This window comes from Dermacentor albipictus, chromosome 1 (genome assembly GCF_038994185.2).
Source record: "Dermacentor albipictus isolate Rhodes 1998 colony chromosome 1, USDA_Dalb.pri_finalv2, whole genome shotgun sequence".
Lineage (NCBI taxonomy): Eukaryota > Metazoa > Arthropoda > Arachnida > Ixodida > Ixodidae > Dermacentor > Dermacentor albipictus.
Genome location: NC_091821.1, coordinates 312,749,344 through 313,035,391, shown reverse-complemented (window position 1 = coordinate 313,035,391; position 286,048 = coordinate 312,749,344). Strand labels below are relative to the sequence as shown.

General features: G+C 45.0%; 4 protein-coding genes, 1 long non-coding RNA gene and 1 other non-coding gene across 13 annotated transcripts in view; 4 read left to right on the top strand and 2 right to left on the bottom strand.

Moving 5' to 3' along the window:
- Window positions 1-5,995, bottom strand: part of LOC135903685 (NPC intracellular cholesterol transporter 2-like) — a 23,745-nt gene extending 17,750 nt beyond the window's left edge. The window contains exon 1 of the mRNA XM_070531576.1: window positions 5,877-5,995. Coding sequence (XP_070387677.1) covers window positions 5,877-5,979 — 103 coding nt within the window. The 5' untranslated portion in view covers window positions 5,980-5,995. The remainder of the gene's footprint in view (window positions 1-5,876) is intronic.
- A 2,707-nt stretch (window positions 5,996-8,702) lies between these two features.
- On the top strand, window positions 8,703-46,290 carry Gyg (glycogenin 1). Of its 3 annotated transcripts, none has more exons than XM_065435928.2 (7): window positions 8,703-8,721; window positions 23,311-23,452; window positions 28,696-28,870; window positions 29,515-29,677; window positions 41,015-41,141; window positions 43,358-43,538; window positions 45,451-46,290. In XM_065435928.2, exons 2-7 carry the CDS (start codon window positions 23,448-23,450, stop codon window positions 45,754-45,756), a joined length of 957 nt encoding a protein of 318 aa, XP_065292000.1. In that variant the 5' UTR covers window positions 8,703-8,721; window positions 23,311-23,447; the 3' UTR covers window positions 45,757-46,290. The 3 variants fall into 3 exon arrangements, with proteins under 3 accessions (XP_065292000.1, XP_065291996.1, XP_065291975.1); XM_065435924.2 differs by lacking the exon at window positions 8,703-8,721 and adding an exon at window positions 19,503-19,662; XM_065435903.2 differs by lacking the exon at window positions 8,703-8,721 and adding an exon at window positions 21,157-21,670.
- Window positions 46,291-56,284: 9,994 nt separating this feature from the next.
- On the bottom strand, window positions 56,285-56,358 carry TRNAN-GUU (transfer RNA asparagine (anticodon GUU)). The gene has a single exon. It is a non-coding gene; the product is annotated as a tRNA-Asn (tRNA).
- A 166-nt stretch (window positions 56,359-56,524) lies between these two features.
- LOC135904930 (mediator of RNA polymerase II transcription subunit 12-like protein) lies at window positions 56,525-266,540 on the top strand. 5 transcript variants are annotated; one of them, XR_010565259.2, is made up of 43 exons: window positions 56,525-56,682; window positions 57,027-57,089; window positions 57,274-57,312; window positions 57,449-57,556; window positions 57,864-57,947; window positions 58,482-58,641; window positions 63,107-63,354; window positions 67,152-67,262; window positions 78,253-78,407; window positions 87,509-87,629; window positions 87,747-87,893; window positions 89,605-89,704; window positions 90,599-90,957; window positions 92,020-92,143; window positions 94,532-94,944; window positions 95,731-95,839; window positions 97,032-97,405; window positions 97,871-98,110; window positions 103,754-103,917; window positions 109,525-109,633; window positions 109,728-109,858; window positions 117,494-117,604; window positions 118,787-118,928; window positions 126,765-126,891; window positions 135,408-135,638; window positions 136,261-136,384; window positions 148,281-148,479; window positions 150,801-151,008; window positions 156,134-156,416; window positions 172,895-173,068; window positions 174,435-174,567; window positions 179,643-179,824; window positions 180,168-180,288; window positions 184,510-184,671; window positions 186,234-186,629; window positions 196,122-196,247; window positions 206,569-206,722; window positions 220,348-220,634; window positions 223,951-224,041; window positions 245,988-246,005; window positions 252,817-253,096; window positions 256,932-257,605; window positions 264,254-266,540. XR_010565259.2 is itself a non-coding variant. In XM_065435944.2 (42 exons), exons 1-42 carry the CDS (start codon window positions 56,584-56,586, stop codon window positions 257,386-257,388), a joined length of 7,461 nt encoding a protein of 2,486 aa, XP_065292016.2. In that variant the 5' UTR covers window positions 56,525-56,583; the 3' UTR covers window positions 257,389-266,540. The 5 variants fall into 5 exon arrangements, 3 of the variants coding, with proteins under 3 accessions (XP_065292016.2, XP_065292008.2, XP_065292021.2); XR_011511295.1 differs by lacking the exon at window positions 264,254-266,540 and adding an exon at window positions 256,124-256,237 and having other exon boundaries at window positions 256,932-257,024; XM_065435944.2 differs by having other exon boundaries at window positions 220,351-220,634; window positions 256,932-266,540.
- Window positions 208,646-210,523, top strand: LOC139054976 (piggyBac transposable element-derived protein 4-like). Its single transcript, XM_070532684.1, has 2 exons — window positions 208,646-208,833; window positions 208,930-210,523. The coding sequence occupies exons 1-2, from the start codon at window positions 208,646-208,648 to the stop codon at window positions 210,506-210,508; spliced, it is 1,767 nt and encodes a 588-aa protein (XP_070388785.1). The 3' UTR covers window positions 210,509-210,523.
- Window positions 266,541-269,737: 3,197 nt separating the features above from the next.
- On the top strand, window positions 269,738-274,266 carry LOC139054505 (uncharacterized). 2 transcript variants are annotated; one of them, XR_011511293.1, is made up of 4 exons: window positions 269,738-270,134; window positions 271,292-271,326; window positions 272,276-272,350; window positions 272,415-274,266. It is a non-coding gene; the product is annotated as an uncharacterized lncRNA (long non-coding RNA). The 2 variants fall into 2 exon arrangements; XR_011511294.1 differs by having other exon boundaries at window positions 270,266-271,326.
- Window positions 274,267-286,048: the final 11,782 nt, after the last annotated feature.

Here is a 286,048-nt window from a genome sequence, read left to right as displayed (position 1 = left end):
GGCAGGATTCCGTAAAGGCTACTCAACAATAGACCATATTCACACTATCAATCAGGTAATAGAGAAATGCGCAGAATATAACCAACCCTTATATATAGCTTTCATTGATTACGAGAAAGCGTTTGATTCAGTCGAAACCTCAGCAGTCATGGAGGCATTACGGAATCAGGGTGTAGACGAGCCGTATGTAAAAATACTGAAAGATATCTATAGCGGCTCCACAGCCACCGTAGTCCTCCATAAAGAAAGCAACAAAATCCCAATAACGAAAGGCGTCAGGCAGGGAGATACGATCTCTGCAATGCTATTCACAGCGTGTTTACAGGAGGTATTCAGAGACCTGGTTTGGGAAGAATTGGGGATAAGAGTTAATGGAGAATACCTTAGTAACTTGGCGATTCGTTGATGATATTGCCTTGCTTAGTAACTCAGGGGCCCAACTGCAATGCATGCTCACTGACCTGGAGAGGCAAAGTAGAAGGGTGGGTCTAAAAATTAATCTGCGGAAAACTAAAGTAATGTTTAACAGTCTCGGAAGAGAACAGCAGTTTGCGATAGGTAGCGAAGCACTGGAAGTGGTAAGGCAATACATTTACTTAGGACAGGTAGTGACTGCGGATCCGGATCATGAGACTGAAATAACCAGAAGAATAAGAATGGGCTCGGGTGGCAGGCATTCTCTGATCATGAACAGCAGGTTGGCACTATCCCTCAAAAGAAAAGTGTATAACAGCTGTGTCTTACCAGTACTCACCTACGGGGCAGAAACCTGGAGGCTTACTAAAAGGGCTCTACTTAAATTGAGGACGACGCAACGAGCTATGGAAAGAAGAATGATGGGTGTAACGTTAAGAGATAAGAAAAGAGCAGATTGGGTGAGGGAACAAACGCGAGTTAATGACATCTTAGATGAAATCAAGAAAAAGAAATGGGCATGGGTAGGACATGCAAGGAGGGAAGATAACCGATGGTCATTAAGTGTTACGGACTGGATTCCAAGAGAAGGGAAGCGTAGCAGGGGGCGGCAGAAAGTTAGGTGGGCGGATGAGATTAAGAAGTTTGCAGGGACAACATGGCCACAATTAGTACATGAGCGGGGTTGTTGGAGAAGTATGGGAGAGGCCTTTGCCCTGCAGTGGGCGTAACCAGGCAGATGATGATGATGTCTGTTCAACGCACTTTCAGACTACCGGAGACCACTCGGAAAACATCACTTTATCAGCGTAGAAATAAACATATTTTTATAAAAAGAAAAAGAAAACACAGAACACCTGTGAACATTTCATTGCGCCTTTGTACTTCTAATCTTCTCCCTCTCCCCCCCTTAATTTCCCTAGTGTATTTAGGCTCCAGTTACTTATTCGCTCAAGTACCAGCCGGCCTGAACTTCGCAACTTGCTTATATTAGTCTTGAAATAGGTGTGACGAGCTTGGAAAACAAAGCGTATTGAAAACGGTGATGTAAGCAAAGGTTTTCGCCTGTTTTCATAGTCTTAATTCTCATCGCTGGACGTACCTGCGCTCGCTTCCCATAGTCGGAGCAAAGAAAGGGTTACGCTGAGCTGACTAATTTGCACGGGCGAGCTGTGTCATGATGGCAGTAATTCCTTTAATTAAAATTGTCTTGCGAAGATCAGCACAGCAGCATATCAGACTACGTAACTTTGTTTTGCTCACTAATTTTGACCGCTCTTCTATCAGACGTTCCGGACCGCATTTTGGTAGCAGCACTGACCACCTCGTTTCCTGAGAAAGGCATCAAACATCGTTCGTGATATGCTTAACGCGCTGGGCGGCAACAAAATTGGAATGTCTGTGGCCAACGGAGCGGGCGACACACGATATATCACGATTAGCGTTCGGGGAAAAAATAAAAGCTTTAAAAGTCGCAAACTTTTCTTACACTGCGCTTCAAGGTTACGGACGGCACGCGCGTTATCAGCATGATGTAGCTCTTTTGACAGGAAAGCAGCGAGTACAGACTCTTCAAGAAAGGAAACGCAAGCAAGAGAGGTGACGTCAATTGTTCTGGGACAAACATACATACGAAGGGGTGTAAACTGTTTTCAAATCGAGTGTATATATTTATAGCTACATGAGCCCTCAGGTAGTCTTGATTCGCTCAAAGACTTTGCTTGAAATTCAAGCCAAATGCTCGAACACGCCCATTTTCCAAAAGGAGAAAAAAAAAAGAAGAAAAGATATGCTCTCTTTATTTAGGCGCGAGAGAAAATCTGTTGTGGGAGTGTCGGGTTACATCAGCTACAATGGCAGTAGCTCCGGAAGCTCTTGCGTCGAAGTGGGCCGCCGCTCTGCGCAGCTCCAACCTCAAGACACAAGAGTGGGCTGTCCAGCAAGCCCGAGAGGCGGCGACGACGCAAGGCCTCGAAGTCCCCTCATGGGAGACCTGAGCCCGGGTCGTCAAATTTGCCGGATTCAGAATAAAGTTGTTTCCATCCATCCATTCTGAAGGGCCCGCGGGCATCGAGTGATATGTGTTCATGTTTGCCTATGCGCGCATGTCACCGTGCTTGTTAATTTAGTTATAAAGCGAATGTTTACAGCAGTTTCTACAGATGATAAAACGATTAACCTTACTTTGTGTAGCTGTGTAATAATTTGCTATCACACTCAATGCTTTGCCTTTCAGTCTAAACTGTGATTTTTGTTTTCTTGTTTTTCTATCGATCAACCAGCAGAGATCTAGACAGAAGGAAAAACAGAGAGGTCTGCCTGAGCTATATCGTGCTATGTACTACTATTTGCAAAGGGGAAAATTGCATTTATTCCGTCTGCCTGATTCTCAGTCTAACAAATGGTTTAATTGTCATCATCAACAACTCCTTCTAGTACCTGCGTTGCACGTGCTTCGTGCTTTGTTGGCACGCGCTGCAGCTCTGTCGTAGTCAAAGAAGAAGGATTCCTGGCAGCGGCTGCAGCGCCGAAATGTCGTTCCTCTGGCTCTACGGACGAAAGTCCGCGTTCGGCAGAAGTAAGTGCTGCAACATTCGTTCTAAAAACAGCAGTCGTTGCGCTTTCGACGCTGGTAGACATAGAGAAGTGTCTCGCATGAGCACCGATTACGCACGGTTAACCGTTTCGTATAGGACATGAAGTGACGCAATACAGCAATGAGCATTAGCTGTAGTTAAATGCTTGCGGCGTTCAAACGCGATCGAGCATCTTTCCCTACGTGAGAAAGTTTGTATCCACAGACGGTGAAACGCGATAAGAATTTGCCCCTCTCGAGGGTGAAAATTGTGTCTCTACAGAAATGGCTGTGTATACACGTTATCTGGACCAATGTTCTTAGACGTTGATCTGTTCGTCCTCTTCGTTTCCATTGGAGCCAGCGCTAAATATACATGAATTGTGAGCAAATGGCACCTCAAAGATCAAGGCGCGTATTTGTGCCGGACGCGTTATGCAGAACTTGAGTGCTTGAGGTCATTATGGCATGTGAACGAACGGGAACCGTATTGCAGTCCTTGATGCGAAAGCATCGAATGGCTCATTAAGCGAAAAAGCCGGAGGCGTCTGTACCGGATAAACGGCACCTAAATTTCCATTGGCTGCGACGCCACGTCACGAGCGCGCCCTGACGGAGCAGAGCGGGCGAATCGGAACGCCCCGACAGCGCGCCAGGTGTTGTTGCGTGAGGGGAGAGGGCATCGCCGCGAAGCACGTCATCAGCGCGCCTCGACGGAGCAGATACGGCGACGTAACTCGTGAGAGTCGTGCCTAGGTGTCCTCGGATTTTTGCAACACTTTCGGCTGGCCCAGGCATCCCAAGCTCGCCGTCCGCACAGGAGCCGTCACGGATTTAATAGTTTCTAGGTCGTACACACAACAGACGAAATTTACGAAATTTGTCGGAAAACTCAACTTTTTCTCTTCAAAACGGTGTGTTTCGTGCAGTGACCTTTATATAAGAATTTTCCTTTCGCAGACAGTCTACAAATGAAGGCGCGCTAAAGTGTGTGTTTGCCTTTTAACATATAAGAAAGAGGTAGGTGAGGAACTTGCTGTGAACCAAAAATAGACCCTAATCTGCGTCTTGGTCTTCTGCGCCTTGCCTTTACTACTTCAAGCCTGAACCAACTAGCTCAAGCAAGAGTTTTACGCGACCTAGCTACGCTCGTCAATCAACCTCATCTCACTGTTGTGTATATAAACTGAGGTGTCACTGACACAGTCTTGTTCCTTCTTTCTAATATGGTACGCCTCGAGTAGCTCTCTGGCTCGGCTACCTCGGCAGCGGCACAAAAAAAAAAAAGTTGTGGAATAAGCTTTAGTTGCGAGTCTGCGCCCGTCCTTGTCCCATGCTGCCTCTGCGGTCCGTTTGTTCGCGCAGTTAAACTATGTTCGCTGATATGTACCAAATCGCCCAACAATAAGTTCTTCGAAGTAACTTACGCTGAGCTTCACGCATGTTGCTGGTGCGTTATTTTTCGCTTGCAGAATACACATAGCAGTCACTTCCGATCAGTGCGAGTTCAACACTTCCCTCATGTCGTAGACGGGCCCCACTTCAGATAGACGACTTCCTTTCTCTAAATTCTTTTCACGAAAAAAGCTGTGAAGATGTTGTAATTCCCGAAACCCGGTGAAAATTAATATCGGCACGCTGTTTCGCACCATCGCTACCGTTTGACAGGGCGCCAAACACGCAGTGCGATCTGCTGACGCCGTGAGTAATCCTACCGCATTCGCGCAACTGTTCGTCAGATGGCGCTAGAAGTCGGAAAGACAGGGCGCCGCCTAGCACTTGCAACGTGCCCATTGTAGATAGAGAAGATTAAAGAGGTGTACTCAAAAATGCCAGAAGGAAAAGCGTTGATAGCATACCTGAGTAACTCAACCAGGCTAGGGGACGATTTGTCCCCACCCCTTTTCAATAAAATGCCAATAAATCATCATCATCATCATAATAATCGCAGTAACAGCAGCGGCGGCGCCGGCCGTGCGAGGAATGAAAAAAGAAAGAACCAGAAAGCTTGCATTCGCGCATCCGCGGCGGCATTACATTGCTCTCTACAATGTACGGATAAGGCCTTCCGTGTCACTTTGTGCGCGCATTCGATAAGCACAAACTCGTGTTTCGACGCTTTATGTACTCACACAAAGTTTCGCTGTATATAGATTCAAACTCCTTGGATCTGCTGCATTTTTAATGCGCTAGCGTTAAGGGCCCCGTGTCGCAGAAAATCCAGCGTCCAGCGCTCGGCGTCCAGCGTCGGACGTCGATCCGGCAAAAGGAATTTCGAACCAAATTCCAAGCCATGCATACCCAACCAATCTTCTACCACCAAAGTTGCTCATACCTTGTGTTTCATTCTTTGCAAAGTTATTCCTCGGAATTTTGAGAACGGCAGCCCACAAACAAATGCAATAATAATAATAATAATAATAATAATAATAATAATAATAATAATAATAATAATAATAAACACCGACAGCGTACATCTTTTATGTTAGCTCTTCTCAGACTGAAATATTAAATGTGCGAAACAATAACAGGGGATCGACCCAGGCAAGAGGCCGCGTTTCTACCAGAAAGCTTGCCTTCGTGCATAGCGTTCGCCGCCTGCGTTTCCCTGTGTTACATATGCTGCAGTTTCCGGGAAGCATGAAACGCAGTCAGGGGCCTTTGAGTGCTACGGCAATCCACGTTTAAAGGCGATGCTTAACCGCCCTCCAATTTTTTAATTAAGCTTTGCAGTACCCGCTAAAGCACGAAGAAGAAAATGATATTGACTATACTGCTCGCTCGACGTTACCTACCTGTCGCACTATACATGCAGCTGCCTAGGTCTGTATACATCTAGATACACTCCCACGTCTACACGCGACGCTTGCATCTGGAGCTTGCTTACCGCAATCCTTGAAGGCCACCGAATCCGCCGCGGACCCGGTGCTGGCCATCGCTGCCGCAACGACCACTAGCAGGGGCAACACCTTCGCAGAGAGCCCGACCATCGTGCGTATAGCTGTACACTGGTCTCTCGGCTCGTTGCAGTCCGATGTCTGCGGTAGCCGTTTCTATAGTTTGACGGCGAGTACAGCAGACTGACCAACAGCATCCACCCCGACTCACCCCGCAGTGTGGAAACTCCCTTTTTTTTTTCCATGAATGCCGGGCCTCCTTTCTTACACGCGCCGAGGGGCATTGAACTCGGGGTCCCTACGGCCTTTTGCGACGTGGCTCGCGTTTCCGGGACCATTTGTGTCCCCGTGGATGACCCTTGCCCCTCTTTGTCGTCCGTGGAGGCAAGCGGGAAAGGAGACTGAAAGGGCTTTCAAAGGGAAACCGCACGGGCCGTCGAAGAAAATGTTCAGGTGGCCGTAAAGCTCGCGGGGGAATGGGACAGCTCATTATAGACACTGTACGTGGGATCAGGAACAGGAAACTCCGGAAGCGGTAAACACAATGGCGCAAGATGAGCAAGTGGGAAGCTGAAAATACCGTTTGGTAATCGAACGTTGCTCAGACTGCAAATATTGGCACGCGCTTACACATGTTACGAGATCACCAATCGGGTAAGAAGTTGGCGCTTACATAGCTGACACTAGTCAACAACCAAAACTGTCAAGCTATCACTTCTACTGACGACGCCCCGTGAAGAACCGACCGTAAATGTCCGTGACATATGAACCTTAGACAGAAGAAGATGAAGAAAAAAAAAAAGTTGTGGTTGTGGAAAGGTATACGGGCTAGCAAGACCGATCGACTGGAATCACTAAATGTTTGTGTTGTCCCACAATGTATCTGTTTCTCTAATTTGCTAGTATGACAGCTCAACTACAACTCGAACTGCCGCTTACGACTGGTTCTGTTTTACGCCATGATTTAGGCCGCCTAAAGCCTTTTCAGTGAATTAATGAACATATTTATTGAAAGGGCTGACACTTGGGCTTCGTTTGGGAAAAGGTAGTAGGGACGGTATATCTCGGTGGATGCTTGTTTTCCCATAGGCAGGAAGTTTTCATATTCCCAGGGGGGGAGGGCTGGAAACCGACTAGCTTTCCGAACCCCATATATATGTATATATACAGGGCGTCCCAGATAACTTGGACCAAGATGTTTAGAATACCCAAGAGCTCTAGAGAAATCGTACCGACTGCATAGTAGCCGTAGTCGTATGTATTTACGGCCAGTATATTTTTCATCACGAAGTATTACTTAATTACTTTTAATTAGTGAACTTCTTAATTATTGCTTGAATCGCAAACATATCAATTACAAAGTTGTAGCGAACCTCAAATACCCTCCGTATCAAGCATTTGTTTAGTGCTCAGCTTTGCCTCGTTGGTTTTTCCGAGAAAAAAACTAAAGCGCGCGAAACATCCAAAATACGAAATAGGCGCTCGCGGGCTGCTACTCAAGCGCTCCCAAGCGAATAGCCACGGATACACGGCTTTACTAGCGGCGGCAGCTCGAAACAGGGCTTCATGATATGTGATGATCGCGGCATCAAGAGAACATGCCGTTTACTAATTGACAAGCGTTGCGGAGCCTTGTACGATGCGGCGATAAGAGAATGCTGCCGTATATCTTTCAATGATTGCTTGTACGCGCTTTAGTAGCGGCGTGCGAGTGCGCATCTATTTCGTATTTCGCGTATTTCGCGGGCTTTTGTTTTTTCTTGGAAAGAACAACCAGGACCACTTCAGCGTGAAATAAATGCTTGATTAGGAGGTTATGTAAGGTGCCCTACAACTTTGTAATTGATATGTTTGCGATTCAAGCAATAATCAAAGCGTTCACTAATTAAAAGTAATTAATTAAGCAATACTTCGTGATGAAAAAAATGCTGGCCGTGAGTGCATACGGCTACGGCTACTATGCAGTCGGTACGATTTCTCTAGAGCTCTTGGGTATTTTTAATATCTTGGTCCAAGTTAGCTGGGACACCCTGTATATATTTCTTGCACTTGAAGAAACTTCTTGTGACTTCGAAAACTCGTTCACTGAAGTGACGGCCTAATGTGACAATTTACAAGTCCTCATAGTAGGAGACAGTTCAACTTCACAGCCTGAGTTCTCTCCCACCACCAAGAACCTGGCATTTCTCGGTGGTGTAATCTTCCTTCATGTAATTGTCGTATACTTCACTATGACTGATACTACTCCACCTTTCCGGAAAGAAAATGCAGCATCTAATTTTTTTCTGTGAGTCCGAGTATAGGCGCTCCTGCGCATGACTGCTGTCGATTCTGATTTCGAGTGAATCCGGCTTGGGCTCATTTCGGTTACTGAGTGAATTATGCAATGTTCCCCAACTATCATGCACCAATACTTAAGAAGAGAGCAATTGCGTTACTCGAAGAAAATCTAGTGCATAGTGTTTCCAGTACAGTGTAGTAGCCGCCAGTAAATTTTTCGTTACTGAGATTTAATCACGTAATTATAATTATTATCTAACTCGAGAAGTACAGTCGTTACAATCAAAATGTCAATGAGGCATTTGTAGGGCACCCCCAAATGACATCATACTGCGGCGTTTTCAGCGACGTAATAATTGTGTAAATTTTTTTTCCCGACTGGTACAGAAACCCTACAAAAAAATGAAAAACACCACGTGACTGCGCTCCCACCCGCATCAATTCATGTTTCTTTATTTACCAGAAAATAACCTGGCTGGACTCCTGGGCTAAAAGCTGCAAGAAAACAGCTTGACGGGGTCCAGGAGACCATACATACATGGCGACATGCGACAGGTAAACTGATAACAGATGTTTAAAAGCATCACATACAAAAGTTGTTTACACAGCTAGTAGAACATCATTATACATTAATTAAGAACGTGCACTCTTATTGAAAAGAAAAAAAAACAATGGATTTGTGTTGCGATGCACAACAAACATATATTGAAGAAGCTAAAAAGCACTATTCTACCATAATACGTAACACTAATTTTACTAACAGAAAGAAATGGTAACACAACTAATGGAAAAACTAACCGCATTAGTATAAAATAACATCAGTTATATTGATACCAATTAGCAAGAATGAAACAATAATGCATTAGGTCTCAGACACCAGAGTAATCTGTTTTGTAGAATAAAGTCCATTACTAATGAAGACCCTATATTAATAAAAAAAGTTAATGAATAAATGAATTAGTTGTTCAGAAATATTTCTTGTAATATACTATGGTTTTGTCTGAGTCATTATTTTTGTTTAGAATAAATGGAAGGTTATGTTTCCAAGACTGGTGTTTATAGCTGTAACAGCCACAGCTTCGACGTCACTTGTAAGTGCTAAAAATTCAAAGCCATCAGTAATTAAAGAAAAATCAGAAACAAGTTCATATGTCCGACAACCTTTCATTTTTATTATTCTGACGATTAATAAAAAAAGGTGTGTAACCGTCAAGACAATGCACATCACAGCCATCGTAGTACCAAGTCTCAGTTATCATGATTATGTTGAACTTAAACAATAACTGGTTAATTAAGCATATTATTTCATATTTGTTTCCAACTGCGGAGCGTGCATTCAAGTTCACAACAGACTTTTGTAATTGAGTCTGTGGGAACATCACGTTGTAGAGCGAGGCTCATCTTGACTTTCTTGCTTTTGTAGCTGTGCAAAGCCGAAAGTCTCTATTAGTAAAATTTTTCAAGGTCAACTTCACGAGCGATTTGTATAGCATCGAAATCATCAGACTTGCGCGCAAATATTTTCCCGTTGAAAAACCAAACAGACTTCCAGTGCATCTCATGCTTGCGCTTCAGCGCAAGGCAGAGATGCTCATTTATGTAGATCTGCGCATCGTGTCCGATATCATTGTTGCGGACGCCCATCGTTTTTTGCTTTTTTTTTTAGCATCAGATCTCGCTTTGCCCTAGTCTTAAACTGGACGATGATGTTGCTTCGACCAGGATTTCGGATCGGAACGCGATGACATGCTTCTATGTCAGATTCTTGAATAGGCTCGTTAATAGCCTCTACAATCTTTGAGACGACGTTCAGAACGTTCTGATTGTCTTCCTTTCGGACGCTTTGAATTTCAATATTAGAGTTTATAAAATATTGTTCAAGGTGAACCAGCCGTTTCTCTAGATATTTTGTATGAGTCTCAAGTGTCGGGCATTTTGCCCGAAGTTCTGTTACTTTCGGTCAATTCAGTATTTTCTACTTCTGCTGGTGCGAGTTGGCTTTTCGGGTCTTCTATAGTTTTGTGAGCAAACTCAAGGCTCTGGGCAACATTGCGTTGCTCAGTTCGCAATTCACGCATTTCATTTCTGAGTTCCCTCTCAAACGAGTCGCGCAACATTTTCATTTCTTGTTTAAGGTCATCCTTGAGTTTCATGAGATCATTCCTGACGTCCTCCTTAATCCTCGCTATATCTTTCGACATGAGTGAAAGAAGCAGGTCACAAAGATAGTACACAAAATCAAGTAGCCAAAGCAACGAAAAGCACAAAGCTTGGCAGCAGTGACGATTGTGGAAAAGCTAAGTATTAGGGCAAAAAGTGTTAGCACCAATCATAAAGCAGTGACCTCAAACAAGCTGATTGAAAGCAACTGCTTTGCCTGTCGTAAACCTGAAGAGACAGCGCGTGCAGTGGCGTAGCTAGGTCGTCTGGCACCTGGGGCCCATAGGTATACTGTCAAGCCTATAGCCCCCCCCACCCCCCCCCCCACCCCCAACTGTAGTGAGGAAGGCGATTTTCAGGGTGGGGGAGTACAGCACCAGCACAGCCGCCTTGGATACCTCGCATGTCCCCTCTTTGCCTTCGCTTTCGTTCCCAGAGATCGCGAATGTAGCAGATATAGACGCTGTTTTATTTCCTGCACCAAATAAACACCGGGTGCTGTACTGATCCCTTTTGATAAGTACATTTGCACATCAGCTGTCAGACTGCTGGCAGCCATTACAGATGTGGCATTGTGGAAAATATGGTTCACAAGTAACAAAAATATTTTAATAAAGTACGTTTTAATTAGTAATTTTAGAGGCGATATTGCATTTGGAAAATTGAAGCCCGACAGCCATACAGGGCTACCATAAATGATTCATCCGTTTTGAAAAGACTATATATTTAAAAGTATTGCACGTAGACATGTGTACGTGTAATAGTTTTGAAAATATAGCCTGTACGTGTAATACTTCTGAAAATATATCCTTTAACCGCAGCACTGATGCATTCTTTGAGCCCGACTAAGGATTGCGATAGTGGGGGCACGTAAGGACCTCAACGTACCCCCACTACGGCAATCCCTAGTCGAGCTCAAAGAAGGTATCAGTGCTGCGGCGCGGACAATTGACAGGACTATGCTACAAAATGTGTAGAATGAGCTCGATTATCGTCTGGACGTGTGTCGTCTCACCAGAGAGACACATATTGAGCATTTGTAGAGGGTGTATAAACTTGATGAGTTTGTGGTTCTTTTCATGTATCTTTCAAGTGTCTACGTGTAATACTCTTGAAAATATAGCCTTTTCAAAACGAATGAATCATTTATGCTAGCCCTCTTTGTTGCCCAAAAACAATGTCACGATGTCGTGCAGTATTTTGGCTGTGGGCATGCCCTGAACCCAAACGAAAATTAATTAGTTTTATAAATGCGCGAACAAACAAACGACCACAGACAGCACACAAGGACAGGCGCAGTCCTTGTGTGATCTCTCTGTGGCCGTTTGTCCGCGCTGTTATAAAACTGTTTGCTAATATGCGCAAACTCACCGAACAGCAAGTTCTTCTAAGAAAATTAAATAGCGTGTCAGTGACGATGACCTCCTTATCCTATTAGGAAACGCCACCTGCTTCCCTGCTGCTATGACATTACGAGTTCTCTCCATTCTGATCCATAGAACGTTTCTTTATTTGCTGCTACTGGCAAACGCCATTACCCGAGCTGCCGTACCGCCACAAGGTCGGGAACGGAATTGAGCACGCTTCGCGTCGGTTCCTGGCATCACCACACACAGAAAAAGAGAAGACCGCAATGATGCCCGTGCCAGCGGAAGCTTGCGCTATCGTTGGTATGCACTCGCGATAGATATATCCACGTCGCTGGTGCACTATTTCGTATTTATTCTGGTACTGCCATACCGGGCTGCCCGCAGCGCCCAAGTACTGCAGGCTCTAGCACACAAGACGATTTTGTTTATAGAAAACAAAATTGTTGAGTTGCAATGTTTTCTGTATGACTGCTATTTAACCAGTTATTTAAGATATCCTATTTTAACATAGCGCCAACTAAAGAGAAGAAGGAGCCACATCGCCAGACTATGTTTAGCGACGCCCGCTCCGATCACGAGCGCACCGCACGAGCGCACGACGGTGAGTGGTTGAACGACCACTAAGCGAATTAATTTTGTTGAGCCCGCACATTCGTGCACTTATTACATAGGATGTTGATGAAGCTGCAGCCGACAATTCCGCGGCACATCTGGTGCACCTGGTACATGTGCTCAGGCTGCTGGTTACCGGAGCACTCTTTACTACCATTTACGCCCAGTTAAGCCGGCGGAAAGACGTGGGTCTTCAGATATATATGACACCCCCTCTCCTCATACTGGCAGCCCCCTCCTCCCGTTACTACGCCACTGGGCGCGCCACTCTGGTAACGGTAACGGTAACGCCACTTTGGTAAGAGGCACCAAGAGCAGGTTTCGCGACTTCGCAGCTATTCCTTCCTCTAATTTCTACGTCACCCTTATCCGTCTCTCAAGGCCGACTGATCACATTGATGACAGAACACCCCGATAACGCGGCTGAAGCGCCGCGCTGACCACGCACGAAGCGCTGAAAGCAATGGAATAAATTAGAACGTTTTCAAAATCCCGGCTCTGCTGTGATCACAGCATTGAAAGAGTGCGCGCCAATAACTTGCTTCGGACCAAAGCCAAATTAAAGTGACGGTTTTATATTTCATTAGAGCTGTAGGAACAGGTTAGAAAAGGAAATAAAAGATATACAGGCAATGACAGGAAATAAACAGACCGGGAAGCGACTTAGGTGTAGAGAAAAGGCAAAACCCGATGCGTTCAAGAAAGTAAATGTACCACTTCTAAATGAGCCGGACTGGCAACCTGCAGAATAAATAAATAAATAAATAAATAAATAAATAAATAAATAAATAAATAAATAAATAAATAAATAAATAAATAAATAAAATGTCCACGCAGAATCTTCTCTGGGATTTGTCTGAATGACGCATAAGCATATTGTAGTACTGTCGTGCTGTTTCGTGGTAGTGTGCTGGTGTGCAGTGGCGTAGCTAGGTCGTCTGACACCCGGGGCCCATAGGTCTTCCGCAGGGAGAGGACTTCGTGCTGCAGTGAACATAAGATAGGGTGATGATGATGAAGAAGAAGAAGAAATTCCGCACCCCACATTGAACGACCACTGGTACTGGTGCCGATTGCGCTTTACCCAGTGTGCATTGTAGTTAATCCAATAGTGTGCATTATGCAAATTTACCTGGGTGTTTCTGTGAAAATTGGCTTCATCTGTGCACATTATGTTGCTCAAAAAGTCCGGTGACTCATCGGCATTTGTGAGGACCCTGTTCGAGAAATCTAGACGATTGTACAGTTCCCTATCTTCCAAGCATTGGTTCTGGTTAAGGGAGCAGAGGTGAAATACCGTCTTTTAGAATCCTCCAAACTGATGACTTGGAAATTGGTACCCGGGCGCCCACGTCCCGCACGCTAGCATGAGGGTTTGAGGCCGTGAATGCTAGAACATCCGTGCATAGGCTAGGACTCAAAGATGGAGTCCTACACCGCTGTTTCTGGAAACTGCCAGTTTGTCTAAGGTTTTCATAATTTCTGATGTTAATCGAAGCGTTTGGTCCACCGCCACACTTCCATGACTGAAATATATTTGCGGCCTTCCTCTTGTTGCGATTTGCAGCTCCCAAGGCAAGGATCATGCTTTCCTTCTGCTCATTAGGGAAAGACATGGCTACTGGGACGAAACAAAACGCACTTTTAAACCTTTGCACTGACGTTGGCAATTCGCTTTAGAGGTGATAGGTTTTGTAGCAAAAGAAAAAAAAAATCCTGCATTTAATCTACGTCAAGACAACATCTATTACCGCTTGTTTCCAGCACCAAACTCAACGTACGTGTTACTTCAGCCGGGGCGCGCGCAGCAGATAAGGAACTAGCTCGATCACGATGTTTTTCTTTGTTTCCTTCATTTCTTTCTGGCTAACTCAGAGGGAGCTTGTACGAGGGCGCTGCTTTATGATGCGGGTTAGGGTGCCTCGATGCGCGCGCCCTCTCGCACGGCGGCGGAAGGGAGCGCGCGCATCGAGGCACCCTAATGAGAGTGGGAGCGCAGTCACGTGGTGTATTTTCATATATCGCGGGGCGTATTTATCAGTCGGAAAACTTAGTGCGCAATTAGTACGTCGGTGAAGATACCGCAATTAGATGTCGCTTGGCTGTGCCTACGAATGCCTCACTGACACTTTGATAATTAGCACAGCATGTCTCGAGTTAAATAATTAATTACAATTACCTAATTAAATATCAGTAATGAAAAATTTGTGGCGGCTACTACACTTCACCGGGAACAACATGCACTATAGTTTCTCTTCTAGTAACGCAAATGCTCTTTTTTAAAAATCTAGGTGCATGATAGTTAATTGGGACACCTATATATTTGTGACCTCTGCGTACAAGTAGCAATGTTTCCATCCTTAATAAATATTGCAAAATATTAGAAGAGCTTTCTTTTTCATGAGTCATTAGCATTGCTTACTGGAAAGAGAGGCAATACTGAGACACATATCATTCATGTGCATTTCACACGCCGTTGATAGAAGACTCTGCCAAAGAAGTCACTGAAGTCTGCAAGCTTTTTTCAGGGTCAAAAAAGCACGCAAAGCATATTGAAGCAAGGCGAACATACAGCATCGTATTCATTCTCTATGCATAAGCTATCTATACCTTTAGAAATAATTAATTGGCTACCTCCTTCGCTTAAAAAATATAACAAACTTTGTCCTGCGTATACATTTAAATATATTGTGTATGTGCATGGTGTTTACAGTGGAAATTTAAAGCTATGTTGAAGGGAGAAAATAGAGATGAGGCAGCCGCCGCTAGTGCTTCTAATGCGCTTTTCCTCCTATTGTGAAGATCTGCAGAAATAAAGCGAAAGTATGAATTAAAAGCTGTGCACATCCGCGCGAACAATGATGCAGTAAGCTATTCGCAATAATAAAATTTTATGTGAAGATGTCGAGGCAAGTCAAAAGAAACCTCAAATGATGTGGGTGACACAATTCAGGTAATAACATTTTAGGTGCTTGTATAGGGGGCGGGGCATCGGCATCACCGAGGGGTGATGCCGATGCCTTGCCCCCTCCGGAAAACTCCGGAGCGAGCTCGCACCCCCCCCCCCCCCGAATCGGCTCCTATGCAGTCTGCCGCTACATATCACCAACAGCGTTACAACGTTCTTGCCAAAACTTACGAGAATTAAGGGGCCTATATAAATGGGAACATCGAGAAAAGCAGGCTGGACATAGCCTTAAAAAACGAACAAAAATACAAAACACTTAAAAACGCCCGCTTTTAAATTAAAGCCCCTCAATTTTTCAAAAGTAGCGCCATTCTTAGAGCTTTCCGCCACCCCGCTCACCCTGGCGCCTCCTCCTCCACGCTTCCTGTCGCCCCAGCCTCCTCCGCTCCCCCATTGGCCAATCTGTGTCACGTGGAAGCAGGCGCCGCGCTTTTGTATATTTTTTTCTGTCCAGCGTGCGCCGACCTCCATTGTTGGGCCTGCGCGACGAAAGTACGGCAGGCGGACTGACGGAGTGCGTTAGCGTAATAGAATGCTGCTACGCCTTCGGTTGCCGCAACAGACACAGCGAGGGCAAAAAGCTTTTTGCTTTGCCGTCCGGCGGGCGCAACGCAAAAAGAAGTGTGGATTCGCAGGATCGGGCGGGCTGACTTCGAGGAAGTGGCAAAGAACGCACGGCTTAGTGAAGTAAGGGCCACGGCTACTCACAACCTCTTATTTCGAGCCTAGTTCACGCCTTCCGCTTCGAAAACGTGTGTGTTCATGCTCTGCGTGGTTTTCAGCGCGTTGTCTGACTTTTTTTTTTCGAATGTGCTCTCTTTGTTTCATGTAGTTTCGTCTTGCGGTGAAATGCACGCATCTGCAGCTGGCCTGTGACATAAAAGCGACTTTATTCAGGGTGTGTTTTGAGCTCCACCAGAAGTTGGCACATTCTCGACGCTTTTGCTAGGCTCAATATGACTTACGATGCAGTCTTTTAGCTTCGAATGTACGCCCGCATGTATTGATTTGGTTTGTGGTGATTAACGTTTTTAACGTTCCGAAGCGACTAAAGCTAGGATTTAGATCATAGTGAATGGCTCCGGATAACATTATCTAGCTCGCCTGGGGATGTTTAATGTGCACGTTGATCGTAGAGTCGTACGTGGGCCGGTAAATTCCTCGTTGGTGTTTCATAATACTCGCGCGGGCGCGCTAGCGCTGCTTTAGAAGTTGGCGCCTCGGCGCGATTGGATTTCTCCAATAAATTTTATTTACTAGTTGTAACAGCTTGTCATTATTTCGTATTATTGACGGCGCCTCCAGGGCACCAAAGCGGCAACGGGAACACCAAAGCTAGAACCAGGGCTGGATTGGGCTCGCCGAAGCCTGTGCATGCCAAGGGGGTATAAGATCGCGGACAGCCAATTTTGTATGCGAACACTCCCTGCGACGCCTGCATTATTGTAATGTCACGTGCGCTTCAGAGGCCTCCGTTAGCCATTACATGTGCCCTCCTGGAGCAGTACTTGTAAAAAAAAAACAATGTATCCTCACGATTACCAAAGCACCCCGCAATGAAAAAAACGGCCCTGTTGCCAGGCATTGCTGACCGCACACAGCCATTCCGGCTGTGAGCGGTCAGCAATCTCTCACGCGCCGGCCGAACAAAAGTATCCTGCAGGTACATAAATGAACCTACGAAACCACGTACACATACTTTCACGCTGTCAACACCTGAAACTTTAGTAATTACGCGCGTGTTTGAGTACACCGCATGCTTGCGTCGTGACACGAACTCTCAACGTCGCGCGCTTTTCGCCTTAAATACGCCTTGAATAATGGTCCTTTTCTCTATCTCTTCCGCAATTCCAACACGAAATTCTAAAGGCCAGTTACCGACTGACGAAGAAAGATCTCGATTGAAAGAACTGCTCCGCAGGGCTCGAGCGAACTTTTCTGCGGATTTCCTCCCGTAGCGTGTTAGGCGTCGTCTGCTACGGCAGGCCCACCACCGGCGGCGCCACCATCGAGGCCGCGCCGAGCGGAGGAGGAGAGAAGTGAATGGCACTACTTTGGGAGATTGAGGAGTTTTATTTTAGGTAGTGACTACAGTGACGGGGCCCGGCACTTTAAGATCTGTACTACAGTGACGGGGCCCGGTACTTTAACATAATCGTGCACTACAGTGACGGGGCCCGGCACTTTAACATCTGTACTACAGTGACGGGGCCCGGCACTTTACGTCGACACTGTAGCGACGTCAATGGCCGCACTTCTTTCAAACATTCTATGCAAACAACTTCGAGCACTTCACGGCAGGCAGTGAACTTTATTAAGGTCCTGAGGAGCGACTCCGAAACCCCCTTATGAGGGAGGGGGCCGCCGCGAGCCGTTCCGAAGTTGGGACGGGCAGGCCGTGCCTGACCGCCTCCTCCCACTCTTCATCCGTGGTGAGATGACCGTGGTCCCCGTCACCGCCAGAGCATGTGTTCTAAAGTGCAGAATGGATCTCCGCAATCCGGACACCTGCCCCGCACGGACGCGGCATTAGGTTGCCCCTGTGATCCACCACGGCCGCCGCGAACCGGTCGGACGAACCGTATTGGGCGACGTCGACGAACGCGACCGATCGTGGTTCGTCGGCGACGGATCCGAGAAGTGCGGCCCGGGCCCGGCGTGTGCCTACATTGCGTTGCGGGTGCACGTTGCGCGGGAACGGCGAGACCGTGACGGCCTCCCGCGACCACGCGTCGAGCACGCACTGCCTTTCCCTGACGGGTTAAAGTCCAGCGGACTAACTTCTGTGACCCAACCTCATCGAAAGTGTTGTGGACCCCCAGCTGCATGAGCTTCTCGGTGCTGGCGCCTATGGGGATGCCAAGCACTTTACGGACCGCGGTATTTTATTCCAGTACTGTCCACAACACCACGTGAATTTCACGATGTCAGCAACTTCCGTGCAGTAATCGAATACATGATTGCACACATACGGATCGAACGACCGCAATGGGTACTTGTCCACGAATGTACAATCTTTTGCGTATGCACTGTAACACGTATGATGATTATAATAAAGAAAGTTCACTCTAATGGAAGGGGAACGGTAAAAACACATTTAAAAAGTCACGGCCCATGTTCCTGCTTGTGAGCACCTGACAATCATTATTCTACTGAATTAAGAAAAAGAAGCAGCGGGTAATTGCTCGCTTAGAAGACCGATAAACATGCAGTTCGATGAAATTTGAGAAATAATGATATTGAAGCTTCCAAGACTTTAGAAGAAAAGAAAAAGAAAATTAAGACTGAATCATCGCGACGGAACATCACAAGTCGCTGTAGGCGTCGAAGACCCCTGGCTATAACGAAATTATTTTTGAACAGCTCCGATAGTGTCCATGCAACAATGGTAGCTTGCGTACTGTCAAATGCTCATATGCTGCGGCATAAAGCTCACGGCACGGTGCGAAAACGTGCTCGGAGCGAAAGCGAAACATTGCGCGAGGACATGCATGCAGACGCGAAGTCTGTCACCGCGAACCCGTGCGATCGCTGCATTGCAGCTTCATTCTGTTATGCTACATTTATTTACACAGACAGCCATCCCACTATAAGAACATATTTCACATAGTTTTCTCAGCGATTGCTTACGTTTCACGCAAACCGGTTCGGTGGAATCGATTGCGGCGACCGCTCGCAGTCCCAGCTTACTGTACGTAGTAGGCAAAGAGATAGCGTTTGTAAACCATTATGTGCTTTCTGTTTGTCCAACATGATTATTTTAAAGGTAAAATACTGCCATTTCGAGAGTACTTGCAAAATTGTTCAGGAGGGCTGCCGCGTAGTATGTTTATTTAACCTTTATTTAACGCCGACGCATATGAGGCGCTTCCGACAGATGGCGACTCCGTAAGTCGACCTCGCCCCCAATACCGACATAGTGACGGCCCCGTCGGTGTAGTGTTGTTGTTAAAGCGACGGGCCCCGTCACCGTAGTGAGGATGTTAAAGTACCGGGCCCCGTCACTGTAGTGCAGATGTTAAAGTGACGGGCCCCGTCACTGTAGTCACTACCTTTATTTTAAGAGCGTGGCCAAGGAGGTTAAAGTTTTTTATAGCCTCCTTGAGCGTGGCGCCCTCTTCTTGGTGCTGTTGTGTTATTTTTTTAGTCGAAGTTGTCCGTACTCTGCCTAGCTCTTGGGGTTAGTTTCGAAACAACCGGAGCGCCTTGTCGGCCGGCGACCGCACGGACGCTTCTCTCTCGGCAGCGCATGCGCCAGACATTCATTGACTCGATTCATCTCATCTTTTAACCCATTCCCGCGGTCCCTTCGGTGTGCAACAGCTCGCCACCATCCTCGCTCGCTGCTTTTATCGGCACGGAACGAAGTAGCAGCGATGGAGCGCGGTGAGTTCGGCGGGGCGTGTCACAATTGGGGTGCTTCAATTGTCGCCCATTTCCGACATCGAGGACGTGTGCCTCCCATCTTCTTTCCTTCCTTTTTCTCATTAGAACGCGCTACGAAAGCTGTCGTCTGCTGTGTGCACAAAAATAGGTTTTTCGGCGCGCGTAACACGATAGCGCGACGTTTTGGCAGGCATGTGTGACTGCACCTACCTCCACGCCAGCCGTTACGTCATTTTAACTTCTAACCACGTCCTAATTTTTGCTTCGCATCGTGTCCTTGCGTAAGTTACCGCGAGGTATTACCTGATTATGCAAAAGTGGGAATGCGTGCGTAAAGGAGTGTGCTTCGTTGTCTGTTATTGGTTTCACTTCTGAGCGGCGCCGAGGTCGTTAACCGAACTGTACCAGAAGATTAAAGCGCTAGCTGCCATGGTAAATATGTCCAGCACTTCCTTTCTAAAGCTTTTTACCTTTCCCCGACAGAAGTCTTGCAGTTCAATAAGATTCTTTCAATAAGGCGCTTCTCACTGTCAAAGGTGACGTGTTACTAATTTATTTTGTACCGGTAAGAGAACACCGCAGCGCTGCACCTTTGGGTGCTACTAGCAGAGGTAAAAGGTATGTGGACATCAGCCAGGTGCTGCCAGTATTTCTGGTCTAGAGTATTTTTGTTTCGAGCTGCCCTGAGAGCACGCGCACCGCTCTCCGCTTGTTGTGCTATATTGCCGTTTATTAGTTTTGCGTCTCTAGTTCATTTTATTTTAACGTTTTCCCAGCAACAATCGGGGGCGCATGTTTGCTAAATGAGCTTTGGTGCCTATTAACATGTATTTTGTCGTCGGTTCAAACCCAAACTGAAGCATAGGCCTAGAGCCCGCATTTGAACCTTCCATGGGTTTCATGCATGCGCGTCGCATCCGTTAACAAACTCGAGACTCGAGGCCCTTGAACGCATCCGGGCGAACAAAGAGCCATCAGATATGTCGCAGAGCCCGCCTCCACTTGCGGCGATACCTGTCTCCCTCCACCACGCCGTGGCTATATTTACACCCAGACGGTTCACTCTCCGAATTCTTTAGCCAGCGCCACTTAAGTCTTCTGAATCCAGATTATCGCCATGAAATAGTCGTCATAGTGGCGGGAGAGCCCTTCATTGTTCATTCTATTTTGTTAGATTAGACTAATGAACTATTTAGCGAGGCCGCAAGATCAACTGTCACACAGGGACACTCATTTCAAGTGCGCGCGCCCGTCGCCATTGGTTAGTTTTGATTTCGTTTGCGACCTACAATATTTAATTTTCAAAAATAGAGTAAGTTACTCCTATAAATTATTTTTATTCATTTATGCACACTAATATACGTTAAGAAACTAGTATCTGCAAAAGTGGGAGGTACAGCGAGTGAAGGAACCCGCATGTGGATCATTGCAGACAAGCTAGGCCAGGTAGCCGATGTAGCCATAACTAGGCCGCAACGGTAGCCGCCCGGCGTTACCGCATGTTTGAGTATTTGTTTCAAAATAGTGCCTGCATTCTCTTGAAGGTGAAGTAGTTGCAGTCCTAAAGCGCAACGAATCGTAACAGTGGCGGCTGAACGTGTAATAATTACACGAGTAATGTGAGTGTGACGGAAGACAAGCATAAATTCGACCTTGTGGCGTACAGGCAACGACCTTGGCGGCCTGTCACATCCTGTGCGGTCGCTTCACGGCATTGTCTGATTGAAAATAGGACTGCCGCCGTGACACGCCTACCCGTTGGCGATCAGCGGTCTCGAGCAGTGCATACACCTCCGGCTCGGGGAGCATTGTCGTCTTTACCGGACGGCCGTGCAGAGCCGATAACGTTGCTACACTTAGCGTGGGCACACACTCCTTTCTTGCTCGCGAACCGCCGATGCCATGAGCACGCTTAACATTTCCACTGGCCTGACAGCCGCTGCCGGTTGTTCGCCTATGAGATTCGACTCTGCCGCCTACGAGCAAGAGAGCGGCGACACCGGAAAGGGTGAGGTTCTCAGGGGCTGCTTGTAACCGCGAGATTTTGTCCTGAATTAGCGCATATGCAGCAAGCTCTGTTTTGCATGGCGCGCATGCCCGGCTTGCTGTTTGTCCCGAGAAGAGGGAACGCGTGCTTGGCCTGTTAATATGTAACGTCCTATGTAAGTCAGCGTGATTTCTCAATAACGTAAGGTAAAGCAACGCGAAGTATTTTGTTAGCTGCGCTATTGAACGTATACCCTGCGGAACTCGGATCTCGGTTCAAAGCCGAGAACGGTTAACGCCGGCCCTTGAGTTACCTCTGTGGCATATGATTTGCTTCATTTGCGTAAGGTTGCTGATCAGTTGGTCGTGACTAAAAGGTACTGCATTAAATGTCAGCCATTCGCACTTTCAGATTCTACTTTGAGCGTCTAATTCGTGGCATGCAGCTCAACGTCTTGAATTGCAGTTGCATCGTACTGCGTATCGTTCTATATAGACGCTTGTGCGAATTATTTCAGTAAATTTTGAGATTGCATACAGCATTGTGAAAAGTAAGAACTACATTGTGTGTTCTTGTGCCCATGAGGGAAAGGACTGAGAATCAATTCTGCTGAAATGTTTGCCTCAGTAGTGTCACATGCAATCATTGTGCCTGACCATTTGTTATATTTATCTTTGCATGCTCAATCACAGGCATAGTGAGCGAGGAGCTAGCCTGAATCTGGACCTAACTACACATAATTGCCCATACGTCCAGCAAAATTCGCAGCTGTAAATGTTAACAGCAATGCTGTCAATTCAACTCTCCCTTTGCCTCAAGAGCCATGCCGTGTTGAAGTTTGAATGCTGTCTACGAAATCTGGAGGGTAGCACCACGATTGAAGTAGCCAAGGTGCAGTTAACACTGCTCAATAATTTCTAGGCTGTAATTTCAGCATTTGGTGCTTTTTTGAGGTGGCCATGAAAGAGCTTTTCTAAATTGACCCTTCCTCATAGCAATTGCCAAGAAGTACAATTCAATATACTTCATTTCAAGTGGATCTTGGAGCAAAAAGATATTCAGCAATACAGGGGTTAGCACCACCACTACCTTGCAGGTGCAGCTTGACATTTCTGGTGCACAGTACTGTGTGGTCTATTGGTTTTGTGAATGAAAACGTATTTATATGGCTAGAATCTGCATTACTGGAGTACTTGCATATTTTTGCTGTGTCCTGACATATTGCACAAAGTTGTCATGCAGGAATAGGACATTGACATTTTGACTCTTGCTCCAGCTCTTTCATCTGCTACGCTGCTACATCGATCCTCACAATGAGTAGCACCATAGGCAGGGACTGAGCAAGCCAGAGCAAGGGCCAAAACTTTGCGATGACCTGCTCCTACATAACCACCTTCTGCGTCACGACATTATAACAGTAGCCTCCTGGGAAACGAAATTAGCACAAGCTGTAGAAAACTGATTATATAAAAATGATGGTGGCCTGAAGCTTGCCAGCACTTAGTCTAGAGGTCTGGGTTCTTCATCGAACACAAGAAAATGAAATCAAGATATTTTATTTTTAGTGTACTCCTTCAAGACTAAGAATAAGTGCGACATTCAAAAAAGCAGAGGGTTCCGCTGATTCCTTGATGTCTATCATTTCGGGTGCTTGTGTGCAGTGACCGATGAGGCATACGTCACCCTGGCCACGGATGACACCTACTCGCTGGGTGCCCTTGTGTTGGCTCACTCCCTCAAGAGGGTGCACACCTCCCGTCAGCTGGTCATCCTCATCACCAGCACAGTCACACCACAGATGAGGTGAGCGCTCATTGCCACTGGGCAGATTCTGGTTGCTGTGGGTCAGAGGCCTTCCACCAATGTAATTCCTTTTCCATTCTCTTGTGCCTGCTACGTCTGGCTTACACATGGGAATTTCTGGAAGTCATACATCTGTCAACCTACCTGCCACCATTGGTCATATTTTGCTTCCCTTAGTGTTTTTTCTTTAATAGGCATCTGCTGATATTAGAGGGCCTGGCTTGCCCATATTAACTTATCTTGATCTCTGCCTGCTGGAGTATGGCCTGTGTTAAAAGGTTACAAGGCAGATAATCACTATATGCAATTCTGTCTGCTCTTGGTCAACTTCCCAACTGCGGTGGCTTCTGCAGGAACTGCTGTGGGGATTAACAGTGCATGGATTGTTTATTTGAAAACAAAAATACCTGTTTAGGAAATTTCTAGCCAGTGTTTGAACAGTAAAATTTTCAAATCAAATTCAAGATGAATATTTGAAAGACAAAAAACCTCAATGTCAAATCGACTAAAATATTTCTAGTTCCTAAACAAAGAAGTTTGTACAGAGTCCGTATGAAAACAAACAAGAGGATTACATACATTATTTGACACATGTATATATCATGTTAAAGGATTGAAGAATGATAGGCCCATTGGCTCACTCCTAAAAGTATTGTATAAAACACACAGAAAGATAATTTCCAATAGAATAATGGCAACATTTAACTTCAATCAAACAAACAGGCTGGTTTCAGGAAGGGATATTCTACAATGAATCACGTCCATGTCACCATGTAATTGAAAAATCTGCGGAGTGCAATCAGCCTCTCTATATGGCTTTCATAGATTATGAAAAGGCATTTGATTCAGTAGACATACCAGCAGTCACAGAGGTATTGCATAGTCGAGGAGTACAGGATGCATACGTGAATATCGTGAGAAACATCTACAAAGGTTCCAATGCTACCCTGCTTCTCCATAAGAATAGTATAAAATTACCAACAAGAAAAGGGTCAGGCAAGAAGACACAATCTCTCCAATGCTATAATACTCTGCATGCTTAGAAGTGTTCAAGCTATTCGACTGAGAAGGCCCAGGAGTGAAGATCAAAGGTGAATATCTCAGCAATCTTCTGTTTGCAGGTGACATTGGCCTGATCAGCAACACTGAGGATGAATTGGAACAAATGGTTGAGGACATGAACTGAGAAAGTATAAGAGTAGGATTGGCGATTAATATTCAGAAGACAAATCTAATGTTCAATAAACTGTCAAGGGAGCAAGAATTCGTGATCGCCAGTCAGCATCTAGAGTTTATGCAGGAGTAGGTTTATCTAGGTCAGTTACTTACAGGGAACCCTGACAATGAGAAAAAATTTACTGAATAAAAATAGGTTAGAATGCATACAGTAGGCATTACCAAATCCTGACTGGGAGCTTACCACTGTCATTGAAGTGTACTGTCATTGTTTTCTACCGATGCTAACATATTGGGTAGAAACTTGGAGGTTGAGCTTGAGAACACGTTAAGGACTGTGCAAAGATTAATGGAATGATAAATGTTAGGCGTAACGTTAAGAGACAGGAAGAGAGTGGCGTGAATCAGAGCAAATGGGGATAGCTGATATTCTAGTTCACATTAAGAGAAAGTGGAGCTGGGCAGGCCACGTTATGCATAGGGAAGATAACCATTGGACCATTAGTTAGAAAATAGATGCCAAGGAAGGGAAGTGCAGTCGAGGATGGCAGAAAGTTAGGTGGGGTGATGAAATTGGGAAATTTACAAACGCAAATTGGAATCAGCTAGCACATGACAAGGATAATTGGAGATCGCTTGGAGTTGTCCTCATCCTGCAGTGGACATAAAAAATAGGCTGATATACCATTTGTAATTGGGTGTCTCGACAACTGAGGAGCTTGTAAAGAGCAACAGGTACTTTCAGTTATGGCAAATTCCCTGACAATAAGGTATTGGTAAACAAGGGGAACGTGGTATTTATCTCGGGCACAATGACAAAGGCAGTAATGACACAAGTGAACAGCATTGTACCACATGTACGTGTATGCTTATTGAGCAAGAGAAGTGTTATAATGCAGCAGCACACATTGCTTTAATGTGATGTAAATGGGGTGAAACTAGCCAGATAGACAAAAATTCGTATATATGCTGCCCAAAAGTGAGCCATTCATATTGGATGACTGGAAATTATTGAGCACAAGTTGTCTACCTCACGCCAGCATTAACTCACTATATCGTGTATGGCGCTCTTTGGCCAGAACTGGCCCTTTCACCATTAAAACCCTATCAGTCATCACTCAAATTTGCCTCATGCATTCACATGTGAATTGGTGCTTCTGTAAAGCTGCAACTCCTGCACCGAAATTAGTTGGAACAGTCCTAGCTTCCATTGTTCTCTCTCATTCAAGAATCCAGCTGTTCTTATCCCTTATAGAGTTAAACCTAGATATGACTTAGTTAAAATTGGCAATTTCCTTCGTTATATCGAAAGTTCTTTGTATTGAAATTCAACCTTTTATGCAAATAGTCGCAGACACTCAAAGGGGCCACAGAATTTTCCGAATTATCGGGCAGTCAAAAAAAGCAAATTTGAATGAGAAAACAATTCATTCTGAGAAATTTGGGAGTCGGCGACGAATGAAGTGCACTCCGCGCCCGCAGCTGATAGCGTCACCCGCACTGAGACGATGCTGTCATGAAAGGCACTGGCACTGGGGTGCGAATGCTTCATCTGCCTCGCGCTCCAATGGGTCGCTGAAACTAGAGATGATGCAACTTCCAATGTTAAACGCGCAGTAGGACAGCTTACATGATGCCATGCCATCTCGACACACCCACTGCTTGCACACGAGGCAGATTACCTCTAAAGCAGGGTGTGTGGAAGCATATGCGCTGAGCCATGTGAAGCCATGGCCCGGGCGCATGCCAGAAATCGCAATGCGCGCCAACTTGCCACCCCCCTCTCCCTGCCCCTCTCGCACACTTGATTGCGTTACCGTAAGCTCAAACCCCCTCTTTCCCTTTGTTGGCGTGAAGGTGGCACTCGAGAAGCCATCTTTCTTGCCTCACCCTCTCACACTTTCACTCGCACCTAAAGCACAAAGTGCATGGTGCACGATAGGATCTTATTGCACTTGTACTTTATACAGAACGTGATGCAACTCCACTTCGGTGGTGGCTCTTGTTGTGCCGCATGCTATTAAGAAGTGTGGTTGCAAGCAGCCGCTTGTTATTCAACCATTTGACCATCTACATCCATGGAAGTTTGCATTTATTGTCCCGGCATTCCCTTGCGGTGGAAGCGAAATTTCGTTATATTAAAATCTCCTACAAACACATTTCGTTCAATTGAGGTTTTAAATACATTGCGTTCTATGGACAAGAGCTTATGAAAAGTTAAATACTTCGCTATATCGAGAATTTTGTTATATTGACGTTTATGTTGAGGTTTAACTGTATAAGAAGTTGAATATCCATAAATTTAGAATAGCAAATTGTCTAATCAAATTGAATTGCTAAGACTACTTAAGACTTCATATTTGAAATTTGAATACTCTCACACCTGCTGCTGTAGATCTTGGTGTTGAGCATGGCTCATGTGAAGTCTATGCCTGCTTACATGGGCCTACATGTCGGTTTGAGCAGTGTAGTTTTTTTTGACAACTCAAAGGGACACCAAAGATTAGAATTGTTATGCTGTATTGGTAAATTACACTTCTGGAGTAGTATTACTTGAGTAGTCTTCGTAGGCCAGACAAGAAGCAAGAATGAGACTGGCTTGAAGTTCCTGTGCTGGCACCTCGTGACATCAGGAAATTTGAACATGCTTGCTGAGAATTGTTAGCTTACTGGTGCACACAACGATTACATTGTGCTAGGAACCAAAGACTCAACCTAGTGAGTTTGAAATCTATACCATAATGACAGACCGAATTGCACATGAAATTCAAAAAGGGAAACCTTCCATTATATTGCTAATAACCAACCTTTATCCTCTGAACTTTCACAAATCGAGTCCTAAAAAAACTTGGCTTACTAAACTGTTGCCAACTCTTAATGCAGCTTTGCCAAGAGTGCTCCATTGGTAGTCTTTTGCTCTATGGAGTGGCACCATGGCTTGTGCAAAATGTATGTTTTTGTTACACTTCTAGCTGCAAAACATCCACACCAAGTACACTTTTAGTGCACTGTAGAAACATGGTTTTTGGATAGATAACAAATTCCTAGACCACTGGCGCAAGAAAATCCATGAGCAAGGATCGTAATAGCTTGCTTGTTCAAACACTGAGATGTCATTCTTCTAAATCCCCGTTTAGATCTTAATCATCTCTTGTGATTAGGGTAAGCACACGTGGCTAAGTCTGACAGAGGCCCAGGCTCCTGTGAATTTTCCTTAATGCTCAGTCAGGTGACATTTGGAGTTGAGTACAACAGTTAATAATGGTGCTCATCTTGCCTGTGCTGATTTCTGTATGCGTGCATGCTTATGCCATCTGTACATGTAGCACTTCAGAATAAATATGTAGAACAAACTCCTAAATGCATTCATTTCCATGTTTGTCAGTGTATGCATGAGGCCTGAATCATTCCAATGTGCAATTCAGGCTTGTATCCCAAGAGTACTAGGTCCACACCATGATTACCCTAACTGGCTGATCTGTGAGGCCACATATTTGCTTTCATGTAATTGTATGTAAAAGGTCTTTCCATTCTCTTTTAGAGGAATAGCAAAGTGAGCATGTTTGTACAGATTTATAATTATCATTGTAAAAAAAACTGACAGTGAGACAGGTGCAACAAGAACAAAATGAGGTTATTGTCATACCTGTGTCACAAATGTAGTTTTTTTTGTACTGTTAAATTTTTCTCTCTACTCCCATTTCAATCATTGCAGTATTTGGTTCATTAGGTTAATAGCCTTCTATTTTTCCTTAACTTGCTGCGGTTGCTCAGTGGCTATGATGTTCTGCTGTTGAGCACCAAATCGTGGCTTTGGTTGCTGGTCACAGCAAATAATTTTGATGGGGGCAAAATGCACATATTTGTGTACTGCTATTTAGGTGGATGTTAAAGAACCTCAGGTGGTGGTCAAAATTAATCTAGAGCCCTTCACTATGGTGTCCCCATTCAAAAACACTTCTTCATTGTAAGAAGTTGCATTGTATAAATAAATCCTATGTTGTACACTCTGCATTTTCAGGACATAAACTTAATTTTTTATTTTCTTATTTGACATGTCAACCCAGGTCACTGCTGGCTCAGTCTTTCGACGTTGTAGAGGAGGTGAACCTGTTGGACAGCAGAGATCCTGCCAATCTTGCCCTGCTCAATCGGCCAGAACTGGGTGTCACATTCACCAAGCTGCACTGTTGGCGGCTGGTGCAGTTCAAGAAATGTGTCTTTATGGATTCGGACACTTTGGTGAGCTGATAGGGTTCTCCTGCACAAATAATTACCCACTGTGGAGGCTGAGTGGCTAAGGCATTTGTTGCTAAGCACAGGGTTGGTGGTCTTTGTCTGCAGTGGCCACATTCCAAGGTAGAAGGTAAAAGTGCTAATGTACGAAGCATGGAAGCATATTAAAGAACTCCAGGTGGTTGAAATGGCTCCAGAGCCTTTTACTAATGCATCTGTCAGCCGCTGTGTTGCTTTGATATGTTAAATACCATCAACTAATGCGTGTTTGGTTGTGACAAAGCAGTTAGTTTTTGTGCTGCTTTGATAGCTACTTTGCTGCAGAAGTAGCATTTCCCTTGTGGCACGTTTAATGTAAAAGTTGAATGCCAGATGTAAAGCACACTGCATTTGATCAGGGCTGCACCTGTATTTTGCAAAAGTATGTGTATGCAAAATATTAACAGCAGCAAATATGCCTTTTGGGATGTGCATTCTCATTAGCACATTTTGCTGCTTTGAGTTTCAATAGCTCTGAAGGCAATTTTTTGTTGCAGCTTAATGTTTGTCCTAAATAGCATGAGCATTATTTCAGTGATTGTTTTGTGTGGAACCTACCTTGAATTTGTGGGCAGCCTTTTCTGAATACAATGTGCTGTTTTTCTGTCCAGGTTCTCCAAAACTGCGATGAGCTGTTTTCCAAAGAGGAGATCTCTGCTGTCCCAGATGTTGGCTGGCCCGACTGCTTCAACTCTGGTGTTTTTGTTTTTGTCCCCTCGGAGACCACGTACAATGCCCTCATCCAGTTTGCTGGGGAACATGGCAGCTTTGATGGCAAGTCTGCTTTTTCCGGAATTATGTTACGTTTTGTCTTGGGGGTTGGGGGGTCTCAAGTGCTCTTGGCGACAATGTAACAGCACACAGTAGAGCAAACAAAAAAGGCATTTGCAGCAGCTTCTCTACAATAAGCCGGCAAGCTGAAGTACAACAAATGTCCCATATCAATGGGACATGTTGAGGAATCTAAATTCTGCTCGCCATGCAACAATAGAGAGCAAATAATTTTTGCCCATGACGGGACGCCAATGCCCAAGTCATTTGAGAGACCAAGGTGCATTCAGTCATTTGGTAAGACCATTCGTTTGAGGATGAAAGCCGGTGGTGACTTTGTGTTTGGTGGAACATGAGTGGAGGTCATCGATGACACGGGACAAGTAAGGACCGCAATCTGTGAGCAGCTTAGGAGCTCCATGATGCAGAATCTCTTCGTGGAGAAGGAAGTCGGCAATATCGGTAACACCGCTGGTTGGGAAGTGTGCATGCAATAGCATAACGCTTGGAATAGTCTGTCAGGACAGCGGCCGATTTGTTTCCTGATGCTGATGTAGGGAAAGATCCAAGCAGGTCGAGGCTGACGTGGAAGAGTGGCTCTACTGGGACATCGATAGGCTGAAGGCTGGCAGGAAGCCCTGAGCACTATGTAAGGTAAACATCCAGAGCCACTCATCAGAGGCCTCTGGGCTGATACAGTTGATGGAATGTAACGCTGGATCACGCTGCTGTTCATTGCCGAAATGAAAAAAACTGTGGGGTTCTCCTCCCGTGCTCTTGGAACAAAGGAACACAGTAGTGCAAACAATCACAAGGGCGTTTATTGCACCTTTCATAGATCAATGCCTGCTAGCCGAGTTGCTATCCACAAAACATGCCGATGGGCGCGCGACAAATCTAGGAAGTCCGACTGACCGCGACCGGATAGCGAGCGAATCGCCCCATGCTGGGTCCCAACGCCTGGTCGTTCGCGCGTTCAATGGTGTGTTCGAAGACGGCCACGCGAGACAGTCTCGCAGAAGCATGGATCGGCGCCCACGCAGGACGTTCGCAGCGCTCCCCGGCCCGCTGCCCAAGAGAGACTAGAGACCCTTATCTTTCCCGCACCCCCAAGTAACCCTGCCGTGAGGCGGCGCTAGCAGCGCAACACTCGCGCCATCTCTTGCACTGTGCCTCAACCACTCCGACCGCCGCTGGCGCCAGGCCACGCGGCGACGCCGCACTGCAGAAGACAGGAGCCATGCGGGAAAACAAGATATCAGGGGACGCGTGAGAGTCGCGCATCCCCACATCCCCCCAACCTCAGATCACTACATATTCCGGCGAAACATGTCACTCGGTCTAACATCAACGCGTGCTTCGCGAAAAAGGTAGCACACGCAACAGTGGGCGTGCCGAAGAAATGTCCACACGCCGTCCATAGCATGCGAGCCGACATTGTCCCTGGGTACACCGCTGGTGTCCGCCGGTCACAGCAGCAGCTTTGCAGACTCGGCGGCACGATTCCAGGCCAGGACTCGGGAAACGACGACGCAGTAGTTGGTACGAGCAAGCGTCACTCGCGCCGACGTGCCCTGCTGGCAAGAGCGGCCGTAGCTGTCGTTGACCGCCGGCTCTTTTGTCCGCCGTCGAGGGTTGTGAGCTGGATACAGGAGGCCGCCGAAGTCGCTGCACTGCACCGGCCACAGCATCACCATTGCCTGGGGTGGCTCGATCCTAGTCCGGGGCAGCAGTGCAGACGATGTGCAGGTGACAGCAAACCAGGCGTGACTCCACTCGCGCTGCGTACACTCAACACACTCGGCAAACACTAACGTAGTGCAAGGGAGACGAAGTCTGCATGTGCATCGCCCACATGGTACGCTGTTCAACTCGGCTAGCAAAAGATTGGGCAGCTACTCAGATGCTAAGTTCACGTTAACGAAGCTCGCTTTCTTGAGTCGAACGAGTAATTTCAATTTGTGCGAGGCTAACTAGAATGAGGGAAACAAAGTGCAACACCTCAATGCCACGGTCCACCAGGTTGTCCCTCCACGTGCAACAGGCAGCTTCGTAAAGCCTTAGGCCTAAAACGTCGCTACCCTGACAACAACCGACATCCAAAAAACAACACCCAGAATGGGCGCAAAACAGGCAGCCGCGAGGAGATGTCAGCTCTGTTAGGTGGTCCTGCCCCGCTCGGTGCACACAGCATCCGAGTTGACGGCGCCCACCGTCCCAGGCGGTGTCGGAACGCCCGGTGCCAGGCCACAATACCAGTCGGCCCGTAGTGGCACCCGTGGCCCGTGGCCACCCGGCTCCCAGAGCCGCGACTTCATCAGGGTCAGAGATAGAAGCTATTTACATAAGAAATTTGGACCATCCACGAGGCTTCCATACTCACTCGCTTCAGGCTTGTTAATGCTCCGCGGGCCCTAAGCCTCGCTCTCCCAGGATGCAGACCACGTGGCTCTCGTACTGACAAATGTCATTAAAAAAAAATACTTACGAAAAGGCTTAGCACGTTGACATGTTCAAACACACTACAGCCACCATCACCTCGCTCAAGAAAGCATGCCACCAACACTAGCGATCAAAATCCATGCTATCCTACGCTTTGGTTCAAACGAAGGTCTCGAACGAAGCAAAGCTGTTAAATCTATCGTCCGATGCCCCAAGAGCCCCCTGTTGGGCGCCAGATGTGGGGTTCTCCTCCCGTGCTCTTGGGACAAAGGAACGACAACACAGTAGGGTAAACAATCACAAGGGCATTTATTGCACCTTTCATAGATCAATGCCTGCTAGCCGAGTTGCTATCCACGAAACATGCCGATGGGTGCGTGACAAATCTAGGAAGTCCGACTTACTGCGACCAGATAGCGAGCGAATATGTTCGCCCCATGCTGGATCCCAGCGCCTGGTCGTTCGCGTGTACGGTGGCGGGTTCGAAGGCGGCCACGCAAGACGGTCTCGCAGAAGCATGGATCGGCGCCCACGCGGGATGTCCACAGCGCTCCCCGGCCCGCTGCCCAAGAGAGACCGAGACCCTTATCTTTCCTGCACACCCAAGTAACCTTGCCATGAGGCGGCGCTGGCAGCGCAACACTCGCGCCATCTCTCGCACTGCGCCTCAACCGCTCCGACCGCCGCGGGCGCCAGGCCACGCCAGGCCATGCCAGGCATGGCTCCTGTAAGGAGCCATGCGGGAAAACAAAATATCAGGGGACGCGTGAGTCACGCATCTCCACAACTCAGATAGAAAAAACACAGGCATCGGTGTCAGGGTATGTGTTGTCAGGTGGATCAACAGGATATTGGGACAGGCAGTCCGCGTCCTGATGTAATTGGCCAGACTTCTGCATGAGAAAGGACGATTACTCTTTAAGGGCGAAGCCCAGCTTCCAATACGGCATGTAGGATCTTTCAGCAAGGAAGCCAAGCAGAGTGCATGGTTGTCAGTCACTAGCTTGAATGGACAGCCAAAGAGGTACAGCCGAAATTTAGAGATCAGCCAAACAAAGGCAAGGCATTCATGCTCTGTAATTGAGTAATTGTGCTCTGGGGCAGAGAGCAGGTGGCTACCATACACCATAACGTAGTTACGACCATGCTGGAGCTGGGCAAGGACTGCTCCGATTCTGTATTGTGATGGGCGCACACCCATTTCCTCCCCCGTACTTGCATTGTCCCATTTGCACATTGCGGACACGTTGAGAGCCGCACGGGAAACAGGTACTATGTGCCCTCTCATTGTCCTTCGCTCTCATGACGCACATAACCTCCCCCTCTCCCCCAGCTGCTTGTGGGAAAAGGAACGGTATCCAACGGGCGAGAGGGACATTCCCCTCGCAAAAGGTACCTAAAAAGGTATGAGCGCACATCGTGGGAGACCCTCTCTCTGGCGCCCAACTCTAACTTGCCAGGTTACCTGCTGTAACCTGCGAGTGACCTCGTTTGCTTGGCTATCCCACGCAGCGAGGCAAGCCTATTTATTACTTATTATAGAGTGGGCTTCCCTCTGTCAGTGTCCCTTATCGTTTCTAGCAATAAACTTTGTTAATGTTGGCACCACTTTTTGTCTCATTTGTTAGAACACGATGTAGCTGTGATCACACATTCTACGGGTTGGGAGTACCATGGAACGACTGTGTGGCTAGATCTGGAGCTTGCCTTCAGCCCTAGCTGCACACAGAGCGCAGCACCACAGTATCCGCTGTCTGTCCGAACTTCCGTTGGAGCAGATGGGTTGAAGTGCGCCAACAAAGAAGTCGTCAGAAGGTGCGTAAGCGCAGAAAATGCATGAACTTCTCCATGGCCCCACAAGAAAGGCGTTTCTTTCTTGAAAAGTTTGTTGAGTGGATGGGCAATGTCAGCGAAATTTTTGACAGAGCGACGGAGATAAGAACACAAGCCAATGAAGGAGTGAATGTCTTTGGTAGAGGAAATTACAGGGAAATTCTTCACGGTGCAAGTTTTTTCTAGCTCAGGTTGCATTCCTTCACCGTTAACAAGGTGACCGAGCACTGTTATTTCGCGGCGACAAAAATCGCACTTGGATGAGTTCAGCTGAAAACATGAGCTGAAGATCAGTTGGCACTGCGCAACACTTGGAGAATGGCCGACAGGCACTGAATATGAATGGCAAATATAGTTGAAGAATGTCATCCAGGTAACACAAGCAGGTCGACCATTTGAAGCCTCAAAGGAGTGAATCCACCATACACTCAAATGTGGTTGGAACATTGCATAGACTGAAGGGCATAACCTTAAGTTGTTTTAGCCTGTCAGGTGTTACAAATGCAGTCTTCTCACATTCCATAGGATCTGCAGCAACCTGCCAATAGCCACACCTCAGGTCGATTGACGAAAACTAACTTGCTCCTTGGAGGCAGTCGAGGGCATCATCTATGCGAGGCAGTGGATATATGTCCTTAGTGATCTTGTTCAGTTGTCTGTAATCGACACAGAAATGCCAGGTGCCATCTTTTTTCTTGACGAGCACAACTGGAAATTCCCTTGGGCTACTCGAAGGTTCTGTCTTTTTTCGCCATCCTGTCGACTTTTTGTGCAATCGCTTGTTCAGTAGCAGAAATGCAATACGGATGACGGTGGAGAGAATGTGCAGAAGGAGAGGGTGTCAAAAGAATATAAGTAGTAGGTTGGGGCAGCAATCGCATGAACTTTAAACAGTTGCACAGGCCTAGCAGCAAGTCTCTTTGAAGGACACTGGCACCACAGTTGACGAGGGCCGAATGTTTGGACAAAAGGTCATTGCCCAAGACCACGTTGTATGGGCATTGCTCGAGCACAAGAAATGGTGCAGTACATGTTCATGATGTGGGCAGTACATGTTCCAGCAACGGTAGGTGTGCTTCCATCGGCTACACTTACTATACGTTGCATGGCAGCTGTCAGGACTTTTATCTTCTCACGAAGACTAGCGCTCATCAGAGATTTGTGCACCGGTGTCAATAAGGGCCGTAACAGTAACGCCGTCGACTTGGACTTCGAGCAAATTCGAGCAGGTAGGGACAGTCAGACATGGATTTCAAAGCTGGGTCAAGAATGCAGCGTCACCTCCGGGCGCTGCACTTGTTAGTTTCCAGATATGTAGCGTCCAGGGTTGGCAGGCAACGGAGAAATGGCGGGCTTGCAGCGAAGAGAATCAGCGGTCTCACGGTGTTCCTGACCTGCTATACACATTTGTGCGAGTGTCGACATAAGGCATGCAATCACCAGAGAGCACAACAATGTTGTATAGGAATAGCCCTCAGGACGAGGGTTTTGGGTGCTCCACCCACTCGGTGACATCTGATGGTTCCAGCAGTGCTTGCGCATTATGCCCAACTTGAGAGCATGCAAAACATATTGGGTGATCATTCGGCATTCTCCGCTCAGCGGGATTGCAGTATTGCGAGTAAAAAGGCTGATTCCTCGGTGCGACTGGTGGAATGTTCACGGTGCAGATGCGAGAGTCCCAAATTAGTGACCTCCTGTTGAACCACGACTCGAATCAAGAAAACCATGGGCTGTCTTGCAGTTGACATCGGGTACAAGAGGGGCTGGTGACATTTCTTTTATTTCACGATGAACGATATATGTCAGTGTCCAAAGCAGGCAATTGTAAAGTTGGCAGTTCTTTGCATGATGACGATGCAGCAGTATTGGGGAGCCTGGTGAATTACTGGGTGATACGGTGGTATTTTGCTTGTTAAAATCGCTGACACTTTCACAATAGCATCAACGGTAGCACAGTTCGTGAATACCAAGAGGTTGAGTGCGTCATCGGCAATACCTTTGAGTATGTGCCTGATCTTGTCCACTTTGGTCATGTTACCGTCAACTTTATGGCAAAGCACTAAAATATCCTGAACACACACAATGTATGCTTCAATAGGTGACATTGGCCATATCTGGCCCTTGCGCCACTAAACCACACACATCAATAGGTGACCGTGCGAGAGCAAAGTTCTTTTTTAGCGGCTGGCTGACGACCCAAGGGCTTGCTAAATAAGTCATTCAGTTTATCTTTGCATAGGTCCCAGCTGGTGACATCGTGCTCTTGCATCCCCTACCAGACGCGTGCGGTTATCTTAAGATGAAATAGCACATTTGCAAGCATAAGTGTATTGTCCCACCTGTTCTCTTTGCTGACACGCTCATACCATGATATCCAATCCTCAACGTCCACATCACCTGTGCCACAGAGATGCCTGGATCTTTTTTCAACGATAAAATGAGGGATGGCAGGGATGGTCGCTGCGAGGTAGGTTCCGGCACGGTGGGTGCTTCAGTGGCCATCACCAAGGGAACAATGCGGTCGTGCTTGGGTGATGGTGATGAACAGGCAACGTACCCAGCACATCCACCAGAAATGTTGCACAAAAAATGTAGATTTACAAATATTTACAAGTAAGGCAAGCAGCACAGGCATAACAGCAGTCAAGATGGTAAGAAACAACTTCTACCTCTTCATTAGTGCTGGCCTAATACTGCAGACTATCTCGTGGCAATATCATGATAGGATGGATTTTTAATAAATTCGACACCAGGCAATGTGCTGCTCCAGTCGGTGATCAAGGAAACAAATGTAGCGATACCACCTCAACATTGTTGTGCTCCTTGGCGAGTCAATCTGAAGCTTTTAAGTGGCAGTGAGCTTGTTTCAGTGAATACAGACAAATGTAGCCAACAACATGACAGGGCCTAGCACATGCACACAAGTGAACACTTTGACTTGCTCTTTCAATAACCTGAGGCATGTTCAACATGTATTGCTCTGCCAAGCACTTGCCCATCCCAGCTGCGAAAGTGACACCGGCTTGGTATATTAGAATCTGTATGAACTATATGGGAAGAAATGCATAAAGATACTGCAGTCTACATGTTATACTCTTTGGTACTAAGTCAACTTCTTTGTTACCTAGTCATATGCCCTCGCTATACCAGAACAGTGAAAGCAAAATAGCAAAATAGGGGGATGGCAGAGCTGTTGAGAGAAAACTAATGATGGGAAAGCCAGTGCCCCTCCTCACCACCTTCTTCCATTGGGTTGCTGATTGTGTTCACTTGTTTAACTGTAACTCTACTTCCTGCACACTCCGATTGAGTGTAACAAGCTGTGGCTGTTGGCATTCAAGAATGGCACTGCAATAACTGCTGCAAAGAGGGGTCACGGGCAGCAAGTGACATGCAAGCTCCACTGAGGCATTGCTTTGGTGGCCCCAAAAGAGCCCGTTCAAAGAATGTTGTAGCAACCTCTCAGCTTGAGAAATCCAGAAGAAATGCTGGGGTGCGATTGCCACAAGAATCTCGCCATGTACTTCTCACTGGCTTGCATAAGAAACCCCATGTCTAGCAGCATTGCTTGCTTTACACGAAGCTTGCCGAGATCCTTCTCCAGGGCATCCTCCACGTAGTGCAGCGGCAGGCCCCTCGCAAGAACGAAGCCCCAGAGGGACAAAATCATCTGCAAGGCCAATGTTGAGGCAGGCCAACGTTGAGGCAGCCTGCCCTACCATGTCATTGCTGCTGTCATCACCATCACTGTTGCAATTGCTATCCAATGCAAGCACGTTCACAATGATCACCTCATCTGTTAGAAGTTTCTATGTTTCTAATGCGTCGTTCGTATCTAGGAACACCTAGAGTCCTGAAGCATCCTTGTTGACTGCAAACCAAAGTTCAGGCATCACTTCGTCGGTAGGAGCTTCACAGGCTTAATTTAAATCGCTGCTGCCTTGAACAAAGCTCGCTTTCTTCCTGAAATAGTTCCGCACCGCAGAAGTGCTTACTTCGGACCACGCACAAAATATAAACTGCACTGCCATCAATAGATTGATCAAGTCTAGTTGCTCCCTGCTTGTCCGCGTGGCCATGTCCATAAAGACTTCTTCAGAATGCGGCATTGGTACATGACCTTAAATTGGCGATCATGCTGGCGTCCATTGGCTGCAAGCCTGCTGTCATGTCCGACGGCAGGAAGAAAAAATTTCAACACTTGAGTGCTTAGGCATGGAGTGGTGGGCACTACCATTAGTGCCTAAAATGAGCGCCACTTTCCTCTTAGCGCATTGAGTATGTTGACTTGATATGCGTGAGAAGAATCACTTGCGAAAAAGTGCTCACGTCATCCATGCCTTGCAGTTGTGATGTATCCTGTTAGCACCACGGAAGCTGCAGGGATTTTATTTCCCAACGGCAAATGCAGGACACTTGTCACTCCCATCCATGATGGCACCCAAAAAGCTGTGAGGCACAGCTTGCTTTTTTGACACCTTACATGTGTCTCCATTGGGTGCATGAATCTTGGACAGTAACATCTGTAAGAGCATTTGTTTCGTCACCATTACATATATGCATTGGTGTCAATGTAGTTCTCGAGGATCCGGGGCAGCGTTTTTTCCACCCACTTCTGCTTTGCCTCTACGTCAAGTGAAGCTCCCTAGCTGGCGACTGCTTTGTAAACAATGCCATGCCTCTTTGAGTGCTGTACCCAGCCGCTACCTGGCTGGAAGTCCACATTGTTGATAAGGAGGGCAAACTGCTTTGCCTTTGTGGCCAGAATTGGTCTGATGGGCAAGTCCATGGCATGGGAACTGTGAAACCACTCGTAGAGGGCCTCTTCCACCTCCTTATAGGACCTTGTTGAACGTCTTTGCGACCGTTGTCTACCAAGCAGTTTTCTTTGTCGAACTTCTCTGCCGAGCTTCGGCAGAGACCCGCTAAAACCTTAAAAGAGTCAATAAAGTTTTCCATTCCATTCTCTGCGGAGCGGATGAATGTCAAGGCTGTTGTTGGCTGCGATAGTCCATACTTCACCAAGTTGTCACTTTTTTGTCTTTGTAGTTTTTCATGATACTGCACTTGGTTTCCAAGTCTATAGCAGTGCGCTTTCTTTTTCACCGGTGACGTTGTGCATTGTTGATCAGTGGGTGGACCAACCAGCTTGTTTCGGCGACGAGTAAAATGAGGCAGAGAAACAATGTGGCCGGGAATGATTCCGATGCAGTGAACAAATACGAGCATGAGTGACATAATCTACTGGTTAGAACTGTGCAGTATAGTGGCCAGCGAGCAATCTAGCAGCACTGTCAGCGCAGTTAGCATGGTCCATTCGTGTTTTGGAGGCTAGCATAGCTTAGAGCCGTGGGCGCAGGCCGCTTATGTTTGGAAGGATGGAGGGGTGACTGGAGAGAGGCGCGTGAGGCTGGCAATGCAAAGAAGACTTAAAAACAGGTTCTATTGTAAGTGTGTGTGGCAGCTGTTGGCGCTGCAGGTGAGGGTGAAGCCGCTCGAATTTCTTTTTCTTTTCAAGGATTTCACATTCCATTACCTTTCGGCATGGACACCCACCAGCCAGACTTCATTGTTATAACCATTGTGGCATAGGGGCATTGTAGTAAGTGGGTCATTTCACCATATAAAACATACAAAAGTTGATGGTGCAGCAGCTTCTCATTGTTGTAACCAATATTCTTAATACCGATATCATTATAAGTGGGTTCAACTGTATGATGAGATCTTCTTACCAATCATGTGATCAACTTGTCTATACAAATCCTCGTTGGCATGCATGCTCTTAACAGAAACCACTGAAAGAAGGTACAAATACTAGTAGCACACACAGGTATGCTTTGCAAGAAGTGATGCTTTTTTTTCATAAGCCCTTGTTCACATCCATCACCATATGCATTTTGAGTATTTCTGTGTGCTTGTTAGACCTCTTGGGCCTTTCATCCTTTTCTTGTTCTGTTTTTCTGGGTCCCAACAACTGCTCTTGCAGCAAATAAATGCATTAGGAACTAGTCTAATCAGGCACTCTTCCCTGAACATAGCATAGTTGGGTAAACGTCTTGTCAACGTCACAGCTACTGTTAGCAATGCAGGGTAACATCACCGCTGCATTTGCTTTCTTCTGCATTACTGCCATTTAAATATATGCCATGTGTGGCAAATGTGATGTGATGCATCATTGCCTTATTAATGTAAATGTGGCTACTAAAAAAGCAACAAGCTTTCTTTCACTCAAGGCTGACAGGCACTGAATAACTTATACCTGTGCCGGTTTTAGCCTGGGTGTTCAGCTAAAAGTATGCATATACAATGTTTATAGTATATGCACAATGTATCTTCACCACTTGCTCTCACAAGGTGGGCAGCATTCATTAGTTTCATAACATATGCATTTATTGTCCTTTACGAAAGGGCAAACTTCAAGGAGAAATCATGTTAAACTGTTTCTATAAAACTTGTTCATGGTGCAAAAATTGGGAATTATTGGGCTTTATGGTGAAAACAAAAGGATCCTAGATATATATTGGGCAGTGCTACTGTATATTCTCAGTACAGTAAATTGCACTCATCATAATTCAACGATACTGTTGCAATATAGAATAAGACGACCTGTGTTCATTTAGGTAAAGCTCGTGAGCAACGGAACTTGGAAATTATGGTTAAATTTATCTCGTGATTGCGTCATCATGCGTGCTTCTAAATGTGACTGTGAATTCGTACATGTTTGCATATTACGAGATGGTAAAAATGGGAATGCTAATGCAAGCTTTTCTTGTATGAAGATTCATTTCTTGAGTGCTTTATATAACAAAGCACTAAGTGAGTTTCAATGATTTACTGATCAGCGGCTTACCCTTTGCCTTTGTTACTCTAAATTGGTACTCTTGCTGCTGTTTAAAAGCATAATTTTCTGTGTAATAGTTCATTACAGCTCAATTAAACATATCTTTAAGCTTACCAGTTACAACCCTTGTGCTCCTGACCCAAAGTTCTGGATTTGTATGTGAAGTCCAGTAAATGAAGTCATCATTGTTAGTTACAATCTTGTGCTTCTTTGCATTTTAGGTGGGGATCAAGGCCTGCTGAATCTGTACTTTCATGACTGGGCAACAAAGGACATCACCAAACATCTTTCCTTTATTTATAACATGAACTCAAATGTGTCCTACACCTACTTGCCTGCATACAAACAGTGAGTACATCTTTTGCACATTTTATTGCAGCAACACTACTAGAATGCATGGTAAAACATACAGGGTCTTCCATATTTGGCTGCTAGACTTAAATTCCTGTCCACAAACTATTTGTCTAATCGAGGGCAAACATTGCTCACAGGGTAGGATATTGTAGTCTAAGTTGTTTGAGATGTATTTAAACATCGGTACTTGCCTGCATTTTGTAGAATGAAGCAGAAACTGCTTTTGGCTACGAGCACAGATTTTGCAGATGGGAGCCAAGCTGCCGATCCGACAGGTTGCACTGTCTGCGTTCATTTCCACGGGCAGACGAACTGAGTCTCTGAAGCAAGCACGCTTCTCTCCTATCTCTGAGCCGAGAAGTTGTTTCCCTCGCCGTCCGCGAGATGGTGACTGATTTCAGCGCACTGAGTCGGAACGAAACAGACATTTGCCGCAACTGTCGTGGACGAAACCGTGGTCACTATCGACGCGATCATGTATGGCAACTACAGTCATGAAGGCATGCAGCCAACGTGGTGCTGTGTGCAGTGGTAAATGCAAGAATAAAGGCATTAGAGGCACAACTAGGCACGATGCGTTCTGGCGTGGCTGTCATTCACATATAATTTCTTCTGATGACTATGGTGATGCGGACTCCGCCGCTTCGTCTCAGTGGGTGCTCGCACCATTTTTGCTGTTTTACATCGCACGTTTGCGGTGCTAGGGCACCTGCCGAGCTTAGTGTTGTTCGAATCAACCGATCTGCGGCCAAATACATCCGAATTAACGAGTTTCACTTCATTAAATAATGCATATGCCTGCTCGGACTAATGGACAAGTCCGAATTATCAGATTTTCCGAATTAACGAGAGTCGTATTAGCTAGGTTTTACTGTATGCATTGAACAGTTTACAGCATAGCCCCCATATGGAGGGATTTCTCTTTTTCTGGTTGCTAAGTAATGTTTTGACCAGGTGCGACACCAGGGTATTTTAATCAGACTTCATGTGTAGTCATGTCATAAAGTTCATGCATCTTATTTCGCATTTTAGATGAGATGAGAAATTTAGCTGTGCGCAGAACTAAGACAGTACAGTGAAAAAAATGCTGCATTCTGTAAACAAACTTTATTTTGTAGGCCTGCCGCATTTATGAAATACCAACCAATACAGACATTTATGGCCTTATAAATGGCCGTCTCCATAATAGTCTATGTGAATACAGTTCATATACATAATGCAAGTATTTGCTAAGGTTTAGGATGCAGTTAAACAACTATGCATTTATTTGGCTTCTCCAGAATTTATGCATTGACATTGTGACCTCACTGTCGTTCGCAATTTTAACAACACATCACTTGTTCATTACTGTTAATGCCCATTGAGTTCTTTCAGATAGTTAAACACAAATCCCGCTTACATTTTGAACGAGAAGAAAAGGAGTTAACTGAGAAGCCCAATTTATTTTATTAATCTCATCATGAGAAGCCAACAAACAGACACCAAGGAAAACATAGGGGGAATTACTTGTACTTATTAATTGACTTAAAGAAGTGATAAATTAATGGAAATGAAAGTGGATGGAAGAACTTTCCACAGGTGGGGAACGATCCCATGTGTTCGCAGTACGCGTGCGATGCTGTAACCACTTGAACTACCGCGGTGCGGTTTCCCCACCTACTTTATCAGGTATTTGTGTTACTACTAGAACTAACCTTGGGAGTGTTAGCCAGCGCTACCACTCAAACCTTGGGCAGCAGATGTGGAACATTGTTCCCCACCTGTTGCAAGTTGTTTATTCATTCACTTTCATTGCCATTAATTAATTTCTTTAATTCAATTAATAAGTACAAGTAATTTCTCCTCTGTTATCCTTGGTGTCTTTGTTTGTTGGCTTCTCATGATAAGACTTACATTTCGACACATCCATATTCATGTCCTGCTCATATGGTTGTATCTGAATTTATGTGGATGCAGCCATGCTTGCACTGTCTTGAATTCTTACTTTGGTGATCAAACATGTAGATCATAAATGTCGTTGCTCATCTTGCATAAACATCTAGATAGCTCACGAGATGCAGGCTGAAGTGAATGACACGCAATATTTCCTGCATTTTTTCACATATAATTTGTGTGCTACACTCAAAGCATGCAGTATCATTGCTTTTCATGCTCACTTTGTTTGCAATGTGGAATTGTACAATTAGGTAGTGCATGTCTTTTTCACACAGGTTTGGCAAGGATGTGAAGATTGTCCACTTCCTGGGCCCTGTGAAGCCATGGCACCACACGTTCAACCTTCTGACGGGCCAGGTGCAGCCACAAGGCAGCAGCCAGCACATGTTTGACCATCTGCAGTTCTGGTGGGAGCTCTTCATGACGAACGTCCAACCCAAGCTGTTCCCAGAATGCGTGAGGGCAACTTCCTTGATGAGCATTTCTGTTTGATATTTTTGGTGTTCTCTGAGCTGCAGCTAGTCTGTTTAGTGCTCGGTAGTTCACTGAAAAATGACAAGGTGCCAGTTGTGTATGGAGTGCAGTTCCCATTGTTACCTGAACTATGACCAATGCCACTGTAGGGGGCCTAGTTTTGAGAAGTGCAATTATAAGCAAATTGGGCTCTTTGTTTAAGCAAATCTTTGAATTTTTTTTCACCCTGATGGTTTTCTTAGAAGACCGATGAACATTTAGGCATCATGTATGTGAATGTGCGTGTTTATATACCAGGTGTTCCTGCGAACACCCAAATTTTTAAATTGCCTGGGGCAGATAGCACAATTCTAGTCCATGAGCTGGTCTACTCAAAGAGGTGCACGAAAAATTGCAATGCATAATTGGGTAGTTAACAGAAATGCACTCATTCTATTTTAACTAATTACGTTATGGCACATATTGCAATTTACAAATTCTAGCCATGTAGATCACAAGGTGGATACACTTGGAACGAATTCTCAGGATGGCACCAGTTTCGAGATTAATTGCCGAACTTTCCGGAGAAATGCATTGGCATTCCATTTGCTTTCTGCTTCAATGCATAAAACTACTGCAAATTTGACGGTGCATATCTTGTGGATTGTGTGGATGACACCATCTACAAGTGGCTATGCCTTGCAGTCTCACCCGCTATAATTTGACAATTGCAATATGTGCCATAAGGTAGATAAAACTTAATTAGTGAGTTTTTGTTAATCAGTTAATTATGAATTATTTTTTCAAATAATGCCCGCCTTTTCGACTAGACCAGCTCATGGACTAACTTGTGCTATCTGCCACAGGCAGTAAAAAAAAAAAGTTTTCGCTGCAACACTTTGTGTACTTGTCATTGTTACTTAAGTCTACCAATGGACAAAGCCCGCTCCCAGAGATGAAATTTGAGCTGAATCCATGCTGTGGCTGGAAACCTGGAGCGAAAATGTTCTCAAAATTCAAATGAGATTGTGCACACTTCACTGATATGCCAGTGTCCCTTTTGTTGACCACTAGAACTGTTTATACAGTGAAAGCTCCAGCAGTGCAGTTATATAACCCAGACATTGTCCCAACAATGCTGCATGATTGAGTACTTGTAATTCTGGCAGTGATTGATCCTGACCATAACAGTCCATGCCTGTGCTCTTCAGCAGTGCATGAAGCTGTTTGCTCTGCTTCTTCGTGTTGCAAGTCCGTATTGCTGCCAAAATCCTTGAAGAAATTAGTGCTTAGTCTCAAGAATTCTTGGGCCATAAAGATGAAATTAGTGCATTGAAAAGCAAGAGATAGTGTACCAATTAAAACTAGAATGAGTAGGTTCAAGAAAGATGAGTAACTGCTGTTGTCACTTGCAACAAACAAATCTTCAGCTTTTGTTACTTTATTTCACTTTCTCCTTTACCACTACCATGAAAATGTTCGTTTACATGATACCTCCATAATAATGCCATAGTAGTGTCAGTCCCTGTAGAAGCTTCCCGTTCTACTTAGCAACTGCAATAAATGCTAGTAAAGCTAACATACTTGAAATCTGAACCCTCTGTTGCTGTGTAGATTTAAAAGTGCTTCTTTGCCCTCTATTATGTGCCTGCACATTTGTTCTAGCTGCTGTCTCAAAGTAAAGTGCTGTGGCATTGTATCTTTACCAGTAGAATACTCTGGTCATGGCCTGCTAGGTACATGTGAACCTGGCTTGTACTGGCTTTAATATTTCACGAGTGCCATTTGTCAACTAGTCGTTGTCGGGCCTGTGACTATGCACTTGTATGAAATTATTTAGCAAGACAATGTACTATGTAGCCTAATGAGCCCTAATCTAGTATGAAACGCTATGTGTTCTTAAAAAAATTTTCAGGCTGGCCTTGCTGGCGAGATGTCCAAGCTGACAATCAAGACTGCAGAAGAGTTGCGGCACATTCACGCTGACCAGGCTGTCTACGGAGGCTCGGAGGCACGCCAGTATGCCTGGGAGCGGGGCCAGATTGACTACATGGGCGAGGATGCATTTGCAAACATCCAGAAAAAGCTGGACTCTGCCATGACAGCAGCAGAACCCACCATTGCCGAGGGGGCTCACCAGGAAAAGAAGGCTGGTGACAAGCAGGCATCAGGCACCAAAACACCGCCATCTTCTAAATCTAAGAAGCAGTCGAAGAAGTGAACACGCTGCATCTGTCTAAATTATAAAGCGGGGGCAAACTTAAACTGAAAAGAGGCACGAGGCGTCAGTATTTTTCCTGGTGTGCAATATTGCTGCATGCGCTGTTAAGCTCATTGATGGCCTTTAAACATCGTCTTTTTTTACATAGTGTAGTTATGTTTACGTTTGTCTGGACTCTGCTTTCTTTTTTTTTTATGCCAAACCACTTGTGACTAATCTTCTCATTTTTTTGAGCTCCAAAGGAGCACTTTTTTGTTTTTGTGTATTTAATGCAAAGGCCCTTATTTTTTCCTTAGTACACCACCAGAATCTGTTGCCATAGAGGTTGTTGCTGTGTACAGGCGATTTTTGCTACTCACACATGTATAGTTTTTTACAAATTTGAGGTTTTTTTCTCACGGAGCTGGCCTTTTGAGCCCAGGTCAACGTGCACTTTTTGCAGCTGGCACCTTTATGGCTGACTTTACTATTGCTTCCTTTTAGGCTGTTGAAATGTGGCAAAATGGAAATATATATTATACTCATGTTCTACAAGTGTTGCCTGTCTTCCTTTTTTCTTTCATAGTTAATAGCTTCAACCACTTCATCAAGATGGCTTCATGTAGCCCACAATTGGGCATCTTCAGGGCAACTCGTGGCTTTTAACAGTCGTTTTCCTCCTGAATGCATTGAAATTCTACAGCAATGAATTACGCTACCCCGCCCCCTCAGAATTTTACTCAAATTTTGCAGGTTGGTTGGCTTTCTAGTGTTTGGGGCTCTGTAAATAGTTGCCAGAAAGACTGTGTTAAGCAATTGTATGCATGACGTGAGCATGTTCGATGACAGCAGTGATACTTACAGTATGGCAGAAATGGCATAATGACTGATTTTGTGTACTTTGGTGAAGGAATATTAGCTTTTTAATTACTATACCTTGGGCTGATCGCAAAGGCAATGCACTCAGAGTTCAGTGCTAGCTGCCATGAGGAAAGGACGGGAATATGGGCTGGTCACGAAGGTGGTGCTGTCTAACACATTTTGTAGCGCTGGATGCCATTGGCATGAGATAAGTATGCAATTCCAAATTATGCAATTGTAGCCTAAAAAAATTGTTTCCTCATGGTTTAAGCTGTTGTGCTGGGAGACCAAGGCTTGATTCCATCATTAGACATAGGATTGTTTTCATTATTAATGAGGCCTGAAATGGAGTCTGGAATCTTTCTACATTTCAGTGCCTGGTACGAGCCAAAGAATACTTCACATGAAAAATTCCTCTGTATGCAGTTATCACTGCGCAAGTACTCTGTGTGCGCACATTGCACTGTGAAATTACTGCTTCATTCACTTCTGAAGCTTATATTGTTCCAGAAAAGATGTGTAGTAAATTGACTGAATCTCCTTATTGCTGGGTGAATGGAGTCATTCAAAAAGAGGGGAGGAAAGAGCTGCAGTGATCGTAGGTGCTAATACAAGTGAACACCAATAGCAATACTAATGTGCTTAAAATTTTTCTGATGTTTGAAAGAAGTGTAATTTTTGTTAAGACATCACTAGAAAAAGTGTGTGGAAGTGGGTTATCTACAGCATAAAGGGGGCTCTGTGCATTACTTGAAGATAATTTCCTGTACACATTTCGAAATTTTTTAGTGCAGTGGCAACTCTTCGAAATCCAAAAACAGTTATATTTGTTACAATATTTCATGTACAAGGCGTTTATGTCCAATTATTTCTTTTTGTTGAAAGTTTTCTCTACATCTATGGTTAATTGTTTTTGATCAGACAAACAAAAACAACAAAACAAAGATAAACAAAAGAAACAAAGATCGGGAGGTACTGAAGAGTGCCTGGATCAGAGGCACTCTTCAGTACCTCCTGATCGAGTATGGTACTGAAGAGTGCCATTTTTAGCATACTGAAACCTAAACCTTATGGTGACATGCCAATATGTGCATGTTGCATTGTCTTTTGCACATGTACTGCAAAAACAGGTGCTTAACCCCAACTTTGACTGAAGGAGGGATTAGGCTCGCGTTGTTACAGACCTCTCAACCCCCCTCCACGGTGATGCCGAAGCCTCCTCCCCACACCTAACGCACCTAACGTGTCGTTGCGAGGGACGTGCATGCATTTTAATTCATACTTTGCTTTATTTCTGCACATTCTGACAATAGAACAAGTGCATTAGAACTACCAGTGGCGGCTGCCGCATCGGTATTTTCTCACTTCAACACAGCTTTCAATTTCCACTGTAAACACCATGCACATATACAATATATTTAGATATATACACAGGACAAAGATTATTATATTTTTAATACAATATAGATATATACACAGGACAAAGATATTTTTAAAGTGAAGGAGGTAGCCAATTATTTCTAAAGGTATGGATAGCTTATGCATAGAGAATGAATGTGTTGCTGTATGTTCGCCTTGCTTCAAAATGCTTTGCATGCTTCCTGACCCTAAAATAATCTTGCAGACTTTAGTGACTCCTCCGGCAGAGTCTTCTATCAACGGCATGAGAAATGCACATGAATGATGTGTACCACTATTGCTTCTCTTTCCAGTAAGCAAAGCTAACAACGCATTAAAAACACTTCTAATAATTTACAACATTCATTAGGGATGGAAACATCGTCACTTGCATGCAGAGGTCATAAATATATTATAGGGTGTCCCAATTATCATTTACCAAGATTTTTTTTAAAATGCGTTGCTCAAAGAAAACCTAGTGCATGCTTCCAGTACAGTGGAGTAGCTGCAAGTAATTTATTACTGAAATTTAGTTAGGTAATTGTAATTATCTAACTCGAGAGATACTATCGTAATTATCAAAGTATCAATGAGGCATTTTGGGGCACAGCCAAGGGACATCTAACTGCAGTATATTCAGCGACATACTAACTGCATACTAATTTTTTCCGACTGATAAATAAACCATGCGAAAAAATTGGAGGACGCTTAAGCTTCGCCTTCAAGAGTGGAACGCGACAGCATTCCCGTCGACCCGCCAAGGGGTGTAAGACAATGGGCTACGGCGCAGCGACTACGCGCCCTGCATCGGACGCGGTGAGCGTCGAGCAACGCAGCGTTCGGCGCGGCAACGAAATGTGCGCCTGAGCAAGCGACGCACGCCTGAGCCTTAGAAACAGCTCGTTTCTAAGGCAACACCGCATTCACTAGAGGCGCTTTTGTACCGCTTTGAAGCATCGAACTCGTGGCTCAGTGGTAGCGTCTCCGTCTCGCACTCCGGAGACCCTAGTTCGATTCCCACCCAGCCCATCTTGCAAGTTGTTTTTTATTCATGAAGTGCCTGCTGGGATTTATCGCTCACGGCCAACGCCGCCGACACCGACGACACGGCTTTTCTGCGACACGAGCTCCTTAACGCTGTCGCGTTAATATGACGAATACCACGTGACTGTGCTCCCACCTGCATCGTAAAGCAGCACCCTCAAACAGGCTCCTTTTGAGCTAGCCAGAACGAAATGAAGGAAATAAAAAAAATCACCCACGCACTCTGTACAGATGGTTAACCAGTGAAGTCAAAACCGGTGGCCCCGGTGTTTATCACTGGGTTAATCCTGACGGTTCATTAAATGATGGCTTGATAGGCTGCCGTATCCGCGGTATGCAGTTGCTGCTTGCGCTAGGCTGCAAGAGCCTGTTCTTGTGCCCGGGCTACAGTGTCGGGATGGCATGGACGACCTCGTTCCTGGTTCTGCTCGTGGTGTAGCTGGTATTAAGCTACCTGCTCTTCAGGAGTCCATGTGACGCGTGGCCTACTATTTCGTAGCCGGAGAGAAACTGCTGCGTGCCCGCTCCGCTGCAACGGAGTGCAACGATGACACTACTGGTGCAGCCAATTGCGTGCCTCTCTTTCACTTTTTTTGTGCATTCGCATTTGGTTGCGCCGGAGGAGTTCTCGGCATACAGGCGACAAACTTACGGGCAGACGAATCAGCTAGCCGTATGCAACTTTGCTGTAAAACATTATGATCGAGCTAGTGCCTTATCTGCCATGCCTCGACTGAAGTAACGTTACGTTTGGCATTAGTTGGAAACAAGCTGTGATAGCTGTTGTCTTAGTGTAGAGTGCAAGGAATGGTCCTTTTTTTTTTTCCATAATACCTATCACCACAAAAGCAAATTGACAACGTCAGTGCAAATGTTTAAAAATGTGTTTTGTTTTGTCCCAGTCACCATGTCTTTCTCTAATGAGCAGAAGGTAAAAATGATCCTTGCCATGGGAGCAGCAACAGACAACAAGAGGAAGCCGGCAAATATATATCAGTCATGGAAGTGTGGCGGTAGACCAAACGCGGCAACTATCGTCAGAAATGATGAGAACCTGAGAAAAACTGGCAGCTTCAAGAAACAGCAGCATAGGATTCTATCTTTGTGTCCTAGCTTATGCACAGATGTTCTAGCATTTATGGCCTCAAACCGTCGTGCTAGCATGCGGGACGTGGCCGGCCAGGTACCAGTTTCGAAGTAATCAGTTTGGAGGATTCTAAACGACGGCTTTTCACACATACCACCTTAACCAGCAGCAATGCTTGCAAGATAGGGAACTGTACAATCGTATAGATTTCTCGTATTGGGTCCTCACAAAAGCCGATGAGTCACCATACTTTTTGAGCAACATAAAGTGCACAGATGAAGCCAATTTTCACAGAAACGCCCAGGTAACTTTGCATAATGCACACTATTGGAGTGACTACTACAATACATGCTGGATAAAGCGCAATCGGCACCAGTACCAGTGGTCGTTCAATGTGTGGTGCAGAATTTCTTCATTATCATCGTCATTAGCCTAAATTATGTTCACTGCAGGACGAAGGCCTCTACCTGCGAGATTTGTGCAGGTGCAATGATCTGTCCAATCTTCTTCGTTCACACACTGACTGGATAGTGTTACATGGGCGAAATCCTTGAAGGAGTGGTGGACGAGTTTTTCAGCAAAGTCCCGCAGTCACGTCATTTCACTTCTATGGTATCAGCAAGATGGAGCACCAGCACACAGCAGCAGCCGAGCACAAAACTGGCTGGGTGCGACTTTTCATGTGCAATACAGATGGGAAGGCACGGGCCTGTAAATTGGCCGGCTAGGTCACCTCACCTCTCTCTGTTCGATTTCTTTCTTTAGGGTTATGTGAAAGATCATGCTTACATGATCGAGATGGACGTCAGATTAGTTCAAGGCAAGGATAATGGATGTTTGCCGTGGAATTCCGGCGTCGGTCATCAAGAAAGTCACTGAAGATGTGAAAAAGCGGACTCAGTACCGCAAAGCTGCAGAAGGAGACCTATTCGAACACGTCCTCTAGGCAGCAGCTGGTGTCCAAGGGCACTTAGGAATTCATAGATATAATAAGGGCACACTGAGATCTGATGTACCTTTGTGTTTTGCGCAGGATTGCTAATTTGGCTCATTCATAAGTGGTTATTTACTTTCTTGAATGTAGCGGTTTTGCCTTTCCTCAACACGTGGGTTGCTTCCCGTTCTTTTCATTTTGCTTTTATTTTATGTCATGAACCTGTTTCTGCAGCACACATACACTCTCATGAAAACTAAAATGGTCACTTTAATTTGGCTTTGGTCCAAAGCAAGTTTCTGGCACGAAATATAGCTTCGTGCGTGCACAGTTGATGTGGTGGGAGCAAAGCCGGGAATTTGGAACATGCTGTGCCTATTACATTTCTTTTCACGTTTCGTGCGTGGTCAGAGCGGTGCATTGGCCGCGTTTCAAAGGGGCTTTTTTTATTAATGTGATCAGTCGGCCTTGAGAGATGGCAATGCAGTTGCTTTCAATCAGCTGATTTGAGGGTGCTGCGTTATAATGCGGGTGGGAGCGCCAGTCACGGGGTATTGTTTATATTTCGTGAGGTTTGTTTGCCAGTCTGAAAAAAATTGCACACAATTAGTACGTCGCTGAAAACACAGCAGTTAGATGTCATTTGGGGGTGCCTGCAAATGCCTCATTGACACTTTGATAATTAGGACACTACTTCTCAAATTACATAATTAATTGTAATTGTCGAATTAAATTTCAGGAACGAAAGAATTACTGGCAGCTACTCCACTGTACTGGAAACACTACGCACTGGGTTTTCTTTGAGTAACGCAACTGCTCTCTTTTTAGGTGTTGATGCATGATAGTAGGGGCACCCTGTATAATTCACTCAGTAACCGAAGTGAGGCCAAGCTGGTTTTACTTGAAATCAGAATCAACAGCAGTCATGCACAGGAGTGCTTATACTTGAACTCAAAGAAATAAGAAAGATGGAGAGAGGCTGCAGTTTCACCGGAAAAGCGAAACAGTATTAGTGATAGCAAAGTGTATGACAATTGCACGAAGACTGCACCACCGAGTGACGCCAGATATATATATATATATATATATATATATATATATATATATATATATATATATATATATATATATATATATATATATATCTGGGGTTTGGAAAGCTGGCAGCCCCCCCTCGGCAAAATGAAAGCTTTCCGCCTATGCAACGAACTATGAACTACATCTTTTCTCAGCAATATTGGCATGAAAAAAATACCTGTTTATACCAATGATAGGACGTATTGAAAGTATATTTTTGTGTCGGATGAGAATTCATTATGAGTTGGTTCACAATAATTCAGTATGTATCAGCACAACTTGGGATAAGGATCGGAATAGACCAAATAGAAGATAGACAAGTGTGGTTCTTGTGTGCTCTTTAAGTTTGCCCCAAGCTGTGCTTTTACATTTTGAATTGCGTGAAATGCAGTGCGTGAAAAAAAAAGATGTTATAGTCTTCGTGTGATGTAGTGTATCAGGGGTGCAGATCCAGGAAAGCATCAATAGAGACACCTGCCGTGGTGGCATAGTCACAACGACAGTGACCTGTCCAAGCCTGTGTCCATTCATTCCTCTGTGAAGCAAGGTTGTCCCTTGTCGGCATTACTTTCTGCCCTTTACTTAGAACCACTGTGTTTAACCTAATTCACTGTAGTAATAATCATGGTTTCAGCGTTTATGGAACAAAGTAAAAGTTCTGCCGTGTGCAGATGACCTCACTTTCTTTTGTACTGACAAGTCCAGTACTGGGGTGTCCAAGATAGAGGAATTCGGCACATCTCTGGCACCCAAATGAACTGTGATAAAAGTTTGGGGCTGTGGTTTGGCTCATGGATCTCTAAGCCGACACAGTTTGCTGGTTTTGAAAGGTCTTGTGAGCCACTAAAATACCTGAGTGTTCCATTGGATGCGTATATTTATCCGCATAATTTGTTCACCCCTAATATTTAGCCAGATTTACAAAAAAAAATTTTTTTTTACTCGCATATTTTGCGTTCCCCATCCCGCCCGAGTCAGCTCGCATGCGTGGGCACACACGCAGAGACTTTAAACGGTCGCGCCCCTTGCCGCGCAGACAAGCGCAGTCGTACATAAGACAGGCTGCGAGTGTGAAGTCCCTTCTGAGGACTTAGTTATTGTCTCCGGAATCTCCCCGAGCTACGGTCCCTAGAATATTATAAGTTGGTTCTTTATTCTATGATATTATATTCTAGGGACCGTATCCGAACACGCGAACCTGATTACAGGTTGTCGGAACTTCTCGACCGTTTTCCTCCCTCTATCTGCCTTTCTCTCTCGCCATGTGAATAACCTACCTAATGCAAGAGTGAGCGAGAAAGGCGTCTTGTCCGTTCCTGTAATGACAACCGGCTGTGCAAAAAAATGACAACCGGCTGTGAAAAGAAATACTGCACGGTTATGCTTGCCGTGACAGCTGATGGCCGAAAAGTACCGTCGTTCGTAATCTTCAAGCGGGAGACAATACCCAAATTGAAGGTTGAAGGCCGTATTCACATGCGTGCTCAAGAAAAAGGCTTGATGAATGAAGAACTGATGGACGACTTGCTCGACACTGACTGGGGTAAGCGACCATGGCAGCTGACTGACTGGGTAAGCAATGGCAGTCGCCTTACCGCGACTGCCATCACTGCTGGTGTGCTCGATAGTTTCAAAGGCCATTTCGTGGACAGCGTAAAGGAGAAGTTGCGGAGCATGAGGACCAACCTGGCTATTATCCCGAGTGGACTAACATCTGTTCTGCAGCCCTTGGATGTCTCCGTAAGTAAACCCTTCAAGGACTACGTGCGCAAGATATGTACGTGGAATGGATGGCCAGCGGAGAGCATGGGCTCACTCCCACTGGCAGAGTAAAGAGACCTAGTGGCGGTCTGCGAGTGAATACTCACAGCGTGGGACCTGGTTTCTTCCACTATTGTCGAGAAGAGATTCAAGAAGACGGGGCGGCTGTCGAACGCACTCGACAGAACCGAGGACGATGCGCTTTGGGAGGGCGGTGACAGCGGCTGCGACGATGATTCCTAGTAGGACCTCCCGACCAGTGGTTCCGACTAGAGTCTGCATGACCGGATCTGGCTGGTTAAAGTACGTGCTAATTCTGTTAAATAAACAAGTACCCTTCACCTAATTGTGCTATAATTTATTTTCTCTTTATATATCGCGCGCGTTACTACATATTGCACCTTATTTCGAATGTGTTTGCAAAATCTCCGCATAATTTGCACCCCCATCTGTTTGGAGCTCTAAAATTGCCAAAAAAAGTGCGCAAATTATGCGAGGAAATACGGTAACTTAAGTGCACATTACTACAGAAAATGTGTACCAACCCTAAGGTGTTATGACCAAACATTCATACCGCATAACCTCTGAATATTTGGCAGAGCTACAGTGTGCAACAAAGCTCTTCCATGTGCTACAAATAATATGTTGTTTCAGGGTTTACATTCAGTGCCTTCACTGAATCTTTGCAACCTTTATTTTCTCATCAGTCTGTGAACCAATGAGGCAGCGTGCCAATGTTTTCAGACCAGTTAATTCAGGTTTACTTGGCCTGGTTCACCTTTATGTAACGTGTCTCATTTCTTACTCTTTTGAGACCGTTCTCGCCCATTACTTCAGGCATTCTTGCAAGTTAACCTCGTGAACATTTTACCAAATTTAGTAATTTCAGCAAATTTTGGTTTACGTCCATATTTACAGGGATTCATGCATGATGAAGTGCACCTCTCAGTGGGCTTTCTGGTAGTGAGCTTCTCAAATGTATACTTATTCTCAAAGATCTAATTGATATTGTTGAACATTCGTTATACTGATCTCTGTACATGAGTTTACCTGGACATGACGTGCTTGCACAAGTCTGTAAAATGCCTATTTCTCCACACTCCAACACATTCGTCGACAGAGTGCATACTGAAATGCTACCTATTAAAACTTGGTTAAGTATAAGTAAGGCATTTTTGTATCTTTGATTAACTGTCGTCTCTGTATGTAATGTACCAGAAACTATAGAACACTGCTTTGTTGACTGCATGTTGACTACAAGGACGACATCTTGTTTGGGGGGACATTCCCTAAAGGACTTTTAAAAAGGATCTTGATTTAAATCCTCATATGATAAGATATTGTATGCACCCTAAATGTGAAGTTGTCCTTTTTGACTACTTATGGCATTGCGCAGTTTATGGAAAACTCGCCTGTTAGCTAGATTGGAATGTAGAGCCAATTGTATCTTTGCAGTCACATTTCATTCAGGTGGTTTCACAACTGAAAGAATTTTACGATCAAAGAGGCTTCCAACCAGATATCCATGCAATATCCTTTTGCCTCCCTTTTAGAGAACTGTTTACTATGATAATTGTGCTGTGAAGTGTTTGTTTTGGCCTTGTAGGTGTGCACATGGCTATTCTGGCAGCTATGTAAATATCTTCTGCAAGTACTTATATTCATAATAAATACCATTAAAGAAAAGAGAGAGAGAGAGAGAGAGAGAGAGAAAGAATATGCCAGGGTGGTGTAGTGGCTAACGCGTTGCACTAAGTCCAAGGGCACGGGATCGTATCCCGGGCGTGGTGTCTGCACTTCAATGGGGGTGAAATGCCGAAATGCCGGATTAGTGTGCATTGGGTGCACGTTAAAAAAGCCCAGGCGGTCAAAATTATTCTGGAGTCTCTGTGTACCATAATAAAATTGTAGTTTTGGCACATAAAACCCTAGAATATCTTTTAGCATCAAGGAAGGCCCCTTCCCCCTTGATGCTATGATTAGGGAAAAAAAGTGAAACTGCATCAGTGTAATGCAGTGCACCCCTCAGTTCCAAGATGCTCACACAGGCTGAAAAAAAAAAAAGTTGTACGAGACATTCTTAATTTTCCTTGTTCTGAACAAGGTTACGCTGCCATAGTGTGTTCACAATAGATGCATTACATTAATCCCTTACAGAGAGATAAAACTTTATTGTGTCCTTGATGGGGTTAAGGGGTGGCGAGGGTCGGGAGTCTAACCCCCAATCCCCCCCTTCCTCCGACGGCGGCCAGTTCTTGCTTACATTTAGCAGCACTTTGCAGACAGATCAGCGAACCAAATACTGTCCCAACATGCTGTTACAACATGGTTTTGTTAACAGGGTAAAACGTGCGTGCTAATGCGCACAAAACAAAAATTACTTCACCCGCCTTTGGGAGGGCTCGAACCTCCAACCTTTCGGTTAACAGCCGAACGCGCTAGCCGATTGCGCCACAAAGGCAGACGGGCATCGGTCACTTATAGTAGTTAAATATACCAATAAGACTCTTAAAAATTCTTTTTAATAAGATAGTTATTTAGATTATTTTAAATCATGCAAGCAGAAAGTAATTAAAGGCGCCGCAGACGTATATTTGCTGAGCAAACTTTAGAAGCATTTCGAGCCCGTTTATGACAGCAACAGACACCTGTCGGCGCGTTTTCGATACCGGCGGTGCAGCGCACAATGATGGCCGCCCCTTCGTGGCTGTTTGAGAAGAGGCACCTTAAAAAGCCACGATTGGGGCCTCCTGACGTTTACCCGCAGGATCCGAAACAAAAAGAGGTGACACTAAGCTCTTTGCTGCATCAGTCAAGTTGCCGAATCGGACGCCGTTATTTCTGGGCGCCTAGTCTCTTTCCTCCGGTTTTCACTTGGTGCGCTTGTTCACTATGTTGCGATGCGTGTTCCCGAGCAGTACTCCTCGCAATATTGCGCGTTGTTTTGCGAATGAACGCCTGTGCAAACATGAAAGTAGAATCACTTTCCGTTTAGTGTTTCTGGGCACTCTGTTCGAGCTTCCTTGTGTTCGAGCAGGCTCTGTTGCAAAGCTTGAAAACATCTTGTGTCTGTTCAGTTTCCTTCTATGCGTGGACGTTTCGCTTAATTCTGTTGTTCACTTTTTTCAGGATGAGCTCACGGCTATAAACGTGAAACAGGGGTTCATAACAAATCCCCAGATCAACGACGAGGTAAGCAGTTGAACGAATGACGACCTTTAACAGTCGTGGGTATTGCGGTTATTTTTTCTTCGTTATCTTATGTGATCGTCTAAGGATATTGCGCCAATTTTTCTTCGTTCACTATGTGGGTGATCGAAAATACGGCGTACATTACATTTAACAATCCGCTCAACGCATTTTTTTTCTTTTTCAGTATGGTTCCGCCAGAAATGCCAACATCACGTCCGCAAAAGTAAGTCGTCTAGCTGTTTCTTGAATGTGAACAGCTGAGATCAAAACGCCTTTATTTTTTCGCGTGTCTAGTTTACTTTGCCGAGAGGGCTAATCTTGGGTAATTAGGTGCATTTTACCATCTCATCCCATTTCAGTTCGGAGCCTTCTTCAGTGCCATTCTTTCTAAGAAACAAGAACTTAATACAATTCAAGATTCGTCCCGAAAGAAACAGCAGATCAACACCAAAGAGCATTTTTGGCCAGTAAGTATCCTCAGCACAGCATCGATAGCTGTCTTTTATTATCAGTAAAAACGTGTGCTTGATGTTGTTCTCTGAGGTCATGTCGATGAGAATGTTAAAGAGTGCCTGTGTGTTTCCGAAACCCCTCTGTCACATGAAGACTTCAAAGTAAGGTGGAGCGCTACTGCATGGTTTCTAGCATGCTTGACTTGTCATGTTTTGTAATGTGGTAGATTATACCGCTGATTTTAACTTTGCTGTGAACTTGTTGCTAATTGAAACGTATGTGAAAAACATGGTAAAGCTGCACATATAAATGAACTTGCAGGTTACAGCAAGGTCCAAGAATGCAATTGAGGCTTGGTTTCGTGACCTTGCTGGATCTAAACCACTTACCAACCTGGCGAAGAAGGTGAGTAAATGTCTTGGGGCACTCTGTCCCTGTGCAATAGTTTGGTGAACAAGCATTCCCAATTTTTCTGCAAGAAAGCAGATTTTCTTGTGAACATATTACATAGTGTTCTCATGGTATTGGGATACAGTTGATGATAATTATATGCTATTGATCTATCAATCTGGCATGTCAATGTATGAAGCGATTGTTTTAGTGTGAGTGCTGAAGGCATGGTAAGATTGTGTTTGATTATGAGAAAGTAAATTTACCTTTGATCTCTTATATCTGTGATCATGCCAAAGCTATTTAGAATCCTCTATGCTTCTTATCATGCTCACTTTTGAATGCGTTTTTGCTGCAAGTAAGCAAGTGGGCTAGTTGAGTTCGTGGGCTAATTGACTTCTACTTGAGCGACAGACATCTGATACTTTTGCATGTGACATTGTCTGTCTACTTGTTATTTCTTAGTACATTCAACTCGGACAAATGAAATAAGTACTTGGTTCTTTTAGTTCTTTATTGTACTTCACTGTGCATTTTGTTCTTACCCAGGTTCCCATATTCAACAAAAAGGAAGAAATCTTCTTGACGCTGTTTGAGTTTTCAGTGCCTATGCTTCGGGCCGCTTGGTTTATCAAAATGACCTCAGTTTATCATGTTGCCATTTCTGAAGCAAAAATGAAGAAACGGCAACTACCAGACCCCTGTCAAGGTACTTCTGCTCTTATGTTTCTCGATATGCCTAATTTGGACGTATTGTGAAGGTATCCTTTTTAAGGTCTTTTGCGTGAAAGTATTTTGTGCAACTGAAGTGTTCTACCATGTTGACTGCAACTTCTTGGCTGTGCGTGAGCTTGCTTCAGAGTGTAGTCTGAAGGACACGTCACAGCTGTTCAGCCTTGCAGCAGCACCTGTTTTAATCTCAATGTTTTTTGTGAAGTCCACATAATATCCGCAACGCAGCTGCATGTGAATTAATATTGCAGAGGCAACAGTTTTCCCATCACCCTCTATGAGCTTGCTTGAAGGAAAAAAGAAAGTGCACCGGCTTCCACTTAAGTAGTTCGAGTTCGTGAATTATGGCTCAAAGCATCATAGAGACAACACTTGAGTTCTGTAAATTATCCTGTTGTCCATCTAAGATGAACAGTGGAACTAGGCGATGTGGAGATGTACACCCTACAAAATTTTAGCAGAAGCAAGCGAGTGTCAGCCTCGGAGTATCATAGAGCACGGTGGCAAAATCTGGGAGAATACATGCATGTGCTCAATGAACAGTTTAGTGCAGGTGCCCTCTGCTGGGACCTTCCGAGCAACTTTTTTTTGCATCCATATGACCATTATGGGAAAGATTTAAAAAGAAAGAGAGAGAAAGTGGCATAACCAGTGGGCATATATTGAATTACATTCCATTCAAGCAGTGCCAGTTGGTGTTTTCTCATCTCTTCTTAGTGGTGCATGAACAAAAAAACTGATAGCAATAATAAATACAAAGCAACAAACACAAAGTCTGTTACTGGAACAGCCTAGCAGAGGACACTTCACCAGATTGTTCATTGCATGTACACAATATTCCCGCACATTACACCGGCTTGCTCTCTGAAATGGCACTGATTAACTTGGTAGGCAAGCTCACACGTTCCTGTTAAAAATTTTGAAAGATGCACATCTAGGACTCTGTTCAGAGAAGGCACATGTTGTTCAAGGAGAGTCATGCATATCATGATTAGCATGTTGCCTTTCCAGCACGAACCTGTTGTCTGTCCTATGGCAACACTGAACCTGGCTTAAAAGGACATTAGAGGCAAATATAAAGTCAAGCTAAAGTGATAGATTAGTGTGATTAGATTCGTCGGACGATCTCGCCGCTGCCACCATTTCCAGGAGTTGAAGGTCGTAGAGAGGAACTCGGTGAACAGGATTTATTTACATTATTTACATCTTAGACAAGACATACATCGACAGTCTAGCGTGACTCCCATATGGAGCCCGCAAGACTAACATACAGCAAACAGCTTACGAGCACACAGCTCACTAGTACATCTCGAGCACGACAACGAGCACTCAACGAGCACCCTCTAGCAGCCGGCAATCGCTGCTTATAAGCCCTTGGTCTCCCACGGAAACGTTCGTCCAGTCATCGTTCGACGTCACCGAAGATGACCTGCCTTTTGGAGGTGGAGGAGGGCTCACATACACGTGCCGCACACACACACACTGGTGTAAAGGTCCGGAGCCGACGTCAGAGGGGCTTCGTAGAACTCTGCTACATCCGGGTGGCACGCCGGGTAGCACATTGTCTGTTGTCTCGAAAAGCTCATGGGGAGGTTCCGCCAATTACCTCCCCTCGAGAACTCTCCTGAGCTGACCCCGCGCCACGTGGCTGCCGGTTATTCGCAGTTCTCTGAAGTGTGCCCCGTCCCGGTTGGATTGGAACACGTGCAGCAGCCTGAAATAGCTGCAGGCCGATCCTAACAGTATGCAAGAATCTCTAAAGTGTCAATATTGTTCAGTGGGAAGACGCCGACGAAAAGCTATATAAAACTATATTTACAAGGCAATACACCACACTTGGCCAATTAGAGGCTAGCCTGCGCTAGCCTCTAATCGTCTTCGTTGTCTTCACCCCGCTCGCCTCTTTGTCATCGCAAATACTGTTACGTAGCACTATCCCAGGCGGCAAAAGCGCCGTCCCGGAGCGACTAAACGCCGGACTCGGAAGCAGTGTAGTAGGCCTTGAGCCTACTGATGTGCACAACATTACTAGATTCCAGAGTAGAGGACGAGGTTGAAACACAGGAGCAATTTCGTACGTCACAGGCGTCACCTGGTGGAGCACGCGTTAGGGCCCTGTATATCGTGAAACTAGCTTCTCTGAAAGTCCGACGTGACGACAGGGCGACCACAGGAGCACGAATGCACCAGGCAAAAACTCTACGTCACGGTGGCGGTCATTGTACTGACGCTGCTGAGTGGTTTGCGAGGCCGTCAATTGAGTATGGGAAAGCTGGCGTGCATGGTCTGCGAGGGCGATGGCGTCGCGCGCATACTCGCTTGTTGAAATCGCAGCAGGAGGAAGGTCGGTTCGCGACCGTCCAATAGATAAAATGGAGAAAATCTGGCGGTGTCGTGCTGGGAAGAATTGTACGCAAATGTGACATAAGGAAGGGCAATGCCCCTGTCGTGGTGGTCCTTGGAAACGTACTTGGACGGCAAATCGGTGAGAGTACGGTTTAAGCGCTCTGTCAGGCCATTGGTTTGAAAATGGTATGTAGTCAGTTTGTGTTGTATGGAGCAGGAGCGCACAATGTCGGTGATAACTTTCGAGAGAAAGTTACGACCACGGTCAGTAAGCAGCTGTCGCGGGGGCGCCATGAAGTAACATAATGTCACGCAAGAGAAAGCCTGCGAAGTCAGTGGCGCAACTGGTAGGGAGAGCCCATGTGATAGCGTATCAGGTGGCGTAATCAGTTGCGGCGGCTACCCATTTGTTCCAGAGGATGACGTGGGAAAGGGACCAAGGAGGTCTAATCCAACACCTAAGAACGGTTCCACAGGGACGGTGATTGGCTGGAAATGACCGGGAGGTAGTACCTGAGGTGTTTTCCGACGCTGGCAGGGATCACAGGCAGCAACATAGCGTCGGACGTATTATTGTGAACAGAGCCGAATCGCGAAATTGAGGTAAATGCAAGACACGATTAGAGGCTCCTCTGGTACATTCAAGTACTTGACCGATGACAAAGGCTTTCCTCATTTAAATTCTGTCACTAGTACTCAACCACTCGTTATAGAAACATCATTGTATTGCTCTATAAGATGAAATAAAATGCTACTTATCCAGTTGTATTTCTTTTTTAGAAAAAAGAACTCATTGACGTTACCCTTGACAACGATGCAGGCAGGCGAAAGATTTTGTGTTCGCTCGACTTGAACTGCCAGTGCATTCGCGTTTCAGTAATTTCATTATTAGTGCTGCACTGGCTTTGCTAGCTCGCGAAACTCGTACAAACTGCAAGTAGCAGAGAATTCCACTTTCATGTGATGTCGTGGGATGCCCGAACGGTCCATGTCACTTGACCAAAAGCAGTTACAGCAGTGAATCCGGCCCTGTCTTGGCTCAGTTTCTCTATGGCCGCGCATTTGTGTGTTGTGTAAAATACTGTATTGCCGTCTGTAGGGCGCCATTTTGCTCACCGATGGCAGCAAAAGGCGGTGATGGCGTATGCAACGTCGCCACTCCCCTGCTGGGTGGTGGGAGATTTGAGTTGGGATAAAGGTATACAGACTCTTCAGATGCAATTTTCTTGTCAACTAAGTCTATTCTTGGCAGAAAACAAGTGCTGTGAGAATTCTGGAATGGTATTTAAACAGTCCACGTCGACTTAGTATTTACCTTTAGTGTCCATTTACGTGTGCGTGCTCATGCCGGCATATAAACTCAAGCACAAGCAACTGCGTGCTTTCAGTTATCAGTATTGTTTGATTCATTCATGCCTTTTAGACATTTCCCAAAACTCAGTTTATCTTCTCTGATAACCATGTCCCTTGACATTTGCATTGGATGACACGCCACACAATACACTGATTTTTGGAAGTGATATACTATAGACATAACCTTGTGGCAAACCATTCTGGTGCCTTCCAGACCTTTTAGGTGTTACAGATAAAATGCTGAAATGAGGCTTATAGACCATCACACTGTGGTGTCACATACATGTGACAGCCTTGATAATTTTGGTGCCTACTGCTATCAAAAAGGCCTTTCAATTGAATGATAAGTGCCACTTTACTATGCTTGTTGCACTGCTGTACATCAAAAGCACAAGAAACCAAGATTGATGGGTCTTCCAATCACAGTAAGAGAGCTCTCTTTGACAGATTGTGTCAAGAATTTCAAGAAATATCAATGAAATAGAAGTCTGAAATGAGAAGCTCAGCCCGTTCTGCCCATGCATCAATTTGTTGTGTGGTCACTGTATTTGTTCACGAAATTTAAAGATGTTAATCTTACTTACACCGTGTCACCCCAAAAATAATGCATTCTTTCTGACTGCTTACAAGACTTAAATGAAACCTTCCCATATAATATATGATGCTGCATATCATATGATGAGGATTTAATTTTAAGCTCACATTCATCCATTCCATGCTGCTTTTTTTTTTGCTTGCTGCAGAGTGGACTGCATCACTGTGCAAATTTCTGCGGGAGCTACTGCACAAGCTGGTGGAACATAGCCATCCGACAGGCCCACCCCCGCCTCCACCAGGAGGGGGTGGGAGCACACCAGGTGGTCCTGGTAGTGGAGGTGGGGCAAGTCCTGGTCCTCCTGCAGCTACACCTGCTGCTCCCAGCATTCCGCCCGACACCACCATTGCCAAACAGTGGCATTACTGCACCAACCTGGCCTCGCACCTTTATGAGGTGAGTACTCTACGTGCTTCATCTGTCCAGTGTCACGTGGAATAGGAACGAGGGGGTGACTGAGAAAGTAAATGAATGAAAAGTAACTTTATTGGGCAAACTTGTGCCCACAGAGAAAAGAACCAACTTGGTGGCAACGATTGTGACAAACACAGTAGCTATTGCTGAATCAGAACTGAAGCAGCTCTTGCTCCCAATGAACTCCCCAATGAACTCGAAGCTTTGAGTTGAAGACACACTAAGGGACCTCTTCCTTTGTATTGTACTACATCAGTATATCCTACGAGCCTCTGATCAATAAACTTTACTCAGATAAGGTGATAGCAGCAAAACTTCAAGAACACACTGGTAGCATTGATGTGTGCAGGTAATGAAAGAACATGCATTTAAAAAAATAAATAAAGGCAAGGCTTCATGTCAGTGTCAAAAACAAAACAGACACATCCCACAGCATCTAAAATATGCTGATTTGGTTAATGACTGTCGTTAAAGGTGATGTACTCTTCACTGAAGGTACAGTACATACCGTATTTACTCGCATAATGATTGAACTCGCGTAATGACTGCACCCCTTAATTTTGTCGTCAAAATTATATTTTTTTCCTTTCCCATGTAATGATCGCACCCCAAACTTGCCTCAGCAATATGTCGTGTGCCAAGCCTAGCTAATGATGATCGCGCTTACCATCTGTCGAATGCTGTCGAATGCTACGCGAACGACTCTTCCAAGACATACCAAACGGTCTGCACGTGCCGAACATTCTTAATTAAGCAGATGCCCCATTTCATTCCTTCCATCACTTTCCGCACTTCCATAAAAAAAAAAAGCTACAACCAAACTTGCCTTGGCTTTATTACTTGTAGGCTTTATAACAATTTTGGTCAACAGCAACAAAAAAGGCGCTTTTCGATTCTTCTCGTCTGCACTCTTTGGCACGCAACAAACTGCGAGCGGCAACGATAGTAGCCAGGTTTACACTGATATGTTAGAAGTGTACCCTATTCATATGACGACGCTTGTAACATGGCTAAGATATTCGCCCATCCATAGCGGAACCGTGCCGTATTAATATAATAGGGAAGACAAATGCCGCAGTTTCTGCAGCGTGCCCGCCATTGGTTTCTGTCACTGGCAGCTAAGCATGCCCATCTCTGTTTCTGTCCCCTCAAAGTGGTTATGGCTACGTTATTGCCACAAACTTGCCAATAGTATTGATATTATTTATTATTGATGCGGAAGAAACTATTTCAATGCGCGTAATGTACTCATGAGAAGAAAAAAAATCGTGTTCGGCGCGTTCGGCGTGCTGCGTCGGCTGCCATTGTTGTTTTGATGTCCCGCACTGTTACAGCAACAGACGCCCATTTGTTGACCCGTTGTCATCCCACAGCAAACATGGGATGAAAAAAAAAATTGTTTTTTCGGGAAATTTAACCCGTGTAATGATCGCACCCCTGAATTTGTGTCAACTTTTTTTTACAAGAAAGTGCGATCATTATGCAAGTAAGTACGGTATCTCATGTGGCACCATTAGTCAGCTACCACATCTTGTAACCCCCGTATTCAGAAATGCATTGTAACTTGAAGTCCATGCTTGACTTGATATAAGCGACGCCTGGTGAGAACGCACCCAAGACGCTTATTGCGTTTCCTTTGGTGCGTTCACAACAGGCGTCATTTAAATGAAGTCAAGCGTGGGCTTCAAGTTAAGATGCATTTCTGAATACGGGGGTAAGGGTGAATGTGGGCTAGTTGCCACTTCAAATCAGCTGGGGCTGGTCTGGGTGCATGTATGGCTTCATGTTGCGACGAGTATAGCTTAATGCTGTACTGCAGTAAAAGTGTTAAACCTCACGGAATTGGAAGGTAGACAAAGGAAAAAAATCAACAAATGCATATTAGGCACCAGTGTGGGGGCCTGGTATCTCACAGGAGTACTGACCACTGTGGGTTCCGGCTTAGGGAGCCTTGCGTAATGTAGCGAGTTGCCGCGCATACTCACTTGGCCTGCAAAAGGGCGCCAAGCATTGCACACACTACGAAACACAATGTTGCCCTAATTTAACGGAAACAGGTTTATTTGCCTTTGGTGACACCCAACACTGCACAACACACGGTCCCAATGCGGCGCTGGAAGCAAGGAGGCTTCCTTGGTAAAGGCAAAAATGCACAAGGGGTGGCGCTAGCACGTCGCTGCGGGAGTATGGCTCCCCACAACACGCCGCAAAGGAAAAAGTGTACCCACAGCTATGCTGCGTCCTCTTGCAATTACAGTCGAACCCACTTATAATGATATTGGTTTTAACAATATATCAGTTATAACAATGAGAAGCTGCTGCACCGTCAAATTTTGTATGTTTTGCATGGTGAAATAACCCGCTTACTACAATGCCCCGACGCTGCATTATCGGTTATAATGATGAAGTTTGGCTGCTCGGAGTCCGAGCCGAAAGGTACTGAAATGCGAAATCCTTGAAAAGAAAAAAAAGAAAAGAACAAGAAATTTGAGTCGCTGTACGATGGCCCGCTGCTCGAATGGCCACCGTGCGCTCATTTTCCACCCTTCTCCACGCGCCTCTCTCCCATCGCCTTTCCACCCCTCCGAACTCGAACGGGCTGCGCCAATATTGCTACGCCGCAACCATCCTCCGAAACACGAATGGACTGCGCCAGCTGCGCTGCTCACATCTTGCTAGCTGGCTCCTCATTCAGTGCAGTTCTGCAAACAGAGTAATTGCCCATATTCGTCTTTGTTGGTCGCCTCGAAATCGTTCCTGGCCATATGGTTTCTCAGCCTCTTTTGACTCGCCGCTGAAACGGAAGATGACTGACCCGCCTGCTAATAATTGGCAATGCACGACGTTGCCGGTGAAAAGTCAGTGCATGGCTATAGATCTGGAAACTAAGTGCTTCTAACCGATGAGGCGATCGTCGCGAACGTGCTTGAATCGGATAGCAACGGTGACAACGACAGCGATAACGCGGTAGGGCAGGCTGCCTCAACGTGGTCCTCACAGGAGGCCTGGCAGATGATTCAGTCCTTTCGGGGTTTCATTTTCACGAGGAATCTTCCGCTGCACTACGTGGAGCACCTGGATACCTTGGAGAAGAATGTCGGCAAGGCTGACGGACATAGGGTTTTCTCGTGCAATGCAGTGCGACGTGCGCGGTAGATGCTTGTGGCAGTCTCACCTCAGCGTTTCTTCTGGATTTCTCAAGCTGACAGGCTGCCGCGGCAATCTTCTCGCATTTCTTAAAAGGCCCCTTTTGGGCCCACCAAAGCGCTGCCTCGGCGGTGCTTGCATTTCGCTTGCCACCCGAGACCCCTCTTTGCAGTTATAGCAGTGCCACTCTTTAACGCCAACAGCCGTGGCTTGTTACATGAGATCGGAGGGCCCAGGAAGCTGTTAAATGAGTGAGCACAATCGGCAGCCAGATGGAGGAAGGTGGTCGGGAGGGGCACTGGCCTCTCCGCCATTAGAGTTTGCTAAGATCAGCTCTGCCATCCCCCTATTTTGATTTTTTCATGCAATCCGATTTTAACAATTATTGGTTATAACAATAGAATTTTCATGGCAACTAAGCCACAGCCAATTTTTTACTTTGACCAGGTTCGAAGCATTCATTGTAGCAGTATGGTGATTTAAAAAAAATGTTTGTTATATCTGGAAGCAGTTTCCATAGGAAACATTGGAACACTGTAACTGCACTAAAATGTTGTTATACCCAATAGATCATTATATCTGGGATCGTTATAAGTGGGCTCGACTGCATACTTTTCGTATTTTGTTGGCAGGAAGGGCTTCTGGATCATCAGGACTTCCTCAACTGGATTCTGGAGCTGGTTGAGAAGACCAAGAGTCCAGATGACCCCATCTTGAAGCTTGTCATGCCGCTCACACTACAGGTCAGTTGCAACTCTGCAGCTTCTCCACAATGCTCAACGTATCATTTTTGATACACTGACTTTGTTACCTCAAAACACCTATTTAAGAACTGGAAACTTCAGGCAAAACACATAGTAGAGTCTTTTAACTGCCAAAGTGAAGTTTCAGTTTGGATAGATTAGCTAAATAAAAACAGTTAAGCATCTGTACAACAAACTTCAGTATAAGAAATTCTCGATATAACCAAGTATTTAACTTTTTATAACCTTTTGTATAACTATAGAACATGTATAGTTGCTGGCTGATTTTCCAGACGTTAGAGGTACCGAAATATAGTAAGAAAAATTGAACAATCTGAAAAATTCATTCAGCCAAGAAAATGACATTTGTTATTCTTAGAGCAGCTTAAAAAATTATCTAATAGAGTTGAATCTCGCAATAACCAAATCGGCAGGGAACGCGGAAAAATTTGCTTACGCAAGAATTTAGTTGTTGCTAAATGAAACAGCACTGATAGGTAATGCGTCACAGAACGAAACTTTACTGTCCAAATTCCGTTAGCCTACTTTGGCAAGCTTTGCTCGAGGATATAGAACTGCATTGCCTATAGTACAGAGTGCACCACATGTGTTGATCAGCAGTGGCAGCAGTGCCGTGGAGCAGTACTGTTGGTCATATTCATTTCTAGATAAGATCACTTTTGTGAGATTTCGCCTAACTCGGCGCCTGACGCAGAGCATCAACGGCACTCTACACAGGCAGTAGCATTTCTCCAGCGCACGCTGTCGCCCATAGGTGCCGACACATCTGGTGCTGAGCGCGAAAGTGATTGCATCTCGTATACCCAAAGGCAATCGATCGAGATTATGGCCCCTTCAGCCTACATCCGGCGCCGAAACCGCATGCGATGCCTGTCGTTTGGCGCCGAAACCATCGTTCTTGAAGCAAGGGATGTGTATTCCCAGATGATCGCTTAATCACAGCCTGATGCGTGGCACTCTATGCTGCGACCACCATCTCAAGTGCCATAAACAATTCTATGTCCGTGGGACAGGGATTTCCTTGTTTTTGCTGCACTTTTCTCACCAAGGCGCACGATATGCACTTCACCAGGTGAGCCAAAACCATCGTTACATGTCGCTAGCAACATGCATGCTGCTTCAAACGAGCAATCAGCAAACAAGTTGGCAGCCATGACTTGTTTCCAGCACACGTGATCACTTGCGGTGCTTGGTTGTTTCTGTAAACAAAAATTACGGTGCACATGCAAGTGTAGTGTGGTGTTATTTTACTCAATTTTAGTGCAACGCAATTGCATTTGAACACATTTTGGAGCCTGCTAGCTTTGCGTCAGTAGGTAATGTGTGGGGTTATGTTCCAGCAAATTTCGTTGATGTGGGTTTGTAGTGTAGTTAAACCTGGATGCAACGAAATTGAAGAAAGTCCACAATATTTCATTATATACAGGTTTTCATTACGTGCACTTTCATGTGAAAACTGGGGAGTATCGTACAAAAACAAAACCAAAATGACACTGATTTCACTTCAGGTGATCTCACCTCTTAATATGCAGGAGAAAAAGCTGTGTGATTTTAGCTTGTTTCTTCTGTATGATTGAGGACATCAAGTAGTGCTCTAAACAAGCTAATTCAAGCAATGCGGCTTCATGATCTGCAGTGCTGCGCCGATGGAACGATGCAAGATGTCCAATGCGTCCATCACCTTTCTCGGGGCAGGCATAGCTAACAACGGATCTGCCTCTGATGCACTTTCCTTGTCACCGCGAGCTTGCATGATTTCAACAAGCTTTATTCGATAGATAGAGGCACCGTTGTCAGCGTACAAAAATATGCCATGTTCGATGTCATCGGGAACTCCACCATTCGCACGTAGCGCATCCCACGCTTCGGTGACATCAGCTAGGTTTTCAGGCTTCTCTTCGTCATCGCAGATTCCAGCTTGAATAACCTTTATTTGGGCTTTGGCAAAACTATTTGAAACGGTCTGGGTTCCAACGTCCTGCCATGACGTAGCAAGCATCTCGATCGATTGATATACCGTATTCTATTGACTCGAGTCTAGGCTGGCCCCGATTCTAAGCCGAACCCCGAATGTTCGAAGCCGGGGGGGGGGGGGGGGGGAACAAAAAACAAACTTACCTCGAACGTAAGCTGAGCAAAAAAAGTGAGGACAGTGTTCACAAAATGAAAACAGTACTTATTTAATATGAACGTGTTGAGCTCGCTCTACATCATCATCGCTGCTAGCTTCGTACGCTTGCGGACGTGTGCAAGCCCGCATCCGCGCCCCCACGCATGCATGGACAGTGCGGCACGGCTCGTATGTGTCGAAACGTGGCGCGATCTCGGTGAACAGCTCCTCTCTGTTATTGCGCACTTATCTTCTTTATCACTATCATCTCCTCGTTGTGGCACACGCAAAAGGCATCTCTCGCTGCCCCCTCCAACGATGGACATTTTTCTCAACTATGCTGAAGTCCAGCCGGGTCTGAAAATTTGATGATGCCCCTGCGGCTAGCACAACTTTTCATTTGTGGCATTGCCTGTTTTGTGCTAATAATGCCATGCCGCATGCCGATACGTAGCCACTATACCTATACGACACAGGTCAAAATGACGATGTCGCTCATGTACTTCGGTTAGCTACTGGCGTGGCTAGTAGTGGCTGCGATGCTGAATTTTCTAAATGGCGCTAGCTACGCACCATATTTATCATTTTCAATTACAAACAGGCGTGTTTTTTAAAATCCTCGAATCTAAGCCCACCCTAGAGTTTGGTGTATGATTTAAAAAAATAAAACTATCGACCCAGATTTGAATAAATACGGTATGTTTTTCTTTGTCTGCCATTCAAAATGGATGTCCTGATGGATCTTATCTATCACCCGACGGTGGTAGCAGCATTTGAATCTGTTGAGTCCGTTGTCTAGTGGCTGTATCAGGGATGTGCAAATGGGAGGAAAATACCGTATTTACTCGCGTAATGAGCCCACCTTTTTTCCAGATAAGTTGACATAAATTTGGGGGGAGGGTTCATTACGCGGGGAAAAAAATTTAGATATTTTTTAGGTCGAAATTTCATGTCACAATGAAGATAGGAAAATCGCAATCCCAACCTTACCTTTATAGTAAAAACACGTACGCGATGAATGTGAATTAAAAATTCATTTTTATTTTCATGCTGCTGGCTGCTTATGGTCTGTCTCACTCGGGCTCGCTATCTGAATCCACGCTTCCACTCATATCGCTTGCGACTTCGTCGGCGTCGTCGTCTTCCCACAGCGCGTCGTCTTCACTGCCGTCGAGGCTGTTGGAGATGCCAGTCTTTTTGAAGCTGCGGACGACCATCTCGCTGGGAATCACACTCCATGCTTCTAGAATCCATCGACAGAGCATGTCGATGGTGGGCCTTCTAATCTTACCTGCGGGAGACAGGTCGTGGTTTCCCGCGGCCATCCACTCTGTATAGAGCCGGCGCACGTTGTCCTTAAAGGGCTTATTAATGGAAACATCAAGGGGCTGCAGCACTGATGTCAAGCCACCTGGGATGATAGCGAGGTCCGTGCGTAACTCGCTCATTCGGCAGCGGACATTTTTTTCCAGATGGCCGCGGAAGCTGTCCATAACAAGCAGCGATGGCAGGAGAAGAGCCCCGGGCCGCCGTCCCCAGACTGTTTTCAGCCAGTCGGACACCAGCTCGGCCGACATCCACCCTTTCTCCTGGGTGCGAATGTGGATACCGGCAGGAAGAGTTCCCTTTGGCAGAGTCTTTCTTTTGAAGACGACGAACGGCGGCAGCTTCCTGCCGTCCGCTGTTACAGCTAACATCACGGTGCACCGCTGCTTCTCGGCGCCCGTCGTCTTAACCTGCACACTTTTCGCACCTTTCATATCGACAGTGCTGTTTCTTGGCATGTCAAAGTTTATAGGCGTCTGGTCCGCGTTCCCGATTTGCGACAGCAGGAACTTTTTGTCCTCACGGATCCGAATGACAAAGCGGTGGAAATCACGCACTTTGTCCCCACAGTCTGCCGGCAGCCGCTGGCATAACGTAGTACGCCTTCTGAGGCACAACACGTTCCGGCGCATGAAACGAGTCGTCCAACCACTGCTCGCCTTAAATTCACTCGCGGCAATGCCGTGACTTCTTGCAGTGGCCCGCGCGTGATTCTGTATCAGCTCGTGGGATACGGCACATTCTTCGTTGCGGAGCCTCTTCACATAGCTCAGAACTTCTTCCTCGACGCGAGGAAACTTGCCCTGCTTCGGCCCGCGAAAGGCCCGGCGATCTTTCTTCGTCGCTCTGAGTTCCTCTTGTTGATTCCTCCAGTAGCGCACACGCACGGGGTCTACACTAAAATGCCGTCCAGCCGCGCGATTGCCATGCTCCAAAGCATGCTCCACGACTTTGAGCTTAAAACCGACCGTGTAGCTAGCGTAACGCCCCATCGCACAACGCGCAGAAAATGCACAGCACGCACGAAATAATGCAAAGGTCGTAGTGAAGCACTTAAAACAGCAACAAAATAGGACTGGCGAAATGGCGACCGACGCTGTCCAAGTGCGTTGTCTTTACTTCGTTCTGCCGCCGCCGCGCATGCATGGCGCTATAAGCAGAGGTTTGCTTTGCATTTAATAGATGGCACTCGGCAACCTGCATCATCATCATCATCATTGTAAAAAAAAAGAATCTAGAGAAGTTTGACAAATTGGTTCGAGAAATACAAAGAAAATAGCCGAGCGTGGTGGAAACTGCCGTCACCCCATTTCAAAGAGGACGCCCCAGTAAAGCCCTTTGCGCATCCACCAACGAATCATGCAAGGTCAATGAACGATCAACGAAAGCGTGCAGTCGACGCCCGCGTCACCCGCGTTCGCGTCGCCGGTGTTCAGCATCGTTGGCTTCAAATGATGTTTATTTTATCACTGCGCGATCAGACAATTTTATGATCGTCGACAGTCGACAGCGCCGGCCAATTGAGCCGAGATAACGCGAACATGCTGAACACCGACCCTGCGGGCGGGTGCGCGTTATTTACGCGACGTAAAAAAAAAAAATTCAATTTTCGACGACAAAAGTGGGGGGTGGGTTCATTACGCGAGTGGGTTCATTACGCGAGTAAATACGGTATATCAACGCGATGTTTGACTGCTGAAGGCCGTTGACGTGGCGCCTGGAGCAGTTGTTGAGCTGCAAGCAGATCTGGCGTCCTCGTCGCTTGATGTCTTCGTTGAACTCTTTCACCCTGTCGCAAAAGATCGCCCACGACATCCACGCTTTAGAATTGGCCACATACAGTTTAATCTCGATAAATGGAAATAGTTTAAGCGAAACTGCTGCTCAAACGAAACGCCGTCCTCATGGTTGGTTGATTTTGTATTCATGCAGTGCTCTCTGCAATGTCTCTCAGTAAATGAAACTCCCTATAAATGGAACCAATTTCCCTGGTCCCTTGAAGTTCCACTTAAAGAGAGTCCACTGTATTTAACTGGCATTCACTTTGTTCTGTAGAAGCATCTGGGCTGTACACTTTTCCCGATAACTAACAGGATTTGTTTGTCATTGCTATCACTGTTGGCACAAAGCAAAACCATCACGCGAAGTTTGCTTTGCTTGCCATCGCAATCTTCTCCTTTAAGCACCAGTGTGCGATTTGGCAACATCTGATAAAACAGAGCCGTCTCATCAGTGTTGTAGACGTCAGCTGCCTTGTAGTGGCTCAGAACACCAGGCAGCTTCTCAGCCACCCATGATGCCGATGCGTCGCTGTCAGCAGAAGCAGACTCACCGCTAATGATTTTCGTGACGGCTCCGTTTCGTCTTTTAAATCCTTGCAGCCAGCTGTTGCTAGCTTTGAAATCCCCGTGGCCCAGGATGCATGCGAAATCCTTCGCTTTCTGCTGCAAGATCGCACCACTTATGGGCACGTTTCGTGCCCATGTGTCCAGAAACCATGTAAGCATGGCTTTACCCACATTGGTTAAGTCGGCAACTTCGTCCTTTCTTTCTTCGATCTTGTGCCCGACTCCACTGCACTGCAGATGCTTTCCTCTGCATTCAAGATAGTCGACGGGATGTTGGCTTGGATGGTGAACTGAGCAGTGACATCCATCTTCTTGTCCGCTGCAACCGCATTCACAACTGAAAGTTAGTCCTTGAAAGACAAAACTTTGCACTTCCTCCCCAAACTCATTTTCAAAGCAAACAAACATAGTGAGAATCGTGCGATTCACTGCTGAAGTTAACACTTCCGTCACGTGCGCTCTCACGTTCACGCACCTGCTACAGTGCCAGGCTAACACACACAAGCCTTAAAGAAAGGGGGGGGGGGCAACAAAAAAATATCAACACTAAAACGCAGGACAGGCAGGCTTGGTAGTGACACCTGGTGTGACGATGCATAAGTGAAAAATGCGAAGGCTGATTCACTTGGCACAGAGTGGCACTAGGGGAGCTAGTGGCTTTCGATTGCTCTGGCTTGCTACGATTGCATGTGTTCCTCTCACGATCAGCCGCTTTACTTACCGTAAAAACCCGCGTATAATACGTGTTTTTTTTCTTATTAATAATGTCCTAAATTTTCGTTTTGTGCTATATGCGGATCCGAACAAAAACTTCAGTCAGAAATTTGGGCTAGAAGTTTTAGTTTCGTTATTGCTGTGTGACTATGCCTTGACTTCGTTATTGCTATGTGGCTACGGCTTGGCTTCCTTATTGCTGCGTGGTTACGGCTTGGTTTCGTTATTGCTGTGTGACTACAGCATCGTTTCTTTATTGTTGAGTGTGCACCTTGTCAGCACACGTGCAAGCCACGCTTCGCGAAGTGCATCTTTTTTATTCCGCATTGAAGGATCAAGATGTCCGGACCACGAAAACAGTACTCGGCTGCTTTCAAGAAAAAGGTTATTTTAGCCACACAGGACTTCGGCAACCCTGCGGCCGAGAAGCAGTTTGGCATCAACGAGGCAAGCATTTGCAGATGGCGTCGACAGACGGAATCCCTTTTCACGTGCAGTGGAATGTGAAGAAGCTTTCGCGGCCCGAAGAGTGGGACGTTCCCAGAAATCGAACTCGCCCTGATAGACTTGGTATGCCAACAGCGAGCCGTGCATCTAGCTTTGAGTGTGGAGCTTATGCAGGCAAAAGCTAAGAAGCTTGCAAAAGAAAAAGGGCCACCGAGCTCCGCCTTCAAAGTGGGCAAGCACTGGATTTATCGCTACATGTGCCGTGCTGGATTTTCCTTACGCCGCCGAACTCCGATTTCGCAAAAGCTGCCCGAATCGTTCGAAGAGCTGCTTGTGGCTTTCCAGCGCCATGCTATTTCGCTGTGCAAGTCCAAGAACTTACAGCTAGGGCAAATTGGCAATGCTGACCAAACGCCGGTTTATCTGGACATGCCATCACCCCTCACCGTGCACGAAAACGGCTGTCCTGTCCACTGGCACCAAGAAAACGCGAGTTACCATCATGTTGTCGTGCACGGCAGACGGGCGCAAGCTCCCACCCTATGTCGTCTTCAAGCGCAAGACAGTGCCTAAAGGTGAGGAGCTGCCAAAAAATGGGGTCGTGAGATGCCATGAGAAAGGCTGGATGAATGAGAATCTTGTGCTTGACTACATAAAGTCTGTCTGGTGTAGGTGGCCTGGTGCACTGTTGTCGTTCCCCTGCATCCTCGTGCTGGACGCATTTCGTTGCCATTTGGCTGACTCACTGAAGAGGCTGTTGCACGAATCCGGCACTGAACTCGTTGTTATCCCGGGTGGGATGATGTCTCAGCTGTAGCCTTTAGATGTTTGCTTGAACAAGCCGTTCAAGGACGCGGTAAAGCGATGTTAAGCAGATTGAATGCGCTCAGGTGAGCCTGCAGTGATGCCGACCGGGCGGCTGAAGCGGGCTTCACCAGCCACGCTATGCAAGTGGATTGTGGACACATGGGCCAGCATACCAGAGGACCTTGTGCGTCGCACATTCAAGAAGTGTGTCATATCGAACACACTCGGTGGCACAGAAGATGAGTATTTCTGGAAAGATATGTCTGACAAGGAACTATCCGAAGAGAGCGCAGCTGAGGAAGACAGCGATTGAAGTGCAGAGTGCGATTTAAATAAATCAGGGTGTCTACCAACCGGGAAAACCGGGCATTCTCAGGGATTTTGAGTAGTCTGGAAAAAGTCAGGGAAAACTCAGGGAATTTAGGCCTCTATCAGGGAAAATTAGCGGCAATTTTATTGAAAAGGTCGAAAGTCGCGGTAATGCTGGCTCGAGCAACAGACCGGAATCGTAATGAATCGTCTTTGACGCCCTGTCGTCGGCTGGAGGAGTTGCCAGTGTGCACTCAACGACCGACTTTCCGGATTCCCGATAATTTGGACGGCTTCATGGCACCGCCACGTACCCCATAGATTCAACGTATCAGAATGTGTGAAATTTCGGATGCAAGAACTCTTCGCCGTCCGATTTTCCGGACGTATTGCCCTGACCGCAGGTTCGAAACGGCAATAATCAAAGGCACCACCACCGCCATTTTGATTACTTCGCCACCTCGTACCGGCACTCTCGCACACGGATCCGCTGGCAGCCGTTGCCACCACTGTGGCAACGCTAGGCCTAGCGGCTTCGACGTTCGCTATGAAGCTTCTTGCCGTTGGGTGCCGAGTTATTTATTGAAAGAATTAGCTCATCTTCAATAGAGATGTGCCAAATCGGCGAATGTGCTGCTCCACGCATCTTGTCTGATTTAATGAAAATGGTGAATCTCCTAATAAGATGCCAATGTGTGAGGTGATGCCACCATAGTTACACTATCCAATTTTTCAAAATGTGTTTTTCAGCTTCAAAAGTGCTGAATCCAATTTTTCAAAATGTGTTTTTCAGCTTCAAAAGTGCTACAAGTATGACCTTGGAAGTTAGATGCCAGGGAAAGGCTGTTTATAGGATTTCGCATATTGTCCATTCTTCGAGTATTGCTATGCCAAATCTCGACTGTGATTTTTCTTTGCCTGCCTGTGAGATCGATTTAACTGTACTCTGAATATTGCACAACATTATGACGTTAAGAACACTAAAGCTCTAGGGTAGAAATAAATTGAACTGTGACAGTGTTGAGAGCGTGCAATGGCATCATCATTGACTCTATCGCATTTCTACTGCCATGTTCATATGATGAGATTGAGGCCAGTCTGGTGGTCTGGCTGAAGGCATAGGCGGTCACATTTTCCAAGAAAGAGAAGCAATATCTTTTATGGTATGAAAAAATGCCTAAACCTTTGTGATCATCATGCAGGAATGCGACCACTTTGTATATCTAGAGCTTTCGCAATCACTTGTGTACATTGATATATTTCTTGTTACCCCGGTATTTTTTATCCTTTATCCACTTCATTTTAGCTTGAAAAAAAAAAAAAAGCTCTTGTATTACCACCACAGAAGCCTAGTGTAATATATCTGTGTATGAAAGGCGTTAATAATTCCTATGGGATTTTTCAGGGAAGAAATGTTTTGACTTGCTCAACCAGATCAATCAGTTCATTTTAAACATGAAGCACTCAGTATATATCTTGTGAGGTATGGAATGCTCTAGTTAACAAATGGCACAGTAGTACGAACATACATATAACAAGGGCATTTAGTATTACTCCTTGTACACTGCAGCTCCAGCTAGTCAATATAAGTACAAAGAATAGCTCCTCACTGGAACGCATTGTATAGAATCCCAGCTAACCAGGCAAGGTTACTGAGTAAATGTTTGTCCTTGCTCAACCTCGATGTTTAAGTCAGTTGTGGGAGTGGCCTCACAGAAAGAAGTGTGTCTGCGCGATCGTGTTCTGTTAGATGTGCACTCCAACGCTGCTAAAAGATGTGACAGCCTCGTGAAGTGCACTGATGAGTGAATAGTTGATATCATTTTATGTAGGTAACGCCATCCCGCAGCTGAAGAGGAGGCAGTTCCTCTCGAGCCCGGCTTGTTTACGCTGTCAGGTGGTGCTACCATCAGAACACTAGCGCCATCTCTTGGCGTAGCTGCATAGCTATGACACTGGCTTTTGCTGTCATGCGTTTGCCTTGCAAGGAGACCGAATTTCAGAAGACAGGAGAATCGTGTGGGAAGACAAATGTCAGGGGACCCCACAGTCTACTGGTCAATGCAATTTTGTTTGTGCCGCTTTGTCAGCTTGTAATCAGCACAAAGAAATCGTTCTAGCCCATATTACTTTGTGTTAAAGAATTGTAGATAAAAAGGATACACTGACCAAGTAAAGGTTTTTTAATGCTTCACACCCTGTGGCCTCTTCACTATTCATTGGAAAAAAACTAAGAAAAAGAAAGAGCATTTGGCATTTGGACAGAAACGACTGAGGTACACCAACGAAGGTTCGTGATGACATCAGCCACTGGCAGCTATGTTGCGTTCTGTGGAAGTGGACAAAAACCATTGTGGGCGTTGGATTTAAATGTATTGCTTTATTTATGCTCAATCTTTACAAAAATATGCACAAGAACTGTTGAGCCAATAGCTGAAACTAGTGGAGGTGAATTCTTTGGCTATGCTGAATGTGTTCGGCAGGGCACCAGTATTATAGGGAGGCTGAAGTTGCAAGTCTGCTCCAACAGGGCACATGCTTTCATACCTCATTGAGCATTGAGAGAATACCGTAATTGATTTCAAAATACACTTTTTGACAGAAAAGCTACTTGCTACCTAAGATGGAAGGTCCAAATTCACATATCTTGAGTAATTGGTGCTTAAAACTGGTTTTGGTGTTCTTGCTAATATTGCTCACAACTGTGCTGGGGACCTGCATGCTGTTTGTTTTTTTAACATGCATTCTGTGAATATTTAACGCTATTTTAGCTACGAGTGTACTGTGTGCTTCGATATTTATGCTTACTGAAGTGCCAGTGCAAAGAAAGTGTCGTGAATTTGAGCTGAATTTCTCCCTACGTTCTCAGACAATATTCTTGTTGCTTTTCTCTTTCTTCTATTAACAGTATGTGGGTGAGTTTTCTCGCTCTGAGCTGCTGTCACGGCGGCTGGCTCATCACTGTTCCAAGAAGCTAAGTCAGCTGGTTGCTGACTACACTGTCAGTTCTCCAAGGAGCCAGAGTCCAGTCACGTTAACTGCCAATTCAACAACGAATGGCGGGTGAGTAAATTAAAGTTAGTTTGGTTGTGTCATGTCATAGACTGCAATCAGTGTTTGTGCAGGTGAATGTTTTCTCTCACTTTAGCCTCTTACTGTACGGTGGATAATATATGGTACACATTACAACTTCTAGTATAAGAGAATCAAAAAGGAGGGCGATCCTACATATTGTTATGAGCCAGTTGTCCTGCTGATGTACAAGAAAATGCTGAAGTGTAGAGCAGACAAAAGGAGGATGAAGTGAGATCTGTCATCCGCAGTCTTTATTGTTGCGGCCCCATTTTTAGACTCCTTGTACATGGTGTAAATAGACCCCCTTTTCAGTAGATCTGCCCGTAACATCTTGGTGCATCTTGGTGGTAACATCTTGGTGGTAACATCTTGGTGGTAACATCTTGGTACGATCTCATCACGGAACTTCGCAGTGGACATCTTGTGGGCCATTTGACCACGTCGACTGAGAGGCCCGCCGTTTCGGCTTTGGCTACCACAACACCGTTTGTCTTGACCCAACTCCGAGATCCTGGCTCCTTCTCTGGCACTGATGCTGTGTACGTCGAGGACTGGTTAATTGAATACGAATGAGCCAGCAAGAACAACTGGTGGGACCCGACTATAATGCTGGCTAACATCATCTATTACCTCGAGGGAACGGCCCGTGTTTGGTTCTAAACACATGTGGAGGAACTGACCAGTTGGGACACTTGCAAGCAAAAGCTACAGGAGCTTTCTGGGAAGCCAGTTCGGTGCCAGCGAGCTGCCAAAAAGGAACTTTCATGCCGGGCCCAAACATCTACTGAACTGTACGTTGTGTCCATACAAGATGTATTGGTGGGTTGACGACAAGGTGCCCAAAGCTGACAAAGTCAGCCACATTCTTAAAGGCATCGTCGACAACGCTTTTAATTTACTGGTGTGCAAGGACTGGTCGACCATCGACGACATTATATGAGAGTGCCGACGCTTTGAAGAGACAAAGAGCCATTGTGCCTCACAACAATTTGTACGGCTCCTTAATACCGCTGCTACCTCATCGTGTGAAGACGTCCAACCACCTGGTTCTGAAAACTTGCTGCGTCTTGTCTGGTGCGAGATTGAGGCTGCGTCTCCGTCGGTTCCTCAGGCTTGTTCTTATGATGAGTCCCGCTCGGCAGTATCTTTGATTTAAGCTGTCGTACACAAAGAGCTGGCAAATGCAGGCATCTGTCCCACCTGTGCTGTAAGTAGCCCTGCAGTGAGAAATTACTTTCAACCTCCCTGCCCACAATCGACCTATCTCGGATATTGCGACACATAACGACAAGCCAGTATGCTTTGACTGCAATGGGATAGGTCATGTTTCCTGCCATTGTCGCTACGGTTGGCTTCCGTCTCCTCGTCCCACGTACACAAACCACCTGGAAAAGAGTCGGTCCTTGCCCTTTCATGGCTGCAATGACCTGCCTGACTACATGTATAATGTTGCTGCTTCAACTCCATGCAACGACCATCGCTCGCCGTCCCCACAGAACCTCCATTCTTGCTCACCAATTGCCTGTGGCTTGCCGTTGCCATACCCTTGCCGTCCCGCTTCGGAAAACTGACCAGTGCACCTCCCAGAGGTGATGCTGCATTGGCCCACCGACTCTGAAATCCTCTGTTAACCCTGGCCACCTGACAAAATCTTTTGGACATACAAGTGGACGGCGCACCTGTTTCGACACTCATAGACACGAGGGTGCAGTTATTGGCTATGAGAACTCGCCTTTCTCATCATCTCTCTAAGGTTCTGATGCCCGCGTCGTCGCCTGTTGTTCATGTTGCTGACAGCAGTACATCTTGCGTCGTGGGCATGTGTACTGCGCATGTGAGCTTCGCTAGCCACTAGACTTCAGTTATATTTGCCATTCTGCACCAGTGTCCACACGAAGTCATCCTCGGCCATGATTTCCTGAGCACCCATTCTGCCCTCATCGACTGCTGTTCTGGCTTTCTACAGTTGGAACTCCGTTCTGTTCCCAATCTGACCACCGAGTCACCACCACGTTTATGTGTCGCTGAGTTTATTCGCCTTTGACCACCTATCGCGACATATGTCACACTGACCTGAGATTCCACGGTTTGTGACAGCGTCTATATAATCTCTCCTTCCCTCGACGCTCTTTTGACGAGGCTTGTAGCCCTCCCTCACTCTTTTGTGACTGTTTCTGCAAACCGGGCATGTATCCTTGTTCTTAACTTTGGACGCACACCACAATTGCTTCCCGAAGGTATCACACTGGGCAGCATGGCGCTTTAAGGTGCGCACCACCCTCTGGCCTTTACTATAGATGCCCCATAGTCTTCTAGAAGCCCCGACACCAGCACTTTATTTGACGCCCGTTTTGGCGCATTGATTTCCCCAGGCCTTTCGGCTACTCAGTCTGACGACCTTTGTCGCTTGCTAGTTGCTTACAGCAGCGCTTTCGATTTTGCTTTGCCCCATTAGAGCTAGGCAAAAGTTGTGACTCATTGCATTGACACTGGGAATGCCACTCCCATCCTTCGGTGTACTTATCAAGATTCTGCGACTGAACGCCGTGTAATTGAAACGGAGGTCGAGAAAATACTTGCCGAGGACAAGGACAATCTATGCCAAGGACAAGGACATCTATGAGTACTTGGGCATCCCCTGTGGTGCTTGTCAGAAAAAAAGACAGCACCTGGCAGTTCTGCATCGACTATCGGCATCTAAACAAAATTACTAAAAAGGACATGTGCCCTTTGCTGCGAATCGACGACGCCCTCGACTCTGCATGGCGTATAGTACTTTCCTTCTATAGACCCTCAGTCCGGCTACTGCCAAGTCGCCGTTGACGAAAAAGACTGGGAGAAGACCGCAGCCTTTATAACACCAAATGGGCTCTACCAGTTCAGAGTTATGCCATTTCGCTTGTGCAGTGCCCCAGCAACATTCGAAGGAATGATGGACTCCCTTCTTTGGGGTTTCAAGTGGTCTACTTGCCTGTGCTATCTCGATAACGATGTCATTTTCTCGCCTACGTTCTCCAGTCATCTACATAGACTCTCTGCTATTCTACGCGTCCTTTGCAATGCAGGTTTCCAACTTAACTCTGCCAAATACCGCTTTGGCCACCGAGAGATCACTATACTTGGCCAGCTTGTTGATATGACAGACCCTGCCAAAGTTAGCTCTGCTACCAATTTTCCGACACCTCGTTCTACTCGGGACGCCCATTCCTTTTTTGGCCTTTGGTCTATTTTTGGTAACGATCTATGCCACTTGACCAAAAAGCAGCTGCAGCAGCGAATCCACCACTATGTCTTGGCTTGGCAGCGCCTTCTGTGGGGCAGGTTTTTACCTTCCCTACGGCAGCAAAGGGTGGTGATGGCATATGCAACGTCACCACTCCCCCAGATGGATGGTGGGACATTTGAATTTTGAATAAGGCATTCAGACCCTGCAGATGCAATTTTTTTGTAAACAAAGTCTTTTCTTGGGGTGAAACAAGCATTGTGAGCTTTCTGGAATGGTAGTTAAACAGTCCATGTCGACTTAGTATTTGCCTTTAGTGTTCCTTTAAAGGGCACCTCACCAGGTCTGGCCATTTTGAGCTGACAAGCGCAGAGAATACATTGCGCGATAACGATCGTGTCTGCAAAGTATTACATCGCTACGCGCTGCGGAAAGATATGAAATTTCAAACCAAATGCCGCTTTTCCTTCTCCTCGTGGCCACCGCGCTCCAAGCTGGACGGTGATGTTCTTGTGTTCCTGCGCCTACGTATTCACGTCCGCAGTGTTACGTTGCTCGTGGTGACACGTGACTTCGAGAATTATTCAAGACAGCATCTGTTGTCTGTGTGATCTGTTGCTTGAATTGACGAATTGAAGTTTAGAGAAATAATAAAACACACAAATGGAATGTCTGCATGTTTTTCTTTTACTTCACATCGAAGCAAGAGATGTACTTCTGCTTCATTTGTTTGTTCCCCCGGTCTTGTGGTCACGTGTGCAGGTACCGAAACTGTGCCATTTTCTACCATGTTCTAGTGCGTGATCATGCTCTGCGATCCGCTTGTTCTGCCTCAGTATTCATGTAGCACTGAATTATACTGCTAGTCATGTTTCCTTGTGCACAGCGTGCAAAATCGTGTGCTGCGCGAACGAGACAACAGCTCGTGCGCGATGCGCTCAGCAGAAATGTGTAGTGCCGAAAACAAAAATTAAAAAAAAAGAAGCAAGAAAAAAAAAATTAAGGTGGGGCCTGTGACGGATGCGTCACATGATCCTCGAGGTCATGTATGGGAGAACGCAGAGAAGGAATTTCGCTTGCGGAGGCTAGACAGGGAGAGTGGAGAAAGCGTCTTGCTTGGCATTGGAGCCCGCCGGCTGAAATCATGGTTTCACGGCACTGAAATGTTTCTATTTTGGCCATTAATGAGCCGATTTGAAAATTTTTTGCGGCAGAACGCTTCCTAGAGGAGACGTAACAACTTCCAGCATATAACCAAAATTTGCTTTGGGGCCTGGTGAGGGGCCCTGTAAAGAAGAAGTGACTTTTTCCTGGGGTCCTGAACAAGCGACTGCCTTGTTACAGCTGATTGGACTTCTAACATCACCACCTGTGTTGGCCCACTTTGACGAATCTGCGACTGCGAAAATCCGTACCAACACCAGTAGCCACTGCTTCGGCGCAGTTCTTGCCCAATGCCAGCATGGTCAGGACTGCATTATTGCTTATGCCAGTCGCCTTCTTTCCCCTGCTGAGTGAAACTATTCAATCACAGACAGAGAAAGTCTCGCTCTTGTTTGGGCCATTGCCGAATTTCGCCCTTACCTCTACGGCCGACCCTTCACTGTCATTACTGACCACCATGCTATCTGCTGGCTATCCTCTCTCAAAGATCCCACTGGTCACCTTGGTTGTTGGGCACTGCGACTTCAAGAATATTCACATACCGTCGTTTACAAATCTGGCCACTTGCACCAGGATGTTGACTGCCTCTCCAGATACCCAGTAGATCCACCAGACACTGCCATGAGTGACTCCAGCCCTTGTGTTCTTTCCATCTCTCGACTTTTCAACATTGCTGCCAAACAATGCCTTGGTGCACCTCTACGCAAGATAATTGAAAATTTTTACTTCCACGCTCCCAATCCTTCTTTCTGCCTTTTTGTACTCCAGAATGATACGTTATATTGTCAAAATTTACTCCCTGACGGTCCCGACCTGTTGCTTCTCATCCCAGCTCACCTCCGTTACACTGTCCTGGCACAGCTGCACGATGCACCCATGGTAGGTCATCTCGGCGTGTCACATGCATACGTCCGCACATGCTGCTGTTTCTATTAGCCTGGGATGTATCGCTCAATGCACCATTACGTGAACTCATACAACCTTTGCCAGCACTGGAAAAGGTCGACACTGCTGGCCTGCAGGCCATCTTCAGCCTCTGTACATTCCGTACGAGCCGCTTCACCATGTCAGTCTCGATTTACTTAGTCCGTTCCGCTTATCCGCTTCTGGAAACAAGTGAGTCGCCGTTGAAACAGATTATGCAACATTGTTTGCCATTACGCGTGCACTTCCCACCAGCTGTGCCACCGACCTTGCAAACTTCTTGATGCATAACGTACTCCAGCACGGGGTTCCTCGGCAAACTGCTAACTGACCGGGGCCGACAGTTCCTGTTGAGGGTGATTGATGACATCTTCAAATCGTGCGCAACGCAACATAAATTGACTACGGTTTAGTACCATCCACAGACGAATGGTTTGACAGAATGCCTAAACCGAACACTTACCGACATGTTGGTCATGTATGTGTCGGATGACCACCATGATTTGGACGCTGCATTACCTTTTGTGACATTCGCATGTGTGTTATTTTTTCCCTTTATTTGTGTAATCTCCCTTTCTTTCCATGTATGGGCATTTTTCTTTCTGTCTCCCCTTACCCCTTCCCCAGTGCAGGGTAGCAAACTGGATATCTATCTTCTGGTTAACCCCCCTGCCTTTCGTATCACATTTATCTTTCTTTCTCTCGGGTACAACACTTCCAATCATGAGACCGTTGGTTATTTGCAGTTTTTTCTCGTATATGGTCATAACTCTACATTACCCATGGACACCCTGGTCTCTTCTGGGTGCCCACCCACTGAATATGCTTGAGGGAGTATAGCCCGTGCCGACAATGCACGTCAAGTTTCTCGCACTCCATTTTCTGAGTCCCAAATCCACCAGCAGTCTCACTACAACTGCCACCACAGGACCATCCATTCTGTCTCTGGATCGCTCATCCTCCTGTGGTCCCTAGCACGACGTGTCGGACTATCAGAAACACTTCTTGTCCAGTACGCCAGTCAATATTGTGTGTGCTGCCAAGTAACTGGTGTCACTTGTGAAATCGCTTCACTGCTGCCTTCGTCATCATTTGCTCATCCCCAATCGGACATTGTCCACGTTGTCTCAAGCCCTATTGTGCCCAGGACACCCCTTAATACATTCTGTGCTAGTTCTTTCACGTAGCTTTGCTCACCTGCACAGAGTCTGTGCTTTCACCACCAGAGGGTAGTGTTATGAGCCAATTGTCCTGCGGATGAAGAAAAAGATGCTGAAGTATAGAGTGGACAAGCGGAGGACGATGTGAGATGTATCGTCTACCATGTTTGTTGTTGCTGCCCCGTGTTTAGTCTCCTTGTACATAGTGTAAATAAACCCCCTTTTCTGTAGATATCCCTGTAACGATATTTTCCCAAAATCTATGTCCTCCCTGGCATTGAAATACACAGCGACTGTAGCACGTGAAATAATTTTCGAGTGAAATTTTTTTAAATAATGTATGGTGGCAGCTCGTCAATTATCTGGCAAAATGTTTGTAAATCAACAGGTTATTTTTTCTATTTATACAAATGAAATTGGCACAGAGGTATTACCAGAGTGTTTGTTTATTGTTTATTAGCCTACTGTGATGTTTTGATTGAGAGAGATGTTCGGGTGGTTGTGCGAGGCAAGCATTAATTATCTGTATCATATATGATGCAGCATGTAGTTATGGGTTGTTTTTAGGAGGAATGCAGAGACCTGTTTTCTCGTGAAAGAACATATTTGGTAGCAATACATAACATGTCTACTGGCTGAACTGTTTCTTAGTACCATTATTTGGGATAAATAGGTCAGAAAATGACAATGCCAGCACTGTATACAATAAAGATAGCATGGGGCTGCAGTGTTCCAAGAGCTAATGACAACAGCAGTGACAAGTAACTGTTGGATGTAGAAAAAGGTTTTCTTTCAGCTTGCATTAAGATCCTAAAGACTATGCAAAGCGAAAATTGACGTAAAACCAAGATTATAAGTGATCTGGCCTAGATATGGAAGCTATCAATTGGTTATTCAAGTATGGTGTCATCAAACCTAAAAAAAAACTTATACAGTCGAATCTCGTTAATTGGAACACGCTTAATTCGAACTTTCGTTTTATTCGAACTGACGGTGTTGTCCCGTCAAAGCTATGCGTTCTCCAATGGGCAAAAGCGCCTGGTAATTCGAACACGCAAGCATTTGCGACGGTTAATTCGAACATACTGCGCTCCGACAATGCTCTCAGCAGCGCGTCAAATCACGTGGTGGCGCCTCCGACTAGCATTCCCTTGACCCCACCATAGAGGAAAAGCTTTGGAGAGACTTCTCAACGCCGCGCGCGAAGAAAAAAAGAAAGGCGCCGCGGCGGAAATTTTTGCGCAGGCGTGTGCAAGCTCGCATCACCGATTACTTCTGTTCGTGCCGGGTTACTGACTTCTGTTAGTTTCACGGCACTGCCATGTACCCCATAGAGTCAAAGTATAAGAATGTCTGAAATTTTGGACGCAAAAAACCTTCGCCGTCCGACTTTCTGGACATTTTGCCATGACCGCAAGTCTGAAACGGCATTAATCGAAGCCATCACCACCGCCATTTTTATCATCGCGCCGCCTCGAGCCGGCACTCCGGCACGCAGATCCGCTGGCAGCCGTAGCCACACCACGGCAACGTTAGGACTAGCTACTTCGACGTTAGCTACCAAGCTTCTTGCTATTCGGTGCCGTGTTTTGCGCTGAAACAATTCGGCCCTGTTAGCAATGGCGCCGTCCCCGCCTTTGTAATCCTCGCCAATGTCTTATGGAGCGCGAAAGGCACGGCGCGTTGCGTAATGCCGGTTCCAGAAAGTCAACTTCGCCTCAATACAGCAGTCGTGCGCGGTGAAGCATACCAAACGTCCGAAGGGGCAATTGTCATGGGACATATGTTTCCATTTATTATACACGTGTGCACTCGTCGCCTCCTATCACAGCACGAGCACCGATGCGCCTAATAAGTGACTGTAATTTGTAAATACATGGGAATAAATCTTGTGGAACTTCCCACTAATGTGTTAGCTCAGTGCACATGCGCCACTGAGTCCTCCACTCAATTTGCTTCCTTTAATTCGAACAAATTTTTGGGCCCCTTCAAGTTATAGAGATTCGACTGTGCTAGCTGGAGCTGCTAAAAAATCCACTCAATTTTTCAGAGCATTGTTTCAACTTGCTCAATAGTTCTGATAGCTTTTGCAGATTTTCTGCAATTCAGTCGTCTTTCTGCGTGGTATACCCGTAACTGGATAAGTGACAACTCATAAAATTTAACCATGCATTTCTTTATAAAATTGTGGTTTGTTTGTTATATTTGACCCAAAGGAAAGCTTGTCTAATTTTTTCTCTTGATTATAAAAAACAAAAGCTTACACAGTAGCATTTTTTTACTTGAGTGTGGCAGCATCACTACAAAGGTCATGCTGGTGCAATATGGCAGTGAGATTTCTGAAATTATTAATGAAGTGCAAATTTTAGTACTGTAACCCTTGCGGGTAGTTCTTTACAAATAAGGTGCTGGAATACGGTGTGTTCTTAATTGCCTGACATGGCTGGGGCACGCATACGATATATGCCATTCTCATTTTGGTTGTTTCATGGTAAATGTTTGCTGTGAAAGGTTGTGGGCAAGAAGCGCAGAGAAATCTGCATTCCATTGATAAGCCATTGGGGATGCACATAACAATTATGATCCACTTAATACAGTGTTGAATGTTTCCTACCCAGGAACACTGTGTCTCCAGTGCCAAATCCTCCCTCCATCAGTCCTCTGGCAGCAAGTTTCGCCGAATGCCTCAGCTGTTCTCATCATCGTTCCATTGTTCTCCAATTATCAGTAGTGCTACAGGTTAGCACTGACTTTTTCCATTTTCACTGATAGGACATGTTGGATTTCATGCTGGAAATGTTTGAGCAGCTGATTACAAATTTTTAATCCTGCTTTTTTTTTGCAATTTCTGTTCAGTATATCACACTGAAGTGTCCCACTGCTCTTGTGTGGAACAGCATTGGTGAAGGCAAAGCGAATCCGATTCTGAATGGCAGTCCCTTAGACTTGCTTCCATGCCCACCATCGTGTCTGCCCATGCCACCAAGGCCTTTCAATGCTCAGGTACGTACAGTCTTATACAACCATGGAATCTGATAGTTGGGCCTTGTGCATTTTAGAATTTTGCAGCCAAATGTCTCTAGACAGAGGGCAAGTAAAATTAGGCTACCAGCAGGCCTGTGACACATGTGCAGTGTGCTGGTGCTGTTACATTTGACTCCTCAATGATAAGTTGGAGTAGCGCATTGAGGGTGTGCGTTTAGTATAGTCGGTTGTTATTGCACTCTGCTGAATCTGTGCAGTATGCTATGCCCTTTCTTTGGTACTAATTCTGTATCTCTAACAAACCAACAGGTAGCATTTGGTCTGTTAAAACTGCAGAGTGGGTACCAAAGGAAATGAAACTCGGCAGAGGATGGCACATAACTAATTGACGCGACTCAAGTAACACTGAAGAGAAAATAAGTTGAGCTGTATTAATAATTAGGCTTGTACAATAAAAAAAAATATCCACTCTCAGCACCAGATGAGGCTTTGTAAGACAGATAAGACGCAAGAATGAAAGACTAGTGGCGGCATCGCCTTGATGGTTCCTGTATCAACTTGCCATGATGTCGGGGATTTTGACGCTGTCTGCTCGTACCTAGTTAATTGTTTGTTGGTAAAAATCGACTACAGTCGAGCGCCTCTACAATGAAATAACCAGTATAACGGAGAAATAACTCTGCCCCTGTTCTATTGTGAGCTGCATGGTGCACGACCTTTTTAACGAAGGGACGTGTATAACGAATGCTTTTGGAGGCCCCAAGCACTTTCATACAAAGGCGTTTGACTGTTCATTATATTCTAAAGGAGCCAGACTGAACTTGGGAGAGTTTCAAGGACGTTTACAGAATCATAATTGCCTAAATACTAAAAGAACATAGAAATCTATGACCTAGCAGTGTTGAAGTTTTGGGCAAAGTTCAGAAAAACATGTTTGGCCTTTATTTTATCTTCTAGTAATTAACCATTTACTGCAAAATTAACAAAAGAGTTTTAAAACTATTTTATCAGACCAAGCTAATCTTTTGTTTCTTCCTAGTGACGCCTTAGATTAGGAAATTTTCAGGCACTGTATAGAGTTGACTTGCACAAGACAGTGACTGGACATGCACTGGCTAGTGTACGTGCGGTCTGACCTTAAGTTTAGCATGGTGCGAGGCTATGTGAGGGTTCAAAACTAACTGAAATTGGCGAGGCCCGATGGCTATGACACCGATAAGCACTGTGGCCAAATTTTAATTTCTGTGTGGGTGGCCGCGGCCGAGCGTGAGCATGCGATAGTCAACTTCTTCTGGAAGTGCTTAATTACCAAAATTTGAAATGCAGATTTTCACTTGATTCAACCCATTTAGTAATCCTTGGCAATAGATATATACACAGTAACAGTAGGAAGAAACGCACTGATCCAAGCACCCTTTTTAATTGATGTCAGATATCAGCCAATAGCAGCCATCTATGGGAATCTTGCATATGATGACATATCCAAAATCTCAGCAGCGTTGAAATAGGTGAGGAAAAGGCATAGTTTTAAAGGAGAGTGTTTGAGAAAAAGGTGGCTTCACGCTCTGCATGAAGGCCAATTCCAGGCTCAAAATAACGAATGTTTGGGCTCACAGATGTGTATGTGTACTGGCTAGGACATTGTGTCAGAATCGAATCAACTGAAAACTTGAATTAACTGGAGTGTTGCTCTTTAGTGTCCCTTTAACGCCGCAAATCAACTGTGCAGGTGCGGCAAGAACTGCGACGGGTGGAGCAGCAGGTGATTCAGCGAGGGCGAGCCGCCGAGATGCACTGGTCATGTGACAAGTGGCAGCAAATGGCCGCTGGCGAGTGTTTTCTGCGTTGTCTACTGCATGCTCTGCACAAGCTGTGATTCAGTGCTGAATTCTTTGGCTAGGGGTATTCCAAGAACAGAACATGCATGCGGCTTCCTTGGTGAACTTATCCGTGTTTCCACTCTCGCATCCCAAAAACTCAGCAACTGCCTAAAATTAGCAAAGCGAATTGTAGAGGGGTATGAAAGGCACATTTGATTTCCATTTTTGTGCTTCTCCATTCGATTGACCTGCTGTTCTGCTGAGCATTTAAATATTGATCAATGTGACCTGATAGTATGGGCCATGCATTTGAGCTCTATGGACAAATGCCTCTGAAAGAGCTGACGTAAAACCGTAAAGTGACGTAAAGTTAACTGTCAAACTCCATTGTGCTATCAGTTACAGCAGATTGTTGTTATCTTCTTCCTTTTTGTGCATAGAGGCGTGCAGGATAATTACTTGATGTGGGACGTTCATAACCTATATTCCCTACGTTCCTATGTTCCAGAACCTATGTTCTGAACATAGGAGGCAGAAGTGAACTTAAATGGGGTCACGTAATGTAAAGGTAGCCTAGACAATCAGTAACTTAGCAAGGTATCAGAATCAATATCAACTAAGGCAGCTGCAGTCTTGGGGCAATCGCATAGGGCAGGGAGGATGAGAAATTCGCCAGTGCTAGAAGTGGTCAGAATATTGATGTGCATTGTATTCTCTAATGTTGTAAAAAACCTATAGGAACTTTTTTTAGGCACCGAAACCAAAAGCTTCATCGATCGGTTGATTGATGGTAAGGTACCACTTTTTATTTCAGCATGATGTGCTCCCCTAAGTATAGATATACTGGCTACATCTTTGGCTCTCAATGTTCTCAGACCTATATCACACATTCCCGTCATGCAGGCACTACCATCACACGTGTGCTGGGAGTGCTGGATGCCTTGGACAGGCATAGCTTTGACCGAGTGGATGCCACCAACTCGCTGGACACACTCTACTCCAAGGTTTTTGCTAAAAGTGGCGACCCGCCCCAGTCCGTGGCCACTGCACCTGGAGCCAGTCCTGGCCATGGAGGGGGTGCTGGAGGGGGCGGGAGCAACACAGAAGGGGCGGGGCCACAGTTGTCTACGCCTCCTCCGCAAGATGAGCCCATTGTGCGACTTCTGTGCGAGTGGGCCGTTACGACTAAGCGCAGTGGCGAGCACCGGGCACTTGTTGTAGCTCGCCTACTTGAGAAGCGCCAGAATGAGCTCAACATAGAGGTGGGTACTCTCTCTTTGCATTTGCTCATGGTGAGAAATGTTTGCTTAAGGTTAGGTACTGCTTAGTTGCCGTGGCTGATATCTGGGCCATAGGTTGGAAAAGCAGCATACTATGGATGGGGGGGAGGGGGGGGCCTGATTTGAGCTGTTTTGTTTGTCCTGCCTGTGCTTTTTCCTCTCATTGGAAAAGAGGGGCTTTACTGTGCCTTTTATTTACCAGTGCCTGTGTGGCATCATTGGCATGATGTTATACGAAATCTGTTTCAAAAAGTTCATACAGCGAGTCAGCAAAAAAGTGGAAGAGGGTGCAGCAATGCCACTTTCTCGTTCTTTCCACTTGAAAGGACCTGTTTGACCTCTAATACAAGCTGGATTGTTGTATGACTGGCAGAATTTTATGCGTGCACTTTTGGTGCAAACCATTTTTAGTCTGTTAAAATAGAGAACAATGAACAGACAGAACAAAAGATAAATATAAGATCTCTTGTGAAATTGTACAAGAATGGTGCAGGAATTAGTCAAATATTGCAAATAGCTGATGGTTAGATGCATTGTGGCTAGTATAGCTTGAGCTGTGGAGTACTTCTGAAGTCATTTCTTTTTTTGTTATGAATGATACTGTAAAATTAAAAGAAACCTTCGTATCCACAATTCTACATACTGTGGAGCTTATGAGGCCTTACTTTGCCCAGGGTCAAATGCCATGCTCATAATCTCCTTATCCTCATTCACCCATTGTTCCTTTGTTTTAAGCCAGTTGGTGATGGCAAGAAAGCATCAGACTAGGAGTACAGAACTCTGCTTTCAACCATGGTACCTATTCAGTTATGCTTAGGATTACTACTGTTGACATCCTTCATATTGATGGCATCTGTAATGAGGCCTGTGATGGAGATGAATCTGTTGTTTACTGGTAATTTTTGTGGCAGTACTACCCTGCTGTGTTGATTCCTGAAAGACAGAAGGCATGCATGCTTCAGAAAACAACTACAGATTTAGCCTGTGGCTTGGAGCGTTCAGTGTCGGTGTGTCTTCTTAAATAAATGAAACTTGACCTTTCAGAAATACAATGACGCTGACCTGGTGGACGAGAAAGATTCTCAGGACTCGGGAATGGCGCCAACGGGTTTGCCTATATTCCAAAACCTGCTCGTCAATTTCCTTGACATGGAAGCCCCTGTCCTTGGTATGCAGCTCGCATTTTACAATGTCTTGTTGCTTTGGCTACCTTTTCACCTTATTTGTAATAAACTATTACTGATCTTTTTTTATGTATGACGAAATATCAGAGCAGTGGCATTGTCTGTTCTCATTACCAACAGTTTAAAGTTTCATTTACTCAGAAGATGTGGTACTAGATGGCATATAGGGTGCTTTTTAAACTGCACAATCTTTTTCCTAATATAGGGACATTGATAGAGATGAATCTGTTATGATAGAGATAATAAATGTAAGAACAGCAGAAGTGTTAGAAAACAAACCAATCACAAGTTTTATGCTTTTAAAAACATTCTAGCTGTAATACACACTGCAACATGCACAGTTAGGCAATAAAGAAAAAAAAAAGTTAGAGCTTTTGTAGCTTTGTTATCCAGTAGCTTTCCATCACAAGCTCATTGTGTAGCCATTGCCTACCATCAAGGGTATGATAGGGGTGTGTGAATATTTGAAACTTTCGAATAATGAATCCAATAGTGTACTATTTGTGAATGCCAATATTTCTCAAATACTTTTTGAATATTTCAAAATGTCAACTGCGCCCACTTAAACATAAAATTGGGCCAAAGGTATGGTAAGTTCTCACCCCTGTGGGGATAGTACTATAGACATAAAACATGAGAATTTGTGTGGTGGGGCAGGCTATGGCTCTTAGGTAGCCATACATTAAAGGCTATGCAGCAATCATTTGCACTCTCTGAAGAGTCATGTGCATGCGAAGAAACTACTTTTTTTGCTCCTAATTCTACATTTGTGTTTTAATGCATAAGCGTCCTTTGGCGAGTACCCAAGCAAAATATGTCTGTCACGTAAAAAGTGCAATGCCTTGGATCTGCACAAAAGCGTGTAATTTGCGAAGTTAGGACATTAAATTGTTATAATAGCATAAATGTAGATGGTTAGTTGCTTTATAAGCGATAAGGAACGATGAAAAAAAAAAACAGATCAGAGAGAATTTTGTTGGCAAAATCGTATCCGTAACATGAGACACGTGACACCTTGCCCACAGGGATACATAAGGCCCTATAGAAAACGTGTGGTAGGGGTGGGTCAACTGAAAATTGTGGGTTGGCTAACTTAAACTTGGGGCTGGGCTAACTGAAATTTGGGGGTGGAGTAGCCCCAAATTTGTGGGTGGGCCAATCTAAATTTGGGCATGGGCCAACTTTTTTGAGGGGTGGCCCAACTTCGAACTTGGAAGTGGGCAAACTTAAATTTGGGGGTAGACCAACTTTTTCTGGGAGGTGGCCCAACTTGAAATTTGGGGCTGGACTACCTTCAAATTTGGGAGTGGGCCAAATGAAATTTGAAGGTTGGCCAAATGAAATTTGAAGGTTGGCCAAATGAAATGCAGTGTGGGCCAACTTGAATTTAGGGATGGGCCTGGGGGTAGGCCAACTGAAATTTGGGAAAAAAACATCAAAAAGTAGCAGCCAATCCAAAAAATGCTTTCGCATTTGTAGACAATTCTCAGAATTTTTGTATAATTATTTAATAAACAATGCTTCATAATGTACTATGTAATTACAGAAACTTGCTAACATTAACAAACTAAGATGCAAACATTTAATAATTAATGTGCTAACGGCTATGCATTATTCGAAAATTATTTAATAATCGATTCGATTTGTTTTGACACTATTCGATTTGGTCTCCAAAATCACTATTCGCACACCCCTAGGAAATTATTAAGCTAAGCAAGCTTCAGCTCAAATTGAAGAAAACTTGCCCGAAATTGAATTTTCATAGGGTGCTTAAAAAGCATCAAGAGGAAAAATGCATATTCCCATGCCCTATGCAGTAGTTTATAACTAAGTACGAAGAGCAAGACTGACCTACTGTTCCAGTTAAACGATTTACGTTTACTGAAATCCTACTGTATATGCTTTTGCATTTTGCTTGACCAAAATGTGTAAAAGTGATTGATTGCTTGGTAATGAAAATGAAATGAAAAGTTTTGAGAGCTTTTTCTGGGCAGAAATGACTCGTATAATGCACCAATGCTATGGTTTGGGCACTAAGTTTGAAAAGAAAAACCTTGCTCTTCATTTTCTCTACCAACAGCCAACTTTTTTCCACCACATATGTGTTGAGTCCTGGAAAAATTACTTGGCCCGACTCAAACAACTTCTTGGTCTTGAATAACCTTTTAGGCCTAAAACAAACATTAAATTCAAAAGGCAAAAATTAAATATTTAGTTTTGACCTTTCCTTGCTTTCTTTAAGTGCTTTCTTTAAGAACAAGATTTGCAGCTTTATGTAGTAGGGAATCTTTTTGGTTGATCACTGGGGTAAAAGTGCAGCCACCTGGGGGCTCTGTTTCTTTTTTCTCATTCTCTCTTATCTTTGGGCACAGATGACAAGCCATCTCCTGAGAACCGGACGGCCTTTGCCAACCTTGTGCTACTGTTTGCCGAACTGATTCACTGTGATGTGTTCTCCCACGATGCCTACATGTGCACCCTGATCTCGCGGGGCTACTTTGCCAGTCACCCACCCGGGGGTGCTGGGCTGCCAAGTGTCATGGGAACGGGAACAGGCAGCATTAGTGGTGCCCCACGCGCTCCATCGCCTGAACCATCGCTCACGGGTTTCCTTGACCCCAACTTGGGTCCGTCACCCAGCCATGGGAGTGCCAGCAACCCTGGTAATGCTAGTGGCATGTCCATGGGTCTTGGACTGGGAGACTTGGGCATTGGAAGTCTGGGGGAGCCCTCTCGCCAGGCTGACTCGCTGCACATGTTCGAGCCGGGTGCAGTGAAGCATGAGGTGGGTGCTAGCACGTATGTGAGATACTGTGCTCAAAATACTTTTGTGAGTAGTTTGGTATTTCACAAATCATTTTGCAAATCAATATTAAGTGCTGTAACTTAAAAACTTTTGGGTGTCATTTTGTACTCTTTACCAATATACTTTTCAAGATACTTCCAACTGCTGTTGACTACTTGCAGTTGCAGAAATGCATTGGTTTGTAAAGTACTTGACTCATGGACATATACTGAGGTTTTATGAACCATCATCATTGTGTCGTCATCTGCAGATCTTGTGACATAAAATTTCCAAATATGTTCAAGAAGGGTGAGCTGTTAACAGCAGTGCAAAAATTTGCGCTGCATTATTCTGGATAATAGAGTATATGCAAAATTCTGCAAGTGCACTTCTCCGCACATCTTGTTTGACCCACTCATGATGATGAACATCACCTTATAATTGGAATAGAGTAGGAACAGATGATCTGGTGCCTCTATCCTAGTCCCGATCTCTTCTTTACTACGTCCCCACCATTAGCAAGCCTATCCTCAGCTCAGTAACGCTATTAGGAGGAGATTGGCCATCTTGTGTAGGGCAAGCAACGTTATGTGTGTAAAAACCCACTTCCACTATCTTGCGTATTCTTTATTACAGGAGAATAGCAGTTAAATACATTCAGCACTAATGAACCTCTGCACCTGGCTGTACCTTTACAATAGCAGCAAGTGGGAGCATAATTTGTCAGAAAAGGTTGCATATTACTGTAGAAAGATGCTGTAGTCCTGACATTTCATTTTCGAACAGGTTGGCTGGGGTGTTCAGATGGACATGGATGATGCCGGGCTAGATGCTGACCTGGATAACATCTTGCAACGCATCAAGGAAGGCCAGCAAAACATGAGTGACCAGCCTGGTAAGTCAAGCAAGGCTTGCCTCAGATACCATAGCTAATGACGAATACTAAGCTTGAGGTGAAGATAAGATGGTATTAAAGAAATTTGTTCTAGGAGAGACAAGTTGCAGTGTGTGTCATTATGATGAGAGATACATATAAGCTACGAGCTGCTTTGCAGTTCTTGATGAGGAGAACTGATTTGCACCATACACGTTTGCTATTTGGAGGAACCTCCTTTGGTTGTAATATATCACTTGTCACTTTTCAGACATTAATCAGTTCTTCGATGTCCTGCCAGCATGCCTGTCACCAGACTTAAACAAATGCATTTGTCTTTTCTTTGGAGAGCTGAGAGCAACGGAATGTGCAGAGGGTGTTTTTCTTGTAGTAAATATGGTGGCAGAATCTGTCCTCATTTGATTTGATACTTTCGATTTGATTTGATATATTCTCTCACTCATGTTTTACTGAAATGTTGGACACACAGCTCACTTCATGTGACAGTGTTGTACAACCAGTGGGAGAAATGGTCAGAGAAAAATAAAATTAAGTGTTAAGGAGAGTAAGAAGCTTATCTCTTCAACAGCACTGAGAGGTGCCAGGGCTGTTGAAGAGATGCCGAAGATGCTATCTCCCACTGAAAGTGCTTATTTCTTACCTTCCCATGGCAGTGTCTTATCAGATTTTATCATTGCCAATGTCGACACCAGAGACTGCAACAGGTGATGACCTGAGATGCTGTGCAATTGGTAGCGGTGATAGCGAGAATCATGGGAATCCTAATCTTTGTACACATACATATGCTCCTTAACTTGAGGCTCTTTCTTGATTCTACGGAACAGAGGGCAGTGCCGCCTCTTGAATGATTAGACACTTTGTTTAGAATGAAGTACTATACACATTGTTCAGCACTCTGGCAGATTGCAGTGATGCCTGCTTGGGGTAATGACCTGTCTCAGGGTTGCCAAGCATGTTGCGCTGGAAATGCAGCCATAGAGCTGGTGTGTACGTCGTCCCTGTCCATAGCCACCTTTGCACGACTCTGACACTGGCGTGACTGACAACTCCAATGGAAAGCAGTAGTTGTGATGCCGTAGAATTCAGTAAAGGCATTCTTTTTGTCAATCTTCCTCTCATGTGCTTGCATTATCAAATGTTCCCATGCTCACTGTTATGTCTGGCTGCTTTGTCTGACTGCTCTCCTCTGCAGACTCTGTGGGCTCAGACAAGGAAGAAGGGGGCTCTCTGCAAGGCCCCACCACACCCCTGGCCGAGACTCCAGGAGGTGGGGGAGCAGGGATAGGTTGCCAGCCTGGTAGTGGGGCCTCGGGCGGTGGTGGGGCTCCAGTGAGCGGGGTGCGCAGTCCGAACTGGCCCCTGCGGCACCTGCAGTACACCACACACTTCCCTCTGCCACAAGAGGAAGGGGGCCTTTGGTCTCACGACTGCAACCAACGGCACATTCTGCTCTACGGTGTGGGCAAGATTCGCGATGAGGCACGGCATGCACTCAAGAAGGTCACCAAGGAACTACAGAAGCTGTTTGCGAAGAAGGCATCCATGGACATTGCTGACGGGGGAAAGGTGACTTACTGGCGGTGTTTGGAAATTGAAACTTTCTGAGAGTACGAAATTGGGCTAGTTCAAGGAATAAAACATTGGAAACAGCACAGATAACAAGACAAGAAATAGAGACTGAAAATGTGCTGTGATGACACAGAACTGCATGCCTGGTCTAGACTTAACATCCTTTTTTTTCTTTTGTCTGCGCTATTCACCATGCAACTTCCACTCAAACTTTCAGACTGATTTGTTGTCAACCAAGCTGGATTTGCATGGACGTAAATGCCTTGTGTGCAAATATAGTTCAAAGGGGCCTAGCAACACTGTCGTAGATCAGCTAGGTACATCTCCTTATAATATGACAAGCTGCTTCTCATATTAGAGATAACAAGCTGTTGTCAGAGATGAAATCTGCTTCAAGCAGATTTCATCTCTTTCATTTTGATATCTTGAATTCTACTGTGCTTCTTTTTTGCTGTCATTCAGGTGAAGCGACATGCTCGTGAAGGTTTCAACTTTGAGGCTGTCACAGCAAGGTTCCAGTCTCTCTCTTATTTCGACCAGCACGTGGTTGCCCTGACATGTGCTGCATCAGTGGTGGAGATGTTGGCTGGTTTTGCTGCAGGATCCTCTAATCACCTTCCCATTGTGGACTACATTGCCTTTCTCTTTGACCTTATGGAGCTATCCTTTAATATTCATGGCTTGATCGAGTTTGGCCTTCAGGTGAGTCTGTTCTGTGTTTGCATCCAGCCTTTCACTTTATGCCACTTCACATTAGCCATTTTTAGCCATTTTGTTTGGTGTGCACAATGATCTATTGAACTTCTCAGTTAACTTGTCCTAAGCAAGAAATGCTTCTTGTTATTGTACCTAAGTGATTTTCGTGGGTGGGGAGCACACACACACACACACACACGCCTGAAAATTAGTTAAAATTAAGAGAAGTTCGAATTAAAGAAAGATTTGTTTTTGAAGTATTCGTGCACCATAGTACGATAAACAAACGATGCGAGTAGTGAGATATCACGGTGCGCAAGCACACAGCGAGCGAGGATCACGAAACTGTTCACGCTGGCCAATGCTCGTTTCCCGATAATGGCAGAAAATGAAACTTCACGGAGCGGGCTAAGCTGGTGCGGAGGCGGGTGCATGCAGAGACCGTTCAAGATGAGGGAGTTAAGAGGGAATTGAGAGGGAGGGCGAGGAGAGCATAGCTGCAAGGAAAGGCGGGAGGGGAGCGGATTTGCTTTCCCGGCGGCTTGCTGGATGGCGCTAATTACCTCTGCCAGCTACTGCCACCGAAGCAACGGTGTTGCCGACGCTGGACTGAGCCACCGCTGCTGCTTCCCTTTATGTACTCGCATGTTTTTTCCATCGTCTGCTGACAGATTAGTGCTATGTTTACCTTCTTCGACATGATAAGACATGCGAGTCATGTCTTATCAAGAGGATGAAGTCATTGCCGCTGATCATAATCATGTTGGTGTGCTGCCTTCTGTTGCGGCATCGCCGCGCTGAAAGACAAGGAGAATGAGGTACTGGGTGTCGTTTCCATGTCCTTTTATTCAGGCTCTGTCTTGTCGTACAGAATCGGATATTGCGCGGTATCTCCAACAGCCTATCCATTGGGACGTCTCGGTTTAGATGCATCGTTGTAAACAAAAAAAAAAAAAAAAGAAGAAGAAGAAGAAGAAGAAGAAGAAGAAGGCGAAGCATCGATTGCGATAGCAAATTAGTGGATAGCTGTACAAAGTAAGGATGGTAGTTTTAGCGGTTGTATAAACTTGTAAACATTCGCTTACTAACTAAATTAACAATGGTAAAATGTGTAAGCGTGACTGAACGAGGACATACGAAGAAACAGCGCTGAAGACAGAAGAAGAAGACAGAATAGAAGACAGCGCTGTCTTTCTGTGTCTGCTTCGTTGTACGTCCTTGTTCAGTCTCGCTTACACATTCTATCACGGATTTAAACCAACTAGCCTGCCAATGTGTTTCGACTAAATCAAACAGCACGGTGTCACGTACGCACAGGTAAACATGAACATATCTCGCTCAGTGAGCGTGGAAACTCACTGTCAAAATTCTGGAGTGAGGAATCGCGACAGCAGCAAGCGAATCGACTGTCATGCATCTCTCGCATAAACGCAAACAATACATCGAAAGCACAGCACATACGAAGCTACTAGCGCTATGCGCACTCTGCAAACATAGCTGATCGCTTTGAAGATTAGGCCTGTGCGTATGCGTACTTTGGCCACGTTGCAGATTGCTTTCAAGACACACGAGCGTCGGCAACGCTTTTCTACGGTGTCCACCAAAGTACTATGGCATCCACGACTCGAGTGGCCAACGCCGTAGTGGACGCAGTGGTTGTCTCCACTTTGTACGGAACGGCGGGTGAGGAGGACATGTAGGCACCTTAGCAGCCATCGGAGAACACCCCTCCTTCCTTGCCTTACCCCCCCTGCATCACGCGCAGGGGGGTAAGGCATATCTGGGCCGCGTTCCTTACTCGTTGACGCAACATTGAACTGCGTTCACCGGCTCACCCTCACACGCTTTCACTCGCACATACAGCAAGCAGCGCGAGGCGATGGTTTTGTCGCCCTTGGACTTTATGTGTAACCTCTAGGCGATGCTGTCGCCAGAAATGTGCTTGGAGTGTCCATATAATTGCTATCACAATAAAACAAGCGCGAACAAGACGACCAAGCCAACCAAAAAAAGCGTTAGTGAGAGCTGACGTGAGCAGATGATAGTGCAAAACAAGCGGTCCGGTTAAAACCAGATGCAAGTACAAATAGAGTGGTCGGGTGGGTCTGCACGATACCCGTTTCCTGCACGTACGTCACTGTAGGGGCCACTCTTAATGGTCCCCTGCTCTCGTGGCTCGCTTGCCACCATGGCAAGCTGTGAAAAATCGGCCCGGGGCTGAACCCTCCTGCGGTGCGCATTTTGCTGCTAGTGTGACTGGGGCATTATTTGGAAAGTATATTTAGCACCAGCGAACAAGGACAGAAAGGAGACGACACCACAATGCGCTTCTGTCCTTGTTCACTGGCGCTAAATATGCTTTCCAAGTCAGTTTACCAATACGCCCAACAAATGGCAATAGGGCATTACGGCGCGACATCGGAACGGCGGCCTTGCCATTTGAGAGAGGGTAAAATTTCCGCCGTGTTTCTTTTTTTTTTTCCCCGTGCGGTGTTCAGGGGTTTCTCCTAAGCCTTTCCTCTATAGCAGGGTCAGAGCAATGCTGGTCGGAGGTGGCACCGCATGATTTGGCACGCTGCTGAGAGCACTGTCAAAGCGTGGTATGTTCGATTTAACTGTCACAAATCACAAATGCTTGCGCGTTCGAATTACTGGGCGTTTTCGCCCATTGGAATACACATAACTTTGACCGGGACCACGTCGTCAGTTAAAAAAAACCGGAGGGTCGAATTAAGTGTGTTCAAATTAATGAGATTTGACTCTAGTAAAATATCACATACATGGGAAGCAAATGTAAACCATTCATCTGCTACATGCAAAACGAAAACCTAGTTCTCCAGGAGTGGAAGTTAAACTTGGGCTAATATTGACTTGTGTACTTAGTTGTCTGTTTCTCGGGGCTGCATTTCACCCTCTAACAGCTTAATGTTATCATTCAGCGCAAGACGTGCCTGCATGAATGGAACTTGCTGGAATGTTATCGATGGTACCATCCGTTGTCTGTTGTCACCGAACCTCGCATAATCTGATTGTACAGGCGACGTGGATTGTTTAGTACTTTCTAGAAGATACGTGGGCACCAGTGATTACTATAACCTTCGATGACTCATGTATAAAAGCCAACACACTTGACCCATAGATCAGGTTTTGCCGATTGCCAACTGTGTTTGCTGCTATCGTTGTGCTTTGAATGTAGCCTGTTTTTATGGGCACAGGCTTGCCCAAGAAAACTTAGTTTTGTCATTCACAGTTTTGCTACTGTGTTCTTTATCGTCACTACTACATGACATGTGGTGGAGGTGCTTTGCGTTCATGTATCGGATGCCTCCACAAAGTCGTGATCCAAGCCCGAACCCGGAAGACAACACCAACGTCGCCAAGGACCAGCGAGGTAGCTGCAGGCTGCACAAGGACTGCTCCTGGCTTTTGCCTGAGATGACCAGGAAGATCGTCGCCATGTCAACAGCAACAATGGCAGCTTCAGCGTCCCCAAGTGTGCTTAAACGACCCAAGGAGCCACCTACCTTCTGTCGAGCTTTGTCGAACGATCCAGAAACATGGCTCGAGACTTTCAAAAGGATCTTGGCCTTCAACATCTGGACCCCTTAGGATAAGCTGCGCCATGTGTACTTCTTGGAAGATGCTGTGAGGACATAGTTCGAGAATTGGGAATGCACCCTTACAATGTGGGACCTGTTCCGCAGTAACTTTCTGAGGACATTCACGAGCGTTGTCCGGAAAGAAAAGGCCAAAGTTCAATTGGCACCCTGAGTTACCAAATGAGAACGTTGCCATCTTTACAGAAGAAATGAGCCGTCTATACCGCCACGCGGACTCGGAAATGTCCGAGGAGAAGAAAGTTCACCTACTCATGCATGGTTCGAAGTGATAACTTTTCGGCTGAATGATATGAAACCCACCGAAAACCATCAAGCAGTTTCTCCGCGAGGCCACCAGCATCAAGAAAACTCTGGAAATGCAGAACCGTCAATTCAATCGCCGCACGATCCCAGCAAACTGCGCCAAAGTTCAGTCATTGGGCATCGACGACCTGTGCAAGACCATCAGAATGGTCGTGAGGGAGGCACTTCAGAAGTTGTTTCCTTCCTCACAGCCTCAAGGGGCTTCGGTTGCCGACGTTGTACGCGAGGAGATCCAATAGTTACTCAGGCTCCCTCAATCACCGTAGTCTCAGCCGGAAGCAATGACGTACGCTGTTGTAGCTCGCCGTCGCAGTCCCCTTCTGCTCCTGCGCCAGGGCCCGGTAATCCCGCAGTTCCGTCTTCTACCCCTGCCACCACCAGCACACCAACCCGCCGCCCTGCACAGCATTCCAAGGAAGACTGACATTTGGCGCCCTTGACCACCGTCCTTTCTGCTATCACTGCGGAGAAGCGGGCCACGTCTACTGCCGATGCTTATACCGTGAGATGGGGCTACGAGGGTTCACTGTCAATGTGCCACGTCCGCATCTTGGCGAGTGGCCACGTGACATCGCCGCAATGCAGTGGTGACTCCAACAACCTTTGCGTTCCGTGTTACTAGGCTACCTGTCGCCGCAGCGCCCACCATACACTGCTATAGCCCTGGTCCGGTCCTTAAAGCCAATATCCAGAAAACTAAAAGTAGCAATCGATGGAGGTATGGTTGCTGTATGTTGAAATGCCGAAGATCCTCCACTTCCAACGACTGCATTTCAAGATCTTTCTTGATGACGCAGCAACGACATGGCACCATCCTGATGCAACCTGGGAGCCAAGGATACACCGACAGAAGAAGACCTGATGACGAGATGTATCAGCTACAGAACAATGCGATGCAGCCGTGATGTGACACTGCGACCCAGTTCCAATGCAAGATGAAGAACCACTGGCCTCGACGTGCTTCTGGATGGCTACACTGTCACTGCTCCAGTAGACACAGGAGTCGACTGCTCCGTCATCAGTGGACCCTTCGCCGCCAAGCTGAAGAAAGTCAAGACTAGATGGGACGGTCGTCATATTCTGACAGCTGGAGGACACCTTATAATGCCAATTGGAAGCTGCACAGCAAGAATTACAGTGCATGACTGGACTTATATACTGTGACCTTCGTTAACCTTCAAGAGTACTTGCGCGACCTAATTCCTGGCATGGACTTTCTGAATCAACACGATGCAGTCATTGACCTAGAGTCAAAGTCGATAACGCTGTCCACAGACCAAGCAATACCGCTGGAGAGGACCTCCAGCCAGCGTGCCTTGAGAGTCCTAGTGCTGCTTTGGTCTTTTACGCAGCTCCATTGCAGCGCTTCGAGGTTTGTCTGAATTAACCGATGTGTGACCAAATATGTCTGAATTAACAAGCATTTGATGCCACTAAATATTGCATACACCTGCCGGGACCAGAGGACGAGTTTGAATTATCCAATTTTCCGAATTAACGAGGGTCGAATGCAAGAGGTTTTACTGTATAAGATTTCAGGAAGATATTTTTGAAAAAGTTTACAGTGCTGCCAGGAAAACGTGGCACTCAGTGTTTTATTGACAGCAAAGTTTTTGCACTAAGTTAGCTAGCTGGTGTACACAGTGGGGGGGGCTGACTGAACTGATGTCCGGTTGCGATCTGTGGCATCTCACAAATGATTGCCTTGTCTTGTGTATCGTTTCAGTTGCTGAAAGAGCTTGTTGAAGTTGAGAACCAGCTCATGCAGAAGAACTCTGCTCTGAGTGGAACATATGCAACGTCTCTAGGCATGCACATTATAGGCCTCTTTTATAGGTACCATTGCTGCCTGCTTGTGTGCCAAGATTACACACTACAAGCGTGTGAAAGGTCAGTACTCCATCAGGCAGACTAGCTGAAGGGATGTCGCACTACATCTCTTACCGATTGTACTGGTCACTAAAGCACCGGTGGTATCAAGTGATAACTCTGCACCGCTAACATGACAAATGCTTTCCTTGCCTCCTGAAGAAAGGCATTGTACTTTATAAAAATTTAATAACTTTTATAGTATCGAGTTTTTGTACAGCCAGCATTTTGACATGCTTTCTTCTTTGTTTCAGTCTGTGCTTTGGTTTCTGTATGCTCTCAGTACTTGATTTTTTTTTTTAGTACTGCAGTGGTGGAACAGTTTCGCCAATTCCGTCAAACTGTGCCAAGAGCAGCTCTGTGTGCAATCCAGTGCCAAAATGGCATTTTAGCAGTAAATTGCACCAAGCCTACGCCAAATCATGCATAAGAGTGAAACCCTCCTTCTGTTCATGCTTCGCAGCTAGCGAAATTGAAATAAAAACCAAGAGCGCACTATCATCATCATCGTCATCATAAAAGGAAGCAGAGACCCGTCCATAGAGTTTCCCGTTATATAGTGAGAAACTCTATGGACCTGTCGAAATCATCCAGTTTGTCATTCGCACATCTTTTCTGATGGACATACAATGTATATGTGTTGCTGTACTGTCCTGCTGGTGCTGTATTTCGGATCGAACCCGCATGGTACCACAGAGTTTGCTGAAGGAGGATATCGCATTCTAGCATTAAAGACAAGCTTTTTTAACGTTTATGAGTGAAGTGGGGCTTTAGAAAAGAGCTGCGTGATCAGAATCGCACGTGGTGCATAGTTATGAGTAGTATTAGTGAATGAGGTCAAATGTAGTACACGGCTAAAGCCGCTGCTTTGATGGGTTCCACCATTTTCGTTGACGGAAACCTTTTGGGTTGAGTTTGGGTAGCTGCGCTATTTCGGTGGAATAGCGTCGCTGATGTAAAAGCAAAACCCTATTTGCATCTTGCACACACGCAGTGGCGCTGATGCTATTTTTCTTTTGCGGCCGCATAACCTTTGCGGCTCTATCGACAGCGCCCTAGTGTGCATGGCATGACGTGAGTATGTTGCATGATGTCATGTTCAGTGCAGGTGCGCGTACTTCATTGATCTTGCAGTGAGCCTTTGCCCATAAGCCGTGGCTGTCACACTGTGTTGCGTCTTGGTTTAATAAACGCGTTTGTTGATAATCTGTTGGTGGTGGCTTCTCTGCACCGTATCGATAAGCCCGGCTGCACCCTTTGTGTGCCGCAATGTGGAGAAGCGCTGCGTCCTTTGCTGACCGTTCTTGCAGGGTAAGCCTTACGCAAACCCATCTTCACAACATGTCGACTATATCAGTTAAAATTTGAGCACGCGCTGGTGGGCTTGTTGGTTATACATGATAACAACGAAAGTGCCAAATAAAACAACGGACGAAGGAAGGCGACACGGGACAACCTGTTAGGCGCCTATGTGGTTGTCCTGTGTCGCCTATCTTCGTCCATTGTTTTATTCGGCTCTGTCATTGTAATCAAGTTAAAATTTGCATGGTACATGGTAAGCATACGTGCCTTGAAACCTGCACCATAAATGCTTGCTGCTGCGTCAAATCAGCATTTTACCTGCACGATTACCTGTGCTGACAGGTGAAATGGCTGTTCCACCTCTGGTACTGTGAAAAGAGAGGAACAGAGTGAATGAGCTGTTCAACTGCTGGTTCAGCCTGTCAGCTCTTTCCTGTTTGTTTTTTTTCATTGCCTTGGCCTGCAGTTTCACGACCTGCAGTTGCCAAGCCAACTAGACCAAATTGCAGTTCTTACGCATGATTTTTAAAGCGAAGCTTTCTTAGCCTCTTCCTTCGACTTTCCCACTGCTGTGGCTTCTGCTGTCTGCACACTGCATCAGGGGGGGAGGGGGGGTTCAGAGCTTGTATATAGATGACAGGTGCCAGTCAGAGAGGAGAAACTCGTTTTCACCCCACCTCGTCGAATGTGCACAGTGCCCTCTGGAGCTCCCTGTCTGTCGCCACATTAGCCGCTTGACAGCTGTAATTATCCGTGCCTCCCCTCAAAAGCATTGCAGAAACTGCAACGCTTCCCTTTCTACTAATGTGCGAGGCCATAGAACTGTAGAGAGAAGAGGAGAGGGAGGAGAAAAGGCAGTTCCCATTCAAGAGACGGGGAGAGGTGACGTGAGAAGGCAAGGAAACCCCACTACTATACGACAGCGGTTGTGGGGAAACAGGATAAGCTTAAGTTCAAGGTATGGTATACATAGTATGTTGCTGCTATTTCTGCAAAATAAATGCCATGCAAACATGTCAGGATGTAGCGATGGCGTAGAGGTAGAGCATCCGCCTCGCATGAAAGAGGACAGTGGTTCGAATCCAAGCTATGGAAAGAAGAATGATAGGTGTAACGTTAAGGGATAATTGAAGTAGTAGCTTAGCGCAAATAAAACCACAAACACAAGGAAGACAGACAAGGACAAGCGCTACTCACAATTGTTTAATGGAAAGGAAGGATGGTACATATATATATATATATATCCTCTTGTCACGCATGCGCCTACCAAACAGAAGTGAAGCCGGTACATGCACATCAAAGGCGGTCGCGCAAGAAGTTAAATTCGGCATCCAGTAATGTGATAGAAGGCTCACTTACACATCTATCTCTATTCTTCTTGATAAAGAAGGCCTCAAGAGCGAGCCTGGAAGACGCGTTGCCGCTCCTGCCAAGAATGGTTGTCTCTGAAAATCGAGCGTCGCAACCACACGCGGTAACATGAGCCACCAAATGTGTGCCCTTATCCTCTTTTTTCTTTAGTTTTTGCGCATGTTCCCTTAAACGGTCATTCACACAACGCTCAGTTTGACCAATGTAGAGCTGCCCACAAGGGTGCAAGGGAATTGCATAAACAACCCCTCTGGAGCATTCAACAAAGGGCTTCTCATGCCTCGTGCGGCAGCCCCGCCTGCTTTTGCAGCAAACTCGAGAACACAGCTTCGAAAGCTTGTTGGGCGCAGAGAAAACCAGAGGGATACCATGACGGTTAGCGACCTTTTTAAGGTTGTGTGACACCTTGTGTACATAGGGAATAACCTCTGGTCTTACCTTCTGTCGTTCGACTTCTGCGCTCGCCCTTTGTGCTCCAAGCTTTACTTTTTGCAGAAGAGACTCTACTATAGCATTGACGACCGTCAAAGGGAAACCAGCAGCCAAAAGGCGTCCATCTTGGTTTGTAAAACTAGACCGCATTTGGTGTGCGCACAATTTCCGCAAAGCCGATTCCAAGCAAAGATTACCAACTGCTCGCTTCACCACTTTAGAGTGTGCGGAATCGTACGGCAACAATTGCTTCATGGCTCGCGGTTGATAGGACTAGCAGACGTGGTCAACTTCCGGCTTCACTTCTGTTTGGTAGGCGCATGCGTGACAAGAGGATATATATGTATATATGTACCATCCTTCCTTTCCATTAAACAGTTGTGAGTAGCGCTTGTCCTTGTCTGTCTTCCTTGTGTTTGTGGTTTTATTTGCGCTAAGCTACTACTCCAAATATGGACGACCAACTAGCCCAACTGTCAACTCTTAAGGGATAAGAAAAGAGCAGATTGAGTGAGGGAACAAACGCGAGTTAATGGCATCCTAGTTGAAATCAAGAAAAAGAAATGGTAAGGGCAGGACATGTCATGAGGAGGGAAGATAACCGATGGTCATTAAGGGTAACGGACTGGATTCCATGGGAAGAGAAGCATAGCAAGGGGCGGCAGAAAGTTAGGTGGGCGGATGGGATTAAGAAGTTTGCAGGGATGACATGGCCACAATTAGTACATGACCGGGGTAGTTGGAGAAGTATGGGAGAGGCCTTTGCCCTGCAGTGGGTGTAGCCAGGCTGATGATGATGATGAGGAAATATGTCAAGCGGGCAACTTATGCAGGGCGTGCAGAAGCAGAGCCGTATTAATTAAAGCGCACCACAGGGTCCAGGAGACACTACGGAAGCGGTAGTTCTAGGTTTCTTATTTAGGGAGCATGCAGGCTTCCTCTCACCAGGACGATTGACTATAGCAGTTTTATTCCATGGTAAACACATAGAAAAGTTACTGCTATTTGAGAAGCTATGTGAACAATTTATTAATGTCTGTATTTGACTTGTTCCTGTTGTTGTTTTATGCTCGTACATTTGATGTGGTTCAGAAAGCTCTGCCACCATATCCAAGGGAACTGTGCCTGACATGCTTCTCGTATTGCTCCTTGCTTTTGTATTTTTTTTGGTAAGGTTTGGTATCATTTTTGAATTGGAGTAGAATTAAGATTGTAACGTGCATGCAAATTTGAATGCACCTTTCATTAAAAGTAAGTGCATGTCAGAGTTGTGCAAATACGCTATTTGTCGAAGGGGATTATTATAAAATTATGATAGGGTAGCAGTTATCTTGCTACCAGCATTTTACACCATCAGTTAGGTAGAATATAAAAGTTGCATTATTAGTTGTGCATGCTGTCTCGTTAGATACCACGTCACCAGATGTCACTACTAGCATTGTTCTTGTACACATCTCCAGTTACCCAGCAAACCGCACATGCTAAAACTCTAATGTCAGGATCATAATGTGTAGTGGACTTCTGCAAAATGAAGCATTACGATGGTATAGCTTTGCACAGGTTTCCCACCAAACTAGCACCAAACTAGCAGAAGAAACAGGAGCACAGATGGCATGGCAGATAGTGCGCTAGTGTGCTTTGCTGGTCGGCACGCTCACAGGATCATCGCTGTTTACAAGCGTGCTCCTTAGGTCAAGGAGCACCAAGTTCTCTTGAAATCGAAGCTGTGACTGGTCATGAGATACGAGCACATAACTAAGAAATCCTAATGCACTGTACCAAACAAGTTTCTTTAGCGGTTAAGAGACTTAGAGGGAGTAGTTGGTTGCTGGCTTGATGGAACATGGTTATAGTGGCTCATTTTGAGCACAGGACACAGGAAGAATGCAGCGACTGTCTTCTGTACATTCTTTCTGTGTCCGGTCCTCAAAACGTTCTGTTACAACCATGTTCCATCAAGTTTCTTTAACATGATTACTGGTTCAATAGCTACTCAATAGGTGCAAGAAATGGCGCCCCAAGAATTTTGTGTCAGTACTCCTTAAATGGATTGTGTTGTGGCGACCTCTGTTGCACTGCCTGATCTTATAGGCTGTAGTATCAGCACAGTGGTATCATGCTTTGCCACCAGGTGGTGCCAGTTTTTCTTTTTTCGGCTAGGGCACACTGTGTCTGCCCAATATTAAGAGAGTAGCCACATTTCATCATCATCATGAGATTTCGTGACGTTTGCTTCTGGGAGGGGTACTAATTAGTTGTGATACTTGATGTTATCAATCCAGTAATCATTTTGTTTATACTTGTGTCAAAGTAAAGAAAAACAAAAGTGGTGGGAGTTTTGAAAACTTGAGAGAAAGGGTAGTCAGCCTTTCGAACAGAATGTTAGGCTTGAAGCTGCATGTGCAGAAATAATATAAAGCTCAGATCACAGTATTGTCTAGAAATCAATCAGGTTTTTGTTACCATGTTCAAAAATAGTTGCAGGGCTTCTTTAACTGTAGCAAAATTTTTTTAATTGTACAGTTTGTGCAAGGTAGTGAAGAATGTTGCCAACCCTGCAGAGTGCACCTCTGCAGAACGCTGCATACTGTGCTACCTCCATGACCTGTACTCTTCGTGTTCCTACCTCAAGGTGAGCAATATCAATGCATATAGTTTCCTTTCTTTTCTTTTTTTTTTCTTTGTGTCAGAGTGCAGCACTGTGGTGTCTCCTGTCCTCATTGCAGTCCAAACATTCAGAGATTTTCGGCTCTTTCTACTCCAAAGTCAAGCAAACACTGTACGCCCCTCAAACACCGTCTTCTCTCAACCTGCTTTGGAACAGTTCGTACATGATTGAGTGTGTAAACAACCCCAGGTAAGCTGATTATATTGGTTCCAACTTTTATGCATTCTCTGACAAAATACCATTGTTCACTTAGTGAGCCAAGCAAACTTGATGAGATGTCAGCAAAATTATTTCATATGGTTTTATTTTTTCTTGACTTGAGTTTAATGAGTGTCCTGAGCATAGCAGAGTGTGATTAATTGATTGATTCAATATCCCAAAGCAACACTAAAGCTATTAGAGATGCCATAGAGAAGGGGTTCAGATTAATTTTTTCAATCCTGCATTCTTTAACCTTACTGTACCAGGGACGAGTCTCACCCATTCAGGTGGTTTCTTTAAAATATGCCAGTGTGAGAAGCCTCACACCTCCAGAGATTTCCTTTCGTCTACTGAGGGCCATAGATGAGTTTGCACTGGTTTCATGTCTTTTGTTCTTTTTTTGTTTAAAACTTTTCCCCCCTCATGTAAACAATTAGACGTGGGGAAACTCTAGAAAATCATGGTTACGGTTTGAACTTGGTGCTGACGATTGCGAGAAACATTTAGGGCCTCTGGCTGCCTTTCTTTCGTGGACAATGCTAGACGAAAACGCTGTGCCGCTGCGCCTCTGTGACTTCCTTTGCTTGCCATACCTGCAATTACATCTCGTCACATGGAAGAAAACAAAAGCACGCTTGACTTTGGTTGAAGCTTCATATTGACTGTTTCTACGGCCTTACTTGTCTGCAACCCAAGAATATATATATAAAAGAAGACTGATAGTAAAGGACACTGTCAAATAACGAAATCAGTCTCAATAAATCAGGCATAAAAAGTTTGGGGCATTTGGTCGTCTAAAAAAAAATTGAGCACAGAAAGTGTTTACTGTGTACCTAAGTATACTTGTACATTCGACTGGTTCCCACTGCGCTCCAACTCGGTTTGCAGCAATGTGGAGCTCTCTCGAGATTGAAGCCAGAGAATGTTTCTATCGGATCTCGGTCGTACTCCCAGCACGAAGGTTCCCAGCCCCAGACACTCTGAGCTCGAACACGGTGCTTTGAATGAACCAGGTGAATGTGCTCCAAGTGCTTGGTTTCAGCCAGCCAAATGTAAACTGCACTGCCAGAGCGCTCCTTCGAAAGCAAGCAGTTGAATGTACCCTAAGTACACAAGCATTATTGCATTTTTTCTTCACCGAAATGCGGCCACCACGACTGAAAATTGAACCTATGACCTTGTGCTTAGCAGCAAGATGCCACAGCTGCTTTAAACACTGCAGCAAGTAAGGCAGTGGTTTTGAACTACGAAAGGGGGGGTGGCAGGAGGTAGTCCTAGTGCTGCATCATGAAAATTCGGAGTTGGGAAATGGAAACGCTGGAGACATTGCAATGATGAAGAGATGGCATTACAACTTTGTATTGTTATTTCAACTAGATTTATGAACAGGGTGTGAAAAAGGCTTCTGTATTTCTACTATCTAGCTCATCGATGTATGCTCCTACTGAATAACTAGACTAGGGCTTTTATGCACAAAGCATTTCTTCTGTGCGAGCATTTTTTCATTGGCCAGCATTCAAGTGCTTACCACTTACTATAGTTGTTACAAACGACGACAGGTCGACGCATTCATTGCAAACGTTCCCTTTATTACCACATGCAACACCACATCACATGCAACACACACACACAAACCCTGCACCACCCGCATTTTCCTTCCTGTGTCACCGCTGCACTCGCCCCACGTGGTCCCTCCACTGGCAACTACAGTCAACTGCGCATGCAGCCTCCAAGAGCTGCATCTTGCCTCGTCTCACCTGGAGCTCTCAATCCGCTTATGCCACCACTCTCCTCACAACCCTCCCCCCCTCAAAACATGAAGCAATAAGGGAAGAGAGAAGCTGGGGTTCATGGTAGAGCACCAACTGGTCTGCATGGGCAATAGTTTGGTGATATTCCATTGTAGGGTCACTCGAAACAAATTCATTCTTGCCTAACCCGCTGGACCATGTGACAAGGTCCACATCGCCACAGTGCTAACTTGGCTAAGACACCCTTGGCAGCATTACTCAAGGTATGACTATATAAGAGTACGAGGCCACCATCTTTAATGATTGTTGGTTGCTGATGACTGTCATAATTGGACTTCTGCGCTGGCCAAGTAGCTGCTTGATGTTTCTGAGCATACTTGAGGACCCCTTCAAGGCACAGCTGGAGTTCTGCAGCAAAGGCATGGTGTGCTGCTGCCGGAGGCTCTGTATCTTCGTTAACGCCTGCGGGTTCCCATGTGGCGCGGAGCTCATGGCCGTAACACAGCGAGGCTATACAGTCAGGACCCGCGATAACGAAATTCTCGCAACAACAAAACATTTTTGTATCCTCGGTGAACACCCATAGGATTCAATGCATTTTGTACCTTTCGGCAATGAAATGTCGCTGTACTGCAATCCCGCATCAACGAAATTTGCCGGAACGTAACTCCGCATATTGCTAAGGCTAGCAGGCTCCAAGATGTGCTCAAATGCGATTGTTTTGCACTAAAATTGCATAAAATACCACCACATTACACTTGTGTGGCTGTCGCCATTTTTGTTCACAAAAACAAACAAGCGCCGGAAGCGATCAGTGTGCTGGAAACATGTCATGGCCGCCATCTTGTGTGTTGATTGCCCGTTCGAAGCGGCACCATGAACGGCACACACGTTGCTACCGACATGTGATGACGGTGTTTGCATGCCTACCAGGCGAGATCGCAGATCGTTTTTTGAAACGCGTGTTCAGTTTGCGTTCCTCGCGGCTGACGACTCAGCGAGGCCTAGGCCAATCGTGTGAGGCGAAACTGAATACAAACTGGGTTGGCGTTTCGAACAACAATCCCTGATCACGGCAGTGCTTTGCGTAATGTGCACCTTGGTGAGAAAAATGCAGCAAATACAGAAATCCATGTCCCACCTACATGGGATTGTGTATGGCGCTTGAGATGGTGGTCGCGGCATATGGAGTGTCACGCATCGGGCCATTATTGAGCGATCGTCCGGGAATACGCATCCCTTGCTTCAAGAACACTGGTTTTGGTGCCCCCCGACAGGCATCATGTGCGGATTCGGCGCTGGACGTAGATTTGCACGAAAGGGCCGGTAGTCGATCGTTCGCCTTTGCGTACACGAGATATGATCACTTTTTTGATCGGCACCAGACGCGTCAGTGTCTGCGGGCAAGAAATGCTGCTGTATGCGCTGATGCTCTGCGTCCGGTGCCGAGTTATGCAAAATCTCGCAAAGTGAACGCACCTCCGAAAGCAGTTGACCGAGAATACTGCGCTACGGCAGTACTGCCCACTGCAGGTCGGCGCATGTGGCACACTTTGTACTGTCGGCAATGCGGTTCTATATTCTCGAGCGAAGCTTGCAAAGTAGGCTAACGGAATTTGGACAGTAAAGTTTTGTTCTGCGATGTATTACCTATCTGTGCTGTCTCTTTTCACAACAACGAAATTCTCATGAAATTGAATATATATTCAGTGACTGCACTCTCTGCAGTATGCATGACAATGATGATATCAGGTATGTGCTAGCCCCAGTCCTTGTGATTGGAGCAGTATGCCCCTGGGCCCTGCTTAATGGTGCCATTGTGGATCTCGATGATTTATCCCACTGGTTGGTATGGCACAGTGTGACGCTCCTTGATGCCCCAGTCTTTTAGGAGATTGTGCCATAAAGAGTTTACGAAGGGATTCCCATTGTCACTTGTGATGGCCACAAGCGTGCCATGGTGACAGAAAACTGCAACCATACACTCAAAGATTTTTGTACTTGTTGCCACTTGCAGAGGGAAGAACTCTGGGAGCGTAGTGAATTTGTCGATAGCCACCAACAAGTATTTGTAGACACGAGGTGCAGGTGGTGAGGGCCCAATAATATAGACACTAAGCTCTTCCATTAGAGCTGTGGCCCACTGACTGTTCATGAGGCCTTCAGGCTTCTGGAATCGATCTTTTGAGCACTGACAGACAGCACAGCACTGCACGTACTTGGATACGTCAGCCTGCATGCCAAGCCAGAGGAACCAGGCTGAGACGCGTCTCATGGTTTTAAAAAATCTGACATGATCTGCAGTGGGCTGGTCGTGTGCTATCTTCAGTGCCAGGTGTCGGAGGTGATCACTTCCCTCACCTGCTCAGTGTGACTCTCAAGCATCTCCGAATAGATTAGAAAATAATTTCAAAATGCCATAGCGAAGTGCTGATTGATTCCCTGTAGCACATGGTCTATCAAGGTTTGAAAAGCTGGTGGGTCACTTGCCACCATGAAGGGCATCCTGACGAATTAAGCATACCCTGAGGGCAGGTGAAGGCTGTTTACATAATGGAGGAATCGCAGACAGGAAACTGAAAAACCCTTGGGAGAGATCGAAGCTTGAGAACCACTGAGCTCGGCCAAGTTGTGCTAGCAGCCAGTTTGTTCGAGGCACAGGGTAGGCAGGTACCTTGGTTTGTGCATGCAGCGATCGGTAGCTGGTAGCCTCCAGACTACTTCGCCATGAGCACTGGGGCGCTAGTCCAAGGGCTGCTGCTTCACCTTATAGGACCCTGCTCTAGGAGGTCATGTACGCAGTCTTCAATAATTTTGTGCTTCTTAGCTTGCACTGGACAAAACTTGCGTCTCACAGGTGCACTATCCCCTTTGTCTTATGCAGTGCTGAGTGATGGTGGTACACCCTGGAATTGTAGTGAAAAAGGGCTGAAGTTGTCAAGCACCTTCATGCTTCGCTGTAGTTTTGTTGCTACAGCATTGTGCTTGCCTACTTCGGTTGCAATGATACTCCCTATGTCAGGACCTGCAAGAACTTCATCGAAGAGGGTGGGCAAGTGTTAAGACTCTTGATCTTCACTTGTGAGCACTGTAGCTGGACCGTTGTCGGGCTTAACGAACGGCACAATGCATTGCGGGTCGGTGGCAATATTTCATCTGCCTGGATGGAATATTACATGCATGGAGATGTTACAGTTAAATAGTCCCTGCCGAGAACAATGTCCCGACATAGCACATACATACATGCATACAGGTTGCGGCTGCTCGTAGCCCACTGGATCTTGCACTTTAACGGTGTGGTAGACTGGGACCACCCTGTTTGCCAGGCGGAGTGCACGCGCATGTGCCAAGCTCAGGACACATGAGCATCGGGAGCTCATATGTCCTGAGCTTGGCATCTGTCTCCTCTGCTACCTTTGCCTCCGGCATTCCAAGTAGGTTCACGCATGAGCCTGTATCCAGTAGGGCTTGGAGCACAGCCTTCCTAATCTGCGTCTCCCGGAGGGGCTCCTTCCTACTGGCTGAAACCGCTACCTGCAGTGCAGTCCCGTACGTGCCTGCTGAGGTGGCACCTACAGCCACCCATTTCCCGGACACTGTGATAGGAGATGCCCGATTCCGTTGCATTCGTAGAAGTGGGGCGGGCTGGCAGGCTGACTTGTGGGGCACTCGCTAGCTAGGTGACCTACACCTCCGCAGTGATGGTAGGTAAATCTCCCAGAGTCGCGTTGTTGGTAGCCCTGTGATGGTGTTGAGGGAATTGGCCTTATAGCACGAGCGGTCTGTCTGTGCAGCTGGTCTTTATGGTAGGATGGCTGTATTGCTGCGGGACGCAACGGCCAGTAGGATGCCACCAACAGAGACTGAAACGGTGTGACAGCCGCAGTCGTCAGCGCTCAGGGCTGCGTTTCAGGCAGGCCAGTCATATTCGCAACTGACTGGCAGGCAAGGTCTATCACCACTTGGTCTGTTGGAGGCGGCAGCAGTTTGTACTGCAGCTGCCTCCAAGTACACTCCAAGAGGCCGTCAGTCGTCTTAGCAAACTCTACGAGATTGGCAAACTGTTTGCCTTCTACCAAGTCTCGGGAGGTGTGGGTGCATTTGCCGCAGCACGTGATCCACTTTTTCCGATTCCGAAGCTTAACTGCCTATCTGGTCATAATAGGCCACGATTGTGTAAATAAAGTCTTTTTAATTTTCTTCCGGGTGCTGCGTCTGGAGCTCAAGTTCTTGTTTCAAGCGGTGCTTCATGTAAATAGAAGAGAATTCTTCAATGAAGGCTGCAGTAAATTCCTCCCACGATGCAAACATGGTCACCAAGCGCCACCACATCTTCGTGCTGCCCTCCAGAGCAGCGGGCACAATGTTGGTAAGCCTTTTGTCGGCAGCGACACGATTGACCAAATTAAACGTTTCCAGCCGGTCCAGAAACTTCCTGGAGAACTGGATGTTGTTGAATCAGCTGTATTTTGGGAAAAGACGTGTTTTTTGCCACAAGTTAAAACACACACAAAAGGAAGACATGTAGAGGTCAACACCCTGTGTTGTCCTCTATGTGTCTTCCTTTTGTGTGTGGCAAAAAACATGTCTTTAGCAAGCACCAACTAGGCCAACAAGCTAAGCTAAGGATTGCTTAGCTTAGCTGGTTGGCTAAGCTAACCTCAATGAGAAGGCCCACCGAGCCATGTGAGAAGTAATCCACCACGGCTCGGACAGTGACGGCCCAACACCTCGCAACCCCCGGGGAAGGGGGAAGGACTGCAGCAGAGGCGATAGAGAACATGGAGGAGGCGACAACAAGAAAGTAGCGATAAAAGATGACAAGAACAGACTGGTCACGTGCCACGACATACTGACGCACTATACGAAACAAAGAGAAGCATACCCACAACCCCACAAACAACTTGACAGGTCTCAAGAAGCAGATTGAAGAAGGTTGTAAACCAGAACGTTCTGAAACCCAGTACATTTAAACAGAGTAAATTCAACACAATACCCAGACGCGAGATGCAAGCTCTGCAAACACGAACATGTAGACATGGCACACATCTTATGGAAGGGCACAAAGATCAGATCAATATGTGTAGAGGACAACATAGAACCGGACCTTCTTGAAGAGCGATGGCTAAGCGCTCTGACTAGTTCTTAACTACACAACCAACTATGGGGCTATCCAGCGGGCCCGGGCAGCGGTGGAAAGGCTATGCCTCACCGCACGTAATGCCCAGGTGGCCTGAGCCTGGACCGGCAACCTCGTAGGTCCTTTTCTCATTAAAGTTTTTTTCCGTTCGTCCATCGCGTTGCATGGCGGAGCCACTGGCCTGCCCCAGCAGATGCTGTAGCAACTCTTCGGGTACATTTACCGCCTCCAGGTCCATGTCCGTTTCAATCCCGAATGGGCCCCCACTTGTTAATAACGACGACAGGCCAACGCATTCGTCACAAACATTCCGTTTAATACTGCACTCGGCAACTCTTCCCCCATGCTGTCCACGTGCCGCCCATCTGGGCATAACACACGCACTGCGCACCACCCGTGTCTTCCTTCCTTTGTCTCCGCCACACTTGCACCACCTGATCCCTCATCTGGCAGCTACAGTCAATTGCATACATGACGTTCGAGAAACGCACCTTGCCTAGCCTCACCTGGAGCTCCCGGTCTCCTTAAGCTGCTGCTTTCTCCTCACATAGCAGTTGGCACAATGATGACAGAGTTGGTAATACAGTGGCTAACTGCAAACAGCACCTATGTGAGAGATTTTTGTCGGTACAGACCCTGATTTTTAATAGAATTCATAAATGTTACGATTTCTGTATAATAGGCAAGTCGGAATTTATTTATTTACTCTGTCTTTTTTTTCTTTATTTCTAGGATTAGGGTTGATCCCCAACAAATCAAGCAACTGAGTGAAAATTCTGCATATAGGTACAGCTTTGTTTGCAATGCTGTCCAGAGCATCTCTGTAGCACAAGATGCAGACAGGTACGGATTTCCTCTGAAAGCTGGGCAGTAAGCTAGATGGTGTACAAGTAGCGAAGCTTCTAGTTACATTAAAAGAACTTGATTACTGATTGCTATGCGAATTTCGCCTTATTGTGCGGCTTTTATGGAAGTGTGCGCTGCACTGCCATAAAGCCACACCATAAGGTGATATTTATGCTGCCTTAAAGTCGCACCCCAAGGTGAAATTTGCATACTATAACTCATAGAGTTTCATACAATAATTACTAGAGGGAACTCTGACACTATTGTCTATGGGGGCTGCAAGGGGGGTGGTTGAGCCATCATGGGGGATGATGCGTAGTTCATGGATTTGGCAAAACGTTGCCCTTTTGGCTGCAAACGGCTTCGTGACTTTGTAAACTGTTTATTTTCAGCAAAGTACTGTGTTAGAAATAATTAAAAAGCATTATTAAAATTGTCTGACAGTAGGATTCAAAGGTAGGACCTCTGGCGCGGAAGCCCGATATTAAAGCCATTACACCATGCACACATGCACCGACCAGCAGCATAAGATGCCCTTATGATTTTCTCGAGGGCTAGCCAGTGCGTTGAGATGCTTGGTGTGTTGAAATTTGGCCACCTTCACAAGCTGAACCGCTGCAATTAGTTGCAATTATGCGTGTTCGCAGAGTCTTTTGCATTTAGAAATCTATAGATTGCTTTTCAATTTATGTCAGTGAAGGCAGATAAAGTATACAACCACAAGAAAGTCCGAATCCACAGGCATGAAGATCAAACAAATCCATGTAATAACCATAATTTCCTTGGTGGCTGAGAGATCACAGCGCCAGAGTTCGCTCTAATAATTATTGTAGAAAACTTTGTGCTATAACCTGCACCTTGCCTTTAGCGCTAAATTTTTCGTATTCTTGGTGCAAGTTAGATGTGCAAAAATAGAGTACTGACTCACCTACCGAGGTTTATTAGTTGCTAAAATTTGTGCTTCTGTCTAAAATCTGGATTGCTAGAAATGTGGCCCTGCTGCCGCCTTATTGAAGTACTACCTGAAACTCTCAGCTTTGCAGATAAGGTGGGGATGTGACTTTGAGGCTAAGGATTCTGGGATAAAACTGCATTATATTTGAATTAATACGGTTTTGTTGAAAAGGACTTACTGTGCTTTGTTTCTCGTGACATGCTGTTACATACCACTTCTTCCAGGCTGAATGACATATCTCTCCTGTGTGCTGAACTTACTGCCAGCTGTGGTCTGCTTAGTGCTGAATGGCTGGGTGTCCTCAAAGCTCTATGCTGCTCGTCTAATCATGCATGTGGCTTCATTGACGTCCTGACGCAAGTTGATGTGAGTACTTAACTGTATTCCTGCATCTGTAGAGGTGCCTGGTTGGTTGCTTCGGGGATACTTCACAGCTGAGTGAACGTGAATGATGATAAAAGGCACTGGTACTGCTGTTGCTGAATTTTTGCATTTCCATTTAAAGGATTAAGTGCATGAAATCAAACTTCTTTGCATTATTCAAGATGAATGCAGTCAACTTTTGCAAGTTCGACTGTGATGGTACTAATGAAATTGATTGAATTGTCCACTGAGTCAAATTAAACAAGAATCAGAAAACATGCTCAAACACATAGCTGATTAATTTGGCAGTATTTGCCCAATTTCAACATCTCCCACCACCCAATTTGAATGCACGCCCACTTTTTATGTGTTAAAGTAAAAAACTAACACAAGATAGACATTAGAGCTCCTAAACAAAGTAGAAATGTAAAGCACATCCAATTTTTAGCAATAAAAATGTAGTGTGCCTCATGATTCTTGTAGTAAGGAAAGGATGAAACCAACAGATGTTACCTTCATGGAAAAAAATTTTATTTACGCATAATGTCCATTGTTGTCAATCCCAGGCAGCACTTTTTACTATCTCTGAACCATAATGTGTAGCTCTAAGTACGGCCTCTTGCGCATTTGATATTTTGTATTTATCAAATTATTCCGCAACTGTCGCAAATGAAATGGTGGCCCATGTCAAGACCTACCACTTTGCTAGTTTGTCCTGTGGTGCATGCAATTCACTTGTGGGGGTTCCACTCTGCGTGCGGCTAGGGCTGAAGGCGAGCTCCGGATCTAGCCCCACGCAGTCGCTCCGTGGTACTCCCAACCCGTAGCGCGGGAATCGCGTTTACGCCGGGTTCGGACGAATAAGGCAAACAGCGGTGTCAACGGTAACAACGTTTATTGCTACTGGCAATAAAGAACACTGGCAGAGGGATGTCCTCTCTGTAATAGTAATAAATAGGCTGGCCTCGTTGCCCGGGATAGTCAGGCAACGTGGTCACTCACGGGTTGCAGCAGGTACTCCAGTCCGGCAGGTTAGGGGTCCGGCCTCAGAGAGAGGGCGTCTCTCCCGGTCGCGCTGTTTTGTACCTTTTTACCTGGGCGAGGGGAATGTCCTCCTCGCCCGTAAGCTACCCGCCCGCGAGTGGGGATGGAAGGGCGCGCGCGCGTCGCGAGAGCGATGGAGAATCGGGAGAGGGCACAGTGCGCCTCTCCCCGGTCTATGCCGGCGCTCGACGCGACGGCGCGGGGGAAGATGGGCGCGTGTGCTCCCCACACACTATAACACCAAAAACACACAATGTGACTTGTTGCCTCTTTTTAGCTTAGCACATAAAATAACTTTATCTTTTTAATTAGCTTTTGTAATCAAAGACTGAAAGTGGCTCGTCATTGTCATGCTACTTGAGGACTTGGTCGGTTGCGAGCTTATGAGTGCAACGACACTGGCTAGGCTGCCTCTGATGCTGGGCTTTTGCGAAAGCTGCGAACAGAGTTTTGGTTTCATATCAGATTGCACCACGCAGGCCATTTTCGAACCAATTTTCAGACCAATGCATATGTTATAATCAGCTATATACTCTAATTATTCATGGTGAGCTACTCTTTCTACGAGAAAATCTTCCTGGGCAGACTGAAAGTAGCCATTTTTATTGGGGGATGATATATGTGTGATGCATTCACTGCCCTTCTACGTGCTATCAAGACATGCTGCCACTAGTGGGGTCACTGCTGTGGTCAGGTGCATGTGGATTGACCAAATAGTAAGTTCAAATTATCTGGCAAAGGCCAATTTCAGGATCAAAATGTCAATAGCTAGGACCCATAGAAATTGATAGGGATTGAATTAATTGAAAAATAAACGGTTTTGAAGTATAGTGCAGGCCTTCTGTATTTACAAATTATGTTTGACCAGTTCCCACACCGAAAATGGTGTTGCACTAATTGAAAATGTTGGTATTTCTTTAGTAAAATAATAGAGGAAGGAGGTAGCATATTTAGATCTTTCTGTCCAATATTTTAAATAAGTTGGGAGGTTGGTCGGTGGTACGAGGTGCAGGGGTAGATCGACCTTCTCACTTCCCCTTTGCACCTCTCTTACACCGAAAATTATCAGAGGACTCACTGCGAAATTTCTTTTCATTAACTTTAGAAAAGAGGTACAGTTCTGCCTGAAAGGTCAAGCATTGATAGTGATGGCAAAGTATTGAACAACTACATGAAGTAAGGTTCATAGGTTTATTGGCCGTATAAATTGCAGTACGCATTCACTTACAAATGAAATGACCAAGCATGGTGTCGCGTGTGCACAGGCAGACATAAAGAGACCTCACTCGATGACTGTGAACACTCGCTGTACCAATACTCGTATGATGAAGAGTGCAAAAAGAGCTGAGCGAACAGTTTGTGCTGCCTCCTACTGCAACGCATTTCCGAAACCTGAGATTATGCGACTTCCAACATTAGGTGTGCGAAAAGACAGCGTGCGTGGAGCCACCAGCCTTCTCAGCTCGCTTAACCTTTGCACTCAGCCGCACGGACAGCCATGCGCAGCGACGCTTGGGCCAGAGGAGGGGACACATACTGGAACACTGTACTGCGTGCTCACCGTTCCTTTTCTTCCTTTCTTTCATTTTCAAGTGAGAAAGGAGGTACCCTGTCTGTTGCAGTAGGCACTTGTCTGCAACAAAATTGAATTTCCGGATTTGTACTTGGAAGAAAAAAAATGTAAGGAAGCATGATTCTATGAATGTGGCACTGACTAGTATCTTTATATTCATGCTTTTCTCATCAACTCCCCAGTGCTCTGCACTTGAAGGCAAATTATAGTTCGTGGGCAAGACTTTTTTGATTGGAATGGTTTTGCAGAGCAACCACCATAATGAATTGCGCCGGTTGTTCATTGGAAACAGATCCTTCTCCTAGTTGTTAAAGGTACTGACAACTGACAACTGGCCAAAATGTGTTGTGAGATGTTGATGGAAATGAAATTACCATCATTTATAGTGATAAAATCCAGCACACTGCTCACGATTTAAGTAGGAATTATAATTTTAAATTGGCAAAGAAAGTCTCAAAAACCAGTAAGAGGCATGGCCTGGTGGTGAAATTCTGGTACTTCAAACGTAGTATAAGAGGTTACCCTACATAGGTCAGCTGTTATCGGACGCTAATGAGTGACACTGCCCTCGTAGTAACGAATGGAGCGGTAGAGCAGGTAGAGTTGTTCAATGCATCACAGCACACATGAAGGCTATTGTACGTGCATGAATTTGTGAGTTAGTACACCAAGCTCTGTGGTCTCTGTGAGATATAAAATGATATAGACAAATTGTGCCGTGAATGGGTGCCAGCACTGCAATAATAGCACTGCTGGCCTACCCTACCACTTAGCTTGGCATGCAGTTAGCAAAAGCATGGCCTTCGAGATCAGTTTGCATTACTTGGAGGGAGCCATAGAGTTTCTCACTACATTACCTAGAGGGAAATCTGGCGCTGCTGTGCTGTGGTATGCATGGGAATGCCGGTATATTGTGGATTCGGATTGGCATCGTTCTCGTAGAGACAGGACACCTTGAAGACGCGCTTGGCAAGTACCGTTCCGTCTGTCACAATGATTCATTTTCTGCTAAAACAGCACATGAAAAGCTGCTTTACCTTTATTATTACGCGAAAACATGTTTTGTTTAACTATGAGAACTTGTTATTGTGTGTACGACTACATATTACTTAAAAAGTATCAGCGGGCCGCTAAAGTTGGAGGACAGACGACAAGGTTCGCGCTCGCTTTGCAACAGTTGGTCGTCTGTTCTTGCTTTTCTTCGCTTGGTCATGCATCGTGGGTGAGTAAAGATGTAATACGCGTGAATGGAAACATTTTATCAAGATTTTACTTTGAGAACGCGTTATTTGCGTAGCCATATCCACGTTTTAGACGAAGCCTCTTATAACACCAGCCAACACGAGCCTCGCAGACACATATGCCGTCATTCCCATGACGGCACGGTGCCCCCTTAAGAAACTCCCATAGACGGTGGCGCCAGATTACCCTCTAGGTGTTATAGTGAGAAACTCTATGGAGGGAGCTGACGCTGGGGTGTACATTCGGAAACTACCTATTATTGCAAAAATAATTCAGCGCTTCATAAAGCATTAATTGCAGGAACATCGGCTTGGTAAGCAAAATATTACTTTCTTACAGCTAAAGCTGCATTTGTTTGCTTCCCCGAATGACGGCGTATAACCGTTATTGCGCTCACCTATCACTGTTTCCAGCATGTTTCTTGAGCACGACTACATCCTCAATGCAGATTCCACGACGTTTTCTGTGTTACCACTGTAATATTGGACACTCAGACCAGTAAGCCTTCCGTTGCACTAAAAGAATGGGTACCATAAAAATTGGTTGTCGGTCCCTTTAAGCCAGGTTTCTCATAAGGCAGTCTGCTGAACCAAAGGTAGTGAGGCAACTTTGATGGGCATGTTTACAGCTGGCGAATCTTATTAATCATAACATGAAAGATGTAGATGGGGCTTTTGCGATGGAACCATGTTCAACACTCAAGCAATAGTAAGTGCAGTTAGCATTTTGCTCGAATGATGATCAAAGCATTCAAGACTTTCACAAACACCTAAAGGGGAAAGTATACTTGCAGATTACTAAAAAGAAAGAAGTGGGTATTGTGAAACTACCTGTTTTTGTACGTAACCACTGTTACACGTGTTTGTATTGCCCCTCCCCCCCCTTGTGTAAAGCCTTCGGGCCTTCAAGGTGACAATAAATGAAATGAAATTACCTGTTTTAAAGGGACTCATTGATGTTTTTCAAGGGCCTTTTGTTTTGTTGTGCAATACAAAGACTACCATTCAAAGTGTCTAAAGGTGCAAGTGTTTCACTGAAAGTGAGTAGAAATATTTAAAACAGGATTTTTCAATCTGAATATTCGCTTCTTAAAAGTGTGCACAGATTCCGACAACACTGATTACTGAACGCGATGGCAATTTTGTATGCCATGCATCAATGCACCACTTCGTTCACTGTGACTCTGTTTGTTTGCACAAAGCGGCTCCATGCGCTAGCTGTAAACAAAAGAAATTACTCTCTTACGCAAAGAAAAGTTAGTAGAAGAGCATAAAATGCAATTTAAGGCAATGACCATATAAAGCCAACAGACAATGAAGCCAAGGAAAGCATCGGGGAAATCAGCTGTAGTTGAAATTGAAATGTAGAAAATAATAACAAAAAGTCAAATGAAAGTGGACGAAAAGATAATGTGTTGCTGGTGGGAGCTGAACCCACAACCTCTGAATTACGCGTGCGTTGCACTGTCAATTGTGCTATGGTGACGGCTATCAAACCAGCCACTAACTTGGACATTTATGTTTATCATATCTAGCCCTAGGAGTGTTAGCCAGACCCACTCAGAGCCAAGGTGGGTGGATGTGGAACTTCCTTTTTCGCCCGATGGCGTCAGTAACATGTGATCTTAAGAGAGCAGGCAGGTGGATAATAAACCCTCGCATGCTACCTGATGACATCAAGGCTGCCAAATTCGAGAACCTCGCAATGAATAAACCAGAGAAGAAGGGGAACCAAGGCGCTCGATTTTGTTAATCATGGCCATATAAAGTGAACATAAATAGCCTAGTTAGTGGACGGTTTGATAGCCGTCGTCGTAGCGTATTTGGCAGTGCAATGTATGCATAATGTGGAAGTTGTGGGTTCAGCTCTCACCGGCAACATGTTATTTTTCGTCCACTTTCATTTCCCTTTCTTTATTATTTTCTGCATTTCACTTTCAACTACAGCTAATTTCGCCGATTCTTTCCTTGGCTTCATTATCTGTTGGCTTTATATGGTCATGATTAACAAAAGTGAGCCCCTCGGTTCTTCCATCTTTAATTTAAGGCTATACAATATTCTATAGTATGTGCAAGCAAAGTAGCTCTCCCTGTGTAGCTTTTTGGTTACATAAAGGTACACGGTTTGGTTGCACTGTTTCACTGTCGAGTGGCGCCACATGCCATTCTTGCACAACTTTCAGAGCCAAATTAAAAATATATTCCCTTATTTATGGGATACAAGCATGCTCATTTCTGTCACTATGACCCACAATCTTCTCTTTCCCACCACAATCCAAATACATGTATGGAACTGTAGACAGCCCCTTTAATGTAGCATATTTTTTTTTTGCCAATGATTTGGAAACGAACATATGTTGAATCCCAATGGCGGAGTGGGAGCAGCAGACGGACTCCGCGAGCGAGCACTCGACTCTGGCGCACAGCAACGCCTCCAGATCCGCGAGTGGAACACAACCTGCGCCGACGGAGCAAGGCGGAAGTGGAAGTTCTATCACCGAGTTACCCAGGATACCTTGCGTGTTGTCATTTCCTTCCCCTGTTTGCTCCCAGCACCGCCGCACGGTCACTTGTCTCTTCAGCACCGTTCACCTGTTTTTTTTAAAGTGTGGAATGGATATCTTGCCAAGCGTGCAGCAGCTCTTGCTTCCTTGCGAGTCGTGACCGGTGGCGCCTCCCAGCAGACAAACATGGTAAAGGAAATGCGATACGCAGAGTTCCAGTCCACTCTGCCGATTTCGGTGGAGCATCTTTTTCTGCTCCACGGAGTGACTCCCTCTCTGAATCCCCTCCGACTCTCATTGGAACACCTTACTCCCGCCCTCACTCTGCCATTGGAACAAACTTGCTCCGAAACGAGCAAAAAAACTTGCTCCGTCTCCGCCATTGGAATTCAACAATAGTTGGCTTTCGAGGGTCGTGATGACTCTCTCTGTGACCCATTTCTCGCCGTTATTAAGCGGCATTGATGCACTACTTGTGTCTCTGCGAACACGCTTATTTATGTGCATGAACTTTACATCCAATGTGTGTTGGGAAGTGTGCTATTGCAGTATCATCTGAAGCCTCATCCCAGTTTTATGTTGGCTAAGTCTGGCGAGTCAAATAAAAAAACAAATAAAGAAATAGAAAATAGACATCTCACATTTTGTTTCTAGCCTAGTAACAGTTTCTGTAACATAGTTTCTGTAACAGTTTTCTGTAACAGTTTTCTGTAACAGTTTTCTAGTTTCTGTAACATCCATCCTAGTGTGTGCCACACGATGTGTGGCACACATTAGGTTGGATGTTACAGAAAATAAAACTTAGTGCTTGTACTGTCCCTATCGAGACCTTACCTCTGCCTAAGAAATACTTATGACATCATTAACTATTCATCATTAAGCTTGTGTTTTCAACACATGTTTAATAATGGGTAGTTAAGGCTTAGCAAAGTGTCCAACTTTGCTCGTTCCAGCATGCTCCAACAATGTGAACTTGTGTTGGAAGTTGTGAAAGACAACCTCTAAGGAACGTATATAGGCAATAACTGGGCTTCATTATCCATATGGCAGTTAGCTTGCCCCCATTTCTAGAACGTCTCACCACTTGACACTCCGCATCAAATTAAGAGAGTTGATGGCAGTGCCATCCGTCAACTGAAGTGGTCAGTGCACTTCATTGTAACTCTATGGCAATTTCCAAGTAAAAATTTCTAATTTGGTGTTCTTGAAGGCTGCTGGAATGCACTGCTGCTAGCCACTGCTTGTAGTAGGAATCGACAGGAAAATGTTATTGCGGTGTGGTGTTTTCATTTGAGGGGCGGGACTGGATTCTACTTGGTGCAATTGAGGAAGAGTTTTGAGTGAACCTGTTTGAGAGTGCAAGGTTAGTTGGTGCCTTATGTGGCCTTTGTAGAGCTGTCGGAGCACTCTGGAAAGACAGGTCAAAGATGCTGTGTTACAGGAATTTTAGCTGGCAAGTGTGGTACCATGCCTGCAGGTGGGGGACCTGTCTATCCATGACAACCTGGCAGTCTTCACATGCATCCTGGTGGCAAGGCGGTGCTTCTCCCTCCAGGATTTCGTTGTGCATGTGGCCATACCTTCACTGCTCTCAGCTAGTCCTGGTGCGTTGCTGTCTTGCATTCTGGGACTTGCTGCATCTTTGTACAGCAGGAGTCAAAAGTTTTATGGACCACGTTTTCTGAGAAAAACATGGAATTTCCAAGTAGACAGTGGACATAGCCAGAAACTGTTTGAGACTTAATTAACTGTTTTTATTTCTTATATTCGACAATTTCAAATAGTCAACTCTTGAATTGAATACTAATCAAATAGCAAGAACTACTTGATTCATATTCAAAATTTCATATGCAGTCGACGACCGATAATTTTGACTTCATGGGGAATGTGCATAAGTCTGAACGATCGAATGTCCGAAAAAAAACTAATGTATCCAAATAGAATCACTTAATTTACATTTTAAGGCCACTGTGCACGAAACAAGTGGTCGATGCATTGCTGCATGCACTTCCCCGTACGCGCAGCCTAGTCCGCCTGTATTTGAGTTTCGCCGTACGACAATGCAAGGATTGCAAAGGCTTGAGTCAGATCTGCATGTGTAAGGCTCCTGAGCACACAGCACATTATCTTCCGAATCGGAGTCACTGTTTGGCGGTGGGAGAACTTGCTCATTTCTCATCGTTCAGTTTGGCACACAATGAAACCGCGCTGTTGACGTCTGCAAGGTCTCCAAATCTAACGGTGGCAGGAATTGGCACACCGCAGCCCAGTAGGTAACCAATGATGTCTACATTTGAGTTCGTTGTGGTAGAAGGCAGTTCAGCATCTTCAGTTGCAGAGTCAGGCTCATTCGGACTGCAACTCGAGACTCATTTGGAGCTGAACTGCGAGGGCACTGTTGGTGTCATTTGACGTGGCCTATCTACAACTTCATAAGAAAGACTTGTTGGAGCCAGCAGAGCGCTTTCTGGAATGCAAACTATACAAACAAGTACAGCATTGCAGAATGCTATGCGCAAAGCAAGCTCAACAGAATGACAATAGTGGGCCATGCACGGGTGTACAGTGGATAGAATTGGGAAGTGTGATAAATGCGCCGTCTCGTGCGTGGTGCTTTGGGAGGAAACTGCCAGGGGGCGCTGCCACACACATGCATGTCGGCCGCGACAGCGGGTAGCAGCCGCAGTACAGGGGTGCTGCATGGAATGCGATCATCCACACGTGCAGTCCAACATCTAATAACAAATAAGAAAGCTTCACAATATATATATTCTTGTTCGTTCATGCCTGCAAATTGCTATAGAGTAGCATAGCCCCTTATGAATTAAAAAGCACCAAAGTAACAATCCGTTTGAGCGCACGTTGATGGTAGAATGCAGCTTGCTTCACCTGGTTATCGAACACAAAGCAAGAAAATTCCCAATGGTAACTTGGAAGCAAACATTTTATTTTCAACACACTGCGTGCGCAAACAACAAATTTTTTGAAGAGTGGCTTAGAATCCGTTTAAAACAAACCATTCTCAGTCATCGATGATGTTTTGCTAAGTGATGTGCCTGAGCTGGTGCTTTTTTTTTTTTTTACGAGAACAAAAAACATTTTGTTTGAACAGTTCACAAGCATTTCAAACAGAACGTTGTCAGCCTCTGCTAAGTGTTTTGCCTGAGCTTCAGGTGCTTCTTTTCGCGAGAAGGCGCTCTCTCTTTGTTGAGTGCCTTCGGGTATAAGTGCAAATGGGTGGCCAAAAAGAGTTTTGTAACCTGGTTGGGGAGGCAAGGGCCATGCTGTGCACAGCCTAACATGACGTAGTTTTTTTTTGCAGGCAGGGGACAAGCTCTTCCAAGCTGTCACTCTGCAGCTTGTTGTAACTGAACCACATCGAAAAAGTAGTTACAATGGTGTCTACATATGAAAAGAGCTTCTCAGAAGGATATATGAGGCCCTCATTATGCAACAAAAAGGTGAGGTGTGCAGACAGGACACAAGAGTTGAGAAGTGGACAACACGAACGCCGACTATCAACTAAAGGGAGCACTGAGGGGAAAAAAAAAAAGGAAAGACACAAAACTCATCTGCGCAAGCTCTGGAATGGTATCACCACGTGTCAGTCGGGTACATGTGCCGGTCTACGTGAGAGATAACTGTTAAGGCACTTAATCTCCTCCTTATGTAAAGTAATCGAAGGTTGACTCACGCACGCACTTCCACAATTATAGATATGCCATGCCTCTACCATAAGACTCGTATCTTCATTCTTATGCCTGCACAGTATTGCGCATTCATCTAACTTTGGCGTGCAGTTACAATCTTGGCAATGTAGGGAAAGATTAGAGGGCGATCCACCCGTCAACGACTTTTTATGTTTCATTAGCCTCTGATTAATACACCGCCTCGTTTGCCCTTCGTAGAACTGGCCACAGCTAAGGGGAATTTTATAAACCACACCCATACGACAGGCAGTAAAACTGTTGTTCTTACTACACTTCACTGGATAAATATCTGTTCTTTTTTTGCCTTTTACCTGCTCCTTTTTTCTTGCACGGCAGCACATATCTTACCTGGCTTATTGGGAGCAGGGAAAGCAACGTTAACATCATATCTACTTGCAACGTTTTTAAGCCTGTGCGACACTGAATGAATGTACGGAATAGCCACTACTCTTTTTGTGCTATTACTGCTTTCTGGAATTATGTCCATCCCCCTCGAAACAAACTTCTTTAGGCGTTCAGCCACAATCGCCACTGCTGCACTAGGGTAACCTGCTTCTAATAGGTGCCGGACCTGCGCATTAAAACTGGTGCTCATTTTGTGCATGCATGATCTGGTGAGAGAAGACTTAAGGCACGACATGGCGATTCCGTTTTTTACTATGGAATCCTTGGATTGAAAGTTTAACAATGGCTTCGAAGATCTTGGGGAGTACTGCCAACAAACATGATCTTGTTTGAAGACCAAGGAAATGTCTAGAAACTGAATTACACGTCGCTGAGGAAATTGAATTACATGTCGCTGGAGGGAGGCCCTCATTGTTGCAGATCTTGAACATCACCAGCCGTTCGTTGGCTTCGTCGGCGGAAATAAAGAGCTAGTCGAAGCATTCCTTGCACGCCGTCTTCAGGATTGTTTTGCATGCAGCATACCTGCCATGTAGAAAACTAGCCGCGAATCGCTAATCTTTTCAGTGTACTCATCGTCGGGGAGCACTGTGGACTTCTTTATCATGTGAGAGGCTTCTTCAACTTCCCACTATCCAGCAATGCATCCAGTTCATGGCTTGCATCCTCAATACTTGGGAGAAATGGCAGATCACCCCTTTTACAGTTGCCACTGCTTATAGTTTTGACCAAGTCGTGAAAACTAAGGCAGTTCATGGTGAGCAAGAATGAGACAGAAGTGGTATGGTCGTTGCAACCAGAAAATTGTCTAATCATACTAAACAATTTCTTGAGGCAGTCTTGGCTTAGCCGGCACATCAGCAGGTACTTAAAGCCAAGCTTCTCACGAAGGTACTTCATTAGATCAAGCATGGCCTGAAGGGTGACGCTTAGCCCCTCGGCAGTGCTTGCTGAAAGAAATCCGGCTGGTGAAGTTTCTGCATGAGCATCCCATCGGTTTAGATAGTCTAATACATCCTTGATGTGCCTTTCACCTGCAGAGTCAGGTTTCAACCCTTCAGATTGCTTTTACTAGCTTCCACATCAGCAGACCAAAGGCTTGAGTTGGTGCGGGCTCAGCCCAGTGCTCCTTTATTTGCTTCTTGTAGAAAAACAGGCCATGAAGCACCTGCGGACAGAAAAAAATGAAATGCCAGGTTTACCTTCATCTTTTCAAAGTTGTTAGGGCTCATGTGAGCAAGAGTAATCTTCGGCATCACTTTAAGGGTAAATGGACACTGATACTCTTTGTGTGCTGCTCTCATGTGCTCAGTATAAACAGAACCTTCAGGTGTTTGGTACCTTGCTTTAAGAAGGCAATTTCGAACACATTTTGTCACGTGCAGAAAATCCGAAATGAAGAAGAGGCATCTTCCAGTGTCAACAGGATGTGGTGCAGATGGCTTTATGGACGTCGAGGAGCCAGAAATCCCAAAAAGGCATCACATTGAGCGGTTCCCTGAACCTCCTTCTGCCATGATACAATCCATCTTCAGCCCAGCCTTTTCTGCGAGCAACACAGCTTCTATTAAGATGTTGCACAAAAGCGCAGCCTTCACATTTCCCCTGGAAGCGAAAACTCAGAGTATGTAATGCCAGTAACCAGTGAGAGGCTGAAACATGATCATGAGACCATGATCGTAGGGAGGGTGTTTGCTGCTTTCCAGTGTGAATTTTTCCCAAGTCCACCAGGCCTTCCATTTTCCCTCCTGTGCCAACGTTCGCGAACTCTTACAGCTTCATTTCGTTCGCAATCAGGTTGCCGTGGCATTTGAATTCCTACATGGATTTTGTTTTTCTTGCAATCCCTGTGATAATAGCAGTGGTGAAGCCAAACCCACTCTTGTATTTCCTCATGTGCACCTTCAAACAACTTCTGCTTGGGAGGATGAGTATTCCTTCCTGCCGGACATGCTCGTAGAGCCTCGGGCTTTTCATTCGCATTATTTCACAATCCAGCAACCAATCCGGATTGTACTACATACCTTTCATTGATTTGCGGTGAGCAGCTTGAAAGCATTGCACAACAAGTCTTTGCTTCGGTGTAAGGGCTTCTAACCGGTCTTCAAGGATGCCCGCTTCAAGTTCTGCACTTTGTCTCCTCAGTTTCTTAATAGTTTGAGTGGAAAGTGACAGCTTGGCTTTCAGCCGACAAGTGGCTTGTGCGTGCACTCTTCTATACTTTAAAATTGCTGCAGCAGAAAAAGAAAGGAGCGCTACTTCCCACTGGTCGGGGTGCGTGGCGTCACTGAAGCAGCAGAGCCAGCGTGACTCGCATCGGGCGACGTATGGATGGATGGATGGATGGATGGATGGATGGATGGATGGATGGATGGATGGATGGATGGATGGATGGATGGTTGGATGGGTGGGTGGGCGGGCGAGTGGGTGGGTGGGTGGGCAAGCGGGCAAGCGGGCGGGCGGGCGGGCGGGCGGGCGGTTGGGTGGATGGATGGGTGTTTTTGTTGAATACCATAACACCTGACTTTTTAACGCTAAATTTCAGAGCTAACTTATCACCTTCCTGTCCACAGATATTGGCCAGACATTGCATATCACTTTGCTTTTAGCCTGCAACACATGTCGTCCGCATAAAACAAACCTAGAAGCTGTTGCTCTACTACTCTACCTGTCTGTTTGTATGAAAGATTAAACCTGATATTATATCAGTGCGCCTCCCCCCGCGGCTCCCTGCCAGCTGCTTCAATGCGCCCCCGTAGGTGCTGCTTGCCGCTCGTCACATTTCCCCATTCTAGCCACTGTACCGGGGGTGCCGGAAAAGGATGTGATGGTCGCGATGTTGATGCGACCTCACAATTGAGGCAAAGCCTCCAAGATCGGCAATTGCAGTTTAATCTCAAAGGCGCAGAGCAGCGATCAGGGCAAGGCCTCAGAGATTACTGTCTAGCGTGTAATCTGTGAGGCCATACTTGTCTCGTCGAGGTTTCCAGAGGAGGTAATGGTGGCACAGTTGGTGTGTGCTAATCGAATCTAGAGCTGGCGGCTGTCCGACATATCGGTTGTCTTCACATGTTAAATCTATGGGGCCATTGGCGGTGCGGCGAAGCTGTCCGCATTATCGGTGTCCGATTTATCGGTCGGCGACTGTATTCACACACTATAGTAGATAGCACAAAATTTCTTTTGAGAGTTGTCAGAATAAAAATACATGCTACTTTAGGTGCTCTGTATTGTAGGTGCATGGAGAAGAAAAGACTAGAACCACAGTCTTAACTTTAGTTCCTTACCCCGTATGACACGCAGTGTCAGGCAAAGTGCTGTTAAACAGTCGTAGAACTAACAAAAAGCTCCTACTGGAGTGCCTGTGCTACCTGTAAGCTGTGCATCCTATTCATGGTTTCTGCTTAACCATTTCCATCTGTAAATGGTGGAAGTCTACCCTCTGACCTTGCTTTGTTGTCGCCATTGCTTTGTGCTGTGCCACTTATTACTTTAATTGCACAAAGAAGTGGCCCACTTATGAAGTATTTTATGAGGTATGGAGTTGGCTTTCTCCCATTGCTCATGTCCATGCTGCTAGTTTAGCCCAGTGCACAGGGAAAAAATATTTATGTAATTTATTAATTATGCTGTAGAACCTTGTTCATACATTTTGGAAAAAAAGAACATAAGAAAAGATTGTACTAACCCGGAATATGTCCAATCAAAAGTCGCAAGAAAATTGACAGACTTAACTTAGTTGACATTTGTAATGCGAAACGTTAAACGAATCGTTGCAGCACAAGACGCTGATGCGAGCCAAGCTGGTAGGGGCTGAGTGGCCCAAGATGCGTATTGTTTTTGTGGCCTCGGCAAGCTTGTGTTTGTGTTCCTCGAATTTGGCTTGGGTCAGGTGGGCAAGTACTGTGGGGAAGCTGCTGTAGTAGGCCACTGCTGGTCCTGATTGTGCATGCCTCACAGCTGTTTTTGTTTGCATAGGATCTAGTGAATGGAAACTGTATCATGTGATCACAGTTTGGCGATGTACTTAAAGTTGTGACGTGTCCACTTGGCAGAAATGCACGTGAACTGGTGGTGCCCAAGTGGCTCAAGACACACATTGTTTTCCTTTGTGAAACTGAAATGAAATCATGAAGCAAGATAACTCAGGAGGGGAAACTTTACCCTTTCTCACGGTCAGATAATGTCAAGATTTAGCCATGCCTCGTGCTCTGCAAACTGGCTAGAGTTAATGCATAGGCTCCCTTTAGGCTTCTAAAGGGAGCCTATGCACTAACTCTAGAACTAGTGTGCCCAACGCGTCATCTCTCACAGGCAGTTAAAAACATCGTCAACTTCAATCGGGCCTCCCCCGAGATCTTACAGTGGGGTCAGTATGATCTCGCACTCTGGGGCTTTGTGCTCGCGAGTCAGTTTTGTCAGCTGTGTGCCAAAGCATGTCAAAAGCATGTACAAAGCGCTGTGGTCATGAACATGGCACAAAATAACTAGCTGCATGACTTCGTTGCACAATTGTAAATGAGCAACTGACTGGGTCAGCAGACGACGTTCAGTGGTGCACTCGCTATCTTGTTTTATGGGCGCGGACCGACATTACCTTCTTGCCATCTACTGTACAGTGCTTGAAAACGGTTTCCTCCTGGCCACGCACGAGGCTAAATCGCCACTTGCCTGTGCTGGCGCAGTTGGGATGATTCCTTTCCTTAGTTATCTTCCTCCGTGAACGAAATCGAGCTGGTGGGTGACTCCGGAATATGATGCCTATGATGCCGCCTGAGCGAAACATGACACTCACTTCACACTGCCTGCAGCTGAAAATGGTAGCGCATTTGAGTTATGTTAAAAGCGTGCAGTACGCTTCCAATGGCATTACGTCACACGTGCTGTGGAACAGATATATATATGAAGGTGTTTTTCTCAGTAGGTTGGCTGCGATGGCTGTGGATAGGCCATGCAACGACCCGGGAGGAGATTAGCTGGTGCCGGAATAGGAAACTGAGTGCACATTTGTACTTTTACATGAGACAGGTGGGCGAGTACTGCGGGGAAGCTGTTGCAATGAGCGGCGCTTGTTTTTTTCTTCATCAAGAGTGCTTCTTGCCTTTGCTTGTTTTCATGGCATCTAGCGGATGGAAAATGTATCCTGCGAATCGCTCTTTGGCGATGTGCTGAACATTGGTGCAGAAAGATTGTGTTCTCCGGGAACGTATGAATTGGTAAAAAGAAGCGTAACTGTATTGGTAACTGTATTGGGTAATTTCTTTGTTCTCTATCACAAACATTGGCACTGGGAAATCCTACGTGACGGGATTGCATCAACGAAGTTCTACGGTATTGGTCGTGTTGGAGGGAATGTAATGTTAAGAAGCAGACTTGATTGCAATGTATAAAGGTCAATTTCTATTTGTTCTTTTTCTTTTTTGTTCACATTTGCAAGATAGCTGCTTATATTATACTCGGGTTTATACAGCAGTTAACCTTTGCTAGTGTCGGCATGATGGTTTGAAAAACTTACTTAAACAGGGCAAGCATTAATTAATAATGCTAAAGTTGGTGAAGCTGCATTCACTGATTGCAGTCTTGTAAGTTATCTGTTTAAGGCTACGCTATGGCTTGAAGGAGTCGTCCAGCATTTTTAGAACACTGTAAGTAAACCTTCTTAGTCACTAGACAATGCTGTATGAATATCTGAACCTAGTATAATTGCTCTACTCACAGCAGCTAGCCTACAGTTTTGTTCAAAAGCCCACCTGCTCGTTCTTTCAACTTCATGAAATTCCCCCACTTTTCGTGTACATTCCTACACACTTATATTCACAGCAGCCATTGGCCATACTACCTTAGACATCATGGCTAAGCACTGCCGTTGACAGAAGCAAAAACAAAGAACTCTCAGTTCTTTGTTTATGAAAGCTTTTATGAAAGGTTTTGTATGGCCTTTTTAGTGTATGCATGTTACGGAGGCGTTACTGTATATGGGTTTTTCTGGCGGTTTTACCTTGCAGTGGGTGGAGCCGCAGACCAGGATGCAGAGTCGGGTGCCCGGCTTACATGCCACTTACTGCTACGCCTCTTTCGCACTGTGGACTCCATGCCGCCTGCTGGGAGTGCCATACCCCTTCCGCGACCTCTCTTTCTCATTCGGTCTCTGTGCGATCGGCATCTCTTGTCAGCTGCTCACAGCAGCATGCGTGTTGAGCCAGTTCTTGCAATTCTCAAGGCCATCTTGCTGCTTGGTACGTGAGCTGCCTAGCAGTTGTAGTCTTTGTCTAGCACTTTTGCTGGGGATATCACTTTCAACACACATTCTTTGGATCAGTCAGTGGACAGTATGCTCATCACCGGAATGCGACATCACATTGTAGGTTGTGTCACAAAGTGAAGGCCATCCTAAAAGGCCTAGGTCAAGAATATGGCCTTCGCTTTGTCAGCGGAACCTAGACAGGGGTTCCTTGTTCACAAACAAGGCAAAGAATAAGAGCTAAGCCTAAACCTTTGTCTTCATTAAAGGGACATGGCAGACAAACACTAAATAAGTTTAGGCTGTTAGCTTGTTTCTTCAAAAACTCCACACTGCTTCGGTGATAAAGGATCAGGGTAAGTGCTACATTCAGCTGGGTTTTCTTCATGGTAATATTTCTTAATCTTGACAGTGTAATTTCAGATGCGAAAAAAAGGGAAAATGTTTGAGAAAATGCTGTTTAATAAAAGACACATTTACACCTTTCATGAAAGGTCTCTTTTTACCTATTAACTGGTATGCTGGTGATGCTCATTATAGCACACCGATTTGCCCATTTCTGTTGTATCTCTTGTGACTTGGCATCACATAATATTGATGAAAGCATGTGATTACAGGCGATGCTAGCACACCAGCCTTGGAGGCCAAAGCGAAGCTGGACTCGAATCAGGGCAAAGGAGAACCCAGCATCAACGACCTTCTTGGCCCAATAGATGACACAGACTTTGACCTCAGCGTCCCGTGAGTGTTCTTGTTTATTTAAACAATGGTATAGTTGTGCACTTTCATTTTGAGCCATCAATAATGTTAAGTAAGATGCATCACATGGCCGTTGGTGCTAGTCCGCTGTAACAGTCATAGCCAATTGAGCACAAACCTTGTGCATAGTAACTTTTGACTAGTGCTTTATTTTAGGGGCGTGCGATTATCAAAATTATTGAATATGAATCAAATACGAATACTTAGCTTTGAATGTTAATGATATGCACATGCATTTATTACCAAGTTGGGTTACGGTATTCTGAAATGTTGGAACATCGCAATTACATTGTCAGTGATAAGGAATTGGACTAATAAGCCATTATACTAAAAGATTGTATATTTGGCTCATGTTAACTTGGAAAACTGAGTAATTCCCACTAGCTGTCTGTTCTCGCCAACCTTTGCCCTATCATACAGCTTTAATTGCCTGTAAACTTTGAGGCATTTGACCCTGTGCCAGCTTCACTCATTGTATTTGTTGTTAAGCAAATAGCTCAGGATTGGGGGTGGCAATTGCAAAAGAGTGCACCCTCACTGTCCGCAAACCTGTGCCCTTTGCTACTGAGTGGCTGACCTTTTTGCAAAGCTTAGACGTCCAGTGGTCAAGCGTGCTTTACAGGTGAAATTTTGCCAGCAGCACTAAATTATCATAAAATTCTGCGCAGTATCAAATGCATATTCTTAACATTGACGAAGCAATGCACTTAAAACATACACGTTCACACACAAGAAGAAGGACATACACAGGTGCTGGACTGCATCTACTGCATTATTGCTCAAGGATTTGCCTTTTTGTAGCGTTGCTTGAGTAGCACACGCATTCTGACAGCAGTGAGGCGTGAACAAGACCCAGAACACCAAAATAGCCAAAGATTATAATTTTTAGGTTCCCACTCTAGATATAATCCCAGTCCAAGGCAGCAGCATGCTTTTTCAGAGAATGATACCAGGGGGGCAACTGATACACCTGCTTTTCATTTGTCAATTTCTATTGCTTCAAGTGTTTTTCTTGGTTGTTTTTTGTATTCCCTGCACACAACTGTGCACAGATATGTGCAGGGAATTGTCCGGGAACATTGTCCAAATAAACAAAGATGGCTATGACATTCAGGTTCACAGCAGCTCTTTCGCTTGGTATTGTGCTCAAGTTACTTGTTTGTGACGTAGGATTGAGGTGTTTTGTCGAAGCCAAAAAGGGTCCTTGCTGCCGATTACCTTATTTAGATCGGTCTCAAGCATGTCAGCGACGAAACTGCGGAAATAGTTGCGTTCTGTGCCCAAATGTTTGGCCTGCCTAGCAATACTTATCGTTCTTTTTTAAAGACAAAGGGCCTTTCAGAAAAGCCAGAGGTTAAAAAAGGGAAGTGTTTGTGCGTAGGGGGTCCCAAGAGGTGCAAGGACTTGCTCGTGCTGTTGCTCCACTGCTACAGGTTTAATACTTGACTGTTTTTGACCTTCATTTAAGCAACTCCGCACTGCGACTAGTGTTGCAGTATATCACGTAACATCCCACAGTTTATAGGCAGTAATTTCTATCATGCCTTCAGAAGCTAAATGCAGATATTGTGTACTGATAGAATGAGGCTAAAAACTTTTAAGGTAATGGTCAGTGTGTCTTGTTATAAAAACAAATTAGAGTTCTGTTTGGGAGTTGGGATGCATGTTTCTTTATATAGTTAGCTGTTCCATGTCACAAGGTAGTCTGCGCCTGATGTGCTTGCAGTACGCAGTGTTTGAGGTAGGGTCTGGGCTTCAGAACACAGTAGACACCCAGACTTCAAATCTGAAACGAGTGCTGTTTACAGTTGCTTTTAAATTTCTTGCGAGCAAATGAACTGACAACTCACTGCGCTGGATAAGAAAACGCCACTAAAGTAAAGCATGCTATAAAAACGCCATCGCCATGTCGCCTTGCGGCATAACGTGTCATGATTAACTTCACACCTTCCGATTTAGTAATCGTTCCTGCTACCGGTGTTTGTGGACAAAAGTATATTAACGAGAATATTCCTGCTGCTTAGAGCATTAGTAACACTAATGCAGGAGCTCAAATCTAAACTTACAAAACTAAATGAGGCCCACATGTACATCACTAATTTATTGAAGTGTCTACGTAAACAAAGTACACTTCACGATTTGAAATTCCAGCAACATATGAATGGTCTACTTGCCTGGAATAAAAAAGTCATCTCAAGTGAATTGTTTCGAACAAACCAGTACATACTATCAGTCACCTTTTCTCAGTGCGTAAAATTCTTATCCACATCTGCCTCAGATGTGCATCATCTGCTTCTTTAGGGAAACGATGAAATAGCTGTCTTCCTGCCGTGATGACACGCATAATGGCACACAGCAAAATTCTTTTGATATCTGTGTGTTTTTCTTTTTCGGGCTTGTGCGTGGCGGCATCACAATGGTTTGAAAATCACTGTCATATGTGGAAGAAGGAGGAGGTCACGTGGGGACAATAAAGAAAGGAAGGTGATGTACGTGCATCGATTGCGTCATTCCTCTGTCTTCTCCTAAAGACTACGTATTGGCGACGAGGATTCAAACCATGCAAGGGCAAGTTTCCTGGTGACTTCCCCTGCTAGATCACCACAATGAGTGTTCTGGGATTACAACTGCCACCGCCTTCCCTGCCTTCACCTGGTCATCCAGCTGTCCCATGGGACCAGTGGAAGCAGGCCTTGGAGACATAATGGCGGCTTCCGGAGCTTCCGAGTTACCAGCCAAACGCCACAGAGCGATTCTGCTCACTTGTCTTGGGATGTTGGAGGGCAGTCTCGGCGGTTACTTTTTGAAGGCTCCTCACTGGTGCTCTCGCGAGCTCTCATGATTGCAAATCAGTACGAACAAGTTGTGAGTCAAACTAAGGAATTTTGCGGTGATGCCTTAATTCATAACATTAAAAAAAGCACAGTTTTCCTGAATCATCAGAACAGACAGATGACCATGTACGTTGTGAGAAACGCAAAGCCTAAGCATGCGGACCTCCAATACAAGGCGCTATGAACCTTCGAGCCTGCTATCATTGTGGAGCAAGTGACCATCTTGCAAATAGCCCTGCATGTAAGGTGCGCAAGTGCAGATGTCAGTGCTGCAGGAAGATTGGGCATCTAGATTTGATGTGTAAGTCGTCTTGTCATTCAGCGAATGTTCGACAAATCGACGACGATGACTCTAGCTCACACAGCACTGGAAAAACAATTTGTATTGTCAAGGGACACAAACAGAGCATTTACGCATCTGTCCGCGTGGAACTTCAGGCTATCTCGTTTCTTGTTGATACGGGACCGTCAGTCACTATTTCAGCAGGATAACTCTATCACCATTTTTTCACAAGTACTTGCCCTTTGAAGCCTACCTCAGTACAGCTTTTTGGCTACTCCAAGTCAAACATAGGAGTTCAAGGATGCTTTATTGCATCAGCTATGTTTCGCGGCAGAAGGGCTTGCATTCTTCTGTATGTTGTGTCTGAGGGCACCACTGTTCTGGGCTTAGATACCATTGTGGCACTACAGATGAAGATTGAAGGTACGTCGCTTCAGTGTCTTGCATTGACCCTTAGCACTCCTGTATTGCCATCTGAGCTACGTTCAGAGTACGAACATCTGTTTGACAAACAGCATGGATTTGCCAATGCATTTAAATAACAAACAGCATGGATTTGCCAATGCATTCAAATATTGAGTTAAGGTTTCTGAGACCATTTCACCCGTTAGCAGCAAGCTCCGAATGTTGCCCTTTACTGTTTGCGAGCAAGTGTCAGCTGAATTACAGAAACTTGAAGCACAAGACATTATTGAGCCCGTTCACGCCTCTCAGTGGGTTTCTTCAATAGTGGTGGTTGGAAAAAGGACGGATCAATATGAATGTGTGTTCATCTGCAAGAACCCAATAAAGCTACAATTGTTGATAGCTTTCCACTTCCACAGACAGAAGCGCTGCTGCATAGCTTGGCTGGTGCCCAGCGATTTTCTAAGCTGGATTTAGTGTCTGCTTACCACCAAGTGGATCTTGACCCTGAGAGTGGTGATCTGACAACCTGTATTACGTATAATGGGCTCTTTCGTTTTAAGAGTGTGTGCTTCGGCTTGGCTGCAGCTCCATCAACATTTCAGAATATGATGGATCTCATACTTAAAGGATGCAAAGGTGTACTTTTCTACGTAGATGACATTTGTGTCCATCGCCATTCTCGAGATCATCTCTTGAATCTCGACACTGTCTTGCAACAGCTCTCTAAAGCAGTCCTTAAACTCAACCAGAAGTGCATTTTGATGTCACGGTACTCACTTTTCTGTTGCATGTTGTGAATGGCAAAGGAGTTTTTCCGCTAGTGTCATCTATTCAAGCGACAAAAGAAGCTCCTGCATCTCCAAACGTAAATGAACTTCGTTCTCTGCTAGAACTGGTGGGATTTTACTCCAACTTTGTTCTGCATTTTTTTGATGTTGTGGATCCTTTATAGGCATTGCTTCAAGGCAACGAACCATTTGCTTGGACGCCAGTTGCTGAACAGAGTTTCATCCGTTTAAAATTGCTACTGACAACTTGCAACGTCTTACATTTCTTTGATCCGAACCTTCCCATCATCATCATCACGACCGATGCCTCTGGGTACGGATTGGGCGCGGTACTGCAACGAGATAACAAGGGAACTCTACAGACAGTTGCCTTTGCGTCCTGCACATTTGCCACAAAAACTAAGATGTTCTGCAGGTGAATGTGAAGCCTTAGCATGCTTTTGGGCCTGTGAACAGTGGCACGTCTATCTTTGGGGTTGTCCCTTTGTTTTGCGAGCTGACCATATTGCTCTCGTCACCTTGTTCTTAAAAAAGGTTCTGGACATCGGCCTATGCGTATGTCATGTTGGTCAGTGCGCCTACTTTGTTACAACTACACTGTACAGTACCGCAAGGTAAGTGACAATGTGGTAGCTGATGCGCTCTCTTGACTACCTCTGCAGGGAGAACTTAATGAGGTTGCTGTTGAACATGAGTTTGTTTGCCTTCTTTCTCTGATGGCAGCGATCGTAGAACTCCAAGCAGCAAGTGCAAATGACAGTACTATTGCAAAAGTTATGGTCTTTACTTTGTCATCCTGGTCTCATAAAAAAGATGTAGAAGTGGATCTAATCCCATATTTTAATCTACGTGCAGAACTGTCAATTGTACACGACTTACTTCACCGTAGTGATAAAATAGTGGTTCCAAGTATCCTTACTCATCGTTTGATGGAAGTTTCTATCAATCCCATCCGGGCATCAGTCGTACGAAAAGTCGACTGTGAGAGTTGTACTGGTGGCCTCTCATAGATGAACACGTGGAACAACTAGTTAAAACCTGTGTTGTTTGGCAGTCCTGTGATAAGTCTGCGTGGCCAGCTGCGCAGCACCTGTACAGCCAATAGCTTTCCCTGACAAACCTAGGGAGAAGATTGGTATTTATATTATTGGACCCTTTGAACAAGCTCCCATCGATTGTTGTTATGAAATGACACTTATTATCATAGCAAATGCCTGGAAGTTAATTTTTCAAGACAATCTGCAGCGATGGTCATGAATGTCCTGGTACAAGTGTTTGCTTGTGAAGGCTACCCCACTGAGATAGTTTCTGACCATGGACCACAGATCAGCTCAGCGGAATTTGAAGAGCTCCTTCAGGAACATGGTATACACCATTGTTTCTCATTGGCCTACCACCCCCAAGCAAACGGTCTTGTCGAAAGGTTCAACAGAGTTCTGTTGTGCAGAGGGTGGTATATGAGTGGTGCGATATACGCAGTCACAGATTACTTAGGCATTTACTGCTGCACACCTTTGGCCACAACGGGAGTTGCACCCACCATTTTGTTGCATGGACGACTGCCACACATGCGATTGAACATTGTTTGCCTGCCGGATAACTCTTTTCATGAAAATCCAGCACAGGCCATGAACATGCTTCGTCAGTGTGCCTGATAAAAACGAGCTTCTTCAAAGCTTTTGATGGACATCGCGGAGCTTAAACAAGACAGTTGGCTGTTGGTGACTACATCTGCGTAGGAAAGCCTACAGTTCGCGGCAATTTCGGACCCCAACTGGATTATCAAGCAAGAAGGTCATTGTCCTTTCTTTCGGAAGACAGTTGAGTATGGAACACTTCCAGGTTTCAAGCAGTACACCCAGAAGCTGTGAAGAAGTTCACGACCCATCGTCTTGGTTTCTTAGAGTGGGCTCTACTACTACCCGACCCGCCTTTTCAAGTTCGTGTGTTACCTTCGGCTGAGCAGCCTGCTGACTGTCCATCTACGTCACGGCAAGAGATAACAACACAAGCGCACAACAGTGAATCAAGTAGAGAGCTGTCTTCACTGCAAGATAAACAGACTGGCCCATCACCACGGAGGAGCATTCGAGTTAAGAAAGCGCCCTTAAACCAAAGGGACTACGCGCTACGCAAGCGGTAGGGTTTTTTGTAATCAGCCGAGGAAATGTCGCATATGGAAAAAGAAAAAGGAAGTTGCGTGGGGACAGTAAAGAAAGGAAGATGATGTGCATGCATCGATTGTACCATTCTTCTATCTTCTCCTAAATACAACTATGAGGCGACATTGCATCGCACACTGTAATGTAAGACCCTGAACATAGATTGGCTGGGTCTTGGAGTGCCCGCTGGGGGGCGAGCATTTAGTTGGAGTCGCGGATATACCATGTCACTATATACAGTTATGCGTCGATGTAACGAACTTCAGTATAACGAAGTTCTCGATTCAACGAAATATTTATTTATTTATTTATTTATTAATACCTCAAGGGTCCAAAATAGGACATTACATGAGGGGTGGGCATGTGAAAGGCGGGATTGATGATGTGGAAATTAGAAGGATGAGTCGGAACACTCAATGGCAGATCGAAAGCGTGCTGTATCGCGGATAAGTGCAGTTTGTCTGGGAAGGCCATTCCAGTCTCGGGCAGTTCGGACGAAGAATGACTGCAGGAACGTAGTGGTGCGGGCTTGTGGTGGGATTACGGAGTTCGGATGGCCTGTTCGACGAACACGATGAGCCAGCTGAACCAGCTGGCTGTCAGGAGGTATGGAATAAAAAAACTTGTGATAGAGGCATAGGTGAGAGATGAGACGACGAGAGGCAAGAGGCGATAGGTCTAGTTTAGATTTTAGGGATGAAACGCTAGTGTGATATGAGTAATGTGAAAGAATAAATCTAGCAGCACGGTTTTGAATGCTTTCAAGGGCTTTAGTGAGATTAGTTTGGTAAGGGTCAAAGATAGCACATGCATATTCAAGTTTTGGTCGCACAAGCGTTTTATAGGCAACTGATTTCACGGGTGGTTGTGCCATGAAGAGATTACGGCGAAGATAACCAAGAATTTTGTTAGCTGAATTAATTATGTGGCTTACGTGATTTGTCCAAGACAAATCTTTGGATAGGTGAATTCCTAAGTACTTGAAGGAGTCGGTAGTAGATATAGTGCAGTTGTTAATCTTGTAGGCAGGGGGAATGTAGTTAGGTCGACGATGGAATGAAACATGTACAGTCTTACTAATGTTTAGGGACATGAGCCATGTAGCACACCAGTCTTGAATACGAAAGAGGTCCTCCTGAAGAGTAGAGACGTCTGCGATGGTTTTGATAGGGCGGTACAGGACACAATCATCAGCGAAAAGACGTATTGCAGAGGTTACAGCGAATGGTAGGTCATTAATGTAGATTAAAAATAGGAGTGGCCCAAGAACAGTGCCCTGAGGTACACCAGATAGAACGGAGGAAACGGAGGATGTAAGGTTGTTAGCACATACAAACTGTGTTCGGTTAGTTAAAAAACACTGGATCCAGTTAAGAACAAGTGGGTGGATGTTTAGGCGTGATAATTTTAGTAGAAGGCGAGAATGTGGAACCTTATCGAAAGCCTTTTCAAAATCTAAAAACAGGGCGTCAGTCGGAATGTTAGAGTCGAGGTTTAAATGAATATCATGAATAAATAAAGCTAACTGCGTTTCACATGAGTGATCTTTCCTGAAGCCATGTTGATTAGGGTGAAAGAAGTTCACTGAAGTTAGGAAGTTAGCAACATGAGAGTAAATGACATGTTCCATGATTTTGGAGCATACGCTGGTGAGTGAAATGGGGCGGTAGTTACCTGGGGAAGACCGATCACCTTTCTTGAAGACTGGAATGACCTTCCCTGTTTTCCAGTCTCTTGGAACAATGCCTGTGTCAAGTGATTGCTGAAAGATGATACAGAGGATCGAACTACAGACATACTTCGTATTTTTTAACACTTTGGCATTAATGCCGTCGGTTCCACAGGATGATGAGCACTTCAGGCCATCTATTACCTTAACTATGCCTTCCGGCCTAAAATTAATACCTTCCATTAGTGTAAAATCGTAAAATGGTACATCTGGTAGTTCATTGGCAGGTTCTTTTGTGAACATTGAACAAAATGCAAGGTTCAAGGCATCAGGAACATTTGAGTCAGGAATGGGTGAGCCAGAATTATCACATAGAGAAATAGAGCTATTAGTTTCGGGTTTTATCGTTTTCCAAAAACGCCGCGGGTTAGAGTACAACATGTTTGGGATGGTAGTAGAAAAGAAATTACGTTTTGTGTGTGCTTTTAATGAGTTATATTCCTTAGTAGCTTTGTTATATTTTTCCCAGGCAGAAGAAGAACCTGAGCATTTGGCTACACGAAATAATCGTTTTTTCTTATTGTTTAAGCGCTTTAAAGTAGTGTTGAACCAAGGGGAACGCGCTCTTTCATTTATCGTGATAGTTGGAATGTAAAGACCTATTAAACGCAGTATTTCTGTATTGAAAAGTGCCCAGTTACTCTCAGTCGACCGCTGCTGATACGTAAGGGCAAGTTGCTCATGAAAGATAGAAAGTTCACGATTAATGCTTGGATAATCGGCTTTATCATATAGTGTTAGTACTTTCTTTGATATTTTACTTTTGAGTATATTGCAAGGAAACGTGGCATGAATGACGGTGTGATCGCTAAGACCACTGACGTACGTAAGAGGAGGTATCTTATCGGGGTGCGACGCTAAGACGAGATCTAGGATATTTGATGAGTGTTGAGTTATTCGCGTAGGTTTAGTAACAAGCTGCGATAGACCGAACAGCAAGCAAATGTTTAAAAATTCGCTAGCCATGTTTGTTTGTGTTAGACATGAGGCAACGTTACTCCAATCTATAGTTGGAAAGTTGAAGTCCCCGAGTAACAATATGGGGGTGTTAGGATAAGCCGTTGTTAGTTCAAACAAAGCATCGTGAAAAAACGAAAGAAAGGAGCTATCAGTGCAGGGTGGACGATAGCAACAGCCGATGAGCGTGCGCGGTGAAGTGGCGTGGCAACACGTCCAGATCATTTCTAGAGGCGTTCTTATATTGACAAAGGAGCACTTAAGTTGGCGATGAGTTGCAATAGCCACACCGCCGCCACGGGTTCCATCGCACCTGTCTTTGCGAAAGATATCAAATTCTGGTAGATCTGGAAGAATTTATCTTTTCATAGCCTCTTGTCCAAAAACACCATGCATTTAAAACCTTAATATAACGAAGTATGTTTGTATGCGATTTGAATATAACGAAATTTTGCTTCAACCGCAAAGGAATGCCGAGACAATAAATGGAAACTTCCGCGGGCGCAGATGGTCAACTGATTGAATTACAAATGGCTGCTCGCAAACTCGCCTCTCAGATCACGCACGGTGTAATAAGAGTGACTGTCGAAGTGGGCTGCATCCAAGTTCGATAAGATCCTATCGCGCCCCGTGCACGTTGTATGAGGGTGAGACATGAAAGATGGTGGTTTAACGAGTACCGCCTTCCCACGCAAGCTAAGGGAAAGAAGGGGGCGAGGAGCAAGCTCGCGGTAACATGATCAAGTGTGTGTGCGAGGGACAAAGGGGGTGGGAGGTGGGGGGGGGCGGCAGTTCGCGAGCATCGCGATTTCTTCTGCCACGCATCTCGGCCATGGCTGCACATGGCTGTAAGCACGGCTGAGCGCATACGCAGCTGCGTACCCTGCTTTAAAGGTAATCTGCCACGTGTGCAAAGAGTGCGCTTGCCGAGGCGTCGGGGCTCATGTAAGCTTTCTTCCCGTGCGTTTAGTATTGGAGGTTGCGTAATCCCGAGTTTTGCTGACCCATTGGAGCCAGAGGCAGACTAAGCATTTGCTCCCCACTGCTGGCGCTTTTCATGATAACGTTGTCCCAGTGCGGGCGACGCTATCAGCTACGATGGCGGAGTGCATGCGAAAGCGTGGTGGGCTTCGCTTAATTTGTACCGCTGATGGGAAGATATTGTCGATGTGGCATGAAACCGTGTCGTTCGTTGCCGACTCCCAATTTCATCAAAACTAATTGTTTTCTCATTCAAATATTACTTTTTTCTATAGCCAGATAATTCAAAAAATTCTGTGGACCCTTTCCATGTAACAAAAATAGATCAGCGACTGCACTTATTTGTATAAACTAGAAATTCAATACAATGAAATTTCAATATAACAAAGCAAATGGCCGATTTTACCTACTTCGTTATACCATGATTTAACTGTAAATGCAGGAACCAATACCTTGCGAGATCCCACATTTTTCATTCCTTTACAGCAGGAGAGTGCTCTGTTTAATTAAAGCGTGACCAACCAAATTTTATATTGTGATAACATTGTGTTGGCAAGGAATATAATCTACATACAATTTTCGTATGCACCTTTGTAAGGTTCATCCTGTGACAATGGGGAAGAACAAATGATTTAGTTTCCAGATACTGCTGTGAGGAATGCCCGTAAGTGAGCAATTTTGTGGGAGTTATGTGCTTCACTGACATCGCCATGAACCTTTTCGACAGCGTTGTGTTTATTTTTAAATGTGGTGCGGAACCATCCGTGAGCATTGCAAGGGCCATGCTGAGAGCATTTTCGTGCTTAAAGGTGATGTGAGCGAAAACATTGTAAATGACTACTTGCAAGCAAAGCTGGTCTACCATGATTCCTGAAGAAAAGAGCAGATGAACACTTATAACGGACACTTTGCCACAATTTTATTTAACGGAAGCAATGGAATTTTGTGCTCGTTTATTGCAAAGAAAAGCGCTAAGAGGGTACTACTGGCATGAGCAGCCCAGCAGCAGCACTCGCGGTCCAAATCGCCATGTGGCACTAGCAGTGTGCATCTGAGAAGAGCAATTTGTCCTCAGATTTCTCTCCTCTCAACGCTGCTCTATCTTGGGGTGTTTTGTTCCCTTCTGGTTGTGTAGCAATTTTGGGGCAGATTTATCGAGGATGCCATGAGCATTTGTGTTTGCCCATGCAAGTGCCATGCTCAGAAACCAAACAGGAAGTTTTATGTGGGACCGTCCTGTGAAGATTACCCATGAGTACTGATCAGTCTGTACGCAGTAACATCCCGAAGCATAAGAGAAAGCAAACTCCTCTCACGCCTGAATTATATACGCTGTCAGCTGGCGCTCGCACCTGAACACTCTGCCATCTTTCGTCGCAGCTGTGCACATGACACGGACTGCCACCAGCGTGTGTGTCATGCGGGACAGCTGAATGCCAGGAGATGCGAGTCATGTGGGGAAGGTTAACGTCAGGAGACAAGAGTCTACTGTCTCGTCAAGTTAAGATCAATAATTGCCATGTTTCGTTGGGTCTCTGGAACAGTATGGTGAGCACTATTGTGGCTCGTTCAATAAGATAGTCTGGCCACTCCTGGTATAAACTCACTCTTGTAACAGAAGTTTGTGTTGCCTCATTAGTGCTTTTTACATAGCAGAGCTGCGTATCGCAATTCTCGACTTCCTGAATTGTGTCTTATATATTGTCTCTCTCTTCTGACTTTCTCATGTTGCATAGTCCCAGCTTGGGCAGGCATCCAAGCAGCGTGGGTGCTCCTCGAGGCACAGGCATTGAGAGTGCTGGCCTGAATGACTTTGCCAAATATGCTTTGGGCCAGATCTGCAGCCAGCAGTGGATTCATGAACGCTGCCTCAGAGACCCTGATGTACTGTGCTCACCGGACCTGCTGCTGGATCCGATGCTATCACACAAACAGGTGTGCTTTGAAACTTGCTTGGTGGTGTTTTAAGTGCTTAGCCTTTTCTAGTCGGTTGTCATAATGAACCCTTTTCATATAGTAAGACTGGCTTTTCTGCAAGACACCTTGCCAGACTAATGGCAGCACAGTTACTTTTGCAATCAATGAGTGCAAGCACAGTTTTCTTGTCATATCAAATAAAAAATGGCTCTCGTGTTGAAAATATGCGTAAGAAGGAAGCCACGGCATGTGCAGCTAGCACTTAATCTTCATTTTAATCATGGCTGGTGCTGCCATTAGTTGAGCAAATTTGCAGTGCAGAGAAGCTGACTTTGAAAAAAAGAAGAGGGTTACTATGTGACCCACCACAAATTTTAACTAAGCGCCTAAACATAAGCTCCTAAATTGGCACCTCATGCTTAACAGGAGGAAGCATCACTTGTATGTTGCAATGCTATCTGCCAACAACATGCCAGCATGTCACCATTTCAGGTTCGGAAGACTAAATTTTACATACAGAATATTTAGTGAAGCTGAGCACTCAAGATATAATTTCATTTCATTTCAGTTTTATTGTCCAGAAAAAAACACACCATTCCTGGTAGGGATACCTGTAAGAAAATCTGTGTTTAGACAGCTTGGCTGGTCCCGGGCAAACTGTACAGGGTGTCTACCAACCGGGTAAACTGGGAAAACCGGGAATTCTCATGGATTTTGAGTAGTCTGGAAAAACTCAGGGAATTTGTGCTTCCATCAGGGAAAATTCGCTGGCTCAAGTAACAGAGAGAGATTGTAATGAATGGTCTTTGATGCCGCATCGTTGGCTGGAGGAGTTGCCAGTGTAAAGTCAACGACCGACTTTCCGGACACCCTATAGTTCGGATGGGTGAGATTGGATAAGAACGGAGCGGATAAGATCGTCTGAAATTTCAGATGCAAGAACCCTTCACTGTCCGATTTTCCGGACTTTCTGCCATTACCGCAGGCCCGAAACAGCATTAATAAAAGCTACAACCTCTGACACTACCTTGCCGCCTCGAACCGGCACACTCACACGCAGATCCGCTGGCAGCCGTACCCACCACCGCGGCAATGCTAGGCCTACCTGCATCGAGGGTCGGTATTAAGCTTCTTGCAGTTCTGTGCTGTGTTATTTATTGAAAGAATTCGCTGCTGTCAGCAATGGCACTGACACCGCCTTTGTGGTCATCGCGATTGGCTTCGAAGTTTGGAAAGCATGGCATGTCGCATAATGCTGGTTCCCGAAAGTCAGCTTTGCCTCATTACAGCAATGTTACGATGTGAAGCATAAGTGTGGGAAGGGGCAACTGTCACTCGACACAGTATGTATTCCTTAACTATGCACGCGTGCACCTGCCATCTCCCATCACAGTACGAGTACCGATATGCCTAATAAGTGTACTGGCAGGCCTTCAGAGGTTTTTCGGACGTGCCTGTGGCGATTTGAGCCCTTAAGGGCTGTAAAAGACATGCATTCATTTTTTTCGGCCGCTTTCGCTGCCCCTAGGGAGTCGGAAAAATCTGACGCTGACTGTACAACTGTCCAAGAGGATGCTTCAGATAGTCCGTGTGGCAAATGCACAGCCGAAGGAGAACAAGAAGACAAAGGACGTACACATTGAGAAATGAACGGGAAAGAAAACATGCCACTCTAAAAGCGAAGTGTTGGCTGACGCCGAGATGCAGGTGTCCCTTATCCAAGCAAAAAAAAAAAAAAACTATTTAGAACAGTGACATGCAACACTGAGCCGTTGTGCGCAGGCTGAGAGTATGTCAGGACAGTTGAGGTTGACTTGCCAGCTGTTGCAAGAGAATCTTACTTGTGATAAAGTTCAGGCCTCAAACCAATCAGCTCGCTATCAATTGATAGAAATAGCTCATATTCGAAAATATTCTGTATGCATCTCTTTCTTATTTGTATTTGAAAATGTTCAACTCGATTTGCAATGGGTTTTACTACTTCTTTTGAAGATATTTTATTCGCTGTGCATTTTACATAACCGCTCCCTTCTGTTTGAATAAAATAAACATTGCCCCTTACTCTTCAAACTGGAGAGTGACATCACTGGGTGACGTGATGTAGGGAAGCCCATCTTGACATAAAACAAAGTTCTGTGTCACTCGGGGAATATTGCAAAGGCACTCACGGAAAACCTGGGAAACTCAGGGAATTTGGAAATGTCAACTTGGTAGACACCCTGCCTGTACAGCTATGACCATACAGGTGCACAAGTTGTCAGGGCCAAGATTGGGCATGCATCTAGTTTCCGAAGTTTCCTCCTATGTCACCGAGTCAACATGTTTGCTTGTCATTTCAGGCGGAGACATTGCTGCACATGATCTGCCACCCCAAGGGTGGTAGCAGTGGCAGCACGAACTTGTGGCTTTCCCCTGGTGCAACTAACAATGGCGCTGACACATTTGGTGCCATTGTGGGGAACAGTGCCTGTGGAAGTAGCAGCAGCAGTTCGGGAAGTGGCGCCAATGGTGGCTCAGCAGGTGGTGGCTCAAGCCCCCATGAAAGAGGTAGCAGCATCAGAACTGTAACTCTTCTTTTTCATGCTCAGAAGTGTAGAAATGGCATTGCTAACATGTTCACTTCAACAGCTTTCTTTGAGGCCCCATTTCCTGTAAGTTACAACTATGGAGAATGATGCATCTTTGCAGCTTGCTCGAGTTTGAGGGTGGTGGCACAGCTGTGCTTGCAATTAAAAGCTAGTTGAATTTTTCAGTGTGCTGCTTCTTTGGCAAGTAGATAATTTGTACTGTGGGTAAATTTAGCATACATAATCTGTGCGTTAGTGTAAAAGAGATAGGCTTCCTAAACTTAGCAGTAAGATGGTGAGTATCTCGTGGATTTGGGATCATGTGCCTAGGTACAAAGATGCGAAATGGGAATAAACTTTGGTTGCTTACTCTTGTGGCTTCGCGTACCTCTCTAGCAGTCCAGATCTTGTATTGCATATCTATACATTAAGAATTTTTGCCAGTGTTGCTTGCAAATTTATCACTCCTGCACAAGAAACTTGTTAGCAGTGACATTTCTGCACTTCTGTTGTTTGGTCTTGTACTGCAGTTGAACCTCGCAATAATGAAATCGACGAGAAACGCGAGAAAATTCGCTATTGCGAGAATTTCGTTGTTGGAAAAAGAGACAGCACAGATAGGTAATGCATCGCAGAACAAAACTTTACTGTCCAAATTCCGTTAGCTTACTTTGCAAGCTTTGCTTGAGGATATAGAACCGCATTGTTGACAGTACAAAGCGTACTGCATGCGTCGACCAGCAGTGGCAGTAGTACCCAGAATAAATCCACAAGATTTATTCACAAGTATTTACAAATTACAGTCAGTTATTAGGCGTATGGGTGCTCATACTATGATAGGAGACAGCGGGTGTGTGCGTGTATAATAAAAGAGGCCATATCATGGTCCTGTGACAATTGCTCTTCCGAACTTTTGGTATGCTTCACCGTGCAAGATTGCTGTATTGGGGTGAAGTTGACCTTCGGGAACTGGCATTATGCAACGTGTCGTGCTTTCCGCGCTCCGAAGACATTGGCGAGGATTACAAAGGTGGAGTTGGCGCCATTGCTAACAGCAGTGAATTGTTTAAATGAAAAACACGGCACCGAACAGCAAGAAGCTTGGTAGCGAACATCGAAGTAGCTAGGCCTAGCGTTGCCGTGGTGTGGCTACGTCTGCCAGTGGATCTGCGTGCGAGAGCGCCGGCTCAAGGTGGCACAATAATCAAAATGGCAGTGGTGGTGGCATCGATTAATGCCGTTTCAGACCTGCAGTCATGGCGAAAAGTTCGGAAAGTCAAATGGCAAAGGTTTTTGGCGTCCGAAATTTCAGACATTCTTATACATTGATTCTATGGGGTGTATGGCGGTGCCGTGACACTAACAGAAGTCGCTAACCCTTCACGAACAGAAGTAATCGGTGACGCACGCCTGCACATGCCTGCGCACAAATTTCTGCCATGGCTTATTTTTTCCTTTGCGCGCGGCGTTCACGATTTTCTCCTAAGCTTTTCCTCTATGGAGGGGTCAGAGGAATGCTAGTCGGAGGCATTGCCACGTAATTTGGCGCACTGCTGAGAGCATTGTTGAAGCGAAGTATGTTTGAATTAACCATCGCAAAGGCTTGCGTGTTCAAATTACCGGGTGATTTTGCCCACTGGAATACACATAGCTTTGATGGGATAGCAGCATCAGTTCAAGTAAACCAAAAGTTTGAATTAAGCATGTTCAAATAATAAGGTTCGACTGTAGTTTCACTTTCGCAAAATTTTGCGCGCATCGGCATTAAATGCACCTGTAACAGTGTTTCTGGTGCTCTGCTACGCTTGCTACTTTCGCACAGTTCAGAGAGCGCTGTCAGCTGTATACTTCGAGGGTTTCAATGCCAAGAAGGGCTGAATTTTGCAAAAACTAAACGATTTTCGAAACTGATCGCCTAAGAATCAAGTAATTTTCTGGGCCATTGAGCTCGTCTGAAATTAAGCCCTCCTAGAAAGACTGCATTACCGTTTAATTTGGGACACTGTGCCACGTCACGATGAGGTCCACCAAGCCCTACTGATTAGCCTACTGGCCCTGCTGTTCTTGAGTCTTTGACTCATTGACATCAAGGAATTTCCCAGCTTCTTGGCCGTCAAAATTGCTTCTTTCAAATCGGGTGTCACACCAAGCGTGCTGCATTCGGCATAATGTCGCAAATGAACTGATTCGAAGCATGGAAGACTGCAGGGTACTTCAGCACTGCACCCGTAAAACCAGTCACAAGCACACTGAAAACACTGTCGATTTGAACAAGGAATAAGTTTTGATTTTGGTCAACTTGCCTATAGATTAGATGATGATATAAAAGTGCAGGTTGCCAATTAAAAGCTGCGGAATTTAAAGTGTTTGTTTTAAATTGGTCAATTTTGCCTTTATTTGAATGTAATGTGAGGGTTGACTTCAAGCAATTAATAGCATGAAAAAGAAAAAAAAACATAACAAACGCATTACAATCGAATGAATACGGTACTTTTTTAACAAGCTTAGTTTACAACCCTCCTGCATGAAGGCACTGTGTTTTCACAGCCTTGCATGATGAATACTTACGATGAATGACCATTGTTGCAATTAACATATCAATCATGCAGCTTTCTCTGTTGAGTGCTTTCGGTTTCCTGAACGTGGGCAGCCACAGACAGAGCATGTCGGGAGCCTGTGGCAGCTTGTCACTGCTGATTATGCATCGGCAAAGGAGACTCCTTGGTTCACATGTTATGCTTCATGACATACAGCATGCATTTTCACTAGTCCATGATAACAAAAGCAAGGTTTGGGTACGGGCTAGTGGTATGGAAGCTGTGTATGGAAGTCGTAGGGATCACATAAACAGAGCAAGCCATTGTGTTGTGATGTGTGAGGGTGCTCGACTCTCTTGCATCCCCTGATGTTGTTTTCTCCATATGGCTGTCGCATCTCCTGGAGTTCAGTTCTCTTGCTCAGCACATATGGCGTCGGTAGTCGTGCAGATGTACGAGAGGTGGTGCGAGTTTTCCGCAGCGAACTCTATCTGATGGCAGGGATACTCGGGTATGAGAAGATTGGACTAGCTTCCTTTTTCTTGACTGCGGGAACTAGGCCCTTGCCAGACGGACTGCATGTGCACTTGACAGTGTGTTTCATAAGGCTATCCTGCAGTTGCTTTCCCAGTCACTCGTAGGCGCTAGCCAGCTAGCCTGTTTTATAGATGTTGCAATGAATGCCCTTTGGTTTCTTTCCACTACCGTGCTATGGTTGCATGGTCCCAAGGGTATGAGCGAAATCCCGCAGTTGACACATCCACCTCCTTGGTACTGAAACAGAAATCAGTATTACAGTAATCAAGGATGCTCTGATGCTTACCAGTATCTTTTGTTAGGCGTAGAAATTTTGGACTTTATTTAATGCAAAAAAATCACTAGTTAAAACATTTTGTCAGTACTTTTTAAACAATCAGAATCAGAATCAAAAATGTTTTCATTTCCAACAGACTTTGTCGAGGGTCCTCCAGGCGAAAAGCTGCGACACAGCTTGAATGTGCCTGAAGGCCCTCGCATGGTTGCAGTAAGTCTCCTATCGGCAAGTGTACAACATATGAAACACTCATCTATTGGGATATACAACTACAATGTAGCAAAAGAAATGTGTGACAAGTAAAGAAACATTCATCTTTTCAGGTACAGTAAAACCTCATTAAACCGTACCTGCTTAAACAGTAGTTTCGTTTTAAAAGTAGTAAAGTCAGATCCCCGACTCAGCGGCCATTGAACATAATGTGTTTTGTATCTGCATAAACCGTACCAGCTTATTGCGTACGCATCGGTTAAAGCGTAGCGCTTCAACTTTTCATCGCGCAAACATGGCGGTGAGCCGTCTCCATCGGGCGGACCTGCAGAACAACAATCCTCAGAGATCGGAACAACGGCCTCCAAGCGCCCTGTGCGTTTGTGCAAAGCCACATCAACATCAACATCATTTCAACGCCGTGCTTTCTCTATGGCCGTGCCAGAGAGCGTTATGGTGTTGTGCAAGCGAGGACTCGCGTTGTTCCGAAGCTCGGATAAAAAAGACGGCGGGTGCTCAGTATAGAAGAAAAATTAGTCATCGTCCGTGCTGTCGAACGTGACACGAAGAAGTCGGCGCTGGCATGCAACAGGGATCTGCTGCAGGATACACTGTGTGGCATTTGGAATGCTAAGAAGTTGCTCGGCAGCGCTGCTGCGACCGCGAAGACATGTCGGCTACGAGGTTCGACTTTTCGCCATCGTTGCCTGTGTTGTTGCCGAAGTGTCGACTAGCGACAGTTATGAGGAAGACACGGAAAGCGACAGCACGGGCGATTCAAGCCCGACAGTGGCACAAGCTGCGCGTTACGTCAGCCTCATGAATGCAATCGTTGCGACGAGAACAGGGGCGTGATAATGTAATTCTATTCCAAATGAAAGGTATTCTAAACTCCGGCATCTGGCAATGAAAAAAGCACCCCCGGGACTTTTGCAGCACTACTGCGCACGTGCACGGAGAATACGTAACGCCAACGAGGAATCTGCTATGCGAGTGTTTGCCGAGAAGAGGGGCCAGCTGAAAAGCTGGCACACAGCTTCAATAAGTTTGAGGTCGCTGTCGTCGTCGTGCTAGGCCGCCATGGCATCAAACGAAAATGACACTTTTGTCGCGTGAAGTGAATAAATACTGCATGTTTTTTTCCCCCTTTCATCGCACTCTCTCTGAGTTCCGTTTTCGACAGGTAAGTGGGTGATCTCATGCCATTTGGTTAAACAGTACTACCGTTTAGTACGTACTTTTTCCGAGCTCCGGCCAACTACGGTTCAACGAGGTTTCACTGTAATTATATAGTATCTATAAAAAAGGTCAGTTGCTCTTAATGAGCAACCATGCTAAGGTGCATATTGTGTCATACATCCCAGAAGATCACATTTCAAAAATAAGCACCACGGACCATGTCACACGTGCAGGCAGATAGTGGTCAATAAAAATTTCCTTGGCTGTTCTAATCCGTGCACATAAAGAAGTCCTCATAATTGCCCTTTGAGTAGTGGAAGAAAATGTAATACAGTTTGAAATTTTTGTGCCTGCACTCTTTGCAGAGCCGTGCGATCAGCGGCAGCTGGTGAGCCGGGTCCTGCTGGGCCTAGACCAATGGAGCATGCGGGTGTCGTGGCTAGAGCTGCAGTTGCGCTACAAGCAGTGTGCCAGCCCTGCTGAGGTCAACGCGTGGTTGGACAGTGTAGCCCGGGCCACCATTGATGTCTTTCAGCTGACCAGCGAGGAGTCACCCCTGCCTCTGTCAGCCCGGTCTGCAGGGGCTGACCCAGCATCACCAATGCCGTTTTCTCGGCTCAGTGGTAATGGCGGTGGCACCTATGGAAGGTGAGTGCTGCACATCAGTGCTGTTACTGTGACGATGGATAAGTTCTAAAAAAAACTATGTTTGCTGTGTTCGTCCGCCTGTCCCGTCTTCCCATTATGCTGTCCTTGTTGCTTTGTTTTCATCAGTCAAATGTTTTTCTCAGTCATTTTTTCATCAGTCAAGCTAATGGTTCAGGAAAATAAAAAATACAACCTTTGCCCAAAACTGCCATTAGTAATTGAACTTCTGGCCTTACAGTTAGGAGCTTGTGCCAACCACTGTACTATTTATTGCACAATGTTCTCATTTACTCGTTGCCACGGTGGCTCAGAATGCATTCTGCCGATGAGCACGAGGCCGCGGATTCGTTTTCCGGCCGCAGCAGCCTCACCTTGATGGGGGCAAAATGCAAAAACACTCATGTGCTTAGATTTAGGTGCATGTTTAAGAACTCCAAGTGATTAGCATTAACTGTGGCATCTCTTAATAGCCCCCAGAGTTGCTTTAGTGTGTTAAGGGGAGACGTAGATCTTGAAACGGCAAAAAATAGCAAAAAAGTTGATTTTCGGGAAAGTGCGTTTTCACTACGTTTATACATTCAAAAATCTTTGCGTGAAATCTAGAAGCTAATTTTAATCTGAAAATAATAAAAATACATGCTTATACAGGCCAGGGTGGACACAAAATTAAAAAAAATTGGCCAAAAATTTTCGAACTTCGCACCATCGCCATTTGCGAATGTGGTGGCTGGTGGTTGCCATCTTGGGCTTGTTTGGAAGCTGTTTTCGAAAAGATAGAAGTGTATCTGGAAGGTCAAGTCATACCAGAGAAGGACATAATACGCATCCTCGGCATGTGGATCCAGAGCAGCAAACGGTGCGGACACACACGCTAGGCCTGCTCAAGCAATCGACGGAGCAAGTCAGCAGGATGATCACGAGAGTATCGCAAAGACGGAGGGGCATGAAGGAAGGGGACACGATCAAGATGGTCAGGAGCCTGGTGGTCAGCAGGGTCACGTACTCACTCCCGTACCACAACATGGCGCAACAAGAGAGAGAACAAGCCGAGACTCTCATCAGGTGGGCATCAGGGCGCATTAGGTGGGCATCAGGAAAGCATACAAGATGGCGTTGCATCTGCTCAGAAACACGTCGAATGACAAGCTACTCAAGCTAGGTATTCACAACACATTTGAAGAGCTCAAGGAGGCACAACTGGGTGCACAGCTATACAGGCTCCAGCAGTGAACCACCGGCAGGCCGCTATTTAAAAGATTAGGCTCTAAAAACATAGAAGCAATGGAGGAAAGGATGGCTAACATACCAGACTCTTTTCACCAGACACTGAAAGCTAGCCCCCTACCGAGGAATACGGACCTGAATCTGCATGCGGCCAGAAGAGAGGCGCGAGCAGAATACGTAGAAAAGCACCTGGCCACTAAAAACAATGTGGTATACACGGATGCAGCCCTATACCCGTGGGACCACAACACCAAAGAACATGGAGTTGCGGCAGTGACCGTAGATCACATAGGAGAGCTGATAAGCAGCGCAACCCTAAGGAGCTGCACGGTAACAGAGGGGGAACAAGCAGCTGTGGCTCTAGCAGCGGCGGAGGGTTACTGTAGAAACAGATCCTTGATAATACTCACAGACTCCAAAGAAGCATGCAGAAACTACAGGGCAGGTAAAATCAACAAAGGGGTGCTGCGAATCCTCCTCGAGGCAGGGCTTCCGAACGAAAAGATACTGCATACGATTTTCTGGGTGCCGGGTCACACCGGAATAGAGGGTAACCAGAGGCCCGACAGTCTAGCTCACGAGCTTACATACCGAGTGGGACACAGTCAATGGACCCGGATACCACTATAACGGTGGAACCAATGTACGCGGAAATACTAAACCATCACAGAGGCAAAAGGATAGTATATCCACCACCCCACCCATCTTTGACACAACACGACGCAGTCGGCTGGCGAAGGCTGCAGACAGGAACATTTTCCAATCTACACATCCTACATAAAATGTTTCCCAGTCAATGCAGGGACACATGCCCATGGTGTGGGGCCATCCGAACACTGTATCACATCATACGGGAGTGCAGCAATAACTTCTCTTTCCACAGAGAAAAAAAAAAACCAGTGCGGAGCAGTAGGAGGGTCTGCTTGCTCACCAGCGGCGTGCTCACAGTCCAAAAACGATTGGTGCAACACGCTCTCAAAGTGGCCAGGCTCAGCAGCGCTGTGGAATAGGGGCGCCTACCACTCAAGACGACGGAGACTTCAGTAAAACATGAAGACCTCTGTTAGCCGCTGAAAGCTGTAAATAGAGCAATCAAGTTTTTCCTTCCTTTGCACATATTTTGTGCCGGTTCAAAATGGCATCGGTGTGAGGAAACCGATGCTATCGCGCCATTTCTGAAGGATGCGTTCGTGCCACTAATTGGCCAAAGTGTGCACACTCCTCATGCGCCTCGCTTCTATTGGTCTGGTGCTGTTTGGTATGTGCTGGACCGCTCTTGCATTTTGCTGCTTTTGTTTCTCTATCTCTGTGGAAATCGTGTCACTGTTTACGTTTGTTCAGCTGCTTGCTTTCTGACAACTTTTGATAAGGTGTCTTTCTCGCTGCCCAAATTGACTGGAGATAGTTGTTTCAAGGTTACTACGTGTCAAGCATTTGGCAAGACATGAGAGCGGCCATGGAATGTGCGATGAAAGGCGGCTAGGCCTGCCGTGCTCCCGTAGGTGCCAGATGCTCATCTGCCTGGAGATTCCGCCAGATCAAGTTCCAAGTTGCAACTCGACATGTATAGCGCCAGCATTTTGTCCGCCCACGCCTTACGTGTTAGCACAGATTGTGCAGACACCATTTTCTTCACGACTGAAGAAAGTAGCAAGCGCACAGCAATCGCCCGTAACACGAAAACGTGCCTGCTTTCAACACAAAAAAGGACGTCAACGACAGCGAAATTAAATTTGCAATTGTGGATTTATTCGTTGTACAAGAGTTTATGAATACTTTGTTTAGCGCAAAACGACAGAGACAAGAAAGACGACAGGACAAGGCGCTACTCTCAACTGACATCATTTTATTGCGTCACTCCTTTATAGACCGCTCAAACTAGAGGAACAAGCGCAGTGAGCACCATGTGGTGGAGCCACCAACATCCGATCCCAAGAGCGCACTCATGCGACAGAATCCAAAAAACCAAATTCAGCGCTGTACAAGGTTAAGGAAGGCACACTAATGCACTGTGACCCCAATGACTGAATGAAAAATGCTTCCGATAACTCTCGGGCGGTGGTGTCACGGCTCATCTTCAAAATCGTGGTATCACGAAACAGGGGTTTGCACTTGCATGTTTTACAATGCAGAGCCAAATTGGAACCTGTGCCTGTTGGTATGGATCGCTCATGTTCTCTAAGGCGCTCGTTAACACAGCGGCCTGACTGCCCTACATACACTTTGCCACATGACAAGGGAATCTTATAAACCACACCGACGCTGCAATCTACAAACTTCACGTGGTTCTTTTCACAAACAGGTTTTTTACTTGTTTTAGAAATACGGTTGCACAACATTGACAGTTTCTGAGGAGCGGAAAACACTATCGGAATTTGGTATCTAGTGGCGACATTCTTTAGATTGTGAGCCACTCTGTGGCAATACGGCACAACTTCAGGCCTCTTCTTTTGTGTGATGCAGTTACTTTTGTGCCGCTTCCCTTTCAGTTTTTGAAGCAAAACCTCCGAGACTGACGTCACCACCACACTTGGGTAACCAGCAGCCTGCAGCCTATTTAACTGTGCAATGAAACTCATGTTCGCAGAGTGATGACAAGATTTCTTTAAGGAAGATTCTAAACACATCAAAGCAATAGCGCGTTTCACAGTCTTTGAGTGCGCAGACGCGTAAGGTAAAAGACCCTTACGTGCACGTGGCGAGTACATCCAACAGGCGTGGCCTGTTTGTAAGGATAGCTGCAAATCTAAAAACTGGAGTTTACCGTCCCTAGATAGCTCATGTGTGAAAGTTAAACCTTTGCCATTGTCATTGAACATAGTTAAAATATCAGCTACCGTCACGGAGCATTCGTTGTTAGTCTGTTTTATCACAACAAGAAAATCGTCAACATATCTAAAAATCTGAACCGAGTCATTGTTTAAGGCACTCTTAAGAGCGCGGTCGACAAACGATAAAAAAATATTACAAAGAGCAGGCGCCACACATGAACCAATACACACACCATTTTTCTGGATAAAAAGGTTATTTTGGAACTGGATAAAAGTTGCACTTAAATAAAATTCAAGAAGGGACATGAAACTTTCCGAAGATAACCCGGTCGCATTGCGAAAATCTACCTCGCCGCTTTCTTCGATGCACGTCATCACACTGCGAAATAGCTCATCATGTGGTATCGAATAGTACAGATCTTCGACGTCAACAGAAAAAATGTCGGTTACTGAATGGTTGTCTTCCAGAAAGGAAACAACATCGAAAGAGTCCTTTATGCCATAAGGATCGTCAATAGTTAAATGTTTCAACTGCTTTTGCAAAAAGCGGCTAACCAAAACCTGCCAACAGTTGTTTTCACTGACTATTGTACGGAAAGGCACATCCGGTTTGTGCGTTTTCGCAGTGAAAAAAACCTCTAGAGCAAGCACCTTACATTGTTTTACATCTTTCACAATCTTGGTGAGGCCTATATTTTCCAACAAAGAAATGGCTTTGCGTTTTACCTTCTGAGCTTTCTCATTTGCCAGAATGAAGTTCTTGTTGACAGCCTCAATGGCTTTCTTGTTGAAGACCGCAGACGGAGCTATCACAAAACCGCCCTCTTTGTCACTCAGTAGCAGCCGAAGTTCATTGAAAGATAAAGAAAGATAAAGAAAGCCATTGAGGCTGTCAACAAGAACTTCATTCTGGCAAATGAGAAAGCTCAGAAGGTAAAACGCAAAGCCATTTCTTTGTTGGAAAATATAGGCCTCACCAAGATTGTGAAAGATGTAAAACAATGTAAGGTGCTTGCTCTAGAGGTTTTTTTCACTGCGAAAACGCACAAACCGGATGTGCCTTTCCGTACAATAGTCAGTGAAAACAACTGTTGGCAGGTTTTGGTTAGCCGCTTTTTGCAAAAGCAGTTGAAACATTTAACTATTGACGATCCTTATGGCATAAAGGACTCTTTCGATGTTGTTTCCTTTCTGGAAGACAACCATTCAGTAACCGACATTTTTTCTGTTGACGTCGAAGATCTGTACTATTCGATACCACATGATGAGCTATTTCGCAGTGTGATGACGTGCATCGAAGAAAGCGGCGAGGTAGATTTTCGCAATGCGACCGGGTTATCTTCGGAAAGTTTCATGTCCCTTCTTGAATTTTATTTAAGTGCAACTTTTATCCAGTTCCAAAATAACCTTTTTATCCAGAAAAATGGTGTGTGTATTGGTTCATGTGTGGCGCCTGCTCTTTGTAATATTTTTTTATCGTTTGTCGACCGCGCTCTTAAGAGTGCCTTAAACAATGACTCGGTTCAGATTTTTAGATATGTTGACGATTTTCTTGTTGTGATAAAACAGACTAACAACGAATGCTCCGTGACGGTAGCTGATATTTTAACTATGTTCAATGACAATGGCAAAGGTTTAACTTTCACACATGAGCTATCTAGGGACGGTAAACTCCAGTTTTTAGATTTGCAGCTATCCTTACAAACAGGCCACGCCTGTTGGATGTACTCGCCACGTGCACGTAAGGGTCTTTTACCTTACGCGTCTGTGCACTCAAAGACTGTGAAACGCGCTATTGCTTTGATGTGTTTAGAATCTTCCTTAAAGAAATCTTGTCATCACTCTGCGAACATGAGTTTCATTGCACAGTTAAATAGGCTGCAGGCTGCTGGTTACCCAAGTGTGGTGGTGACGTCAGTCTCGGAGGTTTTGCTTCAAAAACTGAAAGGGAAGCGGCACAAAAGTAACTGCATCACACAAAAGAAGAGGCCTGAAGTTGTGCCGTATTGCCACAGAGTGGCTCACAATCTAAAGAATGTCGCCACTAGATACCAAATTCCGATAGTGTTTTCCGCTCCTCAGAAACTGTCAATGTTGTGCAACCGTATTTCTAAAACAAGTAAAAAACCTGTTTGTGAAAAGAACCACGTGAAGTTTGTAGATTGCAGCGTCGGTGTGGTTTATAAGATTCCCTTGTCATGTGGCAAAGTGTATGTAGGGCAGTCAGGCCGCTGTGTTAACGAGCGCCTTAGAGAACATGAGCGATCCATACCAACAGGCACAGGTTCCAATTTGGCTCTGCATTGTAAAACATGCAAGTGCAAACCCCTGTTTCGTGATACCACGATTTTGAAGATGAGCCGTGACACCACCGCCCGAGAGTTATCGGAAGCATTTTTCATTCAGTCATTGGGGTCACAGTGCATTAGTGTGCCTTCCTTAACCTTGTACAGCGCTGAATTTGGTTTTTTGGATTCTGTCGCATGAGTGCGCTCTTGGGATCGGATGTTGGTGGCTCCACCACATGGTGCTCACTGCGCTTGTTCCTCTAGTTTGAGCGGTCTATAAAGGAGTGATGCAATAAAATGATGTCAGTTGAGAGTAGCGCCTTGTGCTGTCGTCTTTCTTGTCTCTGTCGTTTTGCGCTAAACAAAGTATTCATGGATTCGCACCAACTAGCCCGCCAACGCATTGTGCTGTACAAGAGTTTCTTGGACTCATGCTGTATCCTGGGTGCGGCAAGGAAGTGGTGATGCTTTCAACGGACCCCACCGAGGAGTATGGGCTCTGGACAAAGCTCTGACTGTTGTTGTATAAGTTGCAGGGCGCTTTTTTCGTTGCTGGTTGCTTCTGTTGTTGCAACGATAGATTAGATATTTTTGCAAGTACTGCTTGAGGAGGGCACATGTAACCAGCAAGTGGAGGCCTCTGGAGATCACCTGAGGTTATAATAACGGTGTGTCTAAAGGTATGTTGAACGTGCCTCCTTTGCTTCCATTTAGCTTGCTCCATGGCTCCCGCCTACTGTTTTTTGCGCATGTTTACAGTGTAAGCTGTTATGGACCCATTCCAACAGCCGTTTCGGGTGGCTATGGTGTCCACTTCTACCGCCGCCACCAGTGTCTAGTGTCCAACGCAGCTATCACCGGGAATGAGAAAATGAAAAAATATTCAGTTCCCGCTGGGATTGAACCTGAGCCTGCTGCGTGGGAATCAGCTACTCTACCACTGAGCCACACCAGTGCTTGCTAGCATACAGTGGAAAAATCTCCTATAAACGTGTCCTAGCACATGAGGAGACACGCGATGTCACATGTGTGCCGCCTCGCATCGATATGTGCACCTTTTGAATTGCAGTTGCATATTATTACACCAGGTAGAATGCCATGTAGCAGATGCACAGGTAGTGGTACAAGGCAGTTAAAGAAGGTTTGAGGAAGAAAAAAAATGATAGAGGTGTATAAATCTTAATGTAATACCAGATGAATTCAAGCAGGCTAAGTGGCTGTTTTTCACAGTCCTGTTTCTAAGGAAATGTCATTAAACCATCATCACTACCATTGTATCGTGCCATTTGACATGTGCATTGCTTAACGTCGATATGTACAAACTTTGCATTGTAGTTCTGTTATATTCCTTCAGACATCCCGACATGTAGCAGTTGCATATAGCAGTTCCATGCTGCATTTAACTGGACCTGGTAAACTCAAGCAGGCTATGTGACTATTTGTCACCATCGCATTTCAGAGGGGATGGCAACCAACCATCATTATCATCTTCATCATCAACAGCAATATATCGTGCCACGGGTCAAGAGATATGTGTGCCACGTAGTCTGGATACCTGCATTTACACTTCGGTACACGTTATGGTGCTTACTCGCATGGTGCGAACCGCTGCTGAAGAAGCAAATCGTAGAGCTACACGCGCGGCTTCAATTAGGCAACATCGGGCTCTGCAGACCACTGTACCGAGAGCAGGACAAGCCGCAGCTCGCCGTCGACATCAGGCGTACTGTGCAGATTGTTCTCAAGAAAACGAGACGAAGAGACTTTGCCGTGTAGACCCTGTGGTGTATGGTGCCGCAAATGGAGCTCCTTAGAACCGTTCCTCCAGCTTATGCTGTGACTGTCCTGGGTGTGCCGTGCAGGCCTGTGACTTTTGCAGAAGGGCATTTATTGAACTCAAAGGGGACAATTAAAGAATGCCTTTGCAAAGTTACGGGGAGTAGCATGCGAAAAGCCTGGCATGAGGGAAGATACTGCTCCAAGAGAGCAGGCCTGGTCTCTACTATGGCCTCTACTGCTTTCCCGGGAAAATTAGTGAAGCTTTTGCTGGAGTGCTCCACCTGTGGCACATGCAAATGGTACGCTGAAGCCTTGGAAAAGGATCATCAGAGGTTTCACGTGTCCAATAAGGATCACACAAACAGAAATGCTGTGACAAGCAAACTTGCAAAGAGGTACAAGCCAGCAACAGACTCTGCCTACAGTCCTGGGCTAATATATGTGTAGGTGTGACCTGTGCTGAATGCACAATTGTGTGAATGTGCAAAAGATAGTTTTTGTTAATTTGAATTCGGGATTTTACGTGCCAGAACCATGATATTGTTACGGATGTAGAATGGATTTATTTACAGTGAAAAGGGTAGAGAAGACGCGGGGCGGTCCAAAACAGCCGATCACCCAAAACCCTCATGCCGCAAGTCTCACCGAGCGAGTCAGAGTGCGCGTTGATGGTATGGCTTCAATCGTGCGACATGCACAACTTGTCTCTTGCGTGAACGGCGGTTATCAGCTGTCACTTTAGTGATGACATAGGTCACTTCACTTTGAGAATGACGAACAGGCCTGAATACTTCGAGAGAAGCTTTTGACTAAGTCCCCTTTTCTGAACCGGTGTCCAATGCCACACGAAGTCACCAATGGCGAATCTGATGGGCAGACGTTGTGCGTCCTAGTGAGCCTTAGCATGAACACGGACGACAGGGTTCTGAGCCGGACAAGTCGACGTGCTTTTTCGGCACAACACAATATCTGCACGACAGGAGCATCGTCGCTAGATGAAAAAGGAAGTATGATGTTAGGGTTCTGAGCCGGGCAAGTCGACGTGCTTTTTCGGCAGAACACAATATCTGCTCGACAGAAGCATCGTCGTTAGATGAAAAAGGAAGTATGATGTTAGGGTTCTGAGCCGGGCAAGCCGACGTGCTTTTTCGGCACAACACAATATCTGCACGACAGAAGCATTGTCACTAGATGAAAAAGGAAGTATGGTGTTGAGAAAACTTTGAGGATGGCGAGCGTAGTACGGAAAGAAAGGTGCGTATCCTGTGACTTCATGTTTGGCTGTATTGAAGGCATATGTGATGAACAGTAATACGGCATCCCAGTTCTTATGATTTGATGAGACAAACTTTGAAAGCATGTTGACCAGGGTACAATTGGTGCAGATGGTAAGGCATGGAATGGCGATATTGAGTTTCGCAAAGGTGTAGCAACTCTTCCACGATGTGAGTGGCGAACTGCCGGCCACGATCACTTATCACCACATGAGGAGCTCCGTGGCGGAGGATAATCGAATGCAGAAGAAACCCCGAAACATCAAATGCTGTAGCTTAGACAAGTGCCACTGTTTCAGTACAATGTGTCAACTAATGCATGTACATGATTATGCAGCAGCAGCCAGTGGAAGGCTTGGGGAAGGGACGGAGTAAATCTATGCCCACTTTTTCAAAAGGTGAAGTGAGTGGTCTAACCGGTTGCAGGGTTCCTGCAGGAGCTGTTGTCGGTTGCTTATGGCATTGGCAGACATCACAGCTGGGGACATGCTGCATGGTTGTCTTCCACGATCGAGGCCAATAGAAACGTTGTCAGAGGCGGTGGGGCGTTCGAGCAAATGCAAGGTGACCGGATGTAAGGTCGTCGTGCATGACCCGAAGTTCAGCAAGGCGCAAACATTTTGGGACGATGAGCGGCAGTGGAGCGCCATTGTTTGAATAATTCTTGTGGTAAAGCAGACCATCATGAATCACAAATGGTGTAGCCTGTTCAGATCTGTGGGTCGCATTAATAATCGGCTTTAGTGAATGGTCACGCTCTTGTTCGTTCTTGAAGAGGGCTAAGTCAGGAAAGTCTGATGAGATTGTAGTTAATTAGTAGTAGAAATCATCATCATCAGTACCCTTGCTCTGAGACGGAAGACGAGATAAGCAGTCGGCATCTGTGGGGCACCGACCGCTCTTATAAGCAATGAAATAGTCTTATTTTTGAAGATGCAAGGCCCACCGAGCCAACCGCCCAGCTGGGTCACGCGGTCCAACGAGCTAGAAAATAAATGGCGGTCATAAAAATAAAATGGTGGCCATACAAATAAGATCTGAACTTGTGGATGGCGAAAATAACAGCAAGACATTCCAGTTTCATGACTGTATAATTGCTCTCTGCTTTCGTCAAAGTACGACTTGCATACGTAACGACGTGTTGTCGTCTGTCATGAAACTGGAAGACCACAGCACCAACACTCACACCACTTGCATCAGTATGCATTTCTATGAACGCCTCCGGATCGAAATGGCAGAGAAGTGGCCCAGAGGTGAGCAAGAACTTCAGCTGCTGGCAAGCACTCACACTGAGCAGACCATATGTAGGGAGTATCGTTGCTGAGTACGTCAGTCAGTGGAGAAACAAGCTGGGCGAATTGTTTAATAAGAACAAAGGCCCAGGAAACTTCTGAAGTCTTTCACATCTTCGGCTGCTTGAAGTTGCGAACAGGAAAACTCTTTTGGGGATCTGGCCGTATACCCTCCTTGTCGATGAGATATCCCATCACAAGGGCTTGATGCACACAGAAAGGACACTTTTTAGAGATTAAAATGAGGCCGGCCTGTTGGATACAGTTCAAAACAACGCCGAGTCGCTGGTTGTGCTCGTGGAAAGTTCGGCTGAAAATAATCACGTCATCTAAATAACACATACAGATATCCCGTTTCAGAACCTGGAGGATGATGACCATAAATCGCTCGAAGGTTGCTGGGGCATAACTTAAGCCAAACATGATGGCGTTAAAGTCTGAGTCCATCAGGCGTAACAAAAGCTGTCTTTTCTATGTCAGACGGGTGCATCGGTATCTGCCAGTACCCGGACCGGAAGTCAACCGACGAAAAGTATGAGGCAGAGTGAAGGCAGTCAACAGCATCGTCAATGCTTGGTAAGGGATACACGTCTTTGTGATGGAATTCAGGCAGCAGTAATCCACACAAAATCTCCACGAATTGTCTTTCTTTTTCACTAGTATAACAGGAGCTGCCCAAGGACTCTGCAAGACTCCTGAATAACTCCTTTCTGCAGCATTTCGTCGGCCTGTTCGGTGATCCACTTTTCTTTCCGTGGGAGACACGGTATACGGTTTCTGATGAATTGGAGTCGCTTGCCCTGTGTTGATGCGGTGGTGCATGCAAAATTCCGGCAACATCCGAGAACACTCGCATTGAGTGAAATCAAATACTGACGTGTAGCAGGCAAAAACTTGTTGAAGTATGTCCTGTTGGAAGACGACACGTCTTGTTTATCATACGTTGCAAGTGATCTGCATAGTTGGGCAGCGGTCGATTGATATCTGAAGACGCTGCAGCTGTCCGTACATCAATTCTGGCTTGTTGCCCAAATGTTGCCCATTTAAGTCCAACTGGCAGGGTAACAGACTCCGTTGTAGCATTCACTGTGCACAAGAAAGCGCACCCATCGTTGGCTTGCACAATAGATTGAGGGACCAACACATTCTTCTTAATCGCGTTGTTATGATCTGGCTCGACAAGAGCACTGCATAATCCCCTCCGGACATGTGAATAACTCACGGGAACAAACATGGCTGTCTGACTCGGCAGAAACGCATCTTGAGACATTGAAAACACGTCGGCTTGATCGGTCTGCAAATCAAGTATGACGATTGGCAATGTGTTCCTTAGTAACATCTCTCCAGTCCCGCAGTCAAGTGTAGCGCTTGTGGGGATGCGCGACTCTCGCGCGTCCCCTGATATGTTTTTCCCTCATGGCGCGTCTCCTGTAATCCGGCTTCGCCGCGTGGCCTGCGTGATGCCCGCGGCGGTCGATGTAGTTGGGGCACAGTGCGAGAGATGGCGCGAGTGTTGCGCTGCTAACGCCACCTCACGGCAGGGTTACTTGGAGGCGTAGGGGAGAACAGGCTGTCTCTTTCACGGCGGATCAGCTAACAGCGAGGACGTCCCCCGCGCGCGCCGACCCATGTTTCTGCGAGGCTGTGTCGCGTGGCCGCCTTCGAACGCGCCACCGTTGGCGTGACTGTACACGCGAACGACCAGGCGTTGGGATCCAGCATCGGGCGAACATATTCGTTCGCTATCCGGTCGCGGTGAGTCGGACTTCCTAGATCCTAGGTGAGTCGGACTTCCGCGCGCCCATCGGCATGTTTTGTGGATAGTAACTCGGCTGCAGGCATTGATCTATGAAAGGTGCAATGAATGCCCTTGTGACTGTTTGCACTACTGTGTTGTCGTTTCTTTGTCCCAAGAGCATGGGTGTGAGAATCCCACATGCTGCATTCACATAGGAAATCTATGCCTAAAATAACATCATGAGTTGCGTGGACCAATACAGTCAATTCGGTTCTAAAACGGTGTCCTCCGATCGCCACCAAAGCTGAACAAACACCAACAGGGCGCAACATTTCATCTCCAACTCCACGAAAAGTTTCTTTGCGATCCCATGTGAACATAACTTTCTGTCCTAAGCCATCTTTGAAGCGAAGGCTCATAATAGAAATAGCGGCACCCGTATCGACAAGAGCCGTAGTATTTACACCGTCTATACACACACACACCTTGTTCCTAAGCATAACAACAGACGGAGGAATTGATGAGTCTTACAGTCCCACAACCACACCTCCATCGGCTGCACCAGGTAATTTCCCAGCTGCGGCGGGGAAGGCGACCGACAATGGCTCGGGGATGGCGAACAACCAGTTGGGTTGGCGGTGGTGTAAGGTTGTGCTCGGAGACAGGCGACTCATCGCGCGGTTGGTACGACCACTGTTACCGCAGAGGATGGACTTCAAATGGCATGGGCACGTCTTCGTGCACACAAGCTGTGTACACCGAAAAACATAGTGCTCGCTGTGGGCGGCGCTGACAAAAGCATGCAATACGTCCTCGGGAACTGCAGGTGTAGCAGACAGGTAGGTCGCGGTTGAAACTAGATGGAGCAGGTACGCGTGGTGCCGTGCATGATTCCGCAGGAGCATGTCGTGGCATCAGGTATTCCGCCGGAACATGTCATGGTGTTGGGTAGTAGTCTGTAGTGTCACGACGGAGTGGTGAGACCTGGCAGTGACTGAGATTTGCCGGGAGAGACCGAAAGCTCGTGTTATTTAAGTGTGGATCTTCAGAAGGCGGTCTGCGCTAGATGCGATGTTCTCGCAACCAGGATGGTGGTACGGGAATGCACTCGTCAAACATGCATTGATAACCAGTGCCTACTCCCTGAAGTCCTGCTAGCTCATCTCGAACCACTTGACGCACGGATCGGGGCGATGTCATAGCAAACAGCGACGTCCATACTTGCAACTGTGGTGATGTCTAAGTGCCCGAACTTCGGTAAGCTCCTTCAGGTCTTTAGAGCTTCGAATGCGCGACATTGCTGCCTGAATTCGGAAGGAGTGTTCAGGTTTTCTTTCGTTATTAATAAATTGTAGATGTCTTCAGTGATGCCCTTTAACAGATGTCCTACTTTGTCTTCATCCAGCATATTCACGTTTACAATTTCGCATAGCTTAAATAATTCTTCAATATACGTCGCACACGTTTCACCAGGCGATTGGGCTCTGCGCAGAAGCGTGTGTTCCGCTTTCTTCTTTTTGGAATTCGAGTCGCCAAAACAGGCTTTCAATTCCTGGACAAAAGTTTCCCAAGTGGTTAGCACACGTTCATGATTGTCAAACCAAAGTAGAGTGGTACCGACGAGAAAAAATGCAACGCTCACAAACTGCGCTGATGTACTCCACCCGTTATGCTGGCTTACTCTTTCATAGTGTCTCAGCCCGTCATCCACGTCTTCATCTGTTTTACCTGAGGGTATGTATGGTTACGATGTCCAGTAGCTAGGCTGCCTTGGTCACTGGCTGGCTTGAACGATGCCTTCTTCGATGGTGCTCGTTGACCGGCCTGCGCGGGCATTGGCCATGCTTGTGGGCTCTTGTGGTAGTCCAGCCAGGCATGTGCTCTTTCGAAGATCCTGTGGGACTGGGTTGTACAGGGCGTCCAGGGCGTACAGTACCCAGCACTTCAACCACTTTTTATGGATGTACAATGGATCTATTTACAGTGAAATGGGTAGAATAGACATGGGGCGGTCCGAAACAGCCGATCACCTAAAATCCTTGCGCCGCTTCTTCTGCCTCTTCCATGCTCTTCCAATGTGGCGGTACAATATGAATATGGATTAATTTTGACCACCTGGCGTGCACTACAACACAAGTACATGAACTTTTTGCATTTCGCCTGCATTGAAATGTGGCTGGCACCACTGGGATTTGATCCGAATATATTGTTGCAGCCACAAACTTTGTGCAAAGGACATACCATATTTATTTGAACTAGGCCGACAGTTATTTTCAAATAATCATATACCAAACACTAGGGTTGACTTCGATTTGAAGATTAAAAAAAAAGCGCACTAGTTTTTAATTAAAAATGATAAATATGGTGCATAGCTAGCGCCATCAAGAAAAGTCAGTTTCTCAGCCGCTACTAGCTGCGTGAGTAGCCAACTGAAGTAAACGAGCAATGTCGCAATTTTGACCTGTGTCGTATAGGCATGGCGCATGGTGTTATCATAATGGCACCAAACAGGCGATGCCACTATAATGCCGCTTTCAGACAAAAAGTTGTGCCTAGCGCAGAGGCATTGTCAAACGTTCAAGCTGAGTGGGACTTCAGCATCGCTGAGAAATATGTCTGTCGTTGGAGGGGGCAACGGGAGATGCTTTACGCATGTGCCGCAATGAGGACATGACAGCGGTATGGAAGATAGGGACCAGGCTAGCAGTGATGATGACGTAGAGTGAGCTTGGCATGCTCATATTAAATAAATGCTGTTTTCATTTTATGAACACTGTCCTTTATTTTATTTTTTTGTTAGGCCTACATTTGAGGTAAGTTTTTTTTTTTCTGGCTTCGGACATTCGGGTGCCGGCCTAAATTTGAGTAATAATGGTATTTTGTTGTGGCCATGAACTCTGTGCAACCTTATTTGCACAGAGATGCCAATTTGTGTCTCCTGTTCAACAAGAATCTAAAGAAGAAATGTGAAGTGGGTGGTGCTAGCCTTCTTGCATTGCTTTCGATGGTCGTGCATGATGTTGCAACAAATACTTCATTGTTACTTTTGCACAGTGGCCACATATATGTCATGAATTTGTTGCTGAAGGACAGGGCTACATGGTGATGCAATTCATATTGCTATATTGCTAGGCCAATAAAAGTTACAGTAAACTAAAAGTTCAGGTTCGTTTTTCTCGGTTTCATTTTTTTGGACATCACATATTGCCTTACAGAGCATTTTTGTATGTTCTTTCTAAGTACCAGCAAGAAGTTTGGTAACAATATATTCGCATTGAATGGATCTAGCTGGTTATGCTATTTACTTGTTTCTAAAGTTGTCTGCCAAATTCTAATTGCCATGAACTATGAATGAAAATAAACAAAAATATTGCAATCAACTTGACATCTGTTTTTTCACATTATAAGTGCACTGAGAACAATACATTTAGCATGATGGGCTAGAGGGACTCTCTGGCATTCTGGCCATACACTTTGCTCTTGCCTTTGACAAAGTGAAGTTTTTGAAAAGTCTCGTAAGAAATTGATGAATTTCTGTATTAAAAACCTTGTATCTTTTGTTCTCATGCAGATATACAAAATCTAATTGAATACTTGCAATCAGCAGAAAGAACTGAACCATAGTATTAAATATCATTCAATTCATACCAAAATTATCAAAATTAGTTTTAGAACTCACGTCCCTTCAAACCCCATAAATAATTGTTCTCACTTGGCAGTTCATGCGAGGAGTACTGTGATAATATTAAGGGGGGCCTTAACAAGCCTTGAAAGCTCTGATGTATTTCTGATCTCCAAGTACCAAGTCTGCCAGAATTGTTTGAAAGAGGAGAGCAACTTCTTTGTTTAATAAATCTCCTACTTTGTCTAGTGGCCACTGCAGTTTCTTCCAATTCCATTTTTGAGGTGTAGTTGTAGGGTCGTTTCCACAAGGACATTTCTACTGCTATTATTCTTCCTCTAGTTTTACTTCACTGGGATTGTTCAATGCAGCATATAAGAACCCGTTTTTGGCACTTTTGTGGAGGCTAAAGTTGTAGACTAATGCTTGGTAGTCTTTTACACTTCAAATTTTCCAATTTTGTGTTGCCTTGGGGTTTTTCTCACCACAGACAAGAAAATGACCGCATCTGGTTTGTGGCTCCGCTAATAGCCAAGCTGCCTGCTGCAGTTCAGGGCAAGGTCTTGAGGGCTGCCGGACAAGTTTTGGAGAGTGGCAGCTGGGCTTGCATTGCTTCCTCCTCCTCTTCTAAAAGCAAGGACAAAGACAAGCAGGTTCAGAGAAGGTAAGTCCTGACAATGCACTTCTCTTCACAGCGTTATTTCCTTTCAGTCATTTATTCTCAAGTAAGGGGGTGGTAAAAAACGGCATAGTATATTTTCATGAAGTGGGCATAATTGTGTGAACCTTGTTGAGAACAATACAAGAGGCGAGGACAGGAGAGTGACACTCATGTCATTCACTCTAACGTCATTGTCCCTCAAGCTAATCAGCTAACTTTGTTCAATACAGTTAAACCTCATTATAAAGAATTTCAATATAACAAAATTCTCTATACAAAAATTTATTTAAGCTTTTATAACTTCTTGTAAAAAAAAAAGAACACATGTATTTTGAACCTCAGTATAAGTGTGTTTACGCACAATTTCAATATAACAAAATTTCACTGCCGCTGTGAAGGAATACTGAGACAAAAAAATTGAGACTCTGCACACACAGATGGTCAAATAGTTACATGCAGCTGCTTGCAAACGCACCTCTTGAATTTCGCGCTGCTTGACTGACAGCGACAGTGCAAGCAGAGCAGTGTCATGTTCCATGGGAAGTCCATGTACGATAAGATCCCATCGCACCCCATGCACTGTATGTTTTAGGTGGGAGTGAAAGCATTCAAGGGTGAGCCGAGAAGGACGGCAGGCTGATGAGTGCTGTCAGCGCCATCCTTCCGTGCGAGCATGGCTGGTTGACGACTAATGCAAAGTTGTGACTTATAATCCAGACTATACGGCACTGCTATGTCTATGATGTCTATGCGCTTTTTACCAGGTGAAAGATTAACACCAAAGAAAATTTTTTGCTTTGCTTACTGCTGGGGCATCAATCAGCTAACCCTCACAGTGTGTGCTCATTATGATCATCCTCTTGTTCTTATGTCCACTGCAGAATGACAGCCTCTTCCAGAGATTTAAATGTTACATTTAACCCTGTCTTGTGGCAGCCAACTACATCTTGTGCTTGCAGATATCCTTCCTCTGCTATCCTCAACTGCCTTGCCTGTCCTGATGCTATGATGCTCAACTGCCTTGCCTGACCTGCTCTGCTTATCACATGACCTTCCCAGCTCCACTTCTTCAATTAGAATATCAGCTACACCTGTTTGCTGTTTATTCCGTTCTGCCGTTTTCCTGTTCCTGAACATTGTGGTTATCATTTTCTGTGCCATTGCTCATTGATGCATGCTCCTTAGCTTCTCAAATTTCTTTATTGTTCTCTGAATTTCAGCCCCGCAGCTTTAGTGCTCCAGGGGGTATCTGGAGTTGAAGCAGGTTGTTGAACCAACACGGATGTGTATCTGTTATCCTAGAGTTGAAGTAAAGCTTGGAATCTGGTACAGTTGAATAACTGAGATGGAATGCTTGTCGTAACTGCAGTGCATCCCTGCTGAGCCATCAGCCATTCCTCTCGCTGGTGCTCATGTGCCTCAAGGGCCAGGACGAGCAGCGGGAAGGCCTGCTCAACTCGCTCCAGTCGCAGCTCACACAGTGTGTGCACATCTGCAAGGACGTGAGTGGGCCAAAAGTGGCTTTGTTTGTCTTTCTTACACATCATGGCGGCTCGGTGGCTGTGGCACTGTGCTGGGGAGAATGAGGTTGCCGGTGCAATTCGCAGCCGCGGTGGCAGCGTAGTGGTGGGGGTTGAATGCAAAAATGCTTGTACAATCGATTTCGGATATATGAGAGTCAAAGGGCATCGCAAACTAGTTGAACATATGGATAATTTGAAATTGAAAGTATGCCTATCGAAATCTTATCCAAGGTCTTCACACGTCTGAGACAGCTTCCAGAGACCGTGAAAAGCTGGAACTTACTGATTTGCTTCTCCAAAACCGCGTCGAACGTACAAGAGTTGACATATTTTTTTGTCACAAATGTTGCAAATTGCTCGTGCTGCGGAATGGTCTTCTCAGCACTATCCCTAAAAGCCCGCATCGTCTGGACACAAGACAGCTGCATGTGCGTTGGAGGGCTTGTTCTGCATTTTTCATCCATATAAAGTAGAAATCGACACACACCGGAAGCAAACTAGCCTGTATGAATATGCGCTGTGCTGCCATTAGCGCACTTGTACAGCAAATCATGCTTGAATGTGCTTGGCCGCATGTCTGTTACAATACACCATTTAAATAGCTGATCGTCATACCATATTTACACGATTGTAAGTCGACCCCCCATATCCCGTGACAGGAGGAAAAAAAAAAAAAGGAGACCATACCCAAAGGCGCATTCGATAACGAAAATTTATTAGTAGCTGCCATGGTCACTGGACTACTCATCGTCACTAGTGCTGCCATCGTCATCGTTGTTATGGTCCCACAGCGCGTCATCGTCCCGCGAAATTTCACATTTGGCAAACGACCGCATCGCAACATCTTGTGGAACAGCAGCCCACGCCGAATACACCCAACCACACGCAGCCGTCAGGGAGGCTCTTTTGACAGGTCTGGTTGGTGTAATTTTGCGGTCTGCCGCCAGCCACTCGTTGTACTCATGATGGAGCAGGTCCTTAAAAGGTGAAGATCTGGGCTTGTTTCATGACTGTTTCACACCTGACTGGCAGGGACCGATCGCGCATTTCAGCGATGCACGCCGCAAGCTTAGCCTACAGCTCCGGAAAGCGTCCAGACTTCGGCACGTAGAAAATTCCTCACTTGCCATCACAGGTGAAAATTTCGCTGCAGTCGCTACTCGCACCACCCGTTCAGAAACATTGAACTTGCGGCCTGCTGCGCAGTGATTTGTTTCTCCGGCGTAAAGGATGGCAGCCCTCTTGAACGCTGCTGTGAACGAGTGCCGAATGATTGGTGGGCCTGGAGTACTCATGACAACTGAGAAAGCATAGAAGTAGCACGTAGCTGGCAGTCAAGTGGAACGTGTCAAACTAGTGCCTTTCGTCAAACTATAAAGAAAGCTAAGCGTTACAGGCAAAGAGAAACCCGCGAGCGGTGCCTGCTCTTCCATGAACTACCGATGCTCCGGGCAAGCGCCGCCGTTCTGAGGGTGCCACCGCGAATGGAACAGCGCCGCTTCCATCAACTATCGACACCCCCTCATGAGTGTTGTGTGCACCGTAAAACTCTCAAAAATCTTGAAAAACCCTTCCGAAAAGCGAACAAACATCTGGGACAGCGAAAAGCTACGGGTAGGGCCACAGAGCAAACATAAAATTGTAACTACGTTGTAGCTCCCGTTGGTCTTTGCTTTTTTGGCGGTGCCATGTTTTGGTTTCGATTGTTAGTCGACCCCCAGATTTTCAAATTTAAAAAAAGTGGTCGACTTACAATCGTGTAAATACGGTACGTGTGCAACGAGCTAGACGAAATGTTATGTTGGGTTATGGAACCAACTTCTTGTTGGAATTAGTCGTCTTTGCTTCTTGACCGCCCTAAAAGATTCACCTACAATTACGATACTCCCTAACGCTAAATTTGAGCACAGCGCTATACATGTTTTCATTTGGCATGTCAATATTTTATATTATGATTATATAGGGACATGGTTTATATTAGGAAGGGAATGCTGCGAGTAGCATAGCTGGCACTGACAATCTGTCTCATGTGGCACATTGCAAATGGAGCGAAGTGTGGTGTGACTGCCTCACTAATTGGGAGATAGTGAGAGGCAGCGTGTGGGTGACACATAGGCACGATTCACAGCGGCTGCTGCAGACAGACCTCCGCTCATGCAGCGCTTTGTTTCCATACAGATGATGCGCGCTACTCTAGCGCCATGTCGTAGCCATCATCGCTGCACAGCACGCCTTGCGTGGCAGTATGCTTTTCTCCTCACACTTTTATTTCATGAACGACAAGAGCGGCCCTTTGTCGCGGGGAAATCATGCCACCAGTGCCAGCGGTGACAAAACCGAAGGGAGCGTCACATTGAGCTATACTTCTAGCTGTTCACCATCAACCCTTGCAGGAGTAGTGATCCCCGTCAGACATGCTGGTACTGCGAAGTGACTTCAGCAGCTGATGCCGCATACGAGCATAGCCTTCCCCACCTCACGCTGTTGTGGCTCCCCTCAGAAGCAGCGCAGATGAGGTCGCCCATGTGGCTGCGGATGTTGTGGCCGCCGGCAATTCTGTGCGTGTGCAAGCCATTTCCTCTCTGCACCTCCCCCCATTTCCACCTCATGCTTTCACTGTAGCCTCCTCCTCCACTTTTTCTCGTTGCGCTCTCTTCTTTCATCTGCTGCTGTGCTTTGCATTCGCTTTCATCTTTTGTTTGCCCGTTCGCTCTGTGACGAGGTATGACACCAAAGCACGCCGACACTCAACGCTGGAACGGGTGCCTAAGAGCGCTCTAAAATGTATGTGCATGTCTGTTTGTGTGCTGCTCAGCACTCCGACGTATCGCAGCCAGTACCTCCCTTCGTTATTGGCTGTTCACCTCCAGCCCCTCCGTTCATGTCTGCCAGCACTAAACACATGCATTAGGGTCTCGGGGAGGGTCTTTCCACAAAGTGCGGATGTGGCGTTTGGTGGTTTTGTTAAATTCAAACTGCAGTGTAAAGATCCATACTAGTCGAAGTTGTGGTCCGATTCATTTCGGCAGTACGCGGGTCCTAGACTGCCGTTCGTGGAAAGCCTTTGTCTGCAGGAAGACAAACCCAGCAGCACAGAATCTCCAGTTCGACATCCTATCCCCGGAGCCACTCTAAAGATCAAATGTCATCCGCGCTTTCTTGTGGAATGTGTATTGTACCTGGAGGTCTTTTGTGTTCTTGAAGCAAAGTGATAATCTGCTCTTGTTGTAATGAATGGCCATGGTTTGCACAAGCCATCCATACGCGCAGCGAGCAAAACTGGGAAAGCACCCTGCTCATTTTTCCTCCATGGCATGTACTGGTCATCGGACTCAATCTCTTCTTTGACAGCATCTGCCAAAACAGTGCCATTTCAATGTTATCGGCATTAAACCTTTACGATGGTGCAAGAAGTGATTGCGTCTCCAACAGAAGAAGTGCGCTTGCAGGGATGGGGCGTGGCCTAGCATTTGATATATTAAATACAGCTGTGAACAGAAGTTTGATGATATAGCCAACTTCCGATTTTTTGGACCCCATAGGGGCTGTGAATATGTCCGAAAAATCGGGCAGTCTGAAAAAATGAGTGCGTGTCTTTACTGCCTCCAAGGGCTCAGATCGCCACAGGCACGTCCAAAATAGCCCTGAAGGCATGCCGGTACACTTATTAGGCTTATCAGTGCTCGTAGTGTGGCAGGAGATGACAGCTGCACGCGTGTACAGTTAAGAAATACATACTGTGTCCCGTGATAATTGCACCTCCCCACTCTTAGTATGCTTCACCGCAATACTTTACGTATGCTTCACCGCATAACACCGCGGTATTGAGGCGAAGCTGACGTTTAGAAACGGGCATTATGCAATGTGCCATGCTTTCCGTGCTGCGAAGGCATTGGCGAGGATTACAACGGCAGAGTCAGTGCCATTGATGACAGTGGCAAATTCTTTCAGTGAAAAACATGGCCCCGAACAACAAGAAACTTGGTAGCGAAAGTCGAAGCAGGTAGACATATCGTTGCTGCGGTGACTGCCAGTGCATCTGCGTGCGAGAGCGTCTATTCGAGGTGGTGGGGTAATCAAAATGGCGGCAGTGGTGGCTTCGATAACGCCATTTCGGACCTGCAGTCATGGCGAAAAGTCTAGAAAATCGGATGGTGAAGGGTTTTTGTGTCCTAAATTTCAGATGTTCTTATTCATTGACTCTATGGGGTACGTGGCAGTGCCGTGAAGGCATCCAAATTATCAGACATGTCTGAAAAATCAGGTGTCTGGAAAATTGTTTGTTGACTGTATGCGCAGCACATCGCTAATCTTTTGCATAAGATTTTACTACTGCTTGATATAGACAATAATTCAATATATCCGAGTTCAGTATATCTAGGATCGATTGTATACCATGCTTTTGGTGCATGTTCAAGCGGCATTAAAGAAGAACGTTAAATTAGTTTAACGTAATGTACGAAAACCTTTTTTTTTGTTAACTTCGTTGATAGAGGTTGATTACCTAAAGAGAAAATGAAAGCCAAACTGCAACTCTCTTTTGTTCTTGATTTCGGCTTAGAGAAATCTTGTTTTCATTAGTTTGTCTATTCTTGTTCTTTTTTTTTCGTTCTTATGTGCTTTTTCTCCGTTTCCTTTGTGTTTCAATATATATGTGCACATGTGACCGATCAAGTCAGTTGAAGTTAGTGCTCGTCCCATTTGTTCATCCCCTATCCTTTGTTACTTTTGCGCACTACACTGTGTCAATGGAGTACAAACTAGTTCAAACCTGTGCGTTGCTGAATTATATTGAATGCATGGCTCGAGCTCTTATGGTTCTTTGAGGTGAGGGCTCCCTGTTGCGCCACTGGTGCTCCTAACTTCTGGAGGATTTAGGTGAAATTACTCTTCTATACCCGAAGTATTTAAACATTGAAAATGCAATGAAAATTGCCCAAGAGTCAGTCCCCGTCACTTGCTTTGTGTCCTATATGCCTTGGGCTAAGGATACCCTTTACTAGTGTTTGTCTCATAAGTTGCTCTGGGCTTAGGAAATTGTTTGGCATATGCAGGAGAAACCCATAGCAGAGGACTTGAAGAGTCGTTTGCTATTGCACGAGGCACTGCTACTGAGGCTAAGCCTTGTGGGTGGAATGTTCGACATGATTCAACGCAACACAAGCTTCACCACTGACTGGGCCCTGCTGCTTGTGCAGCTTATCAGCCATGGGGTCGTCGACCTGCACTGCAACTTGTGAGTTCTATGCCTGACCTCTATAAGAGTTTTTGTTAATGGTGAAACTTTAGAAACAGTGGTCTTTGATTCTGAATATAGTGAACATTTTGTATTAGCAGGCTGCCCTAGTAGGCTACCATAGCAACACAAATGGCAGCAGCAAAGTCTTCACTCCTGTGATATGCAGATTAGAGTGTGTTTACTGGGCCAGGTATTTTCTAAAAGCTCCTCCATCACAAAGTCTGAATAAATGCTTCATTACCGTCACTGTGGTACTTGTTACGATCATCATGAGCAGTCTCCTGTTTACACTTTGAAAAAAAAAAAAAATATCAGGACGTCTTTTTTCATCTTTCCACAGCGAACTCTTCACTACTGTCCTTGACATGTTGGCAGCACTCATCCACACGACCCAGAATGCTGACAGTGTGTCCGGAGAAGAGACACGCAAGCAGTATCTCAACCTTGTAAAGAAGATGAAGGTACTTGCAGTCGTCTTTATCTTGTGTTGTCAGCTTATACCTGACAGCTACAATTTTATCGTAACATGCCCAATCTTTATGAGTGTGTTTACAATTGTCTTATAGGGACCGATGATATTGATTTTTCATTTGCATATACAGTTAAACCTTGGTATAACGAACTTAAATATAACGAAATTCTCGATATAACAAAGTATAACTTTTCATAATCTCTTGTCCGTAGAACTTAGAACCTCAATATAACAAAGTGTGTTTGTATGCGATTTCAATATAATGAAATTTCACTTCTACCGCAAAGAATGTCGAGACAATAACTAGAAGCTTCTGCATGCGCAGATGGTCTAATGATTGAATAACAAGCGGCTGCTTGCACGTGCACCTTCAGATCGCGTGTGGTTTGACAAGAGTGACAGCCAAAGTGGAGCCGCATCATGTTCTGTATAAAGTCCAAGTGCGATAAGATCCTATCATGGCCCACACACTTTGTGCTTTAGGTGCGATTGAAAGTGTGGGAGGGTGAGAGTGCCACCTTCCAGCATGAGCAGAGGGAAAGAGGAGGAGGGGAGCTCACTCGCGGTAATGTGATCAAACATGTGCAACGGGCGGTGGGGTGGGGGGTGTATAAGTTGGCGCTTCACTATTTCTGGTGTGTGTCTTTGCCATGGCTGCACATCGCTGTAAGTGTGGCTGAGTGCATATGCAGCCACGCACCCTGCTTTAGAGGTAATCTACCGTGTGTGCAAAGAGTGGGCGTGCTGAGACAGTGTGGCATCATGTTAGCTGTCTTCCTGCGCGTGTAGTATTGGAGGTTGCGTAATCTCGAGTTTCGGTGAATTGTTGAAGCGAGAGTCAGACAAAGCATTGGCTCACCGCTGCCGGCACTTTTCATGATAGCGTCGCCTCAGTGCGGGCGACGCTATCAGCTGCGGGGACAGAGTTCACACAAAAGTGTGCTGGCTTCACTTAAATCGTACCGCTGATGTAAAAATATTGTCGATGTGGCATGAAACCGTATCATTCGGTGCCGACTCCAAAATTCATCAAAATAAATTGTTTTCTCATTCAAATTTGCTTTTTTTATATTGCCTGATGATTCTGACAATTCTGCGTCCCCTTGTAAGAAAAATCGATCGGTGACTGTACTTATTTGCATAAAAGAGGCTTGAAATACAGCTGTTACAAATGATGACAAATCGACATGTTGAGGGCAAAAACTTTTTTTATTACCGCACTTTGCGACTCTTTCCCCATGTCATCCACATGCTGTCCATCTGCCCACACCACATGCAACACACACTCTTCGCACCACTTGCATCTTCCTTCCTCTGTCGCTACCACACTTGCGCCACCTAGTCCTTCCCCTGGCAACTACAGTCAAATGCGCGCGCGCCCTCCGAGAACTATGTATAAGAACGTCTGAAATTTCTGATGCAAGAGCCCTTTGCCGTCCAATTTTCCAGACTTTCTGGCGAGACCGCAGGTCCAAAACAGCATTAATCAAAGCCACCACCGCCGCCATTTTGATTACCTCGCCACCTTGAACCGGCGCAATTGCATGCACATCCGCTGGCAGCCGTAGCCACCACCGCAGCAACGCTAGGTGTAGCTGCTTCTACATTCGTTATTAAGCTTCTTGTTGTTTTGTGCTGTGTTTTTTCATTGAAAGAATTATCCACTGTCAGCAACGGCATCGACTCCGCCTTTGTAATCTTTGTGATTGGCTTCGAAGCTCGGATAGCACAACGCGTTGCATAATGCCGGTTCCCGAAAGTCAGCTTTGCCTCATTACAGCAACGTTACGCGGTGAAGCATACGCGAAAGTATTGCGGTGAAGCGTAACAAGCGTGGGAAGAGACAATTGTCACGAGAAACAGTATGTATTCCTTCATTATACAAGCGTGCACCTCGCAGTGCGAGATCTGATATGCCTAATAAGTATACTGGCAGGCCTTCAGAGCTTTTTTGGATCGAGTTTAGCCCTTAAGGGCATTAAAAGACATGCATTCATTTTTTTGGACTGCCCAATTTTTCTGACGTTTTTTTGGACTCTAGGGAGCCCGAAAAATTGGACAATGACTGTACAGCTGACCAAGAGCATGCTTCAAATGATCCATGGGGTGAACGCGTGGGGGAAGGAGGACGAGAACAGAAAGGACCAACGCATTGAGGAATGAACACGAAAGGAAGCGTGTCGCTGCTTCTTTGAAGGAGCGTGAGCTCGAAAAACAATGTGTTGGCTGATGCCGAGATGCAGGTGTCCCTAATACAAACCGAAATAAACTCTTTGAAGCATTGTAATGCAACTCTGAGGCGTTGTGCACAGGCTGAGAGTATGTCAGGACAGTTGTGATTACCAGCTGTTGAGAGAGAATCTCACTTGTGACAAAGTTCAGGTCTGACACCAGCGAGCTTGCTATCAGTTTATAGAAGTAGCTCATCTTCCAAACTATTTGTTTCTGTATGGATCTCCTTTTTATTTGTATTTAGGAACGTTCGACAATTGGTTTTACCTTTTTTGAATATATTTCTTTCGCTGTGCATCTCCCTTCTCTTTTCTTCTTGAGTAAAATAAACACTACTCCTTACTATTCAAACTCGATTAAGTCGTTATTTTTATATGTTAGCATGCTTACTAGAGAGTGACACCATAGGGCAACATGGTGTCAGCCCGTCTAGACATAAAAAGAAGTTCTGTGTCACTCAGGAAATTTGGAAACATCAACTTGGTAGACACTCTGAAATACTTCTGATTTATCCTCCACAAAAAAGGTAGATTCACCCAGGGGTTGCATTACGCAGCCTACACTGTGAATAGCCATGTTTGCGCGGAATCCAAGCATGAAGAAGTCATGTTTAGCTCGAAGAGTGATGTATATCTGGCATTTTTTTATGCAACACTCAGTTCGTGTAACTACTGCCGAAACCGCAACATAAACCACTGGTTTGGTGGCTGCTGCATGGCTGCAAAATTCAAAAAGGAGAAGTTTAGTTTTCTTCTTGGTGAATAAACAACCCTTCCAAAGCAAATAATAACAAACATGTTTTAAAAAGCAATAATCTGATTGAACTAGTGTCTCCCTATACTGTCGTACCTGCCTTTAATTAACAATTTTGAGGTTATTCGCGCCATTGTGAATTCTTGTGGCTGTTTTGCACTTTCTTTAGTTCTCACTACAGTGAAACCTCGTTACTATGAACACCACATTGACGAACTTTTCAGAAATCTCTTGCTGACTGCTTGTAGTTTGAATGTAAAAATATTTCAATACTACAAACTTCAGAATGCTGAACTTTTCAGAATAATGATCATTATTCAATATGCTTGTTGTGTTGATGCCTCGGCACTATGAACTAATGTTCTGACAGCTGGGGATTCTTAGATTTCCATGTATCCTTTATGGAAGGCGGAACAGTAAGCTAGCAGACAACAAGGCGCAGAAAGCGGATCCCGCGATGCATGTGTTTGGAAAATCTGAGAGGGCACAGGAGGAAAAAGAAAAAAAAAAACACTGGTTTTGCAAGTGCATGCTCTGCCCAGACAAGTGTTGCCTACCAATGGATGAGTGTCTCTTCCTTCTCTCTGCACACGCCTCTTCTTTCGTACTTTTTTCTGCAGTCTTATCAGCTACACTTGCAGAGGAATGTAACCCCTGTGCTCGCGAGGATGCTACATGGTTGCATTTTCCGGACAGTGTCTTTTTCACATGCTTGCGTTTTGGAATAGTTGAAGTATCTACCTCAAGTGAGACAGTTGTAGTGCGCATGGCAAGTAATGTGGATAACTAACAAACAAAAAGAAGCAGTGCGCTTTATAGGTGACATGGAGCTTCCTCTTTGTCAGTGTTATTTTTTTTTTGTATCAGCATCTCTTTTGCATGTGCCACTCCATATAAGGTATTACAGTGGTATGTGGCAATGGAATCTTAGGAATATAGCAACAGCAAGGGCTAAGAGCCAACAGCGATGTTTTCGGGGATTGACTACACGGTGACAGCTGATTGGTTGGTGGGTGAAATGGTTAATTTTGGGGCTTTCACTATAATGACCTTTCAGAATAACAAACAATTTGCTGCGGTCTCCTGAGGTTCGTTATATTGAGATTTCACTGTACTTTCAGCACTCGTTTAATCACCAAGCACTCTTTTGCAATGCAAGGCCCAACTTGTCTACATTTTTCTGTGCGGATCGGTTAGTATAGTGGTGGCTTTTCTTGCATTGCAGAAAGAGGTGTCGGACATGGACACAGAATCCATGAAAATGGTGCACCAGCTGTTGCCTCTCACCAAGCAGCAGTGTGAGGTGATCGCCTGTGAGCCGATGGGAAGCCTCATTGACACCAAAGGAAACAAGATCGCTGGTTTTGACTCTATAGACAAGAAGCAGGTGCGCAATGCTTTGCCTCTGTCACATTGTACTTGAATAGATGAGAGAGCTGCTGTTTGCTGCATAAATAAAGCTCTATGTGGGGTATATCTGGGGGTGACTGCAGAGCTTCCATTTAAGAGATTGCTGTTGCTGGTAGTACAAGAATTGCTGACATGCTTTTTTTTACTATAGGCCTCCACCCAAATGCTTGATAAGTGCTGCTTGCACAAATGAAAAAATGATAATAATAAGTAAACAAAATGTTGCTGATTTCTGGCTAGTCTTTATCACAACCCTATAAGCAAAGCTTTCTTTGAATGTCATGGTGCAATTAGCCTCTTTGAACATGGCAGTTAGCCTGCTGCAATAATGATTTTATTTTGTGACAAGCTGCTATAACTGCATGTTACGAGTGTTTGCATACAAGGTTTGAGCTTATGGAATGTAAAGTACCGTATTTACTCACATAATGATTGCACCCACGTGATGATTGCACCCCTGAATTTTGTCGTCGAAATCCTGTTTTTTTTCTTTCCTGTGTAATGATCGCACCCTGAACTTGTCGCAGCAATATGTCGTGTGCCAAGTCTAGCTAATGATGATCGTGCTTACCATCTGTCGAATGCTACGCGAATGACTCTTGAAGGCATACTAAGCAGTCTGCATGCACCCAACATTCTTAAGCAGGTGCCCCATTTCATTCCCTTCATCACTTTCCGCACTTCCACGAAAAAAAAAAAAAAGAAAAGCTGCAACCAAACTTGCCTCGGCTTTATTATTTGTAGGCTTCATAATGGTTTTAGTTAACAACAACTTCTCTTGTCGATTCTTCTCGTCTGCACTCGTGGGCACGCAACAAATCGTGAGCGGCAACGATAGTGGCCACGTTTACACTGATATGTTAGACGTGTACCCTATTCATACGCTGATGCTTCTAATGCAGCTAAGATATTCGCCCACCCTTAGCGGAAATGTGCCGTGTTAGTCAAATGCCGCAGTTTCCGCAGCATGCCCGCCATGCGTTTCTATGCCACTGGCAGCTAAGCGCGCCCATCTGTGTTTCTGTCCCCTCATAGTGGACATGGCTACGTTATTGTCACAGACTTGCCGATATCAACGATATTATTCATCACTGATACAGAAGAAACTGTTTCAATGCACGGAATGCACTCATGAGAAGAAAAATAATCACGTTCGGCGAATTTAGCTTGCTCCACCGGCGGCAATTTTATTTTGGTGTCCTGCACTGACAGCGGCAGCCACCTGCTTCCCGCAGCAAATGCGGGATGGAAAAACAACAAAAAAAAGGTTTCTTTTCGTGGGAAATTTAACCCACATAATGATCACACCCCTGAATTTGCATCAATTTTTTTGACAGAAAAGTGGGATCATTATGCGAGTGAATACGGTAGTAGTGCTGTTTACCATAATGCTGGAAAATAAGTTGTAGATAAGCACCTTGAACTGTGTTCAATGTGAATATTTATAGCTATAGAGCATGAACAGTTTGTGTTCAATGTGAATGTTTGCTGCTCCTTGCTTTCGCTATTTAACTTGCCTTTCTTGCTTGTTGCACCCAGGGTCTTCAAGTGGCTGAAAAACAGTGTGTGAGTCCCTGGGACTTGCTGGAAGGTCAGCGAAATCCAGCCCCATTGTCGTGGATGTGGTTCGGGGCAGTGCGCATGGAACGCAAGCCTCGTCTGGAGGAGATGCCCCGGGGCAGTCTTTTATGGCACACACACTCGGCCCTGGCTAAACCGGCTTCCTATTTCCTCGAACAGCCACCCCTGCCTCCTGAGGAACTTTTGGAGCCCCCTGCTCCCCTCCCGGCAGCTCCACCGACTGCTGGAGTGGGGGGGCCTCACCTAGGTCCTCCCCCACACTTGGTCCCACCCCCACACTTGGCCCCTCCCCACCACCTTGTGCCTCACCTGGCTCCACCTCACATTGGCCAGCCTCCTGACAAGCATCTGCAGGTACAGCGGACAGCAGGGCACTTGTTCATAAAACGCGCTGGCCTTTCTTCAGCCAGGATATTTATTGCATTATGTGTTTTCTTTGTTCAAGGAATAAGTGTAAAGATTGATATTTGGTTTTCTATCCAATTGGCATGAAAAGTTTATGGACCACAGAATGTGAGAAAAAGAGGAATATTTGTGCAACCTGGGCATGCGCTCTGGTATAATTATTTACAGCCTGTACTAGTATATATGCCGACAACGTTGCATTGTATGGTTTTACTGACTACTCTCACAAAGTGCTAGGAAATTCCATGTGTTCTCAGATCCTGTGATTCATGAACATTTGACACCAACCATGTACATCCAATAGTATAAAGGTTAAGCCTAGTAGTGTACTGCTTATTGGCTCGGTATATTTGGCCATAGCTACACAAGTTCTTCCACAATTTCTGAACAGAGATTTAATATTTAAATTTCAGGGGGAAATGCCTGCTAAAACATGGAACATTACACAGCTAGCTTGTACTGATGAGGCAGTATGGAGAAGCTGCACGTTGAAATGGTGTGGGGATGCTTTGACAGGGTCATGTTTCAGTAAAAAGCAATCCATGGCCAAGTCTTATCTTCATCAGCCAATAACACTGAAAATGTGATACAAGGGGTCCCACAGAAATTGTCTGCAACAAAGGTCTCGTTACTTTGCTTGTGATTCGTGACAAAAAAGGATTGTGCCAATAAAGAATAGTAGATTTTGAATTGCATATAGAATTGAATCGGGACAAACCAGCCAAATATAGAATCAAATATCAGAAAATTTACCACAAAGTTTCATGCTTGCAAATCTTAGGCAAGAAAAGTTTGGCGCTGCATGTGATAGGGAGTCTCCTAGCATTGTATAACATGAATATAGCAAACTATCAGTAAATTGGGTACACAGAAATCAAGATCTACCTGCCATACAATGTACGCTTATTAAAAAGAACTCCAAATTAATATGCCTGCACTGATTACAGTTTAGTTCTAGTATATGAATGTCTAGAAAATATTTGTTATCAATAGAATGTTGTCAGTTGGTGCTGTGCAGGATAACTGCAGTCGGCACTGACAGTAAACAGCAGGCGCTTTTTCTGTCAGGTCCAGCATCATTTGCCACCTGTCAAAGATTGTTAAATCAGAAGGGCAGTGGCTAATTTGCGCAAGGCACTTCCCCTCCATCAGTTCTCCTTGTCCGTACGCATGTCTGCCCAAATGTATGCATTTGGGTGGTCAGCGCATGTGTCACCTGACACATTCACGCCCACCTGTGTAAATCCAAACCTAGTTTGTGGCAGGTTGCTTAACGCTACAAAAGGAGGCCGATGTGTGTCTACGAACAGCATCTGAAACGACGTAGGCTGCCGTAGGATGCGTCACAAAGATGGCAGCCATGTGCAACTTTGTTGCCCTCTACTCTTGCTTTCATTTGTAAGGGGGTTAGTTGGCTTTCAGAGTGTTGCATGGCTGCTGCGAATAGATCTGCATTTATGTGACACCAAACTGTAACTTCAGTTCCCGACGTCCTAAAAAGCAGCACTGATTAGACCTAATGGCCTAGGTTGTGACGAGAATTCACCTCTGGCTGCTGTAACTTGCCACAAGCCGTTGTAGAATGCTTGCTGTTAATATTCATACGGGTGACTCATGAGTGATTGGTCCCAAGATCACGCATACGGGTTAGATTGGCGGCTGTTGAAGCGATGTTAGGTTTGTGTCCACATTTTGAACATGATCTATGCAGATCTATGAACCTCCTAGCACCTATTGGCCTAATCATTTCACATGGTTTAGCACTTTCTCTATTACATGCTGCTTTTGTTGCCTTTCTCTCGATCTGCATTGCGTTATCGTTTCAACTGGTCCTGTCGATTTGGATGAATTTTGTACTCTACCAACAGAGGCAGCCCCGGCCAACGCAGCGCCCTTCTATGAGTTATGGCATTTGGCTCTGTGTGTGCGATTCCTGCATCAGCTGGGGCAGCCTGTTCACGGCGCACTTGGTGTTCCTTTTGCGCCAAAACAAATGAAGTGAGGTGCTTGCCAACTTGGCAGGGAGCTCTGCTGCTTGTGCTCAGTATAAACAAAGAAAAAATTCACCGATGGTTATCATGCTCCCTAATGCGAAACTTGAGGGCAGCTCTATACAGTCGAACCTCGATATATTGAACAGTGCGATGATCGCGAAATAGTTCTATATAGTCAAAATTCGATATATAAAATCCTCTAAAAGACGTGTCAAAAGCTTCTGCAAATAAATCAATGAATGAAGGGCGCGATCGGGGATCGTTGATCGGGGTGCGCATTCGGTTGTGCGACACACAATTGGCCTAGGCCGTGCTCACTTCATCGGCCGGGAGTGCGTGGTTGGTTGCACTGCACGCAATTAGCAGAGGCCAATTGCATGCTCCAAACAACGATCCCCAATCACGCCCCAATCGTGGCACAGTAAATACTTGAAGCTTCACACAAAGTATTTATTTATTTGGCTGAAAGTGCTGCACTAGTGCAGCCTGCTGCTTATTGGCAGCCACATGCTTAAACACAGAGTCCTCAACATAGTCTAAAAGATGCATAAGCGATAGGCCGGTGCCCTTTCTTGTGCCACCGTAGTGGCATAGGAGGGCCAAAGCAGCTACAGCCTCAGTTGAAGTTGGGAGCGGGGCAACATCAGCGCTTGCGGGATCAGCTTCGGCAGCGTTTTCGTTTGGCTGCTACGTTTTCGACCTCCACGTCCGTCAATAGAAGAATATTGAAACACTGTCATTAACAAAGTATTAAGTGGCATCTGCCAAGGCATCTATGAGTGAGCCCGTGAGCGTGCACTGTCGCACGTCTTTGCAGATGCAAGCCGCCAGTTCTTGCGAGGTGCAGCAGGCACAGAGCGCGGCGCCGAGAAGGAGTCAGTGTTGCAAGTGCGATGTGCGATGTTGTCGGACTAGCCAAGCCGCCATGTGTGTATGCCGCTACGTTCAAATAGTGCCCTCGGTGCGATCGATGTGTGCAGCTATAGTGTGCAGCAGTCGGGAACACCCATTGCGCCACTGCTAGTTTTCAGGGTGTTGAAGGAAAGCTCACTGCCACAGAGCGCACATGGTCTGGCATGGCGAAGCTTGATATATTCATTTTACATCCAACCCCGTTCAAAATTAAAATTAAGAATGCATGCGATTTTCCAGGTGATATAGAAAGCATTTAATATACATCCGTGTTCTATATACTGCGGTTTGACTGTACTTGTTTTCATCGCGCAATAGGTTGGCTAGCTTGGACAATCTGTCTCGTGCGGCACGTTCCAAATGGAGCGAGTGTGGCATGACTGCCTCACTAATGGGGAGATCGCGGGAGGCAGCGCATGGCTGACGCTTGGGTATGATTCACAGCAGCTGTCACAGACAGACCTCTGCTCACGCAGTGCTTTGGTGAACAGATGACGCATAGAATGCCTTGATGTACATGCCCCGCAAACGAAGTGGAGGTGAGTAAGTGCATTGAGGCACCCTAACGACACGCGCTACTCTGGCACCATCTTGTAGCTATTGTCGCCACAGCCCATCCTGCACTGCGCTACACTTTTTCTTCTCACGTTTTCACCATACCCTCTTCCTCCGTTCTCTGCCTCATGGTTCTGCTGTACCCTCCTCCTCCACTTCTCCACTTCTCCACATCTTGCTGTCTTTTCATGTTTTTCGCGTTTGCCCTCATCTTCGCTGTGCTCATTTGTTTGATTACGAGGTACGGTGCTGGTACTCATCGCATGATTGGGTGCCTTAGTGATGCACTGTTAAAAAAAAAGAAGAAGAAGAAGAAGAAGAAGAGCAGATCCCCACACACTGTAGAAATCGATGTCATGGAAGCATTTTGAAGGTAGCTGGCAGGTATCCAGCATCGTTTGTGGTTCTGCTAAGCGTTATACCAGGTGCTTCGTGTTTGTCTAAGGTGAACAGTTATGTGTGTGATGTGAGCATGTGTGACAACAGCCAGATGTTGAAAGCGATCACATGATGGTGACGACATGATTTTTAGTGTGGCTATTCATCACGAGTTTACGATATGTCGATTGTTGGGTTTTACATAGGTAGTCGATGGACATAAGTGCGAGAAACACGAGTTAAAATGTCATCTGTGACTAAGTGTTGTATAATATACGTGTCTATGTCATGCGGCCTGTGTTAAAGTGACAATGGGATTTGTACTTTGGTAAAGAAATAAAAAAATCTGTCTTTTCTGGGCCAATTATGAAGTTGGTACAATGTTGCACAGCAGCTTCTCCATAGTATTAACTGCTATCAGGAAAGGACTCGGGAATGCGGGCTGATCCCAAAGGTAGTGGAGTCTTAACATTTTTCTAGGGCAGCTTGCATGATGCTTTCTGCCTATAGGCGAATTTACCTGCTGTTAAAAAGCTTTGTGAAAGGGGTGATGCCGCTGTGGTTGCTCAGTGGCTATGGTGTTGGGCTGCTGAGCACGAGGTCGCGGAATCGAATCCCGGCCACGGCGGCCGCATTTCGATGGGGGCGAAATGCGAAAACACCCGTGTACTTAGATTTAGGTGCACGTTAAAGAACCCCAGGTGGTCAAAATTTCCGGAGTCCTCCACTACGGCGTGCCTCATAATCAGAAAGTGGTTTTGGCACGTAAAACCCTAAATATTATTATTAAAGGGGTGATGAGTTGTCAAGCATAGACACTTGTGCAAAGCTTTGTCCTTTGCCAACATTCGCTGTCGTAGCTCAGTGTCACTTGCACAAAGCTTTTAAGTTTTTAATCACTGGTAATGTGTGTAAAATGCTTTGTGCAAGCCACTCCTGGTGAGTGTGCAAGTCAAACTCATTTGTTATACTTCCAAATCTCGATACAGAAAAGTTGTACTTGAAGCAACAAACTGTGGGAATTGTGAATTTCATTAATTCGATGTTTTCAACTGTCAGCAGTAAAAATAATTTTACAAATTCCCAGAACATTCCTGGTAGATAGTATCTTGTCAATAAGCACCTGTAAATATATTGCAAGGACGTTGAGCTATAACAGTATGGTTATGAGTGCCAGTGCATGCAGTGCAGATTGTGCCGGGAGCAATGCATTGTTGTGGCTCACAGCGTCCAGGATTTGTGTGTGTTGAGTTCTGCAGCACAATAAATCTTGGACGCCATGGCTAACCACACTTAGTGCCTGCAACTGTTATCAGTTCGGGGTCAAAAATTAAAAAGGGTGTGGAAAATACAAATATTCGGCCTCAGAAAAAAAAAAGTTGCAGTTTCGCCAGTAAGGCAAAGAATTGATGGTGATAGCAAAGAGACAACTACATGAAGTAAGGTTTGTCATTTTACCAGCATGATGTTTTATCAATACCAGCATCAGCTCAAGCAAACATGAAAAGATCTCGCTTGATGACCATGAACACTTCCTGTCATGACACGAGTGAGGGCTTTGCACTGTGCCTGGGAAACTTGGGATTATGCGACTGCCAACACTAGACGTGCGGGAACACAATGTGCATTGTTAGATATGGAGCTGTTTCCTGCGATTACTTCGAGTTCCCCAGACCACATCGGATTGCAGCACAGCTAATTGAGGAATGCAGAAGCAGGAAAGCGCATTCCAGAGGAGCGGCCGAGCAAACAAGTTTAAGGCAACAAGTTCACGTGCCAACAAGTTCGTGCGCCGCCGGGATTAGCAGGTGGGCATCCGACAATGGAGCATGAGGAGCCCTCCCCTTCTCCTCGTTAGAAGTGCATTGCCAGTCTGCAAGGCAAGACCGCAGAGAGCCGCCAGGTGTGACACCGCGACACGGGCGCCTACCATTGGCTGAAAGTGGCGTCATCGGAGCGGACTCTTCCATTGGTCAAACATGACGTGACTTACAGTGCTCGAAGGGTTTATAAGAAGCCTACCAGAGAGACCTGAGCATTCTGGGACATTCCCTGATCACCAGATTCACCTCTCTCGAACTTCTTGCCGCGGGCCGCAGCGTCCGAGTTGCTGCCGGCCCGTAATGACTGTACGAATGTTACTTGTCGCTCACCTCCCTGTATATAATATGTAAATAAATCCTCCCAAGTTTTGGTTTCCATCCCGAAGTCCGTCCCTCTACCCCTACAGCATCAAGACACTAACCATCTCAGCTCGCACTTGTTGCAGATTACCTCCAAGATACGGCACATGCCCTTTGTATGGACAGCCATGTGCAACCATGGCAAGGGCAGATGAGGAGACATGCACGCTTAGGGGGAGAGGGCACATAGGTGAATGTATCCTGTGATGATGTGTAGTGCGTGGACTATTCCACCTTGTTAAAATGCACTTGGCACTGTCCTTAATGTGCAACTACAGGACGAACGGGATCAGATGTGATTGCCCTGTGCAAGCCAGCCAAACCAAGCCATTCCAAAATGCGCATGCGCATCCAGAATGTGTTATTTCAAGTTGCTCTTGCTGAGTATTTGGCATATTTGTTATCAAAATATATTCTACGATTGATTTTTTGGACATGCCTGATAATTCGGACGCCTTTGCGGCAACGTCACCTACCCCGTAGAGCCAATGTATAATGTCTGAAAACCTTCACTGTCCGATTTTTCAGACTTTTTGCGTTGACTGCAGGTCCAAAACGGCATTAAATGAAGCCACTGCTGCTGTCATTTTGATTATCTCACAGCCTTGAACAAGTACTCTTGCAAGCTGATCTGATGGCAGTTGTAGTCACAACTGCGGCTAAGGTAGGCCCGCCTGCTTAGACAGTTGCTACGAAGCTTTCTGTTGTCCGGTGCTGTGTTTTTCATTGAAAGAATTTGCCACTAACAGCAATGGCACCAACTCCATCTTTCTCATCTTTTCCGACGACTTCGAAGCGCGGAAAGCACGTGACAAATCAAGCATTACGTAATGCTGGCTCCCAAAAGTCAGCTTTGCTGCAACATAGTAGTGTTTGCGGTGAACTGAGCTTACGTGATGTATTGCAGTGAAGCACATTAAGAGTAAAAATCATAAGCCATTCCACTCTGTGAAGTTGGTTGACCATCGAAGCTGTTTAGGACACGGCATGGAAGTGACACATAATTTTGAACAAAGTTATGAACTCATTTATCGTTTTGATTGGTGGTCATTATTTCACTTGCAACTGCAATCACATTCTTTGATGTCAAATCGATGCACATACGCCACTGGGTGGTCGATTGGGCTGGATCGCAAGGGATATGTCTGCAACACGGAACGCGTAAATCGCTCCCTATTCGTTACCGACACATCCTTATTGAAATCACCAACAACAACAGGGGTAGTGTCATTGCAGCTAATTCATGCAAAGTGAGTAGCCATGAACCTTACGGGACTATGAGTACTTACTTACAGGGGTTTGAGCCATTGTTCACAGTGGTCCGAGCCAATGTTCACAGGAGTATGAGCCATTGATGATGACAGTTTTTGACATGCTGTTCTGTATATTGTGTGGGTGATTAGAAAGAATTTAAGCACTGTTCGCTTCACTTTGCTAAGTGCTTGTAGCCTCTGCCTTATGGGGCTCTGAGCTGTTGCATTTTTTGCTTGGGGTATGAGCTATGGATGATGATAGGTTTTGTTCACGGAGAACAAAAATTCATGGAACCCTAGCCATATACAGCTTCGCTGTAAAAAGCCACTGTCGTGGGGCCACTTTATGTATTCGTTAGTTATGCACGTGTGCACTCGCCATCTCCTGTCACAGTGTGAGCACCATTGAACCTAACTAGTGCACTGGCAACCCTTCAGACCTATTTCGGATGTGCTTGTGGCGATTTGAGCCCTTAGGGTAGTAAAAGGCACACATTAATTTTTTTGGAGTGCTAGGATTTTTATGATGTTTTGGTGACCTTTAGGGAGTCTGAAAAAGTGGATGTTGACTATATATATCTTTAGTTGTGAGCAAACAAATATTTGCTTTGGTTAGCTGTTACTGAATGAATGAATAAAGGGAAAATGAGACATCCACCTGTTCGTAGCGATTGCTACAAAGGAACCCATACGGGTTCCTCGAAAGAAAAATTCGTCCTGGTCCGGGACTCGAACCCGGGACCACCGCCTTTCCGGGGCAGCCGCTCTACCATCTGAGCTAACCAGGCGGCTAGCAGATGGCAGGGCGAAGTCGAATTTGTCGACAACACGAAGCAACACGAGGAACTTTCGAGGAACCCGTATGGGTTCCTTTGTAGCAATCGCTACGAACAGGTGGATGTCTCATTTTCCCTTTTTTCATTACTTCTCTCCACCTTGCGGGTTTCCGCAGAACTACTACGTCAAACTCTTGCCTTTGCTTCGTGTTGTCGACAAATTCGACTTCGCCCTGCCATCTGCTAGCCGCCTGGTTAGCTCAGATGGTAGAGCGGCTGCCCCGGAAAGGCGGTGGTCCCGGGTTCGAGTCCCGGACCAGGACGAATTTTTCTTCAACTATGAGGTCTTTCGAGGAACCCGTATGGGTTCCTTTGTAGCAATCGCTACGAACAGGTGGATGTCTCATTTTCCCTTTATTCATTACTTCTCTCCACCTTGCGGGTTTCCGCAGAACTACTACGTTAGCTGTTACTGTTTCAAATTCTGCATTTTCGGTTTCATTATAACAGTAGAATACTCATTAAAATAAAGCATGGCCAATCAAATTTTAGGTTTACCGTATTTACTACATAATAGCACACCCCAAATCTAGCATGCACCTAATTTCCGCAGGCATAAAGTTAGAAAATAAAAGTTCACCTGAATGTGATAGGCCGCCGATTCATAAAAGAGAAATATAGCTTGCTCTTCACATTTGTGATAAAAAAAACGAGATGGGCTGAATCTACATTCACAGGAGGGATTTTTTTAATGAGCTTTCATAATGAAAGTGGTGAATTGTCGTTGCCTTTTGCGCTTTATTGGCCTAGATATCAATCACACAGGGGCAGTATTCTCGAGCGATCAATTTTAGAGATACTGCTATTACTTTTGTGAGGCTCTTCATTGGACTTGTCGAAGTATGTGTCTTACAGTGCTTCTGGCACTGTGCGCATAAAGCGAGCTTGGCACAGCACCAGAAATGCTGGCAGCTGATTACACTGACACATTTGGTGCTGAGTCATGCAAAATCTCCCAAAAGTTATAGCCAAGAATACTGCTCTAGGTTGTGATCAAACACAAAATTAACCAATAGCAACCTTCACAAAAATGTGCTCTGTCGCCATTTTGTTATGGCAATGATGCTGCGCCTGACGGCTCTGACAGTAGGCTGCTGCTGATGCTGGGAACGAGGTTTTGGTTTCATATCCATTTGTAACGTGCAAGCAATTATCAGGCCGGGTTTCTTGGAAAATAGGTGTATGTGGAAAAAGGTGATTGGAGTAGATACAGTACTTCGTTATATTCAATAATTTATTTTATCCATGTTTGTTATATCAAGGTTGGGACTGTTAATCAGCACCATCCTAATGTTCTGTTTCTTGTCTCGATTTTTTATTTTCTCACCAGATGCAGCTGCTAGAAGACCCCAAGCGAGCATTGCATGAAATACACAGTGCACCCTCACCACGTGGAGGTGCCAAGAAACCCAAGGCCCAGAGGCGGCCTCGCAAAGCCAAGGGCCTTGCAGGGCAGGTATGTCTTCCACTCTCACCTTCTACGTAGCACAGATTGGGCCTGCTCTCTTGGCTCAGTGGTGAATGCACTTCTGCTACTGAGTGCAAGGTTGTGGGTTTGATTTTCAGCTGCGGTGTATACTCCATGACAAGAAATTAAAGGCCAGTTGCCCATTGCCAACAGTGGCCAACTGGCCGTTATTTTTTTGCAATAAGCTGTATGTGTAGTTCCTGACGAGTCAAGAATGCAGCAACAAATGCTTCTCAAAAAGAACATGTATGCATGGATCAGGAAGGTCTGGTGCTCCTTACGATTCTTCTTCATGTCTGCATACCGCCTTCACCCTTCCTGAGGTGCTGTCATGTTGTGAACCTCTTCAACTTGGGAATTTGTGCAGTCCATTACAGTAAAACCTTGTTGATTCAACCCTCGTTAATTCAGAAAATCCAATAATTCGGACTCATGCTCTGGTCCCGGCAGGCGTATGCATTATTTAATGCAATCAAACTCTGATAAATATGGACATATTTGGCTGCACGTCTGTTAGTTGGGTCAACACTTGTAACTTGGCGAGTGCGGAGTTCCGCAAATGTGTGCTGCAAAAGAGGAAAAACGGTGCTAGCATTTAACCGAGACAAAGCAGTGGAGTCCACACCGTAGTCATCAGTGGAAATCATACGTGAATGACAGGAATGCTGGAACACTTTGTGCCTATTTCTGCCTTTATAGCCTTTATTCTTGCATTGGCCGTGTGCCTTCATAACTGCGTAGTCGCCATCCACAATCGTGTCGATAGCGACTATAGTTTCTTCCTCAGTGCCTGCAGCAAACAGTAGTTTAGCTTTGATTTGGTTTACATGTCGGCTGCGTGCCTTCAGAACTGCATAGTCACCATTCTGGTCCATGATTATGTCGATAGCTACTGTGGCTTCTTCTGCAGTGGTTGCAGCAAACAATCGTTTTGTTTTGACTAGGTGCAATGACTGCATGCACTATGTCACAAACAAGGTGAAGGTGTTGAGGCCGAAACAAACAATTTGTTCATTGTTTTCTTGATACCCCCGATAATTCGACATTGGTTAACTTGAACATTTTCTTCGGTCTCGTGAAATCAGAATTAACGAGGCTCTACTGCATATGAGTCTCTGCACAATGTGATGCACGACTTGTACAGTTGGCCAAAATGTTTATGGAACATGGATTCCACGACATATGAATTTCTGCTTTGCTAAAGGGGCCCTGAAATGCCTTTCTAACTAATTTTAGAATGGCCTCACTGTTAAAGGATGTTGTCTCACGAATATCATGCCACATAGTTTTTCAAATCTTTCAACTGCGGTGGAGTTATACTGATACCCTGCTTTCTCTCTCCTTCCTTTCATCTCCACTAGCATGCTGAAAGCTACACAGCAGAGAAGGCAAGAGGGCAAAGCCCCAGCCAAAAGTTGTGTCATGGCTTCAAAAAGTCTTGTTGCGGCACCATGTGGTGTCTGTGGTAGACCATGCTACACAGCATGCTGCTGCCATCTCGGAGGCCACACACAGCAGATGCAGCTATGCTCATTGCAAAGATGAAATAATTTTCGAAGCTTTTTGAGATTGCAAACATACAGTATATGCTTTATCTGTTTAACTAAAAATTAGCTATTATGTATTACTGAGAAAGCTCTCACGACCACAAAATCAGCCAATAGCACTGGTGGGCCAGCTGCTTTCAGTGATGCTAACGAGCGCCACTGTTTACTGCGAAGGGCCATGTGCAGACTGCCAACTTAGTAAATGTTACAGCATGTCAGATTCTTGATCATCATCATCATCATTATAAATTCAACTATTATGGGCTATTATGCAATTTGAGTATTACATATAAAGGGAATGAAGGTATATGCTGCTGAATTGTACATTTCTGTACACATGTTACTGTCCACAGTGGAGTGAAACAACCATTGACTCCAACTGAAACTGGGATGTACTGCATACAATGCTTCGGGGCCATTGCAGCTTTGTCCTCAGCCGTTGAAGGCCAACTGCAAAGGAATTTTGCTTTGGCTAAATGGATTATAAATTGCTAGGATATATGACTGAAGCTACCTTTGCAAAGCTTTAGTGCTTGTAGTTGTCTAATTTTCTTATTAGCAGCCTTTAAATATATAGCACATAAGCACATGACGAGTGCAGCTCGTGGTTGGTGGCAATGACATACCATATTTTTCTGCATAAAACCCGCGTCCTTGTACAATTACTATATCCCAAAGAAACAAAAAAATCTGCTCTTATAATGCACAGAAATAACTGCACACAACAACACACAAATTTTTACAAAAGCATTCTCGCATATGCACGACTATTCCACATTGTATCTTTGGCTAGTGGCTCTGTTCTACATCTCTTTGGTGGTGCTGATAGAGGAAAACCTCTTTGAGTTAGATTTCACGGGACCGAAAAAAAAAAATTGGAGGACGCTTAAGCTTCGCCTTCAAGAGTGGAACGCGACAGCGTTCCCGTCGACCCGCCAAGGGGTGTAAGAGAATGGGCTACGGCGCAGCGACTACGCGCCCCGCATCGGACGCGGTGAGCGTCGAGCAACGCAGCCTTCGGCGCGGCAACAAAACGTGCGCCTGAGCAAGCGACGCACGCCTGAGCCTTAGAAACAGCTCGTTTCTAAGGCAACACCGCATTCACTAGAGGCGCTTTTGTTCCGCTTTGAAGCATCGAACTCGTGGCTGAGTGGTAGCGTCTCCGTCTCACACTCCGGAGACCCTGGTTCGATTCCCACCCAGCCCATCTTGCAAGTTGTTTTTTTATTCATGAAGTGCCTGCTGGGATTTATCGCTCTTGGCCAACGCCGCCGACGCCGCCGACACCGGCTTTTCTGCGACACGAGCTCCTTAACGCTGTCGCGTTAAGATGTCTGAATTAACAGAATGTCGAATCATTGAGGGTATCAAGAAAACTATAAACAGATGCTTGCTACAGCAGCACGCTTTTATTAGTGAATCGGCAAATCCTGATTCTGTTTTGAACAAACGCAGTGTGGAAGCAGCTGTTCTCGTCATCTCATGACTAATTAGCACTCGCAGCGGCGGAGCCCTCACGACTTCATTCGCAGTGCGGCCGCGGCGCAGCCACAGCGTGTCTTTATCTGAGACATGCTTTTCACTACCGCGTGCACATCATGATTATTTTTTCTCCAGTGAGCTGGTCACCAACAGATAAACTGTCCATCACGATGTAGCCGGTGCTCTTCATCCTCAAGAGCATTGCACTGAGTCAAAAAGAAACTATTGTTTGCCGTAACCACTGCGAACAAAACTGTGGTTGCAATAGACGTGATCGTGGATGGCGACTACACAGTTGTGAAGGCATGCAGCTGACACAGTGTTATGCGCGGCAGTAAACGCAAGAATAAAGGCATAAAAGGCACAATTCGGGACAAAGCATTCCGACATTACTGTCATTCATGTACGACTACCACTGATGACTATGACGGTTGGACGCTAGCACCATTTTTGCTCTTTTGCGTCGCATATTTGTGGCCCTTGCTGAGCTCCGAGAGTTGTTCGAATTAACTGATGTACGACCAAGTACCTCCGAATTAACGAGAGTTTGATTGCACGAAATAATGCTGGGACCAAAGACCGAGTCCGAATTATCCTATTTTCCAAATTAACGAGGGTCAAATTAACGAGGTTTTACTACAATTTTTTATACTGTAAAGGACTGTTGTCACGTGCACCACTCATGATCCGAGTTCTGGTTTGCCAGCTTCTAACCCAGTGAGAACGCAAGATGTCAGTCCGAAAAAAAGAGGAGAATGGGCGAGTATGAAAGAGGGGAGAGGGTGCTTCACCTTTGTGGGGTTCAGGTTGCCTAGGAGATAACGAAACATTTAATAGTGGAGAATTCTGGCTTGAGGTGTGGCTTCACGTCAGTGCTGTTTATGCTGCCATTAAGCCACACCTTAAGGGGAAATTTGTGTGTAATCCGTATCTTGGCTTTACCATTTATATTTTCACATTTTTGGTGTGGCTTATAATGCGCAAGAATACGGTAAGTCCCAGCATGTTGCCTTTGAGATTTATCGGCATGCTGTGGGAAGCTACTAGCAATGGCTTATGCTTAGAGCCATGTATTCTTGTTTGCGCGTCACGAGCGATGCTCTCTATGGTTGCTTAGTGGCTTTGGTGTTGCGCTGCTAAACGTGAGGTTTGCGGGATCAATTCGCTGCTGTGGAGGCTGCATTTCGATGGGGGTGGAAGGCAAAAGCACTCGCGTACTGTGCATTGGAAAAATTGCAAGGAGTCAAAATTAATCTTGAGTTCTCCCTTTCGTCTGCCTCATAATCATATTGCAGTTTTGGCATGTAGAACCGTATAATTAAATTTTTAAACTTCTGGCGAGTGACAGTGGTGGCGTTCTTCAATTTTGGTATCAAAAACGTCTACTTTTGCAAGCCCTTCATGATTTATCCACTCCTATTTGAAACGTAAAATGTTGTACAGAAGCTGCTCTGCAGCTACGCTGTCTGAAACTAAGCTTTTTATGTGGCCCAACTATTCGTTGCAGTTAGCCTTCAAGCTGCATTCTCAGTGAACCGAATTGCTGATTCAGTCTACTCATGAATGTGACATTTGTTCTGTTTTGTATTCTTGTGTTTGTTTTAACCGCACGTGCGCACTCCAGACGCCTTTCCTAGAGAAAGCAAAATGGACCCTTCGTCTGGCCAGAATGGAGAGTGGAGACGGCACCACCTCGGCACTACCTCGATGGAGGCAACCTTTGCCCTCGGCGATCGACAAAGAGCAGGGTGTTGCTCCCGTTGTGTTTAATTTGAATGCGAATTATTTTTGACTGCTCAGCACACATGCCACGAAAGCTTTCACTTAACGACCAGCTGGAAAACGTGCCCCAACTTATTGTAGATTTAGCTCGAATTATGCTTTGCTTTCGTCTGCATGTTGTGGCACTCACCGCTGACATAGAGAAGGCATTTTCGCAAATTTTTTTTTTGCAGCCAAAAGACAGAAACACACTCAGGTTCCTTTGGTATGAAAAAACACTAAGTGACCCTCATGCACTTCCAAAGGTGGAAGAATGGCGATTGACAAGGGTACCCTTTGGTACATCTGCCAGCCCATATCTACTCAATGCGACAATACTTTCTCACCTGGAGAAGCAAGAGAATGAGCATAAACGTGTTGCTGACATCTTGAAAGAATCTTTCTATGTTGACCATTTAATTACTGGAGCATCATCAGTGAGTCAGGCTGCAGAAATATATAGAGTTGCAAAGGCAATCGTGGCAGATGAAGGCATGAAGTTGCATAAATAGGCCACAAATTCTGCACAACTATGAGGCTTATTGGAGGACGATGACATTACATAATGCTTTGACAAGACACATAAGGTTCTGGGTCTGCACTGGAGACCAGAAATGACCTCCTTTCCATTCCTACAGAAAGCGTTTTGAGCGCCGTGAGATGCAGTATCAGCACCAAGCGTATGGTACTGCAAGCATCCACCAGGATTTTTGACCCTCTTGGAATCGTCAGTCTGTTCGTCATCAGAGCAAAAGTATTGTTTCGGCGTTTGTGGGAAATAGAGGTCGACTGGGATTCGCCATTGCCGAATGACTTGGAGAAAGCATAGAATATCTGGTGCGATGAACTGCTTGACCTTCAGCGACTCACTTTCAAGCGATGCATCACAGAGTAGGATAAGATAGGTCGCTTTAAAATGCACATGTTCTGTGATGCAAGCCCAGAAGAGTATGATGCATGTGCCTACCTGCGAACGGAGGAGGCAGTAACAGCTTTAACGTCGAGCTAATTTGTGCCAAATCAAGAGTAGCACCGTTGAAGCATCTTTTGTTGCCTAGGCTGGAGCTAATGGCAGCTGTCATAGGAGCATGTCTGGCAAACTATACTTGTAAGCAAGTGGGCTTGTCTGCGACAGTGTTTTTCTGGACAGACTCCACTATTGTACTGTACTGGTTTCAGAGCCATGCTACCTGATGGAAGGCATTTGTGCGAAATAGAGTTAGTGAAATTCAGAACATGAGTGCCCCTAAACAGTGGAATCATTGCCCTGGAAATGCAAATCCTGCAGATTGCCTCATGCAAGGCATGTCAGTTAAGACTGTCAGCAAACACACTTTGATGGCACGGTCCTCCTGGGCTGTTCAAAGACCGCCAAGAATGCTCATTTGAGATAAACAAAGAGACTGTGCCAATGAATGAAATAGAACAAGAGAAAAGGAAAGAGAAAATGGTGCTGCAGGTGTCTTCGGTTTTGGAGAGGAAACCTATCATAGACATAATTAAATATATTGTTGAGGCTTTTTCATATCACTGCTTGGGTCTTTCGATTCCTTAGAAAGATGAAAGGTGAAATCCTTGGTGGTGGTCTTAGTGCCGAAGAACTCCATCGAGCAAAGACTTATTGGATTAAGGCTGTCCAAGAGGGCACTTATAGAGCTGAAAGGCAAAACTTGATTGAATACAGAGCCGTGTTACAACAGTCAGAGATCTACACTTTAAGCCCCTTCATTGACAATGACGGACTTCTGCATGTTGGTGGAAGATTACAGCATACCAAAGAGGAACAAAGGGTCAAGCATCCCATGCTATTACCCCCTGTGCACGCATTCGCTAAACTCATTGTGAGAGAATGTCATCTGGCTGTAATGCATGGTGGTGTTCAAGACACTATGACCAAAATAAGGGAGAACTTTTGGATTCCAAGATCACATCGAGTCTTGAAACAAGTAATTCAAACATGCAATAGCTGTACACGAGAGAGGCTACGAGCAGCTAATGCACTGACAGTCCTGCTTCCCGCTGACAGAACATTGCCAGGTAATTGTTTTGGCGTTGTTGTGACTTGCAGGTCCTCTTTTCACAAAGGGAAAATGAAACGAAGAAAAAGTGTACATAGGATTATTCACCTGTGCCATCACTCGTGCTATTCATTTGGAGCTCGTATCGGACCTCTCCTCAGAGAAATTCCAGCTGGAGTTCCGTTGTTTTACAGCACGTCATGGTTTACCATCAGTTATCTACACAGACAACGCTTTAACATTTAAGAAAATGTCGAAGGACCTTTTGAAGTTATTCAACTCAATAAAGAGAGGAGAATTCACTAGTTACTTTACGGAGCATCAGATACAATGGAAGTACATTGTTGAGAAGGCAGCATGGTGGGGAGGCTTTTGGGAGCAATTAGTAAAGAGCGTCAAAGTTTGTCTTCGGTGCGTACTGGGAAATGCACATCTGAGCTTTGAAGAGTTGATGACAATGCTCAGTGAAGTTGAGGCTGTCATTAACTAACGCCCCCTGAGCTTCCTGCACTCATCACCAGACGAAGGAACTGCCTTGACAGCGTCGCACTTTCTCACTGGAAAAAGATTGCTAGCGCTTCCTGATGGTCATGCGACCATTCGATCTACAACTTCAGCCAAGGAAATGGTGCGAAGATGGAAACATTGCCAATTGGCGCACAGCTCCGCCAGCAAAGAAAACTCGCTCAAGAAAGGCAATTTTGTCTTAGTTCATGACGAAAAACTACCTTGGCTCCTCTGGAAAAGAGCTGTTATTTACAAGGTGCTCCCCAGTCGAGACAGTCAAGCCAGCACAGTGGGGATGCCAGGCGGTAAACTTCTTCGTCGGCCTCTGCAACTGTTATATGCAGTTAAACTCTGCAATTGAGGGGAATAATGAGCATGCTCATTTTTGAGGGGCAGTGTGTTCTGTTTTGTATTCTTGTGTTTGTTTTAACCACACGTGCGCACTCCAGACATCTTTCCTAGAGAAAGCGAAATGGACCCTTCGTCTGGCCAAAATGGAGAGTGGAGACAGCACCACTTTGGCACCACCTCGAATGAGGCAACCTTTGCCCTCGGCAATTGACGAAAAGTAGGGCGTCACTCCTGTTGTGTTTACATTTTAGAGGTGGGTTAAAGCTTCGATGAGGAGAGGACATGGACTGTGTGTGCATGTGTGTGCATGTGTGTGTAAGAGAGAAGAGACACTCTTAAGAGACCATAGAGAGCGGACATTGTGTCCTACGCTGCGATGTTTTCCTTTGTTCAGCTGTACTGCATAACCAGAATATAAGTTTTCTTCAATTTGTTCCTTCAAACTGATTTCTGTGTTATCAATCTTTTGACAACATAACTTAGGGCCACCAAATGATTTAGTGCCGCGACATCGTGGCACAACAGCGGTGCTGCTGACTAGCTGCTCCTAGTGCGATTTGTTGCGGCTCAACCATTTCACACTTGTCCACAGACAGAATCTGTGATGGGTCTTGTTGCACAAATCCAGGTTCAACTATGGATGATGAGAGGCAAAACTACAATTGCAGATCTTTTTAAACATGTTGATGATCATTCCAACCGTACAGGCAGTTGAACTAGAGACTTTTATTTTGAGAGTGAACAAGATACCCTTTCAGTAGCTGAGAGGCACTGCTTTGTCTTATAAATGCATTTACCTAAGTATTTCACAAAGCGCCTGTCATTTACAATGTATGGACATCACAACATTCTGCCTGACAAGTGTTTCAGGTTTATTTATATTCACACAAGGAATCTGGCTGAACACAGAAAGAAATCTGCACTTTCAGTGTTGCACGTAGTGTTCCAAGTGCTTGCAAAATATTGCGTTTTATCTCTGTATGAAGCATGTGCAAAGTGGCACATCTCATTGCCTGTCGAGCTGCATAACATGCTTGTGCTATTTTGTCACTTCAACAAAACTTCCCTGTTGCACTGGTTAGAACACCTTATCCACAACCAAACAGCAACGAACTTGATTCTCACCAGGTTCAGAGATTGTTTTTATATACCCATTTTGTAGAAGCATAATTAGTAAATTACACTCCTACAACACCAAGAATACCACTCTCATCGTGAGAAGAGGATTCATAAGCCAGAAAAGATGCGAGAACGATATATGGTTGGCAATTTCGAAGTTTCTGCACCAGGTCGATGCTGAAGTTCCTGCTCCAGCTTGCCATAACATCATAGGCCCTGATATTGTCCGCTTGGGCCCAGTTAATATTTTATTGGTAAAGATGTCCTACATGATATTCCAGAGGAGCCAAAAGTGAATGTGCAAGTTTCAGGCGCATTTACTGCACAGCGTCGCAAATGTGAGAAAACACGCTTGAATCAATGTTGTCATACCGACGCATTTTCGCTGAAGTTTTGCTGTGAAATTTCAGAAAATGGAAGCTTAGCCTTCATTTTTCTTTTCTAGTTATGAACTTCTTACTGAAATTAACAAAAATGCAGCTTTGAAAGAATACTTTACGAGTCTAAACTGACTTAATGTTTCTCTTTAGTGTTCATGTTTACAAAAAAAAAAAAAAAACTTAGCAGTTGTGGGGATGCGCGACCCTCGCGCCTCCCCTGATGTTTTTCCCGCATAGCGCGTCTCCTGTAATCCCGCTTCGCCCCGTGGCCTGCGTGACGCCCGCGGAGGTCGATGTGGTTGAAGCGCAGTGCGAGAGATGGTGCCAGTGTTGCGCTGCTAACGCCGCAGACAGGCGAGGTTACCTGGGCGCCGAAAGGAAGGCGCTTGAGCCCTTGGGGGTTCGAGGCAGCAAGCAGTACGGACATGCCATGCCGCGCGCGCGCCGACCCATGCTTCTGCGAGACCGTCTCGCGTGGCCGCCTTGGAGTGCGCCACCGTTGGCGTGACCGTACACGCGGACGACCAGGCGTTGGGATCCAGCATGGGGCGAACATATTCGCTCATTTTCAGGTCGCGGTGAGTCGGACTTCTAGATTAGTCGCGCGCCCATCGGCATGTTTTGTGGATAGCAACTCGGCTAGCTGGCATTGATCTATGAAAGGTGCAATAAATGCCCTTGTGACTGTTTGCACTAATGTGTTGTCGTTCCTTTGTCCCAAGAGCACGGGAGGAGAACCCCACACAGTAACACAAGAAATTTAAAACGAGGTACATGACTTGAGTGCTGTCTCGCAACTAAAACTTTTATTAGGGTCTACCCGGAATGTTTGCACATAGAAAACCAAAAAGTAAACCAGAAAGCAAGCAAGAAAGCAAACAATAAACTACAGAAAGCAATAATAAACCACAACGAAGCAAAAAGGCAGATAAAATCACATGGGACACTGTCAATCAGCACATGCTGTCTATAATGATTTATCAATGTACTGATATTCTGTATCATATAAGGTTAGTGATTCCTGGATGACTCACAACCTTGTGTTTCTTAATGAAAAAAAGTATCTGTTAGTTTACTTAGCACCTGTTAGTGTCTCTTTAAGATGTTCAGTCATCCACAGTGCTGTGTGCTTCCCTGTTTCCAGGCCCCGCCGGTCCGGGGCTCCCTGGCCTACCCCCCTGAGCAGCAGCCCATGTACCCTCAGGGACCGCCCCCGCCTCCCCAGCAGTGGTATGGACAGCAGCCGCCGCCCATGCAGCAGCAATCATACTATGCACCCCAGCAGCCCCTGCCCCCAGGTGGGCCCCACATTGCCCGCACTGTGCTGTTGCCCCAGGTCGTTCTCAGTCTGGTTCCCGCATCCTTGATGGGTGACGAGTGCAAAGTTACTGGCTTAAAACTGTGTGCCACTGACTCGTATTTCGGGTCTCGCGTAGAATGCGATTAGAGTATGCCACGTTGTATCTTGCGTTGCCATTCACCTTAACAGTTCTCGTGTTTCAGTGATAAGGAGCATATACCCTCCCATTCTGTCTTAGGATACGCGTGGCAGCTGCTTCTGAAAAAACATTTGATGTGTACAGTCACTCACTTATGCCCCCTTCTGACTGCAGTGAATTGGTTTGGAGTGGAAACTATTTAGGATGCGATTGTTGACAGTGGATTAAGAGGCTAAAATAGGACATCTTCGAAGTGCACTAGCAATAAATTCATACTTGCTACATTTATAAAGAGTCAAATCTTATTTTATTTACTGTGTATACCCATGTAATGAACACACTTTCTTTCCCAATATACCAACGCAAAGTTGGGGACGTTTGTTCATTATGCAGGGTAAATTTCATGGGTACATCTTCGAAACAGCAGAAATTAAAAAGTAATACGCTAGTGATTTCAAACATGCATAAGATAACTTATCTTTGCAGTAAAAATACATATATACCATTCAAAAACCGTAACTTCATTCCACATCAGAACCACCAGACCTGCCGTTAAGATTGCTGACCACTTTATCGACATCGTGGTTCCACCATAGAATAAAGAACCAATGCGTCAGCCATGCGAAGTCGGTGCGGTTTAGGCCAGTTCTGCATAACAAAGCTGAACACGCGCTCCAATCAGCGATCTCCAATTGCACGCCAGCTCATCCTCGCAGCCACTTCTGGCTGTCTGCTGTTATTGCAAGCATCACGTTGAAGTGTGTACCTGTTTTGACAAGGACACTGCGTGTCTCTTTTCTTGACTATCCTGCTCATTGGCATGTGAAAGTTTACCAGTGTCTGATCAGCGTTTCCTTTTTGTGAGCAGATAAACTCTATGTCTGCGTGTAACTCGACTTAAGGCCCATCACACATCGAAACCCAAGACAGGCAGAAAAGCGAGCCACAGACACGGGAATTTGACACTACAGCTGACTATGACGACTGTGCTGATCAAGTGCCAGCTGCCCCTTCTTCACTTCGACTGTCCCATGTGATATGACTGGCCGCGCATCCCATGCGCATGCTCTCCTATTACGTCAGCGTAAAGTACGTAAACTGCGTATTTTGCAGAGAGCCAGTCGAGTATTTTTTCTCTCAAATCTGTGAGGTGCCTTTGCAATGGAACTGGCAGGTAGGATGCGTTAAGCATTAAGTGCACTTGCTTTAAACAGATGTGCGAGAGTCAAAAGATTGTAGTTTCTCTGAAAAGCTACAGTACTGCCGTTGAATTGTGGCCTTGCTCAGTAGGAAAGTTTCGGGTGCGTTCATTGCGCGAGGAAAAAAAAAAATTCCGATTTTGCGCGGCTAATCTGAGGGTGCGTTCATTACATGAGTAAATAAGATAAAAGAAATGCATTTTAGCCCAATATGGCAGTGCCCATAAACCATAAGCGCCTAAAACATTGATGCCATTGAAGGAAGAAAAAAAGGAAGATAAGATATGGTAATCAATTGGCTTACGTCTGAGGCTGCATTTTGCCTTGACTTAGCAAAACAGCCTTCTAGTGTCGTTTTGGTTTAACACTTTCCTGTCCGCGCCTATGCCTATCGACAGTATGTTGTCGATGGTTTCAACGTCGATTTTCTCCCGTTCGGAGCGCTTACGGACAGCTAGCGCCATCCAGCGCATAAAAGGACAACTATTTTTCAAGTTTCGGTATTGTGTTTCCTTTTTTGGCCGCGGGAGGGATTTTTAAAACGCCTTTTAATCGCGCTTGACGAGCGCGCTTAGTTTCGGATATGGCGTCGACGTCGCGCGCAGCTGCTCCTCGGAAACGGCGAGTTTCGACGGATTCCGATGAGTCTGCATCAGAATTTTGTGATGGTGGTAGCAGCGGAGACTCGGGAGATGATTTTGACTCATCCGACTTCAGCACGGACGGTGAAAGTGCGTCAAGTAGCCCCGGAACGTCGACAGGTATCCGCCGGTAAGTTCCGTTTTCCACTCCGAGCCATTTTATCGCGGCCGCGATCAGATCTAAAGACATGCGGCGTGTTCTAAAGGCTACGGCTCTTATCTGCAGGGTGTCAACGTCGTTTGGACAGGACCACTTGTCGGCGGCGGCACAAAGAGTGGAGTTTTGCGCGAGAAGACGGCCGGGAGTCGACCTCGGCACTGCGCTCCGTAGTGCCGCGCGGCGCTTCGCAAGAGCCGTCGACTTCTTCGCGCTGTTTTTCACGGCGGAAATAATCACCGAGATATGCAGCATGACAAATAAATATGCGTGGATGCATATTTTGGAGAAGCAATCATACAGTGAGAGAGACGGGTCTTGGAAGGAAGTGACTCCCGATGAGATGAAGAAGTTTATCGGACTTCTCATTTACATGGGTATTGTGCAAGTACCGCGCTTGCACTGCTACTGGAACACGCGGAAATTATTTTCTGGTCTTCTTCCGCCTTCGGTAATGCCAAGAAATAGATTCAAAGCGTTGCTTGCATTCCTGAGTGTGTCCGACCCTGAGAAGACAACTGTCGCATCCCATGGCAAGCTGCATCGCGTAGCTCCGCTGCTGAAGCACATCAACGCCTCATCCGCCCAATTTTTCCAGCCTGATCGGAGCCTCTCCGTTGACGAGAGGATGGTGAAATCCAAAGGCAGATCCGGAATTAGACAGTACATGCGGGACAAAGTTATTAAATGGGGGTATAAATTGTGGGTTTTGGCGGACTCCAAATCTGGTTACACTGTTCAGTTCAGTGTATACACAGGAAAGCGTGAAGCACCTAGCGCACGTGGGCTGGCATTCGATGTTGTGACGCGACTGGCAGAGGACTACCTAGATCAAGGGTACATCATTTATTTAGACAACTTTTACACGTCGACATCCTTGTTCGTACACTTGTTGGAGCGCAAGACGCTTGCTTGCGGCACAACGCGCAAGGATCGTCGGGGCTTTCCAGCCGAGCTCAAGGACACCCAATGGGAAAAAAAAGCAAAGAGAGGAGATGTTCGCTGGCTACGGGACCAGGACGTACTATATTTACAATGGAAGGACAAGCGTGTTGTTCACATGATGTCGACAGCCCACACAGCCAACAAATTCGTACTTGCGAAGCGCAGAAGGAAAGTTGACAATAAGTGGGAAGAAGTATCGGTGAAAAAGCCAATGCTGATTGACAAGTACAATGTGGGCATGCTCGGCGTCGATAAATCAGACCAGCTGATTGGGACATACAATGTTCTGATGAAGTGCGTGCGTTGGTGGAAAACGCTGTTTTTCCACAGTATAGATATTGCTGTTGTCAACAGCTTTATTCTATTTGATGAGCACCGCCGGCAACATCCAGAAGTGCCTGAATTGTCAAGAGGTTCGCGCTTTGATCAGTTCGCGTTCAGGCTAGAGCTGGTAGAGCAGCTCATAGGGCTTGATCAGCAACAACATCCAGAACCCAAGGCTCCTCCTGCTGTTCCCGCTACATGTGCCCCTAAGGATCAAAAGCACAAGCCCCAGAAGCTACAAAGATACAGGAACTGCAAATTGTGCTATCAAGAACGGAAAGTGGAACAAAAAACGAACGTTTTCTGCGAGACGTGCTCCGCAAACTTGTGCTTCACCACATCACGCAACTGCTTTGTGCGGTGGCACGATAGCCACTAGGGATAACCTTTTCCTTTGTAAAAAAATAACTTGTGCAGATAGAAAGTTTATATTTGCAGGAATGTTGTATACGGCCTGTCCCTTCAAAACGTATATTTCGAAATTTTTTTATGTTGTCTTGGTGCAAAGCAGCATCGACGTTTTTGCGGAGTTTTCTCGTTTTTGTTACAAATTTTTTATTAAGTGATTTTTTTTGAATTAATTGGTAATAAATGTTTGCTTTCAAACGACACCATTAAAAAGCACATTCCCTCTTCTACAAATTGATACTAAACATTTTAATATCAAACAATTGGTGTAGCAGCAAAAAAAATGTTTACTAGACCACCCGAAAAGTGCTTATTTTCCCACGGACAGGAAAGTGTTAATAAACATTTCAGGCATCACACAGAAACATGGACAATCTTAGTGAAGACAGAAAGAAAAAGAGCTCACATTTTAAGTATACTGGTTTTGCTTCTGCAATTCTAGGCAAAATAGTCGTGCCTGGAAAAATTGAGAAAAGTAATGATTACATATGTGTGCGCATTGAAGCTAAGTCTTGGAGCACTGTGGCCCTGATTAAGAAGCTGCTCTATGGCCAGTCTTGAAGCTTGTATTAGGGCTCACAGTAAATATAATTTGTCTCCATAATTTTGTCCTTTCTTAGTATTAGGGCTTACAATAAATATTATTTGTCTCCATAGTTTTGTCCTTTCTAAGAAATGTCATATTAATGTTTCAGCTGCTTCACCACGGTGGGTTGCTGGACATTTGTGAATGAATTAAGGTGTGTCGTATAAACGTAGGAAAAGCATATTGCTTAGGGCGTTTTTCCATTCTCAGAATCAGGGCATATATATCTGAACATTGCTGAACATTCTGGCTTTTAGAACTAGTGGGCTGCCAATTGTACTTATTAGTACAGTAGATTTCTGTTAATATCACTTTGATTAATTCGAATTTTCCATTAATTCAATCTCAGCTAAAGGTCCTGGCCAGTGCCCATTTATTTATATGGGCTGCAACTTTTGATATTTTGATCCTAAAATTTGCCTTCACTGGGTAATTTGAACTTGACCAGTCAGCATTTTTACTCTTATGGTGACCCCAATAGTGACCCCTTTAGTGGCAGCGTCTGTCTTGGCGGAACTCGGGGCCAATGCGTTGAGCAAGTGTCATCTGCTGTCGAAAACAGCTATTTTCAGCCTACTGTATTGAAATTTTCAAGCAAGAACCGTAGCTCGCAATGTATGATTACGGTATTTACCCGATTCTTACGCGCGCCTTTTCTTTTAGAAAATAATTCGGTCGAATATTGCCTGCGCAGTGCAATCTGATACGAAATCAAAATCGCCTTCACGGCATATGTAGTAACACAGATGTACTGCGGTGAAGCTGACCTTAGGAAATGGCCACCTTTGTGCAACACATATTAGACCCTTGCCCATATTTTTTGCTAAAAATTGAATGTGCATGTTACATTTCTGCTTTGTTTAGGAGCTTTAACATCATTTCTACATTCATTTTCTACTTTGGACACATAGAAATGGGTACGAATTTATTTGGGGATATGTTAAAATCGGGGAAATGCTGCCAAATGAATCAGTGGTGTGTTTTGACATTTTATCCTGCACCTTGTTTAATTCGACGTGCCAGATAAATTGATCAATTCCATCAGTCCCATTAGGGTCAAATTAATGAAAGTCAACTTTACTGAAGTGCCAAACATCAGCGATTCATTGGCATTTATAGATAGTGCCACACCTCGGATTGTTATCTCCTCCTGCATAGCTTTTACAGTAGATACTAGTCTCTTTATTGCAATATTTAAAAGCAATTTGTTTTGTAAAGCAGCTACTTACATAGTTCTTGAATACATGTTTGACCGTTCTTTGTTTTTCCTGTTTGCCCTGCAGCATATGTGATTTTCCAAATGAAGGTCTGCAGGCCTTTTTCATGCAACACTTGATTGAAGTACGGTCAATGGCTGATCTTTTGGACACCCAATGTATGAGAAAGTCTGTAATTTTAACGTTGAAACCATTCGCTGTCCAATTTTCAGACTTTTTTGCTCTGATTGCTGGTCCAAAACTGCATTAATTGCAGCCACTACTGCCGCCATTTTGTCTATCTCCAGCCTCAAGCCAACACTCTTGCATGCCATTCCGCTGGCAGCCATAGTCATCTTGTGCTACCATTAGGCCCAGCTGCTTTGACATTTGCTATTGTAGTTTCTTACAATAATTACTAGACAGAATTCTGGCGCTAGTGGCTATGGGAGCTGCAACTGGGGCGGCTCAGCCAGCATGGGAATTATGGGAAGTACATGGATTTGCCTAAACTTCGTCCTTCTGGCTTCAATTGGCTCCACAACTGTAAATTCGTCATTTCCAATGAAGTACCGTGTTATAAATAATTAATCAAACATAAAATTGTCCGACGGCAGGATTGTAACACAACATCTCTAGCAGAGAAGCCCAATATTGAAACCGTTACGTCATGGATGCATGCATTCACAAGCGACATAGAACGGCCTTATGAATTTCGATAGGCTTGGAGCATTTCAATAGTGGGCCACCTTGACAGGTTGAGCCGCTACACTTAGTAGCGATTGTGCATGTTCACAGAGTATTCTGCACTTAGAAGAGTATAGATCGCTTGAAATTTAGGACTGTGAAGACAGATGAGGCATAATAAACAAAGCCAGAACAACATTTGAATCCACAAGTACGAAGATCAGACAAATTCATGTACCTCCCACCATTCCCATGGTGGCTGAATGATCGCAGTGTCAGTGTTCCCTCCAGTAATTATTGTATGAAACACTGTTTGCTAGCAAGCTTTCTGCTGTTCAGTGCCATGTTTTTCATTTAAAGGATTTTTTGCTGTAAATGACGACCCTGACTGCCTTCATCATCCTCACAGATTGCGTCGACGTCCGAAAAGCATGGCAAGGGTCTAAAGTGTTGCATAACGCCGGTTCCCGAAATTCAACCTCGCCGCAATACAGCAGTGTTACACGGGCAAGCATACTCAATGTATAGCGGTGAAGCATATCAAGAGTGCAAAGGGGCCACTTTCATGGGACAAAAGATTTGTTCCTAATTATACACACGTGCACCTACCTTCTTTTGTCACAGTACGAGCACCGAGACGCTTATTATTTGTACTGGCAGGCCTTTAAAGCTATTTCCGACATGGCTGCGGCAAATTGAGCTCTTGAGGGCAGTTAAAAAAAAAATTGTGGGGTTTTACGTGCCAAAACCACTTTCTGATTATGAGGCATGCCGTAGTGGAGAACTCCAGAAATTTCATCCACCTGGGGTTCTTTAACGTGCACCTAAATCTAAGCACACTGGTATTTTTGCATTTTGCCCCCATCAAAATGCAGCCGCTGTGGGCGGGATTCGATCCCGTGTCTTCGTGCTCAGCACCCTAACACTATAGCCACTGAGCAAACACGGCGGGTACTGAGGGCAGTTAGAGGCAGGCATTCATTTTTTCGGACTGCCTGATTTTTCAAATGTTTTTGTGGTCCCTAGAGAGTTCGGAAAATCAGACATTGACTTTATATGCACATTTTTAAAGTCGCAGAAATAATCTAAGCAATAACAGAGAGATTTGTAGAAGAGAAACTCCAAATGAGGCAGTTTGTTTTGAAAAGAGTTCCAGTTGCAATATGCTTGTTTTATAAATGAATCCTAAATAAAATTATAAAATCATTTGGCCGTGGCAGTGCATGTTTATCTGAATTAAGATTACTGCTCTGCAACTTTATCTTTGAAAGTGCTGCACAGATTTGGTGGTAATGGGCTTGAAAGCTGTAGGTGCACCGAACTTAATAAATGATTTATAGACAATTTAATGGGACTGTTATGATGGCACCACCATTGGCTGTTAACAGGTGCATTTTTTAACTGTAACAACTAATACAAGGTACAGCATAGACTGCTTATAACGTAAGCTGCCAAAGTTGCAAATATCCACCACTGTATACGGCACGGCACTATAACCAAAACACCAACTTTCAAAGCCTGCAACACATGCAAAACATCTAGGCTAAGCAGCTGTGTCTGTCTGACAATTGCAGCATGTGACTGGGGCTTTTGCATCCTTTTAAACTTGGAAGTGGTGTAAGTTTATTGCTTGAGCACCGGCCTTTTACAGACAGTCTTCACATGCAGCAGACAAAATAACACAGGAAAAAAGTATCCAGAAGGCGAAAGCAAACTCATAGTGGAAGAAACTAATCATTGTGCAGTGAGGCATCTTACCTGCTGCTGTTTGTAATCGAAAAGAGGATCACCATGCTGCTTCAAGGACACAGAAGGCCTCCCGGTCTGGCACATGCACACCAAAAGAAATGGATGGCACTTGATTTTTTCGCCGAATGGTTCTGCGCATGGGATCGATAAATGCCCGTTTTTAGTGTTCTCGGGAGACTGTCCGAGACCTGCGTTTTCAAATAAGCTTCATATAAGCATGGTTTATATTTCAAATTATCGACATACTGCACTATTTCCCAATTCCCTTTGAGTTTGATATATATGAGTTCGGCTGTATTTTGTCTCGCGCAGCTGTACTGTAAGCAGCCTGTGTACATTAAGTTCTGTGGTAGGGTAAACAGGAGTTGAAAAACAAACAACATTATATCCATTCTTGCGCTATAAGCAGTTATGTTATAAATGGTCTGAGCTGTAATAGATCCAATTCATATGCACGAAAATAGCTGTACCAGCGTTTCACCTTGACATCACTCCACACAAATATTACATATTGGCCCATGATGGAAGCCGTGAATGGAAACTAAAATGAGAGGCCACTGCAGTGTGGAGCACTGCAGTGCCCTTGCTAAGATCTGTCTTATGTGCATATTGGTTTTGCATGCTCCCACGATACACTTCATTAGAGCATGCATGCATTTGAGTTTTACTTCGAGAAAAGTGCTCACTGTAGATATTGCGCACTTGTATTAAGTTCTCTTTTTTTCTAGGGCACTTATACATAGAGGTAATTTTTCCTGTATTTTTACGTGATCTTTGAGACAAGGTTGTTTTTCTACATGCGGATACACAGAATTGTGCTGCAGCACTTGTTTTCTGCCACTCTAATGGTTGGTGAAAAATATCATAATAAGAGGGGCTGCCTTATATGTAGGCCATATTTCTTTTTGAAAGGGCATGAAAGAAGAAGAGTTCGGTCATATGTAAATGTCTAATTTCTCATAATTAATTTTTTAGCTGCAACTCCAGCTGATCATCCTGTTCGCAAGCTTCAAGAATTACTTGGGTGATTGAAATGCAAGATGATATATTAAAAAGTAAAAAAAGTAATAGTTGTACGCTAGGCTGCAGGGACACATAAACTCCATTGTAAGATGTGATGGAAGCGGATAAAGATGAATTCATGCAAGGGGGAGACAAAGATGACAGGAGCTGCATAAAAGATGTAGTCCTTTTATTTTTACCTCTTTTACACATGCTTCAGCAGAATACCCAGCAAAACTACTGAGTCACAACATTTTCTGAATTTAGTCTTCTTTTAAGAAAAAACTGGCTAGGGTTCAACGTGGCTTGAACCTAGTTATACGAGTGAAAGCTCTCTTAAGCATGGTTAGACACAGTTATTCTGTGCTTCTTCCCGGCAAGCTATATCGGCAGTGTGCTCAGACTCTGCCTGGTGCGTGCGGCAAAGAGTTGACGCACTCAGACTGGTGTGTGCTTCTTCATCCATGGTGAGGTGGAGCGACCAAGTGCTGCTGAAGCAGCCATTAAGGCATGTTTATAGTCTGACATTACCCGTGTGCAGGTGCGCGTCTCTTGATGCTAGACACATCGGAGTGTATTAGCAACATCTGATTATGTTGGCTGGGCCAGTGCGTCTAACCATCGGTCAAACTCTAGATGCTGTTGTTCTCAATAACGTGAGAAATTGGGTACGCATGCTCATGCTGTGTAGGATTATATTTAGCCCTTTAAACCCTCGCTTAGTCACATGCTACCCAGCGGCGAGGCTCGAGCGAGCGCAGCTGTGACACCTCTCCATAGTGGATCACATGACATTACATCACACCTTCACACTTGCGTGCCAGTGGCTGGAGGTCAAATGCATACTGAGATTGACCTTGGGAGTTGTACCTCAAGGAGTAAAGCTTTTGCTCTAAAATAATATGTGAAATGTCTGCTCTAGAGTTGATGTCTGGAGTGACAAGGAAGGATGAATTTAAGAAAGATTAGCATCTGAGGAACAGTTGGGGTGTAGATATTGCAGTAGGTAAATGTTTAGGATGGGAGGCTTAGATGGTCTGTTCACCTGACGAAATATCAGAAGAGCTATGTTGAAGACTAGCCACATCCTGTCACCTTAAATGTCGAAATACAGTCTGCGATTTTCACATAAGTATTACACATCAGAAACGTTCATTTTTGCTTTGCAAGGCATTCTTATTATTTTTCAAATTTAATGAAACATCATTCTTGTCAAGTTCTTGATTCTGAGATCATGCATACTGTTGTCTTTGTGGTTCCCTTTCTGGGAGACAAGGAAACACGAAGGTATGCAGGTATGGAAACATGCATGTCTTTGCAATGTGCTTGCTTCTTGCTTTGTGAGCCACTTGTGCCATTGGTGCTGTTATCTGCCATGGGCAGATTCTGGCACCAAGTGAGCGTGACACACCGTTACATATTTCTTGACAATGCTGGCTGGTTCCCATGCCAAAAATTGTCTGAAATTTGTTCCTTGACTTTGGGTTTGCTTATTAAGGCACTGGTAAATAACACTAGGCAGAATGCAGCGTGGTAGAAGTGTCATGTGATCCTCATTTCCCATATGTTGTCGGGAAACGGCAGCATCATGTGGTTGCGTGATGGTTGCATCAGAAACCTGCAATTTATTTTTCTTACCTGGTGAAGTTGGAGAATGTGGTTGGTTCTAGCATTGTAAAGGTCGAAAGAAAAAAAAAAGCTATATTTGTTTGGCTATAAATTCATATCTACTTGAATGAACATGTGCCGTGGTCACACCCCCTGTCATGTGATTACTCTGGAGGCCCTTAATGATGGCTAGTAACTTGTATTTGCAAATAGGCTTTAGCTTGAACCTTTTACTCTATGCTGCTTTTTGAGGGCTGGGCCACTTCTTAACTGACGTCTTCGCTCCTGACGGTGGCTGTGGCGTTCTGCTGCTCAGCAGAAGGTTACTGGTTTGATTCCTGGCTACTGCAGCCGTATACCAGCAGGAAGAAATGCAAAAAGGGTTGTGTACCGCTCATGGGATGTGCATTAAGGAACATCAGGTGGTCCAAATTAATGTGAAGCCCTCTACTATGGTGCTTCTCACAAGCCATGTCTTGCTTAGGGACATTAAACCAAATCAATCAATCAATCAGTCAGTAATGTTCTTTAGGGATTCTGGCGATACAAAATTGGTTGAGGAAACTGCCTATCAACTGTATGTTTGAGCAGACACCAAAAGTGCCTCTTTACAATACTACAGCATGAATTGATGTGGAGCGATATTAAAATGTAGCAGCTATTTCATTCAGAGGTTGGTGCTACCCTTCTCTTGCAGAGGTGAAAAAACAATAAAGAGTTCTGGCCAACTAATAACTATGAGGGTAAAAACAATCTTTAGCCCGTATGCTACTCCAGTTTTCATAACTAGTATTTGAGAGGCAGAACTGCTTTGAGCATCTGCTAAACCATCGTAAGCAAAATTAGTTGCATGTAAAAAAAAAAGAAAGGAAGAAAGAAAAGAAAGGAGAAAACTTGTGGTCTAGTGTTTGATGCAAGGCAAAATTTTTATTTGGCTCTCAGATGACATTGAATAAGGAAGTATGCAGAATAAGAAAAAGACAAAAAAAAAATGAAGTTTGTGCCACTTAATAGGGCAACAAATACCAGCATGCAGTTCTTTTGACTATACCGGATATTTTACAACATTGTTTCTCAGTTATGTGAGCATTGCAAAGGTTTAATTCATAACATATAAGGGATAGTACTCTTGAAGTATGTGTATAACATTTGTCCACTTCAAGTGCTTTAACTGATATATGGTGCGGATGAAAGAATGCTGTTGTGTATGTAGATTTGTAAACTTGGAGTATAATTTTTAAATTCTTGCAATAATTTTAGATTTCCTCAAACTGAATGGCCTGTTTACTCATCTGCCATTGCTAGATTGACTTTTTCTTTTAAATGCAACATGTCTTATCCAAAGTTGTTCAACAGCTTTTACTGAGGACGCTTCTGATTTTCACATGTACTTCAGCAGGGAAATTGGTGCTTGAGCTAAATTAGCTTGCTCAAGTAGAGGCTTCATGTCTTAAATTTTTTGCTACCATTTTGACTTTTGCTATTGGTAAAGGACCTGTGAGTGTGTGCATGCATATATGTTCAACTGTCGCCATGTCAAATATTAATAAGAGCCCCGCTTCAACCCTCAAACCCATCCTTACCCACTGTCCTGTCCTTATCCACTGTCCCATCTTTGGTCTCTTGCCCACTTCCTTGCTGTCTTTTTATTTATTTTTTTGTTCCTCTTCTGGTTTTCAACGTTTCCCGGTCTTATCTTTTTTTTTTTCGGACATGATAACCAAAAACTTATGGTCTGCAACAATTACTTGAATTTGTATTTGAATTGCTGAAATTGTCTTGACATTCCATTTACATTAAAAACATCAACATTTTCTTTTGTTTATTATGGCTTGTTATTATCATGTACTATAATACTTCATTTTAATTTACTTTTTCTTATTTTGTCCTTTTCTTCTTTTGTGGCCCCCACACTTTTCCTCTCTTTTTGTTTTTGCAATTTCTATTTTATCTTTATTCTGTTTTGTGTCTTCTTATCTCTCTGTTTCGTTATGCCTGTCATGCTCTGTCATTACATTGACATTGCCTCTCTTGCCTTCTCTGTGCTTGCAACTATCCATCTGTGCCCACCCATTCCACTCTTCTTCCTAACCTGTGGCACACCTATCTATGTGCGGCTGTGGTCTGTTGGGTACCCACACATACGTAAATTCGCTCCCCATGCTTGGTACCTGTCCTTACCTGTTCTTTGCTCCTTCTTTCCTGGCATTTGTGCATTTCATTTGATCTGCCTCTGGGACATTTCTGGCCTGTGTCAAATCATATTAATGTGGCCTACCTTGCCGTTGTTGCTGTCACTGGTGATGTTCACATACCTGCATCTTGCCAATCATTCCCACTTTGTTTGCTCAACGACATCTTGCTGGGAACATTTTCATTGTGGACCCACTACATCTGTACTTTCAACATCCTTTTTCATCATTCCTTTCACCTCCACATTTAAATATTCATCAACATGTCACTCAACTTTCCATTTTCCTGGGTATGCATTTCTGTTATTGTTTTCTTTTCTGCTTCTTCCTGTTATGCTGGGCCTGCTGTGGCCATACCATCATGTACGGCGGATATCCAATTCTTTTTCTCTCTTTTATATTTGTCTCTGACCACTTCACCTCTTGTATTCCTGGCTCTATGCTCCCCTTAACATTTTCTTCTTCTTCATTGTCTTGGACCCACCCTAATTGTACCTTGTTAACAACTTTCTGTGTCCACTTCACCTTGTTCCCTCCACAACACATCACTCGACACAAAACAACTTCTCATTCCCATGCTGATCTTGTCTTGACCTTTTTCTTTCCACTTCTTCCTGCGTTGTTTGTTTGTTTTCTTATTTATTTATTTTTATTTTTTATTCTTTTGCGCCTCCGGTTCGTTCTGCTTCCTCCACTCTTTTCCCTGTCCCCTTCCGCCTTCCTCTACCACTCCTTTGGCTGCTACCCCTCCCTCCCCCTCCCTATGCCCTCCATCTCGGTGCTCTGTCAGGAGGACCCCGCTTCGAGCGCCAGCTTTCCCAGTCCAAGGCTGCTCTCAGCTCTATGCTGCGAGCCCGTCACCCTTCGGCACAGTTTCTTGGTGGGCCGCCCCAGGGGGCACCTCAGGGTCCACAGGGGGCGCCTCCAGTCACCATGCAAGGTCCGGTTGGTGGACCTGGAAGCAGCGGTGCACCGCCTTATGCCCAGCCAAACATGGACATGCTGCAGAAGCAGCAGCAGCAGCGCCACCAAATGATGATGCGCCAGCAACAGATGCGCCCCCAAGGCATGGCACCTGTAAGTGATGGCACTGGCCAGCCTTTGCTTCTCACATTCAGACGTGTTAACAACATGCAGACACCATCGAGTAATCCTACAAATATCGTCAGAGGGAAATGTGGCATTGGTGTCTATGGGTGCTACAGGTATGGCAGTTTAACCAGCATGGCAAGTATGAGTAGTATGTTTAGTTTCCTAAACTTTATCCTTCTAAACAACTTTGTGGCTGTTGCATACCTGCCAGTTCTCTCAAATGTTTCATAATATTTATGAATTGGGGTTGTTTTAAAATTTTTCGTTTGTGTCAAGTTTTACAAGAAATAAATTTTCTCTGTAAGAAAGTTGCGCTTGTCGGTTTCCAAACCTTCCTGTGGAAGTGCTTCCTTTTGACAGTGAAAGGATATCAGAGGGCACTTGCTTCAAGCAAGTTTATACAGACAAGTTCCTGAAGCAGATGAAATCGGCAACAGCAGAAAAGCGCTTTGATGTGAAAAACCTGTTGCTTGTCAATCTCTGCTTTTCCAAGTTTAGTGCTGCTCGTGTGCTGTATCTAAAGCTAAATCATCATTAACAAAGTGCTGATGTATCCCACATAAGTAGTGTGCTGAGGGCAAATTGGGGAAAAAAAGCTGCTGTTTCTTTGCATTATAAATACAAACATGCAAAGTGTAGTGTTTATATGTCAGTGAAGATTTATTGCCTTCATGCTTTTAGAAAAAATATAATTGCCTGAAATATTAGGAAAATAAATCATAAGAAGTAATGCCACAAAAATGTCTGCAGCCAGTAGCACAGAGGTGAGATAAACCTGTGCTCTACCACCCATCATTTCTGCAGTAGCTGAATGGTTGCAGCACCATGTTTGAGTCTAGCAATTTTGGTAGGAAACTGTATGGCAGGCATCAACAAAGAGGCACACCTGGCTGCTTTTATGTCTCCTTCAATGATGCATTTTTTTTTTTCACTGTTGGTTATAAACCACTGCCACTTCTCTTATTTCAATGGTACAAGACCGAGCTAACAGATGGTGAGGGCAAAGATACAAAAACGGAGAGCACAAGCAGTGTGCTTGTCTTTGCCTTTTTTGTCCTTGTGTCCCATTTGCACTGTTTTGTGCGTTTGAAATGAACCTGAACCAAGTGACCCATCTCACCCTTCTGCTGCCAATTTATAATCCTTTAATTGCATTACTTTCTTGAACACATTTTCTATTCTACAGCCGACTCCCGTTCCTTCGATCCTTGTAAGCTTGCAAGAATTGCTCGAATTATCTGACGATTCAATTAACAAATGGTGACAAAATAAAATAATTTAAGTATTGTTTATTGCTTGAAGTATTCTGTCGCCAGTCTGTCTTCAATACTGCATTTCAATAATAATACATGTCGTCTTCGGTTGGCCACCCACCAACTCCAACACTGATGTCAGCGCTGGCAAAATCGGAAAATGAGACATCATCCAGGGCACAGTGCAATTCGTCATGATTTCTGCAGGTCAAGTTGTTGCCGCCACCATCGCCTAGTGAACCAATAACGCCCGTCTGCTGAATATTGTGTTTTCAAGCTTTTATTAGATGCTCCATGAATGAGGGGGCACCGGCGATAGTCGAGTGAACCATGTGTTCGCATTCGAACTAAACTCGTTTTCTGTCCATAGCAATTTATGGTGCCTAGCCAGGAGTTCTTAGTGCATGCACATTAAGAAAAAAAGTCAATTTAACCAAGGCAGATTCAACAGGAGTCAGCTGTATTAACATTTATGGACATCACTGATGTTCGCTAACAGAAGCAGCAGGGCGTCGCTATGCTGCACTTACTTGTAGGCAGAGAGGGCCAAGTGTTCCAGCTGCAGTTAAGTCTACTCATGCCTGGCTCAGTATGATCTGTTGTTTGCACAAAGATTGTGCCACATTGAATGCAGATGAGCAAAAATATTCAAAAGTTGCATATTGTGAACAGTGACATTAAACCTCCAATAGATGTTTGGGTTCTTTGGGTTCTTTGTTACTTTGGGTTCCTGACTGTGTCCCCATATGTTTTCATTCCCCATATTTTGTTCTTCTTTTGTCGGTCACACCGCCCTATTAGTAAAATTGGGATAGCTCTTCTGCATTTTGGAGAAAAACAGAAAAACAAAACTTTCTATGCAATAAATAGAAGATTGGTGTAAAACACTGGTCCACTATTAAACTGAGAACCTCATTGGTATTCAGTACAACAGAATGTAATTAATTCATTCTTTCAGAGGAAAGAAATCACTTGATTCTATTCAACAGACAGTCTATTGATAAAAAATTTTCCATATCTTTATATACCATAACTGAGTGATAATCAGTGCTGGCATACTAATTTGGTGTTCCCTTTAATAAGAGTAGACCGTACTGTATATCTTGATTTCTATGTAACTATGTTACTGATAGCTTGCTACATACTTGTTATGGAATGCTAGGAGACTCCAGATCATGTGCAGAACCGCATTTTCCTGCCCAAAATTTGTAAGCAATATATTTTGTGAAAAATTTTCTGATATTCAATATTTGATTCAGTGTCCGTTTTTTTTCTTAATTCGATTTGATATTTGATCACAAATACACACATTTGGTATTCACAAACTCCTAGTTTTCAGGTTTGTTTGTACTCCTCCATAATAGTTGTGATGAATAAACACATTATTTAGCAGTGAAGTTGATAGAGGAACAAGCATTTCTGCTTTGTTTGCACATAATTGTCGTTCAGTGTGGATATTCTGGAGGCTTCTCAGAAAGGAACATGTTGCGGAGGCAGGAGCAGCAACGCCACCAAGCAAGGATGCACCAGCGCAACATATGCACAGTGGCCTGCCAACTTTCTCGAATTTTTCGTAATCTTTACAAATTTGGGGCTGTTCTTTGATTCTAGGAATGTTACATTATGTTCTACAAAAAAACGAATCCAATTTGTGAAATAGCCTTAAGGGTGCTGCAAAATGGGTCGGTGCAAGATTGCAAAAGGGCATCCAAAAAGGAAATTATGACTTGTGCCACTTTCTTGTAACAGTGCAAGACGCCATATACCAAATGTAACTTAATTTATTTGAGCAAGATTATTCAGTAGAGTTGCTGAAGCAGGTGAAATGAGTGTCAGCAAAGTCACTGAAAAAGTCACTGATCTAAAAACAGTATGTTGGTTGACAGTCTCTGCTGTGCCAAGTTTGCTACCGCTTCTGTGCTGCATGTAAAGCTAAATCATGTTTAATAAAGTGTATACATAGTGTACTGAGGGCAGAATTCCTAAAAATGCATGAAGAATGTAAAGAATGTGAAAAGGATTTACACTGATGTCATCCACACACACAGCAACAAGTGGGCCAACAAGGCATGTTCCACCCTGGCATGCAGCAGGGAGCACAGGCACAAGCAGCTGGCATGCATCACCTGCCTCCACCAGGTATGTTTCGCTTACTTGCTTCATTAGGGCTCTTCCTCCATGTTATATGTCGGTATCCTGATTCCATTCAGTGTGAGGACTGTCTCCCAGCTGCACTCGCACTGATTGAATGAAGCAGCTGAGGCAGTTGGGCCAGCTTAGGTGATCAACAGTGGCTCAACAAAAGATGTAGCTGGAGCCAATGTTTCAACAAATGGACTTGTCTTTGGCAGGACAACAATATTTAAAGTCTTCATCTTCCTGTGATTCTCTGCCCTGCTGGGCCAGGGGAATATGTGACACTCTCGCTAGGAAAGCTTAAGTTTGCTACAGGTTGCATAAGCCACAATATTGTTTCAATGAAAACATACAGTTTTTGGTGACAGGCAAAGGGCTATGAGCTCTCCTTTACCTAGTAGTGTGGCTTTCAGCAAAAAGGAACTTGACACATCTTGAATTTCTGTTGACTGGATTTCCTGTTCTTCCCGATACCGTGAGACAAATGCTTATTGTGCAGTTTGCATAGGCCCCCCATGGTATAGGGAATGAGGCATAGTATATGTCCCACGTGCTGCTGTGTTCCATGTATCCTTCAACTACAGTAAAACCTTGTTAATTCAGATTTCATAGGACCGAAGAAAATACCAGAATTAACTGAATGTGGCGTTATTAAGGGTATCAAGAAAAAAAATTAATAAATGCAGTTAAACCTCATTATAACGAACTTCAGTATATAATGAAATTCTCGACATGACAAAGTGTTTATTTTTTCATAACTTCTTGTCCATACAACACCACGTATTTTGAAGTTCAAGATAGCAAAGTGTGTTTATACACAATTTCAATATAATGAAATTTCACTGCCACCGTAAAGGAACACCGAGGCAAGAAATGGAAACTTGCTAAATGCAGATGATCAAATGCTTGACTTATATGCTGATGCTTGCAAATGCATCTCTCAAATCACACGCTGCATGATCGAGCGGGGCTGCCGAAGCAGAGCAACGTCATGTTCCATATAAAGTCTAAGTAAAGTCTAAATGTGATAAGGTTATATCGTGCCTCCACTAGCTGTATACTTTAGGTGCTAGTGAAAGAGTGCGAGGGTGAGCACCATCTACCTGGGTGAGCAAGGCAAAAGGGGGAGAGGGATGCGATGAAGCGGGCATCTCCTTTTCTAGTGCGGCAGTAGCTGCGTATGGCTGTTGGTGGATTGAGCCTACACGCAGCCCGCACACCCTGTCTTAGAGGTAACCTGCCACATGTGTAAAGGCCGGTGAACTTAGATGGCGTGGTGTCGTACGCTGTTTTCACACGTGTTTAGTACTAGAGGTTGTGTTATCTCGAATTTTGTAGACGCGTTGAAGCGAGAGGTAGACGAGGCATTCGCTCCCTGCTGCCGGCGCTTCTCATGATAGTGTTGTCCCACTGCCGGCGACACTATCAGCTGTGGCAGCTGAGTGAAAGTGAAAGCATTGCTGGCTTTGCTTCGTACCGCCGATGGGAAGATATCGTGGGCACGTCATGTTTCCGTATCTCGTCGGCAACTTCCAAATTCAACAAAATGTCTTATTTCTCATATTCAAATTTGCTTTTTTCATTTGTTTAGTAATTAAAAACATTTTGCTGACCCTTCTGTGTAAGAAAAATTCTTTGGCAAATGTACTTATTTGTATAAAAGATTGAATTTCAATATAACGAAATTTCAACATGATGAAGCAAATTTCTGATTTGAGTGCCTTCGTAATATCAAGGTTTAACTGTACTTACTACTTCATGCACTTTTAAGGCGACAGCGTTAAGGAGCTCGTGTCGCAGAAAAGCCGGTGTCGTCGGCGTCGGCGGCGTTGGCCGTGAGCGATAAATCCCAGCAGGCACCTCATGAATAAAAAACAACTTGCAAGATGGGCTGGGTGGGAGTCGAACCAGGGTCTCCGGAGTGTGAGACGGAGACGCTACCACTGAGCCATGAGTTCGATGCTTCAAAGCGGTACAAAAGCGCCTCTAGTGAATGCAGTGTTGCCTTAGAAACGAGCTGTTTCTAAGGCTCAGGCGTGCGTCGCTTGCTCAGGCGCACATTTAGTTGCCGCGCTGAACGCTGCGTTGCTCGACGCTCACCGTGTCTGATGCGGGGCGCGTAGCCGCTGCGCCGTAGCCCATTGTCTTACATCCCTTCGCGGGTCGACGAGAACGCTGTCACGTTCCACTCTTGAAGGCGAAGCTTAAACGTCCTCCAATTTTTTATTTACTGAATTAATCAGCAACTAGTGTTTCATTTCTGTACAAAAGCAGTGCAAAAGCTGCAATTCATGTCATCTCGTGACTAATTGGCACTCGCAGTAGCAGAGGCCTCGCAACTTCCTTTCCGGCGCAGCCACAGCACATGCCTTCATCCGTGACTGTCACTGTGTTGATCTTTCTCAGTAGTAGGTTCTGAAATGCGGTCAGTACAGAGTTATTTGGGAAAGAAAATACTAAGCCTATACCCTCTGTTGCACACCCACAAACATGTTTATATCAATCCAACGACATAAAACTTGTAACAAACATTACTATGGAACATTTCTAATTATAGAGTCTCTAACTAGTCTGTACACTACAGAATTAGGTCATTGAAATTCGCACTTCACCATATGATTCGGTGTGGGGTGCCGGAGGAGATCATGGCCGGAATGGTACAGGCGTTGAGAGGGCTGCTGCTGAGGTACCCAGCTGGAGCTGGGTGTTGAGACGACGTGCGTTGGATGGGGCAGGAATGCAGGCCAGGAGGCAAGTCCAGGATCATAGAGGCTGTGGTTTATGCTCCACTAGATGTCCCACAGACGGGCACCAACTTAAATGGTTGAATCGTAGGCTCAGGAGCGCCCGGCATAAGCAGGAGCCTGGACTCATCGTCCTACAGGCTGCTTCTGCTGCCACTGCTGCCTTTTTCTTTTCCTCGCAATGGCGCCACTCCCGCATTCCACGCTCGTGCCACGAGGCTCTCCGGAAATTCTTCTTTGTCTTTTTCCTTTTTCAGTCGACATTGCATGATCACGCTTGCACCTTCATTGTCATTGTTGCCATCATTGACTTTCTTTTGTAGTACAGCACGCTCACTTCATGACAGAAACGCACGTTTCATTACTGTGCGCACATATAAATTATTTTTTTGCCATTGAACTGGTCACCTACAGATTGTTCGTCCATTGTAATGTGGCTGGTGCTTTTCATCCTCGACAGATTCTGCTGTGTTTGTCATATCGAGTGCGCAGCCATGGCACTCAGTCAAAATGAAACTACTGTTTGCCGCAGCTCCGGACTAAGCCACGGCCGCTATCAACGTGATCATAGATGGCATCCACGCAGTTCTGAAGGCACATGATCTACCCATGCATCGAGTAAAACGTAACTTTTCTTTGCCGCAACCGCTATAGACAAAAGCATGGTTGCTATTGACGTGATCATGTATGGTAACTATGCAGTTATGGAGGGTAGCCAACACACTGTTACGTGGGGTAGTAAATGCAAGACTAAGAGCTCTAAGCATACGAATGGGCATGAAGCATTTCAGCGTTCCTGTTGTTCACATACAACATGGAGGAAGGAAAAAACTGAGGAGAGGCCCTACCCCCTTCACGTGCTAGGAGAAAAGTGTGGAGAAAGTGACAATGGCCGTTTTGTTTTGGTGGCGTGTGCTTGTGTGTGTGCTGCCCTGTGGGTCTCATGCTGTGGCGAAGATGTCATGTGCGTAGGATTGCGTTAGTCTCCATGTTTTGTTCTGCTTTGCTATCTAGACTGTGCTCTCCCGGCTGTTGTTGTGGCAAGGTGGGACTGGAAGAAGTAATAAGTGGGAAACGAGTGCACGTGCAGTGCCGTATACAGTCGCCGACCATTTATTCAGACCTCACGGGGACTGCGAAAATGTCCGAATAAACAGGTGTCCGAAAAAGCAGATTAAGAAAAATAAATGATATCCTTTACTTCCACGCACTTATTCGGGCTCGGCAGTAGGCTTGAAGAAATTGTGAATGTGCCGTTGCACACTGTTCCGTTTACGCGCAATCAGATAAGCCTGAATCTCGGAAAGGGTAGTACGGTCACTATAGGCAGCTGAAAGCATAGTCACTGCTTGTACCCGCTCTGAATGCGACGGCAGCGTAGCACATGGTGCGTCATCTTCCGAGTCGGAGTCATCGTCCGGCAGTGCAGCAGAAACCTGATGAATGATCTCGCTGTCGTTGAGTTCTGTGCATGTCAGTACAGCAGTGTCAGCACAGCAGTGTCAGCACCTGTGAAACTGTCAAATGAGACGGTGTCCGGAATCACAATGCAACCACTGCGCAGATCTCGGCAGAACATTTTCCGCATCAGTAGGGGGCACATTGGAAGGCGACAAATCCTAGGCCTCCCGAAACCCGCTTGCTGGCATTGGCCTCCAGCGCAGTCTGCGCGGGCACTGTTGGCGCCGTTAGACAATTGACGCGACGTTTCCGTATGCCGCGTCGGATCACCGAAACCTCGACACAGCGCACAAAACGAACACCGCCATGCCGACACCATTCACACAAACAAAAAACGTGGCCTATTAGCAGCGTCATGCGCGAAGAAACAAATCAGCTGCTGGATTGTCTTGACATGGCTTACTAAGCTGAGACCCAAATTGCTGTAGCCACTCTATCGAACCAGGCAGAAACGATGATGATGAGCGTGGATTTGCAGTAGCGCCACTTTGTGGGGCAGCAAGGAGGCTCCGTTCAAAACAAAAATGGCGTTCAGCAAGTAGAACCATGCACCGGTCAGAGTAGGTGCATGGTGCTCTCGATTGAGTTGGCTCAAGGAGTGTCCGAAAAATCAGACGAGAGGTGGCAAGGCGTCTGAACTTTCAGAAGTTGTACATTATGGTCTATGGGGAGAATGGAGGTGCCGCGAAGCAGACCGAATAATCGAGCATGTCCGAAGTTAGTCCGTTAGTGGAGTCCGAAAAGTCAGTCGGCGACTGTACCACACCACGGCCAAAAAAAGATATGGGAATCTGTTTGCTGTCTTCGGTGGATTCATGCTAGCATGTCATCACAGACTAAAACTTCTGTGCTTCACAATATTTATTCATTTAGTTATTTATTTATACAATACAGCAGGCCCATGTGGGGGCCCAAGCAGGAGGGGCAGAACGCATGAATGCTTACATGTATACGTAACACACATGAAAAACAAATAGACACTTCGCAGCTTATGCACTGATCAGAAAAAAATGAAAGCGACAACTAAATAAGATTGACTTAAAATACACTGAAGGAATAAAACTTGACATAGTCTAAAACAGTGTCAGACGGAGTTTGCAGGTCGGTGACACCTTTGCAGTGCTCCTACTCTTGACAGTGGGCGATGCACTTGTGGCACAAAAATAGCCATGTGGAACGATCGGAAAGAAGTGGCTGCTGTGAGTAAATAAAGGATGAATCCTCCTTACCACAGATGTCCTATCTGTTAGCTCGAGACATAGGAAAATGAAGGGTGGCGGATGCGGTGCAAGAGTGAACAAGGCCCGACAGACCGCACACCTGTGTGCACATCCAACGGCTGATGGTCTCACGTAGGCCTGGTGAAAGCGAGAGCAGCACACATATGCGCTTACTGTTTGGCACCACACAGAGGATACCACAGAACATTGTTCTGTGAAGCTTCACTTACCGTGAGAACAATATACTTCAGGCCGCAGACTGTGTATTTAAACACATAATGGCATTCTCCTCTGCTGGCCTCTTTGTCAGCGTGCTGTGGCTTGTTACAACTCCTTTCAAAGCTAGAGTACAATACTCAAAGTGACTGAGGCAATGGTATTGCGATGGTATGCACTGCAATTGAATTCGTTGGTTGAATTAGTACGGCGCTTGCACGTCTGTGCAGCTTGGTGTGGTTGTGGGCCAAAGGCGAGAAATTTAAAGAAATGAGGAGCTTCATAAAGAGTGACGTCAAGGCCTCTCCTTTGTTTTTCCATCCTCCATGGCATACAATATCCACTAATGACTGTGACGATGCAGACTCCACCGCTTCGTTTCAGTTGGACCACGGCTGGACGCTAGCACCTATGTTTTTCTTTTTTTTTCTTCTACACGCATGGTCATATGACTGAATTACAAGCGGCTGCTTGCAAATGCACCTTTCAAATCGCATGAGGCTGGACAAGAGTGACCGCTGAAGTGAAGCTGCATCATGTTCCGTATAAAGTCCAAGTGCGATAAGATTCTCTCACGGGCCATGCACTTTGTGCTTTAGGTGCGAGTGAAAGTGTGTGAGGGTGAGACAAAAAAATGGTGGCTTCACGAGTGCTGCCTTTCCGCTTGAGCAGAGGGAAAGAGGTGGAGGGGAGCTCACTCTTAGTAATACGATCAAACATGCGCGAGAGGCGGGGGGGGGGGGAGTTGGTGCTTCGCCATTTCTGCTATGTGTCTCAGCCATGGCTGCGCATGCTTGTAAGCGCGACTGAGCACATGCGCAACCGTTGCTGCATGTGCAAAGAGTGGGCATGCCGAGACAGCTTGGCACCATGTAAGTTGCCCACCCGCTTGTTTAGTAGTGGTGGTTGCGTAATCTCAAGTTTCGGTGACCCATTGGAGCAAGAGGCCGATAGAGCATTCGCTCCCCGTTGCCGGCGCTTTCCTGATTGCGTCGTCCCAGTACGGGTGACAATATCGGCCGCAGGGGCGTGGCTGGCTTTGCTTAATTCATACCGCTGATGTGAAGATATCGTCAACGTACGTGGCATGAAACCGTATCATCTGTCGCCGACTGCCAAATTTATCAAAATGAATTGTTTCCTCATACAAACTTGCTTTTTTCGATTGCTCGACAATTTGGAAAATGCTGTGGCCCCTTTCTGTGTAAGAAAAACAAGATAGGCGACGGTAATTATTTGCATAAAAGGTCAAATTTCAATGAAACAAAATTTTGATATACCAAAACAAATTGCCGATTTTACCGACTTCGTTATATCGAGGTTTAACTGTGGTTGAAAATCGTAAATTTTCTGAAAACTATGAAGTTGACAACTCTGACTCAGCAATGAAAAATGATAACACAATTCTGTAAATTGTATCCAATAGTATGTCTAAAGCAGACAAACTTGATCTATTATATATGGCTCTCAAATATATCACTAATATATGAGTAAGACCTATGAAAAACCCTTGTAAACAGTGTAACTAATTCAGGTTAAATGCAGATTGATAAATCAAATTTGTACACTTTGGATGCTGTAATGAATGCACTATCTGTTCTTAGTGTAGAGCTAGGAATTTGTAAACTTCATGATTCCATATTTTTTCAAACTTTCTACTTTCTGAAATTTCTTTTTAAAATAATCGGCCCCTAAGTGAAACTTCTACTTCCAACAGTTACTAGAATTTAACATTCTCTCTCAAATGCAACAAATTTCATTAAAATTGACCCAGTGGTCATTATCTCAGGAAAGCGTTTCTGTGTTTTACATGCATTTGAATAGGCGGCAACAGAGTTGGGCCCAAGCTAAAGCTTACTCTTAAAGGAAGCACGCTGAGTAAGGAAACATAACCGACTGTGTATAGTGATACAGGAACCATGTTGACTGCCACTGTATGTGAATGATTGCCTGTGGCACAAAAGCAAGAGTGGTTGGTGGGTCTTTTGTGCAAGCTGCTTCCTCCAGAACAAAAAAACCCATGAAATGTTGTACAAAGATTTTTTTTTTTTTTGTAGCCCCCAGGCTGAAACTGAAACAAATGGTGCTACTGGTGTTGCATTTGTTAATTTGTAAACAGGGTGTCTACCAACCTGGAAAACTGGGAATTTTCAGGGAATTTGAATAGTCTAGAAATACTCAGGGAAAACTCGGGGTTTTGTGTTCCTATCAGGGAAAATCAGCTGTAATTTTATTGAAAGGGAACGAAAGTCGCGTTAATGCTGGCTCCAGTAACAGAATAATTGCAACGAATCGTCATTGACGCTGTGTCATCGGCTCGAGGAGTTGCCAGATACAGTTAATGACCGATTTTCCAGACGCCCGATTTTTCAGATATGCCCGGTAATTTGCACAGCTTCGCGGCACCACCACGCACCCCATACAGTCAGTGTATAAGAATGTCTGAAATTTAGGACTCAAAAACACTTCGGCGTCCGATATTTCGGACTTCTTGCCCTGACTGCAGGTTCGAAATTGCATTAATGAAAGCCACCACTGCCGCCATTTTGATTATCTCGCCACCTCGAGCCGGCACTCTCGCACGCGGATCTGCTGGCAGACGCAGCCACCACCGTGGCAACACTAGGCCTAGCTGCTTCTACGTTCGCTATTAAGCTTCTTGCTGTGCGGTTCTGTGTTTTACATTGAAAGAATTTGCCACTGGCACTAATGGCACCGACTACGCCTTTGTAATCAATGCGATTGGCTTCGAAGCTCGGAAAGCACAGTGCTTTTCGTAATGCCCATTTCCAAAAGTTAGTTTCACCACAATACAACAATGGTATGCGGTGAAGCATGTGCAACATATTGCATGAAGCTTAACATGTGTAGGAAGGGGCAATTGTCACGAGACACAGTATGTATTCCTTAATTATACATGCATGCGCCCCATCTCCTGTCACAGTACGAGCACCGATATGGCTCATAAGTGTACTGACAGGCCTTAAGTGCTTTTTCGGACGTGCCTGTGGCAATTCGAGCCCTTAAGGGCAGGTAGACATTCATTCATTTTTTTCGGGCTGCCCGATATTTCAGACCCTAGGGAATCAAAAAAATTGGACATTGACTGTACAACTGGCCAGGAGGGTGCATCAAATGGTCCGTGGAGTGAAGGGCGAATGTGTGGCAGAAGGAGGACGAGAACAGAACAGACCGATGTATTGAGGAATGAACGGGAAAGGAAGCATGCCACCGCCTTTTTGAAGGAGCTTGAGCTCAAAAAACAATGTGTTGGCTCACGCTGAGATGCAGGTGTCCCTCATCCAAACCAAAATAAACTCTTTAAAGCCATGAAACCCAACATTGATATGTTGTGTACGGGCTAAGAGTATGTCAAGACAGCTGAGGTTGACTTTTCAGCTGCTGAGAGAGAATCTTAGTTATGACAAAGTTCAGGCCTCATACCAATGAGCTTGCTATCAGTTGATAGAAATAGCTCATATTCGAAAATATTTACTTATGTATGCATCTCCTTTTCATTCATATTTGAAAATGCTCGACTAGACTTGGAATGGGTTCTACATTTTTTCGAATATATTTTATTCGCTGTGCATTTTACTAAAACCTTCCTTCTGTTTTCTTTTTGAATAAAATAGGCATTACTCCTTACTATTCAAACTGGATTAAGTTATTTTTCGTTTCAAGATGCTTATTAGAGAGGGACAGCATTGGGCAACATGGTGTCAGCCTGTCTTGACATAAAACAAAATTTTGTCTCGTTCAAGGAATTTTGCAAAGGCATCCAGGGAAAACCCGAAAAACTCAGGGAATTTGGAAATGTCAAGTTGCTAGTCACCCTGGTAAAAGGCCCTTTGCCTTCTTTTCCAAAATTCCAGCTTGTGTCGATCTAAAAGCTTAGGTGAGTTGGTAATTCATAGCAACAGCGGGTACAATGCAAAAGACAAGGACTGAAAAATGATACAGTGCCACATTTGTTTCCATGTTTAATCCTTGTCGTTCATACTGTGCTCACATTTGCTGCTAGCTTGGCATGTACAGGCTGGTCTACCGTTAGAGGGAACATGCGAGCGCATGGTTGATACTCTGCACAGTGTACGGGAAGCGGCGAAAATGAAGAACATGCGCCAAACAGTGCAGAGGCAGCGCATGCCGCGCATTGTCTTCCGACTCCCATTGCTTCACCTGCGCACAGCATGAGGCATGGCATGCGGCTGGGCAACCACATGTCTTGAGCTGTGGTAATGAATGTGATTTAAAGCATCAAAGTTGCACTTAATTTGCCAACCCGGCCATGGATGCTAAGAGCAAAGAAATGATCAAGCTTTCAGAACATTATAGGCGACATGGAGTGCTGTTTTTCTGGAGGAAGCTTCGTGTTCAGGCATTACCGCATGACGCATTGAAACACATTCACCTTGTGGATGGAGCGTGGCAATTGACTCAACGAATCGAGCATGAGTAACACCGCAGTTCGTTTTTGGCACTGTTTTGCGTGGCATGTTTCAGTGATGTCTTACTACGATGTACTTAGTCTGTAGAGTTGCCGGCAGATATGAAACGCTGCGTAAACTGTTGGTGAATCAGGAAACGTGAACATGTATATAGTCGTTTGGAAATATCGCTCTTTTCTTCCAAAATGATAGTGAGGGAGTGACACTAACGTATATAAGCAAATACAAACTGAAGAATTTGCAATTACCGATGGTGTTGTGAATGTGTTTCTGACTGCGGAATGCTCATGCAAGACACAGCACAGCAACATTATTTGGCGTGTCTAAAAATGCTGTTCTCCGAAACACAGTTGCGCTGCTGCTTATTTGCATTCTACGCCACTGTAGTAGAAGTGAATGTACTTACGTGCTTTCTACATTTCATGGGTGGCAGTGCACAAAATTAAATGTTTCTCCTTGAAGCGGGGGCTCTTGACTAGTCATTGCATAGCAAGGTGGCCACACGCACGTAAAACAATGGGATGATGGGGGTCAGCAGGCGACGCATAGCATGTGCTGCCCCTGTGCTGTTTCATGTATTCACTTGATTTTCATCGTTTCTCTTAAGTAGCACTGCGCGGAGCCACATGAGCCACATGTTTGCATGTTCCCTCTAACGGTGGACCGGCTTGTCCATCTATCATGGGACTTGCATCAGCCAAGAGACAGCAGCAAACACTTAGGATAACGAGGATATCTACCAGTGTGTCTACCATCAGGGAAAACCTGAAACTGGAGGAAAACTTGAGGAAAAAAGAACAGTAAATTTTCATCCCAGTTTTAAGTCCGGGAAATTGGTAACTACAGTGTTTATGGTGATTGAAGCAAAGTTTTACGGAATCTGCAAATGATGGTCTCCTTCGCTTGTTTTGGGAGTGTGAGCCTGCCCACGTGGTTGGAATATCCCAAAACAAACACAATCCATTCAAATCTAGTATTGCATACCACCTCATTTATAGCTTGCTCATAGTAGTAGTACTAGTAGTAGTAGAAAATTATAGGCTGTCAGAGTACGGTACACCTTTTAATTTTAATTTAATTTGATCTTGACTGAAGGTTCTGGCCAGTGCCCAAACATTTCTATGGGACCAAACTTTTGTTATTATTAAGGGCCCCTGAAACGGTTCGGACAATTTTGTAGACGCTTAGGGTACAGCTAAAGTTAATCATTCGCACCACAGTTTGTGTGAAACATCTCATATTAAGAGAGCTATGGACGATTACAAGTTACCCTCCTCCATAGTCATGCATTTTCTCCTCAACTCATTTGCCGAGTGATAGGGGCTAAGCTCCACCTTCACTGGCTCTGTGTCATGGCGCGTCATGTCATCGACTCCCAGTTCTTTAGGAGCGAGTGCGTGAAGCCTCTCAAAACTCTCCGCCAACTGCTTGGCAGTCGACCCCAAGCGAGAGCTATCAAAGCAGTGTGTGTTGTGAGCATTCTGTCGCAGTGCCGAACATGTCTGGTATTCCGGTAGCCACAGGCAAGCTGGACGTTTCGACGGAACGGTGTAGGCATAAACTCAAGCTGATAAAGGAACTTTAGCCTTGATGTACGTGAGCTGCCTGATCGATCTCCACAGTCCAGCCACTCGTTGGCGCAGAGCTTAACCAGCCAAACAAAGAGCTAATATTGCTCTAACCAAGTGTAAAACATCTTAAACATATACAAAAGCAACAGGTTAACAATTACACTCCTGCGAGCAATTTACACCGTCAGCAAAGAAGAATACATTTCGTTACTGCTACTGTGTGTGGTTGAGCTCTGTGCCACCAGGTTGCTGCACCATGCAGACCATTCACGTGTGCGCTTCTGCTCATCTCGTGAAACGACACAATCTAACGGCCAGGCCCTGTCCCCTTGAGCTTGCGTTTACCCTAATACCGGACTCGTGAAACGCTATTGCGTTAGTAATCTTCAGGTGTAAAGTGATGGCCGCAAACATGCAAATTGTGGCGCTGATCGGATAGCGGCAGTCTTATGTGCTGCAGCCAGTTCACTCGTCTGCTGCCTTGCAGAGGGACACGATCTCACAGCTTGACATATTGCCAGTCGCTGCGTTTGCAGTCCACAATGCAAGGAAGTTGAATCATAGTGCTCGCGAAAAGACTGAGACCGACTCTGACTTTGGAGCTCTCGTCAAAATGGAGCACGTTGTAACACAAGCAGACAACGCTTGCTGGGTGCCGGAAGTACCGGAAGTAAGTGTGGAGAGAAATTGTTCTTGTGCGTTCTCTTTCTGTTACTTCCTTTTTATAGAAACAAATTAACTAACATTCCAACTATTGTGAACATCATTTGTTCAGTGGAAAAATTATCAATGATGCGACATGGGCAGCCAATCAGATAGCTCGCCCTACTGATGTCAATTCTCAATTGGGTGATTTACGTCATATGGGTAGGGGCGGCTGAAAATTCCACCGGGCAGTGTGCTGCAATTGGCAGCTATGTGCATTTTTAAAACCTTATAATAAATTGCATGCTTTATGCAGAGCACATAGATGCGTCAATTAATGATCAGAAGGACCTACTCTAACGACTCAGTACAATTGTACAACATTGTCAAAATCATTTGAGGGTTCTTTAATCTTGAAATTAGTCTTCGCCAGATTATTTGAACTGGGCTGGTCATCTTGCACGGGCCCTGATTCCAGCAGTCATGGCAATGGTGACTTCAATAGTGTCAATGTTGTCGTGGTGGCACTCAGAGTGCAGTGAATGCTTCGAATACACATCATCTTCCATTGAAAATGCCTATTTTCGGCCTGCCCCAGGAAGATTTCAAAGTGAATGTGGTAGCTCACAATGAATGATTGCACTGGTCACCCAATTACACCTTTTTAGAGCACAGCTCTTATGCGGCCATTCCTGTGTTAAGTGTCGGCGTGCCTCGGTGTCCTACCTTGTAACCGAGCGAACGAGTATAGTGGAAGATGAAAGAAGGGTGCACGAGGAGGAAAATAGAGGAGGAGAAGAGGGGAAACGGCCGGTGCATGCTCTGACTTTCCTATGGCCACAGCATCCACAGCCGTATAGGCAATCTTATCTGCACTTCCAAGGGGGCCAGGGTGGAGAGAGGTGGGCAGGGCTACGCTTCGCGGCGTCAGCTGGTAAGGTCAGCAGCATTCGTGACAGGGATCACTGCTCCTGTAAGGGGCAATGGCGAGCGGCTGCGAGTAAGGCTTGATGCGATGCTCCCTTGGGTGTCGTTGTTGCTGACACTGGTGGCATGATTTCACCGCGACAAAAGGCTGCTCCTGTCGTTGGTGGAACGAATGGTGCCAGAGTAGTGCAGAAACAAAGCACGCTACTCACAGCATATGCCTATATAACCATAATACAAAATATTGGCATGCAAAATGAAAACACGTACAGAGCTGCATGCAAATTTCACATTAGGGAGCATCGTGATTGTCAGTAAATTTTTTCCAAGCAAATTCGTCCATAAATTGTTCGAGTGGTGCAATCGGATATGAAATCAAAACTAAGACTGCGTTTGCAAGAGTCTGTCATAAGAAGCAGCCTAGCCAGCGTCATCCAAGAAAATTTGTCTATAAATTGCTTGTACTGTACATTCGGATATGAAACTAAAATTAAAACTGTGTTCACAACAGCCTATCGTCAAAACCAGCCTAGCCAGCATCATCGCCACTGCCATAACAAGATGGCTACCATGGATGGTGACAGAGCGGGTTCTCGCACAAAATGATCAGGACGACACACCGCTTTCAGTCAGATTATGAAAACACATTCAAATAAGTTATCTTACATGTTAAGCTTGTGGCAACATGTTGTGTCACTTCTTGGCGTTCCGAAGAATTGCATGCATCGCAGAAAGAACTAGTGAAGTAGTTTTTCTAGGTACTAGCCATCATCCTCCAGAATATAAAATGTGCTATGAACCATACGGAGGATGACATGCGATTCTGTATAGACAGCGATAAAGCATTGTCAGAGAGTGATGGTGATGGACATTATGGACATTAAATAAATTTTATGAAGTAGTGGTGTCTTCTGGTGTATTTTTTTCTCTTGGTTAATTCGATCAATTTTGTGGGTCTCGTCAGGATCGAATTGTAGGAAGTCTACTGTGCAATTTGGGAAGCTATAACCCAAAATTTTTTTGCGCGCAGCTTTTAGGCGCCCATTCGTGTGTTGAGTGTGCACCTCAACGTCGGTGTAACCGGCAGAATGAACACGTAGCACAGCAGAGGATGAAAGGTGGTGATAGCGAAGAGACTGCAAGGAGGAAAGCAGAGGAAGAGGGTACAGTGGAAGCATAAGGAGGAAAATGGAGGAGGAGAGTATGGTGAAAAGGTGATGAGGAAAGCGGTGTGCCGCACGAGACATGCTCCACGGCTGCGACCCGCTACGAGATGGCGTCATAGTAGCATGTTCTGTCACCCGGTCGCCGATGAAGTCATTACCAAAGCATGCAGCGAGCGCGTCCACTGATACCATATATCGAAACAAAGCGCTGGCGTGGGCTTCAGGCCCACTGCACATATGCCATTTTGCCTGCGCCGCCGCTGCTAGAGAATGTGCTCAGCGTGAGCCACGCATTTCCGTCTTCATGCTTTTTTTCTGAACAATGAGCGACGCAACCAGTGGAAGTGCTTCGTCTGCCTGTGCAGCTAAACGAGCTGCCTGAGCAGAGGCTCAGCGCTGCCGTCGAGAGGACCCTGCCATTTAGGTTCAAATTCTTTGCCTCAGTATATCGCAAATTCAAAACATCTAAACAGCTGCACTCAAATTTCTTATTAGGGAGTATGGTAATCATCAGTCAATTTTTCTTTTTCCATTTGCACTCGAACATTCAGTATCCTAGACTGGCATGACATTGTATACCTCAAATGCATCTTCCCCTCTCTCTCTCTCTCTCTCTCTATCACACACACACACACACACACACACATGCAAACACATGTTTCCACAGCTAAAGCATCAATGCATCTTGTTGCAGCAACACTGATCTGCCCACTGATCTCTGCTCAAACCAATCGGTGTGTGTTACTTGGGGACTGTCCTCATCAGAATTGGAATATGGCCTATTGTTGAAGTTTTTTCTTTATTTTATTTCCTAACACACATTTATTATAATATTTTTGTATGTATCTGAGTATGTTAGGCGCATGGATTTCTGGTTGAATTGTTAGAAAAATCTTTCATTGTTTTTCCAGACAAACTTTTGGCTTAATTGAGTTGGTGCACCTAAGAAAAGTACGTCTTTGGACCTTGCCTCCTTGTATATGCAATTGTGATTGTGTGTGCACACACATTCAGCTTGTAAGACAAGTGTCTGTCATTGCTCAAGTTCTAAAGAAAAAGCAAATTTTCCGAACATGCTTAGCAACCTGCGGTTGGGGAAATACTTCGCTGTTTGCAGGGGCATTGTGCTAGCAATCGTAAGTGAAAAGGATGCTTGAATTAGGCAACTTTTATGTGCAGTTGACTCTTGTTAATTCAAACTGACCACAGATGTGCATCTGAATTACCAGAAGTTTGAATTATTTGATGTTGAATTAAACATAGTCCAAGACTGAATTATGGGTTATTACATGGGCTGATAGGTTGACATAGTTGCATTCAAACAGATATACAACCAATACAGGTATATACAAAGATACCTAAGGAGCAGGCACGTACCCAGGGGGGGGGCCCGGGCCCCCCCCCCCCCGAAATCAAGTGGCATACCCTCCCCCCCTCCCCACCCACGCCACCACTCCTCACATATTTCTAAAGCGCCGCCAGATCAATGTTGAGACTTGGCAGCTATTAATCGGTCAGCATTATGCTGCCTTTTTCACTCCTTTTAGATGGTGGCAGTTATCGGCATCTCTTGTAATGTGAAGTACAGTGTTCTCATAGATTCCGCACCCGTGCGATTAACTCGAGATTCGTTCAGTTGTCACCATCTATTCAACCGTCACGCGCATATCTGTTGCTTTGTTAGTTCGACCTTCATTGTTTAGGCTGATCCTAGGACCAGGAATGGGATGCGGCTGTTACTGAGCTAGTCTGTACTCTCGTGGAACGAGTGGCGGCCGGAGAAAACGCCAATTGAGTTTAACTTATCCCTTTGCTTCATTATTTCCTCGAGTTACGGCTCGCCGCGAGGCTGGCAGTTGTCCGCAACCATATACACGTGATACGGGTTAGATAAGGTGGGAAATAATGTTAAAGTGCGTCCCATCATGAAATCCTGCAATAACCCTTAAACCCATAAGCAAGATGACTGTCGCCCGTTACCTCGTCTGTTTTTTCCTCATTGTATAGCACTTTTCGTGCGAAATTGGCAACTGGAAACAAAAATCGCAAGGAGTCGAGAAATTAAGCGATCTACTAAGGGTGATCGAGAGCCAAGGCAACAACCAAACTGCAAGGAAAAGCGAAAAATAAAAAATTTAACCGTTGTTTATGAGAATATTTATGGATCAACATCTTTTTATTTAAAAAGGAAGTAGAGAAAACGCTGCCGGAAGTGGAGAACAATTACTTGCTTTGAATGACGCTTCTACAGTTATCGGTCGAACCGCCTCACGTAGCCACTTCTCTGCTGAGCTTATGTGGGTGTTTTTCTAACCTTTCGCGGTGAGCGCAGTACGTCCAGAATCGCAAAGTCCTGCGCTCTACACGGTTGTGTGGGACTGGCAGCCGCACAGCGTTACGCAATTCGCGGAACTGTAAAAACTGATCAACAAGGCGAAAATAACTGATATTCGAAACTATAACATGAGAAAGACTGAAGAAGCTGTAAAAAATGAACGCAGCCTGAAATCAGTAAAAAAGAAACCTGGCTTGAGACAAACCATGACGTATACACTAAAAGATAATGTTATCAGCAATCTCGAAGATATAGTAAAAGCAGCGGAAAGATTCTAAGCTGACCTGTCTACAGTACTCAGAGGAGTCACGATACCTCACTTACAAACAGTAATGAACAGGATACAGAAACTCTCCTATATCTAGCGATGAGGTCAGAAGCGCCCTGCAAGAAATGAAACGGTGAAGAGCGCGGGAGGAGAAGTTGGAATAACAGTCGATTTAATCAAAGATGGAGGAGACATAATGCTTGGAAAACTGGCGGCTCTTTATACGAAGTGTCTATCGACTGCAAGGGTCCCAGAAAACTGGAAAAATGCAGACATACTAATCCACAAAAAGGGAGACGTTAAAGAATTGAAAAATTATAAGACCATTAGCTTGCTCCCAGTATTATATAAAATATTTTCCAAAATAATCTCAAATAGAATAAGGGCAACACTGGATTTTGTCAACCAAGGGAACAGGCTGGCTTCAGGACGAGATACTTTACAATGGATCACATCCATGTCGTCACTCAGGTTGTCGCTAAATCCGCAGAGTACAATAAGCCTCTCTACGTGGCTTATATAGATTACGAAAAGGCATTTGAATCAGCAGAGATACCAGCAGTCATAGAGGCACTACGCAATCAAGGAGTACAGAACGCTCACGTAAAAAGCTTGGAAAATATTGCTACATGCGTGTGGTATTTGTTTGTTTGAACGAGGCGCGTGGGCGCCATCACTCCAGAAAAGAGGAGGAAGAACGAACTTGGCTCACGGTGTGAACAACATCTAACCGGTCAGCGCTGCAACCATTGTAAATATAATCTGTAAATAGTTTCTCGTCTTACTGACTCGTCCTTCGCGTAAGAATATCTACAGAGATTCTACAGCTACCTTAATTCTACACAAGAAAAGCAGGGAGATACATATAGAGAAAGGGGTCAAACAGGGATACACAATTTCTCCAAAGCTGTTCACTGCGTGCTTAAAAGAATTCAAGCTATTAAACTGGGAAGGCTTAGCAGTAAAGATCGACGGCAAATATCTCAGCAACCTTCGGTTTACCGATGACATTGTTCTATTCAACCACAATGCAAACGAGTTACAACAAATGATTGGAGACCTTAACTGAGAGAGTGTAAGAGTGGGGTTAATAATTAATATGCAGAAGGTGAAAATAATGATAAATAGTCGGGCAAAGAAACAAGACATCAGGATCGCCAGTCGGCCACTAGATACTGTGAAGGAGTTCGTTTACCTAGGTCAATTATTCACAGGGAACCCTGATCATGAGAAGGAAATTCACAGAAGAATAAAAATAGGTTGGATCGCATACGGCAGACATTGCCAGCTCCTGACTGGAAGCTTACCATTATTATTGAAAAGTAAGGTGTGCACTCAGTGCATTTTGCCAGTGCTGACATATGGGGCAGAGACTTGAGATCAAGTTAAGAAACGCGCAAAGAGCGATCGAACGAAGATTGCCAGGCATAACGTTAAGAGAGAGAAAGAGAGCGGTTTGGATCAGAGAGAGAACGGGTATAGACGATATCCTAATTGACATCAAGAGGAAAAAATGTAGCTGGGCAGGTCATGTAATGCGCAGATTAGATAAGCGTTGGACCATTAGGGTTACAGAATGGGCACCTAGAGAAGGGAAGCGCAGTAGAAGACGGCAGAAAACTATAGATGGTGCGATGAAATGAGAAAATTCGCGGGTGTTAGTTGGAATCGGTTGGCGGCAGGACAGGGGTAATTGGAGATCCCAGGGCGAGGCCTTCGTCCTGTAGTGGACATAAAACAGGCTGATGATGATGATGACGACGACGATGATGATGATGGTGATGATGATGATAATGATGGAGGTAGTGGCCCCCCCTCCCCCCCAAAAAAAATCCTGGGTACGTGCCTGCTAAGGAGTGGTTGCGTTTCAGGCAATTTAGTAAGTAGCTCCCATTTCACTGTAGCTCCTGTCAAAATGCAGTAACCTGAATATCAAACACAAACATGTTTGGATATTTATGCCTTACAAATATCTACTTCCCAGCTATTTTTTGGCTGTGTTCCACTGTCTTGACAAGCCACATGGCTCGAATTAGCTTAAGTTCTTGTTTGATTTATTTGAATGAAGTGGCACCAACGTGACACTGAAAACATGGTGAGCCAAAATTTGCTTGAATTAACTCCCTTATTTGAGTTTTAGGTATCACAAGTCACCTGTACATAAAAAAATACAGTAAACCAGTCAAAATATTGTATGTTTCGAATTGGTTAGAGTCGCAAAATATAAGAGTATCATATTTATCCCAACCTTTATTATGCTCTCAGTACTGGTGGTTTCAGACATTTTGCATGATTCCAGCCTTGCGCACCTCTCTCTCATGTTCCTTCCACCGCTCCGAAACGAGAGTCAGCTGCGCCAACAGCCACCCTCGCCAATGCTCATGGGTGCTGTTGGTGCAGTCGACTCGTGTTTTGTAGGGGTGGAAGGGAGATGGGAGAGAGGTGCGTGAAGCTGGCAATGCAGCCAAGGCGCGTGGCATGTGTGGCATGCAGGCGGGGGCAGAAGCTCACATTTTTCTTTTCTTTTCAAGGATTTTGCGTTTCGTTTCTTTTGGGCAAAGACATTCAGCTGCCAGATTTAATTGTTACATCCAATAGCATGGCACGGGTACATTATGCAATCGAATCTTGTTAATTCGAACACGCCTAATTCGAACTGTTGCTGTTGTCCCGTCAAAGCTATGTGCATTCCAATAGGCAAAAACGCCCGGTAATTCGAACGCGCAAGCATTTGCGATGGTTAATTCGAACATACTGCGCTTTGACAACGCTCTGAGCAGCGCGCCAGATCACGCTGTGACATCTCCGACTAGCATTCCTCTGACCCCGCCGTAGAAGAAAAGCTTACGAAAGACTTCTCAACGCCGCGCGCGAAAAAAAAAAAAAAGGCGCCGTGGCAGAAATTTGTGCGCAGGCGTGTGCAAGCTCACATCACTGATTACTTCTTTTCGTGACGGATTAGTGACTTGTACCCCATAGAGTCAATGTATAAGAACGTCTGAAATTTTCGGACGCAAAAGAACTTTCGCCGTTCTACTTTCCGGACTTTTTGCCTGAACGCAGGTCCGAAACGGCATTAATCGAAGCCACCACCACCGCCGCCATTTTGATTATCGCGCCGCCTCGAGCCGGCGCTCCGGCACGCAGATCCGCTGGCAGCCGTAGCCACACCAAGACAACGCTAGGCCTAGCCACTTCGGCGGCACCAAACAGCGCCGTGTTTTTCATTGAAACAATTCGTCGCTGTTAGCGATAGCGCCGACTCTGCCTTTGTAATCCTCGCCAGTGTCTTCGGAGCGCGGAAAGCACGGCGCGTTGCATAATGCCGGTTTCCGAAAGTGAACTTCGCCCCAATACAGTATTCTTGCGCGGTGAAGCGTACCAAAAGTTCGAAGGGGCAATTGTCACGGAACATGATGTGTTTACCGTTATTATACACCTGTGCACCCGCCTCCTCCTATCACAGTGCGAGCACCGATACACCTAATAACTGAATGTAAATTGTAAACACGTGTGAATACATCTTGTGGAACTTCCCACTCATGTGTTAGCTCAGTGCACATGCGCCACTGCGGGCAAGTCCTCCATTCAATGTGCTTCCTTTAATTTGAACAAATGAAAATAGAATTATGGGTTTTAACGTGCCAAAACCACTTTCTGATTATGAGGTACGCCATAGTGGAGGACTTCGGAAATTTAGACCACCTGGGGTTCTTTAACGTGCGCCTAAATCTAAGTACACGGGTATTTTCGCATATTGCAATTTGAACAAATTCTTGGGCCCCTTTGAGTTCGAATTATCGAGATTCGGCTGTAGTAGCGGTGCTCTGATCATTGTTACATCTGAGTATTGTCAAAACTGGTAACAGTATAAGTGGGTTTGACTGTAATTCTTTCTGTCTAATCAAAATGTTTAGGTGTCTGCCCCCTCTATTTTTTCCGTGCAGCCTAACTGTAACAATTATCGGTTGCAGCAACGAAATTTTCTTGGCTCTTGAATGTTGTTATAAGCTTATTTGACTGTATTGCCAACCCTTAGCGAGCATGTAATTTCTATTTACACCTGTAATGTAAGGTATGTGTGCATCACAGATCTATGTAAAGCCAAAAGATAACAAAGATTTCACTGAAGGTTTCATTGTGTTGGCTTCATAATGTTGTGACCAATGTGATTTGGGCCCCTTGGTTCCCACCCCCTTCTTGTTCATAGATCTATGTGCACATTTGTGCTTGTGTGGCTCTTGTGTAATTCTTGGTTGGCTTTTACCTTTTGTTCTTTTTTATACGGTAGGGCAATGAGCAGGCGCTCATGTTTCATATGAATCTGGTAGTTTTCTATTGGCTATTGGTGGACTGATTATATTATACTTGGTGACAACCTAAGAATTCAGTACCAGCTTTACCCGCAGAACGGCACTGTTCAAAAACAGCTTCCAAGAAAGTTGATACTTAAAGAACTTTATCTCTGCCATGCATCACGGAAATGAGGGAGCCTGATTGGCTGATGCATCTGTACAAATTGGATAGTAATGTTTCTGCCACTTTATCCTTAGGTTGTCATCGACTGTTGAACTGGGCTGTAAAAACGAGCAGAGAAGTTGCGTTTGTTTGAAAAGAATTTTCTAGAGGCATATAAAGCCAATATTGGTTATGGTATGCGATGCTAACCAAAATGGGACAAGATATTGTCAGCTGCTTATACCAGCTAGCTGTAACCATTTAAATGGTATTTACATTTTTTTATCCATTTGTGTTTTAAATATGGTGTCTTTCACTTACTTTTTTCTGCAAGTTACATTTCAAAATTTACTACCCCATGATGATTGTATTAGTGTCATGGTGAGAGCTTTTTGTCGAAATTAATGTTACTAGTGTGGCAAAGATCTAAAAGGTGACTTGCTTCATACTTGCATGCTGAGCTGTCAAATTCTTTGGTTCTTTTCAGATTATTTTCGAGCTGTGGGTGAGCATGAACCAAAAGTCTGTTTTTTTTTTGTGCTTTGCCACTACTAAGTTGCATCATTCTTACTAACAATATCATATTCTGTTTGTGCCACTTAAATTGTATCTGGCATTCGAAGCGATCATGCTCTAGCTTTTAACCGTGAGTGTTTACCTTACTAATTTTGAAATTGCAAGTTCCCCACATTGGTAGATGTGCAATGACAGTCACAGATTACCTGTCTCATTTGTGCTGTGTTGGCATCATTTTCATTGCTGGATGCATGGCCTACGATTGGTGCATTTATTGTGCTTGCACGCTAGAATGAAAATTTAAAAATTTAATGAACAGGCTCATTGGTGGAAATTTGCTGTCGTTTACTACAAAAGCTTATTCTGCTTTAGTGCACCATAATTAGGTGTTTTTCATTATATGGGCTTATTCTTGACGTCTTATCCTTATGGTAACTTGCAGTGTAGTCAGCACAAAATATTTTTGTTTGTATAATAAAAAGATTTTTCCTTTCCTGCCAGCATTGTCTATGAAATCTTAACTTTTATTGTCTGGCTTTTTATATTTTGAAGGAAGTTACAATTGGCATTTAACTTACAATTGGCATTTAACTTTCTATTGATCAAACATGTACATGGGTACTTAATTGGCTAATTTTGATAAGATAACCAACTTACTGAAGCTTTCGTTCTTAATTCTAGTGTTTGCTGCTTAATTTTGGGCATGTGCGAGTGGCGCTTGGTCTCTTATATTTTTTAACCTACTTTAGTACAGTGAGTAAGTGTTACTGTTCATACAGCCACATTCATTAATGTAGTTGGGTGTAATATATATAAGGTAGTTGGCTATCGGTAAGTCAATTTTGATTTTTCATGCCACATGTGAACTTACTTGTCCTGACCATATCTACAGAAGTCAGGGTTTGTCTTGCACCTGGTCTAACAAAGCCCTGGTTAAAAATGATGTTCGTTCATTTTACATTTGAATGAGAGTGAGTATCATGAGGCAGGTAAGTTGAGCATTGCACAGGTTTTCATTTCTTTTCTTGAGTGTGTGCTCAGTATTGTTTGAAACTGTGCAGTCCTTGTCCTGTTGAATCAAAAGTTTGCCCAGAAGGTATGGTCTCTGAACTCCTTTTTTATTTTGTGTTGTGTGGGTTGGTGGCATTGTGGTTGTTTATTAGTATGTGTGTGTATGTTCCTCATATTTCCATTTGCCTGAGCTCCATGCCATTCATTGAGACGCTTTTGCCAGTCAATCTTTTATTACTGCTTCAAAGTTGTGTTACCTGATTTAGGGGTTTATCACAAGGCAAATCAATGTTGAACCCTGGGGATGATCCTTCGAGCACTTGTTGGTATTCTTCTAGTGCCTCAGATATTTAAAGTGGTGAGTAAGCCCATAAGTAGGAAGCAATGCTGGCTTTAACAGATTGCCTACTGTTCAAAAGCTGTGTGAATTAAGAAAAAGTGGTGAGAGAGGAAAAAGGGTAGTTTTATTTATGAAGTAAAATTGTAGGACCTCACTTAGTGCAAGAAATGTACAGTCGCGGACAGAATAAAATGGACCACGGGATCTCCGAAAACGTTCAATTCCCGAGCAGCCTGTAACAGTAACCAGTAAAACTGCCCACAACATTGTTAGCATATTCTAGTTGAGGTCCAAAATGCAAATACCAGATTGCGTTGTGAGTTGCGGTGATATTAAGCTTTTTCTTAGATTTCATGGTTCATAATATTCTGTCCGCGACTATACATTTTAAAGCTTACTCTTTTGTGTTGCCCATAGTCATTCTAGTGTGTGTGTGTTTGTGTGTGTCTGTGTGTGCGTGCGTGTGTGTGTGCGTGCGTGTGTGTGCGCACGCGTGCGTATATATATATATACACAGTTAACTCTCATTTGATTGAACTTCAAGGGACCGAAGGAAATAGTTCACTAAACTGAATATTCACTAGACCAACATAAGACATGGCATACAGAGTCAAAAGTTTGAAGTGCAATTCATGGAGCAAAAGACATGGCATCCATAGTGTTGGAAATGTGTTAAATAGAATTTGTGCATATGAAAAACACACCACGTGGGTCGTTTGTGTGTGCATGCGGAACTGACGAGACTGGAAAAAAAGAGACGACGACCATGCCACGATTAGCGGGTCGGAAAAAAACACACACCACGTGTTTAGTGGTGTGACAGATCGCCGCTTTGCTCTGAGGCCAGCAATGTTACTTTGTTCGTGGCCTCTGAGATGACATGCTTGCTCGTTTTGTGCGGGCGATCTCGGAGGCCATGCCTCGTTGCCGTTCGTTTTCCGCGCCGCCGCTTTGCCCCAGGTGCGCTGTAGCGCCAGCGACATTACAGTGCCGCTGGAGCGGCAGTTTGCTGAGAGTGGGCATCAGTTGCGTCTGCAGTGCAGTGCAGTGCAAGCCTTGGTCCACACACACACACACACACACACACACACACACACACACACACACACACACACACACACACACACACACACACACACACACACACACACACACACACACACACACACACAAACACACACACACACAAACACACACACACACACACACACACACACACACACACACACACACACACACACACACACACACACTGGGTTTAACATAATAGTTCTGCGGAAACCCGCAAGGTGGAGAGAAGTAATTAATAAAGGGAAAATGAGACGTGCACCCAAATGTAGCTAACTGCTACAAAGGAAACCCACACAAGTTCCTCGAAAGAAAAGCCTCACAGCTGAAGAAAAATTCGTCCTAGTCCGGGACTCCATCTGCATCTGAGCCTGGTTAGCTCAGATCGTAGAGAGGCTGCCCCGAAAAGGCGGTGGTCCTGGGTTCGAGTCCCAGACCAAGACGAATTTTTCTTCAGCTACGAGGCTTTTCTTTTGAGGTACCTGTATGGGTTTCCTTTGTAGCAATTACCTACGTTTGGGTGGATGACTCATCTTTATTTATTACTCATTTGATCATAAACATAACTGCCAACTTTAAAATTTTTATTGTTAGCTGCTCTATTTCAAGAGCCTGTTTAGGAATGTCGTATTGACACCAATCATCTTATGGTGTTTCATTTGGGTCAATTTTAGAGCAAGACCAACTTAGGAAGAACATAAACACAGTCGCCAACTGGTTTTTCATAGATTGATTATTTGTACCCTTTGATGATTCTGGCCTACCTACAGCAATGACACAAACTTACAGAACCAATTTATAATGACAACCCAAATTTTGGTAGCTGTTACATGATTATTTCGTGAATATTTGATATCTAAATTTTTTTGTGTGTGGCACAGATTATTCTTGCTACGATTATATAACAGAGTGCCTATTTACGGTGTCCCTGTAGGAAAAAATCAGCAAATGTTTAAAAAGAATCAACACCTTGAGTAATTAAACAACTCTTAGTATATTTTATCTTATTTTTTAAAATTTCGGCATAGAATGTTGAAATTTTTTGTATTCTGAGGTTGCCAGATTCGTAAACAAATGATGCCGTGTAGCACCTTTGTCAGATTTACAGAAGCAACTTTGCGAAGGCACATCACATTATGCTTACGTAAGCTATTCATAACATTTTGTGAACGCAAAATTCAGACACAAATAATAAAAAAAATTAATGCAAATAAAGGGCAGGCTGACACATGACCTTGAACTCACCATTTTCCGTTAAAGGCTAATTCAGGAGGGAGAAAAAAAATTCAATGTACTTTTTTTTTAACCAAAAATGCTGAATTGTACTAACGACCCATTGTGCCGTTTCAGGACTTTAACTCTTTTCCTACTGTGGGGAAAATACGTGTTTTTCGTAGGTTACGTCAGATTTTTTTCCTGAAGGAACTGCTGCGCTCAATATTTTATGTAATACATAAACAACTAGCAGAATGAATGAACTTTTCATGCATAAACCTTTTATTAACAAGAGGTTTGTAAAAAAAAGATATAGATTGCCAGAATTAAGATGGGGGGATAAAATTGAACAAAGTTTGTAAAGACATGCTTGTATCTACTAAAAAAAATATCAAACAATGATTTTGAGATATACAAAATGTATAGCAGTCATTAGACTGCTACACATTTTTTATATCACTATCACTGTCACCAAAGAAAAAAAAAATTTATTGAACATGTATTTCACTACAAAAATTTAAGTACAAGCACTACAGTTTGGCATGCCGGGCTGCGACTAGCTATCTTCGAAGCTGGCTTCCATCGTCACTCTTAGAGTCAAAGTTCGATGAAAAGGCAGCATCCTCAGACTCCCTGCTGCTTGATTCATCAATAAAATTAGCCGCAGACGCAGCAGAATCACGAGATCTGCAATCTTTTGAAGTTCGCGCACCACTCCCGGAGGCGGCTGTTTTTGCATAGCTGTCTTGAATGCACTGCCAAACTTGGGAGTGCATTCAAAAATTACACCTGGCGAGGAAAAAGCAAACCGCTTAGAAAACAAAAATATAGTTCTCCTCCTTCACATCCTATAGCGCAGAGTGTGCATGGGTGGCACGGAAGGTCTCGAAAGCAGCATTTCAAACCATTGATAGTGGGCAGCCATTTCTGCTTTCTACTATGATGATCGCTAAAACTTCGAAGTGCTTTAGAAAATCACTGACTGGGGGGAAAAAGTGAACTGCTTAGAAAACAAAATGTAGTTCTCTTCCTTCACGTCCGATAGCACAGTGTGTCCATGAGCGGTGCGGAAGGTCTCTCGAAAGCGGTGTTTCAAACCATCGTTAGCAGGCTAACGGTGCCCTATGGGCGTGGTACGAAAAGAGTTAAACCCAACAATTGAATTCTTTAATTGTCCTTTTGCAGAGTCTGGTTTTGGTCCATGCAGGCTTATTAAATATTTATTACATGTTATCCTTTTCGACAAGGAAGCATATACAAATGGGTGTAGTATCTCCAAAATGCAAATTAGCATTGTGCCATCTAAGTGCAGGGGGGTGTTCAAAATTTATGCATTCCATGGGCTCAATTCAGGCCACAAAGAATGCCCTGGAGAGGTTGCACACCAGTCTTTGGGTGAAAGTTTTAGCACTATCATTACGCAGACTTAAATGTTGCATTACTGCAGCTGTGTTCATTCTCTTTACTAGCTTTCAGTGGCAGTGGTAAAGTGTACCAGCATGGTGTAGCTGTAGCAGACATATATACCGGGTGTTTCTATGAAGACTTTCAGTAATATATTTCAGCAATGTATTTCAGTAATATTATATTTAAGAATAGCTGTTTTGAAATAAAAGGACAATTCTTTTGGAGAGATTCCATTAATGTTGGCGCCGATGAGGTGAACGATGACACACAGCATGTTGGAATGGAAGGGAAACAAAAACGAGAAAAATTATATTTTTGACCAGAACGAAAACAACCGAAATATTATTTATTATCTTGTTTTGAAGGGAAACCAAAATATATTTCATTGGTTATTGGTTCAAGGGGAAAGTCAGCAATCTAAAACGACGACGTCAGGCAACGTCAGCATTAGTGCCTTAAATCAAGGCACTGAGCATGATCTCAGAATTCATAATTCACTTATTGAGAAAAATAAATACGAACTACGTTTTTATTGTTACTTTGCTTCGAAAGTTTTTTTCATGCAAACCAAAACCGTTATGAATCGTTACAGATTATGTTTTTTTTTTCCTGGAGCAGAACCACAATGGAACTTTTTCAGTGGAACGAAACTAAAACCAGAATTAAAAACATCTTCTGACACCCTGGAAATACATGGTAATTAGTTGCTAATTAACAAAGATCCATTATTTAACATTTAACCATTTAGTTCCAGTGGGCTCATCATAATGGGGAAATTGAAGCAAGGTCTCCGTACAAGCCATATCAACTTTTGAATCTAGAAAAAATTCGATTACCCATAGAATTGTGGCACAGTCAATTTTGGCCATCGGAGCGCGTGAAACCAAAACTGGGAGGCTCCAGTGAGTGCCAGACTGCACCCCTAGAGATGACATTCTGTTTATGTCACCCAGCAGCGAGCAGCCAGCGCACTCGGCTCCTTGCTCCTCCCTGTCCCAGCGTGCTGGCTGATGTTCAGCAAACATTCATAGGCTGTGCTCACAAAACTTTCTTTGCATAACGGTTGTTCATGATTGGCAATTGCCACAGTAATTGTCTAGAGAGCATGCTAGCATGAGTGGGGGGGGCCTTCCCACCGGTCAAAGAGGAAGCCGATCCTACATAATCAAAGTTTTGCGATTATTTACTTAGTTTTGTAATAATGAACTGTTTTACTCTTTTTCTGTTACAGTGTGGTTTTCTCTTCATCCTCTGTGTAGCTACGCTAATCTGTAAATATCTGACATAAAGGGTTTCATTTGTGATCAGTGGTTTCTAGCGCATTGTTTTCACTGCACACTCACCTACTTAACAAGCTAATAGTAGATGTGATAGAGGTATAGTTCTTATCACTGTTGTTTTCGTGTGGTTCAATTGCTGAGTGCATTGACTGGATGGCCAGCAGAGTCATCATGTTCAAGCCAGTGTATGCTTGTATCTCTAGTGAGGCATATGCGAAATATAATCTAATACAAAAGTTAAGTTGATGCCAAAAGTATTTGAGAGTGTGACCTCTGGTCATCTGTTTGCCAACATTGCCTCCTGCTTTGAGAAACCGTGCATACATGTGCGTGTGTGTGTGGTCTCATCCTAGTGCCTCGTTCTCTCTCTCTCTCCCTCTCCTCGTTTGCCCCTGCCTGCCCGGTCTCCTGTCCCTGTCGTGGGTGATGATGATCCCTGGTTGTGCCTCCCCATGGTGGCTACTCGTCCCTTTCCCCAGGGGGCATGAGCCAAAACTATGGTGGGGGCTATGGGGGTGGCGGGCCGCCTCCGCAAGCCCTGATGGAGCGCCGCGCGGCGGCTGGCGTCACTGGAGCCCCGCCAGGTCCTGGCAGTGGCATGATGGGCCCGGCTCCGCCAGGCTTTGGCCAGGGCTACAACCCAGGGGGGGCAGGGAACACCATGGGAGGGCCTCCTCAACAGTCTGGCAACATGGGCATGATGAGTGCTGCTGCAGCAGGCATGCAGAATCCCGGGCCACAGCAGTACCTGGCCAACAGGTGAACCCGCCCCTCGCCCCGTGAAATTGTTGAGAAGGATCACTAGTTGTATATGACTGGTACAGATAAAGGGTCACCTTTACGATGAGCCCTAGCGGTGTTATGGCAGCAGCCTGTCCTCTGGAGCTTTGGTGCAAAGAACTGATCATCTAGCCACCTCATGCATCATTCTTTCGTGGAAACGCTGACCAACTAACATGATGAAACTTGTGGAGTGAATGAATGTTGTGCATATACTTACTTGCCCACATGACAAAATTGCTGATGGTTGCCAGGGATGCTGTCACTTTTTGCAAAAATGGAGGTAATAGCACAACAGTATTTAACCACACAAAATCTTCAGATCACATTTGAGCCACCTAATTCAACCACTGTTGGCATTACATATCTCTAGTCTGACTAGCGCACTGTAAATGTGGGCATATAATACAAGAAGCAGTTCTGGGAAGACAAGAAATAATAAAGAAGAAGTATTGTCTGTGCATACAGTACAAGTATAAGTATTGCGGACAGTGTTGTTAATTGAGCAAGTTGTTTTTAATGTGAGGTCATGCATCTTTGCAACAGCCTTTAGTCAAGCCAGTAAAAAAAAAAGTGTGGCAAGTAGCTTGGTGAGCAGTACTTGTCCACCAATGAGCTGCCTATATATTCTTAGTTACGCTGAATCCATGAATTGATTGAACGTGAGGCGCAGTTGGATGGCCTGTACTATGTAAGGCATGACTGCTTTTGACTTTTCCTTGTGAATGGTTATCAGTCATTGCATATTTTCTCAGAAAGTATTTTTCTTCACTACAGTGTTTCCATCCCAAACAGTGACAAGCAGTAACCCTAACGGTACTGCATGCTATAACGGTTGTTGTCAGACTGCACACGTTCAGGTTTGCTGCATCTGACAGCCAAACTAGAAAGGGTAAAATCTAGTGGCTGTTGGAAGCGGAATTTCTATTTAGGGCCTTACTTTTGTTAAAGGAATTTTCAAAAATTCGAAAAGAAATAGAAGAACGAAGCTTACAAATTCATAACTCTGCATCAAAAACAGACATCGCAGTTCTGTAAATGGCATCCATTAGACCATTGAAAGCGAACAAATTGGGTATGTCATTTTATATCTTACGTGAATTTGTTATGTTGTTTACAAAGGTTCTGCAAAAGCTGTATTTCCATATTACTAAATTTTTTGAGATTCATGCATAGCACATCAATTTTGTCCGCTTTAGATGTACTATTAGACGCAATTCATAGAACTGCATTATGGTTTTTATTTCTGAGTTACAGAGTTGTAAACTTGACAGTTTCGTATTTTGAAAATTTTCCGTTTTTGACAATTTTTAATAAACAATTGAGGAGCTAAATAAAAAATTCGAAACCAACAGTCACTAGATTTTCAGTTTTTCTTTTAAACGCAACAAACCTCGTCAAATTTGGTGCAGTGGTTGCCGAGGAAAACGAATTCTCCTTTTACATGTATTTAGATAGGAGCACCCAAGCTAAAGCTTCCTATTAAGGCGAAAGCCTTTAATGGCTCATGCTCATGGTTGCATCCGTCCTTGCGCTGGAATCATGCCGAATGTGGCCTCTCCGCACAGCGGCGCAACCTCCTCCCCCCCTTAGCAACTGGCGCGCTGGTGGGGGGAGGGGGCGCAGCTGTGCATAGCAACCATGACGTCGCATAGTAGCAGTAGAACGAGCGCGCGTGCGCATCGGCGGTGGCAGCTGCACATGGCTGCACCACCGCTCCATCTATGGCCGCTCCTTCGCCACACGTTTTGTTGCAGTCGAGTGAGTGAGACGCATGGCTTTGAAGCGGCCCAGTGATTCCGCGCCAAGCGGTTCGGGGAAGCGGCAGCAGATGCCAGATTCCCCCAACACCAAACACCAGAAGAACAAGGAGCGAATGCACGTGCGACACCTGAACATGTCACCAGATGCGAAAGCAAGGGAGGCAGAACAGAAATGCCAACAGCGACTTATTAGATTGCCGGGTACCAAAGGCAGGGAAGCAGAATGAAAGCGGCAGCAGCGATAGGCAATATCGCCGAACACCAAAGCGAATGAATTGGAGCGCAGATGGCAACAGCGACTGGCTATGTCACTGAACAGCAAAGCCAGAGAAGCGGTGCGCAGACGGCAGCAGCGTCTGGCTTTCGCCAAGACACATTACAATTTCCAAAGTGTCTTTGGTAATTTTCGTATCAACCAACGGGGGTCGAAAATTGATTAGTAACAACCGTTCTCTAGCACGTTGCAAAGTAATGGGGCTCGGCCAGGACCACAGAAAAATTCATATCATCCGGAGATTCGTATTAGCCGTGATCGTATCATCGAGATTCCAGTGTATTTAAGAATGCAGGTAACAAAATGCTGTTGGGAAAAAAATTTAACAATCAAAGTGCGAGAGTGGCAGCTATGTATAAGGTAAATTCTAAATGAAGCATCTGTGTTTTTATGCATGCTTGACTTAAAGAAAAGAGAAGTGGATACAGAAATCTCAAGCATTGTTTCTGCTAGTGATGGCCTTTCCTCGTGTGCGAATAGTATGCACTGCTTAAGTATTTTATCATGCAAGCGCTGATTAGGTTGTTGCAAAAGTGTGTTCAACCCTTAACGTTTCTGGCATCATACTTAGCTATGTTGCCTTGGCAGTAATGTCCGATCTACCACACATAAAGTTTGCACTTCTGTATGCTAAGATCACTGTATTATAGAGCAAAAAAGTAATTTTGTTTTCCTATGTTAAGTTGCCACATATGTATCTGTGATGTGATACTTTTTTTTTGTGTTTCTTTTTCTATAGCATGAAGCATTGAAGTACACTTTGTCATGCTCAGTCATTTCTGCATAGGGTGCCCTTCTGAATATCTGTCACCTTATGTTTGTGCTCTTCCCCTATATGTTTCTGTCTTTGTTTCCTTGCTTTGCATTAGAGCTTGTCTGTGCATTGTCGTTTATTTATCCTCTGTTGCTTGTTTTTGTCTATGCCTTGTAACTGCAGGTTTGCTCATGTGTCTCTTACTTGCTCTGCAGCGCATGCCTGTCAGCTTGAAATCCTGCTTTGTTGAAGTGGAAAACGAAGCTTCGCTCACCTGCCTCCTGATGCTTGCTCACAAGGCCAGCTTTGCCTGCATTTTGTGCCACAAGGCAAATACTAACAACTCAGCCTGCTTGTGCATTGCTTGCTGTGTGATAACTTTCTTATTAGGGTATGTAGACATATGCTTTAAGAAATCCTACCAAGGTGCATTACTATAGCATATTTCACTCGTGTTCTGAAAGGGCAGTGTGTAATGCATTCTACGTATCTGTGGCATGGTTCCTCAGCTACAGTGGTCGACAAGAGTGCCAAACTGCATACTGTGTTATTTCACATTGCACCACAATACTTTCATTAGCTGTGCACCAACTCGGCCAACATAGTACCCTGCTAAATTAATTTTTTGCTTCCCTGATTAAGGAGATGTGGGACTGAAATTGTGATTCTATCTTTATCTTTTAGTCTACTGTACTTTTTCTGAGCATTAAAGAACTTGAATTTAAATTTAATGCACAAAAATTATAAGTAAAGAAATGTAATGTCAGGAGAGGTATTGTAACATGTCCATTTCATCTGCTGCTGAAGTTCTGATTGGCTATGGTGCCTGGTTGCTGTGGACGCGCAGCCCAGCCTAGCTAATCAGAATTTCAACAGCAGACGAAATGGACATGTCCACTAGGTGGACCCTTACAGAATACCTCCCCAGTACTCTTTTAAAATTAGACTTGCATGCAGTCGTGTGAGCTGGCTGCGAGCACAACCTGATCAGTGCACTGTCTGCGATGCAACGATGGCATGCAGGCCACAATATGCCCTTGGTCAAGGAGGAGCCGGTGGCGGAGGAGGCCACCCTGGCGGCCCCATGGTGGGTTCCACAGGGGCCGGCCACCTCGGGGGTCCCGGTGGAGGCGGCCCCGGCCCCCAGGGTGGGGCTGGGGCGCCCCCGGGGGGCGCGATCCCGGGCGGGGGTGGCTACGGCGGGGGTGCGCCTGGTGCGACCCCAGCTAGTGCGGCTGGCCTGATGGCCAGTTCCATGCACCACCAGCAGTTCATGGCCCTCAAGCAGCAGCAGCAGCAACAGCAACACCAGCCCCCGCCACCCCACCAGCAGCAACAGCAGCACCAGCAGACTGCAGCGCTCGTGGCTCAGCTGCAGCGGCAGCTCTCGGGCAGTGGCCAGGTACCACCCCAACAGCAACAACAGCCGCAGGGACCGCCACAGCAACATTCGGCATACCAGCACCAGGGTCCCTACTGAAGCCCACAGATTCCGCCCACCATTGCAAATGGCAGCTTTCGTGTCAACAGCCTAAAAGAGGAACTAGAGAGCTATAATACAGCGGTAATCTGAGGCCATTGCTGCCATATTGGTAGTCTTCATGGCAGCAGCCGGGGTGTAAGCTATGTGTGAACGCAGTAGCAGCAAAAGTGGTATCACTCTGCCGGACAACATGCAGGACCACACTGAGTTGCAGGTAACGTCTTACTACTGTTTAAATGGCAGCCACAATAGTAGCCTATATCGTAGCAGTGCCATCAGATTAATGGTTATAGAGAAAGCAAATGCATGCAAGCACAATCATGAAATCAAAGGGCATTCTAACGCTGTCTTGTGGGATGTCGAAAGCATGACACACGCTTGTGTACTGGTGCCACAGCTGCGCCTAGCCATAAGCCCCCCCTTCACAGATTGTTGTGTGGCAGTGCACTAGTAGGAGGGGTTATACAAACAACCAGACAAACAAACTTTATTCAAATATCATGGGCTGTTTAGGAGTGCGGACAAAAGGCCTTCAGCAGGCTTGACTGGGTCCGTGCTCCCTATAAATGGCAAACAGCGAAAAGAGTGCGGTCTAACTAAGCAAGTTACAGATTGGTAGTACATATGCATTGACAGTAAACATAGAAAATAATTATGCTTGTCTAGCACAACAATTAGGACGGCTATATAGAAAATATGTAAGCAATAGCAAATATCAGTTTGAACAGAATATATAAAAAACAAGAATAAGCTTACTAATTAAGTTAAAAAACCGAGGTAATAGCTCTAGGATATACAAGTATATGAATAATAAGTAACGCAAAAAGAAAAACAAATTGTTATTGTCCAGATTCAAAATTGCATGAACCGTAAAGTTTACGGAATGTTGTGAGAGTCGCAAGTATGCACCTCCGAAACTTATTTGTACATTTGTACCATTTAATGACACTAGAATGAGCAATCTCAATGCAGTTGCATGCAGTTCTACGTGCACTTTTTCGAGAATCGTGTTGGATCCAGTAGGGATCAGTCTTGGCAATTCTCCGGTGACATTGTGCACAGATGAAAAGTGCCTGTCTGTTTGGCTGTGTCAGCCATAATAGCTGTACCAACTCTATACTTGCAGCCCCTATATGAAATCTCAGGGTCCCACTTAAGCCTCCCACTGGTTCTTGGCAAGAGCCTTTGTCCCGAAGCAAGCTAAAGCCACAACTGTGCCTGTTGTCGCAAACTCAGTTGTATCATCACACTTTTCATACCAGCATTTTATGTTGACTTCTCATGAAGAATTTTGCCTCGCTGCTACTTGTGCGCACCACTTCTTTTGTTACTTTTGGAGTAATGTCAAAAAAGTGAAGCTTGCTTTTACTCTGTTTTAGTTGCATAACTATGCTGCACTCTAGGCAGCTTTTGATGTCACTGGAAAAGTTGTTGTGTTATAAATGATACAAAGAATTTGCTGAGAACAGTTCTATGCAGGCGATTCTGCATTCATCTAAATCTCTGTAGTGTGTGTGGAAGAACCCACCTGACATTAACATTTGACTGCTATGCAAATGCATGAGGATGGTAGATTTATACACATAAACGAATATTATTAAGGACAGACTTTTATTGCCATTGTTGAACACAGTTAACGTCTATTTATGTTCTTCTTCTATTGCCCCTGTCAGTGTGCATTTATAGTTAATCTTCAGTTATGAACCAAACAGTCAGCAACAAAGTTTCCTGCTGACAAATTTAGAAGGAAATGAACTGCTGTATTAGGTTCTTATCACTGAATGGTCAGGTGCAAGAACTTGCAGCTGCTGTTAAATGTGGGGCTTTATTTGTCTCATGTCAATCAACATGTTTGTTATGCAGCATAACTAAGCACACATGAAAATAAATGCACAATGTGTGGCTGCTAAAAGGGCACTAAAGAGGAACACAAAATAAGTTTAGACTTGTAGAGTAGTCTTCTAGAACTATTTATTTGTATCTGTTTGGCAGACAGTGGTAAGAGGTAAAGTGTTGCCAGGAAAAATGAGTGCCAAACTTGTCCTTAAATTTCATGCCTGAAGTAGTGGTTGTGGTAAACTAATACAAAAAGGACAAAAAAGAGGAAGGAAAGGAAGAACCTTGGCCATCATAAGTGTCTCACATCCCAGTGGACGGGTCAACCGTCTCACATCCTAGTGGACAAATCAACTGTGGGAAGGAAACAGGGTAAGAGAATAGATAAGGGAGCGAAGTTACAATAAAATAGACTCAAAGAAAATAGGAGGACATACATGAAAAGGGGACATGATTTTAAATTTGAAACCTACAGGGCACAATGTGGTGCTGTGCCCTGTGTCATTCGGCCACCCAGTGTTGTTACGCACAATGCCAGGCTCGTCTTTCTCAATTCAGAATTTTTTTAATATAAGCCCTAATAAGTGGCACAGCTTGTTCGAAGTAGCCCAATACAAGTAGAATATGTTGTCCAAAAGTTCTGTTCACGTACCAGCTTGTTTAAATAACACATTTTGCTTTTATATTTTTATGCTTTTCAAGCATGCTTTGGGTGAGTGAAACGTTTCCAAAAAAAGTTTTTCATAAACAACTCATCACTGATTCCAACGCTTCCTTGTGATAGTGGTTTAGTTATATCTTTTGGGTTGCTCTTCTCATTTATAATGACAGTTAAAGATATGAGTTCTTCAGTCAAGGGCACCTGTAGGGTTGATCGTGTGAATGATTCATGAATGTGGCAATACAGTCGACTCTTGTTACAATGGACGATGATAATCCGCCAAAGTATGTCCATTTTATTTGAAGTCCGTAAAACCCGAAATGCCCTAGTTCCAAAACCTTGATCGCAATGTGTAACAACGTAATCACGAAGAGTGAGTGATGAACATCGAAAGTAAAACAAAGAAAATAACAAAGTTGTGCAAAAGGCGAAGCAGCGATTGCAATAGCAAATTAGTAAACAGCTATGCGAAGTAAGGGTAGCAGTTTTATTGGCGCTATAAAGTTGTAAGCATTCGCTTACTAACTAAATTAACAAGCAAGGTGTCAAGCACACGCAGGTAAACATGAACACATCTCGCTCAATGAATGCTGAAAGTCGCTGTCAAAACATTGGGGTGAGGAATTGCAGCAGCAGCAGTGATCGCATTAACCGTCGTGCATCTCACGCTTCAATGCGAATGAAACTTCATAAGCAAAGTGCATACAAAGCTATTGGCACTATGTGCACTCTGCAAACATGGCTGATTGCTTTCAAGATGCGGCACCCGCGCGGCCTCACTGGAGTAGAACCCACCCCCCGTGCCTTGCGCGTGCATGATATTGAGCTGCGATCGTCGGCTGACTCTCACAAGTCAGTTGCTAGCCTGTGTCAACTCAGCAAAAGTTCGTTTTATACGGCCGATTTTGACAAAAATTGACACTAATTTCGTCTGCTGTAACCGATAGTTCATTGTAGTGTGGTCCGTTAAAAGCGAACTTCGTTGCATTAATAAAATAGGTAGAGTAAACTAAGGTGGAAATATGGTTCGTTATATCTGAAACTCTGTTGTACGCAAATCCATTGTAACGTGCGTAGACTGTATCTGTCAAGCTTCCATCTTGGGGCGGAGGTTTAAAGCTTGAAAGTTGATGTGACCATAAAAGAGTTAGAAGTGATTGAATAATTGATGTGCAACATGAGCAATTTAGTAGTACCAAATCCTTTTATAATAACTGTAACTTGCCGCTTCACCATAGCTAATCTCACGTTAGTGTGATGTTTCAGATTTTATGATGTTTCTGTGCATTTTCAAAAAATTTAAAAATTCTTGTAGTATTCGCATATCCAACATAGAAAAAGAAAATGTATTTCAAGTTCAGCAAACGCCCACGCAACTGCCTGCCTCCAAGCCCTGCAGCCCTGCAACATTGCTCTTTATGTCACAGCAAACAAACTAATCTGCCTGATATGGTTGGGTCACCCCGTAAATTGTGATGCATTGAATTTCTAGCTGGCAGCTGTGAAATTCATACCAGCAATTGGTTTCGCCTGGCTGTGCTAACCAAGTACAGTCAAACCACCATATATCGAACACGGATATATTGAATTATTGCATATATAGAAAATTGCATGGATTTTTAATTTTTTATTTCGAACGGGGTCGGACATAAAATGAATATATCGAACTCTGCCACTCCACACCACGTGCGCTCTGTTGACAGGCAGCGAGCTTTCCCGCAACAACCTCGAAGACAGCGGTGGTGCGACAAGCGTTCCGAACTGCTGCGTGCTATAGCTGCTGCACATATTGATTGCGCCGAGGGTGCCATTTGAACATAACGGCATACGCACGCGGTGGCTTTGCTAGTTCAACAATGCCGGTGACACATCGCATTTGCCGCACTGATACCTCCTCGGTGCCACGCTCTGCGTCTGGTGCACCTCGTGAGGAATGGCAGTTTGCTTTCACAAAGATGCGCAACAGCACACATTGACTGGGCTCACTCATAGATGTCATGGCAGACGCCACTTAATACTTTGTTATTGACATTGTTTAAAAATGCTTCGATTGACGGCTATGGAGATCGCAGCGGAAGTAGCAGCCAAATGAATACGCTACGTAGGTTGATCCCTTATACGCTGATGTTGCCCCGCTCCCAACTTAAACTGAGGCTGGTTGGTTGGTTGGTTGAACGATTGGTTCATTGATTGATTTGTACAAGTTTTTTACGTGTTTTTTGCTTAATTTTATATATTGAATTCTGGCTATATCGAACTATTTCGCCACGCTGTTTGATATATCGAGGTTCGACTTTATATGCATTCTGGTTCCTGAGAAACACTAAATGGCTTCAACAGCTTTCATTCGTTACTTATCAGTATGAAAACCATCCTTTGGACTGGATGGGACGCTAAACAAGAACATGAAGATAAGCTGCATTAGTAAATTGTTTTTAGAATACCTAAAAGACTGCTTTTACCATGAGGAGGAGACGCTTTGGAAGTTGGAAAATATGCAAAAGCAAAAGACTCGTAGCAGTGCCCTTTATGAAGTTCCCACATCAGCTTCCAGTGATGTCATGGATTATGACAGCATCTCCTCCTGTATTATTCATTGTTTATTGATAGAGAAAAAAATACATGGCATTCTGAATGAGCCAAATACATAATCATTGAAACTCTTTATAACTTTTTTGGTTATTAAACAGTGTAAATGCTAGAACATAAATTGCAACTTGTGACGTTATCAGAATCGTTCCATTGAAGGAATGAAAATAAAGCTTTGAAAGAATAGTTAACCAGTATGTCCCTCTAAGTGAGATGAAGAGACAAACAGTGGCACAAGCAAAATGAGCACCTCACGAATAGCAGGATCATGCATTGGGCTTGCCTAATTTATTCATGGAGTGTTTAAGATGAGCACTTCTACAGCATGCAAAAGGAAATTATGGCGGGCCCCAAACAATTGAATGTTGAGTTGCCAATGCTACTCTAGAACTTTTGTTTTGCTAAGTCAGCCATAATATCAATAAAGACTTAGGTAAATAATTTTGCTAGTTAGCTAATTTGGCTATGTGCGGAGGATACTGATAGCTTCTCCAGATGGCTCTTAGCAATGCACACTTGATTTCACCCCCACAAGGAAGGCTTCAAAACAATGTTGTTTTTAAAATTTAAGCTTTGTGCACACTCACCAGAACATCTTGTGTGTGCAGGAGTGTTCTAAACTGGGCTGGTTGATACATCATTAGGACGGGAACAAACAGCGCTTAAGATGGTACAATGAGAGCACAACAAACAAGGCACCTTGTCTCTTGTGCTCTCAGCATTCTGTCTTGAGCACTGTTCGTTCTAGACCCTGTATATGTTTTGAAGATGCATCAATTATGCTGGTAATACACATGGCTTAAACATGTCTAACGTATATTTCAAGTACATTGATGCAGTATATGCTGTATATTGAAAATGACATTTTTCAGATCTATCTGTGTGCAGCTTGAATAGTGCACATCCATCTGATATCTATAACAACATGAAGTGTTCAGCAAACAAGAGTGTGATTAGTGGTTCACCTCGTGAAGGTGTTCCTCGTGCAGGCATGCGCAATGTGGACCAATATGAAATGAAATGCCTGATTTGCATATAGTATCAATAATTGCTCCTGCTATTTGTTGGAGACTGAAAGACACTGCACTGTTCATTCTTGATCACAATAGTGATATAACGCATATCTGCAGTGATGCGCATTTTCTCATCGCATATCTGCGGGTGAGGTTTAAGCCCATATCAAATGTTATGAAAATTAAGAGTGTTGGGTGTACATGACTTCCTGCAAAACTGCCGGCTTGCCCGCACTCCAAATTCACAGATTTGCCATTTCATGGAGCAGACAGTCTAATAGTTATGGGGGCGTTTCCTGCCTTTTTTATTCATAATAAATCAGTAGCATGTGTCATCTGTGGCAATTCCAGGCAAAAATGTTGCAATTCTACTGCAGCAGAACACTGGCGCCATCTGTGATTGTCAGTCAGAATCAGTTTAACAAGAATATTCATGTGTAGCTGGCGCTCTTATTTACAACACATTTGGTATATCTCCAGTAATCATTGCTTGAATACCAACTACAGTAAATTGTCATTGATACGTAGTTGGATAGAAATGTGTATCATGTATGCACTAAGTGATGTACTAATTAATGACTGATGAGAGACTGTAGACTTACTAGCCAGAAAAAAAAAACATCTTAATTCTCATTCAAATAAATACACAAAAAAGTGTTTTTTTCTTTCTTTGTTCCATTTTTCTCTTTTTCTTCCTTCTTTTTAATGCGAGCAGGCAGTAAAAAAATTTTGATTTTTACTCGCCACCATGGTCGCCTTGCAGCGATGAAGGCAGCCTCAAACTCAGCAAGGCCACGAGCCAGTTTTTCCATCAGGCCCCAATTCTCTGCGAAAGCACTCATGATGGTCAACGCAAGCGGTGCGTCGGATGCAGCAGGACCATCATCCACTTGCACCTTGTCGTTGTAGGCGACGCATAAACGCCTGAAGCTATGTGAGCAGGAAACACGTCTTGGCCACAATGTTTTGACATCACTATCAGTGGTGACTGCAGTTCGTGAAGGGTCCATACGCTGCAATTTCACTATTTATGGCCTGTGCGCACAACATTTTGCCGATTCTGTACTTGTATACGCCGAAAAATTACATAAATACTACACATTAACTGTTTTGCATGTGCTAAGTGGCTACGGCTTGAGGGGTCAGCCAACACATTAGGTTCAATGGCGACAGGGTGGGGCATTCATCGAGACTATATTTAAACCAGAATTACTTACTAGGCAGGTACGTGTTAACAAGGTTTTACTGTAGGAGTTTTTTCTCACATTGGATGCCCCTATTATTTTGAATGCTAGACACAGCACTCACCTGGAGTGTTTTGATACAGTGTATATGTGAGTGAGGATGACTGTTTGAGGTCTTCTGAGCAGCTGCAGTGAAGAAAACTAGGGACACATGTTTCTATGTAGTTGACTGGATGAGATATTTTTTCCTCACTACAGTTGTGTGCAGCAGTTGGCAATTTCAGGCAGATGGTGTCTGCTGTTATAGCAGCAGACGGTTGTCACTGCTTTAGCCCTTGTAGGATTGCAGTACATAAGAAAAAAAATTTTACAGCTGCAAATCTGATGTCATTAGGCTGCACTGTACTTATACAAACCTACACAATTATATTTCCTTTCTGATAAAAAGAGAAAGTATGATGCTTATGGGCTTCAACCACCACTGCCAAGCAGGGCTTTTTATTTGTGGCTGTTTGAACAGATTCTTTTCCTGTGGAAACCTTCTTTAACAGCTGTGATGAATTTCTTTTCTTTTTTATATTGTTGTAGCTTTGTCATTGTCAGAAAGAAGCAAGTAATGAACTCTCTCTGCTTGGCATTTTGGACTGTGGGAGGAGAACATTTTCTTTTTCTCAGAATGCCATGGAATTTTATTACATGAAGTGGAAAATAAAGGGCTGTGTGGAAAAATGGACACAAATATTTACATTTATCAACAGGTACCACTTTATTGAAAGAAAAGCAATTTGTATCTTGCTGATTAGACTTTTCTTATGTAAACAGAGTACCAAAGTTGCATTGTCATCTTCAGATAAGTGAACAGCTGTTCATTTGAACTGTCCTGTACCATGTCCACTTTTACGTAAAGCTTTTTCTCGGTTTTGGGGTGGTCACAACAATAGCCGTTACCATCCATCCACCTTCAAGGAAACCATTAGACTTTGCTTGTAGTGTGTTTACAAGGTTGGGGTCATGTGGACTGGTTGAACTTGTTTTGCTTCATTTCAACGTTTTCTTTTTAGCACAATTTATGTTGGCTACTTTTGATAGGGCCTTGCACATTGCCTTGATTATTTGTCCTGTGTTAATGGCCCTGGTTTCTGTTCAGATTGTGGTTGTGCAGCAAGATATTTAGATTACATTTGGGTATTGAGCGCACCTGATCTGTACCGGCTGCGAGTCTCTTACCGAAGGGCTTTTCTTATGCTTTCCATGATGCACATTGCTAGACACTTGGACAGAAAATTAGAACACTGTGGTTAATGCAATGTGTTATCAGCAGTGGGCTTATGTATGTATGTGTCCATCATTGTTTATGCTTCCCCAGCATTGTATGTGCAACTGCATTTTATGCAGTTCCTGCTTTACTGTTTGATTTTCTTGACATAAGTTTCTGTATATACATACATACATATATACTTTTCATATTTCACATACCATATGAAACTGGGCCTTTTATGCCTTGCATTTTCTCTCGATATATCCACGAGGGATTGTTTTTACTATTATTATTTTTTGTAGGTGGTTATACAGGGCCTGCACATGGTTTTAACTTGTGCTGTGACTGTAGTATTTTCTTATTTATTTTTGTAGGTCTGATTTTTTATGCCTCGCTGCTGTCACTGTAGGATGTGGTTCTGTACATGACCGTTTGCTTAGACAAACTTTTGTGGGGATGTTTAATCCTGTTTTAAGAGTCTTTACTGTTAAATTATTTGTTGTCATAAGAGACTGTACATAACGTTAAAAAGAAAGTCTGAACAATAAACTGGTATGTGCATAGAAATTGAGTCTTAAAGCTTTGAATAAATAATGTCGTCATTTCAAGATGTCTATTTATTTATTTATTTATTTCACGTACTTTCAAGGCCCGAAGGCATTTCAGAAAGGAGTGGAGTCAAAACAAGAAGTAATCCAGTAAAAAATACAAACAAAAAAAGTAATAACAAAATTATCAACAAAGGGCATTCTGAACGGCGTTCTTGAAGTTAGTAGGGCTGGTGATGAGTGCGATTGAGGCGGGAAGGCGATTCCAGTCCGTGCTTGTCCTGGGGATGAATGAGTCACTGTACCGGTTAGTACGGCACAATGGCACCCCGATTTTAAGGCTGTGGTCAGTGCGGGCAGAAATATAAGACGAAGGGGCAAGAAGGGTCTCTTTTAAAAGGGGGTTCAAGTGAAAAACTTTGTGAAAAAGGGAGAGACTGGAAGATTTGCGGCGTGACGAAAGATCAGGTAAGTTAAGAGTTCGTTTCATTGAAGAAATACTTGCGTAGCGAGAATAATTAGATAAGACAAAGTGTGCACTGCAGTTTTGAATACTTTCAAGAGTAGAAACTAATGAAGACTGAGTCGGATCCCAAATGGCTGAAGCATACTCCAATTTGGAGCGAACTAAAGTTTTATAAAGAGTTAGCTTCACGGAAGAAGGGGCAGAGCTAAAATTACGGCGTAAGTAACCAAGCATGCTATTAGCGTTTTTAGTAACATAGTCGATATGCGAGTGCCAAGATGACGTCACAGGTGCACCATTAATAAAGTAGGTGTGCATGGCAGTGTTGCGAGATATACGCATGGCCTTGCATTTATTTGAATTTAGCTGCATGCACCAATTGGAACACCACTCAATTACGCGGTTAAGGTCGTCCTGCAGCTCTTGGGAATCTGAAGGATTAGTAATTTTACGGTAAAGAACACAGTCATCCACGAAAAGCTTTATGGAAGAGGAAAGAACGCAGTTCGGAAGATCGTTAATATAGATTTGAAAGAGAAGTGGACCCAGGACTGACCCTTGAGGAACACCTGCTGGTACATTAGAAAACCGAGAATTACAGTTATTAGTGTTTACAAACTGTGTCCTGTTAGAAAGAAAGTTTTTTATCCACTCGAGTACATTCGCGTCCAAGTTAAGTTGAGACAGCTTAAGCAGAAGTAAATCATGGGTCACAGAGTCAAAGGCTTTGGCAAAATCAAGAAATACGCAGTCAGTGTCGGTACCTAGATCAGAAATTGCAAAGAGATCGTTAGTAAATGTTAAGAGCTGTGTTTCACAGGAAAAGAACTTATGGAAACCATGTTGACGGAGGTTAAAAAAGGAGATTGATTCTAGAAACTCAGCCAAATGTGAATATATTATATGCTCAAGAATTTTACATGAAATGCTTGTTAGTGAGATAGGCCTGTAATTGCTGGGTATTGTATATTGTCTTATACTGCACATTGGAAGTAATAATTCCACTACTTTTAATAAACCATGTCAGTTGTGTGAATGCTGCTTTCAAAGCGAAGCTTTCTTAGCTATCGACTGCACAGGCACACATTGAAATCAAAACACTGTGTCCCCACGACTCGTGGAAATCACGCCACAATATGTATAGCCATATATCTTTATAGGGATATGTATATAAAAGGAAATTACATTTACGGTTGTTTGTTTTGAACTTGGTTGCCCCAACGCAGAAGCCCGATGTTCTACTAGGCCACGGACGCATGCGTAAAGTGGTTGAGTAAAAGCAATATTGACGAATAACCCTTGTGCAAAGCCAGTGGTTTGAGACACTTGACACATCAGGTACACATAGCAACAATTTACTTGTAAAAAAGTGAGCGCACAAATCTTCTAGCTCACGATGACGAGAGAAGCTGCGAGACATGTTCATGGCCGATATTCACTGCACATCTCTCGTCGTACTGTGGCACTGTGGCGCATTTCTACAAGGTCGATCATGTCGTGTTTTGTGATTCCACACGTTTTAATGCTGAAAGGTTGCCAGTTGCTTTAGCATGCGTTAAAGCGCGTGCACGCTCGCAAGGCATTAAATAAATTACGAGGGCGAATTCTTGCCCCTATATTTTATTAGCCAAAGTAAAGTACATACAGGTAATCCGCTTTTTTTCATTTTCCTGTGCTGCCCTCTGCCGCACGCCACTGGAAATGTTTTGGAAGAGTGCCGGGCTTTCGCAAGTTGATTTATGTACCTGCGCCCATGATGAGTGCACGTTGATTGTGCATTTCCTGGACTGTGAATAATTATTAATGGCTTCTCCGGGGCAGCATGTCATTCATGAAAGCCATGTAGCATTCACCGACTACTGGGTGAGCAGGCGTGAGTGCGCTGTTGTGCTAACAGTGTGGCCGATAAGGGCACAACGAGTTCTGCCTGCCGATGCGGCTTTCTTGGAGTTTGTTGTCGCTGACTTCTGCACTTGCACCTCACTTTTTAATTTTTTTTACACATTTTTTAGACATTTTGTATGTTCAAGAAGCCTTCTAGTGCAGCCTTCTGCGTCACATTTACCAAAGCAGTGCACTTGCTTACATCGACATCTACACCCATAGATCGTTGTTAGTGTTAAATAATGGGGAAAAGGTACATTGCTTATAGAAAACCTACATATCTGCACATATGATCCTCGTTGTTCCACCCTGAGACGAGTCAATACGAGCTTAAAGGGACAGAGAACCGCTTAGAACATGAATCGAGATAACCCCGCTAATGGAATGGTTCCCTATCGTAGTGGCTAAAACAAGCCATGTTTTTCTCATTAAATGTGGATAAATAAATATTTTTAATGCATCACTAAAAGTCACAAAAAATTACCTCTGGCGCCCCACATGGCACAAGCATGAAGCTGCACAAGAGGTCAACCATGTGACCTTTTACTAGTGTACGCTGTTCCTGGTCTTTTTTTTAGTATTGAAGTGCAGTATACTTTTTTATTGTTTTAAGTTTTTCCTGACTTACAATGTGCAGATAAGCCTTCGTTTTCGATGAGTTAGCTTGGCTAGTCTATCAACAGAACAACAACGTAGGCCAGCCAGCCACAACATAGGCATGTACTTTGGGAAAAACATGGTACAAATATAAGAAATTTATGTACAACAACGCAAACCTGTTTTTTATTTTCAAAAGTTGTTGAAGAGGTCAAAATGTAGGTGGTTAACCACAGTCCTATGAAAGCAGTACGATGGGTGGCTTTCACAATTTGTGAGGTGGTCTATTGCATAGAGTTAGTAGAACAACTCTAGAGGAAAAGCTGGGCCGGAAAAGTGGGAACCTCTAGGGCGCCGCCCTGTTGCTACTGGTCAATGTGGCCAGCGCAATTACTATTGAAAGAGCTGAGAACAAGTACAGGTCACCTTATGCTTTGTCACCTAAAAACGCATACCTGATGGCTTTATGAAGGTGGTACGTTAATATTAAGTTTACAGAAAGCGATCGCTAAGTCCGTGACTTATGTAAATCACGATGTACGCATTCATGCAATAAAAGATGACGCGAATTTCGGTTTCGAATCTGTTTTTTGGATGCGTAGTAGTTTCGTTTGACATGCGATCGCGCGTCGACATCGGACGCTATGACACACTCGTGCCTTATGTGCCACCGAAGCCCCGAAGTGGTCTGGCATATACCTTCACATGTAAGTAAACGAATTTATCTCCTAGTTGAGAATATCACGCGAGTAGGCAGCTCTTGTGGTACATCACAATCGTTCGAGAAGCGTCACAGTAGAGCATTTTTCTGCATGCGGAGCGGTGTTTTTATTTGCAGGTTTCCCTTCAGTAGGAAATTGCTGGACAGGCGGACCAGCGCACCGGAATTGTACTGGCGAAGCCACAAGCAACTCAAAGAATCTGTTTAATTGTTGCACTTTGAACAATCATGCTTCTACAAAGGCCACAGCAGAAAAACAGCCTGATGACCGAGTATTTCTGTGCCACGAAGTAATCAAGTGGCGAGTGCCTAATGCGGACGAAATAGAGTGCATCGAGACTTAGAACGACAGAAAGCTGAGCTAGTTCGTAAGGATTCATTATGCAAAACAGAGGTGAGGCGTGCAGACAGGACACAAGAGTAGAGAAGTGGGCGGCGCGCGTGTTGTTTGCTTGTAAATACTCTACTCTTGTTTCCTGTCTGCACGCCTCACCTCCGTTTTGCATAACGAGTGCATCAAGCCACATATTAATAGCTTAGGCGTTTTATTAACTGTGCAATATTTTCAACACTTCCTTGCATGCCATTTCATGTGGCATATCTTTTCTGGTCACAAATTTGTGCAGCGAATCTATTTGCATGATCGACTCCGGGCCTGTGGGACCGTTCACTTGCACTTGATGCTGAGTCTTTTACATGTACCCATAAACTGCAGATATGCACATCAGATCCCTGCGAGCACTTTCAAAATTCAATTATTTTCGACAACAGGCACATATGCAATACTGACATAATCCGGAATACCACTAAGCAGCTGGGACACATTTTTGTTGACCATACTCGCAGGTAAAATAAGTACATCATGTGGACAGCTCCAGCTCATTTTCCTTAAGTCAGTGTGTACAAGGGTTATGCAAAAATAATTTTTTTCTCGCGCGCACCGATTATTTTGCTTTATAAGCAAGAGAACCCACCACGTTAGTGTAACGTATCTTGTGCATCACACTAATATGTGCTTTCATTTACCAAGTGAGATGAGTTACTTTTATGGCTCATTCAGTCATATCACACTGCAAGCTGCATTCATCAATCTTCAATGGGATTTTGCAAATGTTTAATGAAACATGTTTCCCTTTTATGCAGATATGCAATGGCAAGCCCTTCCGTGTGTTCCAAAGGTAAAATTTAAGCTCTAAATTAAAGAAGACATTTCTAGTCAGAAACAAGCAAAAATAGTGAATGCAGAGTATCAGAAGCCCAAGGTACAGAAATTATGAGAAGTGTCGAATGATTTTAAGGAAAGAGTCGTATTTAAAAATGCAAGACCCTTTAGTGGAGGTCAAGCAAGTCAATATAGGTAGAATACTCTGCAAAATTATGCGAGTGAGGGGATGTCAAACAATGGGTCAGGAAATGCATTGTTTTTCTGCAAAACAAAAGCTGATTGCCATTACATAAGTCACTTTAGCATCATGATAAATTCAGAAATAAACCAAAAAACAAGACACGCAAAAATAAACAAAACATTTAATGATATTTCAGCAGAACTTTTTGTTGGGCTAGTTGGTGCATATTACTGATGTACTATAGCGCCAAACAGACGACACAAGAAGAAGAGACACGGACATAAGCGCTCGTCCGTGTCTCTTCTTGTGTCGTCTGTTTGGCGCTATAGTACTTCAGCCATTTAATGATGCTCTCTCCACAGTGGGATAAATAAAAACAAACACATCACATCTAATGTGGACATATCAGATGCCTTGTGAAACATAAAGGAACAATTCAGTTTCGAGCTATGGCACTTGCCGCATAGATGTGGGGGGGCCTTGCACCAATAGTGATAGTTACCACTGCATTTAGAAATTGAAAGCATTCGTGCAGACAAGGATGATTCTTTATATTTTTGGCTACCACTTCAAATGCCTCCACCAAGTGTTACAATGCTGCACGCAGCCATACTAAGGATCTCGCAACAACACCTGCAGGTAAAAAGCAGAAGCAGTCAAAGTGCTGGTGTGTTCTGGACACTATGTTTGAAAACTTTTAGGCAAGAAGAGTGCAAGAAGCAGACATAACTGCATTTATTTCCATAATTCCCCATTTAAATGGCCTTTTCTTTTTGCTTAGACAATGCCTACGCCTAGCCACAGCAGCTCCCTCATACAGACTCCGCAAACCAAGAGGCCGTGGAGGCAAATGCAGGTAAGAGGCAATAAGCAATAGCACTGGTATCGACATTCATCTAATTTCTTTTTATTTCGTTTAGGCAGCCAGCACACCTCGAACAGCCACCTTGACTGCGGGTGTGTCACCCTAGTCGCCAAGGAAACATTTGAGGGAAAGTGACAGGCAATGTCAACAGCCACTCCTCCATGTAAACAATACTCTTTCTCTCGGATGACTCCTACGCCTCACCACGCCAGCACACTTGTGCACAAAGATGCCGCAGAGGCACGTGCAGGTCAGAGGCAAGAAGCAGTGGCACTGGTGTCGACATTTACCCAATTTCTTTTTCTTACACTGAGGCAGCCAGCACACCTCGACTGCAGGTGTGTTAGTTGATCCCTGTTGTACATATGCTCATAATAAACTTCAGTAAACTTGAACTTCATAATAAACTTGAAGGCAAATGGTACATTGATGCATTGTATTTTTGAACATTTATTGTACACATACAATATATGTTATACTTTGCAGTGCTACAGAGCGTATTTTGAAGCTTCCCCCTATATTTTGCACCTTTAATTACGTATGTGTTGTGTGGCCCTCAATGCAGTTCATGTTGTAGCAGCTGCTTTGTCTGTGTATCGCACATTGGCTTAAGCTCGTGATACCCACGTACTTCTCTCACATATACAAAATAAAGTTCTATGTAGTCCTCAGTGTTACAGCAAAAAATGAAAGTAAACAATCCGATCGTGGAATTATGTTTATTACAGTGATTCCTACGACAGTTACTGACAAGTTGACAACTTGAACTGGTCAATCGGTCCATAGCCTCCTCTATTTTTCAAAAATAAAGGAGGCTATGATCCGTCATGGCAAGGAATTGTATGTATACATAAAAAAAAGGGGGTATGTGTGTGTTTGTAGTGGGGGTATAGGATTAGGGCGGTACGAAAAAATGTACCAACACCGTCCTCTAGACCCATTCCGTTGAGGTACCGTAACAAAACGTATTATGCATAAAGTTCATACAACCAACTCTGATATTACTACAGACGCCAGGCGACGCGAGCTACATTTGTCATGATGCATTCGCGACTGCACCGGATGCCCTCCACATTATTCTCGTTAATCGTGCTCACTGCGCCGAGGCAAAAGAAAGACCATGGGCGCAGGTGCCTTTAATGTATCTCGACCTTGCGAGGCACGGCTGCGCGTGCCAGGGGAGCTGTCCGTGCGAACACTCCCTGGCACACACCTGCCTCGGCGGCCCCAACCTACGTACCGTTCTGCTTCGAGCTTTGATCCCCCCACTGTCCCTCGGGTGCCCTGGAGTTCCTGCGCCGCCTGCTCTACTACCATCTCAGGTGCTCTCCTGAGACTTCCGTTTGTCGGTTACATGTGCCCTACAGCTGGATCATTACTTATAATAATAAAAAACCCGATCTATCGTCACGACGATAGATCGCGAAAGCGGCTTTTGCAACATACCGCGCCCGTGCGAAGATAATTACGGAACGCCAACGAGGAGTCTGACCACAGCTTCGAGCTCGTAACGTCGTCGAGTGACACTCCTGCAACAGGCGTGACCGCTGAAAACCGCATACCGCCAGAAGCTTGAACAGGATCATCCCTCGGTTGCATAACTGCCAGCTCTACGGCCAACATGGACCACACCCACACCATCCCGCAACATAGAATAAAGAACCGGCTTATGAAGCCCAAACAAACGGCTGCACGCACACAGCACAACTCTTCAAGCGAGACGCCATGCTGCTACGCTGCTACTGTTGCCGGATTAAAACTGACTACTGTCACCAAGTCTAGCAAGCGTCTCAGGAGCTGGCAACCTCGGCGCGTAGCAACATGGCGGCGCTCTTGAGGTTCCCGATTTTAATGCATGGGCCCTATGGGTAGCTTGTCCTCTAGAGTCAGTATAGTAACTCTATGGTCTATTGACATCACTCTCACTTCTCAGCGTTGCTGGAGGAGGAACTTGTACTTCTTTAGAGGCTGCTCAGATTGAAACATTTTGCGTACTAAATATTTATGCGCTTTTGGAAGTAACCGCTACTGCTGTAAAGGCTACCGAGGGTGAGCTTTGCATTGCCCCATAAAAAACTAGGTCCTTAAATATCAGTTGTCAGTCCCTTTAAACAATGACAGCTGTAATCCAAATACATATATTGCGGACTGTTAATTTATTACTGATTCACGCAGTTCTTTAACTTTAACACACTCACAGTTTGCCTGTCCCAGAAAAGCGTTATTAGTTGTTCTCTCGCGAAAATGCGAAGGCCTTCTCTGACACAGTTGGTATATTTGAGCGAGGTGGTTGTTTATGCTGCTGTGCCAAATGTACTGTGTCTTGTTTCCCATTTGATGGAGAGCTAAACAGTGCATCACACAAATTAAAAATTATGTCGGCATAACAACACGTACAGTCCCATCCATCTACATAGGCTACCGGCAGCCTACAGAAATGGCTGGCACAGTGCTGTCGCCACTTGACACTTATTGTGGCGTGTCGTGCAAAGTGAAGATTAGTTTATTTCAAGTCGACAAGGTCAGAGCTGAACTATAAAAGCAGTTTCCTTCGTCCTAACTGCTTACTTTTCAGTTCAGGTTCGCCGGTAGCGGGTGCTCGAAATCGACGGCGCCAGGCCTAACCTTCGCTGAACAGGATCAACAGTAGCACAAACTTCATGTACATAGATTGAGAGCATAGAGAAAGGAATACAACTCTATGTTGAGAGGGTTTGAACCCTCTCATTTCAACTTCGTAGGTGTGTTCTGACTCATTTTGCTTGAAACTATATATACAAGCCAAGGCACTGCGCGGGGTTCGGCTGATGGCCGAACTATGGTCGGCTTGTTGATTTTATCGGTGCCGTCGACAAGAAAGTCTGTCGCAGTACGACAACTTGCGCTCGGCGGTTGCATTGTTTTTGGCCTGGTATGATAAAATGGTCTCGGTGACACACTGTGCCGAATAGTCGGCCAGTCATTGGCGTGAGCGTCTTGTCAGTTTCGTAGCAACCCAGTATTACTGTGCCTTAAACGAGTGCGTGAAGTCAGGTATGTGCTGCCACCACCAGCAAGTGTGGGCCAATGCTGCAAGACTTCGTCACCAACGTAATGTTTCTAAGTGGCGGCCAAGTGCACTGCAGGGGTTTTTCGTTAAATTTGCTAGCCATCAATGAAAGGTGGCAACTACGTGGCTCATGGCACAATGCAGACCACCCAGTAGTCCGGTCAAAGCCTGGGAGGCTTTCTGTTTTAAAGTTGAGTTGCAGTCTTACGCTAAGCATGTTTTCAGCACTGCAATAATATTGAGCTACTAGTGGAGTTTCAACGCGGTACACGACATGAGTGTTCGCAGCAGCACGCGTCAGAGTGGTTTTTCTTTTTCGGGGGACTTCTCCCCAAGATTGTGGTCCCTAGAATAGGGACCATACCGAGATCTCACTATGCAGCTGCGCGCGTAATTCTTCTTGAACGTTTCGCGACTGATCCCCGCTAAGGAGGGCGCATGTACCGTCGTGCCATGAAAAAGGCGGATTACAAATATACGTACTATTTTATGTACCTTACACTACTTTTCCACGTAGTCCCTACACTGGTTCAGACATTTGTCCCATTGCAGCAATAAATTTAAGATGCCCCTGTCATCAGTCAGCGATGCATGTGGCCTCCCCGAACGCTCACTGTCATGAAAGTCTTCACTGCCTTTTGCGAACTCGCACAACGCCACCACCTCACACTTCTCAATGTGAGACACCTTTCCCCATACGTGGGCTGCATTTCCCTGTGGATTTCGGTGGGCTCTTCGTCCCTTGCTCCATAGAAAATGAATCGCACTACGTTGCTCACATGCCGTGGACGTGTGAAGCGCAACTGCCATCTTCAACAACTGACAGCAGCACCGTGTTGCGGAGCTAACGCCGGGCAAGTCCAAGAAAAGTCCATTGCTGGGAATGGATATGTTGACTTCACATTTACAGCCGTAGTTTCACTAAAAAAAAAAAAAATAGGGGCGAAGACTTTCTGATTCACCCTTGTGCTTTGACATTCTCATTTGAATGCGTTACTTCCTATTACTCGTTTTCTCTTTACTTTTTTTACAACCAAGCTGTATATGGCTAGCATTCCGTGCATTTTTGTTCTCCTTGAACAAAAACTATCATCATCAATCAGTGGCGTAGCCATAAATTTCGTTCAGGGGGGGGGGGGGGGGGCTCATGTTGCAGCTTGGCCTCCTTCTTAAGAGGAAGCTTTACCTCGGATGCTCCTATCTAAATACATGTTGAAAGTGAATTAGTTTTTCTCGGCAACCACTGCACAAAATTTGATGAGGTTTGTTGCATTTAAAAGAAAAACTTAAATTCTACTGTCTTCTGGTTTCGGATTTTTCATTTAGGTTGTCGACTTTTTATTAAAAATTGGCACAAATCTCAAATTTTCAGAAAACGAAACTATCACGTTTAAAACTCTGTAACTCAACAATGAAAAATAATATAATTCTGTGAATCGCATCTAATAGTACATTTACAGCAGACAAAATTGATATGTTACAAATGAATCTCAAACAATTTAGCATTATCGAAATACGGCTTTTGCAGAACCCTTGTGCACCACGTAACGAATTCACGTAAGATACAAATTGACATACCAAATTTGTCCGCGTTGACTCTATAGATATAGAGTCAACGATATCGACATCAGACAGATATATGATATCAGATATATGATAACAGATATCATATGATATCGACATCAAACAGATATCGCGGAGAACCGCGATATCTGTTTTTGATGAAAAGCTTTTAGTTTGTAAACGTCGTGCTTCTATTTTTTTCGCACTTTCGAAAATTTCAAAATATTTTAAACAAAATTCAGGCCCTAAATCGAAGTTCCGCTTCCAACAGATACTAGAAGTTAACTTTCACAAATTAAAAAAATTCCATGATCCAAGGGTTATCTCAGAAAAGCGTTTCTGCGTTTTACATTTATTTGAATAGACCGCTTCGGAGTTGGGCCCGAGCTAAAGCTTCCTCTTAAACAACGTGATCTCGCGAGCAAAGCTGTCTGCCCTTTCATTTCCTTCTATCCCCGTGTGTGCCGGAATCCAGATTAGTTTGTGGGTTGCGGTGTGTCTGAGGTGTTCTGCCTTGACGAGGATAGCTAAGGCAGCCCTGCAGATTCTACCCTTTGTGTAGTTCCTGCATGTACTTTTGAATCCGTTAAAATGACAATTGATTTGTCTTTTCGATAGCCCTCAGCCGCTGCCAGCGCAACAGCGACTTCCTCCGCTTCCACTATCCTGGCGCTACGTGTAGTTGCGCAGGTGATTAGCCTGCCTGCGTTCTCAACCACTACCGAAGCTGCCTTAATGTAATTTGTATGTCTATTCCATGGATACAGTGTTGCATCCGCGAAAACCGTGTTTTCTGGCTTGGCTAAATGCCTTTCCGCACAATCTGCCCGCGCCTGCCTTCTGGCCGCGTGGAGATTTGGATCCATGTTTTTCGGAATGGGATTGACCTGCAGGGTCTTACGGATCTCGTCGGGTATATCGGCGGATCGATCGAGATGCCTCCTTGGGTCGCGACCTAACCTTGTCAGGAGCGCTCTTCCCGTAGCCGTGTCTCTGAGTCGGTGAAACTGTGTTCCTAGCTGTGCTTCTGCCAGTTCGGCGAAGGTGTTGCTAATCCCAAGCTGTAGCAGCTTGTCGTTCGGTGTGTTTCTTGGTAGGTGAAGTGCCGTCTACCAAGAAACTTGGAACCAATTCTCAGAACGACACCAGTTTCGATAAATAAATTCCGGATCTTCGCGGATAAATGCATTGGCGTTCCAGTTACTTTTTTAACAAAACGTTGTTTTATGCATTGAAGCACAAAAGTAATTGGATATATATAGTTGTGGCCGAGGAAATCACGCTGGCCCCGGTAGTAAGATGAAAAAAAAGAGTACGACGTACTTTAGATTTGCGCTGTATATTTCACTGACGTTTCGGTTGGTGGACTTTGATGGACAGCACTAAAAACAGTGAAAGTCTAAAAACAGTGAAGAAGAAACTAGGCATTGGCAAGAATCAGACGTATGCGTTAAGAGACAAAGCCGGCAATATCATTACTAATATGGATGAGATAGTTCAAGTGGCTGAGGAGTTCTATAGAGATTTATACAGTACCAGTGGTACCCACGACGATAATGGAAGAGAAAATAGTCTAGAGCAATTCGAAATCCCACAGGTAATGCCGGAAGAAGTAAAGAAAGCCTTGGGAGATATGCAAAGGGGGAAGGCAGCTGGGGAGGATCAGGTAACAGCAGATTTGTTGAATGATGGTGGGCAGATTGTTCTAGAGAAACTGGCCACCCTGTATACGCAATGCCTCATAACGTCGAGCGTACCGGAATCTTGGAAAAACGCTAACATAATCCTAATCCATAAGAAAGGGGACGCCAAAGACTTGAAAAATTATAGACCGATCAGCTTACTGTCCGTTGCCTACAAACTATTTACTAAGGTAATCGCGAATAGAATCAGGAACACCTTAGACTTCTGTCAAGCAAAGGACCAGGCAGGATTACGTAAAGGCTACTCAACAATAGATCATATTCACACTATCAATCAGGTGATAGAGAAATGTGCGGAATATAATAAACCCTTATATATAGCTTTCATTGATTACGAGAAAGCATTTGATTCTGTCGAAACCTCAGCAGTCATGGAGGCATTACGGAATCAGGGAGTAGACGAGCCGTATGTAAAGATACTGAAAGATATCTATAGCGGCTCCACAGCCACCGTAGTCCTCCATAAAGAAAGCAACAAAATCCCAATAAAGAAAGGCGTCAGGCAGGGAGATACAATCTCTCCAATGCTATTCACAGCGTGTTTACAGGAGGTATTCAGAGACCTGGATTGGGAAGAATTGGGGATAAAAGTTAATGGAGAATACCTTAGTAACTTGCGATTCGCTGATGATATTGCCTTGCTTAGTAACTCAGGGGACCAATTGCAATGCATGCTCACTGACCTGGAGAGCCAAAGCAGAAGAGTGGGTCTAAAAATTAATCTGCAGAAAACTAAAGTAATGTTTAACGGTCTCGGAAGAGAACAGCAGTTTACGATAGGTAGTGAGGCACTGGAAGTGGTAAGGGAATACATCTACTTGGGGCAGGTAGTGACTGCGGATCCGGATCATGAGACTGAAATAATCAGAAGAATAAGAATGGGCTGGGGTGCGTTTGGCAGGCATTCTCAGATCATGAACAGCAGATTGCCATTATCCCTCAAGAGAAAAGTTTATAACAGCTGTGTCTTACCAGTACTCACGTACGGGGCAGAAACTTGGAGGCTTACGAAAAGGGTTCTACTTAAATTGAGGACGACGCAACGAGCTACGGAAAGAAGAATGATAGGTGTAACGTTAAGGGGTAAGAAAAGAGCAGATTGGGTGAGGGAACAAACGCGAGTTAATGACATCTTAGTTGAAATCAAGAAAAAGAAATGGGCATGGGCAGGACATGTAATGAGGAGGGAAGATAACCGATGGTCATTAAGGGTTACTGACTGGATTCCAAGGGAAGGGAAGCGTAGCAGGGGACGGCAGAAAGTTAGGTGGGCGGATGAGATTAAGAAGTTTGCAGGGACGGCATGGCCACAATTAGTACATGACTGGTGTTGTTGGAGAAATATGGGAGAGGCCTTTGCCCTGCAGTGGGCGTAACCAGGCTGATGATGATGATGATGACTTTGACAAAGGCTGGTCCACCAGTCGAAACGTCAGTGAAATATACTGTGCAAATCCAACGTACGTCGTACTCTCTTTTTCTTCACACATGTGCCTGCAACTAAATGTCGCTGCGGTCGTGAAGAAATCCCCCGCAGTCGCGCTCTAAAACTGGCCTCGAACCGTCTTCTTTCTTCCCGCGTGATACCTCGTGCGCGTGGCGCATGCGAGCCTGGTCCAACCGGCCCAACCGGCTACCCGTGCCACAAAGGTCGCTGCCTGTTGTTGCTGAACAACACCACGGTACGGCGTGAGTGGCGTCCAATACGAAGGGCGCGCAACTTGAATGTGACCGAGTTGTCGCGGCAATATATAACTTTATTCGTCAAAATACATTACTAATAAATTTATTCTCCTAACACGTATACGTAACATCTGCCCGGCCCTTGGTCAATCCTCTCTACTGGGTAGGTGTCATTGGCGTTAAGGTCATCATCAACGTCATTGTATCTGTGCGAACTGTTGCATTTCTTTTTTCTCTTCGCCACTCGTTTAATGTATACCAGTGATCAGTATTGTTTCGCTATATTCAACGCTCCGGGAACCTTCCGCAGAGTGCTCTCTCCTAGCTCCCTCATTGCCGAATCTGCCATTTATACTCCACGCACATATATATTTACTTGGCTTTTCCATGTGAGAGAGTCGCGTACCCATCAAGTGTACGCGAAAGATGAAATAAATCAATTAGGACAAGCCCAACTGGAGTTGGTCCTATCGAAACATGGGATCACTATTCGAGGGCAGTTTTCTATTAAGGGAAGTGGAGAGTCACTGTACCCGTTGTTGCGTACTCCAAGGTAGCGTATCGTACTGCTGCCGAGTTGTAGCGACACCTGTTTATCGAAGCTCGACCGACGTTACTATTGGGTAGCGTGGCGTTGTCGGTGGGCTGCAAACATCCGGTAGACCATGGCGACCAGGCAAGGACGAGACGATTTCTAGTGCGAAACTTGCACGGTGTATTCAAAGGTTGGTGAAAGATGATAAAAAGAGAATTAAGTGTTCTAAAAGTACATTTCGGAGCCCTTCAAATAGGTTCTCTAAAATCGTGGGAGAGATCTTGCTCCCGTCGACGTCACTTGACAGGCACAGAGTCTGGTTTGTGGATGGGCGTCCCGCCTCCGTAGATACCAAGCCTGTAGCAAGGAAAGAGCGTCCCGCCTCCGTATATACCAAGCCGCAGGACCGGGATTGTAGACGCTTATCCTTCTCTTTTGCGTGTTGCTGGTTCGCGGAAAGGACGTCCCGCCTTCGTAGATACTAAGCCTGCAGTAAGGAAAGAGCGTCCCGCCTCCGTAGATACCAAGCCGCTGCAAGGAAAGGGCGTGCCGCCACCGTAGAGGAAAGGCGGCTGATCCATTGTCCCAGCTGACTGTATAAGTGCTCGTCGTGGCTTGCTCCTTTCTTCTAGGCGACTTGTCAAATGGGTCGCAAGCCCCAAGGGTAGCGTTGGCCTGGCGGCCTGGGGCACAGCTGGAAGCATCCGAAGGTCCTGGCAAAGGATGAGTCGACTGCTAACAGAACAACTTGTTTATTCTAGCATCGCAAAAGAGCGGCCGGTCAGGTCGACCGAAGTGGAGAAACGGGAGACCACAGTTACTCGACTGAATAAATCGAAGCTTCTCTCTTGGCGTCCGGGGGCAGCTGCTTTTATACTCTCGGAGTCGAGGGCAAGAAGGAACGGCTCGGATGAGGCGCACGTGACGGCGGCGCACGGACACGTGACAACAAGTGACGTATCCGCCGGGCCGGCGCCTGTCAGACCTCCTCGCTTCACCGTTGGGGAGCTCCTCTCCCCGGCTGCAGCGCTTTGACAAGCGTGGGCACCAACATGCACACACACACACACACACGCACACACGAAGACACGTGGCATTGAAACATACCTGGACGCGCTTGGCAGGAGACGTTGCGGCAGCGCTGAACTGGCCAAAATGTCCGCCGTTTTGAACGAAGCCCCGGCGTCCGTTGCATCTGCGCCGGCTATACCGCACGTCGGAGGCGAAACGTAACACGACGTTGGTTCACGAAAGTTCTCCTGTAGCGCTTGACAGTTCGAGGAAAGGGTCCCTCTAAAGTCGCACACACACACAAAAGGGGCCTGCAAACACTGCGGGGTGTCCGCCAGACCGGCATCCACTCGAGACAACCCTGGCGAATGAGGAAGTCACACTTTGTTTCGCCGAGGCATGGTGGGCGAGAATCCTTTTTGCACGGGGTGCTAGACGCCAATCGTAACACTATGCGCTCTTTCTACATATGCCCTCCACTATGCGCCCTGACTATGCGTTTTCCTACAATATGCGTCGAACTTCTCTCCCGCTCGCTCTTCACCAATACGCAGCTAGTTCTTGAAAATGTTGATTTGTAACAAACGGATATGGCTTGCCCTTTTAATTCGAATAACGTTCTTGACATTGTTTGACCAGTTTTTTTTCCGGGTATCTTGCTGTACAACTGAAGATCAACTTTGGTCATTGAATATGTACCACTGGGTGTGTTTCGCTCTTCCTAATACTCATCATAACATACAGAATATAGTCGCCAATTACGTACCCGTGAGAAATAAGATCAATTGCTATAACAGAGTGTACAAAGTGTATACAATAGAACAATAAACCCGCATTTAGTGCACATCAAATTCCTTTTTACATATAAAGGATGCTATTCGCATACTTCGATAGCTATCGAAGATGAGTTCTGCTAGAATTTTATTTGTGGTGACCATAGGGAAGGGGAACTTAGAGAGTGGAAGTTGAAATTGCGCGGAGAGAGACCTCTCTCAGGAGTACTTCAGGATGGATCCAGGAACCGCTTTATGTGCTGTTCGTAAGCGCAGTTGCCACAGTACCTTAATTTGACCATTGCTCGTTTTTGTTAACAGCGTTCGTGTTTGTTCATTCTGTGTTACATCGTCGTTTCGAAGTGCGCTGCCACATTCCATCATAATTTGATCAAGAGAACTGTCCTTGTGCTGAATGAAACGTTTACAGCGTATAGGAGACACTTTACCGCAAGTTGTTTCTGTAAGCGAAAACAAATGGTACCACATTCTGCTTCGCCCCACAAATTGTGTCGAAGGAAGCGTAGCAGTTAAACTTGGCCATATAATGTAGCAGTAATAACTTGAGCCTCAGCTTCTAATGGAGGCTGGCAATCGTCATGTCATGGCGCATTTGCATAGCTTTACATAGTTCGACTTAATACTGCCTGGCAAAGGAAATGCATACTGAAGCAAGAGAAAACAAACATTCGGGAAGATAAGGAAAATTGGAGGACGCTTAAGCTTCGCATTCAAGAGTGGGACGCGACAGCGTTCCCGTCGACCCGCCAAGGGGTATAAGACAATGCGCTACGGCACAGCGATCACTTACGATGCGCCCCGCATCGGACTTAGCGCCCACCTATCACGCGGTGAGCGTCGAGCAACGCAGCGTTCGGCGCGGCAACGAAACGTGCGCCTGAGCGAACGGAACGAACCAAAGAACTCGGTGTCTCGGAGGGGAAACGATCTACGCCAGCCAAACGTCGTGATCGGCACGGGCAGAGAGATAGTAATCTAAACCGGGAGCACGGCGAAGCGTCGTCAGGGGAGAGGGAGTCCCGCGACGCGCCTGGCAGTGGTCCCAATGCGGGCGCGGCGCGCCTCCTGTCGGGGCAGCGCCGTACATTGAGAGGAGGGAGTCTTCTGTGTTTGCCGCAAGATGGCTCTGCGTGTGCGGAAAGCGCAGAAGAAATGCAGCGGAAATTCTCTTCGCAACTCGTGTAATTGCGACTTCTGTACGTTACATGTTCATAATTACCGATATACACCGCATTAAAACTTTCCACGGCTCGTTTCGAAGGCAACACCGCATTCACTAGAGGCGCGTTTGCACCGCTTGGAAGCATCGAACTCGTGGCTGAGTGGTAGCGTCTCCGTCTCACACTCCGGAGACCCTGGTTCGATTCCCACCGGGCCAATCTTGGAAGTTGCTTTTTATTTATGAAGCGCCTGCCGTGATTTATCGCTCACGGTCAACGCCGCATACGCCGACGCCGACACCCGACGCCGACGACACCGGCTTTTCTGCGACACGAGCTCCTTAACGCTATCGCGTTAAAAGTAAAAACAACCGTTGACGTTTCGGGGCCCCTCGGGTTCCTCGTTCAAGATAACAACGAAGATGCATAGCTCTTGCTTATACACCGGAAAGACGACGAAATGAGCGAAGGTTGGTATCTGTGGAGTCGGAACACTGCAACTTGTTATTGCGAGCAAGGAATCCGTATGAGCGTAGTAGTAGTAGGAGCAAACGTTATTTAGAGAAAAAAAGGAAATATTGCGATGCATGGGCCCCTCAATCCAGCTGCAATAGAAGGAACTCTGGTGTTAGTCTCTACGGGACCTGCAAGCATAGCGGTTCAGCCCTCTGCGTGGGAATGATTACATAGTGCTGTTCTGGACATAGTCAAATACCGCCATAATGTCAGATTCTGTAATGGCGGCATTTTTAGCCATCAGAGGCGCCGTATAAAAAGACCAGTCTGAGCTGAAAAGATGACGAATTCAACAATTTCGCCATGTCCAGAATAGAACTTGTGGTTAGTATATAAATGGTGATGATGACAATGATATTTCGAAACATGCATTTGCGTAAACTTTCTCCTTATGGCTTCAAATGGCTTTGCGACTTTGCAAACGTATCATCCAAAGTAGCTAGACTACCAATTCTTGCATTAATTATATGCCCGTAAGGGCCTCGAAACGTCGTTTTTTCTTATATTGGCAAGAGTTTGTTTCCTCTCGGTTCAGTAAGAACTTTAATGCCAATCCAATTGTCGCTACGATGGATATCGTTTCTGGCGTGTAAAGTGATCCCTATACCACCTATACATGGAGGAAGGAAAAAGATAGGAGCGAGTATTACGTCACGCAGCCAGCCTTGACAAGCGAACGCTCCTTGAAGCCACAGTGGCGGCCCAACACATCACCTCTCGCGTCGAGATCACGGAGGAAATTCGAGATTTGCCGATACGTTTGGTTACCGGTAGTTTTTGTTCGGTGCGCGCTCGGCCAGCAGCTGCTAGCTGCTCAGATGGATGCCTCAGCCGTGGCTGCTCAGCTGCTCTGCCTGTACCTCGGGTCGGATTTTTCTTTGTATGCTTGTTTCGCTTCGGTCCTGAAAGGTATGTGTTCCGCACTTTGGGCAAGTGGTGAGAGGTTCACAATACAACGTCAGCGCATTTAGGCTACAGAGTATATACTTCGGCCGAAGTAAACAGACCGTTGTGAGCGATAATAAGCGATATGTATTCGTCACATTTTTTACCGAGGCCTTGGCCGTGTGTACTTTGCCCTGTTATGTGAGCTTTATTGATTTGCATTGTCGCTGGATAAGTGGCATCTTAGGCATGAGGGTTTGCTTGCATGCGATTGATCGCATTGCGGGAGCGGAGTCATCCTTGCCGGCCAAACGCGGTAGCTTATTGCCTCAGATGACGCTGACTCCCGCAGGAAACAGTGAGTTGCATTTGCTACGTACGTGCTATGATGTTCTCTCGTGGAACGCGGTGCGTTGTCAATTTATCTGCTCCCAAGGAAAAGCAGCAGCAACTGCAAACAGCGCTTGTTCCAGGTTTTGACGTTTGAGATCGATATACGGCCGGGTCATGCGGTCTCCGCTATGTTCCCAAGCACTGGCCCTGCTTCGAACACTGCGTACAGCGAACACGAACAAGCGGTAGGTCATCAGACGCATACGATCTTATTAAAAAAAAAAAATATGGGGTTTTACGTGCCAAAACCACGATGTCATTATGAGCCAAGCCGCAGTGGAGGACTCCGGAATAATTTGGGCCACCCGGAGTTTTTTAACGTGCACCTAAAACTAAGTACAGGGGTGCTTTTGCATTTCGCCCCCGTCGAAATGCGGCCGCCGTGCTCGGGATTCGA

Bases quoted from the DNA above. Each gene is read 5' to 3' on its own strand.
- LOC135904930 (XM_065435936.2), top strand. From the start codon at position 56,584: ATGATGGCCGCCCCTTCGTGGCTGTTTGAGAAGAGGCACCTTAAAAAG. The intron at 135,639-136,260 runs GTACGTGAGCTG...ATGTGATTACAG, and splicing joins CAAGGCCATCTTGCTGCTTG to GCGATGCTAGCACACCAGCC. The intron at 179,825-180,167 runs GTGAGTTCTATG...ATCTTTCCACAG, and splicing joins GTCGACCTGCACTGCAACTT to CGAACTCTTCACTACTGTCC.
- LOC139054976 (XM_070532684.1), top strand. From the start codon at position 208,646: ATGGCGTCGACGTCGCGCGCAGCTGCTCCTCGGAAACGGCGAGTTTCG. The intron at 208,834-208,929 runs GTAAGTTCCGTT...TCTTATCTGCAG, and splicing joins ACGTCGACAGGTATCCGCCG to GGTGTCAACGTCGTTTGGAC.
- Gyg (XM_065435903.2), top strand. From the start codon at position 21,565: ATGAGCACGCTTAACATTTCCACTGGCCTGACAGCCGCTGCCGGTTGT. The intron at 21,671-23,310 runs GTGAGGTTCTCA...GCTTGTGTGCAG, and splicing joins GAGCGGCGACACCGGAAAGG to TGACCGATGAGGCATACGTC. The intron at 23,453-28,695 runs GTGAGCGCTCAT...ATGTCAACCCAG, and splicing joins ACAGTCACACCACAGATGAG to GTCACTGCTGGCTCAGTCTT.